At 36.1% G+C, this 288358-nt stretch overlaps 11 protein-coding genes and 1 long non-coding RNA gene across 25 annotated transcripts; 5 read left to right on the forward strand and 7 right to left on the reverse strand.

The window, feature by feature from the left end:
* Positions 1-3976: 3976 nt before the first annotated feature.
* On the forward strand, positions 3977-50952 carry LOC577677 (forkhead transcription factor P). 6 transcript variants are annotated; one of them, XM_011685465.2, is made up of 13 exons: positions 3977-4098; positions 30285-30423; positions 30795-31031; positions 34223-34433; positions 35125-35314; positions 35684-35797; positions 37201-37375; positions 38519-38891; positions 39142-39323; positions 40380-40501; positions 41847-41976; positions 42492-43174; positions 43962-50952. In XM_011685465.2, the coding sequence occupies exons 2-13, from the start codon at positions 30325-30327 to the stop codon at positions 44131-44133; spliced, it is 2688 nt and encodes an 895-aa protein (XP_011683767.2). In that variant the 5' UTR covers positions 3977-4098; positions 30285-30324; the 3' UTR covers positions 44134-50952. The 6 variants fall into 6 exon arrangements, with proteins under 6 accessions (XP_011683767.2, XP_011683769.2, XP_011683770.2 ...); XM_011685467.2 differs by having other exon boundaries at positions 39145-39323; XM_011685468.2 differs by having other exon boundaries at positions 34229-34433.
* Positions 50953-53402: 2450 nt separating this feature from the next.
* Positions 53403-60462, reverse strand: LOC577743 (phosphate carrier protein, mitochondrial). Its single transcript, XM_777955.5, has 8 exons — positions 60326-60462; positions 60045-60202; positions 58987-59108; positions 58048-58227; positions 57563-57744; positions 56486-56658; positions 55748-55858; positions 53403-54693 (listed from the first exon to the last, which is right to left on the reverse strand). The coding sequence occupies exons 1-8, from the start codon at positions 60430-60432 to the stop codon at positions 54542-54544; spliced, it is 1185 nt and encodes a 394-aa protein (XP_783048.2). The 5' UTR covers positions 60433-60462; the 3' UTR covers positions 53403-54541.
* A 5920-nt stretch (positions 60463-66382) lies between these two features.
* LOC763611 (protein SSUH2 homolog) lies at positions 66383-83574 on the forward strand. Of its 2 annotated transcripts, none has more exons than XM_001199642.4 (12): positions 66383-66582; positions 67768-68268; positions 70109-70257; positions 70764-70893; positions 71355-71415; positions 76563-76687; positions 77397-77459; positions 78478-78599; positions 79284-79376; positions 80026-80128; positions 81011-81115; positions 82150-83574. In XM_001199642.4, the coding sequence occupies exons 2-12, from the start codon at positions 67789-67791 to the stop codon at positions 82294-82296; spliced, it is 1578 nt and encodes a 525-aa protein (XP_001199642.2). In that variant the 5' UTR covers positions 66383-66582; positions 67768-67788; the 3' UTR covers positions 82297-83574. The 2 variants fall into 2 exon arrangements, with proteins under 2 accessions (XP_001199642.2, XP_030828383.1); XM_030972523.1 differs by having other exon boundaries at positions 67788-68268.
* Positions 83575-86545: 2971 nt separating this feature from the next.
* LOC588015 (ribulose-phosphate 3-epimerase) lies at positions 86546-95958 on the reverse strand. The gene is made up of 8 exons (XM_787717.4): positions 95731-95958; positions 92724-92888; positions 91994-92070; positions 91551-91582; positions 90998-91105; positions 89088-89222; positions 88469-88555; positions 86546-87531 (listed from the first exon to the last, which is right to left on the reverse strand). Exons 2-8 carry the CDS (start codon positions 92852-92854, stop codon positions 87409-87411), a joined length of 693 nt encoding a protein of 230 aa, XP_792810.1. The 5' UTR covers positions 92855-92888; positions 95731-95958; the 3' UTR covers positions 86546-87408.
* Positions 95959-96023: 65 nt separating this feature from the next.
* Positions 96024-125230, forward strand: LOC577803 (ATP-dependent RNA helicase DHX30). The gene is made up of 22 exons (XM_031000359.1): positions 96024-96373; positions 100726-101009; positions 104227-104388; positions 104948-105204; positions 105865-106015; positions 106473-106656; positions 107464-107623; positions 109121-109358; positions 110195-110272; positions 112828-112901; positions 113334-113463; positions 113918-114041; positions 114569-114700; positions 115161-115299; positions 115651-115741; positions 116249-116405; positions 116797-116915; positions 117855-117955; positions 118357-118444; positions 119988-120093; positions 120597-120835; positions 121310-125230. Exons 1-22 carry the CDS (start codon positions 96136-96138, stop codon positions 121442-121444), a joined length of 3387 nt encoding a protein of 1128 aa, XP_030856219.1. The 5' UTR covers positions 96024-96135; the 3' UTR covers positions 121445-125230.
* A 1808-nt stretch (positions 125231-127038) lies between these two features.
* LOC105447435 lies at positions 127039-130033 on the reverse strand. The gene is made up of 3 exons (XR_004066800.1): positions 129946-130033; positions 128346-128383; positions 127039-127193 (listed from the first exon to the last, which is right to left on the reverse strand). It is a non-coding gene; the product is annotated as an uncharacterized LOC105447435 (long non-coding RNA).
* Positions 130034-139624: 9591 nt separating this feature from the next.
* LOC100889699 lies at positions 139625-143610 on the reverse strand. The gene is made up of 3 exons (XM_003724042.3): positions 143286-143610; positions 141042-141082; positions 139625-140398 (listed from the first exon to the last, which is right to left on the reverse strand). Exons 1-3 carry the CDS (start codon positions 143486-143488, stop codon positions 139962-139964), a joined length of 681 nt encoding a protein of 226 aa, XP_003724090.1. The 5' UTR covers positions 143489-143610; the 3' UTR covers positions 139625-139961.
* Positions 143611-146117: 2507 nt separating this feature from the next.
* LOC577941 (ileal sodium/bile acid cotransporter) lies at positions 146118-154636 on the reverse strand. 2 transcript variants are annotated; one of them, XM_003724034.3, is made up of 3 exons: positions 154354-154636; positions 151737-151795; positions 146118-148325 (listed from the first exon to the last, which is right to left on the reverse strand). In XM_003724034.3, exon 3 carries the CDS (start codon positions 148270-148272, stop codon positions 146857-146859), a length of 1416 nt encoding a protein of 471 aa, XP_003724082.2. In that variant the 5' UTR covers positions 148273-148325; positions 151737-151795; positions 154354-154636; the 3' UTR covers positions 146118-146856. The 2 variants fall into 2 exon arrangements, with proteins under 2 accessions (XP_003724082.2, XP_011683776.2); XM_011685474.2 differs by lacking the exon at positions 154354-154636 and adding an exon at positions 151923-151943.
* Positions 154637-156463: 1827 nt separating this feature from the next.
* LOC578013 (serine/threonine-protein kinase DCLK1) lies at positions 156464-178038 on the forward strand. 4 transcript variants are annotated; one of them, XM_778205.5, is made up of 6 exons: positions 156464-156574; positions 163692-164363; positions 170517-172633; positions 173067-173199; positions 173712-173879; positions 174531-178038. In XM_778205.5, exons 2-6 carry the CDS (start codon positions 163745-163747, stop codon positions 174734-174736), a joined length of 3243 nt encoding a protein of 1080 aa, XP_783298.3. In that variant the 5' UTR covers positions 156464-156574; positions 163692-163744; the 3' UTR covers positions 174737-178038. The 4 variants fall into 4 exon arrangements, with proteins under 4 accessions (XP_783298.3, XP_011683780.1, XP_011683778.1 ...); XM_011685478.2 differs by lacking the exons at positions 156464-156574; positions 163692-164363 and adding an exon at positions 165435-165745; XM_011685476.2 differs by lacking the exons at positions 156464-156574; positions 163692-164363 and adding an exon at positions 166623-166777.
* A 384-nt stretch (positions 178039-178422) lies between these two features.
* On the reverse strand, positions 178423-184415 carry LOC578087 (dnaJ homolog subfamily C member 9). 2 transcript variants are annotated; one of them, XM_030973523.1, is made up of 5 exons: positions 184166-184415; positions 183640-183792; positions 182685-182801; positions 181175-181386; positions 178423-180343 (listed from the first exon to the last, which is right to left on the reverse strand). In XM_030973523.1, the coding sequence occupies exons 1-5, from the start codon at positions 184254-184256 to the stop codon at positions 180128-180130; spliced, it is 789 nt and encodes a 262-aa protein (XP_030829383.1). In that variant the 5' UTR covers positions 184257-184415; the 3' UTR covers positions 178423-180127. The 2 variants fall into 2 exon arrangements, with proteins under 2 accessions (XP_030829383.1, XP_030829384.1); XM_030973524.1 differs by lacking the exon at positions 184166-184415 and adding an exon at positions 183948-184131.
* Positions 184416-187069: 2654 nt separating this feature from the next.
* Positions 187070-198055, forward strand: LOC578138 (protein lifeguard 2). Its single transcript, XM_030973235.1, has 10 exons — positions 187070-187169; positions 187456-187532; positions 189942-190020; positions 190665-190718; positions 191225-191315; positions 192159-192242; positions 193832-193873; positions 194362-194451; positions 195151-195198; positions 197739-198055. The coding sequence occupies exons 2-10, from the start codon at positions 187472-187474 to the stop codon at positions 197883-197885; spliced, it is 696 nt and encodes a 231-aa protein (XP_030829095.1). The 5' UTR covers positions 187070-187169; positions 187456-187471; the 3' UTR covers positions 197886-198055.
* A 3101-nt stretch (positions 198056-201156) lies between these two features.
* LOC100889554 (arf-GAP with GTPase, ANK repeat and PH domain-containing protein 1) lies at positions 201157-257344 on the reverse strand. 3 transcript variants are annotated; one of them, XM_030973480.1, is made up of 17 exons: positions 254969-257344; positions 234374-234432; positions 232413-232500; positions 231717-231944; positions 223809-223943; positions 221302-221669; positions 218495-218578; positions 214707-214823; positions 211934-212038; positions 211306-211489; positions 208901-209062; positions 208165-208305; positions 207561-207637; positions 206869-207037; positions 206230-206347; positions 205628-205988; positions 201157-205037 (listed from the first exon to the last, which is right to left on the reverse strand). In XM_030973480.1, exons 1-17 carry the CDS (start codon positions 255156-255158, stop codon positions 204816-204818), a joined length of 2808 nt encoding a protein of 935 aa, XP_030829340.1. In that variant the 5' UTR covers positions 255159-257344; the 3' UTR covers positions 201157-204815. The 3 variants fall into 3 exon arrangements, with proteins under 3 accessions (XP_030829340.1, XP_030829341.1, XP_030829342.1); XM_030973481.1 differs by having other exon boundaries at positions 207561-207634; positions 254969-257343; XM_030973482.1 differs by lacking the exon at positions 218495-218578 and having other exon boundaries at positions 254969-257340.
* Positions 257345-288358: the final 31014 nt, after the last annotated feature.

Here is a 288358-nt window from a genome sequence, read left to right on the forward strand (position 1 = left end):
TATGTCATGGGACATTGCTTTTAGGATACTCTTTCAAAAGGAATAGAAGAATGAAAAAGATCACATTTTCATGTTTAATTTTTACAAGAACCGATCACTTTCTTAAAACACAATATCTCATTTCATTTCCCATAACTATGAGTCCAAGTTATTCTTGCTTTACTGGGAAAACTTCAAGATCATATACTATGTAGTTGTTTCCTGAGGATATACGATGCTAAATTATGCTGAATACTACCATAAGGCTCAGCTTCAGCCCAACTTCCATGCATGCTAAGGCAAAAAAAATAGGGAATGCTTTCCCTCAGCGACACCTTTTACTTCACCTGGGTCGTTATCACCACTAACATAATTAAAGTAAATGTTGATATTTCGCCAAAGTCCGTGGCAGGGATTCGAACCCCATAACTTGTGGTCCATTCTAGATCACGACACCTTTCTGGCAAATTGAGTTCAAAACACTGGTATTCAATGTCGATATTAGTGATTATGATAATGACTATTATACAGACCTAGTTTTTTCATACTCAAGTAAATTCTCTGATGAGAGTTCCTTACGATTTTTTGCGTTTTGTTTAGCAGACTGTAAAAAAAGAAGGAAAGTGTGGAATCTCTGGACCATCTTTTACATTGCGTGCAGAGGCATGATTCAAAGATATGAGTATAAATGACAATTTGATTACATGTCATGCGAAATATTATACGAGCAGTGATACCATGCGAAGTGAAAGTCGATCTATTATTCAGTCACGATTAAATATTTGGTGAAATAATTATTTGCATGTCATGTTGACAAGCAAACAATAATTATGCATTAAGTGCAGTCAAAAGTGAAAGTCAATCATTTTATCATTAACCTGTGAAAGGAATTAATAGTCTGGCAATGACATAAAATTATATTTCTTGTTGCCATGGCATGTAGATTAATCAACATCATGTATATTTTTGTTTATATACTTTCAAACAGTATTAGCTTCATTATCCTCGAAGCGATGTGTACATATAGGCAAGGGGCACCCCTCCCGTCGAATGGAATTAATAGTCTGGCAATGACATACAATTATATTTCTTGTTGCCATGGCATGTAGATTAATCAACATCATGTATATTTTTGTTTATATACTTTCAAACATTATTAGCTTCATTATCCTCGAAGCGATGTGTACATAAAGGCAAGGGGGCACCCCTCCCATCGAATGAACACCCCCTCCCCCCCCCCCCCCCCCGAGAGAAAGAGGGGGAGAATGAGGAAAAGAAAGAAAGGGAGAAAAAGAAGGAAAGAGGAATAGAGAGAGGGGGGAGAGAGAGAGAAAGGAGAGATAGGGGAGAAAGGGGTGAGATGCAGAGAAGACATATCATTCGCCCACTATTATAACCTCATCGGCAATGTGCATCCATTTTCATCGATTGTGAATTTCGCCGAACGACCTGGCAACGCCAGTGTGCTTACCTTTCAGAAATCATGTTCAGATTACGTAATACGTCGATGTCACGTTCACCCATTCAATACGTGACGACATACGAAAGTAGAAAGTAAAAAGTATATTTTGCAAACAGCTATCATAGAGGGAATATTGAAGAGTAATGGGTTCAAAGAGCCAATGGTATCGGAACACAAAGGAATTTGTTATATATAAAATCAAGAAATAATGTTTTAAAGGGCAACCTCGCCCTTGTGATAAGTTGCTGAAGCAGCAAAGTTAGAGAAACAAAATAAATGCGATTTTTTTTTTTTTTTTTTTTTTTTTTTTTTTTTTCCTTCTTTTTTTCTTCTTTTTTGTCCTTCTTTTTTTCCCTTTTTTTTTCCTTCTTTTTTTTCCCTTCTTTTTTTCTTTCTTCTTTTTAATATGAGATCACTACATTGAGGAACTTATCTTCCAGCGAGAATAATTACAGCGAGAGACACAGGAAATGTACCAACATGTAAATTACCTTCAAAATTATTTAAAATGTTCGTATCATCTGCATTAAATATGTACATTTATCATATCCCAATATGAATACAAAATCTTTCTTTTTTATGGTTAGTTAGTTGATTCTGTTTCAGCCTCTTTGTGACCCGAGATCCTTATGAGTCATGTTTTATGAAGATTTAATCATTCATTTTGTACCATTCATACAAAAATGTATAAGCGATGATGAAAGCAACTACTATTCAATTTCTTTTCAATTGAATTTCTCTTAATCGGTTGAATTAAATGCCACTCAGGCATATCAACAAGGAAACCGTATCAATAATGTTTGGAACTCTGTGGAATTATTAGGGTTACTTGTCGGAGTTTTGCTGTTGTTGTTTTTTCCTCGCAGATTCATGATTCCGAAGCTAAGTCTATCCGAACTCTTCATTATTCCAAAGGTTTATATTTCCGAATTTTCGTCATTCCGAAGCTTCGAAATTTCCAAAACAGATTAGGGTTCATATTTCTCAGAATTATATGAAATCCTATATCATTTTTGAAATTATGTAATTTTTTGATGTAATTTCAAACAATGATCCTCTCGTTTTCTGAATTATGAACCTTCAGAATTTTTTACGAACCTTGGAAAAAGAGTGCCCCTAGATAAATTTGAAGGTTAATCTTTGTGGTTGTCACGAAATACAAGGAGGATGCTAAAAGAGGTCCTATAATCAATCTCCCTCTCCCTCTCTCTTTCTCTCTCTCTCTATCTCTCTATCTCTCTCTCCCTCATTCTATCTCTCTCTTTCATGATCTCTCACCTCATCTCGCTGTCTCCCTCTCTCCTATCACTCCTTATGATTTCACCTTTTAACAACAAAAGTAAGTAGAATTTTTTTATGTGGTTTTGTTTCTTGAAGGATAGGCCTACAATATATTTATTTCTATTTTCCCCCGAAAGCAGAAGATAATTTATGAAATAGTGATTATGTAAACAAATCGCACCTTATATCATCTCAGCTATTATTACCCCCCCCCCCCCCCTCTCATTCCTTTTCTATATTTAAATTACGGTAGCTGTGAATGCGGGCTCCAAATTATATCCACGTTTTATATCCACGACCGGGTATAGTGTTTGCTTAGGCCTATTTCTAATCCTAACAGCACAGATGACCATTATTATTCAGTCGCCAGATATGTCGTATATTCATATATCATCGCGAATTAATTCAATAGACCGGTTTACTAACATTCAAATTTAAGAATGTTTCTGTCCTGCATGGGGACCTAGTGACGAATTATTCCATTAACATGTTATTAATGAATGAACTACAAATACTCTGAATCCAGTCTGCTTTCGTTACTTGTTGCTATGTCGGGCAAACCTCGGGCAAGCTTTTGGGTGGTCATGAACTTCTTTTGCTTAAAAAGTATGCATCACATTTGAGTAAATTAGTAAACCGGTGTATAGAGTCTCGTTCCTTAAACAAACAAAAAAGCAAAGCATTACTTTCCCATCATTGATTCACTCAAACTTCCTATTGGCTCAAATCGTGTTCATATTATAATTATGTCAGCGAAAGAGGACCCTGGGCATGGGAGTTTTCGGCTGCATAATTAAAAATGTGACTGAACGGGACGATTTGGTATATTGCTGGCGTCGATGCGAGAGAGTTCTAGCGAATAGGAATGATGAGGAGTGTAGAACATACGGACATTATTCCTCGAAACCGCATCCTTTAGATCCCTCCCAGACATCACCATAAAATAACAGACTGTGCACCGCATTTGAGGTAATTTACACGTTGCATTATGGTTTGTTTACACAGCAGGTGACACTGTTGACGTCATGAATAGGAGACGAAGCACGCCTAAGAACAACAAAATTCGTACACGACCATGTAGATCAGAAATTAAGTGTTATACTACAAATGGGTAGTTTCCTAATGTGTATCAACTCACTTGAATTGAATTGCATTATAAAAACAAATCATGTTGTTTTTCGGTCATTCTAACGAAGGTAAATGGGAGAAAACTGAGTGCATACTCCTCATTCCAGCGCATGGATATTTCCATTGTTTATCGTTGTCAGGTCCGGCGAGAAGCCGTACACAGGCTCAATGTCTTTTGCATTCAAGATTCGAACAGATTTCGGTTTCTTTTACGCCTTGATGATTTGTGGGAGAGCATCTCCAACAAGGTAAGGACCATTCCCATCAATTTTCAACTTTAAATTACTGCAAAATGCTGTTATCGCCATAATATGTTATATTGTATTATGCATTTTGTTGTTATTTGTGCCGTCAATGGCTTTCTACTCGGATAAATAATTTGCATAGGAAATACACGTACAGTACACTTCTGCACACCGCGCAATTTGTAATGCCCCTCGTGGGTGAACACAACATGTGACCCGAGCCGAGGTTGGTGCAAATTAATTTTGCGCACTGAAGGGACATTTTATTTTAGGAAAAATTCATGACATTCTTAAAGAGTAGTGTAACGTTCAGATAAACCCCTTGTAATTTTACGGAATTAAAGAATGTTTTCCTAATGGTATAAATAGTATTCTCTAAAACCTAACACGCGCGGGAATAATCAGCGGACTATTGTGGTTTTCTACGCCGAAGGTATCGGCGCTGTAACCGTGTTGATATGATGGCCAAGATACGGACCTAGATGAGCTGAGCTGAGCGTGAGGTTTTACAGAGTGAGAGCTGGGGGGGGGGGGGGGGGGGGGGGGATTGTTGATTTTGGCCATCTTTGATGATTTATAGGAGAACAACCCCAAAGAATAGTTGTAGATGTTCTGAAAAACAAGATGATTTCCTGCCTTCCTTCTGATGTACAAATTTGACATTAAATCTTAAGTCAGAAAAGAGATTTTTTTTAAAGATAGGGCCTAGACCTAGGCAGGGTCTAAGAGTCTACAGTCTTCTATTTAAAGTCGTTAATTTTAAATGAAGATTTCTGGGCATGCTGTATTATATGCCATTTTCTTGAAAATGTGACATACCAGGCGGAGTTGTACCTGTATTGTGCACCAAGCTTTAATTGGAAAGAATTTTTAATTCAATAACATTGAAAAATATATAGACACCTAATAATAGGGTAACAACTAACCATTCAACTTTTAAAGCTCATTTATTTAATAAATACTAAAATATAGTGATTTAAAAATCTACTTCATTTCTGCAAAACCTTCACCCCAGAACAACACTAATTAAATTTATTCATGCAATTTGCGTTCTGGCAATTGGAGTACAAAGGATATAAATACTATTAGCAGGTGAATGAAATATGCTTCAACACCACAAACACCTGGGAAGGAAGCATCCATAAATTTGAATACTGTTACATTTACCGGTAGTCGATAAACGATTCCGCATTAAATTTAGTACCTCATGCAATCAAGAAAATGGCAATGCCCAGCATGGCTTACTGACAAACTGTACTTTATTCTTGCTTTATAAATATGCCTTTCTCATAAACTTTGATGGGAAATCTCGTAGACTGATTGGCAAGAATCAGAGCTACCAAGTGTCACACAATTCGAGGGTCTGAAAACGCTCTCATGCACGACGCGTGCTAGATTTCGAAAAAACGCTATACCTTATACGTGTGTTATACCCTCGCGCACCGAATCATGAAAATGTCACGCATTGCTGATCTTTGAACTTGGCATCTCTGAAGATTGCCTAGTTCTCCTTTACCTGTAATGGGTTACAAGAAGGCTATACAAGTATTTTTAAGGCAAGAATCACAGAAAGTCACAAGTAGACTACCAGGTATACCAAAAATGTATTTCTAAGAGGATGGGGGTCGGGTACATGTCCTGACACTCGTCTTATTAAAGACTTTTCTTTTGCCTTCGGTCGGATTTAACTGAAACTGTTTACCAAATAGCACTAACCATCATGAATATTTTCCAACATACATCTTGGAATATTTATAAAATGTTGCTTGTGAATTTCTTCAAACTGCTGTTTTAGAATTGAATGTCTGGATACACAATTTTTCTGGACACAATCTCTGGGTATAATTAATAAATGAAAGAGGTGCAGTGTTATCAAACAGTGCTAGTGGCTAGTGCAATCCATGGCTAAGTGGCATATATGCTTGCCTTGGCAATTCTGGTGTATAGACTGACTATGATGGGATGTCCAAAGTTTGCAGACGTTTAAAGAGTAATTAGAAATGTGATTTTTGATCCATGATTTCTCATATTCTATACAAATTAATTTTAGATCAATTATAAACAAATGGACGGCAAAATGCTAAGCTACAAATTGTGCAACTAGAAAATATATCAGCACAAGAATTCAACAACACAATCTCATTTTCTATGTTGGATCGGCATGCGCTAAAACTGAATGAAAAGTCATAAAAACATTGAGTCAGTGGTCGAGTGCACTAGAGTTTACACTTTGCAGCTAATTTTCAAAAGATCAATCCACCTAAGGTAAAATAATTGTATAAATTGCAAGGCAAAATATACAATCTGGTGGTATTACTTTTTACTCACAATTTTGATGACATCATTCTTCTCTCAAAATAAAGATTAGCAAACCCTTGCCAGTAATTTTTTTGTTTTTTTTTGTTGAAAGGATGCATGCAGTGTAACTGCTCAAAAGTTGCTGATCTTCTGTCAATATTTTCATAAATTTGCACCCTGTTCCGAAGAATTTTTGTTTTGTCATTGGGTAATTTTATGTCCCTCTTTCCATTGGGGATATCAGATTTTGGAAATATATTGTGTGAATGTTAGAAACTTTGATGCTAAGTGTCTCTGGTTTTAAGTAACTTCTTATAAGTTTGATCACATCATCCTATCAAATCAATCTGCTATCTTACCAAGATAGATTTTAAATTTCATGGAACTCACAAACATTTGTTGAACGTTTTCCTTGAATTGTGCACAGAAAGAACAAAATCTTAAAAGAGTTTGAGTTAGCAAAGTAATTAACATTCAGTGCCTCCAAAGAAGATTTTGACCTCTTTTTTCATTGAGGGTGCAAGGTTATACATGTACCCTGTTTACTGTAGATGAAAATGACTTTTTACCAGTATTTTTATTTGTGTGTGTATGATTTAAATACAAAGGGTTATTCATTGTCAAACTTATGACAGTTTTATTTTGTTTAACAGCTATCTTACGCGATATTGTTCGAGCCACCCCGCCCCCTTCCCTTTACAATTTTAACGTCCTAAAGAAAGAAAGAAATATTCCTTTTTTGAAAATGCATCTTTTCTTTTCCCCTATATTTCGTCATCTCTTTCTTTCAAGTTCAGATCAGAGGCTCATTGTAACCTGATACTAGATGGGAAAATTTGGTAGTAAGCTAGCTAACCTTTTGACCCCTGAGGAATGAATGGGCGACTGCCATGAATGGCAGCAAATCGGTTCTGTGTATTCAGGGATTTCACTTCTGTGGTCCATATATTCCTTTTTCCTTTTCCCCTTTGTTCTTCAAAAGAAGAAAAAAGTGCAGCAGCCTTTACCATGAGATGTGGTTTACATCTTGCCTGGAGTGAAGAAAATTGATGGGCAATTAATTCATCTAAGAAAAAAATAGAAATAATGAGGAAACATTTTTCTTAAAATATGTTTGGAATAAATGTCAAGACAAATGGAGTATCAACTTATGGACTAAAGTTAGTATCTACAAAAATATATACATGTATACTGTATGTTGGCATTTACACAATTACACATGGTGGGAATATATTTGTAGACCCACGAAACCATTTTTCTATTTCTGGTTTATACATGTACATGTATGTTTGAAAATGAAGATAACATCTCTTAAATGCACAATAAAATTTTCTTTTCATTGAAAGTCTTTTAGATGATCCCAAAATCATGAACGTATGATGAGGCTTCACATAATTTTTTTCTTTCTTTTGAGGTAAAGATGAAAAGACTTGGTTTAAAAAGATTGTTCCCATTAAATCAAGTGCATTTTGCCTTGCACAGGAAATTGAATCCACTTTCAATATATGAAAATTTGTGAGCAAGCGGGTGTGTTTGTTTACCCAAGGGTTGTTTTTTTGTTCGCGCTGTTTACCTAGCCAAATGGCTGCTAGAGCCTGTTCATGGAGAGTGAGAGAGAGAGCCTAGGACAACAAAGCGCGCTCAATGCTCAGCTGTCAAGCTGCACATATTGCTGTTTGTCCACAAGAGTTGTCGACTGCTGTTGCTATTTACTTTGCTCGATTCGTCATTAGTATATCCAATTTTTCCCCTCCATCTTTACCTCCTCTATTCTTGTGCATACAAGACACAGAAAAATGAGGGCACAAGGCATGTTTCATTCAATGGATGTCGGATTCATAAAACCACCAGAGTTCCTATTGTACTGGCAAAAGCAGTATACACTATTACATGTTGGCCTATGTTTGTTTGTTTCGTCTGTCTATGTTGTCTATTGTTCTTCTATGATAATGTACATGTACAGTTTACTCAGTTGGCATCTACCTAATTATTGTTAAAGCATCAAGTAAATCGAAACCATCATATAATATAAGTTGGTCTGAATTGAAGCCACCCCCCCCCCCCCCATTCATATAAAGAAACAAATTAGTTTGAGATGCACTTGATAAGGTTTTGATTTGCTGTATCTGTTTTATCACCAGTTGGTCATGATGGTGTCATTGTTGGGCTATTTCTGCAATTGTGAACTAAATATTCCTCCAAATAATGAAAAAAATGTATGAAAATACATGTATGTCTGTTCTACTGCTAAACATTTGATAAAGAAATGATATGTTAATGATTTTTTTTTAAAGAAATACTTAGTATGCAACAAGTACAGTGTAGTCTATAAACCTCAAACATTTGCCAAACAAAGAATTCCCTGAATCCTAATACTCAGTGATTTCTCTGCTAAATGCCCTTTTGCCAAATGTTCTTATGGGAGGTTTCCTTTTCTTTTCTTTTTATATGTTTTTATAGAAATGTTCTCAACTTTCAGAGGTTCATAACTATAGTATTCTTAGTCCTACTTATTTCAAACTTCTCCTATTGGTCAAATAGATATGAGGGTTTAATTCTACTTGAATTTCATGTTTATCTACACACTGTACATCACAATAAGAAAGTACAAGCACTTCAAGCCCCATCTCCTTCTGAGAATAGAATGAAGCCAGATCCTCTTCAAAATTTGTTTGGCTGCTTTGGCATTGTGGTTTCTGATTGGTTAAAAGTCCTCATGGCTGTGGTACTGCAAATTAATTTATTCCAATGGGAACTTGAAGGGCTGTATATTTTATTGATTAAAGTAATGATTTTTTGTACATAAATGGAGAAATGTGGATTTCATCAACTGAAATAGAATCAAGATGCAGGAGCTATGTTCTTTTAAACATTGAACTAATTGAAAATAATTTTAAAAGTCTCCAGCATATGTTTGGATTCTATTTTTCTTTCAAACGTTCCAAACTGTATTTGTCTCTAGAGAATGCTAGCCTTGGTACTTGGTAGGTGATCGTTTTCCTCTTGACTGCAATTTTCCTATTCTGTCTTCTAAGAATTTCACTTTAGAAGAAAATGTGGATCACACTGCCTTTTATTCTATACAATTTCCTTTTAAGGAAGCAGGTACAGTGGTATAAACACATTTAAATGAGGATTATTTAAAGACTATCAATAACTTACATGTAGGAATCTTTGAAGAACAAGTATTATAGAGCTTGTTCATTTGGTAGTTCTTGGTAAATGGAAGTAATGTAGAGCCATCACAGTTCATAGATTCAGTTTAACTTTTAACACATTGTCTTCCTCCTCTACTCACAAGTGCATGAGTTATCCTGCCATTCTCCCTGCATTCATACATGTAAGCCCTCTTGCTATAGTGTTGAAAACCTTGAAATCCACTGCTGATGGTGGTATTGATAAGGTGGTATGAGTACTAAATAATATGTCACAGTGACAATAGGGTTGCTAGTCAGGAGTGGTTTCTATTGTCTTCAATAGAGATGTACTGGTGTGCATCACTCCATTCACTAACCACATCATGTTGCCCTTGGCGCCTCGTTCCCACAGTACCTGTCCTCTTTAGCCTCGGCTGAAGCATTTCATGGAAAAATAATAATCTATCACTTTTGGCATTTTTATATAAAAATGAAAATTAATGAATTGATTGTTGGATCACAATGTATAGGAATATAAAGGAACTAATTATTCCATATCCTGAACTGCTATATTTTGGTATAGACTTTAAAGACGACGAGTGGATTTTTTTATTACATTGCATTCTAATGATCTTCAAGAAGGGTGCCATTAGCATTTCAAATTTTCATAAATGATATTGTATGAAAGAAGACTAATGTGAATGGTGACTGGAAAAGAAAAGTTTGATTCCCCTGAATGAACCCAGACAGTAATTGACTAAAATGGTAGTCTCTGTACACATGCACTTCATACTTCCATGCCTCTGAATTAAAACAACTTATCCTACCAAGCGAGGTGTTTCTCTCTCTCTCTCTCTCTTCTCTCTCTCTCTCTCTCTCTCTCTCTCTCGCTCTCTCTCTCTCTCTCTCTCTCGCTCTCTCTCTCTCTCCTCTCTCTCGCTCTCTCTCTCCTCTCTCTCTCTCTCTCTCTCCTCTCTCTCTCTCTCTCTCGCCCTCTCTCCCTTCCTTTACAGGATCTCGGTCTTTCGCCATGTCTCTCTTACTCTCTGTCTATCTCTCTCTCCATTTTTTTCCTATTCTCTTTCAAGTTCCGCCTTTTGTCATGGCCAATGATTTGCTTGGGTTTGTATTCTCAATGGTTTTTCAAGTCCTGTGTTTGATTTGACTACTTCAGGTGCTTTACTCTTTTCCCATTGTGCAGTTGTATTTATTTTTGCACTGTTGAATGAAGATCAAATACAAAGAGATGATCCAAATCGGTAACAGAAAAAAACAAACAATGTACATCATGTGTAGCAGTCGGACCGCTTTTTAGTACTCAAGTATATCCCACCATTTTTTTGTCTTTATAGATATGAAATCATTCATATTCATATTTTTTCCCCATTAGGTTTTACCTCTTTCAGTTTTAAGTATTCACTTTCAATCAAAATCATGGATTGGATCCGTAAACAGCTTCAGATAAATGGAAGCATTATACATGTGTGCACTGAAGATTGACTGAGGGTATTTAAACATTTCTGTTATCCATCTGTGTGTCTCCATATTATTGATACTATTTTTTTGACTCCATATATGCACCTTTGATTATGCTATGCCAGCGTAAAACACAAAGATAAGGAAACTGAGGAATATTATAATGGCTGCCATAGCCATTCATGCGGATGTAAAAGTCATTTGAAAGTAGGGCTTGTAATAAGGTAAATGCTTTGCTTGGCAACATTTTTTCTGATTGTTTTGTTTTTTCTTCCGCTGATTATTTGGGTGAACTTGATGCCTGATTCCTGTAGCAGTAATTTAGCCATTGTGTTTGGAGGAAACAAAAACATCCTTTGCAGAACAGGAAACCACTAAATAAACAGTACATAAATGTGATTATGTCTAAAGATATTGGAAGGTGAAGGGAAATTTAGTAGCTGATTTTGTGGTATACATGTAGATGGTTTTCATTCATTCTTTAAAAAGTTTACTCTTCTGTTCTCTCCCTCATTCTTATCATTTATTAATTCTCAAATTCAGAGAATGATACTTGTAACAATAAACTATCCATCAGTGCTTTGAGATTAAACATTTTTCTTTATCTCTTGTGATTTCATTGCTTTTATTTCTTAACATCACCATTTCATTTCAAACATGGCTGCATAGAAAATGGAGTGCTGGCATTGGAAAGTGAAAACTGGAGATTAGGATTCCATAGTAAGGGTGCAAATAATTAGCAATTTGTGAATTAAAGTTGCATTTCAAATCACTGAATGCTTAGGCTCTTAATACCATTCTGCACGTACAAACAAGACATTGGTTTCTGCAATATTGCTGTTCTTTACATATTGAGATACGACTAACAGGCCTCGCATACAGTCAGCAATTGTTCCTGTACGGTCCTGAATAATCCCTTGCACCATTCAGGGATCATTGGGGGTACAATACGGAATTATTTGAGACTATTAAGGACCATTTGTATATATTCTGGAATATTTTGGACCATTTGGCAGTTATTCCCGAATTGTCCCTAATAGTCCCGATTTATCCTGAATCGTCTGAAAAGTCCAGAATTGTGTGGAATTTTACTGCACAAATTGCACGTGTTGACAATTCTGGACTGTTTGGCAACATTCGGACCATGGTTTCTACCAAAAAGTCCAGAACGGTCCAGAATGGTCTAGAGTAGTATTGAATCATCATGATGTGTACCGTAAATCTCTGTGTATAAGACGCAACGAAAAATTCAAAAGTCAGGGATGCGTCTTTACAGGTACAGGATATTTTGAGTCCTCAAAGTGCTACTTTTTAGTGGTTTTCGAAAATCTCTGTGTCTCAACATGAATTACATACCGTAATGAGAATAAAGAATAGGATCTACTATTTGAAGTTCAACTACTTTCCTAATTTGAAGGAAGAGATTTTTTTGTTTTTTTGTTTCAGTCTCGATAAATTATGCCCCTTCACATGGGCACTTTGCCGGCCGAAGCTCACCCTTGTTTTCAGCTCACGGGGGATATCGACTCACCACTCAAAATCTAGCCTGTCCAAATTTCTGTTTGGATTTGGAGGAAAATTTCTCTGTAATCTTTAGTTTTAAAAACAACATTGTTACTATCATATGTGACAAGTTCACAAGCACTTCAACTGCGCCTCATAATAAATTTAAGTTTTTCCCTGCATGGCTTAGGATTCCGAACAAATGCTGAAATAAGACGCCGATCTGATCTGGCTTGCTGCCTTCAGTGTCTTGGTCAACATGTTAAAAAAATTGCAGAATCTCCCCTTCCCCAGCAAGGTCTCAAATCACACCCAGAATGGTCCTGAACTCTATCCTGATTTGTACACACGCACAATTCAAGAATGATAATCTGGACCATTCTGGGTGCAATTGCTGACTGTATGCAAGCCCCTTAAACCTTTGTTTTCTAAAAAGTTGTGACAGGATGTGTACTGTTTTTACTTTAAAAATGAAAAATGCATTGCATTTTGTATATAAGTTTTTATAGTTTAGTTTGTTAGAATCCTGGTTAGCCGGGGAGCGAGACAAACCACTATAAAGTGGAACAAGCAACCCCCTAATGAGCATAGCCTTGACGGTGGAGGAAAAAACTAGTTCTGAGCATCCTGCTGTTTCCCTACTGCCAGCATGCCGAAATAATTACTCGGTTTGTTGGCTAATAAGATCTTGTTGTTCTGACGATGTTGCAGCCTGTTTTCCATAATTAATAGCTCCCTGCAAAATTCTCATCCTGTTAATCACATACGGAATAATCGCATTACAGGCATGTTTTCATTCTTGTTTTTGTTGAATGGAAAGGCTAGGAGAGAGAGAAGGAGTGAGAGAGAGAAAGAGAAAAAGGGGGAGATGGGGAAAATGATGAATTTTTTTCTTCATAGGGGAACTGATTGCAATGTATTAAAGCTCAAGTTCATTATGATATGATTCTATGGAACTAAGTTGACAATAAATTGGTTATGATAATACCAACTGTTTTCATATGTTTTGCACATGGAAGCCAATTTTGCCATGATTCAATTTGCAAACTGTATAGCTTGGCACATTGATTAAATTGGTCTATACTATAATCTTTGAATGAGCCAATTACCTAGTACTATGAACAATATCCCAATATTGTCATCCACTGGAAATTGATCACATTTTCATGGATGCACTTATATATAGACCTTTTTAAGGTTAAAATTGCAGATATTTCATAAATATACATGAACATGCACATGTTTACTGCCAGTTCCTTATTTAGTTGAACAAAGTTTCATATCAATTGAAATTCTTCTCTGTATTTATTAGAAACATCATGTACACTTGACTGTTACTTTTGAAAATATTTATTAAAATTCAGTAACACATGTAGAGATGTGAACAAAAATATATCTAGGTAATGATTTGTTTAGTTTCTTTAATTTGTATACTCAGAATTGGGACCATTAAAAAAAAATTATCAAACATGAAATGAACAAAGAAGTGAACATTGAGAACCCAGGTCCATGACTATGTGTATTACAAATATATATTTCTTTTTAATACAACATATAAATGGAACATCTCAAAGTACTAGAAACATTTTGAACGAGATCAAGAAAGGCAACAATACCGATAATGTTGTTAAAATATATTTGTAGAACATTTCTGAAAATATGAACCATATGGGCTGCACCTGTACTCTTATGCTATCATGCTAACTTGGTACAGGTAGATCATGAAAAACACATGAAATATGACTCTCTTGCTGAGTACATCACCTGCATAGGTTCTAAGCCTCGTCCTACATTACTGTAAGTTGGTCTTATAGATGGAAAAGTGTACAGCAAGATGGATATACAGGACTTAGAGTTACATGTACATGTTTAATTTGATTTGTTTTAACCTTTACCTGACTATTATTTAAAGCATGTGGGTGCTTTTAAGCAAGCAACTAGGGAACCAATGGCCTTAAGCCCTCTCTGAGGGACTTTGTAATGTATGCTGTACCAAAAGAGTACTATATTCTTAAGAATTAACCCTTAGTTATAACTATGTTACTCACCAAACAGAACATGATAATTATTATGCTCTCAAAACTTAATTATAGTTTTAACAATTTACAGTCTGTCGATCGTCATATACATGTAGATACAAAATTCATAGTACTGTGTCTTTACATGTACATTTATAACCTACACATAGGCCTACTTGTAATGGAAATGAGTTGGATCTGACCGAGCTACATAACATAATAATATATGTTTATGTGTATGAGTGAGATGTTTTACTTTGTGTACTTGGATGGTATAGCTCACATCACAGACAGCAGGCAGGCAAGCTATCATGAAATAGCTTCCTTGGCATTTGTCCTAGGAATTAATGAGTGTGGACATATGCAAGTGAGAGGCAGTAAACAAGTCCTGTTTGTGGCTTCTAATGAGATGATACCATTGCCACATCTGTGCAGAGTTTTTTCCTCTAGTTCATTATACCTAGATGTTTTAAATGCTGGCGCCATAACATAAATAATGACAATATTCACTAATAATGTTAGGCCAACATGTGCACAAAATATCTATGAAACACTACATGTATGAAACAGTGAAACACTCTATTTGGAGGTAAAAATATTTGTATTTACATGTACAGGTACATTGTACATGTAGATCAAAGTTTAACTCTCTAAGATGAATTTTTACACTATTCCTTTAAATGGACAAGAATGATGTTCCGTAATATTGTCCAAATTAAAAAACGAGTCTACAGAAACTGCATAATGTATTATTTATAAATATGTTTCCGATGAAGAGGGAACATCCTTCAATTTTGATCATTAGATTTAAATAATATTCCTGTCATGAGCTAGCAGACAGTTGTGTTTTTCATACAGTCAAGAATGACATTGCTTGGTTTAAAAGGTTTCTTGTACATGGAGTTTCTTCATTTTTATTCTTAAATCTGTACTTAATAAGGAAGAGAACAAAACACAAACCTTACAAGTTATTTTTCTTCCCGATCCTTCATCTCTTTTATATTTACGCTAGTGACGCTTTGAATGTCCCCTGAGCCACGTTGTATTGCTTGAGTTTCCATGAAAGGTTAAATTGAGACATGACATGATTTCTTTGGTGCTATTGTCTGCTCTCTGGACAAATGATAGGAAGTTTGGTTTCCTCTTTGTGTCATACATTGAGACCGACCGCCTATGATTTCTCAATCACATGCTGCAGACAGGAGCTCAAAAAAACTTTCATTTTCTTTCTAAACTTCCTCTCTGTGTACTGTTTATAAGTGCATTCCACATCAGGTTTAACAATGCTCATTTGGAAATTGACATTTTTACAAACTAGGCCTCCATGAATTGTATGAACTTTTAAAGTTTAATGTTATTTTTTTTTAATCATGATTCATTATCCTTATGATATGGAAACTCCTATTTCTCAATATTACGGTATATACTTATTACTGACATGTCTTTGCATGTGTGCAGGTATCTTGTATGGACAGTGAACTGTTATCTCAAAGTTTCATAATTAAATCAGGCTGGAAGTTCTTGGCAAGTTCAACAACACAATTTTCCAAAACTGCTCGAGTCAGGATAAGATTTATGACATGAATTTTTCCTCTTTCATTTTCATTCACAGCCTTGTCAAACCTTACAAAGAAAAAGTTTCATCCTTAGAGATAGAGACGCAAAATCCATTGTCTGAACTGAATCTTTTAATGGAATCGGGTGAATGTGAACCTCGTCCTATTTGGCGCAGAATACCTAAAGATATATTGATGATTTTATAAAACACACAATATTACCCCACTTATTTTGTTTAATGCAAAAGACCAAAAGGGTTGTAATGTTACAGAAGAAAATTATGAGAATTATATCACACAGCCAATACCTTGCCCATACTATACCTCTTTTTTACAACCTTAACAATTTAAGAGTATTTCTATCAATATGCAATTTTTATGTATTTGTTCTTAAAAAACTTTTACCAAGTACTATTTTGCATTATTTTCAACTCAATAAGAATATTCATGGCTACCAGACCAGGTATTCAAATAATTTGTCATATTCCAGGGAGAAGGACACTAGTTAGTTTCCCAAAATGCAATTGGCTTCAGGGGTCCAAAAATTTGGAATGATATATAAAATGATTATACCAATAGACATTTACTGAGCCCAACACGGAATAGTTTTAAAAGAAAATACTCAATAGTGCAATAACCAATAACTTTCATTTTTATCAGACAGATACATGCAAGTGTGTGTTGGTGTGTATGGGAGAGAGAATGTGTGAATGCAGTTTATTTCCTTTTTTTCCTCCCTTTTAATAAAAAAAGAACAATTTAAGTAATGTACTTATTTTCTTACACAATTACTGGAGACAGCCCAGCCTTCCTGTCTTCTCTCCAAATACTTTCATTAATGTACATGTTTGAAATGTTTTCCCCTTGTTCTTCATGTTTTCCCCGCTTGTGTTATTCTCATGATATACATATAGTTTGATAACAATTATTATTTGTTTACATTGTATATGTTTGTTTTCCTTTGTATATTTTTAATGGAAGTATTGAATAAAGTGAAGTTGAAGTTAAACAAGTATTGTGAATCAAGAAGCTTTTTTGAATTTCACAAGTAATGCAGAATCTCTTAAAAGTCCATTGTTGATGATTCACAAAACTTGCAGGTTTACATGTACAGTACATCTGTATATGAGGGTCTGGAGATAGTGGTACATGTAGACTACTATGATATAGCTTGAATGGCTGGCCCACCAGGCTAGACATGCTCAGCTGTCACCTCTAGAGTGCATTGACCCTAAGTAACCAGGAGTCTGACCCTGTCACTACAAGGTCATCTTATTCTGGATGAATGGGACACCAACATGAGGCACTAGCTATTCATAGGTCCACACAAAGAATGGTGTTTAGCCAATGCTATTGCATTTATAGCTTTTCATATTTTTAGATGATTGGGCTCCTTGGTACATGTTCATGTATAAGGTCCACAAATAAGCAAATAGAGGGTAAAATTTGGGGTCAATACCTCCCCTAAATTCTGTGTCTGGATTTTAAAAGAAATTCGATTAAAATATTCAATTGCATTGTTTGCCTACAATAGCAAGCTTGTATGGTTACACTGCAGTATAATCATGAACATGTAGATTTGTTCAGTATTTGTTGTTTAAAAAAATATTTTACAAATATTGATCAATATTGATAAATTGATTGTGTTTGTCCCGTTTTGTATTTCTTCCCTTTTCAATTGATCAGCATGCTTTTATTTTAGAGAGACTATCTAGTCTGTATTCCTTGGTCTGTTGCTTCTAATTTGTATTTTGTCAATATCATAGTAAATTTACATAAATATATTCGAACCAGCGATCAGATAAAATCTCATATTTGTTGACAGAATCCTGCATGAGAGCGGTGTTTGTGTTATCGGCAGGTATCAGTTATGTTTCTTTTTACTTGAATATACATGTACATTGATTGTGTATATGAGTGAAAGCCCTTGATTTCATGTTCATTACCATCAGTGATGAAGATGGATTAATCTCCTACGTAATTGATCTTAAACAGTGTGTGGACGTCATCACTCTTGACTGATTTGGTATCGGAGATTATTTCCAATTTTCGTTTTAAGAGAGATGATAGGGAGAGATATGATTACAAACACTGTTATTCTGACTTTTAAAATGACCACTGTAATGTTATCTTTTATAATCTTGTGTTTACCGTAATTGCTGAACGAGAGACACATTATTAGATGATCGTGATTTGGCATTGGATAATGACATTGGATATATATGCAAAAAAGAAAAGGTAATTTTACAAACATATTCAACATTTATTTAAAGGAAATATTATGGAGGGCAAATGTTGAAAAGCATCATCTCTGGAAAAAAATGTTGACTATGTTAAACAAAAAAGTATAATTTAAAAAAATAAAAAAAATATGTCCCCAAACAGTACAGTATGTAGTATAAAACTAATACTCTGTACATGTACATGCCCTTTATTGTTCATAGCCAAAGATTCAAGAGGAGAATTAGGAAAGGCACTGTAATCTACATGTAGAAGGTAGTGTGTTTAATTTGATCAACCTGATCAATTTCATTCACTTTGTACTGAAATTTAAAAGAAAAAGGAAACTTCATGGTATATAATACAAGAGTCACTTAATACAGGTACTTCTAAGGTTTTTAAAGTTGGCTATACTGTCTTAATGAAAGTGGAGAAGAATTTTAACAATATAATCATAAAGTTTGATGGGTTATTTTGTAGACTAGTGTTAGATTTGGTGATAAACTACACATTGCTGGTACTTCTGAAATCCTGCAGATGTGTTACAACATGTACCTCATGTAGATTTATAAATGGAAAAGAACAAGGTTAAAGGTAAAGACCAGTTATGGTCATGCGATTGCATTGTGAAAGAAACGTGGAATCGATCAGAAAAGGTTGATCATCTAGCATCTAGCATCTGCAAGGTTCTGGAATCATCAAAATGATTAGAAATTTGGCCCATTCTTCGTAAAGTTACAAGCACTATACACAGAAAGATGTATATGGGACTACCATACATCTCTCAGAGACCATGAGAGAAACAATTTTACCAAATATATGAATTAGTAGGCGGTTTCCCGGCAAATTTTTTATCATCATGTGTTAGTCAAAACATATTCTTTCACATGATTGGTAATGAGAGCTTCCATTTCATTTTTTGAAATTGGGGCGTTTCCAATACTGGTCTTTACCTTTAAGCACACTAAAAAGGATGAAGAAAAAAAAAGATAGAATTTTTTTAAATATGGTTCTGTTATTTAGAAGTTCTCTAGTAATATCTCTACCGCCAACATTTTCTTAACATGTTCATGTACTGTACATGTTTTTTTTTAAACGCACATCTACAAAATACATGTAGGTTACATTTGTCTCTCTCTCTCTCTTTGTACACATGTATTGCTACACAAACTTTATTCCCCTTCCCTCTCATAGTGTGTCTAATTTATATCATTCCCTTTCATTTCTTTCTCCTTATTCTTATCTCTTCCTTCTTCTTCTTTTCTTTTTTCTTCTTCCTATCTATTCATCTGTCAGTGTCTCTTTTTCTCATTTTATGTCTGCGGCTTGTTTGTTTCCAGGGACTGATGTCATCGCAGCTGCCGATTGATGACCGTTATTTTGTTTTCCTCTCTGTAAACAGGAAAAGCATTAAGACAAGTTTCTGGGGCCACCTCCAAAACCATTTCTTTCCTGGATATTTTTTTTCTCCCCCTAATATCCAGAAAAACAAATCTCTATGCGCTTAATCAAATAATAACCAGGGCTTCAGGGGACGTGTTTATGCTTTCAAAACAATTATCATCAATTCTTTTGATGAGCAATGGGAAAAAGAATGTCTGTTGCTGTAATTAGATTAGAAGAGATATTTTCCAAGTTGATAGAGAGGGAGAAAAACTGCTGCAAAGTGAAATCAGATTTCAGAGTGCAGTTTTACTCGTCCATGATGTTATCAAAAAAAGACAATCATTTGGCATTTTGATATCAGTAGACATCTTGAAAAGGATGCATTTCTCAGGATAATCTTATCAGCATAGGAAATCTATTAACAGGTAGGCAAAATGTGAATCAACTCTTTTTCTCCATTTTACGCTTGAATTTTAAATTATCATCCATGATGATATAGGTTTTGACTGAAATTAAAAGATTTTTTCATATGCATTTGTCATTTTGGCGTCATACATAGATATTCACATCGTTTACACTGGGCATGCATGTGCTTTGAAGATTTGACGTATAACTTACGCAGGTCATCTTTATACAGATGTACATGTTAGTTTTTTAAGTGATTATTTGTACTCACTTCTCATCATATCTTTTGACTTGTATCAATTTAATTGTTTGCATTTCTTTTTTGAAATCATTATACATGTACATGGACTGAGTAGACCTGTCTCTTTCTATACCATCAGCTTTGAGTCTTTTATTATGGAGTGGCAGGCAGGTAGGTTAGGTGATTGTAATATGATTGCTCTTGATTGTGTTGTGGTAATCGGTGAAAAGGCTTTCACTCATCACAATCTGTAATTCAGGTAGAAATCCATTGTGAAATAACAGTGCCAATTGAATAAACAAATGAAACAACACTAATATAATTTCTCCAAATTGGATAATTTGTGTTTGTGCATCCTGTCACAAGAATGAGTTGGAAGCAAACAGAGGAAAACCACAGTGGCCATGTGAATCTCAATCAATTCACACTTGTTTACTGACAAACCAAAAAATTTCACACCATGAAACTTTTGAAAATTGCGCAAGTGATTGAGATCATGCGAAATGCATGCAACTTTGATCACATTCATCATGATACAAATTTTTAGAAATTCACGAAAATTTGTTATTTAAAAAACAGCTGTCATTGAATAGTCATTAAAGTTTCATGTCCTGAAAAATACTAGTGATATCATATTGTTAATATATAGGTTTGGCAGAAGAGGCTATGATAAAGCATATATGTTATGCATATTTTCTTTATTGATTACTGGTAGATTTATATGTTAGCTTCTTTTATAATGAAATTGAAAGTGAGCAGAATTGCTTAGTAGATCGGAGTCTATATTCTTTTGTTGAAGACCACAGCAAGGTCTGACCACAGCCAGTATGCATGACCATTCTGACTGGCTATGATCATTCATGTTCATTGCATTTCCACGTACAGTAATGGATTTAATGTGTAGCCTTGGGTGTGTACTTTCAGGACTATAGATAGTGCAGCTCTACCTTAGTACCTTTCCGCAATACGACATACATATGCCATTAATGTTACCAGTATGTCACTCCTGTGATGTAATTTTTTTCTGAGTAGAATAGCCTTCTATTTTTGTTAATTTATAATGAACTTTACAGAGTACACATGTACATGTATGTACAGAGGTGAATTAGGGAGGGTCGGGTATGCTCTTAAATGCACTGCAGTTCTGCTACAAATGTACTTCTGTACATAGAATTTCAACCAAAAGATGTTTATGTAGAATTGGTAAATAAGAACTCAGTTTAAAAATGTAGATGTACACTGTGCATTACTCTTAAACCTGGTTCTCATTGCTAATCAATGTTGTGAAAGTGGTTTAAGTTGTTTTGTTATGGGGAAAACATGATATGCTTAAAAACTAGAAAATTTCAAGCATATTGTTAGGCCTCTGCTTCTAATTCATGTCTATTCAAAGATCAATTTATTTGACACATAGACAATAGAATGTGTTGAATCAAATGACTGTCTTTGTTGATCATGTGATCTGAAAACAGCTCGGGCTGCCTGGCCAGCCAGGTCTCTATAACAACAAACAAGGTCATGAGGTAAACAAGGGTAAACACCTGCCTGCCTACATTTAAGTGCTTTTTGTGTACATTTGTTTGTTTACAATTGATTGTAAATGGTGAGCAAAGTGCAAGCCAGCAAACAGAGGAGTGCCTAACAATACATGCAAACGCTAGAAAAGTAATAAACAAATTTTGAAGGATGTATACTTAAGGGTTAAGAACAAAAATTAAAGGTGAAAACAGTAGGCCTATAATGGCTATATCAGTCAGTGTGATATGTAGAGGTGTTTAATATGGTTTAGTAGTGGACTATAGGTCACAAAGTACAGGGTTCAATATATCCTGCCACGGTACTAACGTCCTTTGGGAAGACGTTAAACTATAATTGCCATACTTCACCCAGGTGTAGTACATGTAAGTAGGAACCTGGTAAGCTTTGTTACTTGAATGCACTGAGAACTGGTGTTGGGAAATAAAGATGAGGTAATATAATAATATTTAAATCCCCTGGAAGAGCTTAGAGAGACATTGCATGTACAATGTCTGTCATAAATTGTCATAAATAGTATGATATACAGACAGTATACAACATTAAAATGTTAATATTAAATGATGAAAATGACTTAGGGTTGTGACTATGTGTGCATGCAGATTGCTGCATAGTTATAATGATTAATCAAGTTTCTGTGGTGACATTTAGCTTTGAAAGTGATCATTAATTATATATATATATATATATATATATATATATATATAGATCTAATTATTACCTTTTTATCGAAATTGATTTATGCCTTCATATACATCATTACATAATTGATTTGTTTGCACTGACATCCCCCCCCCCCCAACAAAAAGGAGATAATTTTATAATGAAGAATTTGATATAGACTCATGAAATACCCGTGCTGAACTGTGTTGAATGTTCTAAAGGAAACATAAGTAGATATATTTATGAGTGAGTGTAGCTTTAAACCGTAAAACAAAACAGGGATTTGATTGTTATCTCTAAGAGGCTGTTTGTGGTCTTCAGATGAGCAAAGTGCAGTGAAGGGTATGGTACATGTATCTCTATTCTTTATTGTAAACACGCAGTAAACAACTCAATACTTGTTCAAAATATTTGCATCATGCATGGAGTGTCAGTTATTAGCTCAAAGTACAACAACAAACATATAAATGGAATGATCATATAATCAATAATTGTAGGACAGGTCATGGTTTGTTTCCAACGACTGTTATACAATACAATACAAAATCAATCAGTGCTCTGAATGAATAAATTAGTAAGTGTGAGCTTCTGAGAAGGTGAGAGACAAAGTTGTAGAAGATGTTACAAAGGAACTGGTAGGATACATCTTTGTTATACAATATGTAAGTTATATTTCTGTAATATTATATCATGATGTTCAATTTGAATTCGGAATGATTCATACTGCAGGTAAATATAACATATTGTAGGCCTTAGATACAAATGTACATAGCCTTTTAAATGTTATGATCACTAACAAGAGAAATATTTACAGCTTCATGTACATGTATTTTTAATGTAAAGGATTTGATTAATAAGTTACTATGGAACATTATGGTGGGAAATTGTTGTAAACTTACATTTATAAATAGTTCATAATTCATTAATGTACAGTACATACATTGTATATATTATTAGAATATTCTTGAACTGCCTGTCTCTACAATATGACAGAGAGATCCCATCGTCTTTACAAACTTGACTTATAATGTACATGGATGCTCATGTGACATGTTCTTGAATCAAGTTGCACTTTATAACCTTATGACATGGCCATTCATACATTCAACATCAATGAGATGTTCAACTGCATGTACTGTACATGTATTCATTTGTATTGATCCCTTTCAAAATCATTAGACCATGTCAGAAAGTCATGATTCCATTCCCATAAAAATGATTTTCATTTGTAATGGGTTTCTGGGTCATTAATTTTCATGATTCTTCTAAGTGTATATTTGTGTTCAGTAATACAAATATCTTTCTATTTCTTCTGAGTCTTTCCTTTTGTGTCTCTTTGTTTGTATTTCCTTTCCTAAATATATTACCAATTTTCCATCCTTATTTTTCCCTCCCCCTCCCCCCCCCCCCCCCCCTCTCAAAAATCACCTGCATTCAGACTACCAGACTGCATTGTATTGCTATACAAAAAAAATAAAATTCTAGTCTGTACATACTCTTAAGAAATGTTGTATAGCAAAGCTTGTCTGAACGTCGTATCGTATGGAAATCATTTAACTGGGCGAGGCTTATTCATGAGCACTCACTGTTGATTGGCTGGCCAGCTGTCATGTCAACTGACCCCTCAAAAACTAATTTTTCATACAATGTTTTTTTGTACAATTTTGTTATCTAGTCTCTATGCCCCTTGCTACATGATGATTCTGTCCAAAACATTTTTTCATTTGAGTGTTATATAAATTTAATCTTGTCTGAACACGCTTTAAGGTTCACTCCTCTTTCCTCTACCTCCATCTCTTCTTTCCTCTACCTCCATCTCTTCTTTCCTCTACCTCCATCTCTTCTTTCCTCTACCTCCATCTCTTCTTTCCTCTACCTCCATCTCTTCTTTCCTCTCTTCTTTCCCCTCTTTCTCCTTCTCTTCTACTACAAATACTACCCCACCTGTCCTCATATCTCCAGGTATACTATTTCCAAACAAATTTGGCTTGTTTTGGCATTGGACATGAGCTTTGTTTATTCCCCAATCTAAACAAGCTGCTTCTTGTGATTGTTTGTTCCCTGGAGAATCTCTCTCCCATGTAGGTCTCACTTCCTGAGTGGGAGATGGGCACAAATATATATCACAGATTATAGAGGCTATAAAGAAAATTGAAACGATATCTAAGATAAATACCATTATCCTTCTTAAAGGAACACCTAGGGATGTTTTTTGTCTAGTCATAGCTCATTACATGCATCATTTAAAAAAAATTATGATTTACTGATTGATGTTGAACTACATTTCATGATAACAATGATATGCAGGGGGCATACAAAAAATGTATGTACAAACTAGAAAACAGTATATTGATCAACTCAACTTCATGTTGAAATACTGGGAGTGAGCAATAATGATAATCATTATTGTTAACTCCCGGTGTTTCAACATGAAGTTGAAGAATGCTGACCATACCTGGAGAGAACATGTCATTCTAATAATACATTGACTTCTTTTCAGCAAAGGCACTCTTGTAATGATGGATTCCTCGTTAATTAAGACTTTTGGTCCCCTAAATCCCCTTTACCAACATATTCCTTTGACTGGTGTACTGTAATCCATTGTACCTACATCTATCTGAACAGAGGCCTTTAAAGATGCCAAAGAACAATCTCACAAATGTCATATCAAAGGTATTTAGGCCAAAACAGATGCGGAGCAGCAAATATCAACAAAATGCTCCCCTGGGGTGACATTATTTATAAACAGTGAGGTATATCTAGAATTATGATGTAAACAGGAGTCCTGTTCAGCTAGTGCCATTGCCCGAGCTTAACCTAAGGTTAGAAAACTTTCAGCTATTTTTCTATTGCAGGAAGAGAGGAAGAAGAAGGGCACAAAAACCTCTTGATTTTATAAATAAGCAAACAATATGAGGATTTTTATTTATCCAATGGATATCCTGTAACAATATCTCCCAGAGGCTATTGCATCTAATGAACATCTTATCAGTGATTGAGTTGAGATCATACTTGAGAAATTTGTTTCCACCCTGATTTTGAATTTTAAAAAAAGAATGCTTGAACTATCAAAGCAACTGCTAAAAGTCATTAAAATAAATCTAGCATTGTGCATGATTACATGGTTGATTAAAAAAAAAAGGTTTACCGGTAGTAGTAAAGTTCTGTTTCAAAGACCATGTCATTGAAGTACATGAGACTAGGTGTATGATGTAGTGCCTTTGGTAATGAAAGGTACATGGTGTACTTCTTTCCAACTACAGTTCATGCAATTGCTCTTTCACACATAATAATGTACAAAACTTTTTTTTTTTTTTATGTTTATGTTTTTATTAAACAAATCATCAAGAATCACAATATTTACAAAAGATTTACATGATAAGAATATAAAATCTTAAAATGAAAAAAAAAAAAAAGGGCAGAATATTAAGTAACAAATTTAATATTGTTCAAGAACGATCTCCGAGACGGAAAAAGGTGGACTGAAGGTTTGACGGTGACACCAATAATGTACAAAACTTTGTTTTACATACTGCATTCCCTTCTCACTAAGAGGTATTTCAACTAAATATGTACGTCAAAGTGTATTTATTCATAGTTAAATGAAATTTAGCTGTCTATTAAGGCCATGTGAAAAATATACATGTTTAGCGTCCCCGCCTGCTTCCGTTTTGGGGGCCACCCCTTTTTATTTTTTTATTTTTCTTTTGTAATTTTTTGATTTTTTTTTTTTTTTTTGAAATTTTTTTTTTTTTTGTTAAGAAAAAAAACATGAAAAACACTGCTAAAATGGATCTATTTCTGATTTTAAAAAGAAAAAAAAAATTGTCGGCCGCCATCTTGAAAAATAGCCCGAATGTCAGGGAAAATGTACCGAGCGGCCATTTTGAAAGAAAAAAAAAGGGCCTCCTCCTTCATTTTTTTCGAAAAAACAGGACGCTAAACATGTTTTTTTTTTAATTTGGCCTAAGAGCACTTTTTGTATCCATTGTTAACTTAATCACAACCATTGCGTCCTTTGTACGTGCAAGTACAGCTATGATTGATTATTATTTTGCTACTAGTATACTGCCCAGCAGTCAGCGAATTTACGCCTGCAGTCTTAACCAATCAAATAACAAAGTTAGTAGAGTATTTATCTAAGCTGAAAACTACATGTAAGTATTTCTCACATCAGTATGGAATTTGAATACCAGCCTAGTTGAATAAACGCAAAACAGAAAACATCTTCACTTTTTACATCCATTGTGTTTGCGATTAATATTTAACTCATTTGAACAACCTCGGTCAATATTTAGTTGGAAGTAGTTGCTTGTTGAGCTATGAAAATAGAAAGAGATGAAATAAAGAGTCAATAAAACTTTCACCAGTGTGCAATTGTGCTGCATTTGTCATGACAAATCACTTCTGGTACTTGTACATACACATTTACATTGTATAGAATTATTTTTAAATCATGATGCGCTCCATGTAGAAATGCCTGCTATCATTTTGAAAGTGATGTGAGCACAAACATAGCTAGATTAATTCATTGTGAACTGCGCCCATTGCGTGTAGGCGTGTCTGAAAGCCATGACTAAGGTTTCTCATCAGACTAACCCCTGCTGGTTGACCTCGTCAGTGACAAACAAAAACAGGAAAAGAGGACAACAAACTTGGTCAAGACCTTGTTTTGTCTCATCATCTCTTGTTTCAGCTGAGCTTAGGGGTCAGGATGGGGTAATGGATGATTAACCTTCATCCTATAAATCTGTCTCTGTCTGTCTCTGTCTCTGTGTGAAGGGAGAAGAGGAGGAAATCAGTTAGGAACCCATTCACATATGAAATGTAATTGTGAAACGTGATTTAAACTTTCTCATTTCTTACATACCTGGTAAACTACAATAATGGATGAGGTGTTTGTAAGAAAATACATTGAGCTCTTTTATCATATACCGGTATATACATGTATTACATTTACATCTATTTTTTTTTTTTAAGCATTTGTTTCATTTTGATTTTTGATTTGATTTTTCAATTTGTAATAGTTACATTTAAAGGCTCCAAAATCAGTGTGTTACAAGAGTGTCGTTAACTTACATTTTGAATATTCCCATAGGGCAACCTAGAAATGGAATTTAGCTAATGTATATGGAGTACTGCGAACCTTACACAACTTATGGACTTAATTTGATTTTAACAAACTTCTTTAAAAATTGAATTGAATTAAGCCATCAACTCTTAATGGCTATAAAATGTTCAATTCAAAAGCAATTTTCTTGAAGGGATGATAACCCAAAGAGGAGTTTTTTTTTATATGGGGTTCAGTTTAAAATCTTGTTGTACTTCCAGCTGTAGGCCTATACTGATCATTTACAAAACATGTACAATGTCCATGTGTTCATGCACATACATGTACACTGCGCAAAATGGCGTATAAATGCTTACAATAACCTCAAGACATTTCATTATACATGGATTATCAGTATGAAGTGATCTGCATTTCACACCTGATTCTTATATCACTACAATATAGGATTATCCCAATATCCTGATCCTCATTTTAAGCCAACAATTACAATAGCAATCCAACATATATCTTATTCAAATGAATGAACTCCGGGGTGCAGTGGAGAATATTCTGTTGATCCTCCTCTCCCTTTCCTCTGTAAAGATTTGTCAATTTCTCTCTTAATTCTTCTAGAATAGTGGTAATCCCCAGCCACTAGAGTAGATGATCGTTCAAGTAATTACATTTCAACATTTTGTGACTGGTGATGAAGAGCAATCGATGATGTTTGCAGCTATTTGGAAAATGACGCCTTCTGGCTACTCACAGGATAATTGCCTGGTGTAGTCCTGAAATGAATTCACAATTTATTGGGATGAAGAGGATCAAGAGAAAAAGTGAGAGACAGAGAGAGAATGAATTGCATTATGAAGGCTTGTGGATTTTAGCTATGGGCAATTATTTACTTGGTCCATCCCAGGAAGAGGCATCTAGATGATGAAGCTGTTTTACCTTACTTGATTTAGTCGGATACATTGTACGCCTATTTTGTAGAAGTGGAATAAAAAATTATTTTTCTCAAGGACCGTAAATAATTAGTGTATAATTGCAACAAAAAAACAATGGAACACTGATTGATTACATAATATTTAGAATCCATTGTGAAAAACAGAGATGTTGTTGAATCTTGCTACAGTGTACTTGGGCATTATTATCATTTACCTTTTTTTTTTCTTGAGCAAATGTACTACATTCCTCTAAACCAAATAATTAGATATTACATACATGTACGTGCCTCTTTGTTGTTACTCTGCAGTCATTCTTGCAAACATGTAGTTGCATTTGTTTGGGAATTATTCTTGGCATATTTTAGCCTTGTGTGGAAATACCCATTAATTTGTTTTTGTTATGTTACTCTCTTTTTCCCATTGTCTGAAGCATTGCCAACTGTCAAAAAATAAGTAACATTTTAATCCTTTCTTGTCTGCGATTCTGCGTATCACATCCTCTTCTCATTAAGATTGAGTAGCAAACAACTGGGTTCTCATTGCTGTAACAGAAGGGATGCAAAACAAGTGAAGATTGTGTCGAGGATGAGTTGTGGTGAAGAGAAAGAGAAGCAGACTGGCATGTAGAGCTAGCTGCGCAGCATGAAACTACTAACAGACATGACTAGAGACAAACACAAACAATGATTTCATTTCTTGCATTACCGGGCGCTCCAATATCTGTCATTGCATGATATATCTTCTGAACAAACAACCAGAGATAATTGCCATATACAAGCCCCGGCCCCAAAAAACAAATTCCCTTCCTAAACCATGATTGCGTACCTCGGGAAGCAGCGCCCTGCAGCAAAAATATCAATTTAGTCGCCATGGCTTACACCTGTAAAACCGCGCCTTCCTTCCTTCCTCCGGTCCTAGTTTCTCTCTCTCCTCCTGCATCCCCAAGTCGCGTTGTTTATTTTTCATTGGATTTACCTCACGCATTAAACCCAGGCCTCCCCTTCATCAGCACCTAGCGATGTTTGTCTTGAGCGCAGAGCGGAGTTTGTGCAGCGACTAACGCAAACAAACCTGGCATGTCAACAATGTCCCTGACACTTCCCAGCTTTTTCTCATTAAATTTGGAAGACTTAAATGCAAAAAGAAAATATTGTTTTCCATATCGGGGAGAAGAAACACAAAAGAAGATGAAATTATGCTCTGCACTTGATTCTGAACAAGCTAGTGTTTTTTCTACACCCAGTACATACATAGTCCACTGAAGAGATTGACCCCAAAGCCTACTTTGGCCCTATTTTCTTCTTCTTCAGAGGTTTTGTGTTTTACGGACCGAGGTTTCAATATACCGTACATATATAATAAAGACACTTTTTTTTGTTCTTGTTCGTGATAGACTAACAAGTGCAAGAGTTTGATTATGATAGATTCTACAGATTTGAAGAAACATTCATTCCGTGAAAAGAAGTCCATAATAAAAGTTTTAAATGGTTAAAGAGAAAAGAGAAAAATGTCATGTACCAAAAGAAGGGGTTGAATTAATTTATTCTCTTGTCTGGATGTCAATCTTTACTACTTAACTCCGTAAAAGTAACAATGATTTTGGCAATGATGTCCGTTGAAACCTTTGTAAAGTGCCTGTTATGACAGACTATGTACATGTATGTAGTATTTTTCTGTCTCTACTCTGAGTCAGTGAGCTTTATTTAGACTTTCTTCCATTCCATTCTTTCTTTCTTTCTTCTCTGACTTGTAGTTCCTGCTGGTGATTGTTGCATGGTACCAAACCAGACTCCATGAGTGAAACCCTGGCAAACAGTGCTGGTGCTTCACCTGACTCCAAACAGCGCATCACTTCAGAAAACGATGTCAGATCAAACTCAGATATACCAAAGGTAATACTCTAGGTCACCATTGCCCTAATGTACAAATGTCTTTGATGTGTAACTCTCAAGTTACATAGAAAATAACAGACTTAAATAAGCATTTCAAGAACAGTCTTAAGTTCTTCTCTATTACCTTGAATCAGTGTTTCAGTTAGTATATTGAAGAGGATATTATTTCAGGTACCAAATGAAAATGAAAACTTAGTTAGCATTTGAAATATATAGTCCCTTTGATAATGTATATTCTTGTATAGTTGGCAACAATGTTTTAAATTACAGATGAGAGCACATCAACGTAATAACAGATACAATAAAGAATGCTTGAGGTTTTCAATCCTACAACCTTATAGTGCATCACTATTTCTCTTCAATCTTTCCAGAAATCAGAAACACTCTCCATGTTGAGTGGAAGTGAAAAGAGCCTACATTCTGGCGGTGGCAGTGTAGGGGGGCAGTCTAACCACCATCTACAGCTCCAGCATCTCTTGATGCCCCCTGGAGCAACCCAGACCCTGTCTGCTCAACAGATGCAGAGTTTATTACAGGGTCAGGTCCTTAGCCAACATCAGTTGCAGCAACTGGTCTTACAACAACAGTCCTTCTTGCAGCAACAGCAGGTGGGTGTGCAACCAGCATTCCCCTCCCTCTCAATCTTTTAAACAGCTTATTGACCACCCCCCCCCCCCAAATGCTAATGGCCATTTTTCAGGCAGGGAAGGGTCTCAAATTTTACAAACTTAATGTTGTAATTCAGTCATTTTGGTGGAATGAAACATTAGTGAGACCAGGCCACCCATGGGATTCATGAAAGGTTCTGATTTTACGATGCATTTACCATTGGTTTGCAGACATGGAATGACACGGGATTTCTCTCACATTTATTTCCATAGGTACACACACTGTTCCTTGGTTCCGATTGTTATATTTAAAAGGAATAACTTTCATGTTTTATGGAAATGTGTATCAGTATGCTGTATTATGTAACATTATTGTGGAACAACGTAGGATGTAAACTTTTAAAAAAGTGTTCACTTAGTTGATAAGAAATCATGTGGAATCACTCTAGGATCTATGACAAAGCGAATAAAAATTCATTGATTTGTTCATGATTTGATAAACCAGTTTTCAGTTTTAATTTTTTTTAGAATCATGAAGAGTCTTAGTGAAAAAAATATTTAAAGCTCAATTTAGCATTCCAGCTCTACGGAAAGACACCTGCATCCATCCAATTTGAAATGCAAATGTTTCCGCGGTTGAATTTAGTTGATGTGAAAATAGTGGTATGCTTTCCTTTAAATCCAATTATCTCAGGACGCAGTGTGTGACCCAATGTTTATCTTGTATATTGCAATCATCATGTGAGAGGCGCATGCATAACTACTGCTGCCAAGCCAAGCCAAGCCCATTTTTGTTTATCGCAAACATTTCTTGCCCGGACTATTTTGTCCTGCTCTCCTCTTTCTCTTTCTCTTTTACCCTCTCCCCACATCCATCATGGTCTCTCCAACTCAACTCTGCTCCCTCTCAATCTCTTCTCCACTCTTCATCTCTTACTTCCTCCCTCCAACTCTACTCTGCTCCCTCTCCCTCTCTTCTCAACTCTTCATCTCTCCCTTCCTCCCCAAATCTCCATTTGAGAAAAGCCATGCCAGCGCACTCAATCATGGTTCCATGATGTTTACATCACAAACAAAACTGCGCTCCGGGAAGGGAAATAAAGAAAACAACCATCACCTAATGTAAACAAGATGCTCGCAGAATGTAAACACAACGAGCTGGCCTTGGTAGTTTTCCAAAATAATCAGGCGATTGTTGCAGGCCTTTTCTGCCCTATCTCTCTCTCTCTTTCACTCTCTGGAAGTACAAAGAAATGTCTGAGGCACAATATTCTGTGGTAAGGATTGCTTTGTGTGAGAAGTGAAACCAAGAATTGCATTTTGTTTGTTCAGCTAAACAAAGGGCTTCTCAGCAAAATTTATAATGACCATTTTGATCACCATTTAGTCAATTTGTTCTCTGGTCTAACTGAAGCATTGGTCATGAATGCAATTGATACACTAGATGTGCCTTAAACCTATGTAATATGAAATGAAAGGGATGATTAATGACAGGATATCTATTCTGTAATAAAGACATTGATTAGTTTTATTTTCAGTCCATGAAGTACAATACAAGTAAGGATGCTTGATATATAGGGTCTTCATTATAAGTAGATCGATCCACTATAAAGAACCAGTTAATAGCTACTAATAAGCCTCATGTATTTTGATAGAATGGTTGCAAACCATATCTGATCCAAGAAAGTTATACAATCTCACTACTTTGTGCCATTAAGAAGCCACCATCATTACTATTAGTTTTATTAATAACCACTTAACAACAAATTGGGGACATTTCATCCAAGGGAAAGTTTATGGTTATACAATTACATGTACAAGTAGGTTTTATTTGTAGATGACCTCTGTTTCTTGCTGCTACAGTGCTTTAAATTCTTCCTTAAACCTCTATTATATTCCCTCAGATTATAAGTTGTGTAGCGTGGGTCTACTTCATTGTCAGTATAAAAGAAGTGCTTTTAGAGGCATTTATTAAATTAAAAGCAGTCAGCAGTCAGCCTCTCTAGATTTGTTCACTATTGGTCATTTATTTATTATTCTATTTTGGAGTAGCTTTGAATTGAAATAGGTGACTCATTTTTCAGCCAGATATTGCCATTTAAGTCTAACAGCATATTTTATTCAGATAACAAGCAATGATATGTACTGTAATTTGTATCATACTCATGGGTGTCGATCTGGAACTGATACCTATTCATCAGGGGGGGATGATCTATTCATTTATCCCCCCCTGATGAATAGGTATTACATAAGGATCGACACCCATGATCATACTGGTTTTTCCCTTATAATAACAGGTCCATTTATATAGCACAGCTACAATATGAGTATACTCTTCTGCGTTTAATACAAAGTATCACATCATAGTTGTAGCTGAGCTGCCATAATAAGGCTCTAAAGCATCTAAGGAATTACTTCCTACCGGTACCCATTTATTTCACCTGGGTGGAAAGTGGCAAATGTAGATGAATGTCTTGCCAAAGGACATTAGTGCTGCGCTGAGACTCGAATTGCAAACCATGTGATCCACAGTCTGGTGATATTTACATATCTAAACTTTCTTCTCGCCTTTTTGTGAAGATTTAGGCAAATGTGTGAAAGTTTAGGCCATTAATCTGAAACACAGACTACTGCCAGGTTGTGTTATGTCTCTTGTATTTTGCTCCTTTTTTTTCTATTTTGAATTTTTGCTATTTTAAGCATCATTGGCCCGAATTCACAAAGCAAGGTTTGAGCTCAGACCAAGGTTTGAGGTCAAACCTCCTTTTGTTTCGCCAAACCTCCTTTTGTTCTTTACAAACCAGGTTTGTAAAAAACGTGTAAAACGCGTCATATGACGTATGAAAACCAAGGTTTGTCGACAAACCTCCTTTGTGAATTCGGGCCATTAAGTCTTAATAATTTAGAAAAGTAGATGAGATGTTTTCATTTTGTAAGTCATCTTCTATTTTTGGAGCAGGCAGGCATGTAGTAACAAAAGGTCATGTGACCGTGTCATGGTACATTACTACGTTGTTGATGTGATTGCAGTAAACTAGTGTCAATGACGCCCATTACTTGAAAAAAGAAAGTCATAAGTTGGAGTGTTATAAAAAGTAGTTTGGTCAAGAAGATATAAGCTTGATAGTATACCTGTACTTGTAATTGCAGACCTGTTTATATATTGTGTTTTTTTGTCTTCTTCTTTGAAGTTACAGGAGCAGGCTACATTACTTCAACAGATGCAGGCAGCTGCTGTTGCTGCAGCCAGCGGTGATGCTGGTAAAGCCCAAGCCAAACTCTCACCACACCAGCAACAACTTCACAGCCTAGCCTTGCAACAAGCCCATATGATCCAGCTACAAGCCCAGCAACAAGCTGTTGCCTCGGGACAAATGATGCTACCACCAAGGTTGCAACAAGGTATTACATCATCTTAAAGCTACCTCAAAACAAAAATTCATCTTTGTAAATTCCTATAAATGAATCATACTTTCGCAAACCTGGACCACTTGTGAAACTATCAAAAGGGGAAATGTGGTTTTGAAGTTTTTTTATCGTTCATGTAAAATTCATTATAATTCATAGGGATGATTCAGGTATGATGTAGCAGTACTGGTGTGGTCACAAATACATGTACTTCTCATCCAGTAAAGAGATGAATGTATAGCAAAATGCTACCTGTACATTAGTTTTATTTATGGATGATTATGAACATACAGGCAAGTGGTGGTGCTGGAGACATTTTGTTTTTCTCTGTTACCATCTGTCCCGCTTTTTTGTTAAAGCGATATCTCAAGAACCACTTGAGGTATGAGCTTTGAAGATGGTGATAGTGTGCATCACCATAGAAAGACAATCTGATTAGATTTTGGGGTAAGAAGGTCAAAGGTCATAGAGGTCAATATATGAAATTGAAGATTTTAGCATTGGTATGGCAATGTATCCAGAATGATTTGAGCCATAAACAGGTGATTCACATTAATACCAATTAGTGTGCAACCAAAAACCCAGTGATCACTGACTGAGTGAGCTAGTCATGTGCTACTTCCTTCAAACCAACCAAAAGCATATTTTGAAGATATCTTATTATTCATCTCTCATCACTCCTAAGCCATGTCGGTGTCAGAGCTGCAGTCTTTGTGGAAGGAAGTCTCCTCACCAGAAGATGTCAAGAGCGCCCCCACAAGCTCTGTAGCATCCATGTTACCTGGATTGAGTGGACATCATCGTCATATGATGAATGGTCTCTTAGATGGATCTCACATACATCCAGGATTTCTGCTGGCACACCAAGGCATGATGTAAGAATTACTCATATTGTTCTTTAATTTGTTTCTTTTCTTTTTTATGTGTGTTCAATTCTCGCCACTGCAACTACTGTATTTGGTCATAGGTGGGCTAGATGGCTAGATTTCTACAGAGAGGTATACAAAGAGATATAGGGACTGCGAATGTAGACTTGTACATTACGAGTACAAGAAGATTCTTGTCACCTTACATATATAGACATCTATTCAGTTGTCATCTTATGTGAACTTAGCAGATACCATGTTATGGGAATCGGACTGAATTCTTCTCATGTTTTATACAATTTTATACAATGTTACAAATGATATTCTCACAAGTGATGGTCATGAAGATAAATTTACTATGCAATATTTCTCTGACAGGATGCCCCATGAGGACCGATTGGCTAATCCTAACAACCACCCCCTCTATGCCCACGGTATGTGCAAGTGGCCTGGCTGTGAGACGGTGTGTGAGGACTTCCCAGCATTCCTCAAGTAAGTAAGCTCCATCATATCACAACAAGATGGTCTACAAGTGCACAAACAATATGGCCCATATTGTTAATTGTCTTTTACAAACTTTATATCATAGACGTATTTGCCTATTTCTTAATTTGTTTATAGATTGAAAAACAGATACCTGAAGAGAAGCAATAGTTTATTTGTTTTTACTATGTCTAAGTAGGGTAGTATGGCTTCTTTTTCTAGGTCAAAAATGTAAAAATAGAATAAAACTGTGATTACAATATGTACAAATATTCCTTATTCAGAAATGTTTGGCTTTATTCTCTTAAATGACCTTTCATTTACCGGTAAATAAAATTGCTTGCTAGCACATAATAAATCAACTCGTTTTAGTAAGTTTCATTTTGTTTAAACTAAACTTTTAATATACATAAAATTTGATTTTGATGGGCATATCACTCCTAATGTCAGGTTGTTTTATGCTGAAGAACAAAACAGAGAGGAAGAAGGACTGTTTACCACCAAATACATGAAGAGTACAGTACTTTGTTAAATGGACCATTTTTTGTTAGCTGGGATCACACGAATGCTCATAGAGATATCAGTATGACTTGATAGACTATTGCTTGTAACATTGTAAACGTAGATTGATGTACATGCCAGGGTTTGAATTGCATCGGCATCAGGCTGTGAATGACCCAAATCATTGAAATATGACCATTTAAACCTTGTTTTTAGTATTTCTCTTGTTGCCTACAACAGAGAGACAGAGTTATTTTTCAATGTCACCTGTAAGAAAATATGATCCTGGGGGGTGTTTTACAAAGCCTTTTTTCAACGACAAAAACGACCAAAACAAAAATCAGTGCCAAATCAACTGATAACCAATCAGAAGCAAGGGTGTCATTTGTCACTGATGACAAGTTTTGTGAAACACCCCCCTGGTCACAGGAATTACTTTTACTAAAGATGAAGTGGAGTTCTGGCTTGCAATTAGGCCTTTAAAAAAAAAAGATGTTGTATTGCCCTTTAGGTGCCAAAACATGGGTCGGTCGGTCAAAAATCTTTTCTTTTTTTTTTTTTCTTCTTTACTCCCTCTTTGTGCTGATATTTCTCAGTTTTGAATGCATTAATACATATTTTTTCTAAAAAAAGGGTTAAAAAAAACAACCAAAAAGCTGATTGTAAATTTCCAGATTTTTGGGTCGGTCGCAAAGGGCAATACAACATCTTTTTTGTTTAGGCCTTATGATGCGAAAAGAACTGTCTGTACTGCGGTTTGGATAGGAGCCTATTTACAACTGATGCATACTGGGAGGTTTTCATATCACCTAAATAAGAAGAACACACATGTATTTATATACTGAACCTTCTCTTGAACAAAAAATGATCAATGATCAATGATGATGATAAGGGATGCTTTGCATTTACAGGCACCTGAGCACGGAGCATGCCCTCGATGACCGTAGCACAGCGCAAGCCAGGGTTCAGATGCAGGTCGTGAATCAGCTTGAGATACAGCTGACTAAGGAGAGGGAGAGGTTAGCTGCTATGATGGCCCATCTACATATGAAGCCTCCTATCGACTCCAAGCAAGAAACACCTAAGGTAACAAATTGAGCCCTAAAGACTTTTAAGGATATTTCTCTTATGAAGGATTGTTCAGATATGACAAAGTAAATTACAGTGATATAATTTTGTGTAAATGAATTCACTGAGCTCTGTGATATAAGATAATGATGTATGAAGAGTATCTGAACAAGGCTTTCATTCTCACTTGATACAATCTTTAGATCCACAGAACTAGCTCATGCAACTATCATGTGAATGAACTGTCATTTTAAGGTGAGGCAGCGATAATGAAAACATGAAAAACAAAGTGAGATTAACCATAGAGCATGTGATTATTTACATGAGGGTAGAAATGAATCACTTGTACCCTTGCCAATTATTATGAACTTTGAGTTGATGTTGATGTAGTAGAATCTTTGTTTTGAGAATATAGATTTGTTGTTTTGTTTTCTAATCTTATGGCTTTCAGAGAGTGTAGGGTAAAGGTAATCATGAGTATTCAAAAGACTGAAACAAAATCTGTCTTTCAAAAGTGTAAGATTCTGTGCACTGGAATAGAAATTTATTAAACTACTTTTTCATGCAAATGCAATGAGACAAGAAGGTAGTACTTACACTATCATCTTGTTTCGATTTTTGTTATGATTATGAAAGGAAAATACAAACAGCCTTTACCTCATCCTGGTTGCTAAACCATTGTTAATCATGGTTATGCATGCACTGTTGATATACATCTTTCTTTTGTGTTTGGAGAGAGAGAAATATTATTGGTTTCTAAGGAAATACAATCAGGAAGGGAGGGCATTGGAGGGTTTTGTTTAGCTAAACACGTCTCAGTTTACAGAGGAATCATTGTGAACATATGGAGCGAGAGATACAGGATATTATGGTGCCTGCTATTTTTATGTCCTACACATTCTGATCTGAAAGAAATGTTGAACATACATGTATTGATGAGATACATACATGTAGTAATACTATTCTTATCTGTTCAGAGCCAGGATAGATTTAACACCCTTCTGGCCTGCCCCAAACAGACAATATGGAAATGGTTGTGTACACAATCATTTCTGTGTGCATATCTTACATGTTTAAATAGCAGTGGTTTAATAAGAGAAATATATGAATAATGTAGGAATTAATTCTATAATCTTTGTTATTTTCTCATTGCTTCTCTAGTCGTCTGTACAGTCATCTCCTTCATTGTCCAAGCCTGTGTCGGTGGTCCAGCACACGGCTCCCTCACTACCCATGGTGCCCTCCAGTACACCTCCTGTGCCCATCACCTCCATCGCCTCTGCCCCCTACCATGTCTCCCTTGCTAGTGGTACCCCTAAGATCCCACCCCTCATCCCAGTCTCTACTCAAGCTGCTGTCCAGTCTCTTATGAGCCAGGCCCTGCGTAGTCCCCTTCATATCAAACAACAACAGCAACAGTTCCAGTTACATCCTGCTAACAACCAATCACACAAGCTTACTTCACATCATGTGACACCTGGTGGTCCAATCAGGAGGCGGAACAGTGAGAAGTATGGCTTGTCACTTAGTACAGGTAAAGATCTAGTCCAATTGTTACATTTTACTTTGACCCTTGTTCAACCATATTTTGGTATAGAATTGTAAAGTTTTTTTTTAAAGATTTCAGTAAAAACAGAACAGATTTTGTTGATGAATGAGTATACAAAATATTTTTGAAAAAAGTTTCACTTTTTAATATTTATATTTGATTTCTTGTACATAGGTAGTAATTTAATGTCATGAAATAAGCATTATTCTGTTTATTTTTTTATTCTCGTTCATAGCAGAAATTCATCACAACTCAGACTTCTACAAAAATACTGATGTGAGGCCGCCATTTACGTATGCTGCCCTCATCAGGCAAGGCATTATCGATGCACCTGACCGACAATTAACGCTGAATGAGATCTATAATTGGTTCACAAGAACATTTGCATACTTCAGAAGAAATGCTGCCACATGGAAGGTGTGTAACATTTAGAATAGTGTCAAGCTTTGGTCAGGTTTAAAGGTCTTATTGGCATTTGGAGTATTAAAGTGAGCATAAAGTCTATTTTGAGCATAAATGATTGCTATCTAGAATCAACATTAATATCATCGTGTTTCACTGCTTCAAGAACTGGATAACGTTTCCTAAAAATACAGAAAGAAAGCAACAAGAAATTGCAAAGTACCTTCTTTTTCCCAAATGATGTCCTATAGTGCTTGTGAACTAATCAATCTGCACAGTATGTTGGCAATCAGTATGCTGCTACTCTGTAGCTTAGGTTTACAAATCACACAATGAACAGATCCTGAATGGCCGACCTACATGTAGGTGACAAGGGATTACAAATGTGTTGATATTTCAATTGTAATGGCTGAGAAGGCTGAATACAAATTGATCCATTGAAAGTGTATGTTCATAAAGGGGGAATTATCAGGGATTATCTACATCAATGAATGTTTAGAAATAGGTCAGCATACACTCATTCATGTATGCAGTGTTCCTGGCTGAACAAAGTGAGTTACTTTGAATGAACCAACCTTGTTTAGAGAGAGAGATGCAAGCATTTATGATGTCATCATGCTTGTAAAATGTAGTCTCTGTTTTGCAAGAGAAGCATGATAATTGTTATTTTCCATAATCAATCCATGTGGTCAACTTGTCAGATCTACCGACCATAGTTTCCCATAAAATTGATAATAATAGAATCTGTACAATTGTGTTGTAAGAGATATCAGACCTGTCAAATGGACCATGGAATGAAAATTGTTAATGTCTTGTTAATTTTGTCATGAACTGAAAATCTATGTTTTAGGGTTTTTAATCGTTATAATACATTTTTGTGAGCAAATTGAATTGACCTATTACAATTTCATCCCATAGCAAATATATGTCAAATGTTAAATTTTAGGTGGCATTCAACAGCCTACATTTGGATTAGTGATATACATGTATTTGATTGACATGCACAAATGCTCAACTTAATTGCAAACAATAAATGTAACTGTTATCCATTTCAATGTTGTGTATATTTAGAATGCTGTACGGCACAACCTCAGTCTTCACAAGTGTTTTGTACGAGTTGAGAATGTGAAGGGTGCAGTATGGACGGTAGATGAGATTGAATTCATGAAGAGAAGACCTCAGAGAATGGGAAGGTGAGTTGCATTATACCGCTCCAATTCATCTACTATCAATTAGGAAGATAGCATCTTGGAATGCCTGGATACAATAACAATTCATTCATGGTCTACAAATTGGCACAGATGTAAATACATTTTTTAAATTGTCATCCAATGTTTCAAGACATTCTTGAATAGTCTGAATGCTTAGATTTTCCACATTGCTGGACTGAATTATTGGAACATGTTAGCTGTAGATCCACATTTTTTTAAAGATAGTGTTTGGTAAGAAGTTTTTACAGGAATTAACTGTTTTCAGAACATGTTAGGTTGGCTTCAAACATCTTCCTTTGATTCCTTTCAAATTTGTACTCCAAATTTATCCGTTTATTTGCCTCATATTAAAAAGTGATAATATTTAAACTTTTTCATTTTGCTGCATGCCCATAAGTAAAGGAATTTGTGTTATAACCTAATATTGCATGACATTGCATGGACATTTCATTACAAGTCCACTGGTTGTTAATTAATGCATGATTTTGTACCAAAAAGTAGCATGCCATTTGGATTCAAACTAATATTCTTTTGTTACACTTGAAATTTAGACATGAAGGCTCTCCACTGATTATTAATTGGTTTACCTACTCTGTTATGTTAATTCCTTTTGTGTTTGTCCTTTATTGTAATTTATAGTTTCTGCACATGATTTTTTTTCTCCATAAATTGATGTTGCCCAATTATTGTTCAACAAATGCAACTACATGTGTTTGTAGTACAGGAATTGAAGAGAACTGAGAACACTTTGTACCATATCCATGCACCATTGTAAAATCACTGATATGATAGATAGTTTGGATTTAAAGTAGCCCTTGAAGATATTTTTCCCGTTAGGAAGTAAACACGGCGAAGGGCCTTGGTAGCACCCCCTCTCTGTTTTAGCCTCTATAAAATTAGCTTTTGCAAATAATCTATCCATATAATGTACAGTTGTACAAGATGTTATTACATCATGACCATTTCAAGTCTTTGTACCAGGTCAAGTCTGAACAGGACCTTGTTATTACTGGAATGAAAGAAGATACAAATTGTTTATACGTTTGTTTCTGGAATTGGCATTTCATAAACATTTTTTCCCCCTTTCTTTCCAAGCACAACATACAGAATTCGCAGCTTTCATCCTCCAAAGTTCCTGAATAATTATGATCGACTCATTCTTGTTGTTCTTACATGTAAAGATGTTCAATGAATTATTTCTGTATTGCTTGCTTATTGTTTTTGCTCTCTGTTCACACTTTGCAGAGCCCACCTGCTTTAACCACTCACTATTATTATCTGCTGCATGTTTAATTTGCATGAGCTTTATAAAATAACCTGCTGACAGACCGTCATTATCTTCCTACAGTCTGAACACACCTCCGTCGACACCCAACACACCCACCACACCCATCAGCAAGTCAGTTGATATGCTACCCACGGAGGATATGCCACTCAATCTAGAAACACACATGCATGTAAGTCATAGTCCTGACAGACAGACCTCTATACGTATTATCTAGTTAGAGCCAGAAGGGTGCCAGAGGTAATGCCCTTCTGGCTCCCAACAGCAGACAATTTGTGGTTTCACCATAATAGAACCTGTCTGTATATATCAGATGTTAGATGGTAGATATTGAGTCCATATAAGTAGCGTATGTAGTTATCACCAGAATGTAATATCCCCTGCCAAATTTGTTCAAAATAGATGATAGTCATTTCAGTTGCCACTGCATTTTAAAAAAAGGTTAGGAAGCAATCTATTTGGTTTAAAAAAAAACTCTCGGTCATTTGACATATGTCATATTATACAAGTAATTATAGAAATGTACGTTTACAATTTTAACATTGGTATATCCAGTCCAGTACACTGTTAGGCAATTGTGTCTTGATAGTTTCTAAGGCAGTAATGGCTTGAGGCATAGCAGCTCTAATGTAAAATAACAATTTCTGGAATTATGTAATCTTTGATGATATGATGCTTCCCTTACAGCCCATGGGTGGGAGTTTGCCGTTGTTAAGCGATGCAGCAGCAGCAGCTGCAGATCATGCAATCCAAGTGTTGGACAACGAAGAAGATGACCTTGATGGAGACGAGTATCCTGGAGATCCCAGAGGTCGTTACCCTGGTGACGAGCGTGATACCTATCCTGAAGAAGAAAGGGAGCGATACTTGTTAGAGGTAGAAGATAGAGGAGAGTATCCTGGTGGAGAGCGGGGTGGTGGTGACCCCTTCCCTGATGATGATAGAGACTCGTACCCTCAGTGTGGAAGTGCGCCCCACCCTGACACCTGTAGGGATGTATACCCTCCTGGCAGAGAACGATCCCCAGGGGATGCAGTGAGCGAGGGGGAGCTGCACTACCGGGTGGAGCAACGGGAGCGATTCGCCAGTGAGGAAAGCGAGCGCTTCATGGCCGAAGAGCGGTTTAGGAGGGCTGCAGAGGAAGATCGATATGCAAGAGAAGGAGAGGAAGAAGCTGCAGCTCTTGAGAGGGAAGAGAGAGAGACTTATCCTCGGGGATTGAGGGAGGAGGAGGAGGAGGAAGAGGATATTGGTGAAGTAGAGGAGAGAGTGAGGAATGCAGCTATTGGTGATGAGCTGGTAGAAGAGGATGATGAGATGGAGGATGAAAGAGACCCACGTGAGGAAGCAAATCATGCTATTGCAGATCTGTGAGTACCAGTTTCTTAGTGCATAGAATTCAGGCAGTTTGATGAACTAGTATCATCTAAAATGGACTTATACCCCTTACATAGTGGCCTGATTTTCATCTGATATGTCCGAACGCATCCAATGAAACGGCCACTATGAATGGTACAGAGGAGAAATAGGCGATAAAATTCTCCTGATCAAGAGCACAAGAAGTTATCTTTTTATCGGTGTTACTCCGATGAAACGGCCACTATGATTGGGATTGGGAAAAAAATGGGAGAAAAACACTGATGAAAATGGTAAAAGGTTGTTACACACACTACATGTAGCAGGTAGATGTAAAGTCTGTAGCAAAGGAAATAGTAGCAACCACCGTAGATCCATGATTGTGTTCCACCACCAGGGCGATATCAATCTAGCTACACTGTTATATTGCATTGTAAAATTGTAGGTAACTAGCTAGCTAGCTGCACACTGCGAGTGAATTTCATCAACAGTATGAATGGCACATGCGGGAACGCTGCGCTTTCACCTGTTTACATTCTATCAATTATTTTATCGGTGTGACTCCGATAGAGGGGTATTAGAAGTTTCTCTCAAAAATGATACATGCAAAGTTTTTGGTTTTTAGATGACTTTCCTATTATTTATTTGACTACTCTAAGACGATAAATTTCTAGCCACAAGTCCAATCAAACATGTGTATAATTTTGAAATGATGTGCTTGTACACGGCCTATCAAAGGATAATTTCTAAGCTACATATTTCTGTTCTTCTTTTCTTCCCTTCCAACCATCTCCTGTTTAGCATTGAACACCAGAGTGCAGCAAACCGTCGCAAGGTTGGGCAGCTAACGATGGAGCAATTGAAACGTATGATGCATCACAACCCTATGATGATGATTCCAGTACCAACCAATGGGCAATCAGAACATCACCCAGAACCATCCCTAGAGGGACCCAGCCAGGGGGTCATGTAAGGAAGGATGGGTCCCATCAGAACATCACCCAGAACCATCCCTAGAGGGACCCAGCCAGGGGGTTATGTAACGACTCATCATTCACTCTACTTCAGTTTGCCTTCGCTCGCTTCTTTTAGTTTCACTGACCTACTTGTACATGGATCTTGGGAATCTTTGGGAATCCTATCTAGGGAGACACCAAGGTGGTGGAAATACCTGGAAAATGAAATGAAAAAATATTGAAATTCAAAATATCTCAAGTAGGAAGTAGTTCTTCATCCATTGGTGATTCTACTGAATGTTATACATGTTGCTCTGTTGAATACCTTACTAGCCATAAGTTTTGCAAGGGTTTTATTTTCACTAAATTTTAGGGTCGCAGAATTAACAACTCTTTGAAATGACCGACAATGCATTTGTGAGCATGTATAACAAGTAGCCAGTGTTATTACAAAGATATTACCTCTGCCTGGGTGTCCCTGTGATTGTCTCAAATATTGGCTTATAGTAATACAGTTAACTTTGCCATGTAAGGATGTGCATCGTGGAATGTGATGATGTACTCCGTTACTTTGAAATGGAATTGTTGTTCCTTCTTACGATTTGAGCAAGAACACTGGCAATTTCGGTGGCTGAAAGATAAGAAGCAACCTCATGTGTTCATACATATGGATGAAAATGTTGTAATCCTAGTCTTGAATGATCAAATGATATAATTTGATGTAGCATTAGAAGCTCTCAGAGGGTATGTGGTTTTAATTAGTCATGTACATACATACATGTAGATCAAGTTGCAAGGGAAGAAAAGATGATGTCTTTGATGTACACAAAGCATAGCAAACATAAACATTTTTATTATTTGTTATTGATTTATTTTTATTTTTTATAATGACATTTAATGTTTGTAAAATGAAATATGCAGATTACATGGTGGTTATTCTGTAGAGTGATATGAAATGAGTTTCCTCTCCTCTCAAGTCTCGTTCAGATATGTTGTGGTAATCAACAGCATTTTTGATATGATGGCGTAAGTGTATATACGCCTTCCATTTCTGTAACATTTCTTAAAACACAGAGCTAAGTGGATATAAGCCTGTAATTCACAGTTACCACTCATTTACACATCTAAAAAGAAACCACTGTGTTTTACCGCTGCATATTTGAAGGAACCTGTATAATCCCTTTAGGCTGTTACAATGTGGTAAGGGAGTGTGAATGAACTTGCCAAAGTACATTGAATGTCTCCAGTTTATTTATTCTTAATATGACAATCCATCCACTGTGGAGTGGCTAGTAAAGGCAATGTTGACACCAGCAATTTAATCAAGACCTAGGAGTACATCTTTAATTTTTCCATTGATGGAAAATGCTCCTAATTGAACTTCAGTTGTATTAGTTTTTTCAAAACCTTTATAATCCTTTTCAAAACCAATAAGGAAACGTCTTTATAGTATAGACATGATTCGTACGTAACGTAGGCATGCCTGTTATGCCGTCACTCCACAGGAAATGATAAGTACTATATGTAAACTATCAGTCAATCATATGATTAATTATGGTAGGTAAGAGTCCAGTTTGAAAGAGAAGAGTACATCTTTGAGTACTGGCTTTATGGAAAGCCTGGCAGATGATCAGAATTGTAATTAATGTGTTATATATGGAGTGCTGAGAAGTGGCAACACTCAAGCTCAATCAAGATACTTTTACTATTTATTTCACGTATTTGATGAAATGCTGTTGTATATTTTTTTTTCTCTGTTTAGAACTGCCAATCATGTGTTTGATACCCATCATTGATATCATCCTTCAAACTCATGTACATTTATGCGTATGTATAGCATGAGATCCTCTCTCTGCAAACAGAGAGTGAGTCTTCTGCGTACCTATTGATTAGTTTTTATTTTATCACCAGTGTCACAAATTAGAAATGTGTCATTTTAATGTAAAGTCTGATTAAGTAGACTACTAACTTTTCTTCTACTTCTTTTTTTTAAATGGGATGCAAATACCATTCCAGCCTTGCATACGATATATATGCAAATATGTAATCAATACAATATTAGAAAAAGATAATATAACTTCCAATACTGTACAGTCACTATTTCAAGATTGTGTGGAAAGTTCTAAATCAAGATTTGTCACATTTTACTGAAAGAAATACCTAGATGTTATGTAGCTATTATCTTTGTTAGTAAAAAAAAAAAAAAGAAGCTAATCCTGATTCCTGAAGCATGATATCAAAAGTGGTTCATAATATATAATATGTAATTGTATTCCTGAAAATATGACCGCAGTTTTTCAAAAATCTCATTTAGAGCAACTCATGTGTGTCTTATCTTGCCCCCTGAAGGCTGACATTGCCCCGTTATTGGAAGAAGTGCATCTAGTATAAATCATGTTTGGCCCCAAAATATAATGCTCTCATAACCCATCCCACATGTTTTACATGAATGATGGCTCATATAGAGACCCCAGTATGGATTGCTCCCTCTAAGTTGTCAATGTCCTATATTGACATTTTCATGTCGATGTCTCACATTATTTTGCATGTTAGTTCATGTGTATATGTTTTCTCTCTGTCATGTCAATCAAAATGTCACCCGAGGAAGGCCACATTTATAGTTCCAGGAAACATCAATATAGGGTATTTTTAACGAGGTAGGATTGTGATCAACTATTAATTGCCCAGGAACATTTTCCAATGAGTGCTATAAAACTTCACTGTTGAGTCATTTGCTATCCAGTTATTTTGCGGCATGACTCTTTTGCAAATCTGCAAACTTGAAGCACTCACAAAATTTGTGATCATTTGATGCTTGAGATTATGTTTGGTTTTATATAGGTGTAGACATGAGATGATTGTGAAGACATTAGAACTGCCATCAAGAACACAAAGTGTGAAGAAGGCTTTCAGATGTGTACTTTGTTTAAATATGCAGAATACTCTTTATCAGCTAGTTTCTTTTCAGTAGTGTGTTGAATATAAACCTGATGCTTTCCAGTTTCATCTTATAGGGTTGTAAATGAATCAAATAGTGGTATGTGATGATGACATAAAGAATGCTGCGTTGTGTGTAATATGATTTTAGTTTATTGATTACATGAGATGATTTGTATTGTATTGTTGGAGATGGCTTCCAGCATTATTTCTTTTTTCTTCTAAGATTTTTTCAAATTTCCTTTGAATTGCTTTCAAAGAGAAAATGGGAAGACAGAAAGAGAAGTAAATTGCATTTAGTTGATAGATCAGGTGGATTATGCTGTCAATAAGGCAGAAAAACACCCAAGGAGAAGTGTCGTCAAATTGTGAGATTTATTTTTATTTGACAATTCATATACAACCAAAAAGATTATGAAGAATGATGAATTAGAATATAGATTATTATGTAGATATTATATTTTTGTATTCCCTGCACTTGTTTAAGCATCTTCATTGAAAGAACTACTCCAACAAACTTGAGAATCATACAGGTTTGCACAATTTATTTTCCAAGAGAGAGGGAGACATAGAAATGACACCAGAACGAAAGAGGGTTTGTATAAGAGGATATTTGGTACATTGATATTAAACTTGTCCTTTGTCCTCCCTCTAACAAAGATAAATGGGGTCACGCTGATGATATGGCCATGATGTGTTACATCTAGTTTACAGGTTTATGTAGGTTTGATAAACCAAACCTCATCCTGCTCATCTCAATATTAACCATGGTTACAGCTTAATACTACAGACTTTATTCTCATGATTTTTATCAAGTGTCAAATCTGCAGGTTTGTTTTAATGTAGTGAATAATTCATGTCTAAATATTTTACACTGCTACATGATTTGTAGACCAGTTATGCTGCACAATTATGATGTTTGTAATCCCGTTGTGAACATAAGTAGTATGTAGATCTTGCCAAAGTCCTTTATCTCTCCTCGTTTAAATGTGAGTTTTTAATCTATTTTCCATACTGGAAGTTGTATAATTACTAAATTTGTTTCTCTCCACATGGTAGTTACTCCTCCACTTGTGTAAATGTTTCTTTGACTTGAAATGAAAGGAGCTGATATGCAAAACATTGAAAAACATTCAAAGCATATGCAATTTAAATTGCAGGGGAGGGGGGGGGGGTATTTGTGAAATGTTATGAAATGGCCTTGTTCTCAAATAATGTTATCATCATGAAAGAAACATATGTTAGATTGCTTAATCCTGTTATGGTAGATAGAAATGCCATATATATATGTATATATACAGCATGGGGTCCATTGTGGGTCTATAGAAACAGTGTAGGTAGTAGTTTATTCCAAGTAAATGTACACCTTAATTGTTTGTTTTGCCTTGACATGTAAAATATACCAAGATAATAATTTAAGGATGCTAGAGTTCCATTATTGTATAGGAATACAATACACATTTTGTGATTATTTGCCCATCTCACTCGCAATGTTATTACCATTTGTTGTTTAATGAATGTGTAAATGTGACCTACCGGTAACTGTTCAAAATCACCAATAAGTTGCTAATCTGATGTCATTAAATAGATTAGCATTATGTTACTGATTGCCCTCAGTGTAACATTTGTATTGCGTCAAAATGTTTGGAGCCAGAAGGGCATTAACTGCTTCAACACAGAGTTAAGACCATTCTGGCTCTGAGCGGACGATTGGTTCTTAGTCTCCAATCTCCCTATTGTACTCACATGTATATACTACGCTGTGTTTCAGCTTGGTATAAGATGGTTTGAAGAAAGGAAACTGGACTGAAGTCTAAGTTTACCCATTGCTAAACATGTCTTCTCATCAGGTTTAAGTGAATGCTAAAATATGGGCCTAAGTATTTTATGCCATTTTAATGATTATTATTTATTAGTTTTAAAAAGACAATCACTCATAAGAAGTGGATTTTGATAACTTATTGGTAATTTTGAGAAGACAGTCACACATATCCTACAGAGTTTAGTTTGACTCACTAAATGAATTGCCCAAATGATGAATTTTGTGCAGGTGATTGTTTGTAATCGTATTCTTTTCTGTTAAATTGTACTAATTTCAATTGTTTCTGTCTTAGAACCTTTTTTGTTATTCCCTTACACTGTCTTAGTCCAGGTACCTTTTTAAATATTAATATGATTGAACTCCCATATTTTCACTGTATCCCTCTGTTTTTCTCTCATTTTCTTTTATCTTTAATGAAATCATTTCAATATAAACCTGCCATGTTTTCCTTATGTATATTTTTAAATTACTAACCTGAAAGAAACAAGGAAACTTGTTTTCTGTGATTAGAACTAACCTAACTTATGTCCATTCCATTATTGTGCAATTGTGTGGCATGTTAAGTGTATTGACTAACCTACATGCTCAGCATGCAGATATGTGCTTTCGGACAGGAAGCTATATTTGGAATCTTTTGTATCTATGTAGAACCCCCATAGTTTGGTCCTGGTCTATGTCATTCCAGTTCTATTTATGAATATTGTACTCTTTGCAATGTACATCAAAAGTGAATCAATCTTTCGTTGAATATACATGTATTATGTAAGAATAGATAGAGTGATGTCATTTGTGTATATTTTTCCTTTTTTGTTTGTTTTTTGTATAATATGTTGAAGATACCAAAGAGAGCCCTTACTGTAAAAGTTTTTAAATTGTGATTTTGAGATTTTCTTTCAAAGAAGACAAACAAAAACACATAAACAGAGCCTATCCCCTGATGGAAATACATTGGGCCTTGAGAGAGATTTGTAAATGCTTCCAAAATGCCTTCTAATATTAGCACTAAAGAAGTAAATTCTTAATTTAAGAATCACCCTTTCTGTGAGCATTTCTATTAACGGGGAGAACAAATCCCATGTGTTTATACAAAAGCTGTATATATGCCGATCAGTGAGAAAATCAAACATAAATATAAGAATTGCACTGTGACCAATGATTAAAGAATCATCTTAATTATTGCACACAAATGTGGTCTTATTTTAAGCTTTTTCTTATGTCTCAATTTACTTTTCTTTGTACAAATATTTAGTAAAAAAGGCCAGGTTTATAGTGCAGTAGCAGTCTTAAAATACATTGATAATCATTAGCTAACTTCTGTTGTATTGCTTGTTTTTGTGGTTGCAAAAATTAGTAATTTTGTGAGAAATTGTATGCTAGTCAATCTACTTGGATAAATCTTTTATAGAAAGAACCCAATTATTACATGGTAATGATTTTTTAACTTTCCTGATATGCATGTAATGTATGAATTGACATAGCAAGACAATGCTGCATGTTAAGAGTTTCTATCCAAGTTAAACTTATCATATGATGTGCATTTCAGGTGCTAAATGTATATGATTCAAACTAGCATGCTCAAATTAGAATACATGTTGATATATATCATAACGTTCTTGCATTTGTTGCAGGTTTGTTGAAATGTATACAAATTTCTACCTAATGTCATGCCAACCTGGGGAAAAAATTGGTGTGTACCAAAGTATCACATGTTAATTGAGCAACACCAAATGATATACAACCTGCAGTAGATTGTACAAAGCTTTCAAGAAAAAATGCTCTTCTTCGTTGATGAAAATCTTTAGGACAAATTTTCATTCTACTTTGTTGCGTAGTGTAAAAACAAAAGCCTTCCAAAGAGTAGATGTTTAGTGTTGAGAATGATTTTACACATACAAATAATTTATAGTGATGGCCGACGAGATATTTAAAAAAGCTGTGAATAGAGGAGATGGGTTTGGGCATGAAAGTGTGGATCACAGATATTATGTCCTTATTGTACCTGATCCTCCTCGTATTAATGTCAAGTTGGTTACACCTGATTTCTTATAAAAAAAAGAAATGATTGAATCATGAGAAATTTGTGTTTTGTAATGGCTCTTTTGTTCTGTGTTGTATTTGCCAGAAGTAGTTGAGTAAAAGAGGGAGTGAGAGGAGACAATGTATTTTATAAATGTGTAGTATTTACTGCCCCCCCCCCTCCCCCTGGAGAACACAAATATGACGAGCCAAATCTTCAGGTGGTTAGGCCTAAAAAAAAAAGATGTTGTTATGCCCTTTAAGTGCCAAAACACGGGTCGGTCGGTCAGTTTTGAATGGTTTAATACATTTTTTTCCTAAAAAAAACGGTAAAGGGCAACACAACATCTTTTTTTGTTAGGCCTTATGGATCTAAAATTGAAAAGGGAGCATGGCTGGTAGTGCCCTCAGATCCCTACCATCATCTAAATTCACCAGTGACTCTTGCTCCAAGTTTGTAGGTTGCAGATTTGTAGGTGGTTTTTTATTGGGGGGGGGGGTAGATGTTTAACCAGCATCTGCTATGTCCACACTAATACTTTGTCAAAATACACTCCAAATTTTCCTTGAATAATGACCTAATGAATGACTGATTTACACATGAAAGGAAATGATTCAATTTCCTCCTCTAGGTTAGGTCTAATAGGTGCTTGTTAAAAAAATACTGTATTTGTAGTTAGCCAAATTGAATATGATATAGTCCTAACTAATTTCATCCAAAAAAGCGAAATTAAGACAGCAAAGAGTTATATAAGAAGTTCAGACAGTGATAAACTAACCTGGCTATTTAAAGATAAAGTTCAGTTCTGGTCATGCGATTGCATTGTGAAAGAAACGTTGTGGAATTGATAGAAAACGTTGATCATCTAGCATATAAATATTGGTGTGTACTGCAAGGTCCTGGGATTATCAAAATGATAAGAAATTTGGCCCAGTCTTGGAAAAGTTACAAGCACTGTACACAGAAAGATGTATATGGGACTACGAGAAACGTACGCGATATCTATTCAGTCCAGATAGATATAATAATTTACCAAATATATCAATTAGTAGGCGGTTTCCTGGCAAAATTTGTATCATCACATATTAGTCAAAACATATTCTTTCACATGATTGGTAATAAGAGCTTCCATTTCATTTTTTGAGAGGGGGGCGTTTCCAAAACTGGTTTTTACCTTTAAGCCTTGTTTGTATATGGAATGGTTAACCGCCAAGGCAAAACGGGAATAGTGTGTACTGGTATCACATTTTGGGATCTACGCGAGTACGTGTACGTCTTTTGATCCACACAGCTAATTTAACCCATCCCCTCTCCACTTGGCATTAATTTACACACATCAATAAAGTTGTTCATTTTTAAAAAACCTGAACACTACTGTTCATCACGTCAAATGTGAAAAAGCCTAATTACTGCTTGTTCGATCATTTGAACATTATAGCTAAATATAGAAAATGGGCACAAAAAGTACTCCTAGTATTTCTATGTGGTTGTGTGTGTGTGGGGGGGGGGGGGGGGGGGCTTACATTTCAGAGAACTCCTGACATGTTTATCCAAACATCCTTTCATTGAACTTACGACCTCCCTGCATTAGGGCAGGATTGAGTCATTCTAACCAGAATGAAATTAATAAATGAGTCATTGAACTTCCTTGCGAAGTGTAGCAGAGACAAAGAAGCCTCTTTGTGTGTGTGTTTGTCGTTCTACCTCACCAATGAAGCCATCACTACTTGTACATACTTGGATCTATTACTTGTTGGGTAAACACCAAGACTGTCACTCCCTAGAATCATGCAAGGGTAGTAGAGTAAACTACTGACTAACACTCCTAAGGAGTACCTAAAAATGACCAAATATGCTATTGACTTAATATCTGAGCCTGATCCAACTATCATTTAGCCTCGTATAGATTTATCAAACAGGTTCCAGAATGTTGGCCATCGAATTAGCATCCCCATGACTTTGCAATTCTTGCCTTTATGATCGGGTTTGTAGACCCATCACCAAAATAATTTTTGAAGTTATATCCAATGCATTTGCAAACACCTAACACTTGTACATGTACACTGTATAACATTCTAAGATAGTAGCATCATCCACTCAGTATCTTACACTTCAAGTGACCATTTGTCAATCAACTTTCACAAGCTTATATTAAACTCAGTTTAATATTGAAAATACCCTGTACATTTCTATGAAGCTGCTTTTTGTGCCATCAGCGGGAAGCCCTGCCCAAGAGAGTTGAACAACATGTTTGGACCAAAATTAGTTACTTTGTTCTTCCCGATTTAGAAACAATTAACCTCATTGTAAAGTTTATTTCCATGGAATATATCTCATGACCAATTCGAAGCATTGTTCATCTATCTCTTGGAAAGCTCATGCTTATTGTCAAAAATCTTGATGACACAGAGGGGATTAAATACTCGCACATGCGATACATCTTGTCAAACAACAGCAAATTAGAAAACACAAATACACTTTCATACCGAAATGAGGATTTGAACATGGAATTAGATTCTTCAAGTATGACCATGTGGTCAATTTATTTATGCATATTTTCAGACAGACACACATTCAATTTCAATGTTCCACAGATTGTGCAGAGGGTTCATATTCACTACCATCTCCACTGCAAGTTACACAACAATTACACAGTTAACATTACAATCAAAATCTCAAAATGTATTTAACTTGGTTAAAACACTTATTCACTTATTCATTTTGGATCAACTAGCATTTCATGGGTAGAAGCAGATTTGTGCACAGCAATGCAAAGTTGTGGCAATTTTAGTCAAAATTACATCACTCTTCTGGGGTCTTGATATCATACTCACTACAAAAATAAACATTCTCTTTCATGGATATTCTACAATAAAATGGGACCACCAACTTGTATCCTTTTAGTTCTTATCATAAGTTATCTTTGTTTCTGTCCAATCCATCTACTATCAAGATGTGATTGTTTGTATTAATCACTTAAATACCTGTATTCTAATATTACTTTGATCAATCCTCCATGAGCACACGATCAATGCAATAAAAAGTGGCCAAATGAATACAAGTTGCAATTCCCCATAATGCTGCATCAAAACAATTTTCACAAAACTTCATGAAAATGCATGAGAATTTAACGTTTATTCATCATATAGAATGTCTCACAATATGCATAAATATGTTAAATATAAACCTTGTCTCCATTTGTATTAAGTATAATCATCCAAATTCACCAGGATGATAACACATAATAGCTTTATTTAGTCCTACTACCCATGATATACAAGTAATACATATATATTATTTTTTTCCTTTTATTTGTTTATCAGTGTCATTACTGTTAAAATCTTCTCCTCTTTCTTACACTTCTCTCTTTAAAAGACAACTGTAGGGCAGTCAGTGTACCATATGATATTAGTATTTTTGTTTTTGCTTTACATTTTCTTTGATTGTTTGCTTAAATATAGAATAAGGAAGTTTTGCTTTCAATAATCAGTAAACTCACAATATGAAATAGGAGAAGAAAAACATCAGTGTTTGTGTTTCAATTAAATAGAAGTATGCCTCCTTTAAATATATGTATCAGGTAAATATGTTTCTATTGTTTAGGTTATGTTTGGTTTTAGGATGTTTGTTGCTTCAGATCCTTGTTTGTTTATTGGATCTTCTCCTTGAGGGACTTTGGCATCTCTGGTGGAGGTGGGCGGGGCATGCGGAAGAAGACCTTGACAGAGTCATAGATGAACCATTGCAGGGCAGTCAGGGTACCAATCATGATGATACGTGGTCCCAAACCCTTCCACAAACCTAGCAAATCAAGAGAATGAATACACATTCATAATCAACATTACATTCATCATCACACTAGTTTATTGAAAAAGTATACATGGAGGATGGATACAAACATCAATAATCTCTATATGAATTTTTAAATGCACACACTTTTATAAACTTACTAAAAATACAGTATTGTAAAGTTTAAAGACAATAGTGGGATCACACTCATAAAACTCTACATTGAGATGAATACATGTATTTGATCAATCTAAAAATCATTGCATGCAAATATTCGTAAATATTTCCAACTTTACAAAAATATAACTATTTTCTCCAACTACACTGCACTTTTAAACGTAGGACAAACATTCATGACTTAATTCATATGTCCCAAGCAAGAGCAGCAATCTTGCAAGCATCAAACAAGATTGACAAAATGCTCCTACTGGAGGTATATTGATTTCACACACCAATGACTCAAGCACTTCCAATGGTACACAACGTTGTGGCGTTGCTGGGTGGCTACAACACCTCATGCAAGACACCAAACACAGCCCTACAATAACAAAACAGCTTAACACCCATAGCACTAAGCTGCTCAATATCCACTGACGGAGAAAATATGCAAGGGATTCACTGCTCGCAGATGGAGAAGTGAAATCACAATGCATATATCTCATACAGTAGAAAGAACATCAAAGAACCAGGGTGCAAAGGTGTCAAGTCAAAGATGGATGTGAAAGGCAAGATGCAGGTGAGAACACCACCCTGGAAGTGGATCTAAGGAAGCGTGTTTCTCCCACAAGATACAAGACGTATCTTCATGGAATATAAGGTAGTGGGAGTAAATAACTTAACTAGCTATCACAACTATCAGGAATGATGTTATAATCCAATAGGATCATGTCAAATGATCTGTATATCAGTGAGTGGCACATCCTTAAAATAGCTGCAGAGCTAGCTATAATGGGATGTGAACTACCCACATAAAGTCTTATTCATACATATATAAAACTATGCCTAATCTAATTTATCTAAACTCCCTTTGATTTTTACCCAGACTGAAGAAGAAATTATAGCTTACCAGCCATGCCAAGCTTCTTGGCAGCCTCAATGGCAGTGCTTCCACTGTCCTGGTTCAGCTTAGATACAACAGTATCAGCAGGGTGAGATACAACAGCACAGAATACACCAGCTGCAGGCAGGCAAGGAGACAAATCATCATTTATCTTTAAATATGTTTCATGATATGAGAGGCTTCTTTAGTTAAATGATATGAAATGGGGGGCAAACAAAATACAACAATGTTTCCATGCTAGCAAACATTTCATTCAATATCTTAATAGCACATTATAAATCAACCAACTATACAAACTAGTAATAATTATGCCAACTTTGAAATATGATACATCTTTTCTAAGTTTGGAGTTCAAATCTGGATAACCAGGTTACCTTACCAGAATAATCATCTTTACCAAATACTACTAACAATACAGTAGTATTGCGATACAAATGCAAAAATCTACTTGAAATCTGCCACGAACCAGGGCCGCATTTCATGAAAGATCATAGATATCCCATAAAGACATGAGTTAAAAAATGAACATGGGCTTCAATGGGATGCCCATGATCATGGGTGTCGATCTGTAATTGATACCTATTGTTCAGGGGGGATGATCTATTCATTTATCCCCCCTGAACAATAGGTATTACATAAGGATCGACACCCATGCCAATGATCTTGACTTATGATATCATGAGACACTGCCTCAAGTACCAATATCTTTGAAGAGAAAAGTAATGTACTGTGTACTGTACATACCAATGTAACCGGCAAGGAAGGTGACGACCAGCTGCTCTCCCTTGCTGCAGTCACTGCGTGGCTTGGGAACAACATGCTTGTACAGAGCCTCAACTGTACGTTCAAAGCAGGCAAACTTCATCATGGTGTATGGGATCTGCCTCATCCACAGTGGGGGGAGTCCTTTGTAGAAGCTGATTGTTAGAGCAGAGACAATAGCTGGTTAATCAAAAGCAACATTAGCTTGCCAACACCATGCTATGAATGGCTGTTTCACAACTAAAGAAATCCCTCATCTTATGAATCAAAATAAATATTTCACATAGGCATTCACCTAGCATTAAGTTCTATTTTTTTTATTGATTTTTGAACAACACCTTTGTCAACACCTTCTTATTCTGCATCAAATATCTCTATTTAAATGTTAAAATACACACTTTGATAAACTTATCTAAAATACAGTATTGTAAAGTTTACATTCATGACTTAATTCATTCTTATAGAAAGAACAAAAATATGATGTCCCAAGCAAGAGCAGCAATCTTGCAAGCATCAAACAAGATTGTCAAAATGCTCCTACTGGAGGTATATTGATTTCACACACCAATGACTCAAGCACTTCCAATGGTACACAACGTTGTGGCGTTGCTGGGTGGCTACAACACCTCTTGCAAGAGACCAACACAGCCCTACAATAACAAAACAGCTAAACATCCCATAGCACTAAGCTGCTCAATATCCACTGACAGAGAAAATATGCAAGGGATTCGCTGCTCGCAGATGGAGAAGTGAAATCACAATGCATATATCTCGTACAGTAGAAAGAACATCAAAGAACCAGGGTGCAAAGGTGTCAAGTCAAAGATGGATGTGAAAGGCAAGATGCAGGTGAGAACACCACCCTGGAAGCGGATCTAAGGAAGCGTGTTTCTCCCACATGATACAATACTTATCTTCATGAAATATAAGGTAGTGGGAGTAAGCAACCTTAATAAGCAATGACAGCAATTAGTTATGATGTAATAATCCAATACTATATATATATCTTCTTACTCTCCATTCCATATGATAGGTAAGTGAGTGATTGAATAGACTTACCCATTGAGTCCTTCCTGGCCATAGATCTTTGGTGCTGCTTCTCTCAAAGTGCTGGCGAATCCAGGCATGGTCTGGATCCTAACCTTAGCAGCCTCCATGGGAGACAATGCTATATCAGCAAAGAACTCAGCACTAGCACTGGCTGCAAGGTACAGGGACGTCCTGTACAGGAAGGCCCTTTCCTAATGATTGTCACAAAAATGAAGAAATCATTACCGATTAATCCTAGTATAACTCTTGCCAGAGATTTGCACTCGTTTCTTTAATTTGTAAATCTTTGTACATAACAGAAATGCATTTCATAACGTATTTCTCTTTAGTTTCTTTACAACAAAAAACAGTTACCACTAAACAAACAGTATTTTGCCCCTTACTTACTATTAATGTTTATTTTAGGATTCTTATCCTAGTACAGACATATCTACAAAAAATTAGCACTCCTCCAGACCAGAAGTTAATAATGATGCATATTCAGACTTGCTTACCTCACCAAGCAAGTTGCCATAGACATTCTTGAAAACCTCATAGAATCCAAACTTGCAGAGACCCTGCATTGAGTAGCCGATGAATGTAGGTGCCCATCCCTTGGCCAGAGCACGGAAACCTTCTTCTGCTACTGTCAACCTGAAGCCTTGGAAGATGCCCTTGTACTTGGTTGGATCAACCTGCATATTATATGGCAAATTTGTTAACACAGCTCAGAATGTTTACCGGTACAAATCATGTTGCTTAGGTTTTGAGCAATGCAGTACGCACAGCTTCATTACACAATAAATTCCAAGGTAAATATGACATAAAATAATGTGTAACAATTCATTATTATGAATTACCATCATCTACCCATAGATCTACATGTAACATTAATGAGCGTCATGAAATTAAGAACTTTTATAGTCAAATAGTTCACATTTGAACTTTCAATTTGGCCTCTCAATTTTTCAGGATCACTACAGATCAGAAAGCAATGCTTTTTTTGTGGGCCTACAATGTAAGGAATATGGACCGAGTATTGGGTACACATTATACACTTACACATAGCCAGAACACGTTCTCACAGAGCTCTTCTTGGATTTGCTGCACATGGCAATAGTCCGATTTCCTTGTTATCCTCTTTGTTGTTTAACTAGAATTCAGTCTTACTTTTGCAGTGCTAAATCATTCATTGCTCCTAAAGATGTATTTTTGGCCAAGTGCTTTGATACAAATCAAATTTCAACATTTATTTGCCAGGATGAGAATGAAGTGCCAAAGATAATGCAATTGGTCCAAACAAATATCAAGATCCTTTTTATGAGCTCATCCCCCCCCCCAAAAAAAAAACGTACATGTTTATATTTTTTTCGTTTAAATATCCATGACATGAAGATGAATAGATACAGAAACGACAAATATATACATATTATTTACATCTACATCGTTCTCACCTGAATTCTACATTTGACAAGATCTAGAGGTACAACAGCCGTGTGTGTGATTCCACAACTAAGAACACCACCAAAGCCGCACAGAGCATAGTATTTTGCTGACCCAAATTCACAGCTGGTTTCTGTAGAGGATTTGAAAAGAACTCTTGAAGACTTCCACTAAAATAGAGGTGATGATTGCCCTTTTATTATAGTCTATAGTAATTAGTAAAGACTAGGGGTGGTATTCTGAAATCGGTGTTAACTTATCTTTTAGTATGATAGTTAAAGTAAACAATGTTACATGTAGTTGTCATGAAGACACGAGACATGACAAATAAAAAATGGGACAAGTCATTGGTTAATCAGTAGGGGAGCTGGTCTTTATGAATTAGGATTGTCCGCATTAACGAGGTGCTCTCCTACATGTAAATGCGGACAAATCGATTCCTAAAAAATAAGGATTGTCTGCATTTTCACAGACGATCCTTATTAACGATCCGCAAGTTGCCGATGCAAAAAACGGATTCTGCGATGACGCATTTCTCATTGACGCAGCACAGAGACTTTCATGTTATATAAACATATCCGAGGGAAGACAGACAACCCGTAGACGGTGAACTGGGGGTATTTTATTACCCGGAATCCGTTTTTCGCATTGCCAGCGCGCGAATCAATAATAAGGATCGTACATGAAAGTGCGGTCGATCCCCATTTTTTTTAGGACGCAAGTCGTCTGCGTTTACGAGGATATCCTCGTTTACGTGGACGATCCTCATTCTCAGACCAGCGCCCTTACTGTTAATGTCAGCGCAAAGGTGGTTGCATTAAAAAGGATATTTGCACATGCACCAATGATCAGTTTTAGTTTAACTTCATGATGAAAGATAACATCATTTTCCAGACACACAACCTACCCCCCCCCCCCCCCCTCAACTTTCTGTATGACTCATCCACATGGCCACATTCAACTTCAACTTACAAGATGTATTTATTCCACTTGATTTAGATCCGGTATTCTAACTTGCCCCTTATTTTACATCAGTCTTTATTTTTTCTTGGATAAAATCAATACTCACCTGTCGAAGCAGCAACGAGATTTCTTGTGGTAGGTAGTGGGGATACCCTCGATTCTATACTGTTCTCTGCAGCGGGCTCGCAGCTTGCAGTCGAGAGAAATGGACTCGAGAAGTGGTTGCGCTTAGCGCTGTCAATTACTGATTGAAACATCTTGAATCTGAAAAAAGGGTATACATAGATAATCCTCAAATATCAATCTATCACTCCACACAAATAAATTTACTTTTGATTAAGGCAAAAAGGATAAAATCTAGACATTTTCCAAAGGTCGTGTACTTACGTATTGGTCGGTTGATAGGGAAAGATGACGGACGTGTGATCAGCGCATGTTCTGTAAAAACGCCGGTTCCTGTATGTGACGTCATCAATAGAAATGTGAGCGTGCATGCGCAGTTCATGTATGGCGCATGCACTGCATACTGACGTATAATTACGGCTAGTCTTTTACACAGACATTCTTTGGGCTTGATACAGCATGCATAATTATGACACACGGAAGAACGATTTAGACAAGGGAACCTCTTGTAATTTATTCAAACGCATTCGTAAGTTCTAAAGCGTAATATTGGTATTTGTAACATTCCACTTGGCTTTGAAGTTCCATGCTCCGAGCCGAGCTTCCACAGGTGACAGGTGGGGAATTTCGGAGGCCAGGCACCAGTTTCACATTTTATTACAAAATATTAAAATTAATTACCGGCAAAATGTTAGTGTAAATTATAAACTTTATATGGGGATTTTGTTGGGAATATTGCATCAAACAATTTTTCAAATTTAGTACTCCGCCCTTCCTCTAATTTGTGTGCCAGAGATGGTAAAAGAAAAATAAGATCCTGACAAAAACTCAATATTTTAGGAGAATGCGCTAATTTGTGCATGTTTTAAAGTCCCGTTATTTTAATCCATGATTTACAATCTTCGATCACTGCATGTTTTTGTGTGTTTTTTGTATTTTTGCAGTTGGAAAAAAGGATGAAATTAGTACAAATTACACAAGTTTTTGTTCGCTTGTTCGTTACAATTTGATGAGAAATCATTGAAAGGGACATTGAACAGTCGCTGGGATACCATTTTCTGATGTAGGAAATAGGCTAAATCCAATTTCATGCCCTCTTTTATCTCACTATCTGGTCAACAGTTGCAAATTAGCGCTTAACTTTTCGGCGGCTTAGAGCATGGGGTCAAAGGAAAGCGGCTTGATACCAGGCGCGTAGCCAGGGGGGCGGTGGGGGCGGTCGCCCCCCCCCCCCCCCCCAAAAAAAAAAAAAAAAAAAAAAACGCCGGCCAAAAAAAAAAAGAGAAAAAAGAAGAAGAAAGGAAGAGGACGTAGGAAGAAAAAGGATTAAGAGTCGAGAACGGTACAACGAATTGTCTTCTTTCTCTAATAATTTAATGAAACGTCAAAGCTTCCGCGCTTTGCGCGGGAGTGGAGGAAACTGAACGGTACAACGAATCGTCTTCTTTCTCTAATGAAACGTCAAAAGAAACTGAATCTAGATGAGGATTAAGAGTCGAGAACGGTCCAACGAATCGTCTTCTTTCTCTAATAATGCAATGAAACGTCAAAGCTTTTGCGTTCGCGCGGGAGGGGAGGGGGGAACTGGGAAACTCCTCTCTTCCCTGCACCCACCCCTAGGGAGCGCGCTACGCGCGCTCTGTAAGTGATTCGCACGCTTCGCGTGCTCACTACCGCCCAAAGACCAAATGAAATGCTGGCTATACGCGCTTGCTTGATGCCACTTCTTTCTTTCACCTCCCTGCGTATAACCCGACACAGATAGGCATTTAGCTGCATAGGGCACTTCATCGAGAATCAGCGACCATGAAACCAAGGGGCCCGGGGCGGGCCGGGGGCCTCAAATGCTTCCTTCTTTTTTTCCAAACTAGTAACTAATAAAAATATCCTACTGCAATAAAAACAAGTGTTCATTCCCGGCCTCCATGATAGTGTTCCTCCTGAGGCTATAATGTTCCTCTAAATAAACAGGAGAACTGATACTACATTTCTTTTCTCTTTTTCGTTGTCTGTTGTTTTTATCGTTTGTTCGGCACCAAATTTTCCTGAAAAGGATGCAGAGTTGTAATTTCACGAGTTACCAGAAAATGTGACGTGTAACGGCAGAAAGGCATACATGCAGGGTATACCAGACAGAAATAGACAAATTCGGAGCCCCTTTTAACTGCCCTTTTTAAATCGGATAAACGCACTTATTTTCACATGTGCCCTCTTTCCTTTCTAATAAGTGCCCCTTTTCCTTATGATAAGTGCCCCCATTTAAAAAAGGGCACATACCCCCCCCCCCCCCCATTCCCATAAATCCCCCTTTTCACCTATTAAAAGTGTCCCTTTTCATTCTCATGAGCCCCCCTTTTCATTTCTGGTAATTAATCTTAATTTTCAGGGAAGAGAAGTAACTCCTTCGTTTCAGATAAGTGCCTCCTTCACCTCCGATAATCGCCCCTATTCAAATCTGAGAGACAGTACTCGTTTTAATTTGACATGTGCCCCTTCCCCTCCTGATAGTGGTCTTTTCATCTCTGATGAGTCCCCCTTTTCACCTCTAATAATTTTGACACGTGCCCCTTTTCCTTTCTAATAAATGCTCTTTTTCCTGTTTATAAGTGCCCCTTCCCCTTCTCATAATTACCCCTTTTCATCTCTGATAAGTGTCCCTATTTAAATCTGATCGGTGCCTTATTCTGGTCAGTGCCCCTTTTCAGGTGCGATAAGTGTCCCTTTTCACCTCTGATAATTTCCCTGTTAACAATGAAACGCGCCCCTTTTCCTTTATAATAAAGGCCTATTCCTTTAAATAAATGCCCCTTTTCACCCTTTATAAATACCCCTATCAAAATCTGGCGGGTGTCCCTTTTCCGTCGACAAAATAATTCCCATTTTCCATTTTCATTTATAAGTGCCTTTTTTTCCATCCCTGGTGATTGCTCTTTTTCTGTTGAAAGAAGTGCCCCATTTTCACCTCTGATAATTGCCCATGTACTTTGACACGAACTCCTTTTCTTTTAAATTAAGTGATTTATCCCTTTCGATAAGTGTCCTCTCATCATTAAACGTGCCCCTAATTTAAAGCATATCTGCACTGATTTGGTCAGGAGGGAGAAGACCTCCCTGCATGGTCACTGACAGGTGGTTATCTCATCAAATCAGCTCTCAGTTAACATAAGAGAAAGGGGACCATGGGGGGGGGGGCCAACGGTCACCAATTAGGCATTGTTTGCTATATAGAGGGCACATGTATAGAGGGCACAGCTATATAGAGGGCACAGGTATAGACAAATTCGGAGCCCCTTTTAACTGCCCTTTTTAAATCGGATAAACGCACTTATTTTCACATGTGCCCTCTTTTCTTTCTAATAAGTGCCCCTTTTCCTTATGATAAGTGCCCCCATTTAAAAAAGGGCACATACCCCCCCCCCCTACATGTATTGCTTGTATTGCATTACATGTATTGCTTGTATTGCTACATGTATTGCTTGGGGGATTTAAAGCGAGAAAGAGATTTTTTCCCCAAAGCTCGCTCGCATTTATAGATGATATAATTATGTTACTTATAAAAGGTCTTTTAAGTCTTCCGTTATGAGAATGCGCTTATAACCACATCAGGATTGGGTTTTTCCTCTTCATAAGATGTAATTTTTCGCACCGGACCTCACAAATATCAAAGTTTTTCCTCGCTCACTTCGCTCGCTTGCAAATGAATAATCAGACCATCACATCGTATATCAAATTGTATATTTTCGCTTTGAGATTTTCCTTTGTACTTGTCCTTTTTGACAGTAAGTGTTTTTTTTTTTTTGGTTGGTGTCCCCCCCCCCCCCCCCCCCCCCCCCCCACTTTGGAAGTCGCTCCGCCGCCCCATGGAATAGAAGGGTGTTTCCAATACAGGACGGCTAAGGGGAAACAGATTAGAACAGTAACAACATAAGAGAGAGGAGGACGATAATTTACACATTTGACATGTTCGAATATGCAATTTTCCGATACACCCCCCCCCCCCCTTGTTGTAAATACCCTCTTTTTTAACCCTTCTCGCGGCAGCCTAACCAATACGTCTAATTTGGTGTTCTGGTCTCTTCTTCCAGGCCTACTAATATTTATTGCTATTACCCAAAATGTACCTCGCTTTAGTTACTTTTTTTTGGTAATCATATCTCTGCCAAATGATATGCCCTCCTGAAGAAAAAATGATGAACATGTATATATTAATGAACGACATGTGGAGAGCGCGCCCTCGCTGACTACATTTTGACGGGTTTGAATAAAGAAAAAAAATGGCGAAAATAATTTCATGAATAATAAGGAGAGTTAGTCAACAGAAATTGTAGCTATTACATTGTTACTTCAGTTTACGGTTGCAAAGTTCAATTAAATCACACCATAACCGAATTGCCAATAGTAAGGTCTTTTTAATTTTCAAAAGTTAATTTTGTTTGTTGTTGAAATTTCATATTTTCAAGACTTCCTTTTCATTGTAAATTGAAGTCTGTTCCTTTTTTTTTTTTATACGAATGGGGTCTCCTTTTTTTTTGGAGACGGATATCAGGGCATAAGCACATGTCGTTCAAACATCGCAGCCAGAATCACAGAGAAAGCAACTGGTCTCACTTCTACCACATCCCTTCTCCGTAACCTCCACTGGCTCCCAATCAACAAGCGGATTCACTTTAAGATCCTACTTCTCACCTACAACTCAAGTCTCTCTCTAACTCTAGTCTTATACCCCTTCTTATATGTCTGAACTCATTCATACCTCCTCCCGTGCTCTCAGATCCCAGAACAAACATCTTCTCCAGGTTCCTCGTTTTAAGACCCAGTAGGCTACTACGGCCGTAGCTCATTCACCTTCAATGCTCCCACCCTTTGGAACTCTCTCCCGCTCGCCATTCGAACTGCATCTTCCATCCAGACCTTCAAGACTGCACTTAAGACCTATTTAGGCGATCCAACTTCACAGGTTTTCGTAACCTTCATGGAAAGCCCCGCATATAACCTTTGTAAACATATATAGTTAAAATTTACCGTTACTTTGTATATTTTGATTTATATATTACGAAATAAAACTGAATTGAATTGAATTGAATTGAACCTTTTAAAGAATTAATTATGTTCATGCTTTGTCATCTATAATTTTAATTGAAATTGTATATGTCTAATTGTTGTATCATTATTTAAAAATGAATTATAATGTTGTTTGATTTAGTTACTGTTGTAATATTTTAGTTAAGATCTTGTCAGAATTTTCGTTTGAAGATAGTTTAATAGTAGATATTTAATTAAGCTTTTACATAAAACAATGTAAAGCGCATAGAGACATATTTTGTATAATGCGCTATAGAAATATAATTTATTATTATTATTATTAAGCAGCAATGGCTCGGACAGTAACGGCACCACCCGTGTGGAAGTCCCTACTTCGATCCCCGACACGGCACTAAATATTGTACATTTGCCAAACTCGACCTAGGTGATGTAAATGGGTACCTGGCAGGAACTAATTCCTTCAAATGCAGGAGCGCTGTAATGGCAGCTAGGCTGTCTAGATAGACGGCGCTATATAAATGCCTATTATTATTACTGTTATTATTAAGCAGCTTACTGGAAAGCAGTGCCATTTTTCCCACTAAAATACCCTACATGCAAAAGCATACCAGAACTTCCACTGTTGATTGTCATAACTCTTGAAATTAAGGTACGTGTCAAAAACTTATATGTATGAAAATAATTGAGTAAGTATTTGCCCATGCATTGTTTCGGACCCTTTATCTTTCATTGAAGTTACTTCTGGACCGTCCAGGCAAAAGTTTGAGAACACCTGCTATATGGTTTCAAATTTGCCCCCCCCCCCCCCCTCCTAAGAATGATCCGCGCCTGGATGTAAGTCTCCGTTTGAAGAAGCAACTAGCGAAGTCCCTCGATCATCTGCAATACTGTGCTGTATGGGTGTGAAAGCTACAATGTAAAGGCATCAGACATCTGGAGGGGCTATGATATAACATACTTATATTATTTACAATATTTATACTTTTAAAAAGTCAGATGTATATATTTCTTGGCATGCCTTTGACCAACTGATTCACATTTGAGTGAGGTATCCATGCCCCAGACCACAAAGGCACTTTATATCTCATAAATGGATTCACAGCTTTACAAATCTATTCTTTGCATTGCCCCTACCACGGCTCTCAAGCTTTCATACGCACACATCTTTTGAAAAGAGAATCTTTTTCACAAAAGGACGAGGCTGCCAGACCTTCATTAGCACTTATCGATCCGTTATCCTCTGACTATCGAAGCGAACTATTGTCACAAGGCTGATTCGATGGACAGGTAAGACGTTTGTTATCGACGTTACCACGGTACAAGAACGCTCAGCAAACACGAATCGGACCAGTTTCTTGGACGTATAATTAAAGTAGGGTGGCCTTTTGACAATTCTACAAAATAAATGCATACGGATTATAATATGAAATAGAGACTGTAAAGAGGGATATTTTACTCTATGACAAGGAATTGAAAATGTAAGTACTTTTTTCTTATTTTTTGTATAGTATAGCTCATTAAAGAATTGGGACGGATTTACAAAAGTAAAATGCTGACACGCCCTGTCAAGCAGCAATGTTTACAGTCCTTCTCGATCAAACCATTAAAATATAATTGGAAAGGATGGCTTTTTTAATACTTTTTCCAACAATCGACGATACCCTTCATTATATTGATAGCATGGAACCATATTTAAGCCTATCATACGAAAACACTGGCTTGTTTTGTTTTGCCTATATTATACGCACTAAAAATCGTATCATTACACTGTCGTTTAATCAGAAATGGGCCATAAAAAAGGTTATGATTATAAGCATAGTACTTTTAAATAATACTCATTGACCAGTTCGGAAACAGGGGCGGATCCAGGATTTTCCAAAATAGGGGGGGGGGGGCGGGGAATGTACGAAATTGCGACGACGTGGGGTACGGGGCCCGCTTAAGGGTCCCGGAAAAAACTGAACCTTAACATCTTTTATGGTACATTCTGAGGCATTTCTGAATGCATAAACTGAACATTAAATATTTCTCCGCTTTTTTTTCCTGCTATATTTTTTTCGGAAGGATAAAAGGGGGAGGCGTGCACATCCCATGCTCCCCCTGGATCCGCCCCTGGGGAAAATTACAAGAGTTCTTTCGAATTGAAAGAAAATTCTACGTAATCGATGGAACATTAACCTTTCCGCATCTCTTATTGGGGTCATTCCATTTCCAGTGAACATTAACCTTTCCGCATCTCTTATTGAGGTCATTCCATTTCCAGTAGATCGACATACAGCGAGCCAGACACTGACACAATTCATCTAGATTCTAGACCGATAGCCCACGAGACCGACAAAACGAAGAAGTAAATAATAACATTTAGAAAAGAAAACAATTTTAAAAAGATTCACAAGGCCGATAAACCAGGAGACCGACAAAACAAAGAAAAATACATAAAAGCAGATACAAAATATCGGATATTGGGCTGTTGGTCTTGTGGGCCTTCTGGCTAGAGAAACCTCTGGAAAGTGGCTACAAGACCCACGAGTGCGAAGTTGTTGGTCTAATCATCGAGTTGTATATACTTCAACATAAATTATCAGTGTATGACACGATATTTTTCTTGTATAATATACTATGACACGATCTTAATTTACACTCTTGGTGTGAACGTATTGCAGCTTGTAAATACAATTTTTAGAATGAATCCCGCCGGACAAGGTTATCCACCGCCCCAACAGGGATACCCACCACCGCAACAAGGGTACCCTCCGCCTCAGCAAGGATACCCACCACCTCAACAAGGGTACCCTCCACCTCAGCAAGGATACCCACCACCTCAACAAGGGTACCCTCCACCGCAACAAGGGTATCCAGCGCCTCAGCATCAGACTGCACAGCCACCCCAACAGGGGTATGCTCCACAGCAACAAAACTATCCTCCGCCCCAGGGCTACCAACAATCACCTCAACAGCAGCAACCAGTGCCAATGGAGGTAGGCCAAGTACCTCCTCCACAACAACCGACTGGACAACTGGGGGCAACTCCTTTCCAGAATGGGGGCAATGCCGTGATACCAGGGGGTGTAGATCAAGGCCCTGTCCAACCTGCTGGGGGTGCCATGACCAAATACGTTGGAGATGTTCCCGACGATGACGTTTCGGGAGATTCAGATGATGAAGTATGTATATTCATGCACATGTACATTTTTAACACACTTTGCCTATAAAACTACATTTCGGTGAAGGAGTGAATTCAAAGTGAAAGATTAAGATTTGCAAGTGATTATTCTTGTCTGTCTTTCTGTCTACGCCTTGTAATTGGAGTGTTAATAAAAGTGGCGAAAGATCAGATTGGGGTCATTCTTAGGTCTACTAAAGAGCCGGGGGCAGGGGGCACAGTACCCCCCTCACTTTAGTAAGTACCCCTTTATACATAGGAAATGTGCCCCTTTAAATTGCCCTTTTTTATTTCTTGTATATAGGTGCTCGTTCCACATTCTTAATAGTGCCTCTAACCACCTCTGACAAGTGCTCCTTTTCATTTATGATGAGTTCCCCTTCTCAACTTTAGTAATTGCCCCTTCCATTTTGACACGCGCCCCCTTTTTCATTCTAAAAAGTGCCCTTTATCTTTTCTGATAAATGTCCCTTCTCACACCTCTGATGGATGCCTCTTTTAAAATCTAATAGGTTCCCCTTTTCTTTTGATCTAAGTGTCCCCTTCTATTCTTACAAGTACCCCTGCCCCTTTTTAAGGTACAATAAGTGCCCCTTTTAAAATTACAATAAGTGCCCCTTACCACCTCTGATAAGTGCCCCTTCACCTATAACAATATTGCCTCTTTTCAAATCTGAGAGGTGTCCATTATACTTTGACAAGTGTCTCTTTTCCTTTGAATTACCTCTTTTCAGTCTTACTAGTGCCTCTTTTCATCTCCGACGAGTGCTTTAATTCATATTTGAGAGGTGTCCTCTTTAACTTTGTAATAACTGCCCCTTTTAATCTGAGATAAGTGCCCTTTCTATTTTTACATATGCCTCCTTATCCTTTCTAATTAGTACCATTTTCCTTATGATAATTGTCCCTTTTCCTTTGTTATAATAAGTGCCCTTTATCCGTTTTTTGATGAGTGCCCCTTATCAGGTGCGAGAAGTGCCCCATTTAAACCCTTGATCATTCCCTATTTTACTTTGACATGTGCTCCTTTTTATTTTTTAATAAGTGTCCTTTTCCCTCTGGATATGTGTCCTCTTTTCCTTTTACCATAAAATGTGCTCCTAATTTAGAGCGACTAAGAGCATTTAAAGTTGATGTAATCATGTTTCTCATTAAAAGATCTATTCAGTCTTTCATGGTAATTTTGCAATTAAAACCCCATCAGGATTGTTTTTTCCTCTTCACAAGATTTATTTTACGCACTGAGACGTCACAAATCTCAACATTATATTTAGACCATCATACCCAACCGAAAGTGTGATTCTTAAGCAGTATCTTGGACCATGCAAAAAGCAAAACAAACATTGAAATCATCCCTGGTAATGTATTTACAATGTATGGGTATATAAAGCCAGCTAAAGCCAGGGTAATAATCGGGGCATAATTATTATTATAACAATGTCTAAAAATTGTATATTTTTGCTTTGAGATTTTACTACGTAGGTGCCCCTTTTTTCTCTCTCCAGAAAGTGCCCTCTTTTGTAGGTGCCTCCCAGTTTGAAAGACGCTCCGCCCCTCCTATAAGTATATCTACTTCATTCTCTCTCTCTCTCTCTCTGTACTTATATATCTATCACACACACACACACACACACGCACACACACACACAACGCACATCCACCCGCGCGCCCACACACACATACATACACTTGTTGGTATTTTTGCCATCCGATGGATGAGAGGGCAAGTACCCCATGCCGTATGCCACGGATCAGAAATAATTTCAACATACAGCGATACACCGTGTTAAACATAGAAATGGAAATAAAGTATAGGATATTTTCCTTGTTTATGATAACAGGTAACCGACCCTCCCACTGCTGATTTAGCTTTTGATAAGATGGATAAGGTAACAGGATACGACGATGTGATGGGGGCAAACTTTTTACCACCCCCTCCACCAACCTATGAAGAGGCTACCAAACCACCTACCCATCAGACCGACGGAGTGTAAGTGAATTGTAACCCTGATTATGTACAATGTATATGTGGAAGCATCGTGATATCATGGTTCATTGACGTGACTCTCAATCGAAAGGTTGAAGGTTCGAATTCTTGCCAGGTGAATCCAAATCACCCACCCATCATACCAACTGAGTGCAAGGAAGAAGGAGAAGAAGAAGAAGAGAAAGAGGGGGAAGAGGAAGAAGAAGAAGAAGAAGATGATGATAAAGAAGAAAAGGGTATTGATAACGAAGAAGAAGAAAAACTATTTTGTTAATGATTTATAAGTATCCTGCTTGGCTATATCTTTTCTGAACCTTCACTTTTGCCGGACGTCCTCTCAACGTCACTCTTAGCGTAAAATACCGACAGCCGAAATTTTAAAGCGCAATACTCTTCCAGATGAATATTTTGACTAAGAATATGATTTGCATGATCCATGTTTTGATCAATCTCACTTATTGATGCTAGAATCGTAATAAATTTGATTTATTCTTCGGATTTTCCTCCAGGTTGCCTATGATTTCAGACGCCGAAGCACGAGAGGTGCTACTGTCACACGTTGCTGAACATTGCTGCTGGGGAAAGAGAGCTGCAGAGGGTCTCACCTTTACCAAGATTGAACATAGTGCAGCTTTCCATGTAAGTAGTCCATGGAATCAACTACAAATTATGATGGCCTTGTGTCGGGTCTCACTGAATTAGTAATACGGATCTTTTAGTTCAGATTTTGATTGATGCGTTTACATTTAGTTCTCTTCCCTCTTCCTCAACATTTAATCCTTCTATGCTATCGCATTGCGTTAGCGACCTAAACAACATGAAACAGAAATGTATAATCATGTAATTAAAAAAGAGTTATTCAAATTAATGTAATTGTTTAAGATAACATAATGAAAAGTTCCTTGGTTCAATCTCAGACATTGTCTTCTTTAAAAACCCTCATGCATGAATTGTCGTAATTGTCTTCTAAGCTGATATGGCACTTGCCTTGTGAGCGATGTGCTATTAATTACTGTAGGATGATGACTGTATGTATTCTCATTATTATCTGATAATCTCTCTCTCTCTCTCTCTCTCTCTCTCTCTCTCTTTCTTCCCAGTACACATTGGAGACATTTTCAGAAAACCGAACAACTAAGTGGGTTCACACTCCATATGTCGGTAAGTTGTTTTCTCATAATGTATAATGATGATGTTGATGATGATGATACTACTACTGCTAATAATAATAATAACTATAATAATAATGTTATCCGTTACCCAGGGTAGCATCGTCATGTTAATACTTTTCTTCTCGAGGGTTCAGTAATTATGAGGTGCGTATACAGTGAAACATGTCTATAAAGACCACCCAAATGGAGACGAGAAAAGTAGTCTTATAGGCAGGTGGTCTTTAAGTATTTATTTATTTTATTTATTTCATTTCCAGGCAAGATGATAACATACAAAATATCACAAGGTTAACAAATGATAGAACATACTGTAAACATAATGATATTTAGCACCAGCCAATGCCTGAGGATCACCTAAAAGAATTTAAAAAATTCTGTCGAGAGGCTCTCCACATTGGCTGGTGCATACATAAAACAAAATATAAAGATAAGGTCAACATAATTTATAAATGAATGTGTAACTAAAACTAACGGTAATATACATGTAGATCAAATACTATTAGGATTATTTTAAAGAAGGATTCGAAAAAGAGCTGTTCAAACTATGCATGTATGATAAATGCAGAAAATTGTCTGTTTATACAGTCATGTGGATACGGTAATATTGGAAATTAGCAAAACTGTATAACATTATGAATTTGAGTTGATTTGATTTGAAGTTATCCAAATTATGGAAAATTATTATTGATGATTGAAAGTTATCCAAATTGGGAGACATTATTATCGATTTATAGACAAATTTAAAATACATAGTAATCAAAGGTAGAAGAATGTGATAGAACACATTGATAGAGGAAGTACATCAAATAAGAACTTAATAATAACAACATATGCATTAAGAAATTAATAAAACATATCAAAATGCAGAAAACTGTCTGTTTATACAGTCATAGTGAGAAGGATGTGATAGGACACATTGATAGAGAAAGTACATTAAATAAGAACATAATAATAACAACATACGCATTAAGAAATCAATAATACATATCAAAATGCAGAAACTGTCTATTTATACAGTCATATATGGATACGGTAATATTGGAAGTTAGCAAAACTGTATAACATTATTATTAATAATTTGATTTCACTTGAAGTTATCCAAGTTATGGAAAAATATTATTGATATGATTGGAAGTTTTACAAATTGTGGAACATTATTATTGATACATTGTATGTTTGGAATTTATCAAAATTGGGGAACATTATTATTGATTCCTATACAAATTAAAAAGACATAGTAATCAAAGTATAGGTGCCTTTAGTAAATGTTTCAATGAGAAACCATTTTCAAGGGAAACTAAAAGTGTGGTCTTTGTAGACAGGTGGTCACTAAAGCCGGTTTGATTGTATATATTGGTTAAAAAACTTGTCCAAGGATGTAATAAGCACCGACTTAACCCAGTACCACTCATACTGTCACCAAAATGTACCACAGTGCTCCCCTAGTATACATGGGCGTCAATCCAAATCAGACCGTGGGGGGGGGGACACAAGTTCAGACAGGGCGGCGCCAGGTTATTTTGTAAGGGGGGCGAATGGGCGCGCTACGCAGAGGGGGGGGGTGTCTGAGGGGATGTGCCCCCTCAGAAGTTGAATACTTTTTTAAATTGATGCATAAATGGCTCAATTAGGTGCATTCTTTTTGCCAAAATAGAACAAAAACAGTAGAACGCAGGGGGTGTCTGAGGGGGGATTTGCCCCCCTCAGAAGTTGAAGATTTTTGTTTAAATTGATGGATAGATGGCTTGATTTGGGGCATACTTTTTGCCAAATTAAAAAGAAAATAGTCTTAAGTTCAACTAACAAGGAACACGAACGCAGGGGGTGTCTGAGGGGGGATTTGCCCCCCTCAGAAGTTGAAGATTTTTGTTTAAATTGATGGATAGATGGCTTGATTTGAGGCATACTTTTTGCCAAATTAAAAAAGAAAACAGTCTTAAGTTCAACTAACAAGTAACAAGAACGCAGGGGGTGTCTGAGGGGGAAGTGCCCCCCCCCCCCCCCTCAGAAGTTGAAGATTTTTTTGAAATTGATGGATTGATGGCTCGATTTTGGGCTTAATTTTTGTCTTAAGTTCAACTAACACGAACAAGAACGCAACGGGGGGGGGGGGGTGGGGATAGATAGATGAATTTGTCGTTTCCATTATCAGCCATAAAGTTTGGAAGATACAAGGGATTAATTTGATTTTTTTTCAGTTGGTCAAAGGATTTTCATCGTAAACCAATGTTTGAACTTCCGGTAATATGAATGTAATATTAATGACGCTTCTAGTTCTATTAATAAAATCTGATCGCCTGATTTGACTTGATATTTCTCAACACAGAGAGAAAGAGAGGAAGAAAGAAGAAAAAAAAAGAAGATTTTAACCCCGAATCATGGGGGGGGGGGGACATTTCGCCACCTGAAAATTCGTGGGGGGGACGTGTCCCCCTGTCCCCCCCCCCCCCCCCAGGATTGACGCCCATGCTAGTATACCACACTCGCGACAGTGCTAAATCAAATGTCACAGTGCTCGTATAATATACAACAATGTCCCCATAGTGTTCTCATACTATACCACAGTGTTCAATAATGTACCACAGTGCTCCTCTAGTATACCACTGTCGCGACAGTGCTAAATCAAATGTCACAGTGCTCGTATAATATACAACAATGTCCCCATAGTGTTCTCATACTATACCACAGTGTTCAATAATGTACCACAGTGCTCCTCTAGTATACCACTGTCGCGACAGTGCTAAATCAAATGTCACAGTGCTCGTATAATATACAACAATGTCCCCATATTGTTCTCATACTATACCACAGTGTTCAAATAATGTACCACAGTGCTCCCTAGAATACCACACTCGTGACAGTACTCCAATGTATGGTGGCCCTGAAGGGACATCGCGAATAGACTAAATCGTGAAAAATATGCGATAAAATTCACGATATCGTCAATTTTATCGCATATTTTTCACGAAGAAATTCACGAAATTGACGATATCGTGAACTTTATCGTGAACTTTTCACGATGAAATTGACGATATCGTGAATTTTATCGTGAAAAGTTCACGATATAAAGTTCACGATATCGTCAATTTTATCGTGTACTCTATCGTGTACTCTCCTGACGGGCGCTTCGTAACTAAATTACCAGCCCTAGCTGGGGGAGACAGAGAGAAGGAAAAAAGGGAAAGGGAAAGAGAAGATAAAAGGAAAGAAAGAATAATAAGAAGAAAAGAGGGAAACGGGGGGAGGGCTCTTGCCTCCTCCTCACTCCCCCCCCCCCCCCCGCCTAAAAATAAATAAGGAGAGAGAGAAGGGAAAGGGAAAGGGAAAGAAAATATAAAAGGAAAGAAAGAAGAGGAAGAAGGAAAGAGGGAAACGGGGGAAGGGCGAAAGGCTCTTACCTCCCCCCCCCCCGCCAAAAAAATAAATAAGAGAGAGAGAGAGAGAGAAGGGAAAGGGAAAGAAAGAAGAGGAATAAGAGGGAAACAGGGGAAGGGCGAAGGGCTCTTGCCTCCTCCCCCCCCCCCCCCCCCGCCAAAAATAAATAAGAGAGAGAAGGGAAAGGGAAAGGGAAAGAAAATATAAAAGGAAAGAAAGAAGAGGAAGAAGGTAAGAGGGAAACGGGGGAAGGGCGAAAGGCTCTTACCTCCCCCCCCCCCCCCCCCCCGCCAAAAAAAATAAATAAGAGAGAGAGAGAGAGAGAGAGAGAGAGAAGGGAAAGGGAAAGAAAGAAGAGGAATAAGAGGGAAACAGGGGAAGGGCGAAGGGCTCTTGCCTCCTCCCCCCCCCCCCGCCAAAAATAAATAAGAGAGAGAAGGGAAAGGGAAAGAAAATATAAAAGGAAAGAAAGAAGAGGAATAAGAAGGAAAGAGGGAAACGGGGGAAGGGCGAAGGGCTCTTGCCTCCTCCCTCCCCACCCCCCGCCAAAAAAATAAATAAGAGATAGAGAGAGAAGGGAAAGGGAAAGGGAAAGAGAAGATAAAAGGAAAGAAAGAAGAGGAAGAAGAAGAAGAAAAGAGGGAAACGGGAGCGAAGGGCTCTTGCATCCCCCCGCCCAAAAAATAAATAAGAGAGAGAGAGAGAGAGAAGGGAAAGGGAAAGAGAATAAAAAAAGGAAAGGAAGAAGAATAAGAAGAAAAGAGGGGCTCTTGCCTCCTCCCCCCCCCCTCCCGCGCCAACAAATAAATAGGAGAGAGAGAGAGAGAGATAGAGAGAAGGGAAAGGGAAAGGGAAAGAAAATATAAAAGGAAAGAAAGAAGAAGAAGACGGAAAGAGGGAAACAGGGGAAGGGCGAAAGGCTCTTACCTCCCCCTCCCCCCTCCCGCCATAAAGGGAAAGAGAAGGGAGAGGGAAAGAAAATATAAAAGGAAAGAAAGAAGAGGAAAAAGAATAAGAAAAGAGGGAAACAGGGGCGAAGGGCTCTTGCCTCCTTTCTTTTCTTTCTTTTCCTTTCTTTCCTATTCTCCCTCTTTTTCGTTTTTCTCTTTCTTTCTTCTCTTTCCCTTTCCCTTCTCTCTCTCTCTCTGATTTATTTTTTGGCGGGGGGGGGAGGGGGGGGGGCAAGAGTCCTTCGCCCTTCCCCCGTTTTCCTCTTTTCTTCTTATTATTCTTTCTTTCCTTTTATCTTCTCTTTCCCTTTCCCTTTTTTCCTTCTCTCTGTCTCCCCCAGCTAGGGCTGGTTTTGTTTACGAAGCGCCCGTCAGGAGAGTACACGATAGAGTACACGATAGAGTACACGATAAAATTGACGATATCGTGAACTTTATATCGTGAACTTTTCACGATAAAATTCACGATATCGTCAATTTCATCGTGAAAAGTTCACGATAAAGTTCACGATATCGTCAATTTCGTGAATTTCTTCGTGAAAAATATGCGATAAAATTGACGATATCGTGAATTTTATCGCATATTTTTCACGATTTAGTCTATTCGCGATGTCCCTTCAGGGCCACCATACCAATGATATGCCACGGCGAGTGATCCCATAATGCTTGTATACCACAGTGCACCTAGATGATGGAGTAATCACGGCTGGTGTCGACTGTGATGATATTAAATTTGACGGTCACCATTTTAAATCGATGAAACTCACATTCAATGACCAAGTGTTTATGTTTCTTCACCCGGCAATGTCAGGTCAACCTATTGATGGACCTCAAAACGGACCAGCTCCACTCCCTTGGTCCATACCTGCCGATTTCCCAGCCCTGTTTATGAATAATACCAGGAAGATTGAAGTGCCCCATACAGCATCCGTCAAAGTAAGCTAGGAATGATTACCTTATGCCCTCTTATATTTATATATATATATATATATATACAAGGAAAAACGTTCATTAAAGATAGATGGCATGGAAATCTTATATTTATCGCTTCCAAAAAAGAAAATAAACAAATATGTGACAAATGTATATTGTAGGTGTTTCCATCAATATATTGTAAATATAACAAAATAAAAATGTGAATTGATGTAATTCGGAAAATTTGCCTTAGGATCTTATACACGCGATTATTTCAATAAATGATCCTGAAACATTTGATATTCCAAGGATCAAAGTATGACCAAAAACATTACCAATATAAGCCTGCACATTTTTTATATGAAAGTTAATATTTTCAGAATCTCCTCTTTTGACAGAAATATTGTATGCAAAAAATACCTTAAAAAAACAATGTTAGATGTAATAAAGAAAACATTTTTTTGTTAAATAGGAAGTGCTTTTGAACAAGTGATTTTTTTGGTGTCATTAGACCACCTTTCTTTCTTATGCATTGAAAACAGCTGCCTAAACTAAAGTTCTCAATTTTCAGAGAAAAAAAATCATTAGGGCCTAGTAATTGTTTTATTTCTTTTTGTAAGCATATTTTTATTTTGTGCTGGCCTTAAATATTTAGACCGACTAAATGCCATGCTCGATTTATTAAAAGATACCACAAGTATTAAGTGTTATCCTCTTGATCTCTTTATAGCCATGTCACAACTGTCGTGCGTCTGGTTACGTTCGCTGCCCACGATGTTGTGGAAGAGGAACGGTAAGTGTACTATACTGTACAATGCACTGTGAATTTTACGATTACACAATTGATAAATATACATCTACCAAGACCTACAAAACAAGATAAAAAATTACGGTTTTCGGGCATTTTTTGTAATACTTTTGTTTAACTTTGCGGTTGTCATTCAGGGCATTAAACAGTAATTCGGGGGTTTATTTTCTTTAATAATTTGAGTAAAATAAAGCCCCAATCCTTTGATAGTGTATATAACTATACCAGTTAGGCCAACAATAAACAATCATTTGGTTGTCCTCGATTGCTCTTCTGGAGTAGGGGCGGGCGGACGGATTTTTTTTCCATACAAAAATTAAAATTATTGGGATGTCAAACAAAGTCTATAAAACACTTAAATATGGTAAAAGAGTAGTTTAATGTACAATGAATATCAATACCAACACAGAAAGTATTTTTGGCTTTGAAATACAGCACCTTTTAAATCTCCATTGTACTACTTATAGCTACTTGTGCCCTCTATAAGCAAACAATGCCTAATCGGTGACCATTGTTCCTCCATGATCCTCTACTGTGAGCAGATTTGATGAGATAACCACCTGTCCAGTGACCTTGCAGGGTGGTCTAATCCCTCCTGTAAACTAGTACAGATGGGCTTTAAAATGAGTTTAAGAATGCTCAGAACCTGATTTGAATGAACGGCATTTTGACATAGAAAAATAAAAATGGCAAGTTTAATAAATACATTACTAAAGTACTTAAAAGACCAAACTGGCAACGGGACGCATTTTGATCCTTGCAAATGCATAGAATGGTATGTTTGGCATTTAAGATTGCTCCCCCAAAAAAATTAAATTATTTAAAAAAAATTAAAAAAAGTATAACAAAAAAGTATAACAAAAATTATAAAATACGAGCGGCCCGAAAATGACGAGCGGGTTGTCAAGGACAACTAAATGATTTTTTTGTTTTGGCCTAATGGGAGAGGACTTTCATATTTCAGTATGATATATTCATTTATGCATATTTGACATGGCGACAGGTACGTTGTCGTCGTTGCGGTGGTGATGGACGGAGGAACGTAAGACGCTATAATTCCAACACCAAGCGTCATTACTACAAGTCCATAACATGTGGTAGCTGTGGGGGAGATGGCCGCAGACAGTGAGTATATCCTCCACTAATAGATTTTATGGCGGGAGTATAAGGGCCTCACGAGACAATTTAGTTAAAATAGTTAGAGCAAAAATATCATTGGAAATACAGTTACTTTCTCTTTCATCTTGATGAGTAGTAGTTGATTCTGTATAGCCGCATACCGGTGGAATTTATTGTCAGGAGTACTGATGTTTCTTGCCCTTGACATGTATTAACGTATCAACACTCTAGTTTCAAACGAGCAAAGCGAGCGAGAAAAAAACCCCGATACTATCTTGATATCCATTGAAGTTGTAGGTGAATTGTGTATCCGTTTATAGCCTTTAAAATGTAATTTCGTTATCAAAATTCCATAGGTAAGATAAGAAAAAAAAATTAAGACTGCCCAAATAGGAGTATTGTTCTGGGATGTTTTAGTTCTTGGAAGGGTCTATAGGTCTCATCCCAATCAACTCCTCATAATTCTATGTTTTCTTAGAAACCTAAACCAATTATCAATCATTATGTTCAAAGACATAAGGTTGTAAAAATGCAAACTGCTTGGTCTTTAATTTCCAGCTCTGTACCCAGAATAACTTGGTTCCTTGTCCATCATTGCTTTATCCCTCGATCTACTGATAAATCATTGGTATCATTTTGAGGAGAAAATATTTCAAACTGTGTTTTCCATGAATGTGTTTTTCTTTCCAGATGTTTCCGTTGCACTGGCTATGGCAAGATCACTTGCCCCGTATGCGATGGAAGAACTCAGCTCAAATGTTATATTCAACTCACTGTCGAATGGTAAGCATTCTTCATATTTGCATTGGTAACAGGACTGGGTAAGGTCCAATAATTAGGTTAATAGTGTTACATATATTATATTGTATGATATATATAAGTATTCATGACGATTAATAAGCCAAATAATACGCCTGGTTACAAAATTAAATTTTTTTTGACTAAAATGAATCAAGCAAACTAGTCTTGGTCATGGAGGCTATTGCACCTCTGGAAACATTTTGTATTAGCCTTTCTAGCTTATCTTTTCCGTTCATGTTATTATTGTACTGCTTGTTTCCACTTTTTCAGATGTTTATTTCCAGTGTTCAAGCATTAGTTTCTATCCCAATGTAAATTCTTCCTCCTTCTATTACTGACGGCATTGAATTAGTTTTAAAGAAAATGTGTTTCGTAGCCAATAAATGTCCCCTTTATTCTCCGAGGTACAGATGTATGGAAATCAATACCCCTAAAGAAGGCCTGGTTATTTAAGATCAAGCAAACTGATCTTGGAGAAGATTGACCACTGGAAATTGATATTTTGTTTAATTGCTAAAACTGAATTTTGTTGTCTTTCACAAAGAAAGGAATTTTCAGTCCGTACTGCTTATTTTCCACGTTTTCCGAGGTTCATTAACTATGTTTACGCGTATATCTGATGTCTATACAGGATCAACCATGTAGAAGATAATATAGTGGAGCGGACCAACCTTCCAGATGAACTTATCCGTGACGTCACAGGCAATATAGTATTTGAGGAAGAACAACCAAAGGTAATGTGTATGTGTATTAAAGGGGAAGTCCGCCCTGATACTATGTTGGTTTTAATAGGAGCAGAAAAATGAGAGAAACAGTTTGAGCAAACACAGATTAAAAATAAGAAAGTTGGGAATTGTTAAAGGTGCGATCAATCAAACACAAATTGGTAACTCTGTGACGAATCTTGCAAGGTCCCCTTTCATTTTCCCTGTACTAAAAACTTCAAAAATTAAAGTTTTCCCTAAAGAAAATTATCCAATCATAAATTATACATTCACCCTGAATATTACTTTTTATTTTTTTATTGCACTTTATTTTTTATATGTATAATACAAGTCTAATCCTTCACCAATAACTAAGAAACTAACAGTTTATGAATTTTCTGTACATAGCAATTTGGAGAGGAGCTCGCAAGATCCGTCAATTTGTATTAGACTGATGACAACTTCAAACATGCAAAACTTTCCTACTTTTAATCGGATATTGCTCAAACTTTCACTGATATGTACGCATGTGGGAGGGATAACTATGTTGGTGGCAACGAGAAGACGAGGGGTGAGGGGGTAATGGATGTGTTGTAAGGATGTGGGCGTGGGTTAGTCGAGGGTGGGTGTATAGGACAGTATATATAGCCAGGAGAGTGTGATCTGTCCGAGTGTACATTTATTTTAGAGCAATCTTCTTCTTTTTTAGGGGGGATCCTAGGCTGAAGGTGAATTAAAGGCCTATATCTATATAGAATACCTATCAGATAAAATCAAGGTTCCAATAAGGGTTGATTTAACAATTTTAGCAATGCTAATATGCTTTTTTATTATCATTGTTTCAACTTGTATACATGTATACATATTTTTATCATAATACTAATTTATCTTTATTTTCCTTTGTTAATGTAGGTGTGGCCTATAACCCATTTTCCCGACAATGCAATCAATCAAGCATCCCAACAGATTGTTAAGAGGCACGAGGACTCTTTTAAGAGCGAGAGGTTGCACAAACAGGTGAGAAACTCAACCCATTTTAAAAGCTAAATTTGCGAATTAGTAAAATACCAATGCCGAGTTAATTTGTCTTTAATTAATGTGCATAAAATGATACTCAAAATATTAAATGATCGACCAGTGTCCTGTCGCTGCCATCTTGAAATGTCTTTAAAAACGGTGATATTGTTTATATGTTTCAATTTTTGTGTTTGATATGAGATAATATTTAGATCTTACTGGCTACCATTTATACGGGATGCAGCCAATTGGACAGGGCTTATTCTTTGATTCGAACATGATTATTCTACACTGTTGGTCTAGGGTCACATGGCCGCCCCCACAAAGCCAAAAAAACGAGGAAAAAATCCAATAAATTATCAAAAATTCATTGCACTTTTCCCCGGTCCCCAACAGGAAAAATTCCTCTGTGTGGCCATGCCTGAACCATAATGCATGGCCCTACAGAAGTTTTTTTTTCTGTTGGGGGCCGGGGGAAACTGCAATGAATTTTTGATAATTTATTGCATTTTCTTCGTTTTTTTGGATTTGTGGGGGCGGCCGCGTACCCTAGCAGCCGCTGCGTACAGTCATGATTCAGTGGCTAAGCAACGGCCTCGTTACTGTGAGGCCCCATGATCAAAATCGTGTCGATCAGCCATATAGTGCCCTTTTGTGAGGCATTAATCGTCATTACTGTCATGTATGACTTAAGGACGTAGTTCCCCTAGCTGATTAGCATAGAAGCACACAAATGCTTTAGTGGTCATACAAAACAAACTCTTGCAAATTATTATTCAATACAATCTAAGAATGTATGCCATTATCTCGATCTATTATAGAAATAAATTATTTTTAATATCCTTCCCGAAACTGGGGTAAAAAAAATATATTCCATTACGACCAACAGTGTATATTATAAGCTTCCTTAAATGCATAATCATTTCTGTCTGAAATATTCTTTTTCTCTTCTTAAGAGGCTGGGTTAGCTCGAGCACTAGAAAACACAATTTTGTTAGCTTATGATATCTTTCATCCATTAATTTTTCCTGCAGCGCCACAAGGTTCGTATCATCCCCGTTGCTGAAGCCAAATGCCTATATAACGACAAACCATTCGTCTTCTTTGTGTATGGCTTCGAACGTAAGGTGTACGCCCCAGAGTATCCCATGCAGTGTTGCTGGGGCTGTAGCGTGTTGTAAGGAAATCGTATGTTCGTGTGGTTGCCAACTTATGTAACAATCAGTTAAGGATAAGACTGGTTGAAAGCTATTGTACTGTGTTATCATCAAGTTATTTAAGCCTACAAAATCAATGGGAGCCTGGTGGATATGTTGCAACTGTAGATTAAATGATCGATGATTTGGATTTCGTCGCATTCAAAGGATCGAGTCAGATGGCTCAGTTCCTATTTTGTGAAGGAGCTGAGCCATCTGTTGTAAGGGTCTGGGTAGTATCAAGAATAGTGGTTTGATCTTTAAAAAAAATAATTACTTCTGTCAGCGGCGTCGAATAACAATGGGTGTCGCACGAAGATTTCAACTAGTTTGCCACAAATGTGCGACCCCCCCCCCCCAAAAAAAAAGAGGAAAAAGAAATAGAAAGTAAAATGGCAATCAATTTATACATTATTACAAAGGTTTTAGCCTCCCCCCCCCCCCCCTCTGGTAACGCCCATCATGAAAGTAATCTATTGTATATTAAATGATCTTACTTGCAATTGTAAATATGTCACTCTGCATGACTTTTGTGTAACAAGAATGGCATCTCTTATGAAACGTAAGGTTTATTTCAAGAAAGGTCAATTCACTAGCATTATGATTTTCTGTAATGATATATACATATAATCACATTACATTTTTCTGTAATCTCACGTTTGATATCAAAATTCATTTTGCATGACCGTGTATAATAATTCTGTATATAAGGTGAGCAATCGTGTCTAATTTAAATAATTTTAAGCTGTTCTGTACACAATATAAAGGTCTACAGACTACAGGTATTTCTATTTTGAATGTTTTGTAAATCCTTTTCTTGAAAAAGATGAATATCAACAGAAAATTTGTTAACTAGTTTGTTTTCTAATGTCTGTAAATCAATGATATTTTCAAATGAGGTTAATTTATTAATTTTGATATGAATAATCCTATTGTTTGAAACGAATCTTTCAAAATTCCTAATCAGTGTATGTATATATTAACCGATTGATAAATTATTTTTTCAGAATCGTAATTGCTTTTAGCTAATGTACATACTGTACATTTTCTTCATTTAATGATTCATATTCTTAACATTTTAGAAGAGTGCAATAGATAATAGCTTTCTGCATGACATAAATCACCAATTTTGTTTTGACCGTTTGGAAAATGTGTTTTGTTTATCAAAAAAATATCACTTTGATTAAGAACTAGTGTATGTTTCCTTTTGATCAAGAATAACAAGTATATGCTTTATCCTAATAAAACACCATTTATTATCCATTTGTTGTTTCAAGAAGCCTTCTATTTTGTATAACAGTATTATAGAAGATAAAAATAGACATGAAGGCTATAAAAGTCAATGTTTCTTTTTGGAAAAAAGTAATTTGTGCTTTCATATATATATATATATATATATATGCATATGAGGACCTTTCTCTGTCGAGGACCTTTATTAATGGATTCCACACAGGCACCTGAAAACGACCTACTCACTAGGAGTGAAGAGGGATTCCTTTTCACTACTAAAATAGTCCGAAAAATAGGGGGAGGGGGATCTCACATGTTTTGGTGCTTTTTCAATTTGAATAAGCAGCATTGGACCAAATGGAAATTCCCCCTTTTTTCAACACAAATTTGATGACAGCGACCCACTACCCAAGCATTCCGACAGAGAAAGGTCCTCACATTTAAGGTGCATTATAAGTACAAAATTTACTGACAGCACCCATATCACCTCAAGGATCTCTTCTGGGGTATGATACAGGGGCATCATACCCCAGAAGAGATCCTTTCAGGCGGTGCACTGATTACTACCCCAGCACCCTTAGCACCTACACCCCCTGCATCATACCCCAGAAGAGACCCTTTCAGGAGGTGCACTGATTACTATCCCAGCACCCTCTAACATCACCCTTAGCACCTCAACACCCTGCATCATACCCCAGAAGAGACCCTTTCAGGAGGTTCACTGATTACTATCCCAGCACCCTTAGCACCTACACCCCCTGCATCATACCCCAGAAGAGACCCTTTCAGGAGGTTCACTGATTACTATCCCAGCACCCTTAGCACCTACACCCCCTGCATCATACCCCAGAAAAGACCCTTTCAGGAGGTTCACTGATTACTATCCCAGCACCCTCTAACATCACCCTTAGCACCTCAACACCCTGCATCATACCCCAGAAGAGACCCTTTCAGGAGGTTCACTGATTACTATCCCAGCACCCTCTAACATCACCCTTAGCACCTCAACACCCTGCATCATACCCCAGAAGAGACCCTTTCAGGAGGTTCACTGATTACTATCCCAGCACCCTCTAACATCACCCTTAGCACCTCAACCCCCTGCATCATACCCCAGAAGAGACCCTTTCAGGAGGTTCACTGATTACTATCCCAGCACCCTCTAACATCACCCTTAGCACCTCAACACCCTGCATCATACCCCAGAAGAGACCCTTTCAGGAGATTCCACTGATTACTATCCCAGCACCCTCTAACATCACCTTTAGCACCTCAACCCCCTGCATAATACACCAGAAGAGACCCTTTCAGGAGGTGCACTGATTACTATCCTAGCACCCTCTGACAGCACCCTTAGCACCTCAACCCCCTGTATAATACCCCAGAAGAGACCCTTTCAGGAGGTGCACTGATTACTATCCCAGCACCCTTTGACAGCATCATACCACAGAAGAGACCCTTTCAGGAGGTGCACTGATTACTATCCTAGCACCCTCTGACAGCACTCTTAGCACCTCAACCCCCTGCATCATACCCCAGAAGAGACCCTTTCAGGAGGTGCACTGATTATTATCCTAGCACCCTCTAACATCACCCTCTACATTATCCTCCAGCTATAAGCAAAACTCAGAATCAAATTCATATATTTTAAGCTTCCATTTCATGTTTATTCATACTAGCTTTGAGTGTGCTTTCCAACTGCCTCTTTCCAACACAAGTATGATCTGACAGCTTACATAGGCCCATCTTCCATTTTCTACATACTTTTGCACATATGACATGTACTTCACTATCAAGAACATAGCTGTTACATAGCTGTGTTTGACAATGTATCTGTAGTTTGGTGGTAGTATTTTTAACAATGGGTATTGTGTAAGACAAAACTTAACTGCTTTGAGTTGGTAGGTCATACTGCCAGATAGTAATTCTGCTGAGTGACATTATAGCATTGTATATCTAAATCACCATATCCACAAGTCTTCAATTCTCACAGCTGAGCCACTTTCCCTTAAAGGTGAAACAAAGTTTTGGAATGGGGTCATGCATTTGGTTCAAATGAACATATTGGAAGCTTATATGCGATCCTACAATATTCAGTGATCGTTGTCGCGGTTGAAATCGAGCCTAAAGTTATGAAATTGTAAATAATAAACTCTTTATGTTGTATAGCTCCCTCTCAAGGTCAAGATATTAAATAAGCTATAAAATAATTTTTCTTGACTACAATCGAGCGACTAGCTATTCCCGTTTGGAAATTGTATATCACAACTACCGGTACATATTCCGAGATTTTCATGGTCGCAGCTACCATTGTACGGCCGTAGGCGCCATTTGAAATGTACCAAAATTTACAGGGAGCACGGGCAAATTTTTATATTCAATTTTTCTTGAAAGCTGAAGTGTTTTGGGGGCTAAATTTTTATGTGCTTATAATACATCCACAGGGGCATCCAAATATATCAAAATTATAAAAAATCACTATCCACCCAATATTCAAAATTTCCCCCAAAAATTGGTATTACCTTTAATTAGATATAACAAGGCATGTTAATATGGTCTTCATGAACATGAATATAAAAGAGCAATCAGAATCCAAATATTATGAATTCAAAACTTGACTTAAATGAGTATTGACACAAGTGAGAGTAATGGATGTAGTAAATTTACTACTACAAAAACAAAATAACAATCGAATGGAAGACATGAACACATGATGATTGAGTGCCTATCAGGCGGCATACATGTACAGCTTGGTATGTACAGTTATCAGTAGGACACTAACAACATACATGCCAACATTTGAAAATCAGAAATCTGTACAAATTGTGCTATTTTCAAAAAAAAGAGGAACAATCCTAACTCTCCTATTCAATACTATAGACAAATTTGTACAGGAAGAGGAACACCTGCATTAAAATGATAATTATCTTCTCCCAAAAAGAGGAATGTTCCTCTTTAATCTGAAAAGTTGGCATGTATGTAACAATAATTGTCTAGATCTAGTACTGTTAGATTAATTGACAGAAATTCTAAAACAATGAAATATCTTGAACATTACACATGGAATACAAGGATCTATCTTTTGAATTCTTTTTGATAGGAAAAGACCCATTTCAATGTCTATTTATCAATAACTTCTATCTCAAGTGTTGTTTAATACACTGACAAGGGGATAATACATATTTCAACACTTCAAAACATGTTAAGTAAAATAAAATCTTTATATCTCTCTCCTAACCACAGGTACAGTAAAAGAACCTAATACTGAGCATTAATGTGTAAAATGAATTAACATAACTAAGAGTGAGTTTTAAAGGTGTTTAACTCCAATTGACCTTTTTGACGGATTAAGAATAAGTGAGTCTAATGAATATCATTATAGTTTTGTTTTGTTTACTAAGCCAAACAAATGTATGGAATTCAATTCCAATATATATACATTTTATTTTTAAAAATTAGACATCTGTGCTCTAAGGTATTCATGACTTTACTGGTACAAATATGAGTTTATAACTCAAAAACATTCTGAAACATATCAAATATGTAACCAGACACATATTATGGTAATATATCCAGCTATTACCCTTTCCCTAAGCTAAACCTCATTTGTATGCATTCCATTCTCATGAAACATGCATTTCCAAAAATTTTACATCCAAGTATTCTTCACCTCAGATACGAACTACCAATACTTAGCTCAATGTATAGGAAATAACATTTCTCCAGGTACATTAACCTAATCACTTCTCAATTCTCTCATTTCCCCTAGGTTTAATACAAAAATTATCCCATTTCTTATGCTCAAGGTTAATGTACAATAAAATAATAATATAATGCAAAACAAAGTGGAATGCAAGTACTTTGCTGCTACCTCTCCAGGTTGGCCTTCTGTATGGCATCTTGGACGCTGCCTCTCAGAGATTGAATCACTTGTTTGGGGTTATCACTTTTCATGATTGCACTACCAGAAACAATCATGTTGGCTCCCGCCTGCATCAAACAACAAGAGCAATTAGAGAAAATGTCAAAACAACAAGATGAATTTGAGTAGATGTCAAAACAACAAGAAGAATTTGAGAAAACGGTAAGGAGAAACGGTTTAAGTTCAGCAATTGCAATATATCAACATTTGATTTTACCCTGTCTCAGATCTTTCTTAACTGGGACAGATATGTACCAGAATTCAAATTATAATATCCTAGAATGCCTACTGAACGAGCTTATACAGCCATGTTATACCGGTACAGTTTTACATGCCACTACATTTTGCTAAGATTTAAAAAATATGAGCAGTTCTATGTCTTTAGTAAAGGTATTTAAATTTGAAGGTCGATCCTCAAATAAGATTGTTTCACACCTGCCAACATTGAAAATAAGAATTAGGAATTTTTAGCACGGTATACCTTCAAAAATAAGAAATCGCACTTGCAAAGGCAGTGTAACTGGCAATACGCGGTAAATCTGTACCAAAAAGCTAATACAAATTCGCTGCTCGATCATGCAGCCATTCAACGCATACAATACCTGAACTCTCAAATGGCGGCACATGATAAAACAAGCTTAATTTGGCTTTAGCACTACAACAATAAAAAAAACGAAATTTTGAAAAATCAGATTATTCAGAATTTTCAGGTCCTAAAAATACAGAAAATCAGAATATTCCTGATTATGAAAGGGTGGCAGGTATGTTGTTTATTTCACCCTGAAGTAACATAAACGGACATTAACATATGGACAACACCCCATAACAAGTCCACTGGAACACATCTGATGGTGAAAACATTTACTTTACGTGGTGTCACTTTCTATGTATAATTGTATAAAAATCAATCTCCACTTAGACATTATTTCGGATGTTGACACACTAAACGTAATTGCTTGCCAGTTCAGGTCCATTTAATTTAAATAAGATGAGCATCTGACGTACCTCTGCTACAGCATCGATGGTAGAGAGTCCTACACCCCCATCCACTTCAATGTCTAGACTCTTGTACATCTCTCTTAGCTTCTTCACCTTTACCAAAAAACAAAGATTCAATGAGAGAGCTATATGTTGTTATATGATGCTATGTTAAAAATGACTTCAAAAGAATTGCCTACATTCATGTAATAATGTGGAATAATGGTCACACTTGGCTTGCTCAACAAAAAGTATCTCCCAAAACATATTTCAGTGGCACAGGTAGAATTCAACTTTTTTTTTAAATCTGAAAGGGACATGCAAAGAAACAAACATTTTAAATGTTGACGTGGATTACATATCTGGGACTTTTAAATGAAAGTTTAAATGACAAAAACTTACATTGTGTGATATAAGAAGAATCAAGAAACCTTGTATTTATACATTTTGTTACTGTTAAAGCTTCAATGCAAATTAAATCGAACAGAAAGGCAGTATTTACCAAGAATAACTTGCACAAGGATAGGGACATAATAATAATATGGATATTTATATAGCGCCGGTATCCACAAGACTCTGACGCTCATGGCGCTTTACACATATTACCCAGGTTATAGCCGAGCTGACAAAGTAAAAATGCACGTACCTTTGTCATCATGTCACCCATGAACTTCTGACCCCCGAATCCAGGCTCCACCGTCATCACAAGAACCATGTTGACTTCTTCCACATAGGGCAGAACTACATCAATAGGAGTACCTGGCTTCATCGCTATACCAACCTAAAGAAAGTATCAAAATGGAATAATTCAACTGTCATGATATGGACTAAGGTTACTTCTCTGAGTGCTTTCACAAATTATCTAACTAAAATTGAAGAACTTTATTAACGTCATTGCTATACACAAAAAATGGCAATTAAAATGGGATGATTTGGTCAACATCCTTGAAAAAAATGAGAAAACACCAAAGGATAATAACAATTATATTTATTCTGTTTTTGTGATTAATCAAGTCTCCAAGATTTAAAGTATAGGAAAGAAATTTTGAAAAATACAACATAAAGTGAATTTACAGGGACACTATAAAAGAAGAGAATGTGAAAGAAAAGAAAAAGAAAAAATGTAAAATTAAAATTGAAAAATTGGGAAGTGAATTTGGTAAACAAGGGAAACGCTCTCGGCGGTCTCGCCTGCATAACGCAATTCAATATGATAAACCAGAACATCAATGACGTAGCGCTCATCCGCATCTCACAACAACAAATATCGTAAATTTTATGTGGTACACTTTTGAACTGGTCAAAAAATAGAAATTTGATGCCCTGGAAGGGACATAATTTCATTTCATTTGCATAAAGTACCATAAATAATCAATGGAGCAAAATCTCACAATTCTGTGTAGAAGTTTATTGTTCCAAATTTAGCTCTACCAGATAAGGCAAAATCGGTCAAGAAATGAGGGAAAAGAAGCAATTTTTGTGATTTTGCATAAATTAGCATAGATAATGAATTTCACGATTCTGTGTAGAAATTTTAAATCCCCTCCTAGCCCTATCATATGAAACAATCAGAATCAAAATCGGTTGAAAAATAACGAAGAAGAAGCATTTTGAAAATCTTAATGTTGATGCCACAACAAAGTCTAAGTTTGTTGACCTTAAATGGCCTTTGACCTTAACTTAGTGACCTGAAATTCTACTCACATGATTGGGGAGACTTGATAATTCTATAGTCCAAGTTTCATTGACTAAGAACTTATACTTTCAAAATTATATCAAAAATTCAAAAACTTAACCTTAGGTTAAGTTTTCGATGATGATGCTACAACATAGTCCAAGTCTGTTGACCTGAAATGACCTTTGACCTTGACTTTGTGATCTGAAATTCTACTCACATGATTGGGGATACTTGATTACCCTAAAGTAAAAGTTTCATTGACTAAGAACTTATACTTTAAAAATTATACCAAAAATTCAAAAACTTAACCTTAGGTTAAGTTTTTGATGTTGACGCCGTCGCCGTCGCCGCCGCCGCCATCACCGGAAAAGCGGCGCCTATGTCTCGCTTTTTGCTACGCAGGCGAGACAAAAATGTAAGAAAAATGAAAAAGTGCCATAAATAAAGAGTCTAGTTGTTTCTTTCTAACCCATCACCTGAAACCATGTTCTTTATCCAGAAATTTGTTGTCATCTTTATTGCTAAGAAAAAAAAAGATGTATAGGAATAAATTCTGCTTAGTAAATTTAACCTGATGCTGGTTTCTAAGCCATGTTTAAGAAAGAGAAAACTTAGACCTCTGTCTAGTTTGATTTATTAAATTTGATTTTAGGTTTAGTGTGGAATTAAAATGTCAGAAGAATAGCCAAAGGTCGGTGTTCTACTCAGTTAAACTCAATGCATATCTAAGCCCTGTGTACCAAAAAAACAACTTATTATCCAGTCTATTAAACACCCTTTTTAAACCCATTTGTGTTTACAAAAGCAATACCAGCGTTGGGTTGAAATTTTAATTATAACATGAGCAAAAGAGATTCAAGGAGTCGGTGGGTACATACCTTCATGCCAGCTTCCTTGATATGACGAATGACCATCTTGGGATCATCAGTGGCTTCAACATGGAATGTATATTGGTTAGCTCCTGCACTACTCATCGGCTCAATCCACTACAAACAATACAAAACAATATCAATTGCAAAAAGTGCAACTAACAATATACAAAAGTATTGTACATAAATCATTGATGTACATTTATCAATGGAGATAGAGGTACAGGATGTATGTAGTGGAAATTTATGTATGCACTCTATTATGAAAGGAATTAAGAATGATAGAGTGTACTGAGAAGAGGATAAGAGATGTGTGTATCTGTTGGATCGTTTAAGCACGTTTAATACTGACAAAGTCTTGAATATGAACCACAGTAATGTGAAATTAGAATAGTGTGATCACATGGTGAAGCTGGTACTTGGTCATTTGCCCCCAAATCCTGCACAATCAAACATTAATCCAGGTTCTGTGATTGGATTTGTTTTACAAGAGAGAGATTCAGAAATAGTGTAAAATAATGCACCCTCAAAGGTAATTTCTCCTTAGCTTCATTGTACTTACCTTTTCTGGACTGAGAACCATCATATGCATGTCTGCAACAACAAAAAAAGATAAATTGACAAACAAAAGAATATAAATGACTGGGATTACAACATTATACATTGAAGAGGGTAAAGACTTGTATTTCTTTTTTTCTTAAAAACACAAATCATATCTATGGAAACATGCACCAGATTATCTATTTCTTCTATGGTTAAGAATGATATAGGATGCTTATCCATTCCAACTCATCTACATTTAAATTTGGAGAGTTAAGAGGCACAAAAGACTCAACACAATATACAATGTATGAAGGCAAACTGGCATGGCCAGAAGGGGCTTTAAATTATTATTATAAGAGTCAGCAAGAAGGAAATGCAGCCAAAATGCCTTGTAGTCTTTAAGTAATTACACCCATGAATTTTCTTACATTTCATTAATAATTGGATAAAGCTGCAACTTACCAAAGAATGCATTGGTGACCTTTTCTCTCAGGCACTTGACAACAGGATGACCAAATGTTAAATTTGGAACAAAATGCCTAGAAAATGATATTAAAGGTCATTATTTAAACTTGCTTGTAAAGGGAGGATAAAAACTATCATTGTATTGACACACACTCAAACTGTTTTGCGCTAAGATTTCCAACGACATCAAGTCAATAATGCAATAAATGAACCATCAGTGAACAATATCAAGTACTAAAATTTCAAGAACATTTCTTTTCAAGTTATACTCTTTTTTCCCCCCATTCACACCTGCACCTTGCAAGACTAGTAGAATCATCAAAAACTAGAATCCCAGGACATTTTAATAGAACAATCTTGCTAATGTTTACAGGGGGAGGACTGCATGATCACTACATCGCTTAGTCACCCTTCATGATTACAAATAAAAGGTAGTAAATATTATGAGCATCACTACGACCACTTTGTACACTCTAGAGTCCCACAGGGAGAGTGCCACAGGGAGAGTCCCACAGGGAGAGTCTCACAGGGAGAGTCCCACAGGGAGAGTCTCACAGGGAGAGTGCCACAGGGAGAGTGCCACAGGGAGAGTCCCACAGGAAGAGTCTCACAGGGAGAGTCCCACAGGGAGAGTCTCACAGGGAGAGTGCCACAGGGAGAGTGCCACAGGGAGAGTCCCACAGGGAGAGTCTCACAGGGAGAGTGCCACAGTGGGCGTATGTCTTACCCATCCATGACATCAAGATGTAGATAGTCAGCTCCGCTGTCCATCATCCTGTGACACTCATCTGCCAGGGCTGAAAGGTCAGAGTTCAAAATAGATGGACCAATCTTGCATTCATAGTGAGCACTGGCCATCTTGACAAAGTAGGACTACAAGTATGGGCTGAACCTGGAAAAAAAATTTAGATGGGGGATACAATCAACAGAGTGCATCGACTCCAAATTTATAGGGCACTAGACCTAGACGCAAATATTGAGACACAAACTTGTAGTTTATTTCTTGGACATAAAAAATACTTTTTTTTTCTGCACAACTGCATATTTTTTTTTAATCCATCCTAAATGTTTAACAGGGAATCAACTAACTACTGTTTTAGCCTGAGTGGCAACAGAAAATCATAAACAAGAGTAGACAAAATTGTCTGAAAATTTTGTATAAACTGTTGAGATTATGTGATAAAGGTAAAGTCTCATTGGCAATATGAATATTAAGGTCAAAGTTATATTTTATTGAGAGGTATCGTTTGGTTTAGACACTTAAATTGAATTGCAAACATTGTGGGTTCAACCCCTGACACGGCACTACTGTCCTTTGGAAAGGCGTTAATCTATATTAGACACTCAACACCTAGCAGATAAATGGGGACCAGGTGGGATGACAGAAGCCTTTGTATTAGTAATCGTCATATGACCCCATGGTGTCCATATGGTAGAAATACCTTCTAGGGAGTGGAGATGGTGCACATTGTGCGTGAATGAATCTGATAATAATATCTGTAAGCAAGACTGTATTTCGTATATAAAGCGCTATATAAATCCAAATTAGGATTATTGAGGCCTGCACATCATCCATGTACATAAGGAACGTGTAAAAAGGGAAATTTTTCTTCACCAGGCGCATAACACGCATATCGGGTTAAGGGTATCAGAACTGGGAAAATAAGTGAAAAGGGTATCAAATTCACTGGTAATAAGAAAATACGCTTAAAGGGTAGGAAATTTGAGGGCAGGTCAGGAGCAAAGGGTCTGATAGGATTTTAAGATCCTGTGGAAATACATGATAAAAAGAAGATTAAAAGCGTGAATGAGAAAAGGCAATGCTCGAAATGTTGAATAGGGTGCTAATTATATACCATGCAAAATATAAAATCCCTGTTAAGCATCTAAGAACTGGAGGTGTTAGACGGATTGACCCGTTTAGGATATAAAAACTACCCTAGACTAAGGTAATTAGGACGAGGAATCACCCTTTTTCCCATCAAAGACTTCTTCAAATTATCATTTCAAGTGGTTGAACTTGAAGTTGAACAGATGCCCATAGGAGTCGAAAAACATGGTGACTAATACTACTTCTTCTTCCCAGAAAAGTGCTGCTTCAAGGCCTTGAAGATTGTGCACTGTGTGTGCCTGTGAGGAGCCTGAGTGAGCCTGCTGGCCAGGATCCTTGTGCATATATGTACAGGGTGTGAGTAAAACTACTTCTTTACATTTCAGAAAAAATGTGACCCAACCTGCTGTTTGAATCGTTCCTATGCAGGCTCTGAAGGTAGATCCAGCTAACATAAAACGAGGAAGAAATTTGCGTTCATAAGAATCCATAACTAAGTTACTGCCATACTGACTAGATATAAGTATTATTATTATTATAGAAAGTGGAAAACCCCAACTCTTTAGGCCTATAGCCTGCCTATACATGATTGTATAGAGGGCATGTTTTGACATGAAAAAGTGTCTGGGCCTCTGGGGGGGGGGGGGAAGAAAACTGGTTTCTTATATCACGATAAGGCCTAAAATAAAAACTTGTTCTAGATCTATTGCCCTTTGGGTGCCAAAACGTAGGTCGGTCGGTCAGAAAAGTTTTTTTTTTGTCCCCCTCTTTTGGCTGATATTTCTCAGTTTTTAATGCTTTAATATAGATCTAGACCTCTACATGTGTTTCAACGTCATCATTTTCACCTCATAATTATCCATAGTTTGCACGAGTGAGAATTTTGGAATAGTTTGATTGTATGCATTTATATCCCATTTAAACAAACAAAATAGAACCTAGTCTAGACTCTAGACCTACAATTTTTGTATTCATAGATCTACTATCTAGACCCTAGGACTAGATCTAGATCTAGACCTAGATCTAGATCTAAATTTTCAAAAATCTAAAATACTTTTTTAAAATGCCGACCGTAGATTTTCAGATTTTGGGGTCGGTCGCAAAGGGCAATAAATACAACAAGTTTTTATTTTAGGCATAGATCTAGGTCTAATGGTAATGCCAACAAGGATTCAATCAGCAAGTCACAGTAAAATTAACACATTCACAATATTCAAAACAAACACAGCAAAGCAAAGTTGAAAGTGCAACAATAATGTCAATAATGACAAAAAGTGTCATGAAAAGTATGGAAAAAACATGCGGCAATCCTATACTTTACTTGTTTTATTATTTTGGGTTTCTAACTTCATTTAAGTTTTAACAGCTCTACGTGCATATCATAGGGTTAGGGTTAGGGTTAGGGTTAGGATTAGGGTTAGGGTAGGGTTAGGATTAGGGTTAGGGTAGGGTTAGGATTAGGGTTAGGGTAGGGTTAGGATTAGGGTTAGGGTAGGGTTAGGGTTAGGGTTAGGGTTAGGGTTAGGGTTAGGTTTAGGGTTAGGGTTAGGATTAAACTGAAGTTAGAAACCCAAAATAATAAAACACCCTAAAGTATAGGATTGGGTTAGGGTTAGGGTTAGGGTTAGGGTTAACAAGTTTTTATTTTAGGCATAGGTCTAATGCCAACAAGGATTCAATCAGCAAGTCACAGTAAAATTAACACATTCACAATATTCAAAACAAACACAGCAAAGCAAAGTTTAAAGTCCTGAAGTGCAACAATAATATCAATAATGACAAAAAATGTCATGAAAAGTATGGAAAAAACATGCTTATCAGTAATAGTCTACTGTTATCCCAACCAAAATTGAAATTAAATCCTCAAATTCTGTTAGCATAAATATATAAATGAACTTGTTACTTTTATCTGAGGCGTTCGCTGGACTGTGAACTGTTGTTGTTCTCTTGTCAGCGGTCTGGTCCGATTTGCTTCCGGGTAGACTCTGGCGCTGGCGACGTGATAGCGTGGATTGTACAGTGGCTTATGATTGCCTGACGCAGCTTGCATGCTTCGCAACACACGTGGTTTGGGATGGAGGAATCAGTACCGGTACATCCATTATGTTGTAGGGGTGTCAGTATCAATTCACTATGCGCATTTATAATATCGATTGATTGATGTCTGAAATCATTTGTATTTCCAAATATTTAATATTTCAATCATCATTAAAATAATTCAAGATCTAAAAAGTTATACATTTACGGAAGAAATGTATCATTCAGAAAAGTGTTAATAAACATACCTTTAGAATTGCGCAATATACAAATGGATGCTTCCATGGATTTCGCAATAGATCCAAATTCTAGCCAAATTGCCCGGCTTAGTATTTGTGAAATGAAATTCATGATCAACATGGCCATTCCAATGAGGGTACTCTCTTGCCCAATTTGGGCAAGTAAATGGAGGGTTTTGCAGCCGAGCCTGTGTAGTAATTCGGCAAATTTTCCAATTCGAAACGCTTCAAAGAGCTCTCGCAAACCTCAGAAGAAGAAGAAGAATTCAGGTAAGAATTACACTTTGACTTTAGTGATCCACTAACATGACTAACGACGAGAATGATGATCCTTGCCTGGCTGATGATCATGATATGTCGTGTTTATTATTTGAGAATGAATGTGATCCTGGTGATCAGAGTCATCACTATTATCTTTATTTTGATCCAACGATGTTGTTATTCTAAGCCTGTTCAGCGATCCAGGATTCTCCCATATTTACTGCTATATTTGTGAAGGGAGGATTGTATTTGTACGTATACTATTACTAGACCAAAAGCTTCAGTCTCTCTATATCGTCTACTTCTACTTCTATTCTACTACTTGTCAAAGCCTGCTCAGCATCTCGACAAGGGTGATCTTTTGCCGACGGTGGACGGCTTGTGTAAATTTGTGCTGAAATATATACATGTTTATGGTGCAAGTAAAATGATAAAAATCATAAAAATCATAAAAAATAATGATGATGCTGTGACTATTCGCAGCTGATGGCTTCCTTGAACTGCTTCAATGTGGGCAGTTCAATGATATTTGTAGGAAGCTCATCCCAGTCTTTCATGGTGCGAGGAAAGAAGCTGTATTTGTAAGAATCGGAGGATGTACCAAGTCTGGTGAAACGAAGGTGATGTTGACTCCTTGTAGCTCTGTCTTTCTGTGAGATGTAATCTGGAAGAGGGATGGCTATCTGGTGGTGGAGGATCTTGTACATCATGGCTAGACGTGATTTCAGTCGTCGCTCTTGTAGAGTTGGGAGTCCGATGTTCAATCGCATAGCCGTGACGCTGTCTTCTCGGCTGTGATTCCCTGTGATGAAGCGTATCCCCCTCCTCTGAACTTTCTCAAGGCTATCTATCAGGTTTTGCCGATATGGATCCCATATAGCTGCCCCATATTCTAGTTGTGATCTAACTAGGGTTGTGTATGCCTGTTTCTTGATGGCAGATGAGCATAGGCTGAGGTTTCTTCGAATGAATCCAAGTGTTCTGTTGGCTTTGGCTGCGACTGCCTTGATGTGATGTTTCCAGCTAAGTTTTTCATGGATCTCCATCCCCAAGTAAGACTGGCTGGAAACAGCGGCAAGCACCTCATCTCCCATGGTGTAGTTAAGGATGATGGGTTTCTGCTTGCGGTGAATTCTCATGCTGTAGCACTTCTTCGCATTGAATAGCATCTGCCACTTTTCAGCCCATTTGTGCAGCTTTTGAAGGTCTTTCTGTAGATCCTGGGCATCCTCATCTTTGTCGATCTTTCTGAACAGGAGGCAATCATCGGCAAAGAGCTTAATGGTTGAGCTAATGTCCTCTCCAATATCATTGATGTAAAGTAGGAACATCAGTGGCCCTAAAACTGTCCCCTGCGGCACCCCTGATTCAACATCTATGGTTTCCGTTGCTGCTCCATCAACAACTACTCGTTGTGTCCGTGCAGTCAGCCAGGTCTTTATCCAGTTCTTGGTGTTGTCTCGGATGCCGTAATGATCTATTTTCCCCAGTAAGCGCTGATGTGGTACCGTGTCGAAAGCTTTGGAGAAGTCGAGTATCAGCATATCAATCTGGTGGTGATGGTCCAGAGCCCTCGCTATTTCTTCGACTGTTATAGCAAGCTGCGACTCGGTGGAATGTTGTTTCCGAAATCCATGTTGGTAATGTTGGAGTAGAGTGTGCAATTCCAGGTGATCCATGATTGAGTGGAAGATAATATGTTCCATCAGTTTAGTTGTTACACACGTCAAGGACACTGGGCGGTAATTCACTGGGAGGCTTCTATTACCCTTTTTGTAGATGGCTACGATGTTTGCTGTGAGCCAATCTTGAGGCAAGGTTCCAGTTACATAGGATTGAGTAAAGATGACCTGAAGAACGGGAGCTATCTGTTGTGCAGCTTCTCTCAGAATGCATATTGGTACCTGGTCTGGTCCCGGAGCTTTCCCTGGGTTTAGGTTCTCCAACAGCTTTTTGATTCCATCAGTATTAAACTAGATGCATGGCATAGATGGATGTTGACTGGTGCCCTTGGTTGGGACGTGGTTAGTATCTTCCTTTGTGAATACTGACTGATACTGCTGGTTCAGTGCTGTTGCCTTCATCTTGCTGTCTGTCGCTGGTCCGTGATCTGTTTTCAAAGTTGGTATTCCATTGGCGTCTTTCTTGAGGCTGCTGATGTAAGACCAAAATTTCTTTGGTTTCTCTTTCAGTGAGTTCTCTAGAATACCCTTCACATATTCTTCATGGGATTTCCTCATCTTGGCTTTTATTGCTTTCCTGATTTCTCTGAATTTATCCCAGTCTTTCTCAAGCTCTGATTTCTTAGCTTTATTCCATGCCCTCTTCTTCTTTCTGATCATTCTCTTGATGGTACTGTTTATCCAAGGTACATGCTGCCAGGAAGATAGCTTCTTTTTGGGTATGAATTTGTCCATGGCATTGAAAACTGCATTCTTCAGCTGGCTCCAATTGTCTTCAACACCCCTTGTCATAGGCTCAGATTCAAGAAATGATTCTTTGAAGTCTTCTAGTTCTTTTCTGACTCCGTTCATGTCGCCTTTGTTATAGTGATACACAGTCCTTGGCTGTTTTCGACTATACTTGACTGCTGTGTCCATCTCAACATTTACCACATCATGGTCAGATATGCCTGGAGCTGTGTCCACTTGTTTTATCTGGTCAGGTAGGGTGGTGAAACATAAATCAAGAACGTTGCCTTCCCTTGTTGGTTTGTGCTGGACTTGAGTTAGCATGTTATCGTTTGCTGTGTCTAAGAGGAGCTGGTTAAGTTCCATGCCATACTGAGGCTTCCTTTTAATCGAGTTGGTCTTCCAGTCTATATCTGGTGTGTTGAAGTCGCCTGCTAGAATTATATTAGGTAGCCTGTTCTTGGTGGTTAGCTTCTTTAGGGCTTTATCCAGTTCTTCCAGAGGCTTTGTGTCCCGATCTGTTGGTCTGTAGATAGACCCGACATAGAGTGGTTGTTTTCCAGCAAAGAAGATCTTCACCCAGATCGATTCACAATCTGTTTGGAGGCTATCCTCTTCCATGCCAAGCAGGTCTTTGCGTAAGCCAATACACTCCTCCCCCATGTCTGTCCCTGTCTTTCCTGTAGATGTCATAGTTCCTTGGGAAGATTTCACTAGTATAGTAGCTTCCTTCCAGGTGACTTTCACAGCCACAGATGATATCTGGATCTTCCTGTTGAATGGCACCTAACAAGTCTCTTTGTTTTTTCTTACTTTTTAGCCCTCTACAGTTAATGGACAAAAGCTTTAATCGCCTATGTTTAGGTTTTGATTTTGGTTCAGAACCTGATGTTGTACTTCTATCTGTCACACTATCGTCTTCATCTGACGACATGCTTAAGTCGGACTGTGAGCTACTTTCATCTTCAGATAACACTGCAAATGAATTGTCGATGTCTAAAACCGAGTCATCACTACCAAATGATGTAGAAAAGTTAGGAAAGCCGCACAAGTGACATATCCATGCTGCACTGTTTTTCCCTAGTTTAACATACTCCTCAGGTGCTATGTTACCACATCGTCGGTTGTTCCACCGAGACTAAGCTACGTCTGGCTCCACTAGACCTCCGATTATATGGGGAATGTCAACAAATGTCAGTTTTATTAAAGAAATGACCCATATCAGACGGTTATTTCTGTCTATACGTATACATGCAAACAATTAAGTAACATGAACATTAACTCCAGGGAGCCGGGAGCCCCGAAGGGTTGGATCACATTTTTTCAGAAATGTGAAGAGGTAGGCCTAGTTCTAGAATTACAATGTTGACTAACAATGTTTTTTAACTCCTCTTGGGCATCGTCCCAGCCACTTGAAATTGTTGAAATTATAATTTGATAAAGTCTTTGATGGGATAAAGGGTGATGAATCGTCCTATAACCTGCGTATCGTTGATTCAACATGGCAAAGAGAAAGTATGGATGCGCGTTAAGCAGCACAGCAAATATGAATATTCATGATGTACATTGTAGAGCGCCGTTCGCTTAAAATTGTTGAATATGCATGAGGTTGCAAAGTGCTCTTTTTCTTCGATTCATGCATATTCAGTAATTTCCAATCTTATGTCTGATTTTGTGTAAAGATTGATCAATAATTTCTTTTTTAGGTTCATTGGTTGTTTTCATGCTTGTGGTTTGTAGTTCATGCACATAAATATATCAGTTTTTAAGACCAACTTAATCTACTGGTCCTTTTTTTGTTCTTTTCTCTTTTTATTTCATATTTGATCTTTCTTGTTCCACTGAGTTTGTCTAATCTTGATAATGGACTTCATAGATATTTGAAGATTACTAGACGCAGAGGAAGAAGAAGTTGCTTTACATGTACTTTCTTTCTCTTTTTAATAAAAGCCATTGCAGGAATGAGTGAAGAACACCAGCTTCTGCTAAAAACATTCCCCAACCCAAAGGGTATCCTTAACAATGTAATCCTCAGCAATGCTAAATGCAGTTCTATTCAGGATGTGGTCACGTACAAGACAGAGGATATACCCGCAGAGAAGAAGGGTGCTCAGGTTCTAAAGAAAAGCATCTTGACTCTCAACTGGCCGGAGGTGATGGCGGTGGAAGGGTCAGGCAGAAAGAAGAGGGGGGCAGAGCTTGTAGCAGCAGCACTGGCTTGTGCTAGATTAAAGGTACTTTCAGTGTGTATGGTGCATGACTTTTCCATTTAATTCATCAAATAAAAGTGAACAATTTGTTGATATGACCACAGAATGTTAGTGATACCAGAGAGAACCATTATTCTGTTGTCATACCAAGAGATTTTTTATTAATCAATGAAATAAATGGATAAAAGTCACATGCTGTACTGGACTTATTGCATGGAAGCACCCTATTGGTTACTCTGTTGCTGAATGTTGTAACCTAGGTTCTTTTGGCATCGTAATCAACATTTAGCCATGAATCATTTTAGAAATAGTATACTTTCTGAGTGTATATGCATTGTAGCTTACATCTTGTTTGCTCTCCATTGCATTTGCTCACCAATTGTGATATCCAAATAGACAATTTTCATAATGTAAACAAATTTAATGCACCAATGTTTGTTATTAAAGTGCCTTGTTACAAATTTGTCCATTCACCTGTTACAAGTAATTGTATTTCAATAGTCATAATGCAAATTTCATACATTAATTTTTGCTAGGTAGGATAAACAAATGGCTTGTCCTACCTAGCAATGTTTAATATATGTAACATGCATTCTGACTATAGAAAATTTGCAATACAATTATTCATATTAGGTGATTAAAATAATTTGTAACAATGAACCTAACAAAGATTTGTGCATTAAATTTTAATTAAATTACGAAAAGGGCCTAATCCAGTTTTTTTTACAGTTTTAGATAGATAGATAGATATTTGGTTTAATTCAAGTACTGATTAAAAAGTCCGAAGACTAAACAAGTCAGTTAACAATATAAAATGCATAACAAAAAATATAACAAGGTAAAAAAACACATGGATGAATTAAATCATTAATAAGTAAAAAAAAATATAATAAGTATATAAGTACATAATAATAAGTAAATAAATAAGTACAGTGTATATACAATTACCATAAATAATTATATATAATACGATTATTGCTACAGTGAAAGGACTTGGAATTCAAATTAGAAACAAATTAAAACAGGTTTGGGAGATCATACAATTACCATAAATAATTATATATAATACGATCATTGCTATAGTGAAAGGACTTGGAAAATTAAAAACAAATTAAAACAGCTTTGGGAGATCATACAATTACCATGAATAATTATATATAATATGATCATTGCTATAGTGAAAGGACTTGGATTTCAAATTAAAAACAAATTAAAACAGCTTTGGGAGATCATACAATTACCATGAATAATTATATATAATATGATCATTGCTATAGTGAAAGGACTTGGATTTCAAATTAAAAACAAATTAAAACAGCTTTGGGAGATCATACAATTACCATAAATAATTATATATAATATGATCATTGCTGTAGTGAAAGGACTTGGAATTCAAATTAAAAACAAATTAAAACAGCTTTGGGAGATCACATTAATACTAATGCTTGAGATAATCATTATGCAATAATTAATTAACATTTAAAAATTCACAATGGCGAACATATGAGGGCATAACTAAGAAGTTGAATTCAGAAGTTGTATAAAGTAAGGAATGGGAGAAAGCATGCGTCTTTGAGTTCGTATACGAGGTAATGTCATGTGTGTAGAGTTCCGAAGATTGCGACCTGTGATTGATTCTCTACTTTGTGGCAAGAGATGGCGATAGTCAGGAGAGGTTAAAACTGATTTGGCAAATTTAGTTGCTAGTTCGAGACGCCTATTACTAAGGGATTCTAGTTTTAAAGTTTTGAGGAGTTCACTATATGGCAGTAAATTTGGGTAAACGATTATCCTCAAGGCTCGCTTCTGAATACGTTCGATGGTTTCAGCCTGAGCCTTCGTTATACCAGAAGTCCAAACGGGGGCCGCAAACTCCAGTACCGGTCGAATGTAGAGCTGATAGATTGTCACCAAATCTTGAGTGTTGACCCCATTCCTTTTTAACTTATTGATGATGAACAATCTCCTCGACGCGTTTGATATGATGCGATCGACTTGTTGATCCCACTTGAGGTCATATTGGATGATGACCCCGAGCAACTTAATCGCGGAAACAATCTCCAGGCTAGCTGAGTCGATGAGCAGATCAGGAGGATGCTGTGGAGTTCGGAGAAAGGAGACTTGCATAGCCTTGCACTTAGCGGCATTCGGGATAACATCATTTTCCTGACACCAACTAGTAAGGCAATCGACATGAGACTGTAATTGGGACGGTTGAAATTTGTTAATGACCTCCAACAAAGTTAGGTCATCTACGTACTTCCAGCGGTTCTCAGTCATCTGTGCAGCATCGTTGGCTAATACCAAAAAAAGTATCGGGCCCAAACGTGTTCCCTGTGGCACTCCACACGTGATGGATCTCTCCTGGGAGGTTGTTCCATGGTAGCGGACAGTTTGCGTTCTCTGAGACAAAAAGCTACATAAAGTAGGGATGATAGAGCGATCTACTCCTAACCCAATCAGCTTCTGGATCACAATCGCGTGATTAACGTGGTCAAACGCCTTACTGAAGTCTATTGTGCACAGATTAGCGAAGGTTCCAGAGGTGTCGATACCTGTATGGATGGTGTCCAACAGGCTGACGAGGCAATGCACAATCGAAGTACCGCGTCTGTTACCAAACTGCTTAGGGTCGATTTTGTCCTTGATGTCGTACAATATCCAATCAGCAAGGAACCCTTCAAAGATGCGAGATATTATAGGGGTAATCGAGATGGGACGTAGCTGGTCAAAACCAGTCACTGGTGAAACCTTCGGTACTGCACACACAGAAGCATTTTTCCAAATATTAGGAAAACAACCCTCTCTTAGACAGCAATTAAAAATGTGGGTTAAGGGCTCGGACAGCTCAAAGGCAAACTCCTTCAAAAGACGTGAAGGGCATTCGCCTGGATGACAGGCCTTCGATGTGTTGATACGGCTAAGTTTGTGGTATACTTGATGTCGCAGGATCGTCGGAGGCTCTTTAACAAACCACAGTTTGTGAGGTGTTTTTCATCATCTGAAAAAATAAGAAATCAAGAGCTATCACAGCTCGCCAAACTGAGCTTGCTTTTTGTTGTACAGTACGTCCCTCTATGAGCCTGTTGATCCAGTATACAGGAGTAGATCTGGATACATTATGGGTATGGACAGTATTTAAAGTATGCTTGTCTGCATTCCATAGTCAAGCCATGGCCCTGCCTGACTTATTCCACAACTCTTTGTCTTCATCATTTGTTTGATTGTTTTTCTTTGACAGGAGCTTGGTCTGATGGATGATAACAACAACCCTTTGCTTCCTGACGTGGTTTATAAGACAGAAGACCGACGGATCTTCTTGAGGAAACAGAATCAACCAGATATCATTGAGGCTGATGAGCAAGTGAGCAAGGAGCTGTCAAGTTTCTTGAAAAAGCTGAAGGTGAATGTTACAGCTAGTTTTACTTTGTACAAGCCATTGACTAACTTGATTATCCATGCTGCACAATACTAGAGATATGGCCTGCAAACAGATGACGACCTGCTTGACTGTGCTAGTTGTGCTCATGTGGTTTGTTAAAGAGCTACCAACAAGTGCTCAAATCAGCAATTCAATTTCAGATTTTGCCACTATCTTGTTTCAGTTACCGGTAACTCCTTATAGGAAAGTTGTGTGAGCCATTTATTTTGTAGTACGTATACAAGTTTGTATATCTGTAGAACCTTTTATACCATTAAGCTCTAGTTATTATGTGTAATTTTTGTTCTCTTTATCATGAAACTAACTAATGATTGCTTTGAACTTTTTGGAATTTTAAGATATTGAATTAGTAATAGACACTCACTAACTCTTGGTTAGAGAAGATCTTTCAATGGACAGTGCTGACCATTTTAGCAAATAGAATGAAAGTTAACTGGCATCATTGGTAGTATTTTCTCATTGTTATGTTGACCTAATGCAGACCAGGAAGTGAAAACTCTCAGGATTTTTTAATTTTCAGAACCAAGAATCCAAGAACTCTGAGGATAATGACCAAACACATAAAGATCTTTCATTCTACTCAATGATGATGTCAGAGGAGGAAACAGCAGAGAGGGTCACGGATATCTTCTCTGACAAACCTTACAAGCATCTTTCAGAATCCAAGCGTGATATACGGAATGGTATACTACTTCAGAGGCTCATCAACCAAAGAAGTAACCCTGATATTGCTGAAATAATGAAGAAAGTGCAGACACTGCCAATCTTAGATAAGAGGTAATATGATGTTGGTACACTGTTTTAATTTGAATTCAGTTGTGTGAATTTGTAATCCTTGAATCTGTGTCAATATTTGAAGTAGCCTAACTTGCGATTACTTCCAAAAACCAGGTTTGTGACTTACTGCAGGAATCAAAACTAATACTTAATAGACACCTGAGTGCCCAAAATCTTAAGTCTGGACCCACAAAATTTCAAAAGTTTTACAAGGGGCTCGTGCTTGTATGTATACCTGCAATCATTTTATACAGGAACCCTAAGAAAAACACATATGTTAGAGTGAAGCCCTGCTCGCAAGTATTCTTTGCTAAATTGATGATCGCAAAGTTTATGGTGCCATATTTCTTTTCTTTTTTTTTAAATCAAAATCAAAAATCAAGAAATGTATCTTTCTACATGTACTTTAAGATGTGTTTGTAGCTAAATCAGACTCGAGGTCTGAACATAGTACTTTGTATTATTATAATTTTTCATTTTCAGTCAGCAACTTGTTCAGCAATCTTTTACAAGAGAACTCTGCCATTTTCTAAAACCCCATTTTCTTTCGTCCCACAGAAGGTGTACAAAGATCTTTGAAAGTTTCTGCTATGATGTTCTTAACAACTGCAATGTTGATATAACTAATGTATTGGATTCCACATGTTTGTCCTGTTACAGAGAGGAGATATTATCTATCATCAATGCGAACCAGGTAGTGGTTCTTTGTGGAGAAACTGGTTGTGGGAAGACAACTCAAATGCCACAATTCCTTCTAGACGATTGGATCAGACAAGATATGGGATCACAGTGCAATATAGTCATAACTCAGGTATGTCTTATCGATCGTATTGAAGTTTTTACAAATCTAGTTCACTCTTTTATCATACCTTTATGTGTGAATAGACTGGTGCTTTGAGAAACCACTCATGTTTTGCAGGGAATATATTTTCTATTTAAGTCTACATTTCACTTGATAACATCTATGAAGATTTGATTTGTTCTGATCTTCTAATAATGTGTTCAGAAATAAATTTTTCTTGAAATTTTTGTCAAACTTATTTAAATTCTTGTTCTTGTATATAAAAGTTGACTGATATTATAACCTAATTTTTGGTCCCCCCCCCAAAGAAAAATAAAGAAAAGTCACCGATAGTAGAGATCTGTATGGATTCAAGCAACGCACACTATATCGTGAATGATGTATTGCCAGGTGTAAAAGAACACAATATTAGAAATACAGATACTTTTATTTTTTAACCTTCAACCATTTTTGTGTCATTCCTTAGCCAAGGAGAATAAGTACAATATCCACAGCAGAGAGGATCGCATTAGAAAGAGGTGAAAAGGTTGGCAAGACAGTTGGTTACCAGATCAGACTTCATCGTAGAATGCCAGAGAGTCATGGATGTATGCTCGTCTGTACCACTGGTATCCTACTCAAGAAACTACAACAGAATCCAGATTTGACAGGTAGCAGAATACATATAACAGATTTTTATTTTATTGCAGTTACAAAGTGCTTTGCGATTTGGTAACAGTAAATATGGTTGACTTGAACCAAAACAACTTGGTTTAAAAAAAAGACCAGCTGAGTATTATAAAAGAAATGATTGAATTGTTACAGAGCAGTAGATGCGATGAGATTTGAGAATTTTCATTTGACCAAATACTATTTGAATGGGACAAATATTTTGCAGGTATGCTGCCTCCAGCTAAGTTTTATATTTATAGATCTCAAACACTTGCGGTAAAGAAACAGTCAAGTTAGCTCTACGAGAGTAGATTAATTTTTGATCAACTAATTTTTCCACTAGTATACTAATTTCTCCATTAGTATTAGTTGTTTCTGCAAGGAAATGAATGTTTTCAAAAATAATATCGCTAGTGACATTCGTTTGTCTCGCAATGCATGGTCAACAAGGGATCAAAAGATCACGACGTTTCGTGCGCCGCTGCAACACTTCGTCAGGTGATAAAATATATTGTAAGCAAGCGTCTGTTAAATGAATTGAATGTTGTTTCACATTATTTTGTCAGTTTGAATGGAGACTCCTGAAATTGTCAGCATGTCCTTATTAACTTCATAGAATCCATCAGGTTCTTCATGGTGATCTTCATGGAATTTTGCTGTCATTGAAATAAACATACACAGACATGAACAGATGTAGGTTTACTCTTCCTCTTCCAATTCAGGGATTCGTTGTATGAACATTATCACCACCTTATTGGAAAGATTACATTAGTCAGCAAATATTTTGCTTTTTGTTGTTGTTGTAGGTATCAGTCATGTGATAGTGGATGAAGTTCATGAGCGTGATGTCAACACTGACTTCCTTCTTGTCTTGTTAAAGAATGCCCTGGAAAGGAACACGAAGGTCAAGTTAATCCTAATGAGTGCTTCTATTAACCCAGGATTGTTCTCAAAGTATTTTGACGAGTGAGTAAATCGACTCTGATACTAGATCAGTTAATTGGATTATGTGGTATTCATTGACTGATGATGTAAATAGAGGGTTTGTTGAAATAAGTTGCAGGAAACCATAAAATATCATTAAACAATTATTGAACCCAGTAAAGAGTAATCATGTAGCACATGTATGTTTAGTCAATGTAGCACTTTTTGATGTGTTTTCCATCCAAAATATAAATGGAAAAAGGTGCATCCGTAAAAGCCAGTAAGGCTTGACAATGGAATACACCAGGTGCAGAAGTAATAATAACACATACTTGAAGAAGAAAAAAAAGAAAAAGAAAAAGGAGGAGTATTAGTAATATAGGTGTGGTCTAAAAAATAAATTATGCGTTATAAAGAGAGAGAAGATGTTTCTTGTAAAGTCTTTTGAAAGAATTATTTAATCTGACAGATTGTAAAAATGGAGGTAGGGAATTCCACATTTTTGGACCAACATAACGGAGAGAATCGGTCAGTATATTGGACGAAGCATTCTTGTGTAGTGGGTATGGACCACATTGTTAAGACTAAATAGGTGCATAAGGTTTGGAGGTAGTGAATTTGAGAAAAAATTGTTGCGTCAATTTGCAATTTATTAATATCATAAATTTGTAAAGTATTGAATTTTCTAAATAAAGGTTGTGAGGGAGCTAAGAAAGGAGAATTAGAGCAGAGTCTTAATGCCCTTTTTTGAAGTCTATATAATTTGAGTAACTTAGAGGGATGTTTCGTCGCCCAAACAGAATTGCAATACATAATATATGGCAAAAAAAATGCATTATATAACATGAATAAGATACGGAGTGGAATAACAAATCTTAAGTGACTAATAATACCAATGCTCTGAGAAACCTTTTTTGTAATATAATTAATATGAGAAGTCCAAGATAGGATTTCATCGAAAAGTACTCCAATGTAATTAAAAACTCTACACTGTTCAATTAATCTATTGTTGATAGAAATAGATACATTGTCATATACAGGATTTAGGTTCCTAGCATTTTTGAAAATAACAAATTTATTCTTAGAAACATTCAAAGACAGCTTATTGCAAACTAGCCATTCGTAAACATACTCCAAATTAATATTCAGTTTATGGGTTAATAGATCAAATTTTTGTTCTGAGGCAAGAATAGTCGTATCGTCTGCAAAAAGTGTGAATTTACAGAAAGTGGAACAGTTTACAATATCATTGATGTAAATCAAAAATAAGAGAGGCCCCAAAATAGAGCCCTGAGGGATGCCATATGATATCAGATTAAAAAAAGAACAATGAGAATTTACAGATGTAATTTGCTTCCTTTCGGCAAGATAACTTTGAAACCATTTGTGGTTTCAAAGTATATGATGTAACAATGTCCACATATGTTCACCTTTCTGTTATATTTAGCTGCCCTATGATCAATGTGCCTGGATACATTTATATTGTTCTGGATATGATGTAACAATGTCTTCATATGTTCACCTTTCTGTTATGTTTAGCTGCCCTATGATCAATGTGCCTGGATTCATGTATCCTGTCAAGGAATACTTCCTCCCTGAAACATTAGCAGACCTGGATATCAATCCAAACAAACACAAGAGTCCACTCTTTGAGCAGGAGAACAAGACTAAAGCAAAGGACCAATCAAAGAAGAGCAGGAAGAATCAGAGAGCACCACCAACCAATGTTGACCTTGTGGTAGAGGTCATCAAAGCCATTGACGAGAAAAAGCCAGCAGTGAGTTGCTATGCTTTTTGAATTGCTAAAGTTAAGAAGTATTGTCCACGGTACAGCCAGTGCCTTGTCTCTGCCTACATGTAGAAGCTGACTCTGAAAGGACCCAGGTTTGAAACTGAGTCATGTCTTTCAGATGGTGACGTTTAAGGTCAGTTCCAGATGCAAATAATTACATCTGTTTGACACAAGTCTGTAAAACCCAATTAACACACACACAGTTCTGTTCTTTAGATTCGTCATCCTAAAGATATTCAGCGGTGTTCTCAGGAGGTGTATTTTTAAAAAGAAAGGGTAAAATGTTTGAACTGACAAATTAGATAAGTGAGTACTCAAGGGGACTAACCACCAAAATGTATGTATGGGGTTTCATGCTGGAATACTCCATTTAAAATATCAGCCTCAAATGAGTATAAAATGTAAAATGATATTGCAAGTTTAAATACCAAAATCATACTCTAATTAACTAGCATGCATTTCATGCTGATATAGTTTTAGAATTATTTGTTTCTTTTTATGCTCTATGTTTCTTATCCATTGAATTTCTTGTGGGCTTTTTTTTTTTTGGGGGGGGGGGTGATTTTATGGTACTTCCACTTTCGATAATTTGGTACAAAGTAGTAGTTCTTTTAAGGTAGATTCAATTGTTAGATGGTTGATAAGAACTAATCTTCTACTTCAAATTTTCTTTTTGAATAAATTTGTAAGTTTTCTAGTAATGAAACCATTCTACATTCATTGTTTTACAGCAGTAGAATTGGTTTAATGTGATTGTTTAATTCCTGTGCTAGTGGATTTTACTTTCTCCTGAACGTGCCTATTCTTCTTTTTATCCCCAGGGTGCTATACTGTGCTTCCTACCTGGCTGGCAGGACATCAAGAGTGTGTATGACAAACTACTGAGGGCATGGGACCAGGTGAGAGACTCAAAACTATTAAAGCTATTCTTGAGCTCTGGCATGGGAATGGGAATCGTATTTGAGAAAATTGCTATGATTTATCCTGCAGTAGATTGGTTGTTTGAACCAGTGAAATTAAAACAATTGCACAAAAACTTACTGGGCATCATTTTCAATAAAAACCACAACTCTCATTTGCACTTAGTGACCTGTGTTAAGCACATGGTGTCGGGCCTACTTACCCGGATTTCCTTACCTTTGTATGCTCATTACTCGACCACTTTAAATTTTCTACCAAAATTGTTTGGCACATGTCATTTATTTGTAATCTTGAACATTCAGTGTAAGTTTTGTTGGATTTTGTGTGAATTTATTTTCTATATTTACCAGAACTCAAGTTTATCTTCAACAGACATAGAGCATGTAAATTGTATGACACACCATAAGAGAAAAGAAAACTATTAAAACTAGATAAAACCATCAGAAACGTGAGTTTTACAGTTTTAACAAATGATAGTTACAAACGCACTCACAAATGCATGAAACAGACTGTAACAGTCAGAATCACATATTTCAATTAACTTGGGTTTTTACAGTCAATACTGTTGTAATTTCAGCGTTTGTATGACAGACTGAATGAGGTATAGAGCCTCGTAAGAAATTTGAAAAGTAGTGACAGTTTTAGAATGATGTTCACAGTCTCCTGTGTCAGGAGTTTGCTTATTAACTGAATTTGGATGAGCTGAGAAAGTCATTATCATTATAAATGTATAACAGTTCAAGAATGCCTTTTGTCAATAATGCTAACCTAAATGATTCTTTGAGAGTTCATGTTGTCTTGAGAGCTTATAATATATTGATTCTTTATGAAGGTTGCACCATTTTTTAAAACTTTTTTTAGGAAGAAAGATTTGAGATAATTTAGCTTCCATATACAAGAATGATGTACTGTATAACAAAAATTAAACAATTACAATAGAATAATTGGTTCGCTGACCATGAAACAAATTGCAAAAGTTCCAAACTCGAAATAGGATTATGAAGTCTTTATCAGCTTCCTCAAACGAAGAGTAGTATGAAGAGTCGAAGACAACACAGACACAAAAATTCAATCTATAATGAGAATCAGATGCACAGAAAATACAATAAATTAATAAGTATTGCACGAAAAAGTTTCCTTTGTTTTCTTAATTCTGAGTGCCTCTAATACAACTTAATGAACTTGTACTCATAAATATACACCACTTGTGTATCAATTACCCAAACTGTTCTAAACCTGGACCTTGTGATTTGGTAGCCATACATAAACATGCATTTGTATTTGCATAATTAATAAAGGCAACTAACTAAGTTAAACATTTGTCACTACAAATGTATACTTTCATAAACATCCTGATAAATGCCAAACAAAAATAAATGCTATGGCTGAAATCCAAAAGCCTATCTCACTATACGTGTTTAAATCACATCTTTCCAAAATATCAACCCAATCTGAAAATCAACACTTGTTCCTAATAATTCACAATAAAGTTTTGACTAAATTCCTTTATCTGAACTATACTCAATTAGTCTTCACAAACCTATAATTCATAACTCTCTGTTTATGTTACAAAGATAACTCAAAACATGAAGACTGCTTTCAATGCAAAGCCCCATGTAAAAGCTTGGCTCTAGCTGTGCGCATAATTAAGTAGGTGACATTTACACCCTGCACAGTATGAACCACTTGCTTTTAAATTACATTATCCAGAAATCTACATGAATATTTCAAAGCAAAACTTCACTTGCACTGACTAAATAAACACAATACAGTTCAATATAAATTGACCAAATCTCGCCTAAATTATTGACATTTCTCTTATTTCCCTTTATATTTATCCACTTTTACTCTTCGCCAAAACGGCAACAAATTGTACAGTACTGTCTCTGGCATAGCACCACACATATAATATTCACTTTCACACGTGCGATTAAATGTTTACTGAAGTTGAACGAATTAAATTCAACTTATCATTTGCACATTTAACATAACTTTATCTAAATATCAGAAACTCACTTCTTTGGCCGGAACTTAGCAATTTACTGCCGAAACACTGGGCTAACTGGTGTCACTGTAAAAAAACAGGACAAAACGGGGAAAACTGGGAAAACTGGAGAGCTCATCTCCAGTGACTTGACGCTCGACAGACTACACAAACAAGTGTCTAAAATGGCTTCGGTTATTATCGAAGTCGAATGTAAGGTATCCTTTAAAAAAAATACTCAAAGAAAAGGCCATTTCAAATCCTACTATAAAAAACATCGATCATAAATACAACAGTTATTGTAAATGTTTAAATTGTCAATTGACCTTCTATAAAATACCTAAATGCTTCATTGAAGCTGAAAGAGAATAGATATCTAGCTTTCTTGTTATTAAAATGAACAAAATGACCCTTTTTTCTCATCTTATGTAACAAACAATCTGAACTCTAAAAATCTCCTCTAAGATTTTCAACTTGCTTAAAAAACACAAAAATAAATTTCGCTCAGCGAAACAATAATTATTTGTGCTTTCATTTTTATTATTACAGAGTAGAGATGAGCATGAGGTCTATCCAGTGCACTCTCATATCACAGTTGATAACCAGCAAGCAATGTTTGATATGTAAGTTGGGAGGTTTTCTGAGGGACAAGAAAACTCTTACTTTGCTGTTGCTTCTGCTTTCATACCATATGTCTTTAACATGTCCAACATAGAGGTTGGTGATGTATATCAAATGAATAGAGAAACAATTTAGTTACTTTACTTGATGTTAATAGACTCAAAGAAATTCATGAAACTATGAAGACTTCATTAGCAGAATACCAAATATGAGAGCTTTTCTTACATATATTATGATAATTGCCCAAGATTCTATACAGAGTGTGAGCATATTTTTGTTCTAGCAATGTTCAGTATATTTGTGTACTTCTTCTATAGGAAAGCCAAATACATGTGTAAATGCAACATGCCAAAGATTGCGTTTTCTGTTAAGTACATGTTCAGTACTTACTTACACTTGTAAAATTAAAGAGATTAAGATTGTTTCTTCTCCAGACCACCAGTAGGGGTGAGGAAGGTTGTCCTGGCAACGAATGTAGCAGAGACATCCATCACTATAGGAGATGTAGTGTACGTAGTGAACACTGGAAACCACAAAGAAGAGCGTTTTGATTCAGACTTGGGGGTAAGTTTATCCTGCTTCCTATTTTAGGAACCTCATTCTCTCAAAACTACAATACAAATTACAGTATACACAGCGAAAATATCTTCTCCCTGGCAGTAATTTGTGAAGGGGATATTTGTTCAATATACACATGTACATTAAATGCATTAACTAATTTTCAAATATGGAAGAATCTTATTGTTTATTCATAGATTTTAATGAGCTAGATGAGTAGCACAAAATATGTATGAAAATGGTCATTGAGAAAGGTTCATAATGCCTATTAGGAAGTGGTATTGGATTTTTTTTTTTTTTAAAGATCATGACACATAATAAAATTTCAATAATCTACTGAAAAAAACTAGAAAATATCCTTAGCATGGCAATATGCTATTTGTAATTAAGAGCTTTTTTATTGCAGCAAGAAATTTTTTTGAATTGTATGTTATCTTGTGTCTTGTATGTTATATTGTAGGTCTCTTGTCTGGACCTTCATTGGGCATCCAAAGCCAACATTACACAGAGGAAAGGCAGGGCAGGACGCCGCCAGCCAGGGGAATGCTTCCACCTATTTGATGAAGATGTATACAAACAGATGAGTAAGTTGATCATTAATCTGGCACTCATTGAATACATGAGAATCAGGAATGACATCAATATTGAGCTCTTTTTGCTTTAAATTTTGACTCTGTGTTCTTGTATGTTTATCTTTTCAGTAGTGAGAAATGTTAGCATACAACTCGACAGTCCAATCTAGTCTAATAGTCATATGCAGGAATTGCCAGTTATGAATTTCAATGAATTGACCCAGGTTTACCATTTTGATACATCAATACAATTAATAGATGAAACCTTGATGGCTTTTTTAAAACTTTAATTAACTTTAGGAAGCATTGTTGTGTGACAGTGGGGGCCTGTGAGAATGATAGCTACAACTTTACCCCCAAAGTAACCTTATTCCCATGGTCAATTCAGATTGCCAGAGAATACAGGGAAAATGAGAAGTAAAGGCTTCACTAGCCAACTGATTAACTAACATTTGACGTAAATAAATAATTAAACATAAAGAAATTACATACATGAGGCTTACATTTAAAATCCAGTGCATGATATCTGTATATTTCAGGTAAATTCCAGACAGCAGAGATTCTAAGAATACCATTAGAGCAGATTGTAGTCCAAGCCAAGGTTCATAATGAGGCTGTATCAGCAGAGATGTTCCTTGCACAAGCTCTAGAACCACCTCCATCTCAAGCAGGTAATACAACCACACATTCCTAGAAAAAAGTCTAGAAATTCTAGAAATGGGAATATGCTTCATTCATTATCAAAGGACCTTAAGGTTCTGATGTTGTGGAATTATCAGCTTATGTAGAGACAAACAAAAGGAGAAATTCAGACAGGCTTCAGCCCCTGAGACCAACAGCACACGATGCTGACATGTCTGTGCGTGGGTTTCCTGCTTTAAAATATCCCAAGTTCCACAAGACAGATATCTTTAGTCCCAGGAACCCTCAGTAAAGTTGTCAGAAGCCCATGTTGTCTGGTCTTGTGAGCTTTCCCACAATTTTTGTGACGGATCACATGACTGACAATTGGAGTCAAAAAATGTATAATTCATTTACAGTTTGAACTCTTAAAATGGTTCTCTCTTTCTGTTCAAACCCATCAAGCATCCATTTCATTATTGAATGCCATGTTTCTTTCTGTTTTTCCAGTGTCTGGTGCCATTGATCTTTTACAAGACTTGGACATCTTAAATGAGAAGGAGGAACTGACGTCTTTAGGAAAGAAGATCTCCTGCTTTGGATCTGATCCTAGGATTGCTAAGGCTATCATCTTCTCAACCATTTTCAGGTGCGTGTGTGTCAGTCAGTCAGTCTGTCTCCCTTGTCTTGGTTCTCTTTCATTATGGCTTGATGAACATTCTTTAGAAGGGTTCATTTTATCTGACTTTTCCCAATACATGGTATATCATTTTTTCCGCAGTATTTTTTCCCTCTATATCAACTGTTACTTGACACAATCCCTTTAAATTAATTAACTTTCATCCTCGGTAGAACCTTAAAGGGCCCTATTGTAATTTCTGTTCATAATTCTCACTATTTTTTAATTTTCTTTGTTCTTGAAAAGATTATGTTTCCATAAATTTCATATATTTTATAAAATGTCTTTATTGGTATATGCTTGTTTTCTTTCTCAATCCAGGTGTGTGGATCCCATTTTAACTATAGCTGCCAGTTTGTGCAATAGAGATATTTTCAGAGAAAATCTGGATAACAGAAAACTCATCATGAAGGTACGAATGCTCTTACAATCTTTTTTATTTATGCCAGTTTAGTAGAAGCTCAAATAAAAATTGAAAACTTAATGGTATGATTGAAATGTAATCTGATTTCATCCAGTCCAATAAAGGGTATTATTTTGAATTTACTTTTCTCCTGGCAGAGGCCGGCTATTGTGTATCGTATTATTTTCTGACCTATGCCCTAATATTGATCATTTCAGACAAAATGCATATTTTATTTTGTAGCCCCTTAATCTCTATTGGCAATTTTTGTTAGATTTCAGCTCAGTGGCTCCCTTAGCTAGAAATTCTTATTAGCTTTGATAACCTTGCTTTCATTTTATGATGGATGTATGCAAGTTTTCTGGAGACAGAGTGATCAACGGATGAGAGTAGTTGTTTATCAGGGATGGGAGGAACAGCAGAAGGCTGGTGGATAGAGTGCATCAAGCTATGTGCAGTCTCATTGACTCTTCATTGGCTTTGATAACCATATTTTCACTTTTCTTATGTTTACAGAAGATGAAAGAGTATTCCGGAGATGGTGAGAGTGATCATCTGATGAGAGTAGCTCTTTATCAGGGATGGGAGGAACAGCAGAAGGCTGGTAGACAGAGTGCATTTAGCTATGTGCAGTCTCATCATCTCTCTCTCCTCACCCTGCAATTCATCAGAGGTAACCAGTATGAAGGATTATTATATTGTCTGTTTGGAACCAGAAGGGCTTTATTCTGTCTTACAGTATCTGTCGTTCCCTTTGACATCACGCAATGAAAGACAAAATGAATTTAACAAGATGAAAACCTGTTTATAATTCTTGAAGATGTATGTTAATGTAGCATGCCTGTTACTATGATGATAATGAAATGAAAAAAAAATGTCTGTAGGAGAAATCCTACTGGATTAGTGACAGGTGAAGGCAATCCTGTTGATAGTGAGTAGGTCACTTTAAAATTCTGCGAAAACAGTATGAAATAAATGGAAACTTCTCTAAGTATCTACAGCATATAGCAGTGACAACAATTATGGATTGAACGTTAAGCAATCTTTTGTATGTCTATACCTAGGGTTACGTCGTCAGTTTGCAAGCAATCTTGAGGATTCCGGGATGGTGATGATGTCTAGTGAATGTTTTGATCCTTCAGCACGATGCAATGAGAATAGTGGGGATCCAGAGCTCATAAAGGTACGCAATCTCTTAACCTTCCAAGACTTATCAACTTCAAATTTCTAATCAAAAGTTCATGCTTTCTTTAAATATACCAATCACCTACACAAATAATTTGTGTCCAGCTAGAATGTATAAAATCAACCTAAAAAAAACTTCACCTGGCATTCTATGGGCTAACTGATAAAGAGTATGAACAAATTAAGAATAACATAAAACCATGCACACAGAACCAAAGTCTGTTTTGGGTTCCTTATAGGTCCTATTCCATGCAAGCTACAGGTGTGATGAGTAGTCTACTCACAAGTCATGAGTGTATTTAATCTTGCAAAATCTATGTACAGAAGTAGTAATTGAAGCTCATATTTTGAATATAGTATTACGACCTGGAACTACTAACATACACTGTATAGAACATAGTAGTTTGGGTGATTGGTACACTTTAATGAAACAAGATTTTAGATCCATCAAAGTCTGTTGAGATATTGTTACAGAAAGTCCTATTTAGACCATGGATGTCAAGTTGAAACTTATCTGATGCAAACTATGAATAATTTCAAGGCAATTTAATTTTATGAAGTGATACAGACTTTGAAAGACTTGGTATTGTGAAATTACATCACGTTCAAATTGTTTGAGCAGTTTGTTCCAATTTTCCTAATGTTTGCATCAGACATACAGGTAGGCTCCTTTTGACATATCTGATTTATGGAGCAAATATGCTTCATATGCGTATGCTGATAAATCTCACGTCAGAAATTTTTTTAAAGTTGTGTACATTGTTAGCTTCTAGCTCGGATGTATTGATGGCTGTCAATGCATGGAATATTTCAACAGATTTGTAGGGATTTAATTAAAAATTACCTTGAGGGCCATCCTGTAGCGTACTATATTCCTTTCCTTGTAATACATATATGATTTATATACTTATGTCTTTTATATTCTATAATGTTGCAGGCTGTGATCTGTAGTGCTTTCTATCCCAACCTTCTCAAGGCAAGATTTGGCAAGCACGAGAAGGGCAAGCTTAGAACCAATAAATTGATCTTCAAAGACTTGTAAGTATATCATCCTCATACTGAAACACTTCTCCCGATGCTTTCCTAAAAATACAAGATTTTATTTGATAATAGATGCTATTACAAGATTTATTCATTTGTGGCAATGATACATGTATTTAGAGGTTTGTGTCATGTTGATGTTATGTGCTCACTGTATTCAAAGTATCTGCAGAAATCATGAACCTAAATGCACTCCTAGTTATGAAGAAAATAAAATCTCTGAAATACTTCAGATGTGTTTTGTTGCTGTAGAAGCTGTATGACTTGAAATAGCTGATCAGAGAATATTCATTCAGTAAGGTTGGACCAGACATTACCATTGATCAATGCTGCATTTCATACTCAAGGTTTTGTTATAAGATGTTTATATCTTCTCTTGATTCCTCCTCTCCCTCCAGAGATTCCAACAATATTCTGCTTCATAGAAGATCTGTCAACTGCGGAAAGAAAGACTTCAGGAGCAAATGGCTTACGTACTTCTCAAAGGTTTGTATTGACATTTCTAACATTGGTAAATAATTTCATACTACAGAAATTATTTTTTCTTAACCTGCTTATGGGTAGATATATGGGTTTCTTAGGTAAAAGTCTTTCAGAACATATCCATAGTTCCTCATACATCCGGATTGTTGTGCCTTGGGTATACAAGAATGCATGCACAATAAGGCACGCAATGGCAGGCAGGATATCACTGGGCTGATAAAGATGTTGTTGGAAAATCAAGAACATTGCCAAAAGTGTTCACCGCATACAATCACAAAATACAAAAGGAAAATCTTTACTGGATTCTGATAGGTTGATAGCAGACCAAATACCGTAAATCTCCGTGTATAAGGCGCACTTTTTTTACCGTCGGGGAAAAATCAAAAGTCGGGGTGCGCCGTATACACAGGTACAGAATATTTTGAGTCCTCAAAATGCAACTTTTTAGTGGTTTTCAAAAATCTCTGTATCTCAACATGAATTTTATAATGAAAATAAAGAATGGAATCTACTATATGAAGTAAAACTACGTTCCTAATTTTGAAGGGAAGAGATTTTGATTTTTTTTTTTTTTTTTCAGTCTCGATAAATTATGCCCTTCACAAAGCACTTTGCCGGCCGAAGCTCTCCCGTGTCTTCAGCTCACTCACCTGTATCATGCAGTTCACTTACACGGGGGCAGATTTGGTATCCTACCACAATGTGCGGTGTAATACGGAATTGCGATTTTAACCTGCGCAGTTGTGTTGCGCGGCAGCTAGCTTCGTAAGAAACGATCTTTCACGTCCCTTCTTTTACTTTTTGGCAATATGGTACGGATTTAGATCTAAATCTACTGGCAGATTTTATTAGAAAAATAAGTTATGCAGTTTATTTTCGTCTTCATATCAACAATGCAACATAAAATTGTCGGTAAGTTGTGTGGAGTTATTCTAGAAATGTCCTGTACCATTGTATAGTCATTGTAGTCCCATATCTTCAAATGGACATGCTGTTTTGACTGCTGGATTTTGTTATTGTTGTGCAAAGGTCTAACTTAGTTCACAAGCACTTCAACTTTGCCTCGTAATAAAATGAAAGTATTTCCGAACTCTGAAATAAGACTGGATCTCATCTGGTTTTAACAAAAAGCAACAAAAAACAAATAAAAGCAAAAAGAATTTCCCGATTTTTTTTTTTTTTCGATTTTTATTTTTTTTTTTTTAAAGTCTTAAAAATAGGGGTGCGCCTTATACACAGGTGCGCCTTATACACGGAGATTTACGGTAGCTCATAATGATATAACATTTGTAAGAATAACCCATTGAGTACTGCTTACTGGACTCCGAGAGTGGTATAGTCCAGCTGTATTACCATAATTCTATTTTATGTCACATGTTCTTAATGTATATCTTTTATATAATATAGTCCAATTATGTTTTAATGTTTACCTCCATGTACAGTGTAAAATCTGCAATTCATCCCTTAAGCCACAAATGATTACATTTTTTTAGTAAACAATTTTAGATTGATAAAATATATATTGGATTATTCCATATCCCTACAGATACGATCTGATGTGACCTTTGTCCGTGACTGCTCTGTCATCCATCCTATGGCTGTAGTGGCCTTTGCAGGAAACACTCTCTACATAGACAAACTATCCCAGAGAGGTAGGTTGGTTTAATGTGGTCAAGATATCACATACAAGTACATTGCGACAGAACAGTCAAGCATTTTGCTCTCTTTTTTTTTCTTCATCTTGCAATGTATTTAATCCAGTGTCAGTTGATTTTCTTCTAACTGATATTTTTCTCTTTACTGATATATATGAAAGATAGAAGTCTTTTTCCTTGATGGCAATGACATTTCATCAACTGACAAGAAATACAAGTATATGAAAGTACTGTTAGTTTGCGCATTATTTTAATTGTTTAGCTTAGTCTAAAATTCTGTCATGTTCCTTGTCATCTTTCAGGTCAAATGTTTATAGTTATAAAATTCTACCTCGAATTAGATACCTTGTGCCCCCGTTATGCATTGACACCACAATTTAATAAAAAAATCTTGATGTAGATTATCACCTGACAAAATATATACCAAAAAGGAAAGTATAATCACAAAGGGACAGCAATCCTAACCCAAGTTGGTTTCATTTTTATTGTATTTCATTTAGAAAGGAAAGAAGTCCTGGCAGAACACGCTGGCATCAGCCCTGCTCATCTTGTGAAGCTGGTGATTGATGATGAACAGATACCGCATGAGAGTGGTGAAGATGGGAGTGAGTTCAGTCCTTGGGAAGGATTACCAATCACATTCTACATGACCAAGGATACTGCACTCTACACTATGGCTTTCATCAAAGCAATGAAGCACATGACTGAAGAGTGTCTCACAAATGAAGCAGCCTTTCTGGTGAGTGCTTTGGTTTGTTTATCTTCCATATATCTTTCCCTGCCTTCCTCATCATATCTCATTCATTCTGTCTGCCATGTGACTCATCTTTGACCTTTTGATTTCAAGGTTAGGATTCCATGTTTTTTCTGAAGAAATGTTATCGATGACAGAACATGACTTAGTTTTTGTGAACATGATTGTTGTAACATGTTTTTGGGGACTGATACACGTGATATTTGAATAGTGAGGAGGTAATCAGTATACTGCAGGCTCAGTCTTCATATCTTAATTGATCGGGGCACTTAGTCAAGCTGTTCTAGTGGATGTGCAAGTGGTTTCTTCCCTTTCTTGACATTTTAAGAATTTTTATTGTGTACAATGTATTAGGTTCAAAGGTTTGACCTTTGTAAGTTATACTGTAGCGTATATGTAGATGTTACATTCAATGTCCTACAATCTTGCCACTTGCTCCTCCTCTGTCTCTTCTCACAGTCTGGATCTGCCCTTGAGAGGCACTCTGCATTACTGAGTCTGTTCAGCAAGCTACTGGGGACACAAGTCCTACACTCTCAGCAGGGTCAACCAGCTGAGCAAGTAGAGCAGAAGCAATTAACATCTGGATCCTGATCCCTGTAATAGGGGTTGGCCAGACCAGACCAGACCAGACAGCAGAGATGACTCGATCAGAGGCTCTTCACACAGTCCTGTGTACTTCCTTGATAAACTAAGGAATAAAAAGGAGGGAAAGGGGGAAGAGTTGTGTCCCTTCTAGCATTAAATAGGGATGATAACTCTGATCCCTATAACAGGACTGTACTACACAATCCTCACATGTATAGTCCTACATACTTCCTGAATGGAGTAAGAAGGTCAAGGAGGGGGGATAGGGGAAATGGTTTTCAGAGCTTCTGTACATGGTGTTCCTTAATCATGGGAAGAGATGAGATCTCTCATCCCTATAACAGGACGGTACTAAACAAGCCTCACGTATAGTCCTACATACTTCCTGAATGGAGTAAGAAGGTCAAGGAGAGGAAAGGGGAAAGGTTCTCAGAGCTTCTGTACATGGTGTTTCTTCATGGGGAGAGATGAGATCTCTCATCCATGTTATGGGAATTACCAGACAAGTCAGCAGAGTTGACTGAGAGGTTCCTCACATAGTCCCATGTACATTGTACTTCACTCTGTGAACTAAGAAAGTAAAGGAGGGGTAAAGGGGGAGGTTTGTGGAGCTGAGGAAAGAGGAGTAATGCTTGACCTTAGTATGATATCTTTCATGTAGTGGTAATGGAAGTGCAATACCTTATTCATTTCATATGTGTTTAACTGTTCTTTTAACATGTCTGATTCAACAAGTTCTGTTAAACATAGGACTTAACTGCAAATGTAATTTATATGTATATGCTTACAAATATATTGGACTGTATGTTGAATGATGATAGTAATGATGAGATTAATTGTAATCTGATATGGAAGTGGATTTTGTTTTGCCAAACTAAGAAATGTAATGATCCATGAAAGATTTCCATGCCACAAGATGATGTGAACTAAGGCTGTTAATGAAAAATCCTGATGACTGTTGCATCAATGCATCATTGTGTAGCTATTTGATGAAGTACCTTGAAAATGTGTCAAATGCATAATCCTAAAGAAATGATATGCTGCAATAGTACAAATAAAAAATGCTTAACTAATGTGAATACTTAATTAATACTGAAGATGTTGGTATGGTACACAAAGCATAACTTGCCCATCTGTGCCTAGTCAGATGGGTCAGTCATGTCACATGTACCAAAATGCTGTAAGACCCAAGCATCCATCTCAGACTCTCCTCAGGATGGAATGTGTATTCAAGAAGTATAGTACATGCAGAGTAGTGGGTGGATTGAAGATTTTTACTTCTATATTTAAGGCTATAGTAAAAATCCATGTGTAAGTGAATCAGCACTGCCACTCTCTGTACTTGACATCGATGTGTGTTATATAAAGATGAAATAACTTGAAGCATAGATAGAGATCGCTCATATATATTATATGCATGAGCATAAAGCTCTGTAAAGGAAAATCTCTTGACTTTTTAATTTTTGATAGATGCATGAACTAAATATTACATTGATCAATGTAATATATTAATGAGCTTAGTTTTTATGCTACTTGTATTGTACGCACATGCACATGTATTATTATTTCCAGATTTGGTGCTATTCATGTAAATTTTGATTTTTTTTTTTTTTTTTAATGTTTAACATGTTGAAATTAAATCTATGCAACATTTTACCATTAGCAGCTGAAAAGTTATATTGTTTGCGTCAATCTGATATGAAATAGTGGAGCATTTCTATTTTTTGTCTCTGAATTGTCACATACACTGTACTCATGCAAAGAATGAACATAGAATATCTAATCTTCCTTCCATATTCTGACACATGAAATGCTCCACTACAACATGATACATATATGCTTGTGTGATATAGATGGGGAGAGCGAAAGAGCGTGAGAGAGAGAGACACAGAGAGAGAGGGGGGTGAGTGAGTGAAAAGAAGAAAGCTATGGAAAGATAATACCTTTGAATTATTAATTACATTTGCTTTTATTTGGACAAAGTTGAAAAAAGACAAATTTAAATTTCTTCTATTTCAGGTAAATCAGTATATTTTGGCAAGATGAATAAAGTTTGCAAATGGTAACTGTTTTCATTGGGAAGAAAATAACACTTGAGACAGAAAGTATCAGAATTTCTTAATTTTCTATTACTTTGAAAGACAGTTTAATGAAAAATGTAAAGTTGAGCTAATGTAGCCTCTGGTAAATATTCATGATTAGGAAGCATTTTTTGTAGCTTGTTAAAATTTATAAGTTCAATAATGAATAAAATGATAATCGAATGGATTTTATCTTGTACTGTTAGATTGTTGGGTTAATTAAGTTATAAAGTAAATAATGTGCATGTATGATCTAAGTGAGTAAAAAAAAATTTAAAAAAACCTCAAATTTGAATGTTGAAAATGGAGCCTGCTTTTTTCTAAATGTTACCCATTTCATATGTTGCCTGAAATGAAAGCATATTCCATGGTAGTGGCTGATTGATATCAGATACACAATATAATTATGCGGTCATGGTTATCAATAGTATTTGATCCCTTCTTTAACAAGGCTATTGTTTGTAACAGAATTTTATCCAAAGTTTCATTGAAATACTCAACTTTTTGTAATAGCGGTGTATTCCCTATTGTTGGCTTATGCTATGTATGAAGGTTTTTATAAATGCAACATATAAAGTGACATTGATAGATTATCCAAAAACACATAAATACAGAAGCCCTTTATTTTATGATCCTAGTTTTTCCTACCATCATATTTTAACACGTTCGTTAAGAGGAGTTAGAAGTAGTTAAATCTATCCCTAATGTTGTAGGGAGGTTCACAGAAAATATTGTTTTCCACACTTTCGTGTACAAGTAAGTAAAGTTATAATGTCAACAGTCATGATATTACTAGTTCTGTTTTATTGTCATTATTTATTACCAATAGTCCTCAGAAATACATGTTGTAATATGATCTGATACTTTTGATGGTACATTGTAAATATCGTCAGGGGGAGGTATCATCAAGCACGATGATACATTTGTAATCATAAAAGTGTATTTTGAGATTGATTCTAAGGATTGATGAAACTCCCGCTGGACTGAAGTTATTATGCATGTATGAATACCAGCCAATATTCATATTACTATTCTATATCTCTTCCCAGGGTCAAACACTAATTCTGCCTCAAAGTTGAGTATGAGTGAATGGGTGTGTGGTAATTCACCAACTTGGTATTTGAAAGTGATATTCCTATGCCAGTATATTCAAAATAGCTTTGTTTCTTTCCTGGATGAAAATATGTTAATACATGTGATCATAAAAGGAACTGCCATTTATATCAGTCTGTCATATTTGAGCTAAAGCCCTACTGATTTTGAGAATTAATATATGTCTTTTCATTGACTATAAATTGGTGTACAGTTAACAACTATATGATTCATAACCTTACAAAATGTTGTCATTTTTTAGTATGTAAAACATTGATTTGTTCCGAATGACGTTTTGTGAGAATGTGACGTATCACATATTAAAGATTATACCTAATATTTAGCAAAGGCTCTGATTAAAACAGTCCACCTTTCATTCTTGAGTCACACCAAAAAAACACATGAAATTTACAAGGGCTATGAATAATTTAGTTGTAAACTGAACATAAAGGCATGTAGTGTTAAGGCAGACATATTAGATTTATAAATTAAGAACTCTTACTTTTCTCTTGTTGCATGTAAGTATCTTTAAAAGATCAAGCATCTGCAAAATTGCTTGAATTATATTTCTCTATATTTGTCCTTTAATAAATGCTGCATATACCTTGTCCTAATGGAATTGAAGTGTTTGTGTAATCTGTATTCATGTTTTATGCATTGATGATTTTACCAACTTCCTTATTTTATCATACATATAGGGCTACAGGATATTGGAGGATGGTGTAATCTACAAGAACCATGGTGGAATGGCTCGTTCTCTCTAAACTGAATCGAAGAAAAAAGGAGGGAAACAAAACCAATGATTTGCTTGTAATCCTAATAATAATAATAATAAAGATAGATTTATTGAGCGCATAATAAACATACAAGTGAGTAAAACAGATTAAATTGTTCAGAAATGGTTTCTGTTCAGAATCTTTTTTAAAGATAATTGTTTTCTTTTAATTCTAAAAGATTCAAATATTCATGTTGGCCCTTCTACGCCTTGTACTTACTTTTCTACATTTATCTACAGACAATCATAACAATGATAATATACATGCTAAATGTGCATGTACATAAAGAACATATCGTCATAGAAAAACAAAAATGTTGAAGTAGTTTTTAAAAGCCTACAATTGTTTGAGATTAATTGAGAGACACTCTCAGAGTATCATATCAATCATTGGTCACTTTAATAAAGCAAGACTTAGTATTATACTGAAAATTCCCGTGCCACGTATGATCTTGTCACTTATCAAATTCTCGTGTCACGTATGATCTTGTCACTTATCCTGGCGCTCTGAATTTATGATTGCCTTCATGCAAACTTCTATTAATAGCTGGAATTAGTAGGTTTGAAAGTGCTTGAATATTTCTTTCTGGAATCTTTGGGTATATGTAATAACTACAGAAAAAAACTTGTTATCAATTATGTTTTCATATGCGGTAGGCATGACAATACACCACGGTGCTAATTCCTCTTTGGGAATGGTTATTTATTTATTTATTTATTTTGTTTTATTTACCCAGGGTAACCCCATCAGTGAGTAAAACACTGTTATAATCGGAGGCCCTGCAATAGTACAACACAAATTACAAACGTGTAAATGAATACAAAACAACAAATATTACAAAGACATCAGACCTGCATGAAATATTACACTTTTAAGAAAAAAGGGAAAAAAATAAACTATAAGGCTCTAGCAATGCCTCTGCTTGCCGGAACCAACTAGACAGCAAGGTCCGAGGCACTACCTCCAAACACTACTCTCCCTCGCCACCCCATATTGAATTTTTTGTTTGTTTGTTGATGTGTTTGTGTTCATACCAACCATCTACTGATTTCTAATTCTCCAATATGAAGTAGCAAAGGACTGCCTAGAAACAGCGCCCCGAATCCCACTATCCAGCCGATTCCAGAGAACGGAAGCACAATGGGAAAAGGCTTTTTTCAATACTAAACAACTAATACTACGAATTCATATTTTTTGAATTAACAGCTTAAAGACTTAAATTCTAAATCCATTAACCATTTGTAAATCTAACTTGATAATCATATTAACCATTTTAATTTATTACAAACCAATATAGATTTAACAAATGTGTATATTTCTGGTCAATTTCTCTCAACACATTTTTCATTCTTAGGTGCTCGACAAATAAATTAGTAGTTTTTATAACACATCCCTTTAACAAGCAGCTATAATTTGTGCATATGTTTTCTTCTTTTCTTTTTCTTCGAGACACAATATATCCTTCCCATTTCCATTTTCTCTTCCTAATATTTTCCTCCCAAATAAATTTGCTTTATATCTCAGAATAAATTCCATCTTGATTCAAACTTGTAATCGTCATCTCCTGGTACTGGTGGTCATCGTCGAGACCAACGACGCTGCCTTTAGTCACCCCTTGCTTTCCGTTATACTCTTCATATATCCCTGGTGGTAACGCAGACACGCTTTTGACATCGAGTGGTGCATGTCGACATCGTTTACGAATGGTATAGACAACCAGAGCGATGATGGTGAGCAGGAGAGTAAGAGATGTGACGCCGGCGATAAACCCACCGAGGAAGCTATACATTAGCGACGGATTGGAAACTGAAATAAGGTGATTTATATGTTCATGTTAAACTTAACTTACCATTAATGATCGGCTACACATAATGTTTCATTTTCTAGTAACTATTTACGCTATGTGCCCCCCCCCCCCCAAACAACGAACTCTAGCTACGTGCCTGACGCTAACTAACTTTGCACAATCGCTTGACTTTCAAAGGAAGGAAATATTAAGAGGAAACATCACTTCAAAACTCTGTTTTTGTTTCGATTCATTTCCAATACCCCGAAATGCCCAGATATTCCTTTCATACCCCACTGCAAATGCAATCTGGGATAGCTTAATGACTGAGTCGCTTCCGGTCTATTTTGTGCGACCTGGAAAAAGTTGCTGCAAAAGCAAGACAAGTTTGAAATCACTGCACGATCGCGACTCTGTTCTCAGCATTTTGACAAATTTTACAAATTGATGGACATGCAGTGGGGTTCCCGGAGTATTTCTTCTCGAACAATCAAATTCCAAGGTAGTCAGTGTATACCCTCTAATGGGTAACTTTTTCACACACAAATCCCTAAACATGTAGTGGATTTTCTTAGTGTGATTCCTTTAAAAATGGGTCCGTTTTTTCAAAATTTGCAAACACCCGAAAATTTTGAAAAATAATATTTTTTCAAGAAAAGTGCCCCTAAATGCCCCTTAATAATGGGTATTGGTTTTGAGGCTTTGCGGCACACCCCGTCAAAACCAAATCTGAGTATCCCCCCCCCCCCCCCCCGCGGGGTCGAACGTCCGGGCATTTTGGGTTATTAGCGATAACGAAAATGTTCCACTACTAATAGTTACCAACTACTTAGTCATTATGAGTACATGCAAGGGGGAGCACAACAATAACTTATTTATCAGCAATTAACGGTTAAACCCTTTATTATAGTCTTCAAATTAAATAAGACGGCTCTATTTTTTCGAATTCATTCGAACGATATTATTAAAAATTATAACTTAATAATGTGCGTTAAGATTTCACACAAAAAAATCATTTTGTAATTGCTTTAGAGAGTTTCGTTTGCTTTTCATCTTCTTGTAAAACCCGTAAAATGAAAAAGAATTGAAAAAGTTGGATCATGGTAATATAACGTCGGCTAGAAGAAAAACGAGAATTATCAAAAGACAAATCAGACGCGTCTAATGCTTACCTTGAGAAACACAGGATCCTGTGGATGAATCACCGAGCCTATTATATTTTGGGAGGATAAAAAGATTTCATAGTAATTTATTGACATTCATTGGTTTAACCATGGTTTAGCATGCAAAAACCCAACATGGTCCCCTCTTTTTTTACACCCTATACAATCTGATAATCTGATCAATATTATTCAAAGGCGTTTCCAAAATATTTGTTGTCATTGTTATGCCGACGACACTTATACGTTTCTTTCAGCCTTGATTATTTTGAATATAATAGCAACATCCATAAGTTATAAAACAAGATATTCCAATAAAATGTATGTACCTTTTATGATTTTAACTTTTCAAGAACCACGGTAAGTTTTAAAGGCCCATAATTTTGGAATGGCTTGTCAGATGTATATTCAACTGTTCTTGCATTCAGGAAAGATATAAATCTTATCTCTTTAAAAGTGATTAGTTTTATTTGATCTAATTGCCTTATATGTGATTTATGTAAATAGTTATGTTGTGTTTTATGTGATTATGCTATGTTAAATTATCTGTTTGTTTGATTGTTTTGGGTGTTTTTAACGTATTTCTCTTGAAGGGTGGTGATATAGGGGATCAAACTTAACAGGCCAATAGTCTTTGTTGATCCCTCGCATCTACCATCCTTCAACCTTAATTCTTTCATAGTACCATGTCAATGAATGTTTTTATATTGATATTGTTTAATTCATCCCGATTTGTTTGTTTATCTTCTGATGTGTTTTTAAAGAGATGTGAAATAAAATTGAATTGAATTGAATTGATTCATCTATAACTCTGGTCCCCTTTAGGAGTGCCTGATCTAACTCAATTTCAAAATAATTCTAGAATAACCATCGTTTCGTATAAACTATCACCCACGAATGCTTCAAAAACTCGCTCGTGTTTAGCACTCGTAGTTTAAAACTCATATACAATACTTGAATCATCGTGGGATGTTTTAAGGGCAATCCATGCACCTTCGTAAAGAGTTGATTTAAATAAAAGCAAAACTAGGAGCACGCAAATGGGGAAAGTTTGATATATATCCGACTAATTATAAAAGTTCAAAGTTCAAGTGTTTGTTTAGAATATGCTCTGTGCACAAATATCATTATTTCCTGTTTTTGTCCTATAGTAAGCGCTTTCTTCCTTCGGGCACTACTCAACATAATAGGAGAGCATATCCTTACAGGTTCTCTTAAAAGAAAAGGCCCTCCTGGGTTATATATTTTGAAGAAAAAGAGTAGCCTTTTAGTCATTTTGTGTGTCGGAATGAATGGTAAAGTTGTCCGCCACTTAACGTAATAATGGCATCACCCAATTTGAAATTCCCTTACCGCATAGGAATTACAATTTTCTTATCATTTGTCCAGTGTCGTTCAAGCTTTCACCAATGTTTTTCTCTGGTTTTACTACTTTCCAATAGTTCAGTTTGCTAATAAGGTTGGATTTCCCTTTAACAGTCCGAACTTAAATATACCACAATTTTTTTTTCTGTGGATTAAAATCATTTTAACGTATCCCCAAGCTATTTCTTTAAGTTACATTATAAATTAAAACTAATATTTTTCCGAGCTCTTGATGTCTTAAACTTACTCATTCAGCTGGGAATTTGTATCCATTGTACCATCATGCAAAGTGTCATTATTATCAAAATAAAGTTCCTCATCATCATGCAGAATGATGACATGTGTTGAAACGCTGGTATCCAAGCCTTCTGGAATCGACCCACTGCCTTCCATGATCACTATTAATATGGCTTCTCAAAGCATCAACTCACTGGCCGAGGCACGGCTCGATTTGATAAGTTTGATCAGGTAATAATGCACCAATCATAAGTCAGATAGTTTTATGTCACGCGATCTAAGTTTACAGATTTAGTTTCATATATGAAGAGCTTGATTCCAAAAGGAGCTAAATCCATATTTTATCAAAACTGAGTTTTTTGTCTTAAAATAATTGTTTCCTACATGGGGACAAAATGCACTATATCACATTCTAAAATTTCACCAGGAAGTATGATTTTTTTTTTAGTTACAATCAGGCGCGTACACAGGGGGGGGGGGGGGGAGGGTGGTTTGGGGGTTAAACCCCCCCCCCTTAACCCCCTAAAACCTCCCCCCCCCCTTTGGAATTTGTTTTCCCATGGATGACCTAAAAAGCTGACCTTACCCCCCCCCCCCCCCAAGGGAGTAAAATGTCAAATTTTCAAATTTCGAGACCAAAAAAAAAAAAAAAAGTGTCCTTTTGGAATGAAACATGGATTTAGCTCCTTTTGGAATGAAACGGATTTAGCTCCTTTTGGAATGAAACTGTGATATGTTGTTTACTTTCTTTTCAAAAGTTATTTTTAGATGTGATTTCACTGTTATTATTTAAAAGGAAAGGTTTTGCTACTAAATTTAAATAAATTTCAGTGACTTTATTGATAAAGCTGTCAAAACAATCAAAACCTTCCTGTCAAACAGTGATTTGCATATACATATAATATCGACCTTAATATTTCTTTAATATAGTATTATAAATTTAAAGTATAATCCTAACTATGCCAACACTAACCCTGCTCCTTATTTTGTCTTATTTTCCAAAAAATTAATGCACCATGCCAAAATATGCCATGCAGAAAAATACATTTTCATAACATGAGGAAATGATAAATAGATATTTTCATTCGTTCTCTACACTGGCTTCCCTTCCCACAGCGTATCCAATTCAAGATTCTCCTGCTCAGGGGCGTACGCAGGGGGGTGTTTTGGGGGTTCAAACCCCCCCTTTGGTATTTTAATGTATGTAAACCCCCCGTAAAAAACCTAAACCCCCCCCCCCCCCTTTGGCTTTTTTTTTTTTTTTTTTTTTTTTTATTTATACCCACGGCTAACCTAAATAAGGTGACCTTACCCCCCCCCCCCATACGTAAAAAAATGTCAAATTTTGAAATTTTGAGACCAAAAAAAAAAAAAAAAAAGTGTCCGCTTACCCCCCCCCCCCCCCCCCCCCCCCCCCCCCCCCCCCCCCCCCCCCCCACTGAGCGACTTTTCGGCCGGCGCGATTTTCAAATTTTCGGGAGCAAAATATTTTAAAACCCCCCCCCCCCCTTGAAAAAATCCTGCGTACGCCCCTGCTCCTGCTTACATACAAGGCCTTTTACAAACTTGTTCCCTTATATCTCTCAGAACTCATCACTCCTAAAACTATACTTGATCTATTCGTATCCGATCATCGTCCACAGCACATCTTCAGAAAGACTCGTTCAGCAATATTATTATGTCAGGTATATCGACTTTTGCAACATCTTTTTGCTTTGACTCACGAGTAAACTCGAATTGCCATTTAGAGTGCATACATGTTTTGTTTTGTCGGTTTTAATATTTCACAAACAAACTAAAATAGGTAGCTGTACAATAGTAGCTATGCCGTTATAGTGACACGTTTATTCATGACAGTCATTAAAATAAATTCACGTGTGTGGATGAGATCTATAATGTAAGAATGTTGATATAATATATTATGTACGATAATGTAGATATTTTTTGTGAATGGATATTCTTTTCTATTTATATGTATCCTCGATCATTGGAAACACATACATTTCAGATTTTTAGCTGCAGCATGTGCATCATTGTACTCTATGTTTTTAGAAATAAAACCTTGAAATGAATTGAATTGAATAGCCGCCCTGTAGAAAAAGATTAAGAAATTGTTTCATCAATGCAATATGCATTATGCAATGTTATCAAAGTTTTCTTACAATATTATTATAGTGAAAATAATTTTTTTTTGTTACAAATAAATAGATGATCCATCATTCAAATACATCAATATTATCATGATAGTTGTTCGTTGTTTTTTCTTCCTATACATCAAACACTGCGTGATATGCCTAACAGTGATATGCTATCAGAAACACACATAAATAAGAAAGAGACTAATCGACGGTTTACACACACGACGCAGTACTCATCAATCGCTTTGCTTCGAATTCTTCGAATAATTATCCTATTCTTAGCAGTTACAGATAGGCTATTAATTTGTTTGAGGTGTGTCATTCTCCCTCTAATCAATGCCCTGGTTATGAGAGAACCAAGGTTTTTAATCAACCTTGTGAGCGTTGTGGAACACTTTAACCATACATTCTGAACATCTGATAAAAAACATGCGGAAAATTCAGTCGTTCGAGTTTATTTTAGTCATTTACATACACTAGGAGACTTTCACACATTCTATGAAAGAGTAATTTGCCATACCTTATTCATCATTGCTTGGCATGCTTTCGATCGGAGACCTTTCGACGATGATAATGTTAATAACCTTTCTTTGCTATATAGGCATTAGTTTGGAACGAATATCATGAATGGCCACTACTTGGTGCCGATTAGATAAGTAGGATCTGAACCAATCTAAACTTGCCTTATCAAAACCCATTAGTTGTAACTTCTTCAATAAGACGCAATGATTAACTGTATCAAAAGCTTTTTGCAGATAAAGGAGCACCATACCAACAAAGCGCCCTTGGGAAGTTTCTCTCCTCAAATAATCAGTCAAATGAATTAGACATGTTTCAGTCGAATAATCATGTCGAAAACCAGATTGAAATTCATAAATTATATCATTTTCTTTGAAGTATCTTTCAATTTGAACACAGACCGATTTTTCTAGAATCTTTGATGCTACGCTTAAAACACTAATAGGTCTATAGTTGCTAACATCAGCTAACATCTTGTCACTTATCCTGGCGCTCTGAATTTATGATTACCTTCATCCAAACTTCTATTAATAGCTGGAATTGGTAGGTTTGAAAGTGCTTGAATTTTTCTTTCTGGAATCTTTGGGTATATGTAATAACTCCAGATTTCAATTCAATTCAATTCAATTCAATTTTATTTCGCAATATAAAAATAAAAATATACAAAGTAACGGTCAATTTTAACTATGTTTATAAAGGTTATATGCGGGGCTTTCCATGAAGGTTGCAAAAACCTGTGAAGTTGGATCGCCCATTAACAAATGTGTATATTTCTGGTCAATTTCTCTCAACACATTTTTCATTCTTAGGTGCTCGACAAATAAAGTAGTAGTTTTGATAACATCCCTTTTACAAGCAGCTATAATTTGTGCATCTGTTTTCTTTCTTTTTTGTCTTCGAGACACAATATTTCCTTCCCATTTCCATTTTCTCTTCCTAATATTTTCCTCCCAAATAAATTTGCTTTATATCTCAGAATAAATTCCATCTTGATTCAAACTTGTAATCTTCATCTCCTGGTACTGGTGGTCATCGTCGAGACCAACGACGCTGCCTTTAGTCACCCCTTGCTCTCGGTTACACTCTTCATATATCCCTGGTGGTAACGCAGACACGCTTTTGACATCGAGTGGTGCATGTCGACATCGTGTTAGAATGATATAGACAATCAGAGCGACGAGGATGAGCAGGAGAATAGATGCCACGCCAGCGATGTACCCACCGAGGAAGCTATACATTAGCGACGGATTGGAATCTGAAATATAATAAGGTGATTTATATGTTCATGTTAAACTTAACTTACTATTAATGATCGGCTACACATAATGTTTCATTCTCTAGTAACTATTTACGCTAACCAGGCACGTAGCCACGGGGGGGGGGGGGGGCACGTGCCCCCGTAAAATTTCCAAGATCGGTTGAACTTTTTTAGACCCCTTTTTTTTACCTCGATCGATTACATGTATGTGCCCCCCCCCCCCCAAACAACGAACTCTAGCTACGTGCCTGACTTTGCACAATCGCTTGACTTTGAAAGGAAGGAAATATTAAGAGGAAACATCACTTCAAAACTCTGTTTTTGTTTCGATTCATTTCCAATACCCCGAAATGCCCAGATATTCCTTTCATACCCCACTTCAAATGCAATCTGGGATAGCTTGGTGACTGAGTCGCTTCCGGTCTATTTTGTGCGGCTGTACTTGCCGTCCAGTCACGATCTGAACAATCAAATTCCAAGGTAGTCAGTGTATACCCTCTAATGGGTAACTTTTTCACACTCAAATCCCTAAACATGTAGTGGATTTTCTTAGTGTGATTCCTTTAAAAATGGGTCCGTTTTTTCAAAATTTGCAAAACACCCGAAAATTTTGAAAAATAACATTTTTTCAAGAAAAATGCCCCTTAATAATGGGTATGGGTTTCGAGGCTTTGCGGCACACCCCGTCAAAACCAAATCTGAGTACCCCCCCCCCCCCCACCCCCGCGGGGTCGAACGTCCGGGCATTTTGTGTTATTAGCGATAACGAAAATGTTCCACTACTAATAGTTACCAACTACTTAGTCATTATGAGTACATGCAAGGGGGAGCACAACAATAACTTATTTATCAGCAATTAACGGTTAAACCCTTTATTATAGTCTTCAAATTAAATAAGACAGCTCTATTTTTTCGAATTCATTCGAACGATATTATTAAAATTATAACTTAAGATTTCACCAAAAAAATCATTTTGTAATTGCTTTAGAGAGTTTCGTTTGCTTTTCATCTTCTTGTAAAACCCCTAAAATGAAAAAGAATTGAAAAAGTTGGATCATGGTAATATAACGTCGGCTAGAAGAAAAACGAGAATTATCAAAAGACAAAACGAGAATTATCAAAAGACAAAACGAGAATTATCAAAAGACAAATCAGACGCGTCTAATGCTTACCTTGAGAAACGCACGAGTCTGTGGATGAATCACCGAGCCTATTATATTTTGGGAGGAAAAAAAGATTTCATAGCAATTTATTGACATTCATTGGTTTAACCATGGTTTAGCATGCAAAAACCCAACATGGTCCCCTCATTTTGTTACACCCTATACAAATAATCTGATCAATATTATTCAAAGGCGTTTCCAAAATATTTGTTGTCATTGTTATGCCGACGTTTCTTTCAGTCTTGATTATTTTGAATATAATAGCAACATCAATAAGTTATAAAACAAGATATTCCAATAAAATGTATGTACCTTTTATGATTTTAACTTTTCAAGAACCACGGTAAGTTTTAAAGGCCCATAATTTTGGAAGGCTTGTCAGATGTATATTCAACTGTTCTTGCATTCAGGAAAGATATAAATCTTATATCTCTTTAACAGTGATTAGTTTTATTTGATCTAATTGCCTTTTATGTGATTTATGTAAATAGTTATGTTGTGTTTTATGTGATTATGCTATGTTAAATTATCTGTTTGTTTGATTGTTTTGGGTTTTTTAACGTATTTCTCTTGAAGGGTGGTGATATAGGGGATCAAACTTTACAGGCCAATAGTCTTTGTTGATCCCTCGCATCTACCATCCTTCAACCTTCTTTCATAGTACCATGTCAATGAATGTTTTTATATTGATATTGTTTAATTCATCCCGATTTGTTTGTTTATCTTCTGATGTGTTTTTAAAGAAATGTGAAATAAAATTGAATTGAATTGAATTGATTCATCTATAACTCTGGTCCCCTTTAGGAGTGCCTGATCTAACTCAATTTCAAAATAATTCTAGAATAACCATCGTTTCGTATAAACTATCACCCACGAATGCTTCAAAAACTCGCTCGTGTTTAGCACTCGTAGTTTAAAACTCATATACAATACTTGAATCATCGTGGGATGTTTTAAGGGCAATCCATGCACCTTCGTAAAGAGTTGATTTAAATAAAAGCAAAACTAGGAGCACGCAAATGGGGAAAGTTTGATATATATCCGACCAATTATAAAAGTTCAAAGTTCAAGTGTTTGTTTAGAATATGAGATCACTATATCTATGCGAATCTCAAGGACTGCTCTGTGCACAAATATCATTATTTCCTGTTTTTGTCCTATAGTAAGCGCTTTCTTCCTTCGGGCACTACTCAACATAACAGGAGAGCATATCATTACAGGTTCTCCTAAAAGAAAAGGCCCTCCTGGGTTATACATTTTGAAGAAAAAGGGTAGCCTTTTAGTCATTTTGTGTCTCGGAACGAATGGTAAAGTTGTCCGCCACTTAACGTAATAATGGCATCACCCAATTTGAAATTCCCCTACCGCATATGAATTACAATTTTTAAAAAAAACTCATAACTTTCTTATCATTTGTCCAGTGTCGTTCAAGCTTTCATCAATGTTCTTCTCTGGTTTTACTACTTTCCAATAGTTCAGTTTGCTAATAAGGTTGGATTTCCCTTTAACAGTCCGAACTTAAATATACCACAATTTTTTTCTGTGGATTAAAATCATTTTAACGTATCCCCAAGCTATTTCTTTAAGTTACATTATAAATTAAAACTAATATTTTTCCGAGCTCTTGATGTCTTAAACTTACTCATTCAGCTGGGAATTTGTATCCATTGTACCATCATGCAAAGTGTCATTATTATCAAAATAAAGTTCCTCATCATCATGCAGAATGATGACATGTGTTGAAACGCTGGTATCCAAGCCTTCTGGAATCGACCCACTGCCTTCCATGATCACTATTAATATGGCTTCTCAAAGCATCAACTCACTGGCCGAGGCACGGCTCGATTTGATAAGTTTGATCAGGTAATAATGCACCAATCATAAGTCAGATAGTTTTATGTCACGCGATCTAAGTTTACAGATTTAGTTTCATATATGAAGAGCTTGATTCCAAAAGGAGCTAAATCCATATTTTATCAAAACTGAGTTTTTTGTCTTAAAATAATGGCTTCCTACATGGGGACAAAATGCACTATATCACATTCTAAAATTTCACCAGGAAGTATGATTTTTTTTGTAGTTACAATCAGGCGCGTACACAGGGGGGGGGGGGGGTGGGGGTTTGGGGGGGGGGGTTAAACCCCCCTCCCTTGGTATTTTTTTTGTGTGTAAACCCCCCCTTAACCCCCTAACCCCCCCCCCTTTGGAATTTTTTCCCCATGGATGACCTAAAAAGCTGACCTTACCCCCCCCCCCCCCCCCCCAAGGGAGTAAAATGTCAAATTTTCAAATTTCGAGACCAAAAAAAAAAAAAAAAGTGTCCTTTTGGAATGAAACATGGATTTAGCTCCTTTTGGAATGAAACGGATTTAGCTCCTTTTGGAGTGAAACTGTGATATGTTGTTTACTTTCTTTTCAAAAGGTTTATTTAGTTGTGATTTCACTATTATTATTTAAAAGGAAAGGTTTTGCTACTAAATTTGAATAAATTTCAGTGACTTTATTGATAAAGCTGTTGTCTGTTTGATGATTTTACTTGTTTTTAATGATTATGTACCCGCTGTCTATTTTACAATTGTACTTCGTTATCTTTATGATGTAATCGCAGACACATGTACAGCCCAATTGATGTAACTTTCTCTTAAGTGACCATGCCTTCCTATACTTAATTCTCTCCTCTCTTCCTTTCACTATTTTTTCTTTCCTATCAACGATCTGTTATATACAATATAATTTTCATAATAATATCTATAATGTTCTTTCGGTAACTGTGTTAATTTATTATGGGCGTTCCCAACTCAAGCTATGCTTTCCGGGTTTTCGCCTCCTTTCGTATCTGAATTATTTACTGTTACAGTAATAACAGATATATTGTTTCATAATTTTAAAAAAATGACTATAGTAATATTTCCTTTCATTTGATTTGATTTGAATTATTTTAAAGAGGTTAACGTAAGGTACATGACTATATAGGCCAAATCAAAATATGCAAACAATCAAAACCTTCCTGTCAAACAGTGATTTGCATATAGATATAATATCGACCTTAATATTTCTCTAATATAGTATTATGAATTAAAAGTATAATCCTAACTATGCCAACACTAACCCTGCTCCTTATTTTGTCTTATTTTCCAAAAAAATAATGACACCAGGCCAAAATATGCCATGCAGAAAAATACATTGTCATAACATGAGGAAATGATAAATAGATACTTTCATTCGTTCTCTACACTGGCTTCCCTTCCCACAGCGTATCCAATCATCCTGCTTACATACAAGGCTTTTTATAAACTTGTTCCCTCATATATCTTAGAACTCATCACTCCTAAAACTATACTTGATCTATTCGTATCCGATCATCGTCCACAGCACATCTTCAGAAAGACTCGTTCAGCAATATTATTATGTCAGGTATATCGACTTTTGCAACATCTTTTTGCTTTGACTCATGAGTAAACACGAATTGCCATTTAGAGTGCATACATGTTTTGTTTTTTCAGTTTTAATATTTCACAAACAAACTAAAATAGGAAGCTGTACAATAGTAGCTATTCCGTTATAGTGACACGTTTATTCATGACAGCCATTAAAATAAATTCACGTGTGTGGATGAGATCTATAATGTAAGAATTTGAATATAATATATTATGTACGATAATGTAGATATGTTTTGTGAATGGATATTCTTTTCTATTTATCCTCGATCATTGTACACACATAAATTTCAGCTTTTTAGCTGCAGCATGTGCTTCATCGTATTCCATGTTTTTCGAAATAAAACCTCGAAATGAATTGAATTGAATAGCCGTCCTGTAGAAAAAGATCAAGAAATTGTTTCATCAATGCAATATGCATTATGCAATGTTATCAAAGTTTTCTTACAATATTATTATAATGAAAATAATTTTTGTTTTGTTACAAATAAATAAATGATCCATCATTCAAATACATCAATATTATCATGATAGTTGTTCGTTGTTTTTTCTTCCTATACATCAAACACTGCGTGATATGCCTAACAGTGATATGCTATCAGAAACACACATAAACAAGAAAGAGACTAATAGACGGTTTACACACACGACGCAGTACTCATCAATCCCTTTGCTTTAAAATCTTTCGAATAATAATTATCCTATTTTTAGTAGTTACAGACATTTGATTGAGGTGTGTCATTCTCCCTCTAATCAATGCCCTGGTTATGAGAGAACCAAGGTTTATAATAAACCAAGCGGCGTGGAACACTTTGACCATACATTCTCAACATCTGATAAAAACTTGCGGAAAATTCAGTCGTTCGAGTTTATTTTAGTCATTTACATACACTAGGAGACTTTCACACATTCTATGAAAGAGTAATTTGCCATACCTTATTCATCATTGCTTGGCATGCTTTCGATCGGAGACCTATCGACGATGATAATGTTAATAACCTTTCTTTGCTATATGACTACCACTCATCTCAATTTATCACCCGTCTCTCTTCTCTTTTTTGTTGTTGATCCCTACCCTTCTCTCTCTCTCTCCCTCTCTCTCTCCCATCCACCCCTCCCTCTCTCCCTTCCTTTATCTCCTCTCCCCCTTTCTCCACCTCTTTCTTTAATATTTCTCTTTTATTCTAATTATCTCTGTTTATCTGATTCCTTTCTGCTTATATAGCCCAGTATGATAATATACTGCTTTTAAACGTTGATATTTTTAAACACATTTCTATCCTAAGTGCTTAATCATTCAATAACCTTTCTTTTATTCATCACAAACAATTTTATTGTTTAGGATAAAGAGTGGCGACTGTAGATAGGACGTTGGTGGCGTGCTAGTGATTCGAACCCCGTTAGCCTATCATCTGACAGTAAACTGCATCAAGGTCATCGCCCTGGAGACCATGACACCTCTTTATGAGGGGAGAGGGGGTAATTTCCTTCTCATTTGAAATCACACAAGTTTACACCGTGGTACTTTGCATGTTTGGTGATTGCCCTAGAAATACTTTGACATTTGAGTAAGTGGGTTCGTTATCTGACTTATACCCTACATCAGTGTAAACATATTCGTTGTCTGATGACACAAGATTATCCTTGTTAGCTCCTTTATTTGCAATGAACTGATCGTGTTTAATAGTAATAATCTCCTGGTAATGTTGGCCATCGCCGCCCTTAGTTGATGCCACCCCCTCTACCTTTTTCGGCTGTCCATTATATTCTTGATACACCCCTTCTGCTAGTGCTGACACGTTGACATTAGGTGGTAAAGCGTGGTCATGTCGACGTCGTTTACGAATGGTATAGACAACCAGAGCGACGATGATGAGCAGGAGAGTAAGAGATGCTACGCCGGAGATAAACCCACCGGGGAATCCATGTAATAGCGGCGGACTGGAATCTACAGAATATGAAGATTAAGTAATTAAATATCTGCACAAAATATATGTAACATGTATAATTAATATAGAATTAATTCAGGTTTTAACTTTAATAGCCGACCACGACAGACATTATACTGGAATACGTTGTACGACACATTAACAATTTGGCTAGCTTTTACTAATAATAATTGTTTCCACTTAAAATTACATGACAATAAATTAAGTCTTAGAATTGATAAAAATAATTCTCTTCAAAACTCTCCAACAGTGGCGTCATTAGGAAATGACAAGCATTGGCTAACTTGTCCTGAGATGAAGGGAGGGGGGAAGGAGGGGGGGGGGTAACACACTTGTGGTCTAGACCCATTCAAGCTTTATTGACTTGTTCATGTGCCTTCAAGGGAGCGTAAATCGGCTTCACCATTAGCTGGACACGTCACTGCAATATAACTGGTTGTTTTATATCCAACTACTAATGCCTGAAGAAATTCAGAATGTATTCAGAAATTATTCGAACATATTTATCAGAAATATAGTGAAATGCAATTAATAAGAACAAAAACTAATACAGCTATTCAAAGTTCAATCACTAGGTCAGGGTCCGCAATTTTATCGTCATGAAAATAATCTCAGAAAAAGGAGGAAAGTCTAAATGCTTACCTGGGAAAATACCAGTGTCCTGACAGGAACTTGTCAGCATCCTGTATTCAATGAAAAAAAGAAGTTTATCGGAAACGGAAAGATTTTACCAAAGTTCCCTTTTAGTTTTGCACTAGTTGTACTGAGCTGTAGATAACCCCTTCCGATGCTCGCATGTACTATAATGCTTCAGTCCACAAGCTTCTTTTTTGTTAACGATGTGGTTAATGATATTAATAATAATGATGATGGTGATTTAATTTTTCGGGTAATGTTGAATTACCCCGGCATTGCCAGGTGCCCATTTCATAAACATGGGTCGAGAGGGGTAAATGTGGAAAAAGCACCTTGTCTAAGGATATATAAACACCGAGCAAGGATCGAACCCTTGACCTCTAGCATGAGTGTCTAGAACCTTCACCAATATACCACAGTGTTCCCACAATGTTGCAATGAGTGTAATAAACAAATTCTGAATTCCGAATACATTTCCGACATTATACACAATCAGGGTAAAATACATTTTAAGATAAATAAGTATAATGTGGAACACTTTTTTTTACTAGAAAGTTTTATAATTTAATATTTAAAATGTTAAAAAGTGTGTGCCTGATTGATGAGTTATGGTTACTATTTCAAAGATCTGGTCCTGCAACTATATAAAGGTGTGCCGCTATCTATAATTTACGAAGATGTTACAGTGACTGTATACTGTCACCGCAATTGCTTGTGGCAAAAAATAATACGACATAAAATTAAAAGCGTTTTCGTGTTCAATATAATGTTTGAGCAAAAAAAGCAATGAATCTCGATCCAAATTTCATTTGATTGTTTCAAGCAAAAATGTTACGATTTTGTTTTAGTCTTTACCTAAAGCCGCTTATAATTTTCAAATATTTATGTGAAACTTGCCTCTATAAAAATAGTTATTTCAAGATAACGGTTATTATGTGTTTCAAGTCTTTTGGAACTTGGAAGTACATCTAGATGTGTATCATTTAACTCTTTTTTTTTACACGAAAATATATCTGTTTTTAAAATCTTAAACAATAATTGAAGACTGAAGTTTCTGTCTTATATCATCGGTAATGGTGATCCATAGGGTTTGAAGGATTTAGTGACAGTATACGCAGGTTATATACGACCAATTTTAGAATAATGTGCTCCGGCGTTTCATAGCAGTCTTACAGTAGAACAAAATAATAATAATAATAATAATAAACGTAGAGTATGTAAGATTATTTTAGGGCGTAGTTACATAATGCATGTCAAGTATGCAATTTACCAACTCTTGAGGAGAGGAGACACTTTGTAGAAAATTCTCAAAATCCCTTTCAAATCACTATTATTTTTACCGTATACCATATTGTATAGTTTTGTTGTTAATGGTGGTGATGGTAATTTTGTTGTTGTTGTTTTTTGTTTTTCTTCTTTAATCTATTTCTCAATCTTCTTTTTTCTCATTTTCTTCCCCTTTTTCTTCTTCTTCTCCTTCTTCATCTTCTTCTTCCTCCTCTTCTTCTTCTTCTTTCTCTTCTTCTTCCTCTTCTTCTTCTTTTCCCTCTTCTTCTTCCTCCTCTGTTAGCTGTTGGAGATCAACCACACCAGACTGCCTGTTATAGTGGATATTATATAAGTAGAATATCATCTTGTATAGTATATCATCAGCATGGGGATAAGCCCACTACACGGTCGTCCTGCATGTGATCCGATTTTCGAAGAAATGGCAATTGTATTAAATAGGAAATCTAGAAAAACATCTTCTTCCTGATATAGCTTTTTAATAATGATAATTCCTAACAACCGGATTTTCAATGTATTGAACTGTTCTTGTCAGTATAAGAGACGAATCGACTTTAAATCGTAGACAGTCGTACTATAGCTGGTCTGACGCCACAACGATTCTGAACCGATTTAGCATTTCTTCTTCCTAGGAAGCATGAAATGCCTTCAAATTTGAATTTTCTCAATCATATATGACTATTCATATCCTCGGTCATTAAGATTTTACATGTTTGAGTGTTAGTTTCAAATGATTTTTGGCAAATTCTTCCAAAAATGGGATCGTAGTCGGATCGTATAGTGTTCAGTGGGTTTTAGTCATGGCACAAAATCAAGAAGTGAAAAAATGTAAAGGTGGCACAAAAAAGAGTAACAGTATAATAACTTCATTACCTGTGCCCGATGAAATATTAACATGATGTATGTTTTAAAGTTTACAAGAAGCTTCATATCAAACAGACAAACAGAAAGAAAGAAACTCACTCCTTCGTTAAGGACGTTGCAGTAGGTGTGCCTTCATCCAGATCGCTACTTTCAGAACTCTGAACAGAGTCAGAGTAGTCAAGAATGATTGGTGTATCACTTAGGCCTTCTGACCAACTTGAAGATAGAGATCCGATGTTGATGATAGGTGTTGACGATGACGAGACCGTGGGGACCATGGTAGTCGTAGTAATATTGCCCATGTTCAATGAAGATATAACAAACTAGAAAGATTATGCAACTCGTTCGTCCGTCCAAGTCCACAATCTTGTTGCGTTTGATCAATTCACTCAATCATTCTATATACAAATTGGGAAATTCATTCCTTATGTAAATGATGTAGTCCCTTCCAATTAGGTATTGATTACACCAATCGTAGATACAGTAGCTAGTCACGTTATTTCCTTTAGGCCTAGACATCGGCTTTTATAACTTTCTCTTTCATATACAATGATGTACTTCCTATCAACAAGGAAAATGGTTTCTTTTCACTGAGTTCCTTCTTGATATTAAAGGGTTACTGGGGACACCTCCTGTTTTCATCGGGGTATTTACAAACACGGGAATACAATGTAACAAGATGTTAGCCCTACAAGATGCAGAATATGAGCTTTAAATATGAAGTATTAACGAAATAATTTCTAGAGTAAATATTATTGTTCACCGTTCAGTTTTTAAAAATCACCCCGCTGTCATTTTTTTTTTTTAAAGTGATGAAGATATCATCTTAAGCATCATCAAAGTAGGGGTGTAATTCGAACTCGATATCATTGTTGATATAACTTTCTCTGATTTCGTTAATATATGAACATCAGCAGCATTCTAGGCGTGCATGGGTAGGAGCTAAGGGGCCGCAACTCTCCCAATCCCAGAATCTAATTTACCAATATTCGAGCGACAGGCATATTTTTGGACAGTGTGGTGGATTATCTGAAGTTTCAATATCTTATACGTCTTATATTGTATATTTTGATGGCAACATATCCCCCCCCCCCCCCCACTCCGTGAACGGAGGGATACTCTGCGTGTTCCCAAAAGGTCCGGTAAAGGGGTACTTTTCACGCACCAAAGTCCGGCTCGTAGTACACAAAAATCCGGCCCTTATTGACTGTACACACCGGACTTGGGGGTGTGTTTTCAAAAGGAAGGAACGTTATGCGTACCCTAAATAACACTGAGTGGGGGTCGGGCAACATATAGTTTCACACAGTAATGAAGAGTCAAAATTTATAAACTGGGAAGTAGATATTCGAGCAAGAGGCGTCATACAGCCTTCCCCCCCCCCCCCTCCCGACAAAAAAAAATGCCCATACACCTATGGCTGTGCTTCATTGCCGGAGTATCAATATGACAAGACATTGCAAGATCGACGTGGCAGGAAATTGCAAGATTTCGAAATAGCTTATTTTGGCTATGGCTTTCAATCGCATCGAGGAATTTCCAATCAATATGAGTCACTCTTAGTATAAACAATCGTTTTTTAAACAAAAATATTGTCACTCGTCCTGTATCAACATTTCTTCAAAATCTTATTCAATTTCATTTTTACATTTAATACTAACTTTTGATGCTTTGTAGTTTGTTAATAACTAGATTAACAATGCACTGTCTCGTGTATCGTCTATATGAATATCTTGAGGGAGAATTAATATATCAAAACAAATTAAACTGTATGATTTGACTTGGTGCCGGGCAAGTTATTTGGGAAATATCCTAATGAATAATTTGATGAAGCATTTCAATGTGCAGCGTGGTATCACTTCTTTCTGGCACGGGAAATAAAGAGTCAACGCGTACATTTTGTTTGTGTTTTTGAGTCGTTATTATTTTGAAAAACAAAAAGAGATGATCTTACAGCCGGCCGTTTACCCTACGACATGGCTCAGATTGATATCATTTTCATTTATTCAATTTATGCAATTTGTATGTAGTTTGGCGATATTACATTCGCATTCAAATTTTGACTCCTGAAATAGCATGTTTTTCGTCTTCTCCACAGATCTCACAAAATCAAATTTGTACATGGTTCATTGTGCGAAGCATGCAAATTATCATGAATTTGGCTGTCACTAGGTTTTGATATTCTATCTCTCAAAAATACTGTGTTTATAGTATCCCTTCATACATTTCCTCCACAGGGCATACTAGTTCAAACCTATTGTTCATGGTTAAGTATGCAAATTTAAGATAGTTTGAGATATTTAGCTGGTATTAGGGTCTACAAACTCCCGAAATCATTTGAACAACTTTATGGATTTCTATTTAATTGAATAGGACATTTTTTTTCGAGTACAATGACACCCAGATCAACAAATTTGGGTAAGGCGTTTGAATTCTACTATTATTTGTGTGAGGCATTGTTCTTTAAAATATACTACTTTTGCAACCGTGGTCATGCTTGAAGCAGCTGGGAATTTAGGCATGACGGCTGTGTTTGACACGTTCCTACGTCAGAAAACAACGTTTTGTGTGCAACAGGCATTATTGAGCAAATTCATCTGAAATGAAAGACGAGCAAGTGTGCGCTTGTACAATGGCGACTGGCTGGAATGCTCCCCAGGGAGTGGAAAATGTGCACACATTGTGTGCGGGTAAGCCTGAATCCGATGACCGGGGTAATAATATATCTGTAAAGCGCTAAGGCCCATCGTTGGATCGGTGTATTGAGCGCTATATAAAAAAACAGATTATTATTATTATCAAAATATTCAAGGAAAAAATATACACATTAAATCCAGTTTATGTTATGCAGCTTTCATTTATTAATTCAATTGTTGATCCATCGCAGTTTTAAAAATTTATTCATAACAGATTCAGTTTCAGTTCAGTTTAGTTCAGTTTTAGATTCCATTATATATATATATATATATATATAAACGAAAAGGAATTACTTCCAATGATATTTAAGCATAGTGAGAAGCAGACTATGCCCCATGTCTGAAGCCCACCCACCCCCCCCCCCTAAACACGAAACCGGTGAGTTTACATGAAAATAAAATGAAAACTCAATACTAAATACGTCATATTTCCGCAGCCTACATTCGGTCTTCCCATCTACAGGGAGTTGCGCCTCCATTTTTGCTTTAATTTCTGGATAAATTACTGAACACAAAATACAAAGGTATAAAAAGTATCTCAATTTTAATTGATGACAGCACACAAACCAAAATATTTGTTATGATACATTCTAAATCTTGAAACTTTGTCATTCATAATGGCTATATAAAAGAGGTAAACGATGCAGTCAACAATAATTCCAATATAAAGTATGAAACATTTTACTTAGGCCTATTATGCTTAGCCAAATATTATATCATAAGTTTACTATGGAATGCTATTGCGTTAAAGATAATTTATTTAACCCACACATAAAATTGATTATTTGTAAATGTCTCAATTCGAAATACAAAACTATTACAATGAACCCATATCAACCGTGATTGTCCCAAAGGCATCTGAAAGGTTTTTATCATTAACCATATCGACTATGGAATTTTTATTACCTGCAAAATGAAAATTACAGATATATATTGTTTCATATATATAAAACTGTAAAATATCCAATAACAATTTATAACTTTGGCACATCATGAGAGTTGTCCAGTTGTTGGTTTCCTCTTTCTTGTAAAATATAAGGGTCTACCGTGGTTGACGATACAGTTCTTTCCTTGTCCACATCTTCAGTCTCTTCATCCAACTCTACATGAGGCACTTCTGTCCTTTTCTTGTAGAAATCCCTGATGGATTTGACTATGGCTAGTGTCCCTCCCTCCATTACGACAAGGAGTCCGATGAGCGCGGGAACACGTCCAATGAGATCAATCTCAGGTTGATCATAATACAGAGTCACCACTGTGATGGCCAGTAAGCTATTCTGGACACCCGTTTCAATGGCGATTGTGACAGCAGGTTTGAGGTCTACACAGGTCAGGCGAGCGATGCCAAAGCCTAGCATACCTCCGATTAGCGGAAAGACAGCAGAGGCAATCCATATCTTCCAGGAAACCAGGACGACGTAGTATTGCGTCGGGATTCCCACTCCGAGAGCGACCACCACCAATCCGGCCAACATCGGCCGCAGCATTTTATCAAAAATACGTTTTACTTTCGGAAACTTGTGGCTGAGCCCGAGCCCAATGACGACAGGAACAACGAGAAAAGCTAGTTGAATGGCGAGCTGACCGTATGGTGCCTGAAGCTGTTTATTATGGTCAAGAAAGAAGCGAGTGTAGATGAACAGGTTCAAAGGCATCATGCCAAGCGCTAGGACAGTTGAGCTAAACGTCATCGTTAGACTGAGATTGAAGTCGCAATCGAGCAGGAGCGTGAATACGTTGCTAAACCATCCACCTGGGCATGTCCCGTCGAGTATAAGCCCGATGGCAGCTGCGTCGTCCAACTGGAACGCCTTGGCGATAGCAAAAGACAGCGGAGGCATGATGAGAAACTGACATAACAAACCAATCAATACAGCACGAGGTCGTTTTATGTGCTCCCACATTAACTTTGGCTCAATCTTGCTCCCCATCGTAACATACGACACACATATCCACACAAGGAGAACAGCCGCTAAAGCTGTCGGGGTAAACAGCGGCTTCCTTAAAACTTTCACCAGGTAGGTATCGATAAGATATTCGCCTGAGGAATTCTGGAACACTGTTCGCATATCGGCTACACCTAGTGCGACTCCGTCAAGGTACAGTGAATATGTCACGTTTGTAACATTATCTCCTGGAAAGCACTCAATCATACTCGTGTTATCACGAACAGTAAACACTGATTCATCTGCTGACACGAATGTCAAGTCTCCGCCATATCTGGCAAGACATGTGACCGTTACGTTGAGCTCGATTTCATTAAAAGCTTCTACGATGACAAAATCAGCATTTCCGAAGTCAACACTTACGTCAACGGCGGCTCCGAATGTCCAAGATGACGCCAAGATTAGGAGTATTATTGGATGCTTTCCAAAGCTTTTGACTGCCATCTTAACTTCACGATCTCAGCTCTTGACAACGTTTTGGACAATTAGTGGGCCACCTGCATTAAAGGGGGAAAATGCAAGAATTCATTCAGTGAAAGAAATTATGGATTTTCTGAATACATTACTATTACTATATACCTTTTTTTACTTGTCCAATGAGGACTTTTGGAATTTCAAATGTTTCCTTAATAGGTAAACTGTCGCCAAGCCGAAAATTTTAAGAAAGCAGTTTTTTAACTTTGGTCTAAAGGAAAACAACTGAATTTTTACCTTCGGCAGTAAATAACGACCTCGACTAAATCATGAAGCTAACAAACTAACAATGCTAAACAATTTACAGTGCTCATCTTTGCGCTTGCACTCATCATTTGAAGTGTTTTCAAAAACCGGTTCACATGGATAAAGGATATAACATCATGTTTCCTTGACAACACACTTCTTTTCTCAAGGACTGTAAAGAGAGGGAAGTGGAAACAATAAATTGTTTAATTACGTATGTGATATTTGTGGACATGTTAAAGAACGAATACATACAATATGAAGTCAGCACAATACTTTGGCAACACGCCATGCTAGAGACGTGTGAAATTCTCATCCAATGCTTGTCTATAATTTTGAGATTTCACGTAAGATTTCAAAAGTTTCTGGTTATATGCTAAGCTTATAAATCATGAACTTGAAAACCTACAAAGCAGTATCATATCAGTTTGAAAGTGTCTTCTACGATAAAGCATCTCATATCACGATTACATGTATTTTCAAGTAATTATCGATTCACAGTCCTTTGTTTATAGATACCATTCGAGAATATCCAACATTCGATGCTGGTATACACTGCAAAGTTGAACACACCCTCTTACAGAATATAAGATCTAATCAATGATCGTTCATTGAATATTCCTCAGTGGTCATTGATTTCCATTGATTTGTAAAGAAGGAATCAGTGGCTGATCCAGTAAGTTTTAAAGGTTTACGTGTCCCCCCCCCCCCCACCTCCCTCCCTCCCTCCCCGGCCAGCGCATATTTTTTTTACACAACTGTTTAGCCACTGCAGTCAAATATACTGTGCAAACGACTAGAGACAGAGTCTAGCATTACTCACTGTATGGATTGCTGGAGCTGTACATATTCTATTTACATTATATTTGTTTCGGGTTAAATTTATCCTCTCTTCTCTTTCATTGTGTATTTCTGTGTTCTTCTTCAATCTATCCTCTTCTCTTTTGTCATGTATTTTTTTTCTTTTTCAATCTATCCCTTTTCTCCTTCGCCATATTTCTTTGTTTTTCCTTCAATCTATCACCCCCAGTTCTCCTTCGTTATGTATTTCTTTTGTTCTCCTTTATTCTAACCTCTTCTCTTTTGTATATGTATATTCGTCGCGTATTTCTTTGTTTTAATCTGATAGATTCCCATTCTCCTGAATGTATTTCCCTGTTTTTCCTGAGTCTAGATCTATGATCCTCTTAGCTCTTCAATTATGTATTACTATGTTCTTCCTTTGACTTATCCTCTTCTCTTTCCTTATGTATTTCCTTGTTTTCCTTCTCCATATCCTCTCCACTATCCTTGTTTTCCCCTTTCTATCATATTCCCTTCCCTGACCTGGGTGTACGTGCTTGCACATAATAGTGCGCTGACGACTTAGACTCTTTCACCAGAGCACTTCTTGGAATTTTTTCGCGAAAATGGCTAAACAGTTGTGTAAAAAAACATATGCGCCCCCGGCCAATCCTCATCTGCCACTCTCCGAACAGGTGTACCATAGGTACTTGCAAAGCATGTTGGGGGTAATGATTCTAATCAAAGGGAATCAAGAAGAGCTAGATAGGGCTAAAGACTGATGAGACTTCTGTTGGTAAAAAAATGTGTCGTCATTATCATCATTATTGGTATTGCTATTACTACTATTAATATCAATATTAACCCTATCATCATTATCATTGACATTGTTATTATAGTCGGTCTTGTGGGCTGTTGGTCTTGAGGGTTATTTCAGTCTCTCTCATATTTCCCTGGTTTGTTTAATAATATAGGGTGGTATTCCGGTAGCGCGTACTAAGTTAGCGCGTGCTTAGTTAGTTCACACTTTTATGGAGTGCCTGTTGTGAACTAATTTGCCCTGAACAGATTATTTAAATCCGTCAATGAAAAGTGTCCAACAAATTAATTTTGCACTGAAATAGGAAGAAAAAGATAATATGAGTATACACTAAATTTCAACAAAGTCCTTGGTAGATTATCTTTGTCATGAATATTGAAGGAGGAAGATGAAACCTAGCATTCCATAGAAGTGCGAACTAAAATTCTTGTTTAGTCTGGACTTAGTCCCGGCTTAACTTAAGAGAATACCACCCAATACACATATGAATCAATTCATCAAATTGTTTCACGAAATGGTCATAAGTACAAGTTCACTGATATCCCATTGAATTACGTGTTAATTACATGCGTGTTAATGTGATATCGGTGAACGTGTAGTTATGTATGGCGGTCTCGTGAAGCGTTGCCCAGATAAACTCTCGGAACAGAGGACTGTGGGTTAATTCATGAATCAAGGTGAAAACATTCTTCTTTTAACGTCTTACAGAAAGCAATTTCATTTTCTTTGCCTTCTCCCTCATCAATAAACCATCATGTTCCAACCACAGCTATCAATCACTTTCAACACCCGTCATTACTTTTGGAAACCTGCGATCGGCAATCATGCTCTAATAACTCTGTGGTATGGTTGATATTCTAGCTGACATTAGGAGTAAGTCCCGAGAACTTCTCCTTGCCATTAAGACGCACCATCCTCTGAGGGATGTGGAGAATTTAAGGCATATCCTCTAAGACGTCTTTCTCACGTTCCCCCTTACGCTCTCATTGACACCCCTTAATCATGGAGGTTATACTGCGAAATAGGATCAGATCTTGATGTCTGACTCATCCGTGCATGCTGCTCAGATAATTATGGGGCTCTATTACGAGGTCTTTTATCAACCATACAGGCAAAGTGTATTATCCTAATCGTAACAATCATTGTGTTTCTTCCTTTGCAACATACGTCATGACAACTTCCCCTAAAATTACCATATTACAATGCTGCAGTAATAAAACCGTATAGGGTCCATGACAAAACAGACCATCTCGTTAAATCTTGGAATAGTATAGAGTTGGGTGGAGAGTAATGTAGGGGAAATCCCCGAAGGCCGGTACTCGAGGCAGATCGATTTGAAGACGGAGTGCCGCTTGACCAAGGAGAACAAAAAAATGTTATAGATCTAGGTAACTTTTGGGCTGATTTTTATTTTAAATCCAAAGACATGTTGTGGTCTCCGTCCGCCCAAAAGGATATGTTTTGCCATGTACCTTTCCTAGATCTGAAACAGTTACAATGCATAAATATCAGACAAGTAAAACGTGATATCGATTCTATCTGGCATGCTTCCATAACAATAATACAATAAACACTGTCAGCTTACCAAACGGAACAATCAGTGATCAAATTCAGACAAGGGCCACCGGCTAGATCGTGCTTCTCCTGCAGATTGAGACGATAGCAATAAAATGACAAGATTCAACAGTCATAAGTCAGTTGTAAAATATAATGCACTGTATACAATTCCTTAAAAATCATACGGTTGAGTCATTTTGGCACGACATAATACCCCATATCCATTCGGTCTGCAACTGAGTACGATCACCAAACTGTATACGGAACGCGTAAAATATCCGCATACGATAATTATCATCCACCGCTATACCGACAGAAATACAATTTCCCGCTTTCTGTTGACCTCTGTTTCAGACGATGAATGGTATTGATTGCCTCGCTCTCTATAATGAGTTGAATTGGAAGATTATTATGCGCCACCTTGGAATATTCATGACTCTATGCACCCGCCTTCACCTTCTCTCTCCTTCTATCTCTCTTTCTTACTTACTTTTTTAGGGCAGTGAATCAGTAAAATTAATAGATGGTTCTTCACAGTATAGGAAAGAAATCAAATCAAATGACATAATATTTTTAATGTTTTGTGACTTGCCCATATCAGTCTTTGCTGCAAAAGCTCCAGCCTTATTCACATCATGACACGTCTTATATTTCATGACAAGCACCAGCGTTTTGAAAGAGGGGTAAAGGGGCAATTATCCCCTTCTGACATAATTGCCGACAAAAAAACAGTCACTTTTTGATATTAGTTACCAGTTTAGGGGTTTATTCATAAATAATCGCGCAATATAATAATATATACATATTGTAAAAGACCCTTTCTTCACAAAACACGTTTTTAAAGACGACGCCCCCCCCCCCACACACACACACACACTGTAGCGTAATCCAGTGTGTTCACGTATAGTAGTTTTCATACTGAACCATTATGGATCACAGTAAGTACTAAAAGCTAAGATGTTAAGACCTTCCTAAGGCAATGTTCTGGATTTGCATCATTTTCTAGCACTCAAGTAGTTTTACGCGCTTATTATTATCCAGGGGTATCTATGAATTTGTTCAAGTTTATTTCTCCCTATCACTCACTTAAATTGAAAGTCACAGCTCGGCTTCTCCTCACCTCTCTTATTACCAGACATCAACTTTCTCATTACTTTTATTTCCAAGTGAGTGAGTGGCAATTGAGTGTACTTACACTATTTTTGTCACCTCCCTTCCCAAATAATTATGAGGTTATTGTCCAAAATATATGAAGCTTCCGGGGGGAGGGGGGGGGGGGTTGCTTATCACATGTTATTATTGTAGTCTTTCTTTTAGTTGACACCCAATAACTTCTCTTCAAAAACCAAAACATATTAATATGCAACTATCTATATTTACAAGTATATTTGTTTGGGGTTTATACAAATTAAATTAGATTTGATTGAATCTAGTTGACAGTAATTGAAAATGGAACATCGACTGAATTGCACATATTCATTGTGGGCAAAAAGTAAAAGAAAAACATGAATGAGAGATCATTCCAGACATCGTGTGTGTGATGGAGAAAACCATGGATAACCTGTATCGTGTGTGCATTCTCGCATTCTCTCGCATAAGTCATGTTTTGCATTAATAATACAAGCATTCTTAATGATTAAGTCATTAGAACTGGATGCTCTTATCATAATAACAAAGCTGATTTGTAGTAGACGTAGATTGGTTTTTCTACGTTCAAATTTATACAGTGCACGTGTATTTTCTGGATTTTGTTCCCTTTTTTTCTACCTACGGTACTACACATTATTGACGGGAGTTTGCTTCCGAATTACGTGTAACTAACCTCTTTTCCTAATCTATTGTTCAGGTTTGGCAATGCAGCTCAAGGTACATTGCATCTAAATAATGGATACGGTTGACGAGAAATGACAAATATGATAATAATGTCATTGCTTATTGTTGTGTTGTGGGTTGGATGCTAATAACTATTAGGCTAAATAAAATAGTATATAGAGACGGTGTAGAGACACAAAATGGAGCCAGCAGAAATAGGTGTGGTTGCTTTGGTAGTTTAATCCAGACTTTCTATACAATAAGTGCATATTTTTCATGTGTGCATCAATCTGTGTAGAGAACACCCTTGCATTCAATTGCATTGTGAGTATGCATTTTATTAATAATAATAATAATGAGCAGTGCCTATACAACTGCACTCTGCATAATTCTAAGTTAGGTTCAATGGCCGCGCACAATGATTCTAAACATAACACTTTTAATTTGAAAAATTATGATTCTATAGATGATCGTGAGCCTGGGAATGCATGGGTATATTATATATAACATGTATAGAAGTACGCCACTGCAATATAATTTAGATAATAAATTTCCGAATGAGGTTTTCTTTTAAAGGCCTATTTCTTACCAAATCTAGCGAGACAAGTATAAAATGTGTTGATATACTTCACATTTTGTAACAAAACTTCCGACTGTTTTGGGGGGTCTCTTGTTAGTATTATGCAGGACAATGTTCGATGTAGGCCTACTTCAATATCAATACAAACGATCATGTAAAGTGTATATTCAGAGGGATTATCTCAAGGCATAATATCCCAAAACGCTAATAATCAACATTTTGTAACAATGTAACAACAAGATGACCAACTTACCTCACAGACTAAAAAAAGAACAACCAACAAGCAAATAGCATCCACTGCGAAAGCACTGACGTTGCACATTACTGTAATTTCAGGCAAAAGGCGGGTGTGCTGTTAATAAAGCCTTGTTGACATATGAATCTTGTTATGATCGTCATAAGACTAGTATGTTTTACTTTAAATATGACGCAGACACTGACATAACGTAAAATATGACTTCAAGAGATAACGTACATGTATGCCCATTGTAATACTCCGATCGTGCACATCTTGCATTGATCAGTGCATGAGTCTTACATCACACCACAAGGGGACAATATATTATTACGTAATAAGACAATAATAGGTAAGAGTAACTTCAATACCACAGGTACTCCCATCCCCCCCCCCTCTCTCTCTGTCTCTCTCTCTCTCTCTCTCTCTCTCTCTCTCTCTCTCTCTCGATATTTGCTTTGCTTTGTTGCATTTAATGACCTAAACATATAAAAGCGGTGTAAAGAAAAAGTTTAACCTCCTTTTCTTCTTATCATCATTATCTTCCATTATTCACTTGTCTCTTTATTTTGTTTAGATCCAATCTCCTTCCCCTTTTTTCTTTCTTCCCATGTTTTAAATGTGACATACATAATTAGCCTATATAGACATCGCTTTCTCTGATTATTTATTTCTTTTAATTAAAATCATACATCTAAAACGAATACACACGTAAAAAATAAAAGAAGGAAAATTAAAATATGCAAAACCTAAAAAATGATATCCACACTAGTATACAAGTACTATAGACCTATACTATACAATGTTAAAGCAAGTTCAAATGAAATCGTGGGCGTCCAAACGAATTGTTGCAACATTTTGGCCTCAAGTCCGGGGGGTACCCGCTAGTACGCATATGAATTAAATTCAATTCCTAACAAATAGGATCATTCTCAATTTTGTTATACATTGGATAATAAATTTCAAAATGCATGAAAACACACTCAAATTACCCCAAGTGTCCCCCCCCCCCCCAGAAAGAAATGAATTCAAATCGACCGAATGACAAACAAATCTAACCCAAACCGGAGATATATAACTACAGATTATTTTTTCTTCTATAAATGCATTAATACTATTTCTTTTTACAGGGATGACACAGCAAGGTATATGTCAACAATTTTCTCAAACATTTGTCTTATTTAGCCAAGTTACATGTCCCTTTTAAAAATATAAGCAATAATTAATGTCAAATTTCATCCCTCCTTCTTGATATAATATTTTCCAATGATGAATAGGCATTTTCTTTAGCAAAAGGCCCTAAAGCATGATGAAAACACACTAGTGATCGATGTAGGCTATGTAAAAATTTCGTTATAGCTGCGAAGGGAATTAATCATTTTCAGAGCATGCTTTTTAATAATGATCATATTTATCTTAGAAAAGTTGTTTTTTCCATAATCTGGTGCCATGAATGATGGATACATGATGACAGTTTTACAAGATGACTGGGGTTTAAATCAAAGGGACACTTCCATCTTCTTTCTTTTTCTTCTTTTCCTTTTTGTGTAGTTCTTCTTCTTCTTCCTCTTCTTTTTTCTTCCTCTTTAAAAAAATTTTTTTTTCTAGTTTCTTCTTCTTCTTCTTCTTTTTGCTTCTTCTCCTCCTCCCCCTCCTCCTTACTACAAATCCTTTGGCTGCTTCTTCGGGTGAAAATGTAGCGTGTTCAACTTTTTACATGCACATTTAGTTCAGTACATAATGAGCTATCAATGTGCCTCCGGATGGGAAATCCCCGCTTCTTTCGTCCAGCTATAGAGTCAGCCAAACTTTAGTATTAACTATTATGCCGAGGGGCCTATTCCCTCTTAATAATGATATAATTTAAAAGGCCTTGTGTTGAAGCGTATTTTAGATTGTAACTCATTATTGACTGGTTACCATGAGCCAGTCATTCATAATATTCGCAGAAACCTCACTTCTAAACGAAGCCATAACTTGATTATTATTACTAAAACACAAAAAGCCGGATTTCGTATGTGACGTGCTCCAGGCGAAGCAGCATAATGATGATGGGCTTTTGTTTGATCGAAAGCTTGTTCGGTCGCCAAGAAACAGCAATACGTACGTACTGTATATACTTGGAGTGGCTCGTGACGTCACAACCCAGCATATACCGGAAAAAAGGGGAAAATGCCATACCGAGAATGTAATAATCATCGATAAGACTAAGAGGAAACTCTGTCATGAAATGATTTTCGTAAGTAGATTTCTTGTGAAAGTAAATTAGGTTATGTAGAATTAGAATTGCATAGGTCTACATGGATTTGAGTACTTTCTTATGTTACTTGGCTTAGACAGTGCTGTGTGAATGGCGTAGAAATTTGTTCAGTCCCATTAACACGATAATATGTGATGTGTGTGAGACTCTCGCATAGGTGATGCGGCTGAGCTTCGTGTAACCGGGAGTTGGTATAGACTAAGATGTATTTAATTGATTTTGGGGGGAAATGTAAGTCAACTTGTATACCTATCACGAACAGATAAAACTAGAAGTCTTACTATGAATTAGTAATCATGTAGACTCTAGGTCTAGACCCCTATGGCACATAAGAAAATGTGAATAATGTTTTTAAAAAATAAAATTATAATTAATATGAGACAGTCTGACTCTCTACTCTAGACTCTTGACTAGCTTTGCTGGAGTGTAGTCTAAGTCTTACCCTGCTAACTCTAAGATGAGATTGAGAGAGAGAGAAAGAGAGAAATATATAAAAAGAGATGGAGAAGAGAATAGTTCAATACCGGTAGTCAAGACAATAAGGCAATAAGGGGATGGAATTTTAACAGAAACAGAATGGCAAAAGTTTGAAATGAATAGGACCAATATTATAGGATCTAGTATTACTATTAAAGAAGGTTGTTGCAGGTGTCATGGAAAGATAAAAAGACAAATGCGTGGGTCCTGGAAAAGATTGGAACAGACTTGACCATCAGAGTGGGGAATCATGGAAAGAAAACTAAACTATTTTTGGCACATTGTTAGGAGATTTGAAAGTACAGCGCCACCTGAAGTTGATGATGATGATGAATGTTTGAAATATGAGATCATTAAGTCTATGCAAATCTCAAACTGGTAGTTTTGTCAGTCGATTGTGACGTAGGACGTGGATAACTGCCACACTCAACCCAGGTGATGTAAATGGGTACCTGGCAGGAATTAATTCCTTGAAATGCTAGAGCGCCGCAGTGGCTGCCTTGCTAAAGCCAGGGTAATAATCAGGGCAACGCCAGGAGTGTCACAACGTGACGGACATGTGCGCTATATACATGTAAGAAGCCACTATTATTATTATAACTATTCCATTTGCCATGTGCATAAATATTACTAATTTCTATTTTTCTCATAAATTCTTTATCCCTTGGCACGGGCACTACTCAAATGCATTATACTGTTGATAGCATATTATTATGGTTCCTTTAAAAAGAATAGACCTCCATGAGCCCTGATTTTTTGCCAAATTTAAATTTTAGTCATTTTATATGTTGGAACAGCAAATGTGAAGTGCCCATATAAAGAATAGTGATTACAATTTTCAAAAGTTCAAAAGTTCAAAAGTTCTTATATTTAGTCAGATAATCAGTTTGCTTCTCTGATTTTTCTGCTTTCTTTTAAAGTAGTTTTCTACTTGGGTCAGATTTCCTTTTAACTAGAAACGCTGAGGACATCATAATTTATACACTTGAGCATTTTGGAGGTCACTGGCACAACGGTAAAAATCGAACTTTTTCAATGCCTGCATCAGTATTGTGGCTCGCTAATCGCTATAAACAAAAACTCATATTTTTGGGGGGACTTACAGCTCTTTTTTGCCGACCCTCTTTCTTATCACAATTTTACTTGTTTTTAGCCTCAACAACTGAAAATATTGTTCTGAAATAATTAGCAGCACAACACTCATAGTAGAAACACACAAACAGATTTATAAAATCCACACTGCATACATGTACATTTGTACACACCCAAACACATGGCATTTTGTTCATATGCTAATTAATAGGTATTCAAGAATATGGTAATTAGCAACTGACTTAAAGGTACTATGTCCCTTTTGCAGCCAACCTCAAATGCTGTAGAACTTTGCATGAATTATGAATATGTCATGTATGTCCTATCTGTGAAATTTAAACGTGAGCAGTGTCCTCATATTCAAATTATGGAAGGAAACCTGTTTACTTGCTAGACTTCACTGTCAGACACTATTGAGTGACTGACTGGCTTTTTTTCTTCTTTGGTAATAACATACATGAAAAGAGTTGTAAAGGGTACATGAGCATTTGTCTACATCAATAACCCACTTTTTGTGATGGCCAAGATTAAACTGATTGAATCTTTGCGCAGCATAAAACGTATGACCATTCGGTACAATTGTCTGAAAATCAAGACTATTACTTTTGGGCTCTATAGCCCTAAAGTCGATTTGACAATTAATAATCGTTATTTTCCCACTTGAAGACATTTTCAAGCCCCACGTTTTTTAGGGAAGTTCTAAGTTAGTATCATCTTTCAAATGCAGTTGAAATTTAACTTTTTCATTTTTTTGGCCTGCAAATGGGACATAGTACCTTTAATGAAGAACATCATATCTACATGTAGATTAGGTGTACAGTATATTTGGGATCTTTTTTCTGTATTTTTTCCAAGAATTTCATAATAACAGACATAGACAAACACACAAACAAAAGATAAGATAAGATAAGATAAGATAAGATTTTATTCGTCTTTTTTTCAAATGACATACAGAGCATAACATTGGATCATAACACATTTACAATCCAAAATAACAAATTATGGCAATGATAAAAACAAAGTTAACTAAAAGAAAGACGAGGAGACCCTGGTAAAAGCAGAGCTTGTAATTATTAGGGTCCCCTCTGAGCCGGATAAAACATGATGAATAGTACACACCAGAGCAACCATACTCACCGCCATTGTTATTATGTTCAAAATTGGACAATCCCTATGAACAAGTGAGTGGAAAAATATATTTCCCGGTATTTCCCGGTAAAAAGCGGTAAATATCGGTAAAAAGCGGGAAATAAGCCTCCGAAGCTGGAAATATGCCAACCCTGTCTTATCACCATGTGTAGGCGCCCACAGGCTTTTAGATTTAGGCTCTCATATTACATTTTTGGCGGCAGAATTTAGGTTTTAGGATAATTTTTGGTGAGTTTCCTTCCATTTCAGTAATACATGTAGTTGATGACTGTGTCTGTGTGTATACAATGGGTTGATTTATGTGTGCTTAGATGTGCTTAACCGTTCTGTTGATGATGTAACTTTGAATAGTTTGGATCCATGCCTATTTTCCTAACAGACAAGATAGTCTATTATTATTAATGTTTGCTAAATAATTAGCTCAACATTGTAGATATCATCATGCATACCGGAACTACATTTCTATCAATTTGATACTATACATGTAATAGAGGGTTTTTTATTTTCAGTGTAGGCTGTATTGATTCTCTGTTAGGATAAATGTGTCTAAAAAACGAACATATCATGCACACACATTCTGTAGACGTTGCAAAATCCAACCACTTTCATTTTCAAAGGAAAAGGTTAGAAGTACCGGTACATGTAAGAATTAAATACATAGGTACATGTACATGTAACCTTTTATACTTAAGTAATGATTGATATTCAGCTTCAAATTAGTGGTGAATTTCACATTTCATGAATGGAATTACTTTTTATTCAGAAGTTGATATGATATGATACCAGTAGGTGTAACTACTGTCAATGACAACTGTCAGTCAACCACAGCTAATTTTGTTGTAAGTTGGTATTCTGAAAATCATTTTATCCCTGTATTATCTCTTGAAGGACTGCCACTATCTTATCTTTGACATGCCCATTTTTATGGCCCCTACCAACCAAGATCTATTTTATAAAAGCATGATAAGTAGGTCAACCAATAGGAATACTTTATGCCATATCTGAAGATGCGCCTAGCACATACTATTCTTCTGTGTAATTAGTTAATTGAGCGCTTATTACATGTACGTGCGTCATCATATGCGCTGTGGCATGTGGGTCATGAAGACAATTCACGCTTTCAAACATCACAAAGATGAGAGCATTAAAATCGTCATATCCTAGCATGTAAATTCTTGGAAAGTTCTCATCTGTAATGTCTCCACCAACACACAATCTTCTTCTAACTCGTCTATTGTCACTAAGTTGGTTCTGGGCATATCACCACAAAAGATACAACAACCCCCTACCTGTTGTAAATATTGTTGTAAATATCATGCAAGATAAGAAACCCGTAAGATAAATGAAACAACAATTTTTAGAATACCAATTATATTATACTAGTCATATTATCTCCCATGCGCATATGCAAATGAGGATGAAGTGCCATTTTTATTATAAATACGCACAATAAAAAATTTAAAAAACAGAGAAAAGATACAACAAAAGATACACCAAAAGTTACAATAATTCTCAAATACCAACTTTATCTTAACTTCAAAGATTCAACAATATTAGAGATAACACAGTGTTCAGAATATGGCCCAAGGCCTTCATGTTACAGTTGTAGCTACATCATTTTGGGTGGAAGGCAAATTATTTGTTATTATTGTTTTTGGTGTTGATACTTTTGTTACTGTTTTCATTTTATTTTGTATTAATTTATTTATTTCATATATTATATGTTTGCATTTCATTTCTCCATCGAAAATTATTAGGAAAAGTAATTTTTTAAATGTTCACCATTTTATAAACTACATGTAAGTTTAATATTTAAATTAGTTTAATATCATTTGTGATATAAAAGTAATTTGTTTTAGACAAAAGGTACATCTGTACAAATGATTATGAAAAAAGTAATAATAGTAGTAGTAGTAGTAGTAGAAGTGGTAATAATTTTTTAAAAATCAAGTACTAAAGGTGTGTTGCTTTCCTATCCTATTGTTCATAGTTCCATTTTCCTTCATAATGTGTCGCTTTATGAAGAAGTATTGGTCAGAGTAGCAGATTTGCCAGTTATCATATTGGCAAGGGATCATTCAATTAACAAACGAAACGCAAACATATATGAAAGGAACGAAAATACTCTCATCTAAGTTCTTTTCATTGCCTAAATGGTTCATATGTGCATTGTTTGCAATAAAAGAAGAAATTGGTTATATTTCCTCAAGTTTGTGAAGTAACTACTGTTTAAAGTACAATTATATGGTTGATTGCAATGCAGTAACAAGTTGCAATACTCTTCAGGATCACTTCCTCTACCTGTGTTATTTCCTGTTCCAATCCCCTGAAATGGCCTGAATCATTTGATTTCAGATGCCTGGCAACTCAAGTGGGATATAAGATTCCATTAAGAGATAATGGGTTTGTAAGGAACTGGAAGATGTGAGCTTGGCCTGCATTGAGAGTGAGGAAGCGTGACATTTCCTCCTGATAAGGGCCTGCATTATTTGGGAAATCATTTTTTTTATTGAGATTTTCAATAAGAGCATGCAGAGCAGGAAAACAAGAAGGGAATGTGATTAAAATTAGGTACATTCCTCTTTGCCTTTTTCTTCAAATGAATCTTCAAATTAGTCCTAAAAGGAAGAGAATTCACTTCAGTTATATTATAAGCAGGATTTCATAAATATGCACAATACATATTTTATGTCGAAAGCTTGAAATTATGAGGATGTTTGCTTTTTCAGAGCCATATTTGAAGAAAAAAATGATAGATTCAATCATCTGCACATTAAACTAGTCTACATAAAATGAATCAAGAATTAGGTTTTGGTCTAAAGCAATTTTTTTAATTACCGGTAATGAACAGATCAGTTTTCATTGATTTACAAAAAATAAACATGTACAGTATGTTCTTGGGCAGATAAATTATGTCTAAACTCTCATTGCAAACTGAACTTTTCTTTTTTGATCCCTTCCCCCCCCCCCCCCCCACACTTTATGCATGAATTGATATGTACGCGAATTGATATGTACATGTATCATGAGATAGACTATAATTTGAATTGGGGGGGGGGGATACAACACTTATTATGCATAAAACTTGAGTATGTGCCTTGCCCATGAATGATCAATGGGGAATCAATATTCAATTGAGTTGAATGACAAAAACACTGTAATGAATAAGATTATTTTTCATCTAACACTTCGTCAAAGTAATTTTTTATAAGTACTTATCAAACAAGATTCCATTAATCTGTTTGACCTGTTTTGAAAATTGATTTCACATTAACATCAATCCTCATTGTGGTGAATGTTTTCATGCACAAATGTAGTGTTATCCTTGTTTATTGTGCTTCTTCCTCGATACACAGACACCACAGACCTGAATAACCTTTTGTTTAAAACATACCTGTGGTAGTGGTATAACAAATAGCTGTAGGGCAACATTGATTTTATACAAGAAAGACCTTGATATACTTCATTGATTGGGTGATGTCTGTGGGAGAAGAGTTAGTTTAAAGCTAATCTTGAGCTCTGGTGTGTACATCAGATGTTGAGAGAGAACATGACTATAATTCATTCTGGATTGTTTATCCTGCAGAAGATTGATTGTTTGAACCATTTACCTTTAAATAAAGAAAGTTCACAAAATCTTGCTGGAAATCATCTTCAATAAAATCCACAATTTCCTTTTGCACATAGTGACCTGTTAATGTCGGGCCTATAATACCTTGATTTCTTTTATCTTTCTATGCTCATTACTCAGTATACATTTTCTAACAAATTGTTCGACCCATGTCATTTATTTGTAATCTTGAAATTGCTATGTTATTGTTAAGAAATCCCTTTTTTTATATGATTAGATTTGTGTATGCTTGTCAATTTTATCTAACTTTCTTGTGAAATTAATGTTCTGCAGTGCCATTCTCAGTACATTACTGTGTAAAATTATGTAAAAATAAATATGTGGATTAATTATGTGAGAGCAGTTTAAGTTTGTATCTCCGTTACGTTTCTTTGCATGTAGGAGTCTTTGGAAATAGTGATGAATATTAAAGCAGGCTATATGATATGTACATTCACCTAACCTTGTAAATTCAAGCTTATTTGTTTTAATTGTTGCGGACATGTATAATTTGTTAGATTGGTATATGTACCTGCACATGTTAAGGCTTGGGCTTGTACATGTGATTCATGTACATGTACAGTAGGTCTTGTTCAAAGTGTCTTCAATGTACATACATGAAGGTACTCTAAAAGAGAAATTGCACGAGGATACATATATGCTTTACTTTTCCGGTTAATTTCCTGTTTTCACTAAGTATTTTTAAACCTGAAATCATTGAGATGCCAATTAATGGTCTGTGTTTTTATATTCCATCTTCTACTGCAGAACTGTATTTCAGGCCAAGAGTGTACGATGTAGAGTAAGATGAGATTGATGGCATGACCAAGCCAAGGCAACCCCGACCTCTCAATGGTTGGATGGCATCATCGTCTGGCCACGACACATTGTTACAGTACCCATTACCAAGCAGTGCCATCCGGGCAAGGAAAAGCAAAAGACGCCCTCCTCATACAGACCCACCCACTGCCATGGCCACCTCGCTCAGTCCCCGCTCCGTACATAACAACAGAGTCTCTTCTCTCTCCATGCCGTTGAACATGCTGTCCCCTCGTAGTATCCAGCCATCCTTGATATCACCGAGAACAATGGCCGCTGCATCCCAGCAACTCCATGACCTGACCCACGAACAGTACCAGGAGAGGAGGCGACCGCGTCAGATCATCTTCTTCCGCAACGGTGACCGTTTCTTCAAGGGGAAGAAGATGTTGATAACACCACATCGGTACACCTCGTTTGAGGACCTTCTGAGTGAACTCACCAGGGACATGAAGCTACCTTACGGTGTAAGGCAGATCTTTACACCTGATGGTACAAAGGTCAGAGACATTGAGGAACTTAAGAATGGAGAGTCTTATGTCTGCGCTTCTTTTGAGAGGTTAAAGAAGATCAAGTATAAATCCTCCACAGCGTTTCCTTCCTGGAATACAGGCGGTCAAAGTAAGTATCACCTGAATCTAGAAATGAAGTACATTCATTGTATCTCAATCATTGTATCTCAATTATTGCCTTCACTGAAATTATTTATTGATTTAGATATTACATGTTATTGATTTTTTGACACGCTTACTATTATTATCAACAAGGGAGTAGAGTTGGACCAAGTTATATTGGCCTAAAGAGACTTTTCCTTTTTCTTTTGAGGACAGTATGATTGTTATAGCTTTATTGTTGGTGATTTGTAATTTATAGTATTTAATTTGTAATCTAGATTTCATAATTTTCCAGCTTATTTTACAGTTTCGATGTATACTCTTTGTTAGCATTTTAAAACTAGAGCAACATTCAAAACACCCAGGTTTCTTTTCTTATGCATAAGATCAGTTGGGTCATACTATAAAAACACACAGTGAAACAACTCGGGTCACAATTAAAAAAACATTTTTAATGTAATAAGCTGGCACAGACTCTAGGTTTGACATTTAAACTCATCACAACTTGAGTCTAGCCTAATGTTGTCAGTGTCTGTTGTATGGAATGGCTACACTACTTTATGTGGGCATCTACATGTGGTACATGCTAGTCTTGCGCACATAAGTTTCAGACCCTATAATTAGGAGGATAGAGGATTTGTTCACGCTTCAAACTGCATGTACATGTACATGCACAATGGACATGTAATTATACATTTAAGCTCTAGCATTACACGTCCCATTGTCAGTTTCTGGACACTGCAAATCACACCCCTTTGTCATAGCAACGGTAAACAGTATACTTACCTGCATTCTAGTGAGTCCTGTCCAAGCAAATATAAGAGCCCTTGCTTGTTGTTGCTATCCTAACTGCCCTTGGTTAGAACTTACATGTAGGAGAGCTGAACAAATAGATTGTTGCATCAAAAGCTCAAGTACCAATTTAGATTATGTAACCCTTTTTTGATATGCACTTTGATGAACAGAAAGTTTCTTAGGCTTGATTAGTATTTTTGTATACCTGGTACTGCAGTAGAGAAACCCCCATTTCTCCTCGGGATTTACTTGTAGCTGTACAATCTTACAGCAGCTGTGTTTATTATTTCTTTTAATAAACATGATGATCTTGTTTTACTGAGTATATTAATAGAAATAATGCAAATGCTTCAAAGCACAACATTATGCCGGATCTACTATCAGTCTTTGCATGACCAACTATTGCAGCAGTGGAAATGTTTATTATCTACTGCAGTTTTCATCAATTTCAAATTGGATTAATATTATGATTGTGAGTGGGAGGAATCTATAATGTCTACTGTCATTGATGTCAACTTGTCCTTGCATCCGTTCATCCATGAATATGTACATTAGTACATATTCACGTCAGCATATTTGTGCTAATGAAAAAGGGTAAGAGAGTTCTGCTTTGTTTATTGTAGGACTTCTATGAACTGCTATCCAGGAAAAATGGTCTTCCAATTAAATGTAGCAATGTTGAAGCAGGGAATTAGCATTTTCTTGGTTGAAATAGCTGATTTATTTTTTGTTACTTGAATTGCAGCTTTGCTAAATATATATTTAAAATCGCTTCACTATATTTTTTAGTCTATCAAAATTAATGTTATCTGTAATGTGATGAATATAAAATGAATTTAAAATGTAATTCTTCTCCAAAGAATGATAAAAATACTAGCATCTGAGTGTGATGATCAAAGTCTGGTTCAATTTTAAAAAATACCATAACTTTACCTTACGAGACCCAAATTATCACCTACTGGTGCGCACGTTTAAATAAATACTCTGATGCAAGCTTCATTTTCAATGTTTGAAGAATCGTCATAAAAGTTTCCGGTTTATACTTAGCCCTCTTGTATCACCCCATGTTACCCCCCTGAAACCTGGCTACCTTTAAGGATCTGTAGCTTATCAATGTTGGTAATGATAATCACCATGTTTGAAAGACAAATATAGAATCGACTTTATGAGATTATACAATCTTGTCTACTTGTACATGCATGTATATTTACACGTACATGTGTTTGTGATCATTTGACAAGTAGATTTCTTGTGAAACAAGTAGCCAGCATGCTCAATTGCAGAAAAAAAGGACATCTCGTTTCAGGAATCAAATGTTTTTCTTGTAGAAAGCCAGGGTGTGGTGAAGTAGCAACATTTCAGACATTTGAGGCCTCTGGTATCACTCTGGTTCCAGTTGATATTTCTAGAACAGAGAACATTTTTCAACAGTTTACCAAGGTGTAACTGTTATTCAGGATATGAACTACATTTGTGTTTGATGATGAGACATGAATGAATTTGTTTAAAGCTTGGATCATACATCATCATATATATTGATAATAAAATGACTTGTATAAGTTCTTTGAATGGGAAGCAGTCCTAGTGTAAATATACCAGGCAGGTCTCCTGGACAAGCTAATCAAGGTTTGTATTCAGTGATTTTTTTTTTTTAATTCAAATGTGGAAATTAATTCGATTCAAAATCCAACAATATAACAGCTTTTTACTTTGCTATAGATTTTAGATTTTGAATTCAAAGAAATGTGCAAAAGATATCCTAAATATATATATGTAGATCTACTCCTCTTTGCGGTAAAATAGTACTTAACATATATAAATGTACATGAAGCATACATGTACAGTAGTATGTACACATCAGTAGGCAAAAGATGGTAATTCTCCCCCACCCCCTCCCCCCAAACAAAAAAAAAAATAGAAAAAGAAAAACACATAGTATTATCATTATGATGTACTTCATCTCATTTGACTCAAGATTGTTTGCAAGCCTCCTCAAACAAGACGTCATATTTTCATGGAGTGCAAATAGTGTCATATTTGACGAAGTGCTTGTTGCAAAGAAATGGCCAAACTTTTATTTTTGACTGCATTATGCACTATAATCAATTGCAACTAGTAAAATCTGCTGAATACAAGTTTTTGGATGCAGCACTCGTTGTTATTGGGTTTTTAAAAAAAACTAAATGGAAGCTCTGCTTGTTATGATTACATGTATCTTAACTAGGCTAAAAATTGTGTTTGTTTAAAATTTGAATTTGTTAAATGTTGGTCAGAAATGACAACTAAACAGAAGTGATTCCTCCAAAACTTTTGAATGGACTTACTATGGATATAGAGATTTTGTGGAATGAAAAGTGGATCATTTTTTCTCTCAAATGGATGCTGTGTTCCAGATCGGACTACATTTGATCTTCCTACACAATCAGAAGTTGGGAATTTAGGATGAATTATTTTGAAGATGGAATAAACACTGCTCAAGGATGGTGTTAATAATGTTGGTTTTGATAAAATCCTCACAGTGTATGCTCAAGTTCATTGTATAGTTTGTACAGCATCAGAACAATCACTATCATAAACTGTGAATACAAAGGAAGAGAGGAAGTAAAATACATGTATGCATGTGCATTGTATGTATCACATCTCATGACTTAATGTATTACAATGCCGAACGGATATCCAAGCTATTTCAAGAAGTATGTTTGGGGAAGGCAACAGAGATGCTGTTGTACCGGTAATTGTAGCTGGCAAGGTAATATGAATACAAAATAACACTTGATATGTTTTTATGTTTTTACATACAGTACATACCAGTATGACAGCCAAAGTCTTTGAAGATTGGAGGATATTTATTTTTCTATCAAGCGGTTATCCATATTGATTACAAAGTACTTGTACATATACCAGAGCTGCCAACAATTTTCCCCTCAATAAAATACGATTTTGCACCAAAACAAACACAAACAAAAATGCATGTTCCCAGTGAAAAAGATTTTTATTTTAAAATTGGGATTTTTGGGGGAAAAGAATAAGATTTTTGTTCAGTTGGGATTGGCAGCTCTACAGTGAAACCTGTATATAAAGACCTTCCAAGGGCACATCAAAAGTGGGTTTGTAAACTTTATAGACAGGTGGTCTTTGTAGACAGTTTGTCTTAGGACAGGTTTCAATAGGAAGCAATTTGAAGGGAAACAAACTACATTGTAGATGGTCTTACGGACAGGTTGTTTTTGTATGGAGGTTATTGGTAAAGCAGGTTTCACTGTATACATGTAATTCATGGTTGTAAGATCATATGATTTTAAAGCATGTTGAATTGAGTAGCAGGGTACTTTGAAATAGACTACAGGTGCAATGTACATGAAGAATTAGTATGCACCATTCAAGATGATACGTACAGTACAAACCTCTTTTTCAAGATAATAAAATAATGTACTATACTACTACATTCCCTATATTTGATCAAGTCCATTATTGTTAGCATATATTGCTTTTCCTCCGCATATGACGTCACTCTATCGATGGAGAATCAGTGTTACCATATAGCATGATGAGTGTGATTTTCTCTTAATATACATTGAATCCTGCATGTGTGCATCATTTATTCGTAAGCAGTGGAGGCTGCCGGCTTCAAGCGCTTGTGCCCACAGCAAATTTCACTGTAGATTTAATCAAATTTGTATTGATATTAATAATATTATTCTGTTGACTCTTGCAATCTTCGCGAGCTGACTGAAATATGCATGTATCTGATATATACCACTCAAGGATTACCAATATTTTATTATTACTCCCTTCTGTACTGTGGGCAATAAATATCATCCAAGAATTAAATGTTGTCATCTAAGTTTGGACTATTTACAGTTTTGTTATTTTTCTTCCTAAAAAAATTGAAAAGTATGTACAGTGTGAAGATTTGGTCCTATGGAAGATACTCAAAACAAATATTACAATGATGCAAAGATGGATAACCACAACTTTGACAAAAATGGTCATACATGTTGTGGGCATTGGGCAGCTAGATATAACCAAGAGCAAGCAAATAGTAACAACCCAAATGTATTACATGTTGCTGGTAGTGCGGATTAGTGAATAAAAGTTATAAAATATCAGTCAAATAGAAACCATGTCAAGTAAGATTTTTTTTTATTAACATTAAACCAAAATGTCTTTGTTGCTAAGGAATATACCGGTAGTCTAAATGCATATATAATGTTTGAAATTTAAGATTGTTTAACTTTAGTATTACATACGGTATACAACAATGCTAGCATTAACAATTAGGAGAGTCTGTAGAAACTAGATGATGTTGCCATGTGACAGTATATTGTCACCCATAACAACAAAAAATCTTTACCCTGCTCAAAAAATAATTGTTTCATAACTAATGATTTATCACTAATTTCATTTAGAAAGAGGGTTGAATAAATGTTGAATCAATTCCAAAATAATTATATATATATATATATATATATATATATATGAAGAGAAAAGCTTCCTGAGGGAATGTACATCTGAATAGAAATATGTGAATATTCACCCATTATCTAGCCAATTACCATATCTAATAATCCAGTCTGCTGTCAAATTCACACTTGATTTTGTTTGATTTAGCACCACTTCTCTTGTAAGGAGGGGAAATTTGTAAATAATTAAATAGGAGGAGTTTGACGACTTAAGATGTTGACTGTTCATGTCTACGACAGCACTGTCTCTGCTGTATCAATAGCAACCGCTCCATACAGCCCAAGAATGTGGCATGAGGACTCAGAGTAAAGGCTGTTCAATATGCTTTATTAGGATTTCTCAATAGCTATGCAATTGAGTGCCTTGTAGGGCTGGTCTACAAGATTCCCATGACAACGAATCTAATACCCCAAACAAACACTTGAGTGTCCTCAATTCATATTTGGATGTACTTGAGATTGGGCTTAATTGATGTCGGATGTTAATGTGGACAGGATCATTTTCTCCTTGAACCCATTCTTTTGATTTCATTGGATTGATATTTCTGTGATTTATGCATTTGTCTGGACCATGTACTGGAACAAAAACAGGAGATTGCTGCTTACATGTTAGTTTACTCAGAATCAACACCTTTGCTAAATTTTTACACCATACTTCTTGAGAACATCATTTTATACCTTTAACTTTATAAGATATACCGTATGTTGTGATAGTCATAAATATTTACCCTAATAATCAGATGCTCATGAAAGTTCATGGTATATTCCATTTTTATTTTGAATGATATAATCTATTTATGAACGTTTTTCTCTGATTTCATATGTTTGATTGTTCGTTCCTATTTGATGTTTAATTCTAACCAATCATTTATCCTTCATCTCTTTTGTTATTCCATTTGCAGGGAGGGATCCAAAAAGCGATGCACATCTTTACACACACATCCCTGTTGGGTTGTCGTACCCCACAGAAGGAAAGTATGCAGAGATGTACGGCAGGACAACCTTTGGCTCCGGTCACACAGGGCCAGGTTCATTTGCTCACAACAGGGGTAAACCTGGAGCAAGTCTTGATGGAGATTCCAAAGCCTTAGGGATCCTCCACTCAGACCGAAGCCCTATCAAGCCTAGGGTTGTCAAGATTGTCAAGACTGGACCAAAGCCGCGGAAGATGGTGTCTTTACTGATCAACAAACGTAGTGTACAGTCTTATGAACAATTGATCCAGGATGTGTCGGATGCCTTTGGAATGCCCAAGTACAAGAACAACAGGGTACGGAAGCTGTATACGTTGAAGGGGAAAGAGGTGAAGAGTCTGGTTGATTTTTATAGAGACAAAGAGGGTGTGTTTATTGCATCTCCATCCAGAAGCAGCCTCACAGATGATGCCATTCTTGATATTTATGAAGAACTGTTCCCAGACAATCCATATGCCCAGACCATCCGCAAAAGAAAGGGGAAAAGGAAAGATGGAACGAAACATGATAGCGGAATAAGTGATGAAGAAGTCAAGGTAGGGAAGAACAAAAGAGACAAAAATAAACTGAAAGACAGTGATTCTAGATTGCATGATAGCAGGGAGTCAGATTTGACAACTGATGAATCTAATCTGAATCCAAAGGACAATGAAAGAAAGAGGGATGAGGAACTGGAGAGGAGAAGGAAGGAGTTAGAAGAGAGAATGCAGGGGGATATCAAGAAGAGGGAATCAGATTTGCAACAGAGGGAAGAAGAATTAAGGCTAAAGGAAGAGGATTTGAAGAGGAAGGAACAGGGTGACCGGGAGAGGAAGGACAGAGAACGAGAAGAAGAACTGGCAAAAAAGGAGGCAGAATTGAGAGTGAAGGAGGAAGAGTTGAAGAGGAGAGAGAGAGAAGAGGGACAGAAACTTCAAGAACTCTTGGAAGCTGATTCGCAGCATAAAATAGAGGGCGCTAGATTGAAAGCACAAGCTCAGACAGAGAGAGAAGCCAGAGAAGCAGCGGAAAGGAGAGCAGCAGATGAAGCATCAAGAAGAGAAGAATCAGAGAGAAAGGCAAAGGTTGAGATTGAGAGAAGAAATAGAGATGAAGAAGATCTCAAGAGGAAAGAGGAAGCAGAGAGGAGAGCAAGACTTGAAGCAGAAATGAATGTCAAAGAAAAAGAAGCAAGGAGAGCATCAGCAGAGAGAAGAGCACGCGATGAAGGAGAGAAGAGACTACAGCAAGAACAGAAGCTCAAGGAGAAAGAAGAGGCAGAACGAGAAGCAAGAGAAGCAGAGAGGTTGGCCAGGGAGGAAGCACAAAGTAGGGCAATGTCAGAGAAGCAGGCAAGGGATGAAGCAGAGAGGATAGCAGAAGAAGCGTTGCGATACAAGGAGGGACAAGAAGAGGAGCGCAGGAAACGAGAGGATGCAGAGAGGCTTGCGCAGCTTGAAGCAGACCTAAGGAAGGAAAGAGGTAGACGTGCAGATGAAGATTCCAATCACAAGAAGGATTCTGAAGGTTCTCCCTCACCTTCTGGCTCTCCGAGGGATGCCAATGACAACATTGACTACAAAAAAGATGAAGGTGACACTCCCACTCCAGAGCCACCCAAAGAAAGATTTATTCACCAGCCTCGAACTCTTGTGAAGAAGTCTGACATCTTAGTGAAATATGATATTGGGGCTAAGATCGGTGATGGTAACTTTGCAGACGTCCATGAAGCAACTCAGAAGAAGACCGGAGACGAATTTGCCTTGAAGGTCATTGAGAAGGCTAAGGTTAAGAACAAGGAACACATGGTGGAGAATGAGATAGCTATCATGAAGCACGTTCGTCATCCTAACATTGTGAGGCTGTATGAGGAGTATGAGACTCGGGGTCATATCTACCTGGTGATGGAGTATGTAACAGGAGGTGATCTCTTTGATGCTATCACAGAAAGTGTCAAGTTCACAGAGAGAGATGCTGCTTTGATGGTGACTGACCTGGCCAAGGCTCTTAAGTACCTCCATGATCTGAATGTGGTGCATCGTGACTTGAAACCTGAAAACCTCCTGGTAAGTCTGAGCAAAGTTCATCATTCCCAAATGAATATCAAACCTAAAAGATGAAGAGAAAAGATTGTACATGTATACCTTCCTTTAAAAAGTTTTCATCTCATCATAATTGGTTTGAGAACCTGTCTGTTAATGAGATACTTGTCGAAAGGTCATTATACAAGTCATTATAAATGGTATTAGATATGATGTGAACTTTATTTTTTTAATTTTTTTTATTTCATCAATCCAATTATGTAATTACATTCATAGAACATGAAGCAATGATGGAATGCATTCAGCTTGACTGAATTCAATTTCATAATTGAAAAGTTTGTTATACATTACATTCAGCATGGAATTAGATTTTCTCTCTTCATAATGTATTCATAGTGGAAGCACTAAATTAAATTAAATCTAAACTAAATTGCTTTCTGAATATTTTATAATGTAGGTGAATAAATCAGAATCGGGAGAGATCACGCTGAAGCTTGCTGACTTTGGTCTGGCAATGGAAGTCAAGGAGCCCATCTATACTGTGTGTGGTACACCTACATATGTAGCACCAGAGATCCTTGGAGAGAAAGGTAAGGATACAGGTATAGCAGTTCAGACATTGATGAACATATGTATCTGAAGTTCCACAACATTATGTAGAAATATTACTACCAAAGCCATTTTCCTTTGTAATTTTTCATGAAGCAATTTGAATATTAAAAACATTTGGATATATATCATAAATATTCAAAATTAAATGTGTTGATGCACTGAAAGAACTCAGTATTTTAAACATTGATTTCTAGATGTGCAAAATTGACTTCAATAATCTTTATTGAACTGATTTAGTTTTGTGCTTACTATTTTGATTCACCTAATTTTGAAAATATGAATTGCTTCTTTACATTGTTTTTCTTTTGCAGCATCAATTTTATTATTTTATATCTCTATCAAAATTAATTCAGGATGCAATCTCTATCTCTCTCTCTCATATCACTAAACATAGATTAACTACACATGAAACGGCGACTAGATTATCAACTCTTTAATAGTATCTCAACTTAACCAGCATCTTATTTTTGTTGATTTCCCTGTATTGTAGGATATGGTTTGGAGGTGGACATGTGGGCTATTGGAGTGATCACCTACATCCTGCTGTGTGGGTTCCCTCCTTTCAGGAGCCCAGATAGAGACCAAGAGGAACTCTTTGAACTCATCCAGGAAGGAGCATTCTCTTTCGTTGCACCTTACTGGGATAACATCTCTTCAGGTAAGCTGGTGTTCTAAGTAAATCAGGCATGATTCAATTCAATTGCAGTTGGTGCTTAGGAAGAATAAGAAAAAGAGATCAACCGTGAGATAGTTTAGTGGTATTGTAAGTGGATTGGTTTTATTCTTTGTGTAGCAATTATGTCATAAAATGCATGAAAAGCCAGTTTTCTTGAGAGTATGTGAGTAGCATCTTGTCCAGAATTGTCCGCAAATATGTAAAAGCTAGCAAGAGTTGTAATGAAATCTTCTTTTCACTTGTATCACATTTAATTCTTTGTGCAATAATTTATCTTGTTACACATCATAGTTGCATGGATTTTCATCTGATTGACTAGTAACCATTGCCGGGCTCCAGGCTGATTTGATAGACTAGGAAGTAGCATCACCTTCATTGTTTAGGTGTTCATTATTATAAGCGTATGCTTCAGCAATACAACATTTTGTGTGAAGAATGTGTGTTTGTCAAATGGTTTTTACTGTCTGTTCAACAGTCTCTTTCTCTCACAAGCTCTTTCTATCTCTGTTTTCTGTCTAATAACTCTATCTTTCTCTAATCTTTCCTTTTTTTAATGATTTCTTTCTTTCTCATTTTCATATAAATCTACTTTTTATCTTTAACCAACTTGACTTTTCACTTTCCCTGATTCAGCTGCCAAGGACCTGATTAATCACCTTCTCGTGGTGAACAAGGAGAAACGCTACACTGCGGGTCAGGTTCTTAAACATCCTTGGGTCACCAGTGAGGGCGCTGCAGGCAAACAGATCAATCTACAGAGGGAGGTGTCCATGAATCTAGAGAAGAACTTTAAGGATCGACGAAGCGCTAAACGGAAGCCAATTGCCCCTAAGAACTGAAGCAAAAATTTATAAGTGAATGGAACACTTCATGTAAATACAAATGAGCACAAAATTCATTATACAATACCATACCTGCCAACATCACTGACAAGTTAGAAACTTGTATTAATGTTTCCTTCATTGTATTTAAATTTTCTATGACAACAAGTTTTCATTTAAGTGTAACTAAATTTAACAATTTTATGAAGTGATTTAATTAGCCCACAATTGGATAATTTTCGTGCACATTCTAAAAGAGAGTGAATTATATTTTCATTGAAACTAGGAAATGTTATAAAATATGTGTAAAATCTGAAATACCTGTGTCATTCTGTTTTAAATACACTCTATATATATATATATATATATATATATATATATATATATATATATATATATATATTTAGAAAGTCTTGACAATTGCAGGGTTGATTTTTTAATGTAAGAAGTGAAATAAAGACAATTTATAATCATGTTTTGATAAAAATTGAATCACATGCACTGTATTCCTTATACCAATGGTACCCTCTTTGTCTGTTTGTGACATATTGTACATGCATCTTGTCCAACAGTATGTCTCTTCAGAAGATATAAAAAGACCTGTTTGATCAAAGATCTGTTTAGAGATGGTCTGTATACCTCAGGAATATATACTAATATTTGACTGTCGGTTGTGATGGTGTCTTGTTTGTGAGGTATATTTATTCTATGTGACATGGCTGTCAGTTTTCTGTCAGCTTTTTGATTTCATGTTGAATGTGAAGATATCATTTATATAGCAGGGAGGGTAGGCTTTTCTGAATACTGATCCAGATTACAGTGACACTGCAGTTCTTGTTTCAATATTTACTTTAGAATGTACTGATCATGTAAAGAGAAACTAAAATACTGATAAAAGCCATTTTGCCATTTTGAATTGATTTTGTAGGAATCTGATAATTGGGAGGAGGGGGGGGGGATTAAAAGTTTATTTTAATCAACCATAGAGTACTAAAAGATTTATAATTATTTTAATTACTATTTTAGGGAAATTTTGAAGGATACTTTACAATATGGTATCTATGAATACATTGTACAGTACTTGTATTTGATATTTATAAATTTGAAGTCTTTCTTATTTGAACGATTTGAAAATCTATTTATCGGGATGATACAACTTTAATAGGGTTATGTATGTATAACAGCAAGCTGCCCAGTGGTATGCTCGCTCAATATGCTGATATCAAACTTCTCAGTGAAATATACCTCCTCAGGAAGAAGAAGAATAACCTTCATTCAATGTGACTTCATGCTCTAGGCAAACATGTTAGTAGTAGGCCTACTAGAAGTTATTGTGCCCGCCCGCATAGAAGCTTGATCATGAATCTTTGTCAATTCATAGTTTTGTTTGCTACTGTTGGTATATGCATCTGTTTTTATATTAGAAAGTTTTCAATGAAGTTTTTTTTATCTTGAGCGCTTGTAGAATTAATGTAGTAGATTCATATTTCTTAAAGAAATGCATCAGAACTAGTCTATGTATGTTATACTTTGATGTATATATGTCAAAAGCATCTCGTGAATCAGCAACTCTGTGTTTATCCAAGATTGTAAATATTAATGTATGGTGTGTGAAATATGTAGATTATCAGACTATAAATGCTTACACAGAAAGAAATGATTTGGTAAAAACATTACATCTTTCAAACCCAGTCAGCTTGTTACATTGGTTTGTAGGTATAACTGCACAATGTACAAAAAGTCAACATTTCTTAAGAGAATATATATGTACTACCTCTATATACAAACCTGGTAGGATAAATATATGAAAGTGCATCTTACTGTATATGTGAAGTTGTTGAAATTATAAAGTTCAGTCAATAAAAATGCTACAATAAAAGTTGATTTCTTCATATGTGATATCATCATATGATATCATCATATGATTATTTTGAGGCACTGACCACAGGTAATGTCAGAAAGCATATTGAAGTGCATCCAGAAGTTACAGGTACCAATAACAGTGGTTAAGTTAGAAATCTTTTTTTTCCCTTTTTTTTCTACAATGCAAATGAATCAGCTTCAGATCTTTCATTGAAGTTATTTCCTCAAACTGTGAAATCTGATGTTTTATGCTGAGTTTCTCATCTAGAATGATAGAAGTCATATATGAGGAAGCCCAAAATGCTTGCTATGGGATTCTAGTTGATGAAAAGGTAGTACAGGATCACTCACTCATACATGTCCTCCTGTTGTCTGTCAGTACATGTATAGAACTTTCAAACACCCAAGGAGATGGGCTTTCTCCCCATCCAATAATAGACGATAGTACATGATGATGAAGCATATGCACACCAATGGTTTCTATGATGAACTATCTGTACTATGACTAAAGTATCTTTGTACCTACTTGGGGAGTTGGAATCAAGGGTCAAGGAAACTACATTGTATACACACAGAGTCAGGTCTGTTTGTATAAACATTACTCGCACAAGTATCTTTAGAAACTTGGAGATAAAATGAATATTTTAACAATGCTATCCATCATGCAAATATACTACTTTCAATTATTCTTATATACAAGTTCAAGCCTCCATTTGGACATTATTGGAGTGGAGGGATTTGTGCAGTTTAGATTTGCATCACTGCATATCATTATTGTGTAGTTTAATATATTACAAAATGTACCATTTGCATTACTTCCAGTATGCACATTGTCTGATGTCTATTCCTACAGTTCAGTTGTATATCTCTTCCATCATTTCAGTATGATAACACCTTGAACAACAATATATATTATTATCAGAGCAAGAAATGTTTTTATGTTTAGATTTACAAATCATGTACATTAATCTAAAGTTTTATAGATCTTGTGTGTCATACTTTTTTGTTGAAAGCTATTCAAAGTCAAATTAATTTGGGGAACATTTTTTATTAGGATAACTATTTCATGTAATCCTAGCTCTAGTCTTGATTTATCTGTAAAGATTTGAAAATTGGTCCTCCAGATTATCAAAACACATGCTTTATCATATAATGACTAGTCCTTTAGTTTGAAAGTTTATCATTCAAAGATGTTACAGGGGAGTTATGTGGAATTTCTATGAGCAATTTCCACCCATAATTGGTTTGACTTTGAATTAATGCTCATTGTTGTATATGTGAAAGGAATCGGATAAATAGCTGCAACCTATATCTGTTTGTGTGAATGTAGAATCAGTCAACAACTTAAGTACGCCTTCTAGTGCCTTTAACTACCTTTCTGCCCTAGTGTATTGTTTTCTTCTAATGCAACAATGAAGCCTTGAAAGTATAATCTAATAAATTCAATCAAAGATATATTTCTTCATGTCATCATTCTGTTAATGGACTGTGGTATAAATATATTATAAATCATTAAGAGAAGAGTAACAAATGTACAGAGTTATTTCCTTAGTGTTACATCCAGTAGGATAACTACAATATTTTCTTCACAATTGCATATACACAATTTGGCAAAGTTAACGTCATATTGCCTCAAGTGAGAGAGTGAGAGACAGGGGGATACTGGAAAGAGAAAGAGAGAGAGCATGAGAGACAGAGAGAAAGAGAGAGAGCATGAGAGACGGAGAGAAAGAGAAGAGAGCTGTGAAGAAAGAAAAGAAAAGAAATTACAGACATCCCTGAATCTGGCCAGGCATCACACTTTCCCTACAGATTGAACAAAGTGGCAATCAGAAAATAAATACAGAATACTTCACGTGGTTTATTAGCTTTACACATTGTAGTATAGTATGGAGATCCTTTGAAAAAGGTGATTTCTTACAAGTCTTCTGAAGCATACATAAAATGAACAGAATTACAATAAACAAATATCATCTGGTAGCCATTTATAGTCAGTCCCTAGTTAAACTAATGCCTCAATTTTATCCACAAAAAAATCATGTGACATAAATATTAATATACACAACACATAATTATTAACTGAAGTCATTGAATGACTCATTTTCATTTTTCATATTTAATTTATTAATATTTTCGTCGGATTCAATTTGGATTACTAGAAGAAAGTGATTTACAAGCTATATATAAATATTCTTCCCTTTCTTCTCCTTCCACTCTCTGATCATTCTTTAATCCTTAAAGGTGCACCTATAACTATATATCACAAGTTTACAAGTCTCTGGCTCAGTCTTTGCTTCAACATTTCAGCAATCAAGACAACAAAAATGTGCTAAAATTGTTTAATAACAACAACAAACCCCAAAACTCTTTTTTTTTTCTTCAGTAGAATACACAACATAATTTGAAACAAACTGTTTGATTTTCTAAAGGTTTCAAAATCCAGAGGCTTTGTCAGCAGCCCTGTAAACTAGTCAAGCATGCTTATTCACACTACATTCACAAACAAAACTTGGAAAATTATATTCAAGAAAGCTATACAGTTGCTGTAATCAAGCGAAAATATGCATGATAATCTATCCACTTTGACATACACAGTTTAATCTCTTCTCTTGAACCTAAAGGTGTACCGGTATGATATTAGTACAAGTACAAAAGTTATATATTAGGTTTGGTCACAAAAGAGTAGTTTTTACACTAAACATTTAGGTTCTAAATCCTTCTGCCATTGGTAGGACATAATTTGTTCACATAATATACAACAGTCAACTAGGAGTGTACAGGCCCATCCTGCTAACTGCTACCAAACTATCCATGGGCACACTTCACTGTGGTTGGTATTTTGTGACATGGGACTTCATGTAAAAGGGATTAGCTTCGATTCAAAATAAGTTATTGAATGGAATAAACCTACGTAACTTCAAGAATCAGAACTCAATCTACAGAACACACTACATTGGATTATTTGATCGTGATGCTCCATGATCACAGATAAATATCTTATGACTGGAAATGTTGCAAATACCTCAAACTTAGTGCCACAGAATGATTAAGCCAACAAAAACCTGTTATTATATTTCATATAACATCAATCAACAAATATCAACACCCTTACAGAGTGAGAGAGAGAAAAAATACAGAGTTGGTTTCATTGCATTTAAGCACAAATCATTTGAACTAAAAAAAACATCTGAAGTTACAAGACAAACACCAGACTCATAAGGACCCCCCCCCCCCCCCCATACATCTTTTTCAAACAAATAAGTTGATTTATTTGCAGCTTTACTACAAAAATGCTGTCGGTCGAAAACACATATTACATGTTTTCACAAACAAATTAAAGACATTTATATTAAGTTTTAGAAGTCTGTAGCATGTGGTACAAACCTTAGAGGCAAAGCATCTCTTACACCAAGACAACAAGACAGGATAGTACATATCATGGGTGGAGTGACACTAAAGAATGACATTCTAGACACAGTCCAGACCTTAATAGGCCCCAAGTTCGATCATAGTTCATTTCTGCAGAAAGCAAGCGTCCTAGAAACATTATCTCTTCTGTTTCTTGCCCTTTCCTTTCTTAGGTTGGCAGTATTTAGCCTCTAGGTTAGCAAAGAGACCGTCCATCTGCTGCTCTCGACTCTTCTGCCTTCCTAAGATGAGTGCCTTGAGAGCATCGTCACCATCTCCAGTGGAGGACGCCCCTCTGCCGTTCAGCCCAAGCTCCTCAGCTAACTCGTTGGCTTCTTCAGCTTCCTGGGCTGCCTGTAGGCAGGAGAAGACAGATATAGGGATACACATTATACTTGAGAATGGTGTGGAGGTTAAACGGTACAGGTCATAAGCCATGCCCCCTTTCTTCAGAAAACTTGTATTTACGTAAAAGGACACGTTTTCCTTGCACTTAAATTCTAAATTTGAGAACTATTTGTTACCCCATCTTGCTTAAATGGACTCTATAACATTGTTCAGATGGGAGATAAATGCTGCTAAGGTAGTAAGGTCAATGCTAGATGTACAATTAATGATAATCTGACAATTTAATTTTGTTTTCTTTTTTCTTTTCCGTTTTGAAATTTCAAAATCGGCGGAGGAATCTCATCCCTGAATTATATCTTTTGGAAATCAGCCCCAAAGTTATAAGCAATCAGCTATATCCAAAAAAAAATACAGTTTTACCCTGGTCAAGCGGATAGATTGAGTTCTCTATCTTGCCGCAGTAGTACTGTGGGAACTCTCATGTATGTGATTAAAGACTCTCCTGAACAATATTGTGCAAGACCACCTCTTGAATGCATGCATTATTTGTCAAATGAATCACTAACACAGTTATTATAGAGTATCAGTACCATAGTTATTAATTATTACCAAAAGATATCGGATGATTTATCATTAATAAGTTAAACTATATTTGACCTGTAAAAACACTTCATGTTTATTAAAAGGCCTATCCGTAATAAACTGGACTTTCACCAAGATAATTGAGTTGACAAGTAAGATCAATCTCAGCTACTTTTATCTCCTTTCTATGCCAGTGTGTGCATAGAAATTGAATAAATGGTTTCCTATTTCACAAAAAAAGCTTTTTCAGCCTACCCTTTTCTGTCTAGCTTTCTGTTTCTTCTTTGAGGCCTTCTCGAATGCTTCAAACATGGGCACCTCTCCTTCCTTAATGAGCCCCTTTAAGATCTTGGTAAACCTTGGCACATCTTCCTCTGTGCTGCACATAACATTATCCAGAATCTCATCCATGTCACCTTCAGACTCCACATATGCTGCTTTCAAGTCATCTAGTTCTTCTGCAGAACCTGAAATGTACGAGAAAGCAAAGCGATTCAATAATTAAGTACCAAGTATTTTGTTTAATACAAAATCCTCATACTTCATATAAAACATAACAGCAGGGATCTGTAACATAAAAAGTTATGTATCAATCCAAAATTAATCTCATCCATTTCAATCATAACTTTACAATAAACTGGTAAATTACATTTAATTTAATTTTACAGATGGGTGCACTGCATGGTAAGATACCATTTCACAACAAGAATGGAGATACAAAAGATTTTTTATTTGATTGGAAGCCGACTGTTTATTGTTAGGTCAGATTTTAATAATAATCATAGAGTCAGTATTCTTAGAAAATGTATGGTGCTCATCGATTTAAGCCAATAGGCATTCAGTTCATTTCTGAATGGACTGATTTTATCACTATTGTTGTCAAATTGTAGCTATGTGACCAGCCTTAGAAGATAAAATAATCAACATCAATTCAAAATAGACCCATTCAAGAATGTATTCAAATTAATGGATGCTTCCACCCTACGACCCTGTAAACAAACTATTGCATTCACGCCTTATCAAAAATGTATTTCAATAATAAGGAAAAGGCAGGTAAATAACATGGTTATGGAGCTACCATAAATAACCACTATTATCTGAGCTGTTTCTCTTATATACCGGTAAGAGGGATACCTCCAATTGATGTCTCTGATTTGACTGAACTGTTCATGTTTGGGTGGTTTCCATGCTATATCACAATAATGATTTCTTTATTTCCCTACAAGCAAAGCATCATCATCTGTTGGTAACACACTACTCTACATTTGAACAAATTGACCCAGGTGTATGGGTTGCAATGCATTGTGAACCAAAGCCGCAAAGAGTAAAACCACAATGGCAATATCCACAAATTCTACGAGGCGTTCAGTGTTATGTGCTATTATCAATATCATTTGACGTTATGATGGAAGAGTAACCAACCATAATCGAGTAAGAGCCGAGTTGAATTATTTCAACAATCTTACACATGTGTAAAGTCACACTGCCCAATCGACTTCACCCTGCTTCCAAACCAATTGATTTTAGGCCATTTAAGATTATGCATTTTTATGTTTGGTCTGTTTTCCATTTGGTATTGATCTCAATTGTGTAAATGGGGTACATTGTAGCGAAAAGAGAGACATAAAAACAGAGAGAGAGAGAGAGAGAGATAGAGATGGGGGGAGATAGAGAGGGAGAGAGAAGAGAGAGAGGGAGAGAGAAGAGAGAGAGAGAGAGAGAGAGAGAGAGAGAGAGAAAATACTAGGGCCTACATCTTACTTACCTCTGTATTTCTCATTAAATTCTTGAATGTCCTTCACCTCGACCTTCTTAAAGAGAATTCTCCAGTAAGCATCCCAATCCTTCTGCTGGTCGGTATCTATCTCATCATCGACCTCACCTGAAACAAAGGTCAATCAAATTGAGTGCATGATGGGAAATGATCAATCCTAAACACATCTCACTACCAATAGATAAGACACCCAGTAATGTTTCTACTTGATCATCATTTTTTATAGTTATAATGGGTTGAAACTGGAAGGTAATATCATTCATTTGGACCATCAAAATAGCTTGTGGAACTTGTAGCAGAATTATCCCCTGTGCTAAACAAGTCTACTACTACATAAAAATGAGCCAATATAAATATTTGACTCATCTATACCAATTTATATGATTAATGGTACTAAACTAGAGTGCACACATATGCAAATTTCAAAACCAATTGTATAAATTACCCTCAAATATCCACAGATCTTATCTTTTTACACATGGAGACGTCCCACTTTCTGATTTTTTTAACAATCACTGCCAAAGAGGAGTAAGAATACCCTAAGTTTGCCCTCTTGTAAAGAATACATCCATAAGTTCCATCTGTATCATAGAATGTACTGCTGGTGCATAAATGAAGAATGATGACAAGAACGTGTATCTAGCAATTGTCTCAATAGGTTTTACAGATTTGTACAAATGCCCTTTATCTGCCAGTGCACAGATATCATCTCTGAAGTGGCTTATTAGCATAAGAAAACATAACGGATCACATACTGTGCAATCAAGTCCACAGTAATATTAATGTCCTCCCAGCCAGGTGTAGTAAATGGGTACTCAGTAGAAGGGAATTCCTCAAATTCCAGAGTACCTTATTAGACTAGCTCTGCTAATGCTGAGGCACTTAGAAACATTAGTATTAAGCACTATTAAAATGTTACTATCATTATTATAATACAGATCCCAACCTGTCTCATCATAAAGATTTCTCCTAGCTTTGTCTGAAAGGACAGTGTAGACTCTGGACAATGTTTGGAACTTGACCGTTGCATCTTCCTTATCCTCTTCAGCTGCCCGGTCAGGATGGACCTTCAATGATTGTTTGTAGTAAGCTTTCTTCACTGTAAAGAGAAAACGAGATTTGAAATGTGAGCTCTTGTTGTGCAACAAGGACAATGCGACATCAATGAGTGAATGACAGTCACAATGTCATCACACTGTGACTTTGGCTCCCAGTGCAAAAGTGCATTAGAGCTCAACAGTATTACTTTCTTACTTTTCTCACTCTTGAGACTTACATGGATTCACAGATAGCTTTACAACTGATTTCAAATAATGGTGAACTTCATCTTCAGTTAACATCCAATCATACATAACCAAATGCAAACTACTGTCTTACTTACATATATTTCAATATGTGGGACAATTTCATATTTCTTTAAGTCTAACTTCGCGTGAATGGATACCGTAATCGTTAGTTTATTTCCATCTTACCTTCACTTGCTGAGGCTTCCTTTGAGATCTTTAAGACGTCATAAAGAATTCTTGTTCCGAACATCTGATCACACATTTCTAAGAGCGCCATACTGAAAATAAGTAGTATGAAGTGTGGAGGCAAAATTCTGTTTCAATAGTAAAACCGGAAATGATTCTCCCGCACTTTGAATTGCGCGCGCCAATAAACTGGATGCCTCTATCATCTGAAAGCTGTACTAGAGGTTGGCTTCTACCTACAACACGTTCCCTCTTGAAAACGATAACCTGGTTACGAAATGGATTCATGAGAGCTTAAAAGAGTATTAAACATAAGTTTCCGGCCTACAAGCATACACACAGGCGCGTACGCAGGGGGGAGGGGGGGGGAGGGGTCGAATGCCCCTCAATTTTGTTTTCAAAACAGGTGACCTCATCCCCCCCCCCCTGAGCGCCAGGGGGGGGGGGGTTAGATTTTTTTTCTCAAGGGGGGGCCGGGCCCCCGGCCCCCCTTGATCCGCCACTCCTACTACTACTACTACTACTACTACTACTACTACTACTACTACTACTACTACTACTGATACGACTACTACTACTACTACTACTACTTCTACTACTACTACTACTACTACTACTAATAATAATAATAATAGTGAAAATAATAATAATGATAACAATAGCAATAATAATGGTAATAATAATATTATAGATAATGATTCCAGGTTTGTTGGAAAATGACAAACCCCAAATTTTTAGTCAGGCAAATAACCCTAAAGTGCCCCTTTTTACATATAAAAGGTGCCCCCTTTTACTTTAGATGTGCGCCTCTTTTTTATTTCAATTATATGTGTCTATTCCATATTCAAATACGTGCCTCTTTAATACCAACTCTGATAATTGCCCTATTCAAATCTGAGAGGTGTCCATTTTACTTTAACAAGTGCCCTTTTCTTTTGTAATAAGTGCCCCTTCCTCTTCAGATAAGTGTCTCTTTTTATATTTGATGAGTGCCCCTTGTCACCTCTGATAAGTGCCCCTTTTTATTTTGACACGCCCCTCTTTCTTTCTAATAACTACCCTTTTTCCTTCTGATAAATGCCCCTTTTAAAAATTAAAGCCACCTCCCCTTCTCATAAATGCTCCTACTCACACCTCTGATAAATACCTCTATTACGTCAAGTGCCAATTTCCTTTGTACTAAGTGCCCCTTTTTATTCTCACAATTACCCCTATTTATCTCGGGTAAGTGCCCCTTTTCAGGTACAAGAAGTGCCCCTTACTACCTCTGATAAGTGCCCATCCACCTCTTATATTTGCCTCTTTTCAAATCTGAGAGGTGTCCCTTCTATTTCGACGAGTGCCCCTTTTTCTTCTTATAAGTGCCCCTTTAAATCTTCGGTAACTGCCCTTAATCAAATTTGAGAGATGCCCTCTTTTATTTTGTAATAAGTGCCCCTGTTTATCTCTGACGGCCCCTGTTCTTTTGACATGTGCCCCCTTATCCTTCCTAATTAGTGCCATTTTCCTTCTGATAATTGCCCCTAATTCCCCTTTGAAATAAGTGCCCCCTTTTCCGTTCTCATTAGTGCCCCTTTTTCCTTAGACCTCAAAATGTGCTCATAATTAAAAGCAACTGAGAGCATTTTTTTTCCCATTAATTTCGCCCATAGCTCAATCATTTGTATTTCGTTTTAAATATCTTTTTAGTCTTTCATGATTAGATTGTGCTTAAAAACCCCATCAGAATTGTGTTTTTCCTCTTTTAATTATAAGATGTAGTTTTTCGCACTACGACCTCACATATACATTCATCCTATCCAACTGCAAGTATGATGCTTGAGCAGTATCTTGGACAACGTAAAGAGATAAACAAACATTGAAATCATCCCTGATAATGCAGCCTGTGATAATGTAATAACGATGTCTAAATGTCTAAAAATGGTATATTTTCACTTTGAGGTTTCCCTTTGTAGGTACCCTTTTATGTTGGTGCCCCCTCCCCACACACACACACACTTTATAAGACGCTCCGCCGCCCCTGGATAATGGATGGGATATTAACTTATCATCTCATTGGTCAAAGTGTGAAGAACATCATTATAAGGAATCAAGTATATAGTGGGTAGATAATACGCCATAGCTAAAATGTAGTTTGTAGGCCAACATTTTGACCGTTATCGTCAATATCCACCTGGTGATGATGCGGATTTGTTTTCTGCCCCCAAACAAGTTCGTGCTCATTACGCCACTGCTTCTCACTGTATATGAACTTGGTTTCGTCAAACATCTGCTCATAATTATTAGACCTAGCAGTACAAGAACTGACGGACCATTTATCTTTGATATTTTCTGATTAAGGTTTCTGTAAATGCTTGGCTTTGATTGGTTTCTTTTAAAAATGCATTTAAAAAAGGCCCCCTTAAGAAAAACACAATTGCTTAATTCTCCCTCCTTGCAATAGTTAAAAATTCTAAACCCTCTTAAACAAGCTTATTCTATGCGTTTTTTTTTAACTGTGTCAAGTTCATCTCTAAATTATGTCCATGGTTCATCCGGAATGTTTGACTAGTTAATGTTTAACTAAAAGCACTTTGTTTTATCACGTAGGAAAGAAGCGGGTTGTATTCAGTGAAACCGTAATCATGAAAATGATAATTATTATTAGGCTTTTGGTTAAGGAATTAATCAGATCATGTCGAGGCTGTCATGCTTTATATCAATCGGGATGAAAGTAAAAAATGGTTCGAAAACATACACTCGCCGCACCCTCGCATACAGTGCACCTTGTACATGATATTCATTATTATACATGTTAAAGGAGGACTTTGTATCTCAAGTTAGATTTGGTTAATGATAAATCTCATGACGTGTTTGCGAAAGATAGCCCTTACTAACCGGGCGCGGTTTTTAGTGGAGAATACGTATGGTTGGATTTTAAGCACTTTGGGTATGATTGCTATTATCTTTATACAAGACTGTAGTGAAACAACGTGGTGCTGGCCTTTTAGGATACTGCGTTTATGTAAGTTCAAAAGTATTTCTATATCGTTATATTAATGATTTTAAAATATATATATATAGACTCTATAACTTGAAAATTGAATATTATCATTTTGTTATTAATTTCGTGCAGTTTGTTCTTTAGACCTACATCTGGATATCTTTGCGTGATAAATAACACATTAACTATTTTTCATAATGATTATTCATTATCTCGTATCCCCTAAATAAGGTTACGACAACTAAAATGCATACGTAAAATAGACCTAGAAAGCCAAATAACATGTTTTTTGTTTTTCCTCCACCAGCTAATTCGAAGTAAACATGGCTGATTCCGACTATGGAGAAGGCAACTTTGATTTTGTGGAGAAGGAGATACGGCACGGTAAGATAAAACAACCCTCGTATCTACTTATAGCCATAGATTTAGGGACCTCCTTAAATACACGACACAAGTCATGTTTTATTGGTATATTCGCCAATATAGGCTTGTGAATTTTAATTTTGTCAGTTCTTTATTTTAGTCGGTTCCAAACATAACACTCATTAATTCCCCTTAAATTTGTCTGTATTTAAAAATCTAAAAAAACACATGTTTAATAAGTTGAAATGATGCTAATGCGTGGTCTAATGCATGGACAAAAATAAGTTCTTGTTATTATTTTGAAACAGTAATTGGTCAACATTTGCTTTTTTATAAGACCCAAGGGCGGAAATACGAAAACGTGGTGGAAATATATGTTATATGTCTTGGGTGCATACGTATTATGTCCTCGAAATTTCTCTGAAAAGCATGAAGCAAGAAAGAAGGCTATCTGAGTTTTGGCTGCATATACGTAGGGCAAGTAAATTGTGGGGATATTATTTTGATAATGCCCTTCTCTTTCTAATCATGGCCGGAATTCAACCATCTTACCCCATCCTAACTTTTTGTTAGAAATAATTTCGCCAAATTCAAGCCAATGACGATATGCATGTATTCTTGAAAACAGAATGGTAACCTCGCAATCTTAAAAAGGGGGGTGTCTGATGTAATGGCCAATATCCCTGTCACACCACATGCAGCCATCAGACCGACAGATAACCAACGCGCTTCTCCGGTCTATGAGATTGTCGATCAGGTGTCGGTCTCGTTGATGATAACGTGACTGACTTGTCTCTATGTCTCTAAAGTGGTGGGAGCCCCAATAATTTGATGGCAAAATTTCACTTAATTGTATCATAATGTGAAAGAGGATGTCATTTAAAGTAAAGGTACTATGTCCCATTTGCAGGCCCAAAAATGTAAAGGTTAAATTCCAACGGCATTTGAAAGACAATACTAATTTAGAACTTACCAGCCTCAGAACGAACGGGCTTGAAAATGGCTTTCAGTGGGAAAATAACGATCATTAGTTGTCGAATCGACTTAAGTGATTGCAATCACCTAAGTAATAGTCTGATGTTCAGACCCTTTCACCGAATGGTCGTATGTTTTGTGCTGCACAAAGATGTAATCAGTTTAATTTTGGGCATTACAAGAAGTTGGTTATTGATGAAGACAAAATATTAATGCTCATGCACCTGTGATAGCTATTATGTATGTCATTACCAAAGAAAAACAAATGTCAGTAAGTCACTCAATAGTGTCTGACAGTGATAGAAGGTAAACGGGTTTCCTTGTATAATTTGAATACAAGGACACTTCTAATGTTTAAATTTCACAGATATTACGTACATGACATATTCATAATTCCTGCAGAGTTCTACAGAATTTGATGTTGGCTGTAAAAGGGACATAGTATGTTTAAGACACGTTTCTGCAAGGACCTTCAAAACAAACGTGCTTGAAGTCGAATGTTGATGATAGAATACAATTTTTTTTTCTTTTTTCGTACAATAGAAAACCCAAATTATGTATTCTTTATTAATATTTGTCTTCAAAACACATTTTTGGAGGAAAACTTTGCAGAAATGTGTCTTAAATGACATCTTCTTTTACATTAAGATACAATTATTGAGGTGAAATTTTGCCATCAAATTGTTGGTGAATTTTGGGCTCCCAACACCAGAAAGGGGCTTTAAAGAAGTCAGTCGACATAATAAGATGTATATGCTGTTGAAAATACGGGTCATTTAATGTGATTGAAATAGCATTCTTATTATCAAAATGCATGCACATTGTACTTCGGCTTCAAGCACTTTGTAATTTATTGATAATCATGGAATACAGTGTTATGAATTACGTTGTTGAATTACCGGACACTGTCCGTTCGGTAGTGATTTGCAACAGTGTTTAGTAATAGAAATAATATAAAGTATTCTCCAAAACCTCTAAATCATAATTTTATGTTTGACTCCTAGTTTCGTTGAGCCTCCCCCAAAAAGACCAAAGTCATATATAAAATGATGACAAGAACCCCAAGCCCCCCTCCCCTCCCTGTTATTCTTCTGGAAGCGTTCCTGATTATCTCACCTATATCGCTGAGTAATTGAATGTAAATTAATCAATTTTCAAACAAAATTTTGATATCTGTATGGGCACTTGTTCCAAATAATTATATCAACAACACTATTCTACAAATAATCTAAATCCGATGCCAGGTTTAAAAAGGCGAGTCTAGTCTAGTCTAGTCAATTAGCCACTATGCATTATTTTATATCAAGATTGTCATCACGTTGGGTTTCACTCTTCAACATGCTGAATTAGAACACGGGCCATAGGAAATAGAGATGTTTTTATTTTGTGTTTTCATATTTGCTAATAATTATGATATCATATTTCTTTCGTTCCTTTTTCTGATCGTGATTATAGCCTTCATCAAGAAAGTCTATGCAATACTGACTCTGCAACTGGCCGTCACAATTGGAATAATGTGCATATTTATCTTAGTGTAAGCTTTTTGAATGTTTAATTTGTAGAAAAACCAAGAACAGCACCCCCCCCCCCAGAAAAAAAAGATGCATATTACGACATTATTTATTAAACATTATGGTGATAAATCGTGCTAAATAGGTTGATGATAGAAATAACAACAGTAAAAATGCTTTACCAAACGGCAGCATATTATAACGATGGTGATAATAATTGTGTTGGTCTGCAACTAGACTATGGAGAGTAATGATGTATCAATTTGATCATAATACTGATTAATTAATGATTCTACCATTTGTCATTTTAACTCCCTGAATACTTACATAATATACATGCAGTATATTTAGGAGATGTACTTATATCACAGTTAGAAGATTTGTTGACATTACATTTACACTTTTATGTACCGCATATTTTTATATAAAATATCGTCTGCCCGTTTTTAATAATTATGGATATTTATATAGCGCCGGTATCCGCCAGGCTCTGACGCTCATGGCGCTGTACATACATGTATTACTATCAATATCTTAACTATCTTAACTAAAATAAAGTAAACTAAAACAACACAAATTATTAGTGATATAATCAACAAACTTAAGTTTTAATTTCACACATTACTGTGGTATTGTCATTAAATCCCCCCCCCCCCCCCCTGTACAGTGACGAGGTCAAGGAATACGCTCAGCAAAATTACTGGATATTTTGGACTGCTTTGTAAGTACATGAATTTGACATTATACAGGTTATACTTCTCTCTCTCTCTCTCTCTCTCTCTTTCTCTCTCTCTCTCTCTCTCTCTCTCTCTCTCCATCTACCCGCCTATCTATACACTTACTATTTATCCATGTATCTATCCTTTTTCTATCTCGCCCCCCTCTCTATATCTCTCTCCTCAACTTTTAGTCGTAACAATTTGTATTTTGTTTTATTTATATTTTTTCACATTCTAGTGTATACTTAATCTGGTTTTTGTGCTTTATGTTTATAATTCAGTGAACCTACTCGCAACAAGCATAGCTTTTAAGTATAGGATCACTTTTCATTTACGTAATAAATATTAATGCTTTACAGAATAGTATTTCTTGTTATTGATTACTATGATTCAAGGTTTATGTATTCCACATTCAATTAATATAATTATAAATACATACACTCTGATCACTACGATGACCAGATAATGTTAATTAAAATATCAAAATATTTCCTATCTTCACTGGTAGTGCTCTGACCTTCGTCTTCATCTTTGTTCTGGCATGTACCCCTGATCTGCGGAGACGCTCTCCGATCAACATCATCTGTCTCATGCTATTTGTAAGTATACTTTGATTATTTGAAGAAAAAAAGAATGAGCACTGGAATGTATAGACCAAGGATAACCTAAATTTCATTGAATTAAGTTTAATCATTAAGTTCATGTCATAAAGATAATATACAATCGATGTTAGTTTCCCTCTTGGGCACACCAAGAAGTTACAGTAGACTTTCCACTTATAACACATGTGTTTAATAAGAAACGACATAGCAGACTTATACACCTTATTTTCTCTCTTTGTCTATTTTGTAGATTATAAAGCTATGACAAATAATGACGGACCTATAGTCCATAATAACTTAGGGAAGGACAGGCGCGAACCCCATCCCAAATTTTGAAGGTCCTGATTTTATTTCAAGTAGCCTTATAGTATTAATTTGTGCCATAGAATGCAGGAAAGAGGGGTGGGGTCGACCACAAAATACGGGGTTTAGTCTCTGCTATACTTTACTTAGTATACGTCCTTCGGCATGTTATTAATCTATAACTTGTTGCCACACTTTTTCTATTCTTTCTTTTCATTCTTTTCTTCTTGGTATCTTTCTTTTTGGTGTTCTTTTGTTCATCTTTGTTTAAACCGGGCATGGTGGCTCAGTGGTTAGAGCGCCCGCCTCATGAACGGGAGGTCGTGGGTTCGAACCCCGGCCGAGTCATGAGACTTATAACAATGGCACCTTCTGCCTTCTAGCTAGGCGCTCAGCATATTAGTGTGGAGAAGGGTAGTAATAACATGTTATGTTATGCAGGGCGCGCTGGAAGAGCAGTTTCATAACTGAAGTGGCTACCCTGGATAAATAAAACGTTATTATTATTATCTTCCCTTTTTTTGTTTTCTTTTCCAGACGATATGTGAAGGAGTGTTACTTGGACTGACCTGTACCTACTATGATGGTACAGAAGTTCTCTTGGCCATCGGCATTACAGCCGTAAGTATTATACACCTAAATGTTCTTAGGAAGCAACAAACGTGAGAATAGGTCAAAGTTCTTTTTTCACAGGTTATTTTATTTGTCCATTTGTTCAGGTACATAATACAGTTTTTCACAGGAACGTACTAAAATTTTACACAAATCGATGGCGAATATCATATAGAATAACAAAAATATATAGGCCTACTCAGGCGCATACGCAGGGGGGGGGGGGGGTTGAACCCCCTCAAACTTTTTTATGTGTGTGTTTTGGAGGAACCCCCCCCCCTCAATTTTTTAAAAAATTAAACATTTAAAACAAAATTGTGGTAATGGGTGACCCCAAAAAGCTGACCTTAACCCCCCCCCCCCCCCAACGAAACGAAATATCGATCTGCCAATTTTCAAATTTTTGGGACAAAAAAAAAATGTCCGAAGTCGACCACCTGTTACTATACGTAATACAATAGCAACATACAAGTTGCTATGTCAGACATACTGTAGCATCACCAGGAAGACAAATGCAATGATAATGTATTGTACATAATTATGTATGGAAGCATGCAATTCTATTATGAACGTGTGCTAAGCTGGGGGAAATTACATACCATTGTCTATTCTAGAATATTTGTTTAGTCTGACATGTCTGACATAGCAACTTATATGTTGCTATTGTTTGTGGTATTGTAACAGGTGGTCAACTTTGGCAAAGTTACATGCAACTTCCTCAAATTAGCTCATTGATGACTGACAGATGATGTCACAAGGGGAATGAGATCTGGAGGTTTTTCGGGTTGAGCTTAGCAAGTTTGAAAAACAAATATTTCAAAAAATATTTACAATTCTATGAAACAAATTCAGAAGTTTACATATCAAATTATGAGATGTATGCAGGACTGCACACCAACATGAATACACTTGTATTTCGATGTCATTGGCCCTTTAACAGGCAACTACTCTAAGAGAAAGCAGAACAATAAGAGAAGCAGACTGATGAAAGTTTGTATTATATCGGACAAAAAATAAGAAAGTTAGGAATTTTTAAAGTTGTAATATACGTATGGGTGCTTTTAATTTACTGAATCGGTTAAGTCCATGTGGCGACGTGCCGGACTACTTCCCAATTTGTTTCAACACACAAAATGATTAGAATATACATTTTAAAAACGTATTATTCTTTTCTCTATTGAGGACCTTTAATAATATGTTACCCATAATGCATTTTGAGTTGTGCCCTAATAGCACTTCGAAGAAAGAGATAAATTTATAATGATTTTGTACATGACAACCGGGAGAGTTGTCCCATGACAACGTCAAAGTCCACTGACAAAATTGCAATTTTAACTCGGATTGGCATGAATTTCATGATCTCATATTTCAAACATTCATAACTCCCTTGTTATTGGTCCAATTTATTTCAGACTTTCGCCATTCCATTTCTCTTATTTTTCTGCTTCATTACCAATGAAGTTATAACACGGGTTGGATTGCACTTTTAGGAGAAGAAAATAAAACACAATTAACGTCTCGTCGTGTAAGTACACACGACGATTTTTAATTGATGGTGTTGTTTTTGTTTTAATCTTGTATATGTTTTTCTTTGACAGCTCATCACACTTGCACTGACTCTGTTCGCATTCCAAACAAAGGTAGGACAGTATGACCTCAACATTACCACATTGGCTTACACGAATTTATGATATTACTCCATACTACTTTTTTTGTTTTGTTTTGTTTTATTAATGATGTTGTTATTGTTGTTGTGGTTCGTCGTCGTCATTGTCGTCGTTGTTGTTAATTGTTGTTGTTTCCATATACTAATATAACATTATATGCATTCGTGTACAACTGAAGTAATCATGTTCCATACCTCTTCTGTTCACTATTATTTGTTATTTAATTAATTAATTTATTTATTTACTTACTCGTTTATATATTCATTTAGTTATTTATTTGTTTATTTGCTTACTATTTATTCATTTCTATTTATTTATTCATTTATCTGTTTTTTTTATTTATTTAGTTAATTAGTTATTTATCTAACTATCTTTCTATCTGTCTGTGTGTCTATTTATTTGATTTTATGTTTGACCTTTCAATAAGTTTTGACATTTTAATGTAATTCTCTTTTCATCAGATTGATTTCACGTTAATGGCTGGTCTTCTGTACGTGCTGTTGATCAGTCTTCTAATGTTCGGATTCTTTGCTGCGATCTTCCGATCTGACGTAAGAAAGATTCACTATAATAATTAGGAAAACTCTCAATAACTTTTGTAAAAGGGGAATGTTTTCTGAAGAAAAAAACTACACTGCCAAGGGGGCATCTTTGGTTGTGTACTTGACGTATGGCTCTTGTGTTACAAGAGAGTGTGGGCCTGGGCAGGTTACCAGAGGTCGATCGAAATTTTGTAAAAAAAGGAGGGTCTCAATAAAAGTAAAAACACTGTGAAAGGGCAATATGGGTGTACTTAGGGTTTGCAAATTGGTTTTAAACAATGAACAGCTTCGTCAACGACATCTTCGAGCGAATTGCCGGCGAATCTTCCCGCCTCGCTCAGTACAACAAAAAGGGAGGGGGTGCATGGGCCATACCCCTTTAAATATAACCACTATAAAAAGAGACAAAAGTGTAGTGATTTTTTTAAAAAATTCATTATCAGTAAATTCAGTTTCGAGGAGGGGGGAGCAAAGTATGGGAAATTATGGTCGCAGGATAATGTCACAAATATTTTCGAGATAGCCAGAATTGGGGCTATAATGCTGCTGTTGTAAAGTATTTGGCAAATTATTTTTTTTTTTTTTGTATTACTGTGTATGAGTTTTATATCTATAAATTAGGATATGATTTCCACGGGATTTCCATATCATCATTATTACTAAGGATTACAATTTATTTATTTCTTCACCTATTCACTTTGTTTTTAGTTTCTGTACACATTCTATTGTGCATTTGGAGCATTTATATTCAGCGCGGTAAGTACAATATCTGTTTTTCTATCCCGTAGTAATAAACGATTATATAACAGAACTTTATGTAAGCGTCGGAGAACACGTTAAAGTCATAAAAAGGAGAATGTATTATTTACTGTGTATATATGAAGCGAAAACTGAGCAATCTTTTTGACTTTTCATACGAAAATAAATGCTTTAAAAAAAAGAATATAGGTTTTCCCGGCCAATTTCGTTAAAGCAGCAGTCAATTTCATTAACGTGCATTCATGTTCGAGCAAATTTTCTCCACTCGTTGCTCCCCTGTTACATTTTTAAACTTGTTGCATTCAATTTCGTTTCGAGTCACCGAATTTTCTAAAGATGCACATTCAAATTAAAGCTTGGTTCAGTCAGTTTGGAAATGCGTAAGGGTCATTTAATTTCGCCAATGTTGAGTGGGAGGTGAATACTTTGGCGAATTGCGGTTTCACATTCGTCTATGGGCAACCTCTTTCGCAATAGGGTCATTCAAATTAAAATTAGACCTCATATAATCAAAGTATGAGGCTGGATGTTCATTCGGATAGTCAGTATTTCATGTTCATTTGTTTATTTTTTTTCTCTATTATCTTTTCTGACATGATTTCACATTATACAATCTTCTTATTTGTCTGATATATTTATATATATGCATTTTATGTTTTCTCTTTCTTTCGACATTCTTTATTTTTGTTGAAACATTTCTTTATTCATATCTTCATATTTTTCATTATAACTGCTTTAGGGGTTATTTTTAAAATGCTTGTTTTGATTAATCTTGATTGAGTAGGGATCTTTCTTTCTTTTCATTTAACATCTTTTTCTTTATTCATCATTGTATTTTGTTTCCGTCATGTCCATGTCTATTAAACCTGAACTCTACCTACAAGATCTGTTTATATATAGCTTGTGCTTAGAAGAGAAGTCACAAATTGTGCACCTTCTCCGGGGACAGTTACCTGTGCAATGACAGAACGAATACGCATGTCATTCCTCCAAGTAAACTTTGCATAAAACTATTCAAACAAAAGTATATTAAGTGACAAATTAACATCAAATGAAAAGCAATGCACAAATGTCACATAATTATGTATGCCTAATCATGAAATTGAATGCATGAAGACATACCACCGTCTGTCCGGCGCGAATTTGAATGCTCTTTGCACGCTTTTCTAAATTGAATGCTCATTTTGCACGTCTCTGTGGCAAGAGTATGAAATCGCATGCTACTAAGGGCGCGTTCATGCTTGATTGTGAAGGCAGAATGAGCGATTTGTAACGCTCATCGTAAACGCTCATCGTAATCGCAGTTCCACGGTGCACTGTTCATGCTCACTTCTCCAGGCAATTCTCCTTGGGTGGCCTTCAGCTGGATTCGCAAACCTGTGTGCGCATGCTACGTAGACCCACTAGAGGTCAGTGCGTTGACCCCATTTAAACGCGTTTACAAATTGTAAACGCATCTTTTTGTGAGTTTACGCCGTTTTTCGGTGATTCTACAAAAGTGAGCATGAACGCAATCGTGTTTTAAACTAAACGCGTAACAGATGCCTGATTCTGGCCGTCAACATCAAGCATGAACGCGCCCTAAATCAAATTGAATGACGCAATTAGCTTTTTGAATGTTGATCTACATAGTCATTCGATTTCGCACGAAATTGAATGAACGTAACGTTAATTTGGGTGCTAAGTTTATGAAGTTTGGCGGGAAAACCTATAATAATCGAGAATTAAATTTCAAAAGCTATGACTAAATATTTTTACAGATATTCTGCTCAAATTTAAACCAGACATTGGGTTTTGCGCTGTTTTTAAAGGTTACAAGATACAAATCTATAGGGTTTTCAAGTTTTCCTTTTCTAATCTTAACGTGATCATTTTTATTTTTTTTCAATATTTTTTGTATTGATTCCAAACAATACAAATCAATCTTAGAAATAAAATGCAGTTGCTTTTCCTTGACATGAATTCAAAACATTTTCATTACATAGTTATACGATCGATGAAAACAAAAATGAAATCAGTTGTAACACAAAGCAAATAACCCCATCCAACCAAACACACTATTACCCCCCCCCCCCTCCCCAGGGTCGGGTTTACGGACTCATATGACGTCATGTCTACTGCATAGGTACCCAAGTCCGCATCAGAAATTATACAACCTATTGCATTTTAGAAATACAGTTTTATTTTAATCTGTTATCATATAGGTATTGAACATTATGCAGAAGGCCTAATTAAACGCATTTTACTGCTTCAAAACGTTTTGTAAAGTCACAAGATAGGCTATATCTAGTCCTGACATTGACTACAAACACAGGTGTATAATTATGAAGGAAAGACATTCAAATTAGTAGCAAGGATTCAATAGGAATTGAATTGGATAATTAGCACCATCAGTCAATCCATGGTCATAACTCTGTAGCGTAATGAATAAACAAAATATTCAAAGAGTTCAATGGAGAAATATAAACATGTTTAACGAGTTGCCACATTCTTTACAGTACATCAGTGTAATTTATGATTACATTTCTCCCTGACAGTACATTGTATTCGACACTCAACTTTTGCTCGGCGGCAAGCACCGGTATTCCATATCACCAGAGGAATACATCTTTGCGGCACTCAACCTTTATCTTGATATCATCAACCTTTTCCTCCTTCTTCTTCGACTCTTTGGCAGTAGATAAATAAATAAACAAAAATCATATGAGTGGAATTGATATTAATCTTTGCATCCATATTTGATTATGTTTAATACATCAGTCACACCAAGGAGCAGACATGTACCGACAGTAGGCCGAAACAAAATGACATTACTTACTTAGAGTTTATCGGTTTGGAGTCGGTTTAGCGGTGTGACTTTAGTGCATGCAGTTTAGCCAATAATGAACCTCTCGTACATAATATAGTTAGACCACGATAAGATATTTACAATGAAATTCGAAATAGGCTCATGGAATGGGATCCTTTTATATATCAAGAAAATCAATGAAAGAGAATGAGAGAAACTTGATTAAATTTGTCTCACTGAGTTGTAGTTACGGTATAGTATGTGTTTCTGTAAACTGTTGGCACTGTTAATAATAGTAATAACTTTTACTTATATAGCGCTTTTCATAAGAGATTTAGGGGTTAAAGTATCTGACTGTTTTGTGTCCCTGGTATACAGTATCATGAAACCTAATCAACATCGCCATTATCACTCTTCTTGACATTTGGTCTCATCACAGGGTGTGGTCCTAGGTATTGTTTGATTATCAACTTAATAATCATCAGGTTTAATACGTCTGTGAGTTAACGTCTTTATGGCTTCAACACACTCTGAAATATTTGATGTAGTCGGTAACATAATATGGCGCAGCCTTGGATCTCCACATATATTTATACATATATTCCTATAGGTATACAAACACTCTAAAAACTCAAGTCTTTAAACATTATAAAAGGTTGAATACATTATGTATAAGGTCAAGTGTTAATCTACCATTTTGAAAATGTTTTTACTTCTCTGCCATTTGAAATGTTGACTGAACATTAATCGAGTTGCTAGAGAGTAAATTGATAAGATCTAGAGAGAAATGGATACAGTCGATTTGAAAATCCTGTGAGGTTTCATTGAAATTATTTACAAACGTTTGTACTATATCTACGGTGTTTTAGTGATTGTTTAATTGTATGTTTTGGTATTAGTTTGATTTGATTTGATTTGTGTATGTAGTTGTGTATAATTATGTTTGTGGATAACGGATATCAGTTTTTATATTGTTATTGGTATTGTGACACAAAAGGACGCGGATACAAAGACAAAAATGAAAAACCTCGTGATTATAATCATATTCCAAAGAAAAGTGCACACACAAAAAAAAATTCATGAAACTCAATGAAACGATGTTATTTATTTAGAGGTCGGTAAATGCACAATGTGCGATATGAAATAAATCATATTTATACTTCGTAAACAACGTTCAAAATAAAAAATTTCTTTCTGAATAAAGAATTATCGCATGTTTCTTATATATGGTTTAGGCATATTGGTAATAAAATTGAATTTATGTCACTTCTAAAGGTTGCGCACTGTAGCATTATTTAATTCGCCTAGCATTTCTGGCCAATTATTCGATTGAAACTTTCATTTTTTAGATAGAATTGATAATGTAATTATAATGTTCTTGCCTTTACACCTGAAATCTAAAACATTTTAATAAAATATCATGTTTTCGAATGATGTAAATGAAATGGAGTTATTTTCCTCCTAATTTTCTTTGTACTGGCTATATGAGTATTCAGAATGATGTGTGTCAATTTTAAAGACATATCTAGTTGTGTACTTATGATGCACTTATTGAAAAAGGATACACATTTTAGTACTCACTCCTAATTTTGTTTAGGAGGGAAGATAATTTATGGTAGTGACTATTATAAACATTATCTATGAAAGGTATTTTCTGTTACAACTATTTGTTAACAAGAATATTCATTTCTGTATGGAATTGATATGTTTCATAGGTTTAAAATGTCACATGATGTGACATGATGACCAACATTATTATGTAAAGATCCGAGTTGAAAAATGACTGGATAATTTCATGGAAATTTTATTGGAAGCAAGCTGAATCTGAACAAATCTGGACGGTGGACATTAAATGATTTACAAACTTGCAGAAATTAAAATGAGATCAGATTGTACTCTTGTCAAAGCCCAAAACTATCAATACTGGTACTATCACATCTATCAACACTTCCTTACCTCTACCAACACCTTCGCCACTACCACATCACCATCATCGTCATCATTATAATCATCAGCCTCACCATTATTATCATTATAATCATTATCATCACCATCATTATCATCATTGTAATCATCATCCTCACCGACATTATCATCATTACAATCATCATCCTCACCATTATTATAATCATCATCCTCACCATTATTATCATTATAACAGACCTGCCAACCTCTGGAGTTCAAAAACTGTATTCTTTAGTGTCAAAAGTTGTATTTTACTGACAAAAGTTGTATTCTTGAAAATAAACATGGATTGTTATGCGGATCAATGCCTCTTACAGTTTCTACCTACAGGAAGATTTTTGTGTATTGATCATTGGTTGAATATGCATTATTTCGTCACGACTGGTGTGTTCGATGAACCAATGAACATCCCCAAATTGCCAATGTGAGATGCTTGTAGGATACTTTACAGGACAGAATGGACATTTTGCCATTGAAAATGGCGGACGCACACACAAAATATTAATTAAAAAAAATATTTAAAAAAAAAAAAAAAAAAAAAAAAAAAAAAAAAATCGTTTTTTTTTGTGTGTTGAAAATCGTATTTTATTAAGGAAAATCGTACTGTCGTATTTGCTTCTAAAAATCGTACTAAATACGACTAAATCGTACTGGTTGGCAGGTCTGTTATAATCATCATCTTCACCATCATTATCATCATTATAATCATCATCCTCACCAACATTATTATCATTATAATCATCATCTTCACCATCATTATCATCATTATAATCATCATCCTCACCAACATTATTATCATTGTAATCATCAGCCTCACCAACATTATTATCATTGTAATCATCATCCTCACCATTATCATCATCCTCACCATCATAATAATCATCATCTTCACCATCTTTATCATTATTTTAATCATCATCATCATCGCCATCATTATAATCATCATCCTCACTGTCATTACCATCATCAATCACTATCTTCAGCATCCTTCTCTTCTTCTTCATCATCATCTTCACCATTATCATCAGTATCATCATTTCTATCCTCCTGATCATCATCACCACCATCATCAGCTTGAATTGGACAAGAAATTGTTCAAATTTCCTTTGTCCACACTAGCCAACCTCTAGCCAATACAAATACCCTCCAATTAACCAAAACATAAATTGAACAGAATTTCAAATTTACCACCAGAGTCAATATTTCAATAATATATACTTATTTAATCATTTATTTCATCATTTTTATTAAAGTTATTTTTTTCTCCATTTCATATCGTCCATTCATGTTAGTTTGTTTGCATTCACAAATACATAACTTTCATTCAAATAACAGCCAGACACAGGCTTTTTATTAGAAATGAAATGAGACAATAAATCAAAATATGAAAGTTATGGAATTGTGTTTCATAGATGAATGAATTTCTAGTGGGAATTATGAAAAAAGAGAAAACATCCCTCTAATATAATAGTACAAATACATTACAAAATAAAATCAAACCCATTACAAATATGAAAGACAATTCCATAACTCCTTGTCACTGTTTACAAGATAGAAAGAAATTTCTCACTGTACATAAACTTTTGTAGAGATAATAAAGTTGAATTGAATGTTGATCTAGATATTGACCTTACAAAGTCTGGTCATCAGCTAGTTCTATAACTGTAAATACTGTGGAGTTCACCATGTTAATGACTTGTATTTTCAACAGAGACACTTTTCTTTTAAACATGAGCATCACATTTACAATGTACAGAAGAAAACATGAAATAATTTACAAAGAGATTGGAATTTGTTGACACCCTCTTTTCTTTAAATGTACATAGATTTGATAATATATCACATGGACAAGAATAGACTATTTACACTCATAATGTTAGATAAAGGTATTGGTTAACACTGTTTGAATAGCACAAAACTCACTCACTGCACACTTAAAATGTACGACACACTTTTCCCAAATCGGATGAATAAACTTATTTGAATGTGTCCGAGGAAAATAAAGACATAGCTGCAAACCTTCCACAACAAAAATAGGAATCTCCTAAAACAAAGTTAGGAAAACAGTGTGTTCTGTATGGTTTTATGGTGAATTCTCCAGAAAAAGAGTACAATCTAGGGTTCATAACAATAGTTTGAAGGCCATAACACAGCAATCATTGCTTCCATATAGAAATGGTTAGCAGGTATGTAAAGGGCATTAAATAATAGAAGAGGGTCATTAACTTTCTTTCACCTTACAATCATAGAATCATATGTATATGAATACAGTTTCTGATTATAAGTATCTTAATAACCAAAGGAACTATGCATACATTGTAATCTTCCATTAGTCTATCAATTAATCAACTTCCACATGTAGATTTAGTGTATTCCGACACTGTTAACCAACACCTGTTAATAAAACTACTATGGTACACTGGCTTTAAATACAAACAATGATCTAATCATAGTATTTAGCATTTATATCAAAATGATTTGCATTGCATTATTCTCAATTACTAAACCACAACTTAGTTTATGGCAAGAAATTATGGTATCCTTGGATGGCTTTCGTAATCATCATTCAAAAACTTGCTGCACACCACCACCACCACGCATACCACCATGCACATACACCTGTACTCTCATGTTCACCCATCTACTACCACACTACAAAGTACAAACACTTTACAACAATACCTTCATACACTCTCTAAATCCTACATGATTTAATTGTAAGGAAAAAATGTCAGCAAGAAAAATAGAAAACTTCCCAGCCTCATATTGCAAAATAATATATAGTCTTTGTGTATTCTGGGGTTTAGGGTGGTCAATGTTGTCCAGTTATGTTATTTGCCAAACAGGTATTGTACATATAGACCATTATTAATCTTACTCATATTATATTGAAAAGTGAAGGAGCAAGTAAGGTACATTCATTACTGCATACTCCTCTACGGCAAATTTCCCCAGAGTCTTGGTTTTCAAAGATAATGTGTTTCATGTTCACATTCATATGATTTTTCCCTTCATCCTCAAACAAGTCGCACCCTTCTTTGGGGAAATGGAACGCATGTTCACATGATTATTTTGGACAAGGGGAAAAGATGTTCATAGTTAGAACTACAGTTCAGGATAAATCTTTATCACAACTAAAGTTAAACAGCCAAGTGTGGGATAAATCCTAATCTAAAACATGAACAAACAATTGGTATGAAAATGAAGCACCATCAGCATTATTTAACCAAATTAATAATATATTCCAAGCTTTCTCCCAAGCCTCAAACTGACAAAAAGAGAAGGAAAATGAATTTTATTCATGCAGATATTTTGTGTCAGATTTACAATACTCTGAATTATTAAACTCCCATAGAATCATACTTATACTGAGGGAAAATCTTACATCCTGATTTGCACATATGTTTTAAAAAAAAAAAGGATTTTTATCATTAAGACCACACATTTATGAATAGCAAGAAATTCTAAAAAGCAGTTAAAAGGATAGGTAAAATGCTTCTGTTTTTAATGATGTTTTTGTATGATATATCTACATGTATTATGGACAAAGTGTATGACTGTATCATATCTAAAGAACTTTACATATTTTATAAAGTATGTATACATGTTAATGATCAGAATAGTCCTAAAGCTATACAATTGACTAGTGGGTCTAAAATAAGGACTAACTAAGATACATTTACAGAGAAGATTCTATACACCAAGTAGGAAAATACTAAAAATCATTGCACAATTATTAGAAGGAACACCATCAAACTCTTCTGTGTCTTTGCATGGAATCATCCCTGGCAAGGTATGTATGTATGTCATAGGAGTTGCATCAAATGCACGTAGCCTACAGCTCTGACAAAGGGATGCGTTTCATTCCAACAGAGAACAAGTTTGGTGGATTATCCTTCATCCTATCATAAATAACACAACTTGATTTATCAAATGAATACTGTTTAAAGCATTTTTAAATTCCCAATTTTGTTTTCTTGATGAAGAGAGGAGATTTTTCAAAGCAAAAACGAACCTCTCAAAGCTGCTGATCACACTCTGTAAATGGGATTTTGTTGTACTCCAACTACACATCTCACATCATTTCTGCAGTGTGATATTTTATACCTCATCAATGAGTAGAGTACATGTAATAAGATGTGGAAACGTGATAGTTCGAACACATATTCTATCATGTCATTTCTATAGTAATATGTGTAAGACCATTTTGAGCCTAAATGCAATGAAACTCCACGAGAACAACAATGACCTACACGGATATAGATTCTCAGTGAAATATAACAAAGCACTACAACTGATCAAATCCGGGTAGCAACAGTATTTCAATGCATTCACTCATTAACCATCAGCATACTGCAATAAGTGGAAATACATGTATTTGCTTTAGGGTGATTGCTAATACAGTAGCAGGCAACGATATCTGCTAAAGCTTTTTCCAAAACGGAGTTCAAAGCACAATTTTCTGAGATCTGGAAAGAACAGAAAAACTAGCCACAAGCTTTCCATTATTGTTTCCATTAATCCATCAACTGATATAATATGGCTTGAAGCCTGATTTGAATGACACATACATGTACTGCAGTAATATATGCTGCAAAGATAAGGGTCTAAGCACTTATATTCATGTCCCACATGTATTTATATATTCATAATTATCAATGAATCATATTGTTATCTCTCTCTCTCTCTCTCTCTCTCTCTCTCTTGTTCTCTCTTTATCTTCCTCTTTTTTCCTCTTTCATCTCTAACTCTCTCCCTCTCTCCCTTCCTCTCATTCTCCCTCTTTTATCCTGTGTCTCTCATTCTCTTCATCTTACGACCAAACACATCACAAGCTCTCAATTCCAGATGTTCCCTTATCCTATATTACACTAGACATCTTATCGCCTGGAAGATGATGCCCCCTCCCGGGGCCTGGGGGCACTCTCAGTAACGTGCTATTGTTCATGTTAGAGTTCAAATCTTCATTGTCTTGGCAACCATTCATGATGAGCACCTTAGCACAGTCATCAGCTCCTACACTCCTAGCATACCCTAGTGCTGTCCTCCCATCAGCATCAGTGATGTTCACGTTCAGTTTGTACTGGAGAGGAAGAATAGCAGGAATAGAATTGTTGGGACAGTTTTACTTTCTTTGCTTTCATATTCACTTGACAACATAAACTATATTAGACAATATGAAAATAAATTCCATTGAATAATTTAATGAATAATATAATAAAGTGACAATGGGAACAAAATAGTTAAAAAACATCAAACTGGTAGGATACTTGGGAGATTTCATCTTTTGAGTAGAAAAATGACAGCAATTAAAACTGCCTGTAATGAAGTATTTCCTAACATGATGACATTATTGTGTTTTTACATAAATTATAACTTTAATTCCTTGTCTTCATTGAATGATTTCACTATACAAATACAATTTCTTCATATTCAATTACCAAGTGTTACATTCTCCATAGCTTTCACATAAAATATTTGTGTATCATACATTGGTCTTGTAAGTAAACTGTCCGAGGTTATAAGCCAAGGTTAAGTGCCAAGTAAGTGTTCTATGCAGTGTAAGGCAGGAATTAACTTCCTTTTCAAGGACTGCACCTAATATTAAGTTTATTTATTTGTAATTTCAAAGAAAGAAATGGAAGAAATTTTGAATCCGAAAAGATGACTTACCCAGATGAGAAGTTGTGTGATGACGACGTTTCCCATAGCACAGCTAAGATGGAGAGCAGACCTCCCATCTCCATCGCCATAGCGATAGTTCACCTCATCCTCCTGTGCATGAACTAATAGGAGCATGACAGCCCTGATGTCTTCCCTGATGACAGCTTCCATCAGCTGCTGGCCGAGGTTCCTCTCGGGGTAGGGGTAGGGTGCGATGAATTCTTTCCTCTCGTACTTGGCTCGAATCCAATTCTCCTTTTCTTCGCGGCCTGACGTGATTGTAGGTTTGACGTGATTGTGTAACGACACTTCAAAGACGCTGTTTGTCAGAGCGTTTCCAGAGAGCATCATCACTTGTGCTAACTCAGGTCTGGTGGTCAATAAATGAAGATAAGAGGAAAGCATATGCTTAATAACATTCCATTTACATTGAATTTTTGCGAGTAAGAGAAATCTATTCTACGCAAATTAAAAAGTAAAATCTGTAATCATAAAAATATTTCCATTCTTATTATAGAAATAAATACATTTTATAATTACCATGGAGCTTGCATGAACTAGTTTAAAATAAATAAATTAGACATGATCATGCATATGAATGTGGTACTTACGGCCATTCGTCTAACGTTAACGACCGAACTCTGGAGATATGTGACCCCAGATTTCTGTGAATACCCGAACATTCGATGCACATTAAGCTTCCAAGATTTAAGCTCGACCAGTCGGGATCTAAAAAGAAATATGATAGAACATCAAAGAACCTTCCATACAACTTTACCCAAGATGTGCAATAAAAACATGAATATTTCAAATAAACAGAGCTTTCTTTTAGAACAAAAAGAACTTCTATAGGAGTTTCCTGCCAATATGATATGATTAATTTTGACTTGTCTGATAAAAATACCTTGTGGAGCATACTACAAGTAAGTTACCTTGTACCTATCTCTTTTTATGTCAAGTAGATTGAATGAAAATGAAGTATTGTTTTGATAAATACCTGAGGAATAAATCAATGTGGCTTTTACTCTTACAAAGAAACAGTGTCTTCTTAAACATGTTATTTTAAATGAGAAGCACACTCCCTGTGTATGTTTTAACAGTAAATTATGAGTATCACCAACTGAAATTAATAGTGAAAACACATAGATTGATTGAATCGACAGGGAGGGAAGAATCAAATCTTGGTCCAAAGGGATTATTTTAGGCTTACTACTATATTGTATCCTCTTTGTCTGGTTTGGTAAACTTACTCTGTGCCTCACAGTCGACACACGACCCGTTCCCCCTGACTTTCCTAATGGTGTCTACGATGGCGCTTCGTTCAAGATTGGAGAGTTGACATTTGCCCTTTGCACTCTCGTTGGTCTGAAGACACGCTAATATCCTCTGCTCAACAGCTACCACCCATCCGTCTCTCTCCTAGTGAAACAAATAAATCATATGGGACAAAATGGGTTACTTTCTGTAACTGACATCATGATGCAATTCACATTTTGTTTGAGCATGTGATTTTAAAGAAAACAGTCAGTACCCAATCATCCTCACGCTAAGTTTATAACCAGCTTCCTTGACATAGGAACAGGGACTTTTACACTAAAAGTGTCATTTCAATAGCACCACATTTTGAAATCGTACTCTGATTTATCAATCTTCACATGTGTATCTTCTTATTTTTTAAATACTGTATCAAATTTATGGATACTTCTTTTCTTCTGACATAGAGACAACATTATATTTCCCTGTTTATCCTTATTAGATTACTCATTTTTTGATCAAGCAATACAGAATTACATTGTATGTTTTATCATAAGTTGTTGCTCCATTACATAAACCTGAGACAAGTTTAAGCCATTTTTAAGAGCAAACATTGTCAGTAAAGATATAATATAAACTGCCTTTTCTCATGCTTTCACAGTACCTGGAAAGGAATAGAAAAGCTTACCTCTGAATTTGTTGCCTCAAAATTCCACTGCCTGTTGTCTAATGATACAATGACAAACTCACAGTCTTCACTCTCTGCTGAAATACAACCACACAAAAACAAACAACAATCAGATATTAGTTTGAGTATAAAAGAGGTTAAATACTTTTGCAAAAATTTAGACAATATGTACTTTAAAATCTCTACATCCTAGCATTCAAAACCCCAAGCCTTAAAAAACCTGTAAGAAACACTTTTGCATTCTCCACTGTTATCTGAAATTTAAAAAACCCAAACATTTATAAATGCTTGATTCCTGCTCTACACATTAAACAAAAAAGGTTTGAATGTAGTATCAGAACAGCAAGAGTTTTGAACTTTATCATTTTCCAAAATACAGAAAGTACATGGTCACTCAATTTGGTGTTCATACGTGGATAGAAAAGGATCCAAGGATCATCTAAATCTCAATCAGTATTCATACTAATTATTATTATTCATACTCTTCATACTATTAATAAATAATGTATTAATGGCATTCAATTTGCATCCAGATTTGTAAAGGTTTGCGTGTTTATGATGTTTGGCATAGGGAAGTATCTTTGCCACTTTGACTAAATTTTACCTTCTAAATGATGCTGATCTAAGCTCTTATTTCCTCCTGAACTTCTCAATCTTCTATGTTTCTTCTTGGACCCATGACCATCTTTACTCGTCATCCCCATCTGAGGGAAGGAGAGAGGAGCATCTACCCCATTCGACATGCCTGAAAGAAAATTGAAAGACACAAGAAATGTAAAAGGTTTGGAATCCTTTAAATATCTGAAGTAATTCATTCCCAGTCAAGAAAAACTCTGTAACTCAACTTAAGAAATTCAGGATTTGACAATGAGTGACATACCAAGTCTTTGACATCATCTTCTAAAATCATCTCAAAATTTGAGAAAGGTTTGTAGAATTTGTATCTGACAGAACATAGTTTTAAATTGTGTTAGTTGAATATCCATTTTTATTACATTTTAAAATTACATGAAGAAACAATACCTGTATTCTGCTTTATTAATTTTTAATTAAGATGATAATCACATTTTGAAATCAGACATAAGGCTCTTATCTTGTCCAAAAGACCTGGAAAGGGTCTACCTGTAAACATGTGCAAGGATCCTTACAATTACAAATAATCTTTCTTTCCAAACTTGCATATTAAACACTGAACATTTTGCATTCATGTTTAGGGAAGTTTGGATGGAGATAACGTTTTCAAAAGAGTTTCAGTATCTATGGCCACAAATCTTTCCCTACTGAATAAAACAAAATTGTTCACAAATCCTGAAAAAATGTTAGAAAGAGTCCTGGCTTACTTGGCATGACGGATGAATTTGAGATGACGACAGCATCTGAGAAACATGTATCTCTGGGCAGTGATGTAGACTTAGCCTTGGCCTCATTGACTTCTCTCTGCGATAACATGGGATTACTTGTATCTCTTGATAGAGCTGCTTGGTTGGAATGAATGCCAGGTCCTGTAAAACAAACAAACAAAACAAAACAAACATCTGTTAGTGATCTTCGTCTTAGCTTCTTGGACTTCTCTCTGTGATAACATAGGATTACTCGTATCTCTTGATAGAGCTGCTTTGTTGGAACATGGACCTACTACGAGCACGAAGTAGGTCCATGGCTGGAATGAGTGCCCGGTCCTGTATAGAGTGGTGAAGTGTGACGTCATCAAAAATCTATTTTTACAATTTCTATATTTTTCTTCATTTTCCGAAAGAGCATCAAAAATAATGTCCATATGTCGAAAACCAATCGAATATGTTAAGTATTAGCTGAGATATGACCATCTGAATAAATATACGTCCTATGGGAACTCAGTGTTATGTGCTCTGGCTCCTAATGGTTAATGGTTAATATCTACTTGTAATTGCACAGGCTTTGAGATTTGTTGCAAAGATGAGTTTGGAGAAGCCTCTGAAATGCAACAGAAAATATCATACTTTACAATTCTTCGAACTACTATCAATAATCCAAATAAAAGTAAAAGATAGTGTTGAATCTCATTTTCATATAAAATCTTGATGTGCAAGTACTATGTAGATAAACATCATGAGTGCCTATTGTCTTTAATGTGGCCTTTCTCATTCATACATTAGGAAAGGTTATCTTCATCATGATAATAACATCTCTAACCTCCCCCCAACCTTTAAGGAGCCTTTCAAATTGGCCACATTGTAATGTAATGACAGACCATTACCTTCAGATATGATGACTAGGAGAGGGGAGAGGGGAGAGAGAGAGGGGTACAGAGAGAGGGGTGAAAGAGATATATAGGAGAGAGATAAATAGGGGTAAGAGAGAGAGAGAGAGAGAGAGAGAGAGAGGGGTAGAGAGAGAAAGGGAGAGAGAGAGAGGGAGAGAGAGAGATGAAGATCATGTTACCCATAAATGTAAAGGTTTCGCTTTATCTCTATGAAGGAGCAAAGCTCAATTTCTCCGACACTGACTCATCTTCAACCTTCTAAGATAATCAATGTTGCATGAAGCAGCGAACATCAGGTCTGACAGCCAGTGACGTTGCCAGAAAGATTAAGGGAATACATTTCCCCCTCCCCCATTTTTAAAACTGCTATTTCTCATCGATGATCATCTGTCAAATAGTCAATACCACCCCCTATCCCAATAGAAATATAGTATATTTCCACTCAATCAAAATTGTACTGTCATCATTTTAAACAGATGCATGAGGAGTAAGACGGCAAACACCAACGATCTCCCCCATTCCCCTCTCCCGGACTATATCTGCATATCTGCAGACAGGCTTTCTTCCCTGGGGCATACTCTACTATCAGATGATCTTTCATTAAAACATGCAGCATATGGTTGGCCATTTAGGCTACATGAATGTGTTAAGCTTCATGAATGTCTTGCATGCAGTCACAGACTGTGCACAGTCAATGGACTTGTTGCACTTCTCATACATGTACCAAAATGGTGCTTGATTGTTGTTCAGTGTTCAACTAAATATAAGCATAAGCTATCACCTACTTCTTATGATTGCAGTCCCTTTGGCAATTTGAAATATGATTTCCCATGCCTCTATCTGCCTCATAGATGAGTGCTAGAATTGGAAATTCCTAAAGCCTGTTTCAGATATGACGTGGCAAAACAGTGGCATATACACACAAACATGATGATGTAAATGGTCATAGCTTAATTCACATCTCTGTATCTTTATAAACAGAGCTCACTTAATAAGCACAGGACCTTTGCTGTCAACAGTAGGTATTCATTTACATGTCAAAAAAACAGAGGCAGTGTTTTTTGGGCGGCGGTTTACCATGTTATATATCTGAACAAGCCTTCATAGCTTAGAGTACAAGAAATTCCTCTCCTTTCTGCTATACACATGAAACCGTTGTGACATCTTCATAAAAGCTATTACAGAAATGCATTACAACAGCTGGTGGGATTAAACTATAAACAAAGAAAGGAAAAACAGATGAAGAATCGACAGAGCAATGAAAATATGAATAAGAGGAAGTAAAAAAGGGTGAAAAACAGGGGGGGGGGGGGTACAGGAAATACCTCTACACTCATAATCATATATGTATCTCAGACACAATGAGAAAATGAATACTTTTTATTTCAAGAAATTCAATACACCCACCCTTATTGGAGAGGGTAAGAGGGCTTCTGATGATGCCAGAGAGAGGGGATAGATGATCAAGCTTGTAAGATGAGAAAGATTGATAGATCAACTTACCAGCATGGCCTGATATTGTCATGGCTTTCATGTTGTTAGCAATGCCATTGGTCCCTGAGTTTGACGATGATGTATTTGATCCTACTTGAGTGTTTGCTCTAGCTAAGGGAGGTCTCCTTCCAGGTACTTTCACTGTTGTGTTGAGTAGACGGATCTCCTTACCATGCACATCGTCCATGTAGTCCTACATATTGACAAATGTGTGGGTAGGTAAATATTATAATTGGAGTTTCAAAAAGTGATTTAAAAAAAATATTACACTTTACAAAGAATTTAAGAAATAAATGAATTTGAAGCAGAAATAAGTTAGCGTATAGGAATGTTTAACAGCTTTATATGTAAATACCCTTCATTACTAATGGATTATTGAGCAAGGCATTGCTAAAGTAAGTCAAGATCAACAATTGAATAAAGCAATCCACTTGCATCATAAATAACATTCAATAAATATCTAATTTCTTTGCAATCTTACGGTACTGTTTTTAAAATCAATAACAGTTCTTAACAAGAAGAGGCAAGATAATAAATGCAACACTGCCTTATAATGGAGGAGACTCCCTTGTTATAGCTACCATCTTTTTATATCGCGAATTGTGATTTCAACTAAAAGATTAGAATAATTACTTACATGTAAGCTTGGGTGATATGTTAATCTGCCATCATCACAAAGCGTCACATACTTCTTCTTCCACTCTTTGTTTAATGCTTTGCTACTCCTCTTGTACAGATAACCCTGCACAAATCAATCAAAATAAAAGCATAAATCAATTCAGAAATGCATACTGTTGCACATACATGTATGGCAGTGTTCCACAAAACCGTACAAGTTCTCTGACATCCCATTTAAATGCGGCTATCAAAATTAACCCATTTAGATGGGATGCCAACAAACTTGTACTTACACTGTACATGTACATGTATATCGGTTCATCATTGAACAAAACACAGGTCTTTATTAAGCATAATCCAATATCTAAATTTAAATGAAAAGGCAAACTTTCAACACAGGCATCATTGCAAGTGAAAGCATTACAAGCTTCAAGGAGTGTAAACTCTCAATATCTTCATAATCACATGAAGAAGAAATAATCTCCCAGTGACTTCCCTGTTCATGCACTGTGGTATCAGATTTATCACAGAGCTATTGTGACTTTCAAGTTTGTATTCTTACTTCTCCAATAATGTTTTTTTAATGTTCTCATGTGTCTTGTGGGAAAGGATTGTGTATTATTTATGGCCAATGAAATCCTTCCCAAAAAAAAATTAAATAACAAGAAAAAAATTAACAAGAAAAACAAACACCACACAGTTCTTCTGTACTTTTGAATGGATAAAGTGCCTGAAAATGTCTATATCCTCATCTGCTAAGACGATGACTGTACTAAAATGAAAGAGTGTTGCACTTTGTTGAGAGTATTCACATCAAATTTACATCATGTTAAATCTCCTTTCAATTCCCACCTGTTTGAAACCTGCCTAAACACTGCCAGGTGAATGCTACATTATGATATGAATGACACCTTAATTCAATCACAGCGTCTCTTGGCTTTCATAAGTGTCTTATAGTTTTATGTAACAAATGATGGTTAAGTTGTCTTTCACTCATATTTTCATACACAGCACTCTTAAGCCCCTCCCCATGGCCTCACATAAAACAAAAAATTGTTATTGCTCTGACAAGTGCCAACAGCCAAAATAAAACCACAGAAAAGAAAGCAGGAGGATCGCCTCCAATCAAATCATAAAAACAGGATTCAGTACATTGACAAGTGCAGAACTACTTTTTTTCTTGTTGGCTACTGTTCACTTCTTGTTGGATTCAAATGAACTCTATTCTAGGTTTACATTTTGCTTTGGAAGCTAAAAGACAATGGGGGCCCATTTAGAAGAATTTTTTAGAGGTTTAATGCTTGTTAGGTGGTTTTGAAGACCATTGCTCTTAATGCTCTTGAGCTCTTCAAAATTAGCTGAACATTATATTGTATACAAATCATGTAAGAGGGCGGGGCTTATGATGAGCACCCATTGATTCACCTCTTCAAAACTAGTTTCTTTATAAGATCTTATCTTGTCTGTACGCTCCTTTCGTTATATGATGATTCTATTGATTCTATATGATTTTGTAACAATTTTAAACTAAGAAGACTTGAGTATAGCATCCTGAGATATATTTTCAGTTGGTTGAGCTACTACATGGTGGTCAACACCTCCTTGATCTATTAATACAGACTGTTTTATGATTCTCACAAACACACTTGACCCAATAAAACTGAGTGGACAGGTCAGTATTTGCTTACTGGTGGACACCATACCATGCACAATGCCTGGAAGGTAAATAATAAAGCTACATCATGTTTGCATCAGCTACTGTTTAAATGACCATCTTTTTGCATTATTAGGAACCTAAAAAGACTCCACAGACTTGATGTACTGCTTTAGTGGTACTGAATTTAATCTATTGCCAAAAATTGTTTCTACCTTCTACCTTTAACAAACAACATTATATTTATTACTTGATATTTGTCAAAAAGAAGTGATGGGGAGAAAGAAAGAGATAACTTAGTAGACTGCATTACTTGTTTTCTCTATGTTTTCTATATATTTTCATACCATGATTAATCACTCATTTGAAGCTTGGAGAGAATAAACTAAAACTTGAATTTTAAATTCTGTTTAATATCAAGATCAGACCGATAATTTCATTACTGGCTGAAGCTTATCTTTCAAATTGAAATCAAACATATTTCTACATTCAGTGATGATATGGCCAATTTAGCAACAACAAATAACAAGTAGGATAAATGCGATATTCCACAATACAAGAATCGTTCTGTTCAGCCCCATTAATTTTCCCAATTGGCCTCTGATCTATTCTTAGCTTGCAATTCAAACTACAGAGGGTGACAAACCTCACACACCAAGGCAGACTAAATGCCGCATGAAATATATCAAAGAACGTCAAAACTGAATAATTAATAGCCAGAAAGGTCATTGACAGGACAGGGTAACGTCACCAAATAGGGCTGCATTTCTACATTTCTTACAAGCAAAGTCAATGGCAAAACTTACTAAAATATACAAGGTGGGTACAAGTATAGTACATGAAGAACATTTTTGACAGAGCCTTTAAAACATGTCAAAACTGAGATTGATGAAGATGAAAACATCAACAACAATTTTAGTTTTATCTAAAGACTCTATAAAATATAATTCACGTGTTTCAAAACAAAGACTTAAAATTATCACACAATGTGTGACTGCACTATATGTACATGTATAATGTATATCATTCTCAATGGTGACTGTATTTTCATGCGTGAACTTAACATGATCGTCCTCACTCCGTTAAGATGTATTTCTGTCATATTGATGAAATAAACTAAACTACAAATGTTTTTTACCTGCTTGACTGGAATACTCCTGCCGCTTCCGATCCCTCTCTGATGATGGTTGGGAAGAGAGCTGCTATCACCACCACCATTCTTAGTCTCATTGTTCTGAGGTTTGCCTTTGTTGGGCTGCAAAAACAAACAAAAAATGTATCATTATTTTGTTTGCTGACAGTTGAATTTATATCTATTGTTTGTCATTTCCCCCACTGATAGGACTTCAATGGAGTTAGTATATTTGTATTATGAGCTAATAGATCTCTGGTAGGCTGGCTGTCACAATAAATGTAAAGCAAACACACACACACATGTACACAAAAAACAACCCCCAACAAAACAAAAACAATGTGATATACAACATATAGAGCAAAGTGAAAAGATAACACATATTCATTGGGATTAGAAGTATTACACATTAAATACACACAAAGACTGAAAATGAACATTCAGGAGCAAGAGCAGAGATGCACAAAAGTACTGGTAGATCAAATAATAGGCCAAACATGCAGTAAGCTAGTAACCAGATCAAGCCAACAGTTTGCTCTTTTGACACTATCGATTCCATCTGGGTTGGTGATCAGGTCCATCGTCTCAGATCACATGGGAAAAAGGGACAATTTGTTGAATCTTTTTACATTGTAGACGTTTTTCAGATCTATTCCCTACTCCTAAAACACCTGTCGTTTTGGCCTTTGCCTGAAATCTTGCTACAGTGAAAGTAAAATGGGTCATATCGATTTCCTCCCTGCGTGTCTTCCATAGGGTTGGCTGTATACATGTATGATGTATCTGGCTTTCTGATGGGAATGAAAGTACCAGTATAATTTTTCTTCTCATTCTAAGAAGTGTATAATGTAACAAAGCTTTAACTTTCCACAGTGGTTACACCTAGTTTGCAGACACAAAGCCTTGTCACTTGTTAAGTGGACTAGTGTCGGCACTATAAGACTACAATTGTCTGTGTAGTTTGAGAACTGCTAACACGGCCCGAAACTGACAGTTCTAGGATCTGCTCAAGGCTTTAGAAATTGTGGTAAGGTGTCAAATTAGAGTATGATTTTGCACACTAGGTTGTAAACATCCACATGTTTCATATTTGTACATTTACATGTTCCAGATAACAGTGAACAATATGGAACGACAAGAACTACATTTTTCTTATACCAAGGAACAGTTTTTTTTTAGCTATACACTATTTTATCATATGTTATATAGAAAATATAATATAAATTCAAAGGACCCTAGATAACTGCACATAATTTTGTTATGAGAAATTAAAAGACATGTCCTGTTGATTTAAAAACAAGAATGATTGCAATCTGCTCTCATTATATACTGAAGCAATGTATATATACTAGTAATCAAACAAACAAAATAAAGTGAGGATAGATTGGGTAAAGACAAAACAAAAATGAGATTTAATATAATGTAAAATTAAATGCTTTTTAACTTTTGCTTTCAGGATGATTTTCATCACAGCACAATCCCTCCTTGATTGCTTCCTGGCTTATTCTGAATTCTCTGTTAAGTGATAGGGCAACCAGGGCAATCAGCCACAAACCAATGATTATCCAAATCTGTATTAGTGAGATGAGGCAGAACCTACGAGTCCATGATTTAATTGCTCATTTATCAATCTCTTTCCATTTGTATTGATTTAATCGCTCATTTTCTCAATCTCTTGCCATTTGTAATGATTTGTGCGATGACTAATTTCACTAACGGGAGTTCACGCAAGGGATTAGTTGCTTGTCCTCATACTGTTGAGATCCTGTTCAAATCTAGAAAGTGTGTCGCTGCTTCCCTATCTGCATAATGAATAATACTCAGTGACTTGGAATAGAAAATAGATAAAGCTGTATAACGCGGACAGATGATGAACAAAATATTGATCCGCTCAATTCCACAAGTGAAGTAGGTCAGCCAGCAACAACTAATTCCAATCAAATAATATTTTACATTGTAATGGGTTCATTTCAAAATTTTCAGTGCAAGTGTTATTTCTTGATAAAACCAAACCAAAGAAAAACCCTGTAGTGTACAATAAGGAATCATTTGAAAGGAAAATAGAAATAGAAAGATCGCAGAGTAAAGTATGCATGGAAAGAGCTGCTTAAAACAAAACTATTTCCATGAAAATTTAACATTATTCCATCAGAATAAATCATGATTATCATAGCCCCATACCTAATTGAAGCTTATAAATAAACTATGCATATCTAGAAGGGTGTTAACCCATATACTTGTACACACATCATCTGGCTCTAAACATGCAGATAGAATAGTGTAGGAGCTTCAAGTAGAAGCTGCAGTCGATGGACACTGTGAAGCAAGGGAGCTATGAGGTTCTTCAGAGTGAACACCGCAAAAGCTTATTTAATTCTTGTAAACCACTTTTCCTTGTCTGTCTTCTGGAGGCAAACATCCACCCTAGATGGCAGGTTGGTATTTACTAAAACCCTTGACTCACTTGCAGAGCTCCTACGTCTAAGTTCTAACATACATGTACATATATATCTACCACATTTCAACGAGATGCATCCCCTTAACATACAGATCAAGACAACTGAATTCCTTAATCTACATCTGTACATCTTCATATCCCCAAGCACAGATGTCCTAAATAATAAGATGCAAATGTTTCCTAAAGTAGTGATAGTGCATGGTGACCCCCATCACAATCTTCTGTAATAGAAAGTTAACTGTCTTGTTAAAAGATTTTTTAAAAATTCAATAAAAATTGACACCCACAGAGTTTATCAAATCCAAGTTTCCTGGGATATTCGTGAAAATTCTATAAGCACTTCGGATTGGGAATTAAATATATTAGTTTGATGGCTATACGTGCCCCTTCCAGGCATTGTACTTATATACAGAATGCCACATCACCAAACAGGCCACTTCTGGGAGCTTAACAGCTAGGCTAGCAGGCCACATTCAGAATCAAGTTCAAAAGTTCAGCTTTTTCACAATCTGTCACATCAGTTTTACCTCTTTTAGAACTCTTTCTTTTCTCCCAACCATTCACATACAAGGATTGTATTGTAATCTATTAAACTAGGAGAGATGGTGAGATACAGAGGCTGGATCGAACTGGAAGTCGAAAGGCATTGCTTCCAATCAGTAGGCTAATGAAATGATACAGTACTGATTAGAAAGTGAATAGGACCTCCCTGGATATAAATGGATGCTGTACTTGACACTGCATTCAGTTCAAAGTACAGAATACTACAGAGTATAGATGGGTAGATCTATAACATTTTGACCATATATATGAGTCTCTGCTGAACAATACATTCAAAAGAATGAATGCTTTTATCACATTTGGTTAAAAAAAATTGGCCTCTGTTTAAAGCCTTATCGAATATTCCTTCTATACCTTTTGAGTACCTATTCAAAGACTATTATGCTCAGGAAAAGGCAGATGCAATGTGAATCCTACAAGTGAATTGAAAAAGATCAATGCAATAGACCATACATGCTGCATGCAACAACCCTTCAATGGAAATTCTTCTCATCATAAGAACAAAAGAATCATTCTAGGAGGAGAGGGAGAGCGAGCGAGCGAGCGAGCGAGGTGGAGAGGGAGATAAGCATATTTATTTCCAATCTGTCATTAATGGAAAGTTGGAAACATACACAAATGCTTAGTTGCCATCACATCCGAATTAATAGCCAAGTACGAGTAGATCTGGGACAGGGGGACAGGGGATCATGCATAGATCAGAAGCAAAAAGAGGGAGGGGAGGGGGAGGGGGAGGGGGAGTGTTCCTTTCATTCCATTCCTGCATGCCACTCACTGCTACATAGACAGACACACCAGGAGACACACTTGGAGACGAACTGGCTGATGTCTTGCCATCTATTGACATCAGAACAAAATTCTGCGTAAAAAAAAGGTATACATCTAAGCCTTCAGAGAATTACAGTTCATACATATCACTCCTCAATTATATCGATATAGAAGGAAAGGAAAGAATTTATCTGAAACGAATCAAGCCACTGGCAAAAGGAGTATCATACCAATTAACCATAAAAAAACTTGATTATATTATAGACCCGCTTCTAACTGTAAAGTGATAGCTATGATAGATGAACAATTCAATCATCCCTTCATTACTGACATTACAGGAGCAAGTTAAAAGCAAGCAATCAGATTAGAGTAAGGAGCTACAAATGCCTTTTAAATTCTACGTCATATAAATCCTATGTCTTATAAATCCTGTGCCTTCTAAATCCTATACCTTCTAAATCCTATACCTTCTAAATTTTGTAATGAGTTTATTCATTGACAATGATTAGAAGATAATTATTTATCTTTGTCAAAACATGTCTCATAGAAGTAATATTTACACAGCTCCAAATTTGCTGATGAATCATTTTTCTGAACTAATAAAGAGTCCATCTCTGTTTCAATGTCAACCAGTAAATAGTAAGCTCACTATCATGTAATGGTAAATATATCACTTGACTGGCTGGAGATGACTAATAGGATGAGCAAACAATGAAGATATTGACAAAGGAAATGTAAATGCACTACACTGTGCTGATAGGACTGAAATTCTATAATTGAACTTGTATGTCATATCCCTAGTATACACTGTCCCACAAAGCAAGAAATCCCCCAAACTGACCATTTGTTTAAGATATTACCAAGAAGTTGAGCAAGAAAATTGAAGGATGCATGTTTACAAAAATTAAGTCTAGGAATGATACAGAATTCTAAGCAATGGGAATTGTTCCTTTATGTAGGGCAGGTGAAAAGAGACCTTTGGGGAAGAGAGATGCATAAGATGGAAAAACAAAAGAAGCAGTAAGGCGGCACAGGGGAGGAAGGTTGATTTCAGAATCTTTATGTAAAGTAAAGAAGCAGCAAGGCAGCACAGAAGAGGAAGGTTGATTTCAGAATCTTCATGTAAAATAAGAAGGGACAACTGATCATGATATGATTTGTTGGAACAAGAAGGGTGTTAACCATTAGCAGAGTTACCACCCTTCTGGCTCCAAACAGACGATATTAGCATAATTACATTGACATTTATCTAGAGCGTATCATAAAGCAGTAAGACAGAGTCACTCAAAAGACAATCAAATGGAATATTGAAAATGAAGGGTTTTAAAAGATATTTTATGACAGGAGCGAGTCAAAGATGGTGATCGTGATGAAGTGCTCAGATGAATGCCATTTAAAAAATTCACACCGTGATCATGAAGACTTTTCATGAGCTTTATAACAACACATAAATCCTGCACAACAAGAGGCAGAGATGAAGAGAGAGATTCACAAAAAAGAGAGCAACTTTAAAATAATCCTTTTAAACGATCGGGGGGGGGGGGGGGGGGGGGGGGGAGGGGGGCATGTAATCCTGAAACTCATTTTTTGTAAGATAAAAGCAGACAGCCTGTCTATATCTTGTAGTCTGTCGTTAAGCCAATATCTAAAAGCAGTCACATATAGCAATATATCCCCAAGGCATCTATTGGAGGAAGTAAAATTTCTCCATCACTTTGTAAAACCTATTTTCTACAAAATTCTGATCTTTTGCTACTACGACTAACAAGCAACAATTCATAATCGAAAGAGACATTTCCAATTCACAAAAATACTTTCACAAGGTGCCAAGAATTCCACGTTCTGTCTAGATTTTGATACATCTTGTAGGAATGTAGGTACTTTCAGAAGATCATGTTGCAAGCTCATGCAAGGAGAAGATGAATTGGACAGATTGGAAAACATCTGTCCTCTTTGCACAGCATTGCATTTCAAACCACTTTCTTGACAATTTTCTTCAATGTCCTTCTTTCTCATACAAACTGAACTGAATTGGATAATTTTCAAAATCTTCACTGATTCATTAGTTTAATCACTTTATCAAAATTTTCATCAAAAGGGGGTACAGTATAGGTCAGTGCTTTATGTAGTGGTCTTGGAACTGGAAGGTCCTTGGTTCAAAGCATTATGTACACTTGTGTCTTTAGATGTGACATTACTTCTCAAGTGCTTTGTTCCTCAGCAGAAGAATCAAAGCTAAGTACATGCCAGTTTCCTTCTTGCTTACTTACAAACACATTATTTTTTCTGAGCATCTATAAGAAATTGGAATTTTTTTCTTAGTACATTGTAATAAAATTTCAGTCGGCTATTCTACCCAGAAAAGTTGCTACATGTAACTGCCATAAGATAAAAGGTATACCAAATTAAAAAAGCCAGGTCCCCCTTGGCCTTCTTGATGATGTCCATCTGAGATGGATACGGTGGTTATTAAACTGAGAGTTGTTTTTCCATCGGGATTAGAAGCTTGGGCTTGGGGGCATTAATCCTCTAAAACAGATGACCAGATCGATCAAAGCTTCATGGATGGTTAATAGAGAGGTAAGAATAGAAAGAATTGGGGTCAAGCTATCATAATCCATACCAATAACTATAAACAATATCCCTGGGAAACAATCTGTTCACATTGCTCTATATTCATCTTAAAGGATGTGTAAATGTAGTTTCGTACTTCATCTGACGTCATATTTTGTTACATGGGAGATAACTAATGGAGACAGACCCCAAAGAGGGCAGGGACAGAGAATTAGATGGGTATGACTGCTTCTAACTTACTGTGAAGAGATTTGATTTCCTCCTGGACTTTCTTGTGAAGTTAGGTGTACTGCTAGGGCTTGGCTGAAGTGGTCCTCTATCCGATCCTTGATTGGATCCTTGTGATCCTTCCCTGATAGAGTCTCTGCTCCCTTTCCTGGAGCCCATGGATCCAGTGGTTCCTGCTTGCTGCTGCTGCTGGTGATGATGGTGCTGACTGTTGGAGTGGTTGGCGCTCGGGGCAGAGAGGGTGTTGGGACCAGGAAAGGGGGCTGTGCCTGGGAAGGGGTTGCTACGCACCGAGTGGGGGGTGCTTGGGAGGGAGCTGCTGGAGTTGGAGAGGGAGGCCATCGGATGATAGTGCTTCTTCTCCACTATTAACTGGGCAGCTGAAATAAAGAAAAAGAGAGCATAGACATGATTAACATTCAGCAACTCAACAATGACTACTGGTGTTCAAGGGCAGTACAGGCCCATCAACACTAAAATAACAAATTTAGATTTTCTTTTCTCAAATTATTCAACCCGTTTCCATCTCTGAAGAAATCTTCACATCAAGACACACTCATGCATCACTGCCATACGATATGAACATACTTATGATATTACCTCATTTGTACCAATGGAATTTCATTTGTACACTAACCCTAGAGATTGTCGTCTCTTTCTCTACTATTACAGCCTGTAGCAAAAGAAGTGTAATACTATCCTTTCCATTTTATAATGAAAATCATATGAATGTAGGAGTAGGAAATGTGGGATGATCAGTCGGTTCCCTTTCATCTCTCTCTCTCTCCTCTTTCACTCATTCTCACTCTCTCTCTCTTTCTCCATTATCTTTACCCTTATTCTTATTCGTACAAAGTCCTTGTCATGAAATTGAAGACTTAAGAGCTGTACTAGGGGGGAGAAACCATTAGTTCCATGGAGAAATGTACACTATTGATCAGGTTACTCAAAGTGACTGTGAGAGAGACTTGATCGTATCAAACATTGATTTGATCCAGTCTTCAGTTTCACAATGGCATCATATTTGAAATACAGACAGAGATGTGCCTCCAATCTTGAAGCATCACAATTTTAAAAGCAGTTTCACTACACAAAGAATGAATTTCAAACCTGTATCAACATGTGTACATCACCACTGTGAAATGTTGTAAAGCTATTCTATGTTTGAAGCTTCTTTTTTTAAAGGAGAAAATGATTCTAGTAACTAGTTTTAATTAAAATATTCCAGGAATCCATTGCATCATCTTCATGGTAATTTTGGATGTAGTTCACCATGACTCATATTTTGAAAAAAGTGGATATAAAGAAGCAAACACTACATTGCCTAAATTCATAAAGTAATATTAAGATATACATTCAACATCCTTATGATGCATGTCCTGGTAAGCCATCTGGTTCGTAGATTTAAAATCAACAAATTCATCTCCTTCTCAACTTGCTTTTTTATAAAGCCAATACACTAGCCATTTTCCTTAACCTCAGCACTTTTCATTTTCAGAGTTCACTTCTACAATCCTTACCACTCCCTAATGGTATAATGTGTATCCCATCCTAAGACCACAAAGAAGAACTCTACCTTTCTATCCATGCATTCACATTACCATAGTTCATTGTATAGTTAGAAAATGTCTAGTCTGAACTTTTTATAAAGAAATGTCGTTTATAGCAAAACGCCTCTTTTAGTATTTTTCTAACACAACCTCGATAATAATAAGCGTGCTGCTCTATAGTACGAACATCACATATTACAAAGCACTAAGAAAGAAAAAAACGTGTTTCTTGAAGAGTTTTGTATACAATTTCCTTTTGTCTGTCTGAACGGCCTATATTAGAGTGCTCCTGAATTACATTTGCAGTCACTGGGATGAATGGTAGGAGTGACATGTGGAAAAAAGGGTTATATTGGCAAGTGGTAATGGACGCTAACTGGTGTGGGAAAGATTGGGGTTCGCTTACTGACATCTCTATTCATAGATGCATCTATGTATGCTAATACATCTGTGTCTGGGAAAGATATCATCAACACACACTCTGCAATCTCTCTTCATCTCTCATGGTGCCTGTGTGCATCTAAACATGCATCCTTTTGTGGGACGTCAGGTTTGAATCCAGTGTGCCTCCCTCTCATTTTGATTTCTCACTACCTGCCAATGTACAATGCATTTCTTTTACAATGTAGATTGTAAATGTACACTATTATTGTAGTTGAACAAAAAGGAAAACAGATTAAAACAATAACAGAAAGCAATGTCTCTATGCAAATAAACTATTTGCAATGAAAATGTACAAAATGTATACCTACATGTTCATGCATAGACATCTATTTTGTGAGTAATTTTTATTTTTTTTATTTTTTAAAGAAAAACCATATGGAACTGGTATTATACATTAATGGATGGTCCCTGTTCTCGCGCATTTAGCTGAATGTGAATGAACATCTGTCGCTCTCTAAGTGATGAAATTAAAGCATAAATGGAACTTAAATCAACCTGGAAAAGACATAAGAATGTAATACGTACCATCTTGGAAGACCCTTTCTACGTTGAGTCCATACATTGCACATGTTTCAAAGTACGGGCAGCGCTTGAGATCGGCCGCCAGCTTCTTGGCTTTCGTATCGTCGATCAGCCTCGGCGAGTTCTGTGTTAGCGCATCTGCGACGAGAATCAAAATGAAAAGACAGGAGAGAGAGCGTTTTATGAGAAATATTGTAGGGCTAGGTGATAAAGGGTGTCATCTGTTATGGTAATCATGAAAGCAAGAGAGCAATTAGTTTGGCCTGGTCTGGTCTGGTCTGCCCCTGCCCAGTCTGGTGATGAACTTTTTGGCTGAGCCGTGTCCGTCCACCAAGATGACACGCATACATGGCGGCCTATTTACAGTCAAGGTCTTGAGGATTGTCCATTTTCGTTTCAATAAGTGAACCGTTGGGAGAAAACAAGAAGTAGAAGGTAGTACAGTCACCTATCATCAAGGTAGTCAGTCAGTCATGGAGAATGAGAAATCGATCAACAAACAAAAACAACAGAAAAGGTGACAGAAATTGGAACACTGTGATAAAAATAAGCCATCAAAGAAAAGAATTTGTGCAACCATAAATAAGGATCAAAATATATCTGTCATACTAAATATCATTTGCAAAACATATAAATATGGACTTTATCCACCATTTGAAGTAATAACTATTATATGCAATAACTTTTGGCATTTTAATCACTTACATGTATCCATGACCTGATACTATGCAACTTTCTTTCAAATATACAGAGAGCATCACATAAAACATATAAAAGTTATTTATACTTCTGATAGGGAGACTGCAAAGTAGAATATCTTGACTTAGGGTAAAGAAGTCATGAATTTGCTCGTAATATATTTGCAGACTTGCTTTAATTTCTGATATAATTTAATTTGCCAATAACATGACTATTCACACTAAAAGCACCTTCCTGACAACACACCTATCCATAATGTCATATTGTTGTCCCATCATGCTATTGTCTTCAGCTTTATAAACATTGTATTTATGTACACATGGTACTGTGTATCCCTCAGAGAAAGCAAAGGTGACGTCAAAAAGCTCATTACATTGCTGCAATGCTCCTATCCTAGCCAGGGTTGTCCAGCTGTAGCACCCTGACTCCAATGAATATCTCTCATCTATTCCTAAAATGACACCTGCTACAAGCCTGCTGATACTTGCATTTGATCACCTCGTTCAACTCTTGTCAAATATGATTCTCTCATGAAACACGGTGCAGAAACCTAAGCGATACAGTCTGTATACTCTGTAGGCATGTTCCTCTAAATATGATTCTCTCATAAAACACGGTGCAGAAACCTATGCGATACAGTCTGTATACTCTGTAGGCATGTTCCTCTAAATGTATCATTTAGAGTTCATACAATGTAGTGACAATTCAATCGTATCAGTTACCTGTAGGAATAATGTTCTGTAAACTCTGTCTTACATACATGAAGTTCTGGCTTGATAATATTCTAAGGTTTACTGGATATACAATCAAGCTTGATACAGACAAAATGATATTTGAGGATGGGATATAGGAAAGGACAATTATGCACTTGTCACAAAATTACTATGAAGGGCACAGAAGGAAGCAAAGAGGATGACATAAGAGTAGATTCATTGTCCTTTCCTACTTAATCTTTACCTATTCAAGAATGGTATTTTACATAAAATGAGCGCACATATATGTAGGGCTAAATGATTTAAGTTGACTATTAAAAAGCTTGAAAGTAACAGGTTGAAGCTCAAACTAATGACAGCTTATGGTTGAAATAAGTGTAGTCTACAAATAAACCACAGCAGTAGAAAAAAAAAAAACAACAAACATTTAGTTAGATTCTTCTAGACAGATTCTATACATATCCTTTATCTAAATAGCAATGGAAGAAGGCTGCATCATGTCCACCTCCATATACGGTCACAGCCCAGTGAAAAACAGCTATTTTAACGCATACATGTGTGTTACTGTTAGGATCAAGTTGCTGATGGTCTACATAAATAAGAGATTCACTGAAATAGCTGTCTTGGAAGAACAAAGCATCCCCTGTGTAGTGGTGTACATACACAAACACACATCTTTCACTTGAAATGAAATCCCAAATAAAAATGACAGTGAGACTTACATCAGGGAGGTGGAAGCATACCTCACAGCTAGATGTACATTCTAAAAATGCCTACGATTGTACATATAAATGCAAGAAATGGGCAAAGCTTCATTATTTAATATATTGCAGAAGACTACTGGCTACATGTTACATTTGCATTCATGTCATATTCATTCAAATAGAAATCTGACAAATCAAGGAGAACTACATGTATAAGAAGAATACAGGAATTAGTAAAACATTTAAGTTGCCATTATTGACTAAATATCTTTGCAGTCAAAATATAATCCACATACATGTAGATGACGTCCCTTTAAGTTCCTTATCCAGGGCCCTCTCCCTACAAATACAGGAATTCTACTTTTGTTGTTGTTGATGGGGTGGGAACAGAGGTCGTGAATAAGATGCTGTGACTTGACCTTTGAACTCTTCTTTGGATGTTTGACCTACTTTCTAAAAATATGAAAGCAATTATGGTACTTGCTTTTCTACCATGGGGGAAAATGATGCTGTATGTCACACTCATCTTACACAAAACATTGTAAGCGAACACTTTGATGGAGTGCTTTAGAAGAAAAACATTCTCATTATTTCATTTGTTTACCCATATTTTTTTCTCCACTACCAAATGCTCTTTTACATTCTCAGTAAGTTAGTATATGTAAATGTATTTTTTAATTCTGTTCGATATCATAAATGATACATCACAGTATTAAATACATTTAAAGTGTATTTCAATGTATTGACAGTAACTAGTATCTGACTGTGGATTTGCATGTTACATTTTTCTATCTGTACATGAAACATATTCAGAGAAATGTTCACTAAACATTTTTGTATTATATTGACAGATAAAAAGTAAACATTAATGTCCCAGCAAGGTCAACAAACAAAGCACCTAAATTAGGACTATGTTGTTACGTTCCTACCCTGTCACTTAATTCTATTCTTAATTCATAGGATTCACCTTATCAAGAAGTTTTAAATGAATTCACAAGAAAAAATGCAATATTTTTTAAAGAAAAATGAATGATTTACAACTTACTATCCTTACTACAAGTTATTCCAAGGCCTCTCCATCATGGCAAGTCTTTATATTTAAAACCCTTCTTTCTGCTTTTCACAAAAGCTCCTTGAGTACAACCAGTTTCCTTCTATTACAATATATTGAAGTGTTTTATTTCTGCGCACATCAATTCCTTTGTGACTTGAAACTCAATAAAACAGCCTTGAGAGAACAATCTAACAGTGCACTCTTACAAGTGTATTACAAGAAGATAGCCAATAAGACTGTAATAAAATATCTTGTATTTGTAAAGGCTATCTCGATAGTATCTTCTGGGACAGTAAACGAGCATCAGCAGCATTGATAAGAAGCAAATTTGTTGATTTGTTAGGTGAAGATTTCACCCACATCAATAAAAGCAGCACACATGTGATGCTATAACCAATTAGAAATGTTATTAGATTTCACTCTCATTAAGTTCAGCCATTAGAATCACATTCTGCCAGTCTTTCAGGCAAGAGAGCGTGAATGCATAATAAAAGTCATAAAATCTGGGACATTTCAAAGCTCACGGAAGGATACATGAACATGTAGATCTTGAATAGATTGTTTGTGACAGAAGATGTGGGGCATGGCACAATGGCAACATGTAGGTAAATCATACCTGTAGGGAATGCTTTAATCAAATCAGTTTGGAATATCAGTGCAAACTGACCAAATAGAGAGGGAGTAGAGACAGGTATAGACAGAGAGGGACGGATGGGTTATAGGGAGGAGATAGACAAAACTAACAGACATAAATTACATAGGTTTGATAAAAATGAAGAACTTAACAAAACAAGACAACTAGTATTTGAAAATCAAGATACAATGAGGCCTATATTCTGTTAATATGGATATGACATTATCTTCTTCTGTATTAAAGGCCTTCCATCTTAGCAGTTCTTACTTAATTCTTCTTCCAGAATAAAGCGTATTTTTGTTAGTAAAGTCTTAATATTTGAAAACATCTTAATATTTGTACAGTGCAAAACAGCATCGTTTTGTGAATAATAGAATTCTATGTGATATTGTGACACAGGATACTGCTAATCAGTAATGCTCACATCTCTTATGATTATCTCTTATAATATTCAATTTTGTACATCCATTTAACTTCAGGCTATTTACAACAGCTTGAAAAGCAACCCACGTTCGCATAAATAAATAGTGGTTTCGTCACAAGTTTCTTTTAATCAAACCACAGTGAGATTTATGATCCCCCAAAATATAAGAAATGCAAAACATCTACAACCCATCCTCCATTTAATAGCTCCTTCGAGAACTGAACGGAAGAGCCTCCAGCTCATCAGAAAATCTTCTTTGGACAAAAAAACATTAAAAATTCCTTGGCCTTTTATCTTCTCTCCTAGTCCTACAAGTGGGACAAATATTTCTCCATTCTGCATCCTCCATGCATGCAGTGCCATTGGAGAAAATGTCTGAACAAATAAGACCTCACCTCTGACATTTACAGTTGGTGGAAACATTAAATCAAATTAGGACCCATATTGAATAGCACCATCTTCATTAGTTTGGAAGCAGAAGGGCAGTAACTTAAATACTTTAACAAAGAGTTAAAGCCCTACTGGATCTAGACAGATGATATCCCCATGGATCTCTAAATGCAGAGGTTTTTTTAGTTTTGCTGTAGGTCTACTTCAGTTTAAGTGCCTCTCCTGTCTGCTTTGAAAATCATAGGACAGACAGACAGACAGACGTATCATGATCCTGCAAAACAAAATATCTCATCAAACAGCATATCTGTGGAAGGAAGAGTATCTGAGAAGATATCTCTAATTGAGGGTCAGCAGTAGGCTGTATACATATATTAGCAAAGAGAATTTTAAATTTGACTGTCCCTCATAAAGTACACAGGACAAACATTTTTGAAAGAGTCTGGTATATTGATATTTTTTCCCTTTTTAATTTTGTCCTCCATAAAGTGCTTCACACAGTTTCAAAGCTGGATCAGAGAGGTAAAAAGCTAAACAACAAATCCCTCCATCACTGTTAAGATTACTATTAGATATACTACATAAAGAATAATATACCGGTAATTCAATAAATAATATTTTTTTTACCTTGCTTAAATCTGACCGATATTGTGCTCCTTCTTCTTATATTAAGATGAATCTTCAACATATTACAAATTAAAAGTAGGTGCCTCACAAGCAAACACCTCCGTCGGCAATTATTTTAGGTTATGAACTCCCGACTAAACATGACTCTTAGAAAAGGCTTATTAGAAAGTGACTAATTATGATGCTGCTTGAAAACCTCAAGTAACTATTTTCCATAGTTATATTTTATAGCCTTATTCAAGAATATCAGTTAATTTAGTTTGTAAAGTCACTCCCATATGGCAGGATTTCTATCAGTTATGGAACTTATGATTTACTGCTAATATTAGATTTGGTAAGGATTCACTCTTGTACATTTCTTTGTAAGGATTCAATCTTTATTTCCTACTTGTTTCAAGTAATGGCCAACAATCTAACTCAATATCGAGAAGAGTTAACAAGTGATGGTGAGTCTTTAAAGAAGTAGCTAAAAAGAAATGCATAACAAGTGTACACATTAGTAACTTATCATGCCATACATTACAGGTTCTCCTATACAAAGATATCCTTCATTGTATTATGTCAACACCCCCCCCCCCCCCCACAAGACTGATACAGTTCATGTTTATACAAATTGCAATGTTATGACATATTTGGAAACTGATACTTCAAAGAAACCCAATGTCTGATGGACAGGCTACCTTCTGCTTGGTGACAATGGGTGTTTGTGACTCTTGTTTGTTGAGTAAGAAGCACATGAGTATGATGATGATAAAGAGTTTGACATGACTACTGTTGGTCTATCATATCATGCAGGTTAGTGTCACTTGTCAAATTATCTCCCTTCTCAAGTTTCTCATCAATGAGTACATATTACAAACTAACACACTGCCTGTTGAGAGCCAGAAGGGCATTAACTCTCTGTTAAAGTATATGAGTTAAGGCCTTTCTGCCTCTAAGCAGACAATACATTCACTGAGAATGATTACATTCAATATAGGTCTGTAAAAATAAATTCCTGTGAGAGAATTTGGTCAATATTCCATTTCCAAGGCTGCAAATTAACTTAAACTCTCATGGATACAAATAATTCAAAGAATATTGTCAAAGCATGGGATACTTGTTGCAATATCTGTTAAAATGTAGGGTGCTTTCTGAATTCTAAAGTGCTTTTAATCTTCAGATGCATAGTGTTAAAGATAAAGTTGAGTTCTGGTCATGCCATTGCATTGTGAAAGAAACGGTGTGGAACCGACCAGATGAGGTTGATCATCTAGCATATAAGAATTTATGTGTATTGCAAGGTTCTGGAATCATCAAAATGATAAGAAATGTGGCCAAGTCTTGGTAAAGTTACAAACACTTGCACAGAAAGATGTATATGGGACTACACGAACACGTGGCGTAAAAAGCCGGCCCCCGATTTTTACGATGTTACATGCATATTTAGAATATGGAGGCATTTGAAGAGCCATGTTTTTCAGGGAACATGTCTTAACTGATGTTCTTCCACACTTGCATAATAAGAATGAGTAATGCTCACAAATTATTTTTCACCTCTTCCCAGAACTCAACCTTCTCTTTAAGCCCTGAATATGATCTATACTCTATTGTCTCAGTGCCAGTCATCAATGATGACTGATGTGAGGTCTGTTTGTCAGTTATTGACAACTATATCTGCCTGCTTTTGATTCTCTTAAAATCGCTGAGTAATGATAGCTCCGGCAACAAGCCGAAAACAGACAGATATTGACCGAAGAGGTTTTACAGTTATGCTTCCCTGAGGGATTGTGAAGAGAACAGTAAAGACAAAAGGATATGAGGTCAAAAGAAAGAAGACTTAAGTAACATCTGTTTAAAATTAAGAGCTTTATATTTTCCAGAATTTTTCTTGAACTGCAAATCATCTTTTTGTTTATGATCAATAAACAAAAACAAATAAACTTTCATAAGCATGATTTTTTCACCCCGCCCTTTGGCGGAGTAAATAACATTACAAATTCACATCTTTTACACAAATGACTCCATATACACAGCTAAACCTTGTAATAAGAGTGCTTTCAGGGTCTTTCTCATCTCAAGTGGAAAGAAAATGATTACCACTCTCCTTCCTTCTCTTCGTAGTAAACCAATCAATAAAAATCCTTGTAGGTTCGCATCCATGCATTCCATTCACTCTATAAGATAGTCATTGTAGAAGAAAAGCCAAGGTTCGGCCAGCCCTCCATCAAGTCACTAATGAGTTCAGAGGAACCCATAGCTTTTAATTTTCACTTTCAAGGACACCATGAGACTGAGTCATGCAGATCAATCCCTAATAGCCTGCTCTATTCTTGTATGATTGAACCTTGTACGAGTCACAAATTGTACAAATTATGACTGAATTCAACACAAAGAGTGAGAAAAACCCTCACCCTATACCTGTGCAAAATAAAGCATGGAACAATTTGTCGCTGTTTTCACGAAGTGACGGTAGTGAAAAAAAATTGCATTCACTTTGCGTTACGATTTTCCTCACTACCGTCACTTCGTGAAAACAAGGACGAATTGTGCAAGATCAAATGTCGGGTCACCATAGTTCAGATCTGGAATTTCGAGTCATATGACAAAAGATTGTGGTTGCAACACCTAAGATGTTTCATTTTAGTTTATTAACATTATCAACTTGAATTCTTGAGGATGCTTACCTTGAGTACCGACTAGAATCATTGGTAGGTCAGCTGTGTTACGGTAGTGTGCTATCTTAGCATAGAAATTATAGAGCATCTGGAAACTCATCTCATCTTCTACGCTGAAGACCAAGATGACAGCATCCACCCAGGAGCAGAACTGAAGCTCTGGAGGACCTCCTTCATCTCTGATCAGAAGCAGGTAACTCCTGTCATCCACAACAATCTCCTTCTTGAATCTCCCTCCTGGAATGTAGCAAAAGTATAGAGGTATTGAATCGAGGTGGATTAATATATCCCAATATCATCAATTGATTCAGTATATTCATCTTCAATACTTTGACGTGAATGCATTATGACCCCCAAAACATTCACTTGAAAAGTTTTTTAATCTAACATTAATTAGTAGCAGATAAATATGTTACAGTAGAATTTCTATAAGGACAAAGATAATTTTGATACATGCATTTTTTAAATGTTTCCAAGGATGACATGAAACACCTCTACCCCTTAAGTGCAAGTTATTTATAGGGTTTTGATGAATCATATGCTTCAGCGTATTAAATCCTGAATATTAACTCTATTAAAATTAATGAAGTTTTCCTTAAACTTATATTTTTCTAACCTATTCTCTTGTAATATAATAAACAATATAAAAATAAAAACAAACATAACAAGTAAAGGCTTTGAGAATAGAAGAAAGTTTGTTGATACCTTCAGGTGATTCCTCCTGCATGTAAGATCCTGTAAGGTAGCGATGGACCAGAGCTGACTTCCCACTGGTTAGACTCCCTACTACACCCTGTACACAAACAACAACAGGTACACTGTATCATCATATATTACTCAACAATATAGGATTCAACTAAAATACATTCTGACCTGGATCCCACACTTTACAGGGGTCTGCATGGAATGAGGTCTATATGCATGCATGATGCCCCCACCCAGCTTAAATGTTCTTAATTTGGTGGAGGGGGGGGGATTCATGGGCACTAGACGGTAGACCCCTCCCTGTAAGTGTCAAACACTGCCCTTGCTATTTAGAGTCAGAAAGGCAGGAATAAAGTCCTTCTAAACAGGATTTCATACCTGACATTAGTCACTGAAGATCAGTTCACACACTACTGTGTGCCAATTCAGGTCAGTTCTCTCAGATACAATCAGGACTTTACAAGTAAGTTTAATTCTCTCTTCATGTATCTGGGATACAAGACAGATGTTCCAATCTCATTGTACATACAACATTTCTTCTTTGTTTGAACTGAATTTATTTCACTCCATGCTCCTTACATCCATATGGCAATGAGAACAACCCTGAAGTTTAGACAGATTTGTTAATAACACCCAACGCCACTCATACTAGATTAGAATGTAATAGCATCAATACAGTCCTTTACTATGGAACCCATGGCTTTGATGAATCTGCCTCCATGCATCATGTATCCATAGCCTCCAGCATTAGACGCTTGTCAAAACACACACATCAAAAGAACATACAAGGAATTCGAGATTTTATCCCAGGAGCTTACAGGAAAAGAAAATATTTTGGTTAGATCTTGTCATTATTATTATTATTATTATTCACCAGCTTCAAGCAATGATCATAATAGTGGGCATACTATACTACTGAATGTCTTATCAGTGACTTTCAAATATCCATCAACATCTAGTGTGGTCTTAACAAAATAAGCAGCCATACTAATGCAAAAACATACTGGAACCAGCATTTCTTATACACAGAACTGTTATGTAAAACATTACATTATCATTGTCAAGTAAATATCACGACTTTGAGAGATTTCTTCAACATTTCCTTTAAAATTAATATATGAGGCTTAGCAGTACTATCACATAATAAAACATACCAGTAAATTTCTCATAATTTTTTAGTATTGCAACATCTCATCGATCATCATACTTGTCTTGGCTATATTATAAAGTGTTATATAAATATGGTGTATGGTGTAAAATGCTTTCTGGTGAACTCTTAGAAATTTGTCTGCTTATTCTTGGCAATATCTTCAAGACTTGAATGTAAAATATAAAAAATACTTCTTAGCTATCTACAGATATAGAGAGAGAAAAGGGACACAATATATCCATCAGCACAGCGTGTTTACCTCACTTTCTTATATTATAATTTCATATTTTCTTATCGAGGAAAGATTTGTAAAGGATTGACTTGGCTAGATGCATTGACGTAAGAGGGGGCAGGGGCATCATCCTAAATGCTAATAAGATTAAAACTCTGATCAAGGCCAGAAGAAATCCATAATCCAAGACAGGGAACAAATTGCCAAGATGAGAGAGATGAACTTGTGGGGGTTGATTTATCAAAGGTATGATCAGGTATATATTTAGTAACATTAGCTTATGCAAGAAATAGAGCTGTGAAATATCCATAGAGATTGCGGCAAATGTGAATTTCATCTGACAATGTGAATTACATCTGACTAGAAGGGGGGGGGGGGGATGGGGATGGACATTTTCCAGCGTTTTTAATCATAGGTATTAAAGCTCTTGTATTGTATGGCATCTTCTTTATTGAGTTATTGCATGTTTCTTATCCTTACTGTATTTCAAGTATGTTTTGTTTTAGGGATGTCTTAGTTTGGAGAGTTCATAAGTAGTAACATGTATATTGACAAATATATCCATTTTTTCCAACTTACCAATTTCAGTTCTGGAACTGTTCTGCTCAATGTCCATTCTTGGCTATTTACAAATGAATCTGCAAAATGAAAAAGAAGAAGAAAAAGAATTCATTTAAGATGCTTGGATTGTTTGAATTACATGTGAACAAACTAATCAAATACGGTACATAATTATGATGTACATCATAAACTAGAAAATGCTTCTAATGGAATGTATGTTTAACTGTCGTTAACATTTACAGTTATCAAATAAGGATGTTGAGTTATTTGAGTGTTTTAAATTTCCTGTTCACAGTGACAAAACAAAAGAAGTGTGAATGGTGGGTATGTATGTGTGCTTGTGTATGAAAAGGAGAGAAAGAGAGAGGGGGGGGGGGGAGTGGGGGATACAAATGCAGAGAGATGAACGTACAGATAGATGTACAATACAGAATGATATGTATACACAATTTAGAAATTTTGTTCTTGATCAGCAGAAGATATGAAAACACTTTCTCAAAATCTACCGAGAGTAAAATATCGAGTAAAACTAAGTTATTCCAAGAAAGCTGGACAAGCTAGACATGACAATCCATATCCGCTTTACAAGAACACTACAACCATAATAGCCCTGTTTATCTCTCCACTTTATTGAAGTCTCCTTCTGTTGGCAAGCCAAGCTTTTATCAGAAACAAAGTGCGCTCACGATCTAGACAACGAGACACATCACGGCTCCCTTAAATTGCTGGTGGGCAGAGAATAACAAATTGCAATGGTACAGGGTGTCTCATGAAAAAAGTGGGTCACATCTTCTAACTTGAAAGGGATAGGCAAAAGCCAATACATGAAATGTATCCGGTCACATCCGGTCTCAAAGTTAGTCAGTACAAGAATATCCTTCCATTTACACTACATGCACACTTGGCTGAAAGAAATTCTTAGGTATTCCTGTTCTCTTGACTCAAGCAGTTGATCAAATGGCACAGCAACTGATGCTCAAACTAGAGCTCAAACCCCATTCCAATAACTAATCAATGAATTCCAACTACACTATTCATCAATAAAAAGAGTTACTAATATCTTACAATCATGTCATCAAATCAATGCATCAGTTATATTTTTTCTTCTGTGGCACCCTGTAAAGCTACTTTGAAGTGCTGTAGCTTCCTTTACATTTCCTATGTACTTGGGCACGCATCAATACATCTTTAATGCGCGGTGCGAGTGAAAACCTCGACTAGAATTTCTCCTTGTTTTAAATTACCTGCAAGCAAAGGCAGAGCTAAAGTGCAATCACTCCCTAGGTGTCGCTAGAGAGTTTTATACGCAGCTAGCACACTCTCTGAAGAACAGAACCAAGAGAGTTATTAATAGATCAATATCAACAAGAAAGGTAAATACTATGTTAAACCTTGCTTCTCATGAAGGAGTTGGAAATGGATTCTTTGGCATGAAGGCTTCATCCCTTCATTTCTTTGAAAATGATGCAGTCCTTAACATGACGTATACAAGAACTTTTAATGTTCAAGTACCAGCAAAAAATGACCACAGTACCATTTCCAATAGCTTCAGATATTCAATTCAAGAAAAATGTTGCTTTGTTGCATTAATTTTGTCTATGTTTCTAATAATAATTAACTTTCTTAATATCGAATGAAAATTAAACTACATCATCCTCAAACTCATTTATAATTGTTGATGCCAACAAGTAATATAAAGGCAGATATTGAAACCACCAATGCTGAATTTTCTGAGCCCTGATGATCTTTTCTATTATTGTTTTTATCGCACTTTTTTTAACCTACACAATGCTATTCCAGCCTCATTTATTCAGTTGAATACATCAACAGTGCTAATAATCGGTTAGACTTTCATTATCATTTGAAACACTTGATGGGATTTAGATCTTTACCCCTGTAATATGGTGACATCCTGTGTAAGCTCATGTAATGCTGATTCCCACAAAACCTAATCCAAGGTGAGATTCATTGAGCGTTCAGGAAACGATCATCATTTGGAGACTAAATTGCATTTGCTGAGTTTTGACATTTCATCTCTATCTTTCTAATGTTATGAGTCATACCAGTAACCTTACCCATGATACAAAATGATTTGTATGCTTGTGAAAGTCTGGATATGAAATGTCATGTGGGTCAATCTAATCACATCTATGTCAATTTGTATGAAAATGATCAGGGTAACTACGAAAAGATGAATATTGTACAAATTTTAGAATGCAAAATATGATGTTAGAAGTACCATAAATCAGAGTCAACTCCTCATAAACAGACAATTTACAACACCATGTACATATAAAAGTTTCAATGATAATGATGAATTTATTTATTGAATTACAAACACATGATGTCCTCTTCATTTTCATTTTAAAGACAGACAGGCAAACAAAATAATTCACTCCACCGTCTAGCTTTAAGCCTCTTCAGACTGCCATAAACAATTATTGAATCATTTCCATGTCGATTAATAAAAAAAGATCTTTCCAGCTTGTTAGAAAAACAAATTATCATTGAGTACTTCCATCGTAGGTTTAGATCTGCAACAAAACAGGAAATCAATTGAAGAATAGAGTGGGATCACTGGGATGATGAAAAACAAGCCTTTTGGAGGAAGCAATTATATGCCCACAATGAGATTGATTTTGACATCACTTAATGGAACTTTCGATAGGCAATAACCATGGCAACAAAACAAAATCATGTCCTTTTCTAAGTTTTACATTTAGCTCAGCTTGAACTCAATCTAGCAAATTAAAAAAAAAGCAACATAAATAACCAATGTAAATATACATATCTTGGTATACAGAGCCCCTATGATAACAAAATGCATCAAACCTTTTTTGTTATCATGTAAAGGTCCATAAGTGAATTACCAGTATATATTTTTATGAGAGGGAATAAAAAAGGAAGAATTTCATCTTCTTTCAATAAAAACATTTGACTGAAAATACAACAACAGCATCATCAATTTCAATTAGCCATGATTATATCAAGAGTGGCTTAGTTCAAAGGTCATGAAAGTTGGTCTTTCCCTACATTATCCTATTTATACATTTGTTACAATTTCCATCAATATTTACCAATGACCTGGTTTCAGTTCCATATCATGATCTAACACAAATGAAAGAAATCTGTGACCTTTACTGAATATCTTGTAAACACCACTAACCATTAACAGAAAGTGGATACAAAACAGCTGCAAGGGAATCATATGTGGCCAAATGGTACAGAATCTGTGCGTTTGCTTTGAATTTGGACTCGTTGCAATATACATGCAGTCCCAGATGGGTCATTCCATGTCAAATCACCCAAAAAATCTGAAAATCTTAACCCGACCATTTTTGATTTTGATGAAATTTGGTGAACTTGTTGAGTGTGATCTCACAGCACCAAATCCCAAATTTTAGGTCAATCGGGTGAGGGGTTTGGGAGATACGGCCCACCAAATTTTGAGATTTTTTCAAAAATGGGGGTGGCGGGCCTACCTTTGAACCCTTGTATCTCGGGACCTAATGGGTCAATCTTCTCAAAATTTGTATTGTTGGAAAGGGTATTCAATAAGGATTCCAAATCTGCCGCCATTTTGAAGATTCGTTCATGTTGGGGTACTTTGACCTCTTGACCTCAGATTTGACCTTGAAATTGACCTTGTGGATCACGTAACTTTGACAACATTTTTCATGAAATGTAATCTCTGACATGTTCACTAAAACATATAAAAGTTTCAGAGATATAATATTTTTTGTTTTGGAGCAATAAGGATTGAAAGTATCCATACTCATAGATATTCACAATAAGCCCTATTATAATGTATACAAATACATGCAATATGCACAGTACAACATACATCTTCCACATGCTTTTTTGTTTTAGTCATATCCATCCTAAATGTCAGCAGTTCTTGAATAGAAATAAAATGACAAGTTCATATAGGCCTAAAGGGTTAACAGGATGTATGGCTTTAGACCTCCAGAGTCAGTTCTAGGAAAACTACCCTCTAAGGACAATTACCCCAGAGGACAATTATCCCCCCCCCTATTTGTTAAAGGGGAAGTCCATCCTGATAATAAAGTGGTTTTAATCAAAGCAGATTTTTTTTTTTTTGGGGGGGTATAATATTCTTGAGGGGTAATTTTCCCGGGGGGGGGGGGGGGGTAATTGTCCTAGGGGGAAATTGTCCGGGGGTTAATTGTCCTCGGGGGGGGGGGGGGACAGATTGTCCTAGGAGGTAATTTTCTGGGGGGTAATAATCCTCTGGGTGTGATAGTCCTTTGGGGGTAATTGTCCTCGGGGGGGGGGGGGACATTTCCTGAGGGTTAATTTTCCAGGGGGGTAATTATCCTAGAACCGACTCAGAGGCCTAAAGCCATACATCCTGTTAACCCTTTAGGCCTATATGAACTTGTCATTTTATTTCTATTCAAGAACTGCTGACATTTAGGATGGATATGACTAAAACAAAAAAGCATGTGGAAGATGTATGTTGTACTGTGCATATTGCATGTATTGTATACATTATAATAGGGTTTATTGTGAATATCTGTGAGCATGGATACTTTCAATCCTTATTGCTCCTAAACAAAAAATATTATATTTCTGAAACTTTTATATGTTTTAGTGAACATGTCAGAGATTACATTTCATGAAAAATGTTGTCAAAGTTACGTGATCCACAAGGTCAATTTCAAGGTCAAATCTGAGGTCAAGAGGTCAAAGTACCCCAACATGTACGAATCTTCAAAATGGCGGCAGATTTGGAATCCTTATTGAATTCCCTTTCCAACAATACAAATTTTGTGAAGATTGACCCATTAGGTCCCGAGATACAAGGGTTCAAAGGTAGGCCCGCCACCCCCATTTTTGAAAAAATCTCAAAATTTGGTGGGCCGTATCTCCCAAAACCCTCTCCCGATTGACCTAAAATTTGGGATTTGGTGCTGTGGGATCACACTCAACAAGTACACTAAGTTTCATCAAAATCAAAAATGGTCGGGTTAAAACCATTGGGTGATTTGACATGAAATGACCCAGATGTATAAATCAGTGTCATGTTTGGTAAACAGTATCCTAATGGATTGGCACTCCCAGTGGATATGTTTAATGTGATTGACTTCACTAAACGTGAGTGGCTTACTTGCTTCCTGTCTCATTTCAAGTGCAGTGCTTCACACGATAATTTCACGGTTCAATTACAATCGCTGGTGAAATTAAATTGAAAAATTTATGTCATTAGCTATCCTATTTAGTCGTCATGGCAACTGTATGATGCAAGGCTAGACAGATATTAATAGGAGAGCACCTGTGTGTTAATGCAGAGAAATATGATACAGACCTCTGTCAAAGAACACTTTTATCTGTTTTTATTAGACATACAACTGTACATGCATTAGAAATGTGAGTAGTGAATGTTGGAAGGACTTGAAAAATAACAACCTTTTGCTTTAATAATGCAATAGTGTGTCCATGTTTATTGGACAGCGCAATGCGCTTATGCCCTTCTACCAGCCGCATAATGAATTGTCGGTAGAGCATATAACCAGGTCCTTGCATTTCTGCTTGCCTAAGTACATATCAAGGGCAGAGAAGAAGGACACAAGGGCCCTTGAAAGCCTGTTAAATTTGCTATGTCAAATCCATTATCACACATGAATGATAGCTTAATCCACCCACTCAAAGATCTCGTGTCTATCTTCTTTATTCCAAAACATGAATACTGTTTAACCTTCACTTTCTAGAACATTATCTCATCACACAACTCTATCCAACATCACAGCACATCTAAGCAAGACGAATGCTCACTGAAAATGTTCTCTAAAAACAAAATTCATGGCCTTTTTTGTATGGCTCCAAAGCTGCCTTCTCTTTACACTTGTCTGAGCAACGCATGTCAAAAATGAGGGGTGGAAACACAGTCAACATGAAAGTCTATGCAGTATGCACCATGATTGGAATTTACAAAAAAATCTGATACAAGACTATACCATTGAGAACATGCTTGCTTATCTTTTTCCATGATTTCTCTCATTAAAATAAAAATGATATTTGGACTGTGTTTCTTCTAATTTCCAGTCACAGACGACTACTCTTGAATGAAAATTGATAGCTAGGCCTAGCGAGAGGAATTTCTTTTTCCCTCTATCATGACCTTAGCTGAACTTGCTTAACAAAGGAGACTGCATTCCATGGGATTTAGGCAACAATTGATGACATTATCAAATTAGTCTCGGATACATTCCTTAGCAAATTCATGCATTCATTTCAGTATAAATATTTTGCAAGAGTGAACACACAAACTGGTCAAGTATAGTTTGACTGCTAAAAATATTTGTTTCAATAACTTTCTGCAAATCCCATAATGTAGTTCTACTACTATATATGGAACACAGTGTAATTGGTTATCTCTATTTCTTATCTCTTTTCTTCTTCTTTCATTCACCCTTTCACTTTCACTTACACCATCTATAATTCTGTGTTTATATTCATACATGTTATGTACATCTATTTCTCAGTCTATCTGCCCCTCCCCCAACAAAACAAAACTGAAAAACAGTACTTAAGGTTGGTATTAGGGTATTTCCCATTGGTAAAAACTTGGGTCCTAGGTTATAATTCAGGAAGTGAGTTTACGAATGTTTGTACTTTCCACTTCACCTCATGATTTTAGCATCCTCTATGACAGGTTTTATGACATATTAAGATTGTTTTTATTGGCTAAAATACAACCACTTATCAAAGGAAGTCCATCCTTATATCAAGTTAGTTTAATAAAAGCAGCAAAATGAGAGAAACATAGTAGTTAAAGTTTCAGCAATATCTGATCGAAATTAGGAAAGTTATGAATTTTTGAGGTTGTCATCAGTGAAACACAAATTGGCAACACTGTGATTTATCTTGTGAGCTCCTTTTCAATTCGCTCTGTACAGATAATGTTGTCAACTTTCATTTTCTTAGTTCTTGAAATCAGACTGTGAAGACCCTGTGAGTGCTTTCTAGTCCCACCAGACAGTTTTATTCACTTACTTGACACAATAAAATACAATCCAACTTTGTATGAGCTACAGACAAAGTTTATCAACTTTAATACAGTATAGGCAATAATTCACCTCCTGGGCCAAGGTTTTTCTTACAATAAGCTTTGCAATAAACTAGCTTCCACATCTCTATGTCTCAAACAAAACTACATATAATATAATACATTTGATCTATTACCCAAACCACGGCACCTCGCCGAACAAAATGTTCTCTAAATGTAGTAACCACAAGTTTCAAAGAACATAATGCATTTGTGTGGAAAACACTTTGAAATTGAGGCAGTTGGGACTTGAGGGGTATAGAATGGTTGAAAAAAAGATTTCACCCATGAGCTATGTTGAGTATGGCAACAATAGTGCCATTAATCCACAGGACAAACACAAGTAGTCTTACAAATGTGTTTTCATTTCTTCAAGTCTTCTATTCAATCAGGGCAAGTCTGAGGAGGTAATTCAAAACCATGGGAAATGGTTGAATTCTGGAGGAGTTCAGATCCGTCTAGGGAACGTAGTCCTCAACTACAGATTGAGCTTTAGAAATACCATCAGTTTTTTTCTGAAAAGGTACATTTGTTATGTTACTTGTAAATTGTATGTGAGATCAGTATGAACATTACATCAGAAAGAGGAGCAGTTTGATAGAGATAAAGGTAAAATTCAGAAAATTTAAACACTTTTTTCAAATGCCCTTTGCGAGGCTTCCAAAACACAAAGAGTAATCTTACTAGTTGTGTAGATGTTTGAAATATCTCACCCTACAAACCAGTATCCTATTTTGGTTTAATATAAAATTCCACTTGAGCAGAGGAAATTGCAACAACATATTATACCTGTGATCAAGTGACAAATCATATGATCATACCACTTTGTGTGCAATTTTCCTCAATATATTGATGTTTGCATAGATCACATGCATGAAGAAGATGTTTGCACTTGATCCTTATATATGCTAAAGGATTTCAAATCATGTACAGCTTTTTCTCACAAAGAGGGAGATTTGTTTCAATAAACACTTACAAGTGTATAACAGAAGAATATATGTGTGTACAATTTCCATAATATGACATTCATCAGGTGACAAACCCATGTATTTCTTGATAGTGAAGAGAATTTAAATACTGCTTAATCTTCCACTCTTTCCATTACAATAACCCATACAACCCATACCCTCTACCGGTAATCATCCTCAAAAGATCAATGAATAATCGCTTGAACATCATTAAAAGCTATCTCTCTCATGCTGTCATGCCAGTCAGTGCACTTCCGTCATCACTTATAACAAGGTAATGAGTATGTAATCAATGCAGCTAATGACTGCTCATTATAAATACTCAATAGGAGAATGCAATTACACTAAACAGCATAGAGCAGTAGTTGCTTTTTCCATCAGTACACCTTTATCTAATTCATATTATGTCAAAGTAATTAAAACCACCAAGTTTAAAAACCATTAACGTGGATGTTTCCTATTTTTCTGATAATGCATGCATGCTGCCTCCTAAACTCAAAGGCTCTTTCAATAAAATCTATAGGTCGATGCATTTTCTTGTTCAGTCCAAAGTAAAAGGAATATTTGTATATATTATACAACAAATCTACATGTAAGAACTCTAATGTAAGTTATAATGTGAAAGGTAGATTATATGATGAATCTATCCAATCGTAGTTATTTGTGTGAGGACGAGTAGTCTACTGGTAGGTGTGTCTTTGGTGTAATTCAGGCAAGCACATACAAAATATGTTGAATTTGTATATTTGCTAGCCCAAGCATAAAACAAAAACATTGTGCATTTTCCAGCCCTAAACTTTGCTGTATGAAACTTTGTCTCATTTTAAAATAATATTGAAGCAAAAATAGGCACCCTTTGACTTGTCAACAAATGGATACAAAACTAAAGACTATACAGCATATCATACCACAATATATTGCCATTGAAACTTTAATACTTTCTTTTTAAATACTAAGTATCAGATTTCATTCAGATAAATGTCATTTTTCTTAGTACCTTTCTTTAATAGATTGCTCACTTTCACAAAGTTTTTGTTAAGTTTTGTGTTTTTAATTTCAAATCATTACAAAACCTGTATGTAAATTGATACTATGCAGGCTTCCTGATTTTTCCAAACAAATGCTTCTTTAATAAGAAAAGAAATAGTTTCTTACCCTTTAAGAGTTTCTTAGCCTTTATGAAGGTTATGCCCATTGTTCCTCAATAGTGTACAAGTGTACTTAAACCATGCAGTATTCACAAGAAACAGACACATGTAGAGAGAGAATGAGGACTGATATCTGATGAGAATGCCCTAAATTGAATCATGTTATATACCAACTTTCACAACACATTCCAAAAATAACCTTATCCAAAAAAATGAAACGAAAAAACAAAATATAATTGAAACGAAAGTTCCGAGTGACTTTACATTTTCTCAACTGAAAGTGAATGATGAGTAATAATAACCCCAGCTGACACTTTTAGGGAAAGTCCCAAACACTACATTACAATACAGAGAATTCCTAAGGGTAATGACAGAAATCAGTCTTCAGTAAAACACAATTCTGGAATGGTATGGCACAAAAGCTACAAATGTTCTATCAAAGTACAAAGTTGCACATTTCTTTTGAACCTTTTACCATGTCTGTTGCTAAGTTACCATTACATTTCAGAGATCATGAATGTTCTATTTCCATTTTACTGTCCCCTGTGTTAGGATTAACTCGAAAGAGGACCTATTGGCCACTTTATACAAGTCTGATAAAATATGCAATGCATCCTGTAATATTAACAGTTTTGTTTTGGTTTCAACAATTCAAGGTAGGAAAGCTACAAACTAAAAAAATTCTTCCTTTTTTTTATTTGATTGAATGATTCTTTAACAGCATCAGGTAATGAGGAAAAAGAGCACAGATGCTCACTTGAAAAATCTGAAACACAAAACCATTGATTGTTTACTATACAGGGTGGCCCCACCAGCACATTCCCAATAATGTGGAGCATATTTCATGTTGTTAGCACTCAGCAATCCTGTGTATATACTGTCTTGTGATGGAGGACTCAACGAAGATCTAAAGCAAGACATAATCATGTAGCCCTCTCCTGACCAAAGGACATGAGGGATCACTATTTTCTAAATTGCGAGCAACGTCATTCCTATCCTTACACCTTTCAGATTAATGTGACCTAGTTCTAAGCAAAAGCAGATCAATATTTTACTGCTGAGAAATAGAATTCTGTTTTAGATTAATGAAATGAAAGCCTTGATGGAGGTGTTGTTTGTGAACACCTCTTGCAGACATGCCTGTGTTTGAGCATCCTCGCACATATTATTTAGCATTACATTAGTCATAATCAATGTCATCTATATGATTTTCAGAATTTGCATTGACCTTTGAAAACGTTTTTTTATCACAAAGGAAGTAATTTCTAAAGAGACTCCATTTCTTAAACTGCCACCCCCTGCCCAATCTTCAAAAAAGTTATTCATCAAGATATATCTTGATAAGATAGTGCTTAGAGACTTTGGTGGTAAGCGCTTTATAAGTAACGTTTTTATTATTATTATTATTATTATTATTATCTCCTGGTTTTATTCTTCCTTCAGTCTGTTTCCCAACCCCAAGCCTTGAAAGGTTCCCAGATTTTGCAAACTCCTCTACCATTGCCTATCAACCTACATTTCTGGCTTGATTATGGTTCATGATTAAACCATGGACCCTACCTATGATTAAACCATGGACCAACTAAGATTAAACTAACCTTGTTCCTGGTGAACTCTACATAAGACACTGTCCTTAATATGGAAAAGGTTCACAGCATCCATCTTTACAGACTACATCAAGCATGCGGAAACTCATCAATAATGCACATAATACTGCAAATCAGCAACCTCTCAGTCTTACTGCTCAATTCAATCCATTACTCATCTGCAGTGCGGGCATATTGATTACAATTCTAGTATCACCGCTTCATCCCCTCTCATTCCTTCCTATCTTGTCAATTTGGAAGCGTAGTCTGATCTTGGAGTTTGGGGGATGAGATGATGCAAAGCTAGACAACATTGACAAACTTCAACTGTCTGACTTCCTACACGTTATTGATGTTCCATATTAATGTATTTCAATTCCCCTGTAAAAATAGGATTTGGCTTAGCCCAAATTCAGCACAATTTCACCCTATATTTGTGACACAGGCAATATATCTATTGTCTCTTGAAAGGGACTAAGAGACGTCTAGTTGACTCAATGTTGGATAAGATGAAGAAAGCGTCAAGATTGTGGCGCAGAAAAGAGCGAAGCATTTGACTACATAACAGCCAGCTTTACGCTTCTTCTCACCGTCTCATCCCTAGAATTGATGGCAAGTGACATTTTCCCCCTGCAGTCAGTGGCATACCATTATAGAGTCCATCAAATTAGTTTTGTAGGTCACACAGGACTCAGTATTTTGGACTGTATCAATGACATTTTAAGTATTTATGAAGTGTTCCAGTTTACAGGTGTGTGGAACTGGCTGCTGAATAAGTGAGTGTTCACACATTTGAAGTATATGCCTACCCTAATATTCTGTGCCTTTAAAGTCAAGAAGTTCTTTTGTTTTATTTTATTTATATGTCCTTACCACAAATTATAAAGCATGACTATGCATATCTGTTTTAATCTCAACTGACAATTCGCAGTACCCCAAAGATGAATAAATGAACTCATCATAAAGGCGTCTTTGCCTACAGAGTTAGCACCCCTCTTGCTCTCAGCTCAAATAATATTAATCATTGATTCTTACATGGATTATTAATACTATGATCCATATTATTACTTTGAATCAAAGATCATAAGATTGCAACTACACTATTTGTTTGTTGAAAGCCAGAATGGTGTTAATTGTTCATCTAGCTCTCTACAGATGTTGCTTTTCAGATCCTTGATAAAAAGCCCTTTCTAAACTATCTTTACATTTCTCCACATCATCTGAAATTGTTACATGACCAATAAATGTCATGACCACTTCTTATTAGGATGTAGACTACCAAGGATGAGTAGAAATATATTTATAAATGTCAAGAGTAGCTTATGGGTAAAGAATAAATCCATAATTCATCTCAGGTAATTTTCTTGAATAATATGATTGGATTCACTTTCAGAGGAGTACATTGATTCGATGCTAGACATATCATTGGTGATGTACACATATTCACTAAAAGGTAGATACCTATATTCTTTCCCTCCTGTTCAAAAGAGATGATTTTTATATTTGCCTTTCAAAGGTATATTCACATTTTCATTAAAAATTGACAGCAGGTGAATAAAATCTTAATACAACTTCTTGAGAAAAAAAGATTTGCAACACAATTCCCAAAATGACAATTTACGATGGTTATGAAATCAAAATGAATAAGACAGGGAACAAAATTGATGATTCATTGTCTACTAAGCCTTGTCTGATTGCCTCATTATAAAAGTTGCGTCGTTATTAAAGATAATATATGCCTACAAAAAATTGAGATTTTGCAATATTTACTGAATCATACATCATGCCATGAAAAGGTGGAGTGTGATGAAATTGATTTTAATATCAAAACACTTTTAGCAATATGAAACAGCTGCTATCTATTGATTGAGAATATCTATTGAAAATATATATGAAAAAAAATTAAATATATATGAATAGTAATTATATATGTATTTTTGCTGTGCATGTGCATGTGTGCTCTTTAAACATTGTATACACTAACTTCAATAGGCATCATGTTTATAACTAGTGCACTGGATTTCACAAAGTATGAAACTGTTTTTTTTTTTTTACATTGCTTCCAAATAGCCCAACATGGATTGAGGCGTCAGCACTCAATCTTCCTTTCATCGTACCTCCAATTCTTCTCTGAAAGACTCTTATTTGTACTGCGTGCTCTGAACATTAGCCAAATGTTCTTCAAATCACCACCTTCCCCTCCCTACCTCCTATATTGAAACATCTCTGAGATTTCTAGGCCATGTTCTTAACTTCATAATGTACTGATGTGTTGCTGTTCAAACACAATGCTAGCTGAGCAAGTCTCTGAGGTTCCTTCTAGGTCATGTTCATACACACCAGAAATCATTATATTTCACAATTTATGAATGTCTTCATGTTCAAACACTTAGATTCATGGTCTCATAAATCAGCTGCATTGTAACATGACAATGTACTGTCTGTTGCGATTTAAATATAATGCTGAGCAGCAAGGTACGTTACTCTCTAAAAAAATTGAGTGATCACGGACGTCACTCCTCAGGAGAGTGAAAATGTAGTGAAAATAGAGTGAACATTTACTCTTTTCTTCTTAGAAAGCACTCTAAAATCAATCGATTTTCACTCCTAAACAAGTGATCACGGACGTCACTCCCAAGAAAGTGAAAATAGAGTGAAAATTCACTCTTTTTTTAAAGAGAGTACACCCACTTTTCAGACAAAAATGACCCATAGGTATAATGTTTATGTGAATCCTTCAAGTTCATGGACTTGAGAATGAACCAGTGACAAAAATCAGTCCAAGAATCATTATCCTGCCAGCTACCTCCAAAGACATATTTTACCTTTGCTTTCTGTACTGGAGCATAATAATGTAAAAGGGGCTGGCTCATGGCTAAAGATACAAACATGTAGACTCATTAGTGAAGTAATGATTTGACTCACAATATTTTTGGCAGGTTTTCGAGCAAGTGTTTACAACAATGCCAAGCAATAACCTGTTTCTTATGTTCAGATGTGAACGAAACTTTTAAGCAGGGGAAAAAGAATCTTTTGTCACAGCCACATCAAAATATATTCACTGAAAAGAAATTTTCCTCCAATTTTTGGATAACCAAGGTTATAACCTCAAACGCCTTTTGTTGCAAGCATTGTTTGATTAGTGTGTCTGAGGCAATGCTTGGCAGAAATGAGGAAGGTGAAGAGAAAAGAGAATAAAGGCCAGGAGAGAAATGAAAATATTTGATGAAATCGAGATGTTCACATACAGCACAGCACCTGCTTCTAATGGAAATTATGTTTTCTTTTCACTTGCCTTGCAGAATATAAGATTTACTGGCAAGAAAGGTGAATTTACTGGGGGCCTAAGCTGTAAAATTAAAGTAGCTGTACTTTTTCTTGCTAGACTATTCTGAACATACACGAAGTGATGTAGGTCATTATGATTGAACCTAATATCCTCATTAGAAATAGGTGGTTTGCACAGTTTTTCAGGTACATGTTTTCTGAAGAATTGGAGACGTCAAAATTACCACGAACATACACATGTAGATAAAATTAAATATTCAAAAACACTAATCTTTCCTTTCTAGTAAAAAGTCATGATTTCAAGAAGTGAATTATAATGACAACGTGAATGAAATTTTAGATAAGACAATCATATCAGTATCAAATAGTTTACAAATATTTTACAAATAGATGCAGACCTAGAGGCTAGAGTATGTTGAGTTGTGACCTTTGGGTAAATTGTTGCACATGCTGGAGGATTATTGGAAGAGAATGGGGAGGTAACGAATTGGCCTACATTCATTACGTATGTTCCAAAGATGCGGGCTGGGGAGGTAATGATTTCTGCATTAGGTACCATCAATGCTTATTAGCTGGTAAGTAAACCCTAATGTCTGTCTATTTACAGGAACACAGAGCACATTTAGGATGATGAAGAGAACACAATGCTGGAGGATAGCATGCATCATATACAAGAGAGAGGGGAAAATAGGGTAAATATAATAAACAAGAAATTCAGTATGCCAATATCCTTTGGAAATAAGACACATGACTGGAATAGAAAGGTTAAAAGATAAACAATATTATAGGCCTAATGTACTCAATGGGATTTAAGCATGCCAATAATAAAATGAAGTTGAACACCCCCCCCCCCCTGCCTGTCCCATATTCATGTATTGGACAGAACACTGAGTGAGCACGAGACAATAACCCCTCCCCCTCTCTCTCTATTCACAGCATTGATAACAATATTTCTTAAGAAAGCCAATTTTGTTTCCTCCTGAATAATGCAATTCAGTTACACTCTCCTCCAAACAAAAACCATGATGTTATGAATTCACCACAAAATCAACCACACGATTGAAATTCTTTGCCTGTCACTGGCATGGCAAGTGTCACTTAATCATAAAATGCCCATTTCCATCAAACAAATTAAACCAGCCATATTTTCATGGTTTGTTTCATTAATCTGGTTAAATCCAAATTAACCCAGCCATGGGGGAGACCTAGAATACAATGGTACTAGTTTCCTCTCAATGAAGCTACCGAGCTGTTAATGTGCTTTGTTCATTTTGCATCAATTCATATCATAACTTGTACTAAGCAGATTAACCTATGGTTAGATGGAGAGAGAATATATGCATGAGTCATACTGGCTCTTTATGCTCAATGCTTATGATTTTGAGAGTCAAATGCTTTCTTAAAAGCAGAGTAGATGTATTTTTACACAAAACCACAAAGTTTCTTATTAATTCATATTCTGCATGACGACACCAATGAGGAATGACATACAGACATGCTGTAACAAATTCAAGCTCCACGATACAATGGTAATAAATCTATTTTACTGGAGAGATAGTGGTTTACCTGGTCACACAGCACACACAGATGCATGATCGTAGGTTTAGCATGTACATTTTCTGTTGAATTTCAATTTAAATCAATGTCAAAATAGCCAAAGTCTACATTTTAGAAAACCTTATATTCATGGTAAACTATTTTAATCCTCCATATTCAATGCACATAGCATTTTTTTAAAGAATAATTGATCAAATACAGACAGTAAATTTGAAGAAAAAATGTTACCAGTAAACTTAGAAGTCTTGAAGCAAGATAAACTTCCCAAATGATACACAAAACAAAACTTTTTTTATAAAATCTTATGATTTTGATTTCAAATATATATAGTAGGGACTGGGGTAGATAATACTCCTGTAAAAAGTGTTGAAAACTTTCACATTTACATACAATGAAACATATTTGACATTCAAGCCAAGAAAATAATTGCTTGGTTTAATTCATTTCATTTCCTTTTAATGTTTTTTATCAACATAATAGCAATAAATGGGATACAAACCCATTTTAGAAGCCAAATATCAAATTTGTTATCAACAAAATTTTTGTTTTTAAGTACTAATTCCAAACTTCCAGAAAATGCAATCTCTTATTTTCATTTAGCCAAACTAAACTATGCACACCATACCAAATAGTGCTTATCTCCTTTGAGGCTCGTAAAAGCAACAAACTACAATTATTCAGTTATTTATAAGAGCAAACAATGAATACAATAGCTACAATGTAGCTATTAATCAAATCTTGAAATGTTGAGTAGGTTGACATATGGGATGACAATAATACATGTAGGTTCAATAATCTTTGCTCAACTGTACATGTTTTTGTATATATATATATATATCTTTATATTTTCACACAAAAGGCAAATATTTCTGGCTCCCACATTATCTCCATTTGAATGATTTTTTATTATTGGTTGAGTAGAAGCACACTACTTGTTGGCAGTCTTTCTTTACCTACTTGGTCATTACATTTCAAGCATGTCCAAATAAACAATCATACAATTGCCAGCATAATAATCTGCCATAACTGTCCACAATTATCATTTTAGGCATGAGAACCCCTGCTGGGTTAACCAAATTGTTCCAAGGTATTTTGTATTAAAGCAGAAAATGATGTATTTGGCAGGGCTTTAAATTCTTACATCTATCTACACTGTTGTTGTGTTTCACAGGTTTTGATTTGATCATCATTCAAACTTCCTCATTCATCATTTGGATAATACACATGAAAAGCAGTTGTGAATACTATACAAAGATTCATAATGAAATTGAAAATGTGCATCTTTCATGTTACCAGCATATTCTTTTGGCAAAGTTTAAAGAAGGGGGGGGGGGGTACATTGTTTGAGAACTACTACAAGCTATTGCTGTTTGATTTCACTTTCCTCTTGCATATGCATATTGCATTATTCAGAGTTCATATAACATTGTTAATTGGGGAGATACTTATGTGATATTTTATGTTTTCTTTCAAATAAAATATACCTATAAACATACTCCAATTTCCTTTTCCATCAAACAAAGTCAACAAACCCTAAACAAGTTTAATCACAATGTCCAGGAAAGTCTGAAAATCTTCTCTGAATATATGAAGACATATAGCTAAAGAAATAGGAATGATATAAAGAAAAGCCTGTCAGCAAAGTGAGTTGTTTAACATATACAAAAATGTAATACAAAATAATAAAGGGTTGGTTGGTAAAATGTTATCTTCTTCATCTCCCTCAATGTCCACATCTTCAAAACATACAGAGAGCATCTCTCTCTCTCTCTCTCTCTCTCTCTCTGATCAAGCTTTTCTGTCAATGTACAAGCTGTCTCTACCCTCAGCTCTGTTTGAGTGGCCAGTTCCAGGGGAAAAGATGATCAATCAATTGAACAGAACAAAATAGCTAGATTCTTTACAGTGATCTCAGGATAGGAATGTTTGCAAACTAAACATCAAAGGTCATGGTTCAATCTTGGTGCATTTTCTCTAGCATAGAAGAAGGTTATTGTTATTTCTCCCAGAGTACTTCTATCTTGAGGAAGTGTACTTACTCCCTATAGTTTAACTTGCCTAGTAATAGTGAGTTCAATGATCAATGCTAATGACATGGTTATGTAATAGTACCTACTTAGCAACTGTTTTAATAGATTAATCTGCTGTCTCCTATAACGAGATCCAATAGCTGCTTTCTCAACAACTTCCTCCTGAAATATTGCATTAGGCAAAGAAGAAGTTTTAATCCTTAGTGAGTTCATGCAAGAATTATGCATTATCATAATGAGGCCATGCTATCAATGTAAGACATATGCTGCAACAACCAGCCCAGGACAAAGCAAAAACTATACCTAACCTCAACCCTAAACCTAAACTAAAACCCAGTTCCAGCCCCAAACCTAACCCCGATATCTTTGAGGAAATAATGCATGGAGCAAATGTCGCTAGAGCGTATGCCAAAGCACCAACCAGACTAAGGCGCGTTCATGCTTCATTTTGAAGGCAGAATGAGCGATTTGTAACGCTCATCGTAAACGCTCATCGTAATCGCAGTTCCACGGTGCACTGTTCATGCTCACTTCTCCAGGCAATTCTGCTTGGGTGGCCTTCAGCTGGATTCGCAAACCTGTGTGCGCATGCTACGTAGACCCACTAGAGATCAGTGCGTTGACCCATTTAAACGCGTTTACAAATTGTAAACGCATCTTTTTGTGAGTTTACGATCGGCGATCGTGATCGCCGTTTTTCGGTGATTCTACAAAAGTGAGCATGAACGCAAGCGTGTTTTAAACTAAACGCGTAACAGATGCCTGATTCTGGCCGTCAAAATCAAGCATGAACGCGCTGTAATACTGATTCACTCATTAGTGTTATGAATATACTTGAGTCATTAATACATTACATAACTGGTCAGTGGTGTGCAATTTCTGTCTACCATACAAAATGTAGATTTTGATTTGCTGCTGAGGGTATTTTCGAAGCAACCATGATTAATTTACTACAAATAAAGAAATGAGCTTTGCTCTAAGCAATTTACAAAACAATAGAAGAAACACCATACATCTACATGGAAAACACCGCCTTCAGCCCTAAAATAATATGGAAATATTTAATGTGGTAAACCGACAATGTAAATCAATCAAGAGCACTTCTTTTCATCTAAAACTCTAAAAACCAAGACTGAAGTATGAAAATCTGATGGGGTGACTCAGGCATAGAGAGTCTGCCCCAAAGCAAGTCATCTCTCAAAGATTTCCTGTACAAAGGATAAGTCCTCAATCTACATGTCATTAAGGAGATAAAGCCAAAGGGGATTCCTCTTCCAGACAATGAATTACAGTTCTCCATTCCAGCTGGTCTTTGACTGATAAAAGTTTGCCTGTTATCAACATTTCTCTTTCTCTCTCTCTCTCACTCGAAATAAACCCATTTCAAGTCCAAGGTTCGCATATTATTGCTATACCAGAGTAAACAAGCAGTGGAGTACAAAAAGCAGTGTTGTACCAAAATCAATATTTCTTGGATCAATATACATGCATATTGTACATGCAAATGAGTGGACAGCAAACAGAGCAGATTGCATGTACAGCATGATGGGGGCAGTGCTTTGTTCATAATTCAATGCATCTCTATATTTTCGTTCACTTACATAGAGGGGAAATACTCTGCAATATTAAACCAACCACCAAGTTTCCAATTTATTTTCACTCTTGAATTATTTTTCTACATAAGAAGTAATAATACCAAAGTTCAAAGGGCCACAAAGATAAAGAAATGATATAAGGTGTTTGTTTTCAGGGGTAATTTTGGTTTCCAAGAAGAAACAGGACTATTAACTAAATTTATCTATTAAAATCCCCCCCCCCCCTGTCCATTTAACGCCATCATGGAATGAACAGCACGATACAAACAAATTCATACTCCCTGCTTATAACAAGGAAAACACAATTATTAACAAATTCATGAGGTAATTTGCTTGCATATCATGCTCTATATTAATCATTTTTGAGAGTTAATATCAAAGTCATAATATAACTTCTTTATTCATGTGACATTTCCCTATATTAAATTAAACCAGGACCTTGCATTATCAATGCCTCTGGAATAATGCATGAAGCCACAGAGCTATATATTTAGAATAAGACCACCCTCTTCAATTAAACGTAGAAAGGTTAAGGAGATTATCCTTGAGAGGGACAGAAAGTGCTGTAGCTTCACTGATTGCACTTAAACAACAATTGATTAAGTTACTATACCGAAGAGAGAAATGTGCTTGTCTGGAGTGATTAACATTGATGAACAAGCAAGGGGCCGTTTTTTAGGGAACTTAAAGCTAAACCTCAGAAGAATGATGATTGCAAGTCTCTGACAAAGTAAATCAAATCAAATGTGATTGCTACAAATTACATCTTTCAAAGCAAACTCAAAGGCTCTTTGACCAATAAAGTATGCGCAATTGCACATAATCATGCAGTGCTTCAGCCTTTCAAAGCACGCACAAGTGCAACTGGGCAAACAGGGAAACAAAATATACAACTCTACTTCATAATTTTTTTCAATCCTGAAGGAAAACAAGTAATAGTTGAACACGTTTCAATTTTTTCTTTGGAAACATATCATACTGACCAGCTTATTAATCTACATTTATTGAATTTGAATTGCTACAACGTTTAGATTACTCATCAATATTTTTGAAAAATCTATAAATGGTTTGGTGATATCAAATAGATAATGAATGTTGGCAAATGTGACTCACTTGTGCATCATTATCAAATAGAAACTAAACCTCACCAAACAGATGCAAAATGGAAGCAGCATTGAAACAAAATATATTGGGGATTTTGGAATCATACCTATTCTACAAATCCATGATTCAGCCCAGGTTCTACTTTAAATTGAAAGTAGAGTTAGAACTTTTGATACATCAGGCATATTATTTCTTCCTCTTCCAAGATCAATTAAGAAAGTTTCTGTTGGCTGAGATTGAAGGGGAAATGAAGACCTATGATCCTTACCGACATTGATTATATCACTCAGGCACCTGTTCTTTCTCCAGCTAAGGCTGCGTTTCTTCCGTCTGAAGCTCAATGATCTCCTGGATGAGCTACCTCCACCGGTTTTACCACTATTTTTGGCCCCTTCGTCGACCCCATTGGGGGAGCTAGACTCAGATAGCACCATGCTGGATAAAGATGTTCGCATCATTTTGATTATTTGGGTTGATGTACACACAATATATACAAATGTTGCTCTGGAATGGACTGAGAAAAGGAATGACTTTTCTTACTTGGCTAAAGGTATATACATTGGAGTATACAGTAATTTTGAAGTCGGTAGTGGATGTACATATCCATGATGGCAGTTGCAGCATAAATGTTCATTTCCTGAATGGACGTTATGTCATGTTTCCTTTGGAATGGTTGGAAATAGGAATGGTCATGTCTCATCAAAACACCTCCAGTAGTTTCAGGCTAAGTTGCATCAGGTATAAAGAAAGAATCCATGCGATTGATACAACCAATCATGCGGTACATCACACACTAACAATTTGTTCCGTATTTGGAATGAAGCCTCCACATTAAAGCCTCCGCAGCACGCTTATCAATAGAAGTATTATATCCATGAGTGCATTGTAAATATTTAATATGCCTTATCAAGAAGAACGAGTTTTATTGCTCCATCATGCATTCAAAGAACAAAATGCAGAAGTATCCAGCGTTTTCCGTGATATACTTAGTACCGCTTCATTCTGATCCACAAAGAACTTGAATGTAATACTACACAAAAGTTTTATTAAAAATTCATTAAATCAATTCAGGATGAAAAATATATATGCTAATGAATCCATACCAATAAAAAGTTCTCATCATTCCGGCACTAAACAACACGAATGAAATAAAAAGTGTACAAGCCTGATAACTTAAGCTTTGGTATGTTATAACCACTCTTCAGCTCAAGCTGGAAAAGGAGTGAAGAAGTGAGTAAGGGCAGAACGATGAATGGGTAATTCGATGGGGGAAGCGGCATTCGTTGGCAAGCTTCGGCGTGAATACAAACGGGAGCACTGAGTCATCCAAGTCCCCAACATAACCAGCACATATCAGGCTTTGTGTATCTCTGAACCAAGCATCTGTCACACACAGACACACAGATGATGATGGGAGAACATGAGTGTGTGTGTGTGTGGGTAGGAGCGTCGTCTGCTACAGAATGTAAATAAAGTAGCTGTGAGGGCAGTCTGCTGGTAAGGATTGTGTGGGTTTATTATCATCAGGATCTACCCAGCTCTGACAGTAATACAGTAGCTGTCAAGTTGATGATATCAGCTGACAGAGTACCAGAGGAATGAAATCATCATGCTTCTCAATTTTGTTATGTGCCAACTGGTTGTTATCGCAGTCTAATAAAGAGCTAGTGATTACTTTATGACTAAGGGCCCCTTCTTAAAGGACTGCATATATTTGGGGAAATCAGAAGAACATGTATATCAACAGACAACAGATTTGAGCATCAGTGCTTTAATTTTATAATAAAACTGAGCATCCCTTCTTGTTTTCTGATATATGAAAGATGAAATACACAGTGAGTTAAGTGCTTCAGGTCAACATTTTCTAGTCTGACTGAGATTTGAGCTGAAAATCTGTAGAGCACACTGACATGTGATTTCAGACTGATCAAAATAATGAGGAAGGAATGGAGGAAAACAGATTAAAATGCATAGTCATAGCTGTACCTTACAGAGAAAACAATTGTGCTGTTGGGAAAATGATTAACATGCACGGTTTAATAGGTACTTATGTGTAAATGAATTTAGGATATATAAAAGACACACTGATTGACACTTCATGTCCGTTAATTCCTTTTAACCAACCCAAGCCCAATGAATCACTCAATCATATTTCCAAGGCACATCATTATGTGTGAAGCATCAATGCATACAAGTATAGCTACTTCAAATTATACATGCACCTGTACTTCAAGAAGTAAAATCACAAACCTTTTGCTAGCCTTAGTATGTAACTTCTATCAAATGATTTTAATGAAATGTAAAAGCAGTTTAATGATACAAGTAGACACATGAAATTGTAAATTTTAATTTAAAATCAAATTAAACTATGAGTAAAAGTTCAGAGACTTTAATATCTGCCAGTTTCATAACCTATGAATGTAGCATGATTGCTTCACATTGAATATCAGCAAAACAATATTAGGTTCAAAATTCAGTAAACTAAGAACAAAATTTGAACAAGAAATGCTCAGTTTGATTGACCACCCTTGAGATGAGCTGAAGCGAGTGTGAATACACCCTAATGATGATTGACAGTGCCTCTCCTCACACTCACTGTGTCATGAATGCTCTCATTCTGTCTATGACTCATTCCTCAGTCTCACAGGGACTATGCCTTCTCTTCAAACCTTTTTACTCCAACAGCCATTTCCCCCCCCCCCCTTGTTGCATGCCATTCTTGACAATGTCTCTTTCATGCATATCACACAACGAGTTGATAGCATGCAGGAGATCATTTTTCACCATGGACCTTCGAGAGGAGATCAAATATCATACCATTGAAAGAGTTGCACCACTCATTGTTTGATAATGCAACCCATGTACAGAGAAGTATCAGAAGGAAATATCATGATTCATGAATCCATAATTGATATAGTGCATTTGAAATAGCCAAAGTAAAGTATAGAATAGATAATCTGCAAATTCACCATTAGAAGACAGAAGGGCATCAACTCTGTGTAGAATGATATGAGTGAATGCCCTTTCAGCTCTAAACAGATGAAATATGAAGCAAGAATTAAAAAAGAATAAGACATTTCCTTTAAAATATGTGTGAAGTCGGTGAATAGAACCATAACATAACTCTAGAATACGGGTAGTTGTGACAGAATTCAGAAAGAAGAGAACTGTCCGTTTTGGTGGGAGAGGGGTTGAGTTCCTATTAAGGTTTGGATGACCAAAAAGCTAAAATCTCTTGCTCATAGAAAAATTGAAAATATATACTAGAAACAGTGCTGGTATATTTGAACTCCTTTAAAATGCCAAATTTATATGTCCTATAACTTAAAGGATTACAAACAGGATTAATCATTTGACAAATAACATTTCTATAAATAATCCTCTCCATACATAAACTCAGAGAGAGATTGTTTTCTCTTTGAGAGAATCACAGCTAATCCATAAAATATACAATGTAGTTCACATACACTGTAGAACTATTAAACAGATTCAAGAATACAGCAGGGAGAGATTACAAAAACCAAAACCATCTTCCCCATTAACGTGTACATAGACAAAACCACACAAAAATTGTATGTACCAAGCTCAATGAAAGTGAATAAAACATCTACATCTCAACAGTAGAGGGAGACATGACACAATCTGGGGGCTGGGTCAATTGAGCTCAACCTGTACACCTCACATTTGGATATGTACAGCTTTTTAAATGTGACTACTTGATGCTACAGCAGGGGTGATGATTTATTTCCCAATCACCCTTCTCTGCCCACCCCCCCTTGACTTGGTGAATCATAAACATTATCATTTAAAATATAAAGTCATTAAAACCCTAGTGAGAACAAATTATATTATTTTGTTACAATGATGAGATATATACATTATAGATGTATACCATTATACAATCCTGAAATAATCCACCCAAATGGTTAGTACATGTAAATTCATAATTAATTGAATTATTGAAATGACACATGATTTGTCAGAAACATCCTAAAGCCATTATTTTTAAAGATGTATTTGGCTGTTGGTTTTAATTATTCAGCTGAATTGAAAAAAAAAGAAAATTGAGAACCAATATTTCTTGCAGGCATGCAACCTACAAGGTATCATGCCTAACATACAAGGCATGTAGATGTGACAGCATGTCAACTGTTGACTGAGCAAAGTACAACTGTACAACCATTATTTATCTGAAGAAAATGTCCATGCCAACCTTGTTTATCACTTATCAAGACATGTCACCTTGCTCTATAACGGAGTAAACAAATTAATCTGAACATCTCTGTATTCATTGTTTTTATCAAGACCCTTTCCAAAAGGTTATCTCAGAGAAAGATAGGGAGAGGGGTGGATTTCTCTTATTGATAAGATGCTAGAGTTGGTTTCTTCATATGAAGGTCCTTAGAATACCATTTTACTGAGATAAGACATTACAAATATGAAACCTGGAGATGAACTCCATTTATCTGTAGAGGTTATCACATGCCCTCCCCATTCAGATTTGCCAAATATATCATATAACTACATGAAAATCAAATAGATAAATGTGTATGTGATAAGTAATTGGTTTTTATTTGTGTATGCCTATGGGTGTCCGGGAAAAAAAAATGAATTTTGAGAATTATTTATTGATTTTTTTTTCTCTAAAGAATCATGATAAATCACCTTTGTGAACATCATATCCTACAAAAACAGTTGCATGATGATAAAACTGGCAAATTGCAAATGTGTACACTAGAAGAATGTCTATGACATAAGCTTCAATTAAACATAACATGCAAGCTGACCCACCCATAAGTTACACTTTCTATGATGCTCCCTCCTCAATACGATTGTGTTCCTTAATACTTATCCCATGAACACACCCCTTTCACGATACAATGACTCTTTATATTTCTTTATTGAAGGTTTCTTGATACACATTTGATAGGAATCTGCTCTTGTGTGAATGATGTATCATTGATGGACAGGTAGAGATAGAACAGAGAGTCAACATGGCTCCCTTCTCATCACCTCCTTCACAAACATACATGTGTCGGAGTTGATAAGCAGTCAGTCAGGAAGAAGGCTGGTAATGGGGGAATTGTCCCATGAACTTGGCATAGCACCAGGTCAACGATTATTGCCCTGTTCACACTAGATAAAATGTGTATCAAACACAAATAAAGAATGTAGTATTAAGAAGCATCAAGGGTACAGACTAGATGACAACATTGTATAAAGAGACGTTGTATAAAGAATCATTGTATAGCGAAAGAATGTAGACTAGATAACAACATTCATTGTGTAAAGAATCTAGTTTTGAAGAGGACAATTGCATCAGTATGAGCACATCATAAGCCCTGCTCACTTCTAAGTTTTTAGGTTGAAAGAATGCTCAAAAGGGCACAACGTTTTGTTATACGGTTCATTATATAACGTTTAGACTAGGAAAACGTAGTACTTATCGTATATCTATACAGTGAACTCTGGGAAGTCTGAACATAGGTACAGTCAACCAAGGGCACTCCTTGTATCAACCCTATCCTCCTATATATCTTGTTTAAGACAGCTGTAGGACATATACACCTGAAACCATCATCAAACGCAAGCCTAGAGGAGTGTGGTATGCAAGCTATGTCCACCGGCCTGCATGTATATTACAGCACTTACATAGTAAACAGAGTAATTGCCTTAGCATGTAGAGCTCCTAGTCTGAACTTGAAACACACTGAAATGAACTTTCAAAAGATAATGACAAATCAAATCCCAGTCAAACACACTAATACCTTCACCATAAGAAGGTAAATACCCTTAATATAACATATGATATTCTTGCATATGAAATGCATGCAAATACTTAACCCCCTCACCGCCCCCCCCCCCCCCCCCCCCTAAAAAAAAAAAAAAAAAAAAAAAACGGGTTATACTCGAAGAAATGCCAAGGCCTAAGATGCACAAAATTGATGCGCATTACATTAAATAATAACAAATACAAATCCCGCCAAATTTATTTAAAATGGTGGTTATTCATATCTTGTTGTTTCATTGAATTGATTTCCAATAAAAAGCATTTGGACTTGATACATGTATCTCCCTAATTATCAACTTAATTTCTTGTTGAAAATCTACTAAGTGGATTTCAGATACTTGCTACTACCACACAGAGCTTTTAGATTTTATTATCATCATCACACTTCACTTGCAAGACTCCATTTCCTCAAGATTGTCAAAGTTCTTCTATGTCAAGTTATATTCTCAAGTACAGGTGTTCTATGCCTGTGGGAGAATACCAGACTACACCAAAGAAATAGGGACAAACTGCACGTAGCTAGCAACAATAATCCATAGGATACTGTAAGTATATACTCTAATTATGAGGAGTTTCAAATTTCATCCACTCTAACATTTCCTTGGAAACTTGCCATGTTCTTCTACACGTATGAAATGTAAACATTTTGAGTTCTGAACAAAAAAAGGTTGAAATGAAAGTTCATTGAAAATGGAGTGAGCAAAGGAAAGCATATGTAGATTTTACATCCATAATAAAGATATACTGGATCCATTCCTTGTGCCATATTCATCAGTAGTACGTACTGGTGGTACTGGTTACCTAATAAATTTGATTACTCAAGAAAGTATGACTTATCAGTAGAATTGGGTGTAATAGGATACGTTTACAAACAGGTACATGTTTTCAAGTTTCAACCCTCTCATTTGAAGCCCGATGGCAGATAACTTCATGAATAAAGCATTACGTGCATCACAGTCTTGTCTGAGGAGAACAACCTACGTCCACACACAACACTAAATGGCAAAGTGTAGTCTGCAGGCACCATACTCCACCTTGACACTTGCACAAAATCCCATAAAGTCTTGAACTGAGCCTAACTCCGTCTGTCTACTACTGTGTCAAATGAGATACAGTACAAGGCTTATGAACTGCGGTCTCTGTATAGTCTTCTTACTCAGAGTCTCAGACCTTCTGTTCTGCATTATGACCGACATGGGTTTGTGCCTGTACACTAGGGAAAGTGAGCTCTACTCAATACTGTCCCTGTCTATTACTAGTGATGATTTTATGGAACCTTCCATTGATGAGCATTACCCCAGGCATTACTTTAGTCTTCAGTCACAGACACATTCATTTGACATTTAAACACAATTCCATAATGTCTTGAGCAGAGCCTAGCTTGGTCAGTCTCTGGCTATGTCATAAACAGCTGTACTACAGAGACTATAAGGTGCACGAGACTGTGTAGTTAGCATAATCTCTTAGTTCACATTCTGACACACACTACGACTGAGAAGGTTTTGTTGCGACTGCAAACAACGATTACCTTGTAAGCCATGATGCTCATCTCTTTAGATGCATGCGCCATTATAATAAAGTTCTTCAAATCATGACATGATAGGAAATGTTATTTGCATCATTCTACACTGGGTGTTTTGATCTAGGCATGAGTTTGGCGAGAGATTAACTGATGAGATAAACAGAAATAGGTAGAACATATGCCACATTAGATAGAAAATGTTTTTGACTTTCATCACTCCTGCCTTTAATGATTAAAACATCATGGGCAATCAGTCTATTGGGCATAAATTACTCATTTCAAATATGGCTTACATGTATGTACTGTACATTGTACATTAGATTGGCCATGATAACAATAATAATTATTACAATCATAGAAAATGTATGAATCACAAACAAAATTGTCATGAACATTGCCTGAGACGTTAATTCCTTCAAACTGCACATATACATGTAAATGATCAAATAAATGTATCTATGAATATTGATCACAAATTACTTTTAGATCATTCAAAGCACACTCTGTAAACAGCAAGGCATTTCCTGTGTCACATGTGGGATTATTCCTTTGAAAAGCATACTGTCTGTGTACTTGATTTCATATGAGTCTGCCTGCCATTCAGGAAATAATGTGTTGTCTTAAAAGATAATAATTCTATCGTTAGATTAAAACCCATAGAACAATATCTATGTGATCCAACGGCCACTGATCTGAAGGTGAAAGGAAAGAGGAAGTAATATTTCCAGCCCCTGGCTGATACGCTTCCTTCTTAACTTTCTTTCTTTCTTAAAGGAAGTCAACAGTTTTTTAAAAAAATGCCAGGGTAGTAAGTAGTAAGATTATAGACATATCATGTCCAATGTATATACATGTAGATACTCAACTTTGAGAAATATTGTTTCAAAATCAATTTTTAAGTCCACTTCAAAGCTTGTAACTCTAATGGATTTAATTTTAAAATATCAAAAATATATCTACGCATTCATCAAACATGGCTTGAAATAATGAAACTAATCTGGTGAATGTGCAGGTTCTGAAAATTTAAAATGAGCTGCATTTACACTGAAACCAAAAAGTGTCAATCTTTCTCACATTTCAATGTTCACCGATAGCTGCATAGCAACTATTGGCATACACTTCTAGAGTGTGGGTTTTTTAAACTCCTGCCAGCCTTTCACACTAAAATTTAAATTTAAAACTCCAGTGAAAAAAAATAAGCATGGAACCCTGAATGAAATAATTGCAAACATACAATGCTTCCTTGGATTGACTCAAGTCCACTCCATATTAATTTGTAATGATTAGCTAGTTCTACATGGATCTAGACAATGTGAATGTGACACATGAATACAGTCTCCATCTGTTCTTAACAACATTGATAACATAGTTGAACAGCCAGTGTAGCCTCATTTTGAACTTCCATTTATCACCATGTGGAGCGGCATGAGTGTCAAGTATGACAGATATGACAGATATGAACGCTATACAAAACCCACTATAATTATTGTTATTATCAGACATATTCATAGTCTGATATTTTATGATTTTTATGATCAATAAAAAGCAGTCCAAGGTTTCCAACTATGAAAGACAGCAACAATAGGTAAGGATATGGTCACTTTTTATGGATGATTGCTTCTATTTCATGAATGTCATTATGGAGCGGGATTCAACTTCATAATGAATGCTTTCTGCTTTCTGAACATGTAGATGAGCACTGTAGATGTGCAAGGTCAGGTCAAGGCTGTCCACTTTTATTGCTTTTTGTTTTCATGTTTTCAACTTACACTTGTAGCAGATATTGAATCGGGTTATGCTAGGTTTACGTTATGTTCCCGGCGGCCATGGCAATCAGGTATCAGGCCACCGTAGACAAATGGAATGGATGTGAGACAACAAGGGGAGGGGGGAGGGGGGAGGGGGGGGGACGACGGAATGGGCAAACATTACAGGCCGTGATTGCCGTGGATGCCAGGGCAGATTTTTAAACTGTCAAAAAAATTGTCACGGCAGTCACAGATGAAAAATTTAGTAGGCCTTAGTAAACGGGGTGAACGCAACAAGACGTGACAGTACGTAATAAAAAAACCTTGGTTAGACCTAACAAAACTTGAATCAAGGGGTGCACCCTGTTCCCTACCTTTGTATGCTTATAGATGCAACGTACTTAATTATTACAATTAAGAATCCTTTCATAGGGCAAGGGAGAGCAAGGAAGGGGGGGGGTATCCTCATTCGGTACAAGTCGAGTGAAGCAATAAAGATGCATTCCTTATTCATCCATCGTTGTCAGTGCATGTGCATGCATTGCATTGCCTCAGGTTATTCCTGCATAACAGCATACTGGGCCAAGTTTAATATGATTTCTAGTCAGAAGTGAAAGGGGTGACAAGAGATGCTCATCACATCTTCAATCAAATGAAGTGTGACTTCAGACAAAGTTCAGTGTCAAGGAATTCACATTCTGGGGAGAAGTGATCAATTAGATAGCCATTCAATTGAATGCAAGTCTTCATTATTCAAATAGTATCATGCTCTAGAAGATCGGGGGGAGATTTGGAAAGGCAATCTTTTTGTGCGTATTATTGATAGTAAGGCTGTGCACAACAGTGTAATGAGGTACCGGAGTACACTCCCAGGCTACACGCGAATACTCGAATATTCGGACGCCATGTTTTTTTTAATTTTTTTTTAAATTTTTGATTTTTGATTTTTGATTTTTTTTTGCCACCACCATACCACTGGTGCAGTATCCCAGGTCCGAAAACGCATGCAATTTTACTTCCAGTTGCAGTTGAAGGCGCCGATTTAATAATAATAATAATAATAACAGTAAACAATGCTGTTTTAAAAACCAAAGATGGCAGAATAATCCATTGTTCCCCTGAGTCCAAACAGAAATCCTGACATTTGGTCCCAGTTTCTGAGTGGTGAGTTTGACAGTGCTTGAGTTGGGAAACATTTTTACCGATGGTACCATACCAGCGGCCGTCGCTCTCCCTGGCACAGGTTAGCGTCGGCCTGGACAGTTTTTTTTTTTTTTTTTTTGCAGCCGAATATTCGGGTACGAGAAATCGTACGCGAGTAGTTGTCAACCGTGCGGGTACTCGAGCATTGGACTACCCGTCGCAGCCTTATTGATAAGTCTGATAATCATCAGGACTTGAATGACATCCCCCTAAAATGTTCAATGTGATTGAAATGCATAAAAGAAGCAGTATCAACCAGATACATGCAGCAAATCATGATGGAAATGAAAGTTTTATAGAAACTTCTACTCAAACATGAATCACTTAATCTGGGTAGTTGAAAAATCATATCAAAAATATACATGTCTATATTCTGTAGAAGTGGAAGAATAACATCCCTTCAGAAAAATTGATATTAGCCTGGACTAGTAAGCCTAGTATATCTTTTGAAGCAGCTGTGGAGAGTCAATATAAAGACCAGTCAATCATAGCTTATCTGAGGATACTTATCACATCATTGTCATTGAAGCAATAAATCTTCTTTCATTTACCATGTGCTCCTTGCACAAATTCATGACATATTTTGAGCTTCACCGACTGTCCCATATATCACAAACCCCATCATTTGGTTCTATCGATACCTTCTTCAAAACACACATGTACAAGTATGATACATTCCATGAAAGAATATCAAAAGTGAAAATGATCAAAAACAAGTTTATGTAATTTGATAAATGCCACACAGGTGAATTCTCTGTTTTGAAAAACAACAGAATGTATAAAGCCACACTCAACAACCATGCATGTATGTCAAGTATGCAGCATATGAGATTGGATGATAATTTTCCCTCTTGCCTTGGAGGGACTCTCCATGCCATGTCACCTTGAAGAATTTGTATTACCCTTATGCATCATGCATGCTTTCAAAATTCATAGGGTGTTGCATCATCTGTAAAATATTCATGACACATATTCAGTTTTGAGACATATCCTGTAGCTTAGGCTTAGAATTCAACTGTGCAAGTCAGAATATTCTCTTGGGAAAACGATCTTCAAATGTCCATGTCATGGGAATGGGATTATTCATTGTTACATGGACCCTACCTATGATTGTAGTTATGTACATGTAGTATACAACGAATGAGTACCGTAATTAACGTTGTATAAACCGCCCTCATGTATTTTTTTTTTTTTTTTTTTTGGCTGACTTTTTTTTTGGCCGACTTAAAAAACAGTAGAGGACCTAGGATAGAACCTTGTGGTATGCCGTGTAATAGAAGAAAAATTGGAGGAATTATTATTATAAACTATATATTGAAATCTATCAGATAGATTACTTTCAAACCAAGATGACAGAAAAATTTGAGTGTTGTTCTAGTTTCCGAGTGGTGAGTCAACACACCGATTACTGAGCTAGGAGACATTGCCAGGCATAGCGCCAGGTGGAGGGGCATAAATCAAAACTTTTTTTTTTTTTGGGTGTACCGTGTATAAACCGCACCCCCCGACTTTGAAATTTTTTTGGCGGCAAAAAGGTGCGGTTAATACACCATTAATTACGGTAAGTGAAACGTATACAACACATCATTGTCATAATATAGTGGCTTTATACACTGCAATACTATTGAGTGTTAATAATTACACAAAAAGAAGGGCAAAATACAAACTATTTGGTTCCAGAGCTACTGACTATAAGATCTCAGATTATGAAGTGAAGTGAACATTGTCATGTTGACTCTGCATTCAATAAAACTTTCTTTGACCTTCAGAGCGATCCCTACATTTTCCTGGATAAAGAATAATATTATTCTTCTTTAACTTGTTTACAATACTGATGTACACTAAAGCTCTTACTCGTCAAAACAAGCAGAAATGTATAAACATAGCCAGGAAGAATAGCTCCTAATCAAGATGATGACACCTCCATTAAACACAGGATCACCAAACAAGACGGCAACAGGACACAGCTCCATGCATGCAGGAGGTACAGTCTTAGCTGCCACCAGATAGGCTAGGCTAGGCTGCCCTGGATTCCCTTTAGTCAACACTGACCTAATATTCAGCTAGCATGAAATTAACCGTACTGACAGATAATCATTTTTCAAGGGCTCCCCTATGTTTACTTTATGAGTCTCAAGACATTGCTAGACTAGAGACGGGCATTTCAAAGAGGATGCTAAGACAAGAGGGAGGGAGAGTGGATGGGGATGAAATTGAAAATGGAATTGAAGGCAGGATGGCTATAAGAGTGCAAGGACAAAAATGCGAGGGCAGGTCTAGTTGAGAGATGGTTGGAGGAGAGGCTCAAGAAAGGTACCACACAGATTAATGGACATCTAAGCAACATAAAGTAGGTATGTGATGTGGCCTTCCCTTGATAAAAAAGAGACCTATAGAGGTGGGGACAAACTTCAATTTCAGTTTTCAGGAAGGTTAAAACTCTGAATGGAATGACTAGCACAAAACAGAAACCTATGATGAAAGATGAGAGGAAGACATTTGGGTATTTGGAGGAATCTTTTAGAGAATTATTATTAATAACAAGCAAACTTCTACAAGTGGCAGCTGGTTTTTACTAAACTGAAACTCTGAATGAAGGATTGAAACTTGTATCAGCTGTCAATGAATAAACCCATCTGGTTGGATAAATACAAATATTCATGCATGTATCATATTGACCTGATTACATTATACAAAAAAAACAGGTACCCGGTAAACATGTTGACATGATTTCATACAGAATACAATCTGAACTGGAAACTTTCAGAAACACGAACACCAGCTACAGTATTGCTTGGAATAAAGTTGACAGTCTCACAGAAAGAAGGAAACATTCAGTAAAATCAAAATATTGAGGAAATTTAATCTCTCCCCAAGGTAATGTGTAAGTAAATCAATTTTCATTAATTCGCCAAAATTCTATGTTACATTTTAAGATCATGCTACATTGTATCCATTAGACATTGTTGATTTTCAATCAAGTAAAAGGAATTTGCAACAGATAATAAATATGTTAGGTATGAAGCACCTGCATCATACTGAATAAAAAAACAGAATATCTGAAAATGTCACCAGTTGGGATTTGTATTTCATCCCATAGGAAGAAGAGACAAGCTTCTATGTAATCCTATACTGGACGTGGGAATGCATCACTCCGGGGAAAACTGGGGCACAGACATTGAAGAGGATGAAACTCATGAGATAACTGGCTTGCGGATACACTTTGATGTCTGGGATTATGATGAAATATTAAAGGAGTTTAAGCTTTGCAATATCAGTCAGGACTGCCTACAACCCCTAACGTATTTGATGGAGAGAAAGGAGAGAAATTACGGGCGATATGATGGCGTGAGGGGGTGGGGAGAGGGAGAACGGGGAAGGGAGAGAGAGGGAGAGGGAGAGGGAAAGAGAGAGAGAGAGAGAGAGAGAGAGAGGGGGTGGGGGGAAAGACAATGGAAGGGGAGGAAGAGAGCTAGTGGGAGCTAAAGAAAAAGCTTTTAACTAGTTAAAAGGAGACAATAAAAGATCAAATAGTGAGAAAATGATCCTTATGATAAAAGAAAATAATCCAGTCACAAAAGTAAATACAGGGACTCTGGAGACAGATGATGGGAGGAAATCAGATGTAACAAAGATGCCATCTAATATCTGAATCTGCTTGAGTTAGAGTAAAATAGGGGGGTTTATGAAAAGGAAACTGAAAGCAAGAGGTGGCACATCCTCAGTAGCTTGGTATTCCCTCTACCCCATGACTCATCTACTTCCATCTTCCATCATCCTCAATCACATGGTCAATAGTCTACACTAACAGCCCCCAAAGTTCAACGTTTGACGGATTACTAGATTTGAGCCCCCCAAAATACCACCCTGAGCTCTAGTCAAAGAATGATAACAATCTGAGTAGTTTGAAACATTACCATAATAGTCATATTAAAACCAGTCTTTGCCCTCTTGACAATTACAATATCCACATTACATTAATTAATTTCACACTTGGGTATGCCTCATTTGTTAACAAGACTGTGGAGTGAAACAGCATCAATCATTTGAATTAGGATGGGCATTTGCATAATTACACAATGTACATGACTACATACAATGCATATCATATGATTTATCACTAATCGAAACCTCAACCATTATTTAAACTATAATCATAATCAATTCAGCTTTTGATTAAAGTTCCAATTAAAACTGTCAAGCGAAGAGTCTGTAATGAAAGACAAAGTAACATGGTCTGTTGGGTTGTCACTGTCTGGTTTACAAGTACTTCAATGATCACAATTTGTCATGCACAGACCCATTGCCCCTATTTCGTTTATGAAGTCATCTAATGTACACATAGCATTCCATTTAACTGAAGTACATTTTGTTGACTGCAGTCAGGCATTAAGCATCATTAGTCAAATAATATGTTTCCCTTATTTCAAAGGGATAGGTAGAAAATAGATGTACTATACCTTGGAATGGATAGAATAAACCAATTTTTTTTATCAATATAAGAAGCTAAATTTTCCATTTGAAACGTCATACTGTTGGCTAGTTGTAGGTTTTGATTGTATTACTAGTATTATCTCATGGCTAGATTAATAAATAATGCCCAATATTTAATACACTTTATGCTCAGAGCCAGAAGAATGTCAACTCATTTCATTTAACATGCACTTAATCTCCTTCTGACTTTCAATAGAAAATAATTTCAAAATGTTTTGGATTTTGTACTGTACATGTACAATCAAACCTGTCTATAGCGACCGTCCAGGGGAAACACAAAAAGTAGTCTTGTAGACAGGTTCCTTTAGTACATGTTTCAATGAGAAAAATTTCAAGGGAAACAAAAAATGTGGTCTTTGTAGACAGGTGGTCACTAAAGCAAGTTTGACTGTATATGTATGATCATGCACCATGTACAATCCAGAAGACAACCTTTTTCATCATTACTGTAAGTATGTATTATATTGACATTTAGATCATACTGTACAATCCCTAACTACATGAAATAAATTGCTCATCTGTGATTGGTAAAGTTTCATAACACAAAATGATTGAAACATGCACACCTGAAACAAAACTGAGTCTTTGTGACTCAGTTTTTGTGAATCAATTGCATGTTGGAAATTTTTTAAAACATTTTTTTTAAAGGATATATTTCGAGAAATTTCAACTGAAAACATGCACATTATGCGGCATTAAGGAAGTTATCTATCTCCACTCCCCTCTTGGCAATATAGACATGACAGGATGTATTCATGTTACAACTGTAATAAACCACACTGACAACATGAATACACATCATACACATCATCTCTTAACCTTTGAAAGATGATACCATGACCTTACTACATCACTTCAGGCTCATTCACATTTGACAAAGAAACAAGGGTGGTTTTTTAAAGTATGGTGCACTAAACATTTCTGTATCTTTGTATGATAGTATATATTTGTATCTTTGTACAAAGATCAAAGAGAACACAAACTACCTTTGTTGAGCACAATTTCTTCCTTTCATTCCCAGTTGCTTTAAAAAAATACCCTGCTTGCGGTAAAGCGTGATGGTTTCTCACATCATGTGTAAACAAACCTTTACAGAGGCTATAATATATGTCAAGTACTACAGGAAGATTCTCATATGAGTTGAGGTAATTCCCTTCTTGCAGGCCCCTGCTTATCATTCATACAAAGAGAATGGAATAGAGGCTTACAGGTACATTTGGGGGTATGGACAGACATTCAATGCTGGTCCATCATTCATTAAACCATGATAACATTCACTTTGGGTTTATGATAGGTAGATCCTGTTATGTTATCATTTACAATCTAGGATAACACAAAAGAACAGTGATCATATTACATGCTGGTACCCACTAAGGCTGAGCATAAGGGTGTGATGAGGTAGTCGTGTACACACCCAGGCATGCCAGAAATCGTATCGGTGTAGTTGTCAAACGTACGAGTACACAGATCATCCGTGTACTCGTCACAGCCTTAGTACCCAACCTACATGTTATAACTACATAATGTAATAATACATTCACAACTTCTTTCAAATACTTCACATAATTAAATGTATAGTTGATTTCAAATTTTAAAATCAGGGCATTCACTTTTGGGTAGAGAAATACCCAAAATCAACCAAACAATGATTATCATGTGCTGAGAGGAAGAAGGACATTGGGTCTGGGCACTTGCTACTCTCCACCCAGGTGTTAAATGGGTACCCGGTAGGATGCGACCGTCATTGTTGGTCAAACAGTTTTCGAGCGTCATGTAATGCCTGGCTGGAATGCTCCCCAGGGAGTGGAGATTGTGCACACAGTGTGTGCGGGCAAGCACTGAATCCAATGACCGGGTAATAGTATATTTGTATTAAGCGCTATATAAAAACTAATTATTATTATTATTATTATTAGAGTGAAAGAGTGACCAGCCTTCTGGCTCTCTATAGAAATATTGATGTACATTTTTGGTCAATAAAATTCACCACACATAGTTTGCTAAAAGTTAGAAAGCAAAAAAAAAAGAAGAAATTTAGGCCAAATGAGTTAATGCTGTTCAGGCTCTATCTTTGTCTGAGCAGATGGTACATGTATATTGTCTCAGTAAGGGATAAATCCCATTAATACATTTAATATACCTCAGTCCTGGAGCATTACACAAAATTCACGAATGAATCCCTTTTCCCTTTAATGTGGGCTGGACCAAGTAGTAGAGAATATCTTAATTTATCGCTCAGTGATAATGGAGTGTCTGCCTTAGAGGGCTAGTCATAAATAACGCCAACAGGATTAGGAGTAGATGGGACTAATGGAATAATGGATGGTAATAAGAAGAGGCTGCTGATAGAGTGATAGAAGAATAAAGCATGCATGTAAAGATTTATATCATAATTCTGACTGTAGTGCGGGGTTTAATGATAAGATAAACAAAGAACAGGTGGTCCTCTAAGAATAATTCTCAATTCTTTTAAAAAAACTAGTACAATGAAAGCTGCATATGAAAACAATCAAGGGAAACATTATCTTTATTAACATTTTCCATTTAATACATGTTTTAAACAAAAGCATTGCTTAGGGGAAAGCAAATCTAGCAATCTTTATATTCATGTGGTATATTGTTGGTAACTAATGCAAGTTTATCAATATAAAAGATTTTTTATCTTTCTAAGCGTCTTATTGGTGATAAAATTACATATTGACGTAGACACCACTTATAAGAGATATCAAACTGCTGTGCGGTATATACAATGCACACTTCAAATGCACAGGAAGCACAGCATATTTCTTTTTATTTTGAAAGAATTCTAGTCCCCTTGACCTTAAAAGACAGCTATATCTAGTGCTTTCACAAAGAGAAATCCGCCAATCAATACACGTTGAGTGTGTATTGATCAGCTCTTAAAGGGACAGATCAGCTTTCTACAATGGATGTTAACTTATTAACCTGTTGACTACTGAATTTTCTCATTCTTGACTAAATCAACTCAAAGAAACATATTCATTTTCTCTTGTTCTCCTAGTCCAAATACTGGTTCCTCTTGGTAATGACTAAATCATCTCAAAGAAACATACAGTATTCTCTCATTCTCCTTGTCCAAATAATGGTTCCTCTTGGTAATGACTAAATCATCTCAAAGAAACATACAGTATTCTCTCATTCTCCTAGTCCAAATACTTGTTCCTCTTGGTAAGGACTAAATCATCTCAAAGAAACATACAGTATTCTCTCATTCTCCTAGTCCAAGTACTGGTTCCTCTTGGTAATGACTAAATCATCTCAAAGAAACATACAGTATTCTCTCATTCTCCTAGTCCAAATACTGGTTCCTCTTGGTAAGGACTAAATCATCTCAAAGAAACATACTGAATTGTCTCATTCTCCTAGTCCAAATACTGGTTCCTCTTGGTAAGGACTAAATCATCTCAAAGAAACATACAGTATTCTCTCATTCTCCTAGTCCAAATACTGGTTCCTCTTGGTAAGGACTAAATCATCTCAAAGAAACATACAGTATTCTCTCATTCTCCTAGTCCAAATACTGGTTCCTCTTGGTAAGGACTAAATCATCTCAAAGAAACATACTGAATTTTCTCATTCTCCTACATGTAGTCCAAATACTGGTTCCTCTTGGTAATGACTAAATCATCTCAAAGAAACATACAGTATTCTCTCATTCTCATTGTCCAAGTACTGGTTCCTCTTGGTAATGACTAAATCATCTCAAATAAACATACAGTATTCTCTCATTCTCCTAGTCCAAATACTGGTTCCTCTTGGTAAGGACTAAATCATCTCAAAGAAACATACTGAATTGTCTCATTCTCCTAGTCCAAATACTGGTTCCTCTTGGTAAGGACTAAATCATCTCAAAGAAACATACAGTATTCTCTCATTCTCCTTGTCCAAATACTGGTTCCTCTTGGTAAGGACTAAATCATCTCAAAGAAACATACAGTATTCTCTCATTCTCCTTGTCCAAATACTGGTTCCTCTTGGTAAGGACTAAATCATCTCAAAGAAACATACAGTATTCTCTCATTCTCCTAGTCCAAATACTGGTTCCTCTTGGTAATGACTAAATCATCTCAAAGAAACATACAGTATTCTCTCATTCTCCTAGTCCAAATACTTGTTCCTCTTGGTAATGACTATTCATCTCAAAGAAACATACAGTATTCTCTCATTCTCCTGGTCCAAATACTTGTTCCTCTTGGTAATGACTAAATCATCTCAAAGAAACATACAGTATTCTCTCATTCTCCTGGTCCAAATACTGGTTCCTCTTGGTAATGACTAAATCATCTCAAAGAAACATACAGTATTCTCTCATTCTCCTGGTCCAAATACTGGTTCCTCTTGCTGATGACTAAATCATCTCAAAGAAACATACAGTATTCTCTCATTCTCCTAGTCCAAATACTGGTTCCTCTTGCTGATGACTAAATCATCTCAAAAAAACATACAGTATTCTCTCATTCTCCTAGTCCAAATACTGGTTCCTCTTGGTAATGACTAAATCATCTCAAAGAAACATACAGTATTCTCTCATTCTCCTAGTCCAAATACTTGTTCCTCTTGGTAATGACTATTCATCTCAAAGAAACATACAGTATTCTCTCATTCTCCTGGTCCAAATACTTGTTCCTCTTGGTAATGACTAAATCATCTCAAAGAAACATACAGTATTCTCTCATTCTCCTGGTCCAAATACTGGTTCCTCTTGGTAATGACTAAATCATCTCAAAGAAACATACAGTATTCTCTCATTCTCCTGGTCCAAATACTTGTTCCTCTTGGTAATGACTAAATCATCTCAAAGAAACATACAGTATTCTCTCATTCTCCTGGTCCAAATACTGGTTCCTCTTGGTAATGACTAAATCATCTCAAAGAAACATACAGTATTCTCTCATTCTCCTAGTCCAAATACTGGTTCCTCTTGATAATGACTAAATCATCTCAAAGAAACATAGTATTCTCTCATTCTCCTAGTCCAAATACTGGTTCCTCTTGCTGATGACTAAATCATCTCAAAGAAACATACAGTATTCTCTCATTCTCCTAGTCCAAATACTGGTTCCTCTTGCTGATGACTAAATCATCTCAAAGAAACATACAGTATTCTCTCATTCTCCTAGTCCAAATACTGGTTCCTCTTGCTGATGACTAAATCATCTCAAAGAAACATACAGTATTCTCTCATTCTCCTAGTCCAAATACTGGTTCCTCTTGCTGATGACTAAATCATCTCAAAGAAACATACAGTATTCTCTCATTCTCCTAGTCCAAATACTGGTTCCTCTTGCTGATGACTAAATCATCTCAAAGAAACATACAGTATTCTCTCATTCTCCTAGTCCAAATACTGGTTCCTCTTGGTAATGACTAAATCATCTCAAAGAAACATACAGTATTCGCTCATTCTCCTAGTCCAAATACTGGTTCCTCTTGGTAATGACTAAATCATCTCAAAGAAACATACAGTATTCTCTCATTCTCCTAGTCCAAATACTTGTTCCTCTTGGTAATGACTATTCATCTCAAAGAAACATACAGTATTCTCTCATTCTCCTGGTCCAAATACTTGTTCCTCTTGGTAATGACTAAATCATCTCAAAGAAACATACAGTATTCTCTCATTCTCCTGGTCCAAATACTGGTTCCTCTTGGTAATGACTAAATCATCTCAAAGAAACATACAGTATTCTCTCATTCTCCTGGTCCAAATACTGGTTCCTCTTGCTGATGACTAAATCATCTCAAAGAAACATACAGTATTCTCTCATTCTCCTAGTCCAAATACTGGTTCCTCTTGCTGATGACTAAATCATCTCAAAAAAACATACAGTATTCTCTCATTCTCCTAGTCCAAATACTGGTTCCTCTTGGTAATGACTAAATCATCTCAAAGAAACATACAGTATTCTCTCATTCTCCTAGTCCAAATACTTGTTCCTCTTGGTAATGACTATTCATCTCAAAGAAACATACAGTATTCTCTCATTCTCCTGGTCCAAATACTTGTTCCTCTTGGTAATGACTAAATCATCTCAAAGAAACATACAGTATTCTCTCATTCACCTGGTCCAAATACTGGTTCCTCTTGGTAATGACTAAATCATCTCAAAGAAACATACAGTATTCTCTCATTCTCCTGGTCCAAATACTTGTTCCTCTTGGTAATGACTAAATCATCTCAAAGAAACATACAGTATTCTCTCATTCTCCTGGTCCAAATACTGGTTCCTCTTGGTAATGACTAAATCATCTCAAAGAAACATACAGTATTCTCTCATTCTCCTAGTCCAAATACTGGTTCCTCTCGGTAATGACTAAATCATCTCAAAGAAACATACTGAATTCTCTCATTCTCCTGGTTCATATTCTGGTTTCTGTTGGTATAGGTATATGACTAAACGTTTAGTATATACACACACATCAATATTAACAAATTCATTGAGACTTCCAAAAAATTGTCCTAAGTCAATTTCTAAGCCTTGTGCACTACCTTTCTAAATATGCAATCATGATAATCCAAACAAGATATGCAATTTGGTGTATCGATATTAGTCCTAATTTTAGTTCATGAAAGGCTGTGCAATTGTATTAATTCAATTTGCACTTATTCAAAGAAATAATCCCTTTAAATCACTTTCATGAGCACATGAATTAAGGACAATCATCACGCAAACAATCATAATCTATCAAGATAGGATAATACAGAGGTAATGGACGTATACTGTACCCATTACTTACAAAATTTGCAGACAATTAATCAAAGTAACTTGAGAAGTGCACTTGCCAGTTTGTCTGCAAACATATACCAGACATTTTGAAGGCTTGAATGAGTAGCCTGCACAGAGCTCACACATGACCCAAGACTTAAAGGTACTATGTCCCTTTTGCAGCCAACCTCAAATGCTATAGAACTTTGCAGGAATTATGAATATGTCATGTATGTCCTATCTGTGAAATTTAAACGTTAGCAGTGTCCTCATATTCAAATTATGCAAGGAAACCCGTTTACTTGCTAGACTTCACTGTCAGACACTATTGAGTGACTGACAGGCTTTTTTTCTTCTGGTAATAACATACATGAAAAGAGTTGTAAAGGGTACATGAGCATTTGTCTACATCAATAACCCACTTCTTGTGATGGCCAAGATTAAACTGCATGATTGAATCTTTGCGCAGCATGAAACGTATGACCATTCGGTACAATTGTCTGAAAATCAAGACCATTACTTTTGGGCTCTATAGCCCTAAAGTCGATTTGACAACTAATAGTCGTTATTTTCCCACTTGAAGACATTTTCAAGCCCCACCATTTTTAGGTAAGTTCTAAATTAGTATTATCTTTCAAATGCAGTTGGAATTTAACTTTTTCATTTTTTTGGCCTGCAAATGGGACATAGTACCTTTAAAAGTGAGAAATAAAAGTTATGAAAGCTATTCCTCTCTCCGATCTTTCCTTTTCTAATACACATTTTCCTTTATTTATGTATGTGTTTTATCAACCATCTGTTAATAGAAATAGAAAAGTCTGTATACCCTTTACACACAACAGGGATATTCATGATTACATCTACATATACATTTTCTCAAAAGAGTAGGTATACATACATTTCATATAGTACTTGGAAATATTATTCTGACAATTTACAATTTTAGTCATAAAATATTATATTTGATCATTTACAAGCCTTTCTTTCCAGTTTGGAGGCACCAGCTAGATGGCAAACAGCTCAAAAGGAATATTAATATTAATATCAATAAACATTTTGTAAAGGCTATAGGGCAACAGGAGATCAGTTTTCTAGTGTTGAAGAACTTCCTCTTTCTTTCTACAATAAACATTTTTGCACAATTCAAATAGTGCTTCAATAATTATAACAAGCAAATTTCACATTTATGGGGAGTGGTTATGGTGGTGGTGGGGGAGGGGTTCTTATCAATTATGCTGTGGCGTTCATGGCAACAACCCAATTAAGAAATTATTCATGTGCTCTATTTTGTTAGTGAAGCAGCAATGTGAAATAACACATTTGTTTGCAGCTCAATCTGGGTCACATGGTGCATGCATGAAGCAAATGAGATAGAGGTGTGTAACCTGTTTAGATGAGAGGACATTTACACAAAACATGTATAAAGAATCATCAAGGCAAAAGGAGCTTTCAGACTAGACCCACATCCCATTATAGGAATTTCATACGATATGACGGTTTGACTAGAACGGGATTCTGGTTCTTTATCCAGTTTTTGTTCAAAACCATGCATAAACATGCTTGAAAAAAACATGTTTCGTTAAACAACATTCAGACCACCACAAAGATAGTTACTTATTATGCAGCTATACAATGAAATCTAGTAGTATGAAAGGGGGGAGACTGACTATACAGAGAGGATAATAGAAAATGCAGTGAGTATCATGCAATTGAACTATTCAGTTTGCAGCCATTTTCTGGGTCAACAGGATTTAGACTTTCAATCAATTGCAGTTCAATCTTAAGTGCCCTGATATCTTATTCTTGACTAAATATTTTGCAAATTATCATGTCACTTTATTTTGTTGATACATTTTTTTAAAATAAATAAAACAGAAATATCATTATAAAAATACTCCTTGAAATCTTAAAAACACAAAGCAATGCAAGTAATTAACAAAAATCTCTTTGGATGCATAATGATCATGGAGACTCTTAAAATGGGTATCTGAAAAATAATGAATACATTTTGATTCATAATCAAACTTGCAGATGCAACATTCATCGACATTAATCTCCTTATTTTATAGCATGCTTCTTTGGGTATAAACAGACTCAACTATTTTATAGCATGAAAAACCCAGGAAAAATGTAGGGCATGGGGTTTTACAACCTCATTGCTCATGTTGAAGTTCCTTATTCACCACACGTACGGCAGCTCGCAAGAAGATGCTTCCGTAATTTATACTCCAATCTACGTAAGCACGGCGCACATGCAATTGGCTCTCGAGACATTAATCACATGAGCAGGTTTGTGTCGCTATGGATGCCTTGTCTGGGAATAAAAGCTAGAGATATGGAGCCATGTCTATAGAATATTAGAATTATCTGAAGAACCATTAGTAACATTTAGAATAAGAAGACTATACTGGGCTAAAAAGCATCTTTTCTAATCTCAGATGGATGGCATACATCCTGTTCAAAAGCTTTCCTCGCATCAAAAATCAAATCATTACAAATATAAGGAACTGTTTCCTCTCATAGACACATGCAGTTTGTCTCTTGTCTTCCATATCCTCCCACACTCAATGAAAATCATTTCATGTACTTATTTAAACATCATTTTCATATTGTTTTTCCCATTATAATCTTGCATTTCATATATCCAAACATATGTTCAACTATTCATGTTGTCCATCATACAGAAATGCGATACCGTAATCATGTTCTGTTTTCCCTCATGTTTCATGTAAATTACCATGCAATATGCAACTCACTAGAACATGAAATCTCCCCCAGCAAAATCTTTTAATTTTTATATTTGGATTTATATTCACAAGTAACATTATAATCTGCACTCAAAAGAATATTATACATATTTCAGTTACATTATAATCATTGAAAATGAAAATAAATGCCCACAACTCCATCATCACAATGCTACACAAGCAGACATATCCACCCACCATGTCAACGTACTTCTCGGTGTATCTCACTGAATATACTCCCCCGTTTGACAAATATACCCACTAATCTGACTTGATGCCTGGAATAGATGCCATATAGGTCACTGTCTGCTCAGGCTCAGGCCAAGCAATTATTCAATATTTCAATGACGATGGATTCCCCCCCCCCCCCCCCCCCCCCCATTTCACAGGCATGGATTATGGTTCCATGGTATGGCAATAGGAGGACTAGATGGTAATTCATAAAAACATGTGTATGGCATCCCATGCTACAAGACATCTTATACCTCTAATAGGTGCATATAGACTGAACTCAGTCACTCTTGGGTAGTAGCTATTTTATATCATGATACACCTTTTCTTGCTATTATACATCTTATGCTGACATTCCCTGTGGTCATTTTCTGCCATATGATTAATAGCTGTAGGAATTATAATCATGTTATGCTATAAAGAGAAAGAAAGAAGAAAAAAAAGGAAAATGATCGGAATTTAATTGTGTAAAATATTGATTTGTAAGTATGTTGAGAATAAGTACTCCATGAAAAGGGCGAAATTGCTTGTTGTGTTAAGGAAAATAGAAATGAAAATAAAGTGTCAACATAAAACAATTTTTGTACCTGTACTTTTTCATCTTTCTTGTAACATCAGCTTTTACCCAGGATCTTACCTTACTCTTGGCTTTACGGATGTAGAAAACAAATTCACCACCAAGTGGGACTTACCTGTATAAAGAGAAAACAAGACAAAAATAACAATTAATTAACATTTTACATCAACAATATTTGTTCAGTTATTACTCATTCATAAAATTAATCTAAATAGATACAACTAGTTATATAATAATTATGAATATAAATTATGATTTACCTTGATTTACCTTGATTATGAATGTAATGTTTTGATTTTAAACGGTCCTCTTGTATTGTTTGCTTGCATCCTCTCCAGTATTCATTACTGTAAAGGATAATCTTAATCATGCACATACAATGTAAGGTACATATACGGTTCAGCTGAAGTTCTAATAATCTCCTTTAAAAAAAATATTTTGTTAATGTTTTTTATTTTTTAGAATCAGCCTCCAAAATATTGTTTGTCTCTGCAATAAAAAGGGAAGTGATACACTGAAGTTCTGGGTTACTGACCCTACATGCATTTTAAGTATGTGCCTGTTTGTGGGTAATTTTAGCAACAAAAGTACTGATGTTGTCAGATCCATGAATCTCAACACGAAAATGTAAATGGGTTGGTGTAATCAATAATAGTATGATGGTTTACCAATAATGTTGTAATTTCCTAATCCAATTTATCATCATATTGTGGTAATATTCTGATTAGATCATTAGACACATAACAGGATGAGCTACCCATAAGGTAGTCAATAAAAGTCAGATTCTTCAAGCTTGAACACTAAATGATCAGATAAATCCATTCTTACTGTCTGCCCACACTTCCTTTCACAGAATGACAGCACAAAAATGATATGACTGAGGTTACCATGGTAATGAAGACAACACATATCTACCACAACATGTATCCTAACCATATCCACATACATGTACATTAGTCATTTGTTTTCATTCACATGCATTTGCATGTTCAGAATCAGTGTTTTGCTTGGCCTTTATTTATTATTCAAAACTGCTAAAATATACAGTGGTTATTTATTTTCACTGAAGTCTATGTAGGTCACAGTTTCATGTGTTTTGTGCACGAGATTGTAAGTGTTTCAACAACAAAAAAGTGACCAAAACAAAAATTATACAATCAATAAAAACTAATTTGTATAAACATGATACAATTAACATTTTAAAGATTCATACTTCCATAAATATAGTACATTATATGTTTAAAAGGGTAGAGGAATATTAAGGTATGCCTAGTTTTTACATGTAGACCCAGCAAATTATTTACAACATGAACAATTGTATTCATTGTAAAGTCAACAAATATTTGTGATGTAGTAAATATGTTTCTACATATAAGTCTATAAACACATACATGTACATGTAAGTAGTACTTCTAGGCTTGGTTTGATATAATACAGGCATCACTGCACACAGTCATTCACAATCCACATACCAGCCATTGTTTACTATGCAAATCCTGCCATGATCAAATGTATGAATAGCGGTAAATAAATACCTTGGCTCTCAAATCTAAAAGCCTCCTTTGGAATTCCTATCACTATCAGTGTTAAATTACATGTAATCTTTGGAGAATGGGCAGGTGTGATTAAGAACCAAGGTCGTCTACAAGTCAAACTCTCATCAAAAATTAAAAACTGATTTTGCAATGCAAGTCAATTTAAGGAGGCGAGTTGGCTCAGTCGGTAAAGCGTCTGCCTGTCGAACCAAAGATCCCGGGTTCGACTCCCACCCAGGCGGATGACTGAAGCAATTTAAGGAGGCGAGTTGGCTCAGTCGGTAAAGCGTCTGCCTGTCGAACCAAAGATCCCGGGTTCGACTCCCACCCAGGCGGATGACTGAAGCCTGCGTTGTGTGTTAACGTGCCACTTCCCTTGTTCATAGATGCAGGTTATGTCAAGTGGAAAACACTCCGTCCCTCGGATAGGACGTTAAATGGAGGCCCCGTGTACAGGAGAGTCACCCCCCTTGCACGTTAAGAACCTATTGCACTATTCGTATAAGAGTAGGGGGAAACCTCGGTGTAATGGTCCACCTGCATACCCCAACCAGGCCGAGTATACGGCATCTGCAAGAATCTTCAGTATTGAAGGAGGCAGATTATCTTGAAGAAGAAGAAGAAGAAGAAGTGTGAGCATATTAAGTGTTTGACAGCATGTAGAGGGAAAAGATTAATGATAATTTACAACACAGAGACACTTGAAGAAAAAAATATAGAAAGTATTACAATTGCATTACCAATACACTGTTTATTATGTGTGCAACTATAAAGCTACATGTACAAACCTGTATGTTTCATACATCTATGATCTACATGTAAAGATAGGAAAGCCATAGTACAAATAAAAAAAATTACACTATTTTCCAAATTATTATGTTACTGTTTATCATTACTTATTCTATATTCTGTCTCAAGCTGAAAAAATCTCTCTCCCCACAAAAAAATATTGAAATATATCTTATAGAAGGTCTCCATTTTCAGGTGAAAGTGTGTTTGAATTGTGCATTCAATCATCTATCCTGCAATGCTTACTGTTTTCAGCTTATTAGAACTTTATATCCTATTTGATTCAAGGTCAAACTAATAGACTTTCTAACTAAAAAAGCCTTGGATTTATTTGAATTCATAACTGATTTTGCATTATTGTCAAAACAAAGTTGAAAAGCATAACAGTCATGCCATTAATGTTACTGAAATAGATAAACAGATGAGATGATGATGTTGAAGAAGCACATACCGGTAATCTAAGGGCGCGTTCATGCTTGATTTTGACAGCCAGAATCAGGCATCTGTTACGCGTTTAGTTTAAAACACGGTTGCGTCTTAGCTCACTTTTGTAGAATCACCGAAAAACGGCGATCACGATCGCCGATCGTAAACTCACAAAAAGATGCGTTTACAATTTGTAAACGCGTTTAAATGGGGTCAACGCACTGACCTCTAGTGGGTCTACGTAGCATGCACAGTGAAGGTTTGCGAATCCAGCTGGAAGACCAATTAAGGCCACACACTGAGAATTGCCTGGGGGAGCCAGAGAAGTAAGCATGAACACTACATCGTGGAACTGCGATCACGATGAGCGTTTACGATGAGCGTTTCAGATCGCTCATTCTGCCTTCAAAATTTAAGCATGAACGCAGCCTAACAGCCTTACATATATATACACATTGAGCTGGACTGCAAAAGGACAGCAAATGCCATATTCAAAGTTTCAAGTCTATATCATGGAATGCATTATGTTCACAAATTATCTGAATAGCAGAGTATCTGTCCATCACCGGTTTAATACCCAAATGGGAATTAGTAAAAATGCCAAAATGAATTTAAATCTAATTGGCCAAAGTAGATAGAAATGAGCACTTGTTTAATTGCGTATATGATGCTGAACGTCAATACAATTATCAATTTGGCTTTCTAAATTGCCACTGTGCAGGTCTATTGTCCGGCATGATGCCACTAAACTATCCATATATCTCATTACTACAACTGTGCGTGTAACCATAGAATTCTATTTGTTTGCTATAAAAAAATTGATGAACATAGAGAGAACCCTTAGTAATCATCAAAGCAGATCTCAGAACAACTAGCATGTACTCACTGAAGGCAAAAAGCAATACTGCAAATATTCATGAATTTTTCGCATCATTGAGGTTTGGAGGCAATACAACTTTATCTTTTCAAAAGACAAAAGACTATGAACAGCCTTGAGAAATACTATGCTTTTGATGTACTTTTAGTTTGAACACTAAACTGAATTTATTTTTTATTATTTAGAGTATGTAAGGTACATGTATGTAAAAAGAGAAAAGTTCTAGGGAAAGGGAGGGTAGAGCAATGTGGGGCACTTGAAGGGTTTTAATAGGCAGGTGATGGGGGAATTCATCACCAGGTAGCAATTATCTGTCTTCCTTTTTGTATTCATCTCCTTTCAACAGTGACATTTAAAAGACATTCCTTTTTTTATTTTTCTTCTATCAGGGCGGCACTAATCATTCTCACTGGTCATACTAATTTATCAGCAACGGAAAGACTTGAGGGGCCCATGCTCCTTTGCGAATGCTAACAATTAAATTTTTAGGGCAACAGCTCCCACATTCTGTTTATCTCTCCAGCTCTTCTTTCTTTAGATGGGATGCAAATCACGCAATTGGAGGAAATTTTTGCTCATCTATTAGTTTGATTTGTCTGGTTTCCTGCAGGGAAGCCGACATGCCAAGGTGCATTATGGAACGCAATGTTTGAAAGGATGAGTTAGGGACCGAGGGACCATGATGAAAGGACTTGATATCGCCCGGGAGAATCTTGCCACAATGCATGACACCACTGACGTAAATACCCCCTCACATTTCCACCTCCCAAATTACATTTTGTGAGTTGGATTGAAGTGAAATAGAAGGAATGAAAGGCACCCTTGTCCAGTGCTTCTATAACCACTAAACATGACCTCTAGCTTAGAGTATGGACATTAACTTTTCTATTCAATAGAAATATATCCTTCACACTAAAAGTGCACTGTGGCGTGCTTTAATAACCAATGAAAATACATGTGCCCTGGTTCTTAAAGACTGGTATACAGTCCTATAGTTCCTTTTCTCCTTTCATCTGTCTATTTTTCAGGATTCTGGTAAATTTAGGGAATAATTTATACACTATCAACAATTATACTTCTCCTGATTTTTTTTAGTAATAAAGTTTAGGCTACGGTACATGTACAACGTATATTTGTCTGTATAACAGTCATTTTCATGTTGACAAACCAAATCCACAATGAATTGGAAAACTTTCTGTGGCTTATAAGCATAAGGTGAAAACATGTCCCTTTTCATTTTAATACTACATTTACAAGGTATTGCTTCATGTTGCCAATTTATGTGGTGGTGGTAGTGGGGGGGGGGGTAGGGGGGCAGAGGGGTTCGGGTGAGGTTGAAAGACGAAATGAGCAAACTGTTCATCAATCAACCAACATCTTGGTATTAAGTTGCAAAGGCCTATTAGAGCAGCTCATCAGATTGAAATGCAGTAGGCCTACCTGTACATGTACTTACAAATGTTGATATGGGGGGGGGGGGGGGGGGGGTGTCAGGACGCTCAACAAAAATAAAGCTGTCACTTCTGACTTTGGATTTAACAAAAATATTGTATATCAACTGTCCATGATAACCAACCTATCTGGACACACAACGTGTTAGTATGCAAATAAAGATAGACCTTCATGTTCATGCACAGTCTTTGTGTATGATACATTATACTAAAAAATATAGGCGTGCAAGAGACATTGACACCTCTGTTACTACTGCCTTTTGTCAATTAAAAAGCAACTTGAAACATAAGTCAATGATCAGGGTAGTTGAAAACATTTACTATTGTTTACAGTAGTAGATATATGTTCCTATTCCTTCTAAACTGTAATACTGGACAAATACGTGTGTACACTGTACCATGTAAGTGTACATTGCATGGTACAGTGTATCCTGTGGATAAAAGGGTACGTTTATGCTTAACTTTTTCTGGCCAGAATGAGGCATCTGTTACGCGTTTACGATCGGCGATTCTGGGGAAGCATAAACGCACAATCATTTGTAAACGCGTTAAAATGGGGTCAACGTAGCATGCGCAGTGCAGGTGTGCGAATCAAGCTGCAGACTCTGCACTGCTCTTTTCTGGCTCCTCCATGCATGATTCTGGCTCTGAGCCAGAATCAGAGCCAGAATCATGCCTGGAGGAGCCAGAAAAGTGAGCATAAACATTACACCGTGGAACTGCGATTACAATGAGCGTTTATGATGAGCGTTTCAAATCGCTCATTCTGCCTTCAAAACTGAGCATTAACGTACCCTATGATGAGCAGGAGCCCTACACATGTACAGAATGTGTAAGTACCCAGTTAATTAATCCCACCATAAAAGAATGTTGTTGAAGATAGGGGTATGTTCAATGTACAGGTCAAACAAATGTACATGTAGGTCAGTCCACATCTTCTTTTGAATTTGACAAGTATCATGTACTGCAATTTAGTGTTCCTTAATCAATTCTTTCCATTCTAAAACTGAATAGAGATGCACATTACATGTAATCAACAGCTTAATCTTGGACATTGAAGTTCAGTGGAATCCATTATATTCTCAGAACTACATGTAATACAGTAATGACTTTCAGAATGGCACCAGGCCTGCATCGTTGTATAGGAAGGAGAGGATAGAACGAAGGCCTTAAGCTCAGACATTGTGAGCACCTTCTCTGCCATTGGCCTGTTATCTTTCCAGCATGCAAAGACACCATTCCCAAAGGTTTGTTATTTCTTCTTCCACAGACATACAGAGGAAAAGAATCTTTTGCCCCTAGTCAAATCATTTATTCTGACATTCTACAATTTATGTAATTGCACCAAGTCTCAGATTTCTCTTACAATGTACCAGTTAGAGTAAATGGAAATGTCAGTTGCCTGCAAACATTCCTCTAGTGGTTTCATTCTAAACAACAATCTTAGAAATGTCTATATTTCATACATTAGAATATGAAATTCATAAATTTTTGAAACCAAAGGCTATATGACATGGCACACTTTGTGTGATTGCAGTAAAATATGGCCTGCACAAAAGCTGCATAATAGAAAATACTGTGCCATTGTACCGCTAGTAAAACCATTGAAGGAGAAAAGGGGGTAGTCCCCACCCCCTGACAAGTGTCCAAGAAAAGAATTATAGTATCTGACATTTTGGTTAAGTGAGAAAATTATTGCAGGGTGATTAACCATCACATTGCTGTTAAAACCACAGACATTATAATGGACATTTTCGCTACTGATATGTATCCTTGGTGAAGAACTATGAGAAACAAATATTTTTTTAATGATTTCTAAGAAACAAATCAGAGCTGCCAATTATTACAATTAGTATTTCAGTACTCTATCAGCTAGAAATTAAGATTTTGTTAAGGAATTAATCAGTTCCTTGGAAAAGATTTGAAGCTCTCTTCAAATACTGTAGTTGCTAATACAGGCATACAATGTACGCATGCTTTCTTAGCAGAACCATCTCATAGGCTTAAGCTGTTTACAATTAATTTCTAACCTACTCTGTCAGATAATAATTCTCTAAAAGTGTGAAGTGATACATCAGAGTACGTCTGCCAATCATATGATCAGGCAATACATTCCAGGATGAATTATGAATTCAATCACTACAATTCAGTTTATCATCCATAAAAATGGATGACCCCAATCAATAATTGTCCACTCAACCTCACACCTCTTTCACTCTTGAACTCATCAACAAGAGCCCCATTCACACTGCTGAAAACCATTGGTTTTGTGAACTACCAGTAACAATACTGAAAACCATTAAAAAACTGTCAGTGTTGGCTAATTCTGTTTGTTGTTGTTGTTGTGTTAGTTGTGCGCGTAAGTGACTTGTCGTTGTTTTACATGTGATAGTAAAGAGGTTAGGAGAGTCACGTAAACAACCAGCATAGTTTTGGCCGGCATTTAAAAAAAACGCACTCCGGTTTGTTTGTTTGTTTTTCCCCTTGTGTTTATGGGTAGTTGGATAGCAACTTCTGCCTAAACTCCAGAATGTGAGAAAAACCTAGGGGTTTGTGCCTGCAGTGTAAATGCTTCTAAGAAAGCCCTCAGTGATCAGTCAGGTGTGAGTGGTAGACGCCTGAGCCACGCGTCTAAATGTTTGGCACCTCTCCTCAAAACAAAAAGTCAATCTATCTGTTTTTCGCTGTTTATTCGTGCAAGAGCAAAGTTCATTTCACAATAACACAACCATCGAGCCGTGAAACTTTCATGCTATATTTTCAAGGTCTTGCACTATATTATTTCAATCATATTTACAGAGGCAGAATTGTTTGATTGAATTATTATGTGTAAATAGTCAGGCCTTGATTGTCTATAATTATGATATTCATCAACACCCAAATGTTTTACCCCCCCCCCCCCATCTTTACTTTGGGATGGCAAGTACATGAAATCTACTGCAGCTAGATTTCACAATGAAACATGTGAATTTAAAAAGTATATCCATACTTCCATAGATCAACTAATTGAAAAGAAGAAGTTCAAGGTATAAAGTTAAGAAGGTTTAAATAGTAATACATCCACCAATATCCACCACAGAGAGAAAATAACCTGCTGTTTATCTGACATGCCTCCCCCCCCCCCCCACTCCTTCAGTCACAACGGTTGTATAGGAATCGGAACAAAAAATTACCCTTGCTCCATGTAAGGATAAACAGAATAACATACCGGTACATCATGGTCATGGTCTTATTCGTATTTATAACCACTAGTTATTAACTAGATCTCTCTCACTAGAATGTCTCCATTCATGGATTTAATAGCTAAATACTTGAACAAAGTTATTACTTAGAAGAAAACTTTTAATTTTGTACTTTTGATGAGTGGGTGTGCAAGTCTGTCAATCAAACACAAGAAGATATTACAAAATGTATTCCATGTCTCACCCCATCATCAAACAAATAATCTCTAAGAGTATCGCTTTTCACCAAAACATCTTTGAACTGTCTTCTAAGATTGCTTCATATGACATGGGAACCCCCTCTGGGTACGGTATTTA

The sequence above is a fragment of the Strongylocentrotus purpuratus genome, unplaced genomic scaffold, assembly GCF_000002235.5.
Source record: "Strongylocentrotus purpuratus isolate Spur 01 unplaced genomic scaffold, Spur_5.0 spur5_scaffold_6, whole genome shotgun sequence".
NCBI lineage: Eukaryota > Metazoa > Echinodermata > Echinoidea > Camarodonta > Strongylocentrotidae > Strongylocentrotus > Strongylocentrotus purpuratus.

What these genes read in the sequence shown, in the direction of transcription:
- LOC577941 (XM_003724034.3), bottom strand. Translation starts at nt 148,272, where the DNA reads ATGGCAGTCAAAAGCTTTGGAAAGCATCCAATAATACTCCTAATCTTG.
- LOC763611 (XM_001199642.4), top strand. Translation starts at nt 67,789, where the DNA reads ATGAATCCCGCCGGACAAGGTTATCCACCGCCCCAACAGGGATACCCA. An exon ending in CGGGAGATTCAGATGATGAA is followed by an intron (nt 68,269 to 70,108) that starts GTATGTATATTC and finishes TTATGATAACAG; the next exon opens with GTAACCGACCCTCCCACTGC. An exon ending in ATTCAACTCACTGTCGAATG is followed by an intron (nt 79,377 to 80,025) that starts GTAAGCATTCTT and finishes ATGTCTATACAG; the next exon opens with GATCAACCATGTAGAAGATA.
- LOC588015 (XM_787717.4), bottom strand. Translation starts at nt 92,854, where the DNA reads ATGGCCAGTGCTCACTATGAATGCAAGATTGGTCCATCTATTTTGAAC. An exon ending in GGTCACCAATGCATTCTTTG is followed by an intron (nt 91,583 to 91,993) that starts GTAAGTTGCAGC and finishes TTGTTGTTGCAG; the next exon opens with ACATGCATATGATGGTTCTC. An exon ending in TCAAGGAAGCTGGCATGAAG is followed by an intron (nt 89,223 to 90,997) that starts GTATGTACCCAC and finishes TACTTTCTTTAG; the next exon opens with GTTGGTATAGCGATGAAGCC.
- LOC578013 (XM_778205.5), top strand. Translation starts at nt 163,745, where the DNA reads ATGACCAAGCCAAGGCAACCCCGACCTCTCAATGGTTGGATGGCATCA. An exon ending in CTGGAATACAGGCGGTCAAA is followed by an intron (nt 164,364 to 170,516) that starts GTAAGTATCACC and finishes TTCCATTTGCAG; the next exon opens with GGAGGGATCCAAAAAGCGAT. An exon ending in CTGGGATAACATCTCTTCAG is followed by an intron (nt 173,880 to 174,530) that starts GTAAGCTGGTGT and finishes TCCCTGATTCAG; the next exon opens with CTGCCAAGGACCTGATTAAT.
- LOC100889699 (XM_003724042.3), bottom strand. Translation starts at nt 143,488, where the DNA reads ATGGGCAATATTACTACGACTACCATGGTCCCCACGGTCTCGTCATCG. An exon ending in GCAACGTCCTTAACGAAGGA is followed by an intron (nt 141,083 to 143,285) that starts GTGAGTTTCTTT and finishes CATTGAATACAG; the next exon opens with GATGCTGACAAGTTCCTGTC. An exon ending in GGACACTGGTATTTTCCCAG is followed by an intron (nt 140,399 to 141,041) that starts GTAAGCATTTAG and finishes CATATTCTGTAG; the next exon opens with ATTCCAGTCCGCCGCTATTA.
- LOC578138 (XM_030973235.1), top strand. Translation starts at nt 187,472, where the DNA reads ATGGCTGATTCCGACTATGGAGAAGGCAACTTTGATTTTGTGGAGAAG. An exon ending in TGTTCGCATTCCAAACAAAG is followed by an intron (nt 193,874 to 194,361) that starts GTAGGACAGTAT and finishes TCTTTTCATCAG; the next exon opens with ATTGATTTCACGTTAATGGC. An exon ending in GAGCATTTATATTCAGCGCG is followed by an intron (nt 195,199 to 197,738) that starts GTAAGTACAATA and finishes TCTCCCTGACAG; the next exon opens with TACATTGTATTCGACACTCA.
- LOC577743 (XM_777955.5), bottom strand. Translation starts at nt 60,432, where the DNA reads ATGCACGCTCACATTTCTATTGATGACGTCACATACAGGAACCGGCGT. An exon ending in GGCCAGGAAGGACTCAATGG is followed by an intron (nt 56,659 to 57,562) that starts GTAAGTCTATTC and finishes TCTAACAATCAG; the next exon opens with CTTCTACAAAGGACTCCCCC. An exon ending in CTTCCTTGCCGGTTACATTG is followed by an intron (nt 55,859 to 56,485) that starts GTATGTACAGTA and finishes GCCTGCCTGCAG; the next exon opens with CTGGTGTATTCTGTGCTGTT.
- LOC577803 (XM_031000359.1), top strand. Translation starts at nt 96,136, where the DNA reads ATGGATGCTTCCATGGATTTCGCAATAGATCCAAATTCTAGCCAAATT. An exon ending in CAGCAAGCAATGTTTGATAT is followed by an intron (nt 112,902 to 113,333) that starts GTAAGTTGGGAG and finishes TTTCTTCTCCAG; the next exon opens with ACCACCAGTAGGGGTGAGGA. An exon ending in ACCACCTCCATCTCAAGCAG is followed by an intron (nt 114,701 to 115,160) that starts GTAATACAACCA and finishes CTGTTTTTCCAG; the next exon opens with TGTCTGGTGCCATTGATCTT.
- LOC100889554 (XM_030973480.1), bottom strand. Translation starts at nt 255,158, where the DNA reads ATGATGCGAACATCTTTATCCAGCATGGTGCTATCTGAGTCTAGCTCC. An exon ending in GCAGGAGGAATCACCTGAAG is followed by an intron (nt 231,945 to 232,412) that starts GTATCAACAAAC and finishes GCTACATTCCAG; the next exon opens with GAGGGAGATTCAAGAAGGAG. An exon ending in TGTCGACTGTGAGGCACAGA is followed by an intron (nt 206,348 to 206,868) that starts GTAAGTTTACCA and finishes ATTTCTTTTTAG; the next exon opens with ATCCCGACTGGTCGAGCTTA.
- LOC578087 (XM_030973523.1), bottom strand. Translation starts at nt 184,256, where the DNA reads ATGGCGCTCTTAGAAATGTGTGATCAGATGTTCGGAACAAGAATTCTT. An exon ending in GGAAGCCTCAGCAAGTGAAG is followed by an intron (nt 183,793 to 184,165) that starts GTAAGATGGAAA and finishes TTCTCTTTACAG; the next exon opens with TGAAGAAAGCTTACTACAAA. An exon ending in ATTTAATGAGAAATACAGAG is followed by an intron (nt 181,387 to 182,684) that starts GTAAGTAAGATG and finishes CGTACATTTCAG; the next exon opens with GTTCTGCAGAAGAACTAGAT.
- LOC577677 (XM_011685465.2), top strand. Translation starts at nt 30,325, where the DNA reads ATGAGTGAAACCCTGGCAAACAGTGCTGGTGCTTCACCTGACTCCAAA. An exon ending in CAAACTCAGATATACCAAAG is followed by an intron (nt 30,424 to 30,794) that starts GTAATACTCTAG and finishes CAATCTTTCCAG; the next exon opens with AAATCAGAAACACTCTCCAT. An exon ending in GAAATGCTGCCACATGGAAG is followed by an intron (nt 39,324 to 40,379) that starts GTGTGTAACATT and finishes GTGTATATTTAG; the next exon opens with AATGCTGTACGGCACAACCT.